This window comes from Pan troglodytes, chromosome 10, assembly GCF_028858775.2.
Source record: "Pan troglodytes isolate AG18354 chromosome 10, NHGRI_mPanTro3-v2.0_pri, whole genome shotgun sequence".
In the NCBI taxonomy this organism is placed as follows: domain Eukaryota; kingdom Metazoa; phylum Chordata; class Mammalia; order Primates; family Hominidae; genus Pan; species Pan troglodytes.
In genome coordinates, this window is record NC_072408.2 from 86,932,908 (window position 1) to 87,170,083 (window position 237,176).

Consider the following 237,176-nt stretch of genomic DNA (forward strand, 5'->3'; position numbering starts at 1 on the left):
TCCATCCCCTCATATCTCTGCATATCAGATTTTTCTGGTGCATCCCCAATAGTTTTCCAAGTCCTGAAACCTTATTCATGTGTCTCTGGAATTTACAGGTAGTCTTCAGCAATATCTTGGGCGTCTTCTAATCTCTGAATGTTCAGTTGACCTTTCTCTAGCTAAAACATGGCTCTCCCATGAAGACATCACTTCTACATCATCTCTGATTCTGTTTTATTTTTTTCTCACATTCCTGTTATCACTTGGACCACAGATGGTGTAGTTACCTCTCATAGTCTTCCTTGCTTCTTTCAACACAGTTTTCCTCCCCTCTGTCCCTGCTTTCATCTCATATCACTAGGTTATACTACTTATTACCCTTTCTTGTAGTCCATTACAAATGTCTGGGTCATTTTTTATTTCTTGAGCCCCTCCCCTCCCCTCCCCTCCCCTCCCCTCCCCTCCCCTTCCCTTGATGGAGTCTTGCTCTATCACCCAGGCTACAGTGCAGTGGCATGATCTCAGCTCATTGTAACCTCTGCTTCCCAGGTTCAAGCAGTTATCCTGCCTCAGCCTCCTGAGTAGCTGGGATTACAGGTGCCTACCACCATGCCTGGCTAATTTTTGTATTTTTAGTAGAAACGGAGTTTCACCACGTTTGTCAGGCTGGTCTCGAACTCCTGCCCTCAGGTGATCTGCCTGCCTTGGCCTCCCAAAGCACTGGGATTATAGGCATGAGCCATCATGCCTGGCCTATCGAATACTTTCATTTCTGAATGACAGTCATACTCTTTAGCACTAATAAGAAGTCTTGGTGATTTTAATATTTTCTATTTCAATATCTGTAATGGTTAATTTTATTTCTCAACTTGACTAGGCCATGTGATATCTAGATAACTGGTCAAACATTGTGAGTGTTTTTGTGAGGGTATTCTTGGATGAGATTGATATTTAAACTGGTAAACTTAAGTAAAGCAGATTGCCTTCCATAAGGTGGGTGGGTCTCATCCAATCAGTTGAAGGTCTGAGTAGAATAGAAAGGCCGACTCTCACCTGAGTGAGAGAGAATTCTCCGGCCTGATGGCCTTTGAACTGGAACATTAGTTCTTCCTGATTCTATAGCAGACTGCTGGTCTTTGGACTCAAACTGGGATATTGGCTGTGCAGATTTTGAGCTCGCCAACCTTCGTAATCATGTGAACCGATTCCTCATAATAAACCTCTTCATGTCTGTCTATAGCTGTCTATCTTTTTCCTATTGGTTTTGTTTCTCTGGAAAACCTTGATGAATACAATATCCTTCTCATTCTCACAGTTTCTGGACTTGCTTTTTTTGTGGAAATGTCTGTACTCACTATCTTCAATTTCTCTCCCTTCTTTCTCTCTTGGTCCCACTAGAATCAGGCTTTCACTCTCACCATTTCCTCAAAACCACTCTTCTCAAGTTCTCTAGTGATCTACCCAGTGCTAAATTCAATGTTTCAATTCTTAGTCCTCATTTTACTGATTGAAACTATATTGAGAGTCCAACCACCTTTGCTCCACTATTCTGGTCACAGCCAGCATCACCTTTCATGTCAATAGTAAAATAGCCTCTTGCCAGGTCTCCCTGCCATCCCCCGGTCCTCATAGAATTTACTGTCCATGTAGTAGTAGGATACCTTTTTTGACTTCATGAAGTATACCTTATGATATATTTTCACCTCTTGTACTACTCTGTTTCTAGTTCTCTCTGTTCTTACCACCCTAGCTTCTTTGCTGGTTTTCAAACCTTCCAGGAAAGTCTCAGGCTTTTGGACTTGTTCTTCCTTCTACCTGGACCATAATTTCTCTAGGCAGCTATGAACAACGGTATAGGTCTTTTTCAAATGTCTCCTACCAGGGAGGGCTTTCCTGACCACCTTGTCTAAAATTGCTATCTTCATCCTATTCCAACCCTTCCAGCTATCTCTTCATTCTCTGTTTTTTCCTCTATTTTTTTTAAATAGTATTTGTCAGCATCTGATATATTATGTACTTTGTTTATTTATATTTATTTCTTATTTTTCAGTGTCTCTTCCCATTCTATTAGAATGTAAACTCCACACGGGTAGAAGTTTTTATCTATTTTGTTTGCTATGGTATTCCCCATAATTAGAATATTACTTAGCACATGATAGTGTTAAATAAGTGTTTGTTGGCTGGATTAATGCTGTCAGTCACAGAAAAAAAAGTGCATTGTTTTCTGATCGGTTTCAGAAACGAGATTTTACTAATGTAGAAGGACTATTTTCCTCTCCAACAACAAGACAGAGCTGTTTAAAATATAATCAACAGGAAATATTTAATCTCTCAAATTTTATTCTATTAAGTCAGTTGTAGCTATCCAAAAGCTCTATGTGGTATTTATACAAAAATGCCAGTGGTTACTATAATTTCATGTTATATAATAGTATCTCGGTAGCAAAGAAAAAAACCATGTCACTGAATTGCTATTTTAGTGAATATTCAGTTGTCATCTAGTTGTCTAAACTTCTGGCACAATCAATTGTGAACACTTATTTTCTGTTTACAATAAAAGACATTGGTATGGTGTTTCAAAAGGATCACTTTAACCTGCCTAGACAGTACTTTGATGAACTTGCTGAGAAATGGAATTGACCAAAACCTCTTGCCAAATTAGATGTTTGACCCAAGACAAATCAGGACACTAATTTGGATGTTTTATCATTTTTCTGCTCAGTGCCCAGACCTTAACATGCTTTCAAAACAATAATTAATGCCTACCAGATTCTAAGAATTTATTTTTAATCCTAATTTTACAGATGAGGAAGCAAATGGGAAGAAGTTAAATGGCTTATTTAAAGCCCCATCACAAATTAACAGCAAGCTGGAACTCTATGTAAGGCACTCTTGCCTCATGTTTCTAGGTTTATTAGTGTCATGTTCTGATGCCAGGGTAATTACTGGAAACCAGTCTTGGGGAACATAATTGATCTTTTAGGATGCAGCTGTGATGACTGGAGACTTCTCTATTAAAAATCAGGGACTCAAATGAGACCTGGTTCACGTTGATAAAAATGGAGCTCTAACCCGTGTTTCTGTTCTTTGGGAAGAAGTATCACTTTGGAGTCTCCCAGCCTTTTAGATAGAGGAGCTAAAAAAATAGACTTTACAGAAAAGTTAAGATTACTGTATGTTCTGATGTTAGTACAAATAAGTATTATGGTTTATAAATAAATCTGGGGTTAGACTTTCCTTCTCAGAGATGGTATAATTAAGTTAGATGTCTTTTTTTAGACAATCACACATGCAATTATACAGATGTGAAGTAGCTTTTGAATCAGAATGAACGAGTTCCCAACAGAGTATAGGGGATTCTTACTAAATCTTTCCTTAGGGCAAAGGCTCCTTTCTTTCTGTTAGAAAGAAAGCCTTAGAAGTATAATTATACTTGGTAAAAAGTTCCAATTGGTTGATACGATAATTTTCTTATTCTTTCATATTCTTAGTTTCCTCATCTATAAAATAGTGATCATAATATCTCTAATAAAGCTGTTGTAAGAATTAAATGGAATAATCTAAGCTGATTTTAGCACAGTTCTTGGCAAATGGTAAGTACAACGTAACTATCAGTGTTATCACTCTTCTTCCTCTGTCTATCATTAGTAAATGATGATGAGAACATGTGTTCTCCAGGTGAATAGGAATGGGGAGAGTGAGGGATTTTTTTCATCCCCTATATTTCAAAGACTAGTTATGAGAGCTTTTACTGCCAGTTGCAAGATAAGAGCATCAATTACTTTAGTGGTCAAATGATTCCAACACTGAAAGCCAATAGCTACATTAGCACTTTGAAGCAAAAAAGGCCAATGTCAAGAAAATATAAAGTCTAATTTTTTAATTAAAAAATGACAAGAGTATAATAACAGACTGTAGCTGAATAGTGAATCAATGTGTTCTCAGAGAATAGAAGTTAAATTCAGAGGGGTAAAATTAATATTGATTACTGATACATCTTTAACACTAAAATGTTTTTTGAGTGAATGAATAAATGAATTGGTGGATGGATGGTTGGTTTCTATCCTAAGCAAAAGTCTCTGAACATGTCCAGTGTGGTAAACATTTAGACTATCTTTCTCACCGTCTCTTCCAACTACCTTTTACTGTGTCCTTTTGTACTGCAGAGATTGGGAAGCTAAAACTCACGTATCCCACACTCCCTTATAGCGAGGGTCCTATATGTGGCCAATCAGATGAATTCATATAGGACTCGAATTATGCAGTTAAGAGAGAAAGAATAAGAAATATCTGTTTTGGTGGTGCAGATTGCTGGTGAGGAGGATGGCATAAAGGCTGACCTTGGAGATGGCAGCTCCTTGATCACGGCGGGTGAAGCAGCTGCTTTGGAAGTGCATTTCTGCGGTAGGATCTTGGGAGTTATTCCTGGACCCTCTGTGCAAAGTTTACTAAGTTAGCTGTCCTAATTACTCTGTAAGCCTTTTTTAAATACCTGGGAACTGTAGCAATCCATTTTCATTTAAATAAGTCAATATGAATTTTATCCTTTATAACTGAGCCTTAACTTACACATTGGTTTCTCCCAGTTAGAATGTTCAGTGTTGAAATTCCATGGCACAACTTCATTTTTTGCATCTTTTCTGTATCTTGTGTTGGCCACATGCCACTTCCCTCCTTAAATATTTCCTGATTTCCCTAGCTAATGTGCACTCTCTTTTCTTTGATCCACTAAGTTTTTGTTGTTTGTTTGTTTGTTTGATGGTTTTTGTCATATTCTGCTTTGATTTCAAATTACTCTTACTTTATTCAAATTCAAGCTCTTTGAGGGATTATAAAATTAAAATATACTTAAAGGCCTTTTTGAATTCCCACTGTGCTTATCATAGTGCCTTAAAGACAGTAGGTGCTTAATGAATATTAGAGGAATTTGAATACAACAAAATCACTTTACGAAGGCTGCCTTTAGAAACATTATGCCTAGGAGTAGTGTGCTGTAGTTTAAACTATAATATACGTGTTGATAACTGCTCAATCCCTTCCCACCATTTCCAAAATATTTCCATCTGAATGTTCTACTAACATCCTACACTGACCATTCCCTAAACTGATTTTCATGACCTATACCCTCAGACTTTCCTTTCCAGTTTCCTATGAATGCATGTTAGAGACATCATCATTCTCTTACCATGCTATTTAAGCCCTGGGCAAGAATTCCAACTACTGTATTCTTCTCTTGTTACATTCAACAAATAATCAAGTCACATTCACTCCAGTTCCACCTGCCTTGCCTCTCCCCTTTACTTTGTTCTCTCTACTGATGACATTTCGAGTCTACCTCATTTCTCATGTGGATTCTAGCACTGATCTCCTTCATACCACAGATGTCTTCTGGGAGCGTCTCTATCACATGGTTTGAGTTGTTTTTCGTTTTACCAACAACCGCCTTTATTTCAACTTTAGGGTCAATGCAACTGCATATGATGTTCAGAGGTAAATTATTGGCTTCTTTGGGTCATTTGGGACTGTGCCTGGAGTTTACTTTTGAAACAGATTGCTTTTGATGTCTGCTTTGTTAACTATTTGTGTTCAGCTTTGTCAGGTGACATAAGATTTCAGACAGTCTTACCATCCTTAAGTAAATAAAGGAACACATCAAATGTTATGAATTTCTTTATTACTTTCTTAAGAAGTAGAGCACAGTGTTAAAAAGTGAGGACTCTGGAATTAGAGTAACTGGGTTAATGTCCCCATGGCTCTGCCATTAACTACCTGATGATCTTGGGCAAGTTACTTCATCTCTCTGTGCTTCAGTCTCCTCATATATAAAATGTGCCTACTAAGTATACCTACCTCTTACTATTGTGGTAAGAATTGAATGTCAGCATATGTAAAGTCCTTAGATTGGCACCTAGCTCATAGAAAATATGTATTGTCAGTTAGTATCATTACTATTTATGTAATGTGAACTTGATCATTTTAAGTATTAAATGTGAATTTCTGACTAAGAGAGAAGAACTGGTATCTTTGTAAATATATATGGACATCAGTAATTTTTAGTAATTAAGTGATTTTTTCCCACATTTATGAAATAAGTGTACATAGAATAACTTCTTTATGTTCAACTAACTTACCAAATTTACCTTCAGAAAAGTAGTGAACAAAGATTAAATTAAATCCTGATATTGTTAAAAATAGTTTGCTCCACAAGACTTATAAAGAAACAATGATATTTCTGTAGCTCTTGCAGGTGTTTATTGAAGCATGGTGATCTTTTTATTCTTGTACCTTTATTTTTAAAGGAAAGGGCTGGTAATTATACTCTGTCACGTTCCCCGAGTTCTTAAGTTATGTAAAGTAGGGTGGTGGTTTCAAGGGAAAAAGGCAAGATTTTTTTTATTAACTCTAGAGATAAAAGTAAGCCGTGGCATTATCTTTCTGTTTTTCTTATCTTTTAGACTCATTTGTGTAACTTTAATATCTGCAGTGTCTTATCTTTATTTTTCTCTCCTAATTGAAAGGTGACTATTAATAAGAATCATTTTTCAACCATCAAGATATATCACCAGAAGGTGACAATTTTTAGGTATGGAATATAGAAAAGCAAGCACTTTTATTTCTTGGTGCCTGGTGTCCAGGAGGAGGATGCTGCCTCCAGAGAACTTGAGTATTCTGAGCACTTATCGTTCAGCACCATACTGCTCAATCCCAGAAGAGCTCAATACACATGCAATGAGTAAATAAAAAGGTGTTCTCTAACAACAGGCAGACTTGTTTCATCAGCCCTTGCTGTACCTTGATTAAAATCTCCCCAAATGGTGTCAGCCTCATTTTGCTTTCCTTCCCAGTCTTGTTCCTGGGATCTCTGAGACTCAAATAAAGAATCAGCCACCATTCAAGACTTTTTGTATTAGTTCAACAGAAAGTCAAAAAGTCAAGAATTTCAAGTTGCTTATATTTTACAGGGAGTCTGCAAAGTTCATGATTGATAAGTATGATTTTCTATATAGGTATGTAGTAGAAAGAGTATTTTTATATTTTAAAATTAGCAGCAGAATTCATTTTTGGGAGAGGAAAGACCATTTAAGAGAGTACCCTCATGGCCACTCTGAGAATGAAATGAGAAAGAAACTGGCCCCTACACTCCATCCTCAACCTTCCTTCCTTGTCCTCCTGGGCTTGGCCAAGATAGGATAGTCTGAGATCAGGAGGGAGCTGAATTGCTTGCTTAGTGTACCAAATGGGAGAACTTTTGAGTTTCTGAAAGAAGACAAAGAGAGAGGAGGAGAGAGACTCCTGCGAAGGAGAAGGTTAGAGAAAAACTTAGATCAGCATTGTCCAATAAAAACACAATGTGAGTCATATATAATTTTAAGTTTTCTAGCTAAAACAAAATATAAACAGGTAAAATTACTTTTAGTAATATATCGTAGATTGACAGCACATCCCAATTTGGATTAGCTAAATTTCAAGCACTCAGTGGCCACGTGTCTAGCGGTTATTGTACTGGGTGGCACAGATGTATAGAAAGGAGCCCAGCATCATGGCCAGAATCTGGAGTCCTTTGAAGAAACATAGTGAAAGTTCTGAGTGGTGGGAAAGGAGGTGAATTCTTCAATTAAAACTTTTCATTTATTTTCTGTGTTGTGCCAAGATATAAACTCCTCCCCATTTTCTCTATATCTTCAGTTAAATTCTGTTGTTTAATGTAAGATATCTTCAGTGGAACTACTTTGCATCTGTATTGGCAGGAACCACTATTCCTTCACCACTATCCCAAGGCCAGGAGATAATGTCTGTCTCTCACTGCTTGCAGCCTAGGAAAGCCAACTCTCATTCGACGGCCCCTTAACACTACCTGTGTCTGTTCCCTTCTGTCTATCCCCACTGCTTTGGTTGCATTAGATAGTCTTAGGAAAAGGGATTGTGTTCTGTGGTTGGGCCAAACGAGGCAGAGAAAATGAAACAGGCACCAGAAGCTAGAGGTGAATGAGGAGGGGAATCCAGCAGAAAGGATGAGTCAGGGAAGATGTAGAGATACAGCAGGGGTGGCAGAAGAGGGGCTTTCCCACGCTACATTGGACGGGAACTGGACTCATTTTGATTTAAATATAAAATTAAATCTGGAGGACTTGGGACCACTCAGGCAACTGGCATTTTTATGGGAAGGCATATGTGCAAGAGGTGGGAAAGATGGGCTGGGATGAAGTAACATAGCAGTATTCCACTCTGGGAAAATAGTTGGGTGGCAAAGGCTGACCTGACCTAATTAGGTACAAACCTATCATGAATTGACATGAGGCTTTTTATAGTCTTCATTGTCATATGTAATGGAAATATACATTTTGCAGCAGAAGTATTAATGTATTTGATAATAGGGTGCTACCCCATACCCCACTATAGAGTGTTACATAATAACATAAAGTATATGCACCCTGTTAACTTTCTGAAGTCCCTAAAGTTTAGAATTCCAAATTGACTTCTTGGGTTTCCAATAAGGGACTATGGATCTGAATTTGGTTAGGGGATGGGGAAGAATAGGAAAAGCTTTTTTTGAACCCCTCAAATCACAGCCTAAATGTCACTGCTTGACCTGCCTGTGTTCAAAGTGATCCCTGGTGATAGACACACCTTCTTTCCCATTAATTGGAAAGTGTTCTTCCTCTCTTTCCCTTACCAGCCTTAATTTCTCCCATTTTTCATGGTTTGTTTTCTACCTCCTGGAACCCTGTGGAGTCGTGTATAGTTCTCTGCACAAAATTCTTGCATTGCTGAGTGCTGGGGCTGAGAAATTCGAGCCCCAGGCTATGGAGTGCTCAAGTCAGAGGTTCATTTCAGAGGTGTTTGTTTTGGAGCAGAAGAAGTTTGACGCAGGTCTGTCACATTTGATAGAGTGTGTTAGTTGCTCAGACGGCATAAAGGAGGCCATCAGGAGTAACTAACAGAACATGGACAGTAAATAATGTGCTCAATGTTGCGTCAGTCACTATTTTATTTATAGAATAGTGATTTTGATCTTATTGGAATGATAAACTGCTCATGTAGTATGCTATTCAGGTGTACTGTTTTTATATCTAGTTCTTCCATGCTAAAAGAGTTAATGGTATTCTAAGAGGGACTAATTTACACTCAGAAAATAACTTATTTGGCCAGAGAGATATATGTATATTCTTCTGTGTATTCAAAGGCATTGAAAATGCTCTGTCGTTTTGTGCTTTTCTTTTTTTTTTTTATTATTATACTTTAAGTTTTAGGGTACTTGTGCACATTGTGCAGGTTAGTTACATATGTATACATGTGCCACGCTGGTGCGCTGCACCCACTAACTCGTCATCTAGCATTAGGTGTATCTCCCAATGCTATCCCTTCCCACTCCCCCCACCCCACAACAGTCCCTAGAGTGTGATGTTCCCCTTCTGTGTCCATGTGATCTCATTGTTCAATTCCCACCTATGAGTGAGAATATGCGGTGTTTGGTTTTTTGTTCTTGTGATAGTTTACTGAGAATGATGATTTCCAATTTCATCCATGTCCCTACAAAGGACATGAACTCATCATTTTTTATGGCTGCATAGTATTCTGTGGTGTATATGTGCCACATTTTCTTAATCCAGTCTATCATTGTTGGACATTTGGGTTGGTTCCAAGTCTTTGCTATTGTGAATAGTGCCGCAATAAACATACGTGTGCATGTGTCTTTATAGCAGCATGATTTATAGTCCTTTGGGTATATACCCAGTAATGGCATGGCTGGGTCAAATGGTATTTCTAGTTCTAGATCCCTGAGGAATCGCCACACTGACTTCCACAATGGTTGAACTAGTTTACAGTCCCACCAACAGTGTAAAAGTGTTCCTATTTCTCCACGTCCTCTCCAGCACCTGTTGTTTCCTGACTTTTTAATGATTGCCATTCTAACTAGTGTGAGATGGTATCTCATTGTGGTTTTGATTTGCATTTCTCTGATGGCTAGTGATGGTGAGCATTTTTTCATGTGTTTTTTGGCTGCATAAATGTCTTCTTTTGAGAAGTGTCTGTTCATGTCCTTTGCCCACTTTTTGATGGGGTTGTTTGTTTTTTTCTTGTAAATTTGTTTGAGTTCATTGTAGATTCTGGATATTAGCCCTTTGTCAGATGAGTAGGTTGCAAAAATTTTCTCCCATTTTGTAGGTTGCCTGTTCACTCTGATGGTAGTTTCTTTTGCTGTACAGAAGCTCTTTAGTTTAATTAGATCCCATTTGTCAATTTTGTGTTTTGTTGCCATTGCTTTTGGTGTTTTAGACATGAAGTCCTTGCCCATGCCTATGTCCCGAATGGTATTGCCTAGGTTTTCTTCTAGGGTTTTTATGGTTTTAGGTATAACGTTTAAGTCTTTAATCCATCTTGAATTGATTTTTGTGTAAGGTGTAAGGAAGGGATCCAGTTTCAGCTTTCTACATATGGCTAGCCAGTTTTCCCAGCACCATTTATTAAATAGGGAATCCTTTCCCCATTGCTTGTTTTTTCTCAGGTTTGTCAAAGATCAGATAGTTGTAGATATGCGGCATTATTTCTGAGGGCTCTGTTCTGTTCCATTGATCTATATCTCTGTTTTGGTACCAGTACCATGCTGTTTTGGTTACTGTAGCCTTGTAGTATAGTTTGAAGTCAGGTAGTGTGATGCCTCCAGCTTTGTTCTTTTGGCTTAGGATTGACTTGGTGATGCGGGCTCTTTTTTGGTTCTATATGAACTTTAAAGTAGTTTTTTCCAATTCTGTGAAGAAAGGCATTGGTAGCTTGATGGGGATGGCATTGAATCTGTAAATTACCTTGGGCAGTATGGCCATTTTCACGATATTGATTCTTCCTACCCATGAGCATGGAATGTTCTTCCATTTGTTTGTATCCTCTTTTATTTCCTTGAGCAGTGGTTTGTAGTTCTCCTTGAAGAGGTCCTTCACATCCCTTTTAAGTTGGATTCCTAGGTATTTTATTCTCTTTGAAGCAATTGTGAATGGGAGTTCACTCATGATTTGGCTCTCTGTTTGTCTGTTGTTGGTGTATAAGAATGCTTGTGATTTTTGTACATTGATTTTGTATCCTGAGACTTTGCTGAAATTGCTTATCAGCTGAAGGAGATTTTGGGCTGAGACAATGGGGTTTTCTAGATACACAATCATGTCATCTGCAAACAGGGACAATTTGACTTCCTCTTTTCCTATTTGAATACCCTTTATTTCCTTCTCCTGCCTAATTGCCCTGGCCAGAACTTCCAACACTCTGTTGAATAGGAGTGGTGAGAGAGGGCATCCCTGTCTTGTGTCAGTTTTCAAAGGGAATGCTTCCAGTTTTTGCCCATTCAGTATGATATTGGCTGTGGGTTTGTCATAGATAGCTCTTATTATTTTGAAATACGTCCCATCAATACCTAATTTATTGAGAGTTTTTAGCATGAAGGGTTGTTGAATTTTGTCAAAGGCCTTTTCTGCATCTATTGAGATAATCATGTGGTTTTTGTCATTGGTTCTGTTTATATGCTGGATTACATTTATTGATTTGTGTATATTGAACCAGCCTTGCATCCCAGGGATGAAGCCCACTTGATCATGGTGGATAAGCTTTTTATGTGCTGCTGGATTCGTTTTGCCAGTATTTTATTGAGGATTTTTGCATCAATATTTGTCAAGGATATTGGTCTAAAATTCTCTTTTTTTTGTTGTGTCTCTCCCAGCCTTTGGTATCAGAATGATGCTGGCCTCATAAAATGAGTTAGGGAGGATTCCCTCTTTTTCTATTGATTGGAATAGTTTCAGAAGGAATGGTGTCAGTTCCTCCTTGTACCTCTGGTAGAATTCGGCTGTGAATCCATCTGGTCCTGGACTCTTTTTGGTTGGTAAGCTATTGATTATTGCCACAATTTCAGCTCCTGTTATTGGTCTATTCAGAGATTCAACTTCTTCCTGGTTTAGTCTTGGGAGAGTGTATGTGTCGAGGAATTTATCCATTTCTTCTAGATTTTCTAGTTTATTTGCGTAGAGGTGTTTGTAGTATTCTCTGATGGTAGTTTGTATTTCTGTGGGATCGGTGGTGATATCCCCTTTATCATTTTTTATTGCGTCTATGTGATTCTTCTCTCTTTTTTTCTTTATTAGTCTTGCTAGTTGTCTATCTATTTTGTTGATCCTTTCAAAAAACCAGCTCCTGGATTCATTAATTTTTTGAAGGGTTTTTTTGTGTCTCTGTTTCCTTCAGTTCTGCTCTGATTTTAGTTATTTCTTGCCTTCTGCTAGCTTTTGAATGTGTTTGCTCTTGCTTTTCTAGTTCTTTTAATTGTGATGTTAGTATGTCAATTTTGGATCTTTCCTGCTTTCTCCTGTGGGCATTTAGTGCTATAAATTTCCCTCTACACACTGCTTTGAATGCGTCCCAGAGATTCTGGTATGTTGTGTCTTTGTTCTCGTTGGTTTCAAAGAACATCTTTATTTCTGCCTTCATTTCGTTATGTACCCAGTAGTCATTCAGGAGCAGGTTGTTCAGTTTCCATGTAGTTGAGCGGTTTTGAGTGAGATTCTTAATCCTGAGTTGTAGTTTGATTGCACTGTGGTCTGAGAGACAGTTTGTTATAATTTCTGTTCTTTTACATTTGCTGAGGAGAGCTTTACTTCCAACTATGTGGTCAATTTTGGAATAGGTGTGGTGTGGTGCTGAAAAAAATGTATATTCTGGTGATTTGGGGTGGAGAGTTCTGTAGATGTCTGTTAGGTCCGCTTGGTGCAGAGCTGAGTTCAATTCCTGGGTATCCTTGTTGACTTTCTGTCTCGTTGATCTGTCTAATGTTGACAGTGGGGTGTTAAAGTCTCCCATTGTTAATGTGTGGGAGTCTAAGTCTCTTTGTAGGTCACTCAGGACTTGCTTTATGAATCTGGGTGCTCCTGTATTGGGTGCATATATATTTAGGATAGTTAGCTCTTCTTGTTGAATTGATCCCTTTACCATTATGTAATGGCCTTGTTTGTCTCTTTTGATCTTTATTGGTTTAAAGTCTGTTTTATCAGAGACTAGGATTGCAACCCCTGCCTTTTTTTGTTCTCCATTTGCTTGGTAGATCTTCCTCCATCCTTTTATTTTGAGCCTATGTGTGTCTCTGCACGTGAGATGGGTTTCCTGAATACAGCACACTGATGGGTCTTGACTCTTTATCCAATTTGCCAGTCTGTGTCTTTTAATTGGAGCATTTAGTCCATTTACATTTAAAGTTAATATTGTTATGTGTGAATTTGATCCTGTCATGATTATGTTAGCTGGTTATTTTGCTCGTTAGTTGATGCAGTTTCTTCCTAGTCTCAATGGTCTTTACATTTTGGCATGATTTTGCAGCGGCTGATACCGGTTGTTCCTTTCCACGTTTAGCGCTTCCTTCAGTAGCTCTTGTAGGGCAGGCCTGGTGGTGACAACATCTCTCAGCATTTGCTTGTCTGTAAAGTATTTTATTTCTCCTTCACTTATGAATCTTAGTTTGGCTTGATATGAAATTCTGGGTTGCAAATTCTTTTCTTTAAGAATGTTGAATATTGGTCCCCACTCTCTTCTGGCTTGTAGGGTTTCTGCCGAGAGATCCGCTGTTAGTCTGATGGGCTTCCCTTTGAGGGTAACCCGACCTTTCTCTCTGGCTGCCCTTAACATTTTTTCCTTCATTTCAACTTTGGTGAATCTGACAATTATGTGTCTTGGAGTTGCTCTTCTCGAGGAGTATCTTTGTGCTGTTCTCTGTATTTCCTGAATCTGAACGTTGGCCTGCCTTGCTAGATTGGGGAAGTTCTCCTGCATAATATCCTGCAGAGTGTTTTCCAACTTGGTTCCATTCTCCCCGTCAGTTTCAGGTACACCAATCAGACGTAGATTTGGTCTTTTCGCATAGTCTCATATTTCTTGAAGGCTTTGCTCATTTCTTTTTATTCTTTTTTCTCTAAACTTCCCTTCTCGCTTCATTTCATCTTCCATCGCTGATACCCTTTCTTCCAGTTGATGGCATCGGCTCCTGAGGCTTCTGCATTCTTCACGTAGTTCTCGAGCCTTGGTTTTCAGCTCCATCAGCTCCTTTAAGCACTTTTCTGTATTGGTTATTCTAGTTATACATTCTTCTAAATTTTTTTCAAAGTTTTCAACTTGTTTGCCTTTGGTTTGAATGTCCTCCCGTAGCTCAGAGTAATTTGATTGTCTGAAGCCTTCTTCTCTCAACTCGTCAAAGTCGTTCTCCGTCCAGCTTTGTTCCATTGCTGGTGAGGAACTGCGTTCCTTTGGAGGAGGAGAGGCGCTCTGCTTTTTAGAGTTTCCAGTTTTTCTGTTGTGTTTTTTCCCCATCTTTTTGGTTTTATCTACTTTTGGTCTTTGATGATGGTGATGTACAGATGGGTTTTTGGTGTGGATGTGCTTTCTGTTTGTTAGTTTTCCTTCTAACAGACAGGACCCTCAGCTGCAGGTCTGTTGGAGTACCCTGCCGTGTGAGGTGTCAGTGTGCCCCTGCTGGGGGGTGCCTCCCAGTTAGGCTGCTCGGGGGTCAGGGGCCAGGGGTCAGGGGTCAGGGGTCAGAGACCCACTTGAGGAGGCAGTCTGCCCGTTCTCAGATCTCCAGTTGCGTACTGGGAGAACCACTGCTCTCTTCAAAGCTGTCAGACAGGGACATTTAAATCTGCAGAGGTTACTGCTGTCTTTTTGTTTGTCTGTGCCCTGCCCCCAGAGGTGGAGCCTACAGAGGCAGGCAGGCCTCCTTGAGCTGTGGTGGGCTCCACCCAGTTCGAGCTTCCTGGCTGCTTTCTTTACCTAAGCAAGTCTGGGCAATGGCGGGCGCCCCTCCCCCAGCCTCGCTGCCGCCTTGCAGTTTGATTTCAGACTGCTGTGCTAGCAGTCAGCGAGACTCCGTGGGCGTAGGACCCTCCAAGCCAGGTGCGGGATATAATCTCGTGGTGCGCCGTTTTTTAAGCCCGTCGGAAAAGCACAGTATTCGGGTGGGAGTGACCTGATTTTCCAGGTGCCGTCCGTCACCCCTTTCTTTGACTAGGAAAGGGAACTCCCTGACCCCTTGCACTTCCCGAGTGAGGCAGTGCCTCACCCTGCTTCAGCTCGTGCACGGTGCGCGCACCCATTGACCTGCGCCCACTGTCTGGCACTCCCTAGTGAGATGAACCCGGTACCTCAGATGGAAATGCAGAAATCACCCATCTTCTGCGTCGCTCACGCTGGGAGCTGTAGACCGGAGCTGTTCCTATTTGGCCATCTTGGCTTCTCGCTTTTCTTAATATAACGTCTGATGCAAACCAAAAAAATGAATGCCAATAATTATAGAAAGGAGTTTGCTCTCTCTCAAATAGAGTACTGTGTGACCAAAGGTCCTGTTCCCTGGAAATCTCTCTAGAATATTTTTTTTCTCTTTACCTCATTGAGCCAAACTTCTTTCAAGAATTATATTTGTCCTCTATGTGATATTCATTTTGAAAATGGTTTTCTTTCTATGCACCTACAACAGAATAATGTGTTTCTTGCTGAACATAATGTAATTTCTTATTCAATAAAAATGAAAAGATAAAGCTGTTCAAAAGAAACTTCCAAACTGACCTGGAAAGGAAACTCCAGAGAGTTACCCCAGTAGTCTGGGAGATCAAAGGGGAATGTTAAGGACTCATCCATCGCATTTATCTTTTATCTAGGCAGTGAGTGATGGACCAATCATGGGATTTTTGCTGTTTCTAAGACAGTGAACAAATCTACAATTACTGGAGAAGGGAAGACCTGCAGCCTTGTAGTGGAGCAAAGAAAACTCAAAAGTAGGTCTTAAATTCACAGACATTCATTATGATTGTCTCAATAAGGGCCTTATAGTTATTGTTCACCTTTGGTGAGTCATGGATCATGACTGAAGGGCAAGAGCCCTTTCCCCAGGAAGATGTATCCACCCATAACTGTTTTATATAATTGATGGAAGTGTGCAGATTCTCTGAAGCTCATTTCTGTACCCTACTGTAAGTCTAGAAAAAGAAAGGCATAGAAAACAAGTAGAAATAGATGCTTTTTATTTACTTTTAAAAGCAATTTCTGAAAAATTATGCTAGTATTTATAGTTTAAATAAATTACAATGGAAAAAGGACAAAATAATATTTGATTTTGGCAATTTGTTCATGGAAGAAATTATAGATAATAGGAATCACAATAAAATTAATTTTGAAATCCTTGTGAGAAAGGGTAGGTAAAAAACCTTTTTGAGATTTCTCTAAAGTCTAAAATGTCAGCTTATGGATGGATTTCCCCAGTCAAAAATTTTCCTAGGAGGAAATTTGGCCAAATGCCTAGAGCTAGGAATTTAGGATGAGTTTCTAATTGAATAAGCCATCCTACATAGTTAATCCAACATGTACAAAAAGCAACTCTAAATTCAAAGGAATAATAAGATTTAGGATAGGAAGCAGAGACTAAGAGGCAAACTAAGATTTGATAGAAACTAGAAAAGGCAAGACGAGCCTAAAGTATCCCATGGTTAGCCGCAGAGTCACAGCTCAAACAGGTATGCTCTAACCACACAATCTAAAGTACTTTTCACTCCATTACCTGCTTCTTTCTTTCTTAGCACTTAAAACATTCTGAAATTATTTTGCTTATTCACATATTTACAAGCTCATGGTCAACTTCCCCTATTAAAATGTAAGCTCTCTCTAAAAAAAATAAATAAAATAAAATAATCAGTTTATCTGGAGACATTAAAAGCAGAGTTCTATCCAAAAAAAGGATCTGTGGGAATAGGGTCATGTTATTCACACTTGAATTAGTATTGCTGTTTTGGAGCATAGAATTATACCTTTAGATATTAGCTGTCTCCTTTAGATAGACTCCTTGTGGCTTGTAAATACTCTAGAACAGAGGGAATGATGGTGGTGAGAGGCAAAGGAAGAGTCAACTAGTTACTGAAGAGTCACTAGTCACTAATAGACTAGTCAACTAATGTCACTGTGAATGTCAATGGCCCTTTAACTTAGAAGACATTTAAAAATTACAATGAATCAAAAGCAGCATTGACTTCTGTGCCTTATAGAATCTAACAAGAATATCTAATCATTCACTTGTCTGTGCTTTGTAGTTCACTTTACAGGTATTATCAGTTGATGGTATTTATTTTTACCATTATTGTTTTTCGGACAAGGAAATTAAGGTCAGAGAAGTCAAATAACTGTCCCCCAAATTTAAGTTATGATAGATCTGAGGCCTCTTTCTACTCAATTGAGAACAGTACATTCCATCTTAGAGTCATCTGGCACTATCAGCAAGAATTTGAGAAATTAGACTGGTGTCTCCTAGGGCAAGAAGGAATGGGGTCATGTTAGGCTCCGTGTCAGAGAGGAGCACTGAAAGGTGGGGTGATAAAATACTGGCTCTTGGTGGTTGGGAGTTTAATAGTGAAGAACAGAGAAAACAGATTCCTACTTCACAGTTCTGTTGGAGCCCAATCCAGAGTAGCACTGGTCAATGAGTTGAAAGAGGTCTTGAGGCATAAGAAGAGAAAGCAGAGGCCCAATCAGTTTTATGCTTCATTCTTTGCTAAGGAAGATGCTGAGATCTTCCCTCCCAAATTTCAGCTCGAAGCTGAAAGGTCAGAGGTACTAAAACTAATAGTGACAGAAGCATGGTATGTTATAAACCTAATGACAAAATAGATGGAAATAATAACTTGGAGGGCACTCATCCCACAGTGCTGTAGGAACTCAAGAGTAAAACAGTCTATGAATGTAAGGTAATTTATAGTCACCAATGACCTTTGAGTATTCCTAGAATTTGAGGATGGGTAACAAATCCAATCGCCTGTTGCAAAAATCCAACCTTTGTCATCAATTTTTAAATTTTATTTATTTATTTATTTTTTTGAGACAGAGTGCCACTTTGTCACCAAGGCTGGAGTGCCGTGGCACAATCTCAGCTCACTGCAACCTCCACCTCCCGGGTTTAAAAGATTCTCCTGCCTCAGCCTCAGCTGGGACTACCACCCAGCTGGTGGTATGCACCACCACACCTGGCTAATTTTTGTATTTTTAGTAGAGACAGGGTTTCACCATGTTGGCCAGGCTGGTGCCAATTTCGTAACCTCAGGTGGTCCACCTGCCTCGGCCTCCCAAAGTGCTGGGATTACAGGCATGAGCAACCGCACCCTGGCCGTGTCATCAATTTTTTAAATGAAATAAGTACTTTATTTTTTAAATAGCAATTTTAGTTTCATAGCAAAATTGAGAGAAAGATACAGAGATTTCCCATATATTCCCTGTATTAACCCTTTTGGACTGCTGTAGCAAAGTCCTATAGTACGGCCTTATCAACAATGGAAATTTATTTCTTATTCTGGAAGTTGGGAAGTTCAAGAGTAACACACCAGCAGATTTGGTGTCTGATGAGGGCACGTTTTCTGGTTCATAGACAGCCATCTTTTCATTATGTCCTCAGATGGTGGAAGGAGCAAGGGAGTTCTTTGGGGTCTCTTTTATAAGGGCATTAATCCCATCCACAAGGGTTCCAGCCTCATGACCTAATCACCCCCTCAAAGGCTCCACCTCCTGAGACCATCACATTGGGGATTAAGTTTTCAACATAAGAATTTGTGGGAGACACATTTAATCTGTACCTTCTCTGTCTTCACTCATGTATAGCCTCTCTCATTATCAACATCCCCCACCAGAGTGGCACATTTGTTAAAACTGATGAACCTACATTGACACATCATAATCACCCAAAGTCCATAATTTACATTAGAGTTCATTCTTGGTGTTATACACTCTATGGGTTTGTACAAATATATAATGATATATTTTCACCATTGTAGTATCATATAGAGTATTGTCACTGCCCTAAAAATCCTCTGTGCTCCGCCTCTGCATCCCTCCTCTATATCCCTCCAAATCCTGGCAACCACAGATATTTTTTATTGTCTCCATAGTTTTGCCTTTCCCAGAATGTCACATAGTTGGAATCATACATATGTAGACATTTCAGATTGGCTTTTTTCACTTAGTAATATGCATTTAAATTTCCTCCATATCTTTTCATGTCTTGATAGATCATTTCTTCTTAATGCTGTTAAACTAAAATAAAATAGAGACCAGGCCTGAAGAATCTGTAAGTGGACAAAGTCAGTTAGGTCTCATATATGACTTTAACCTTATTTTATTTGCAAACATAATCAAAACTTAACTTGAAGCTGGACACAGTGGCTCATGCCTGTAATCCCAGCACTTTGGGAGGCCGAGGTGGGTGGATCACTTGAGGTCAGGAGTTCAAGACCAGCCTGGCCAACATGGCAAAATTCCGTTTCTACTAAAAATACAAAAATTAGCCAGGCATGGTGGCTCACGCCTGTAGTCCCAGCTACTCGGGAGACTGGGGCAGGAGAATCTTTTGAACCCAGGAGGTGGAGGTTGCAGTGAGCTGAGATCATGCCACTGCACTCCAGCCTGGGCAACAGAGCAAGACTCCGTTAAAAAGGGGGGGGGGGAAGAAGCTTGGACTATTTCTTGTAAATGCCCATATGAAAGAAAAAGAAAACTTAAGCTCAACTAATCAGAAACCACCAACTGTTATAGTTGTGTAACTGGGGACTTTCCAGGAGCCTGCACCAAATAAGGCAGCTGCACAATCAATCAAATATTTTCTTTGCTTTACTTCCATGTTTGTCCTATAAAACCTCCCCTTTGCACTCCCTCTTTGAACTCCCCAAACTACTTGTAGTTTGGAGCTGACCATTTAATGAATCATTGTTTGCTCAAATACATTAAAAAAAATTAAATGTGCTTCAGTTTACCTTTTAACAATGTTGAGTGATATTCCATTGTCTGGATATACTATATTAATTCATTCACCTACTGAAGGAAATCTTAATTGCTTCCAGGTTTTGGCAAAAATAAAGCTGCTATAAATATCTGTGTACAGGTTTTTGTGTGGACAGTTTTCAGCTCCTATAGTTAAGTGCTAAGGAGTGTGATTGCTGGATCATATAGTAAGAATATGTTTTGTTTGTAAGAAACTGCCAAACTGTCTTGCAAATGGCTGTACCATTTTGCATTCCCACCACCAGTGAATGAAAGTTCCTGTTGCTACACATCCTTGCCAGCATTTGATATTGTCAGTGTTCTGGATTTTGACCATTTTAATAGATATGTAGTGGTATCACATTATTGTTTTAATTGGCATTTTCCTGATGGTGTAAGATGTGGAACATTTTTTCATATGCTTATTTTCCATCTGTATATCTTCTTTGGTGAGGTGTTCCTTAAGGTCTTTGGTGCATTTATAATTGAGTTGTTTGTTTTCTTGTTGAGTTTTAAGAGTTCTTTGTATATTTTGGATAACAATTCTTTATCAGATATATCTTTTGCAATGATTTCCTCTCAGTCTGTGGTTTGTCTTCTCATTCTCTTTACCTTGTCTTTCACAGAGTAGAAGTTTTAAATTTTAATGAAGTACAGCTTATCAATTCTTTCTTGCATGGATCATGCCTTTGATGTTGTATCTAAAAAAGTCATCACCCTATTCAAGGCTATCTGGGTTTTCTCCTACGTTATATATGTTATATTCTAGGGGTTTTATGGTTTCCCATTTTACAATCAGGTCTATTATCAACTTTGAGTTAATTTTTTTAATTTTTAATTTTTGTGGATACATGGTGTATATATTACATATTGCAAGAGATAGGGTACATGAGATGTTTTGATGCAGGCATGCAATGCATAATAATCACATCAAGTAATATGGGGTATCCATCCCCTCAAACACTTATCCTTTGTGTTACAAACAATCTAATTGTAATCTTAGTTATTTTTAAATGTACAATTAAATTATTATTGACTATAGTCACCCTGTTGTGCTATCACATACTAGGTGTTATTTATTCTTTCTGACTATTTTTTGTACCCATTAATCATCCCCACCTCCCACCCTCTCCACTCGTTTTCTCAGCCTTTGGTAACCATCCTTCTACTCTCTATCTCCATGAGTTCAATTGTGTTGATTTTTAGATACCACAGATAAGTGAGAACGTGTGATATTTGTCTTTCTGTGCCTGGCTTATTTCACTTAGCATGATGACCTCCAGTTACGTCCACGTTGTGGCAAATGACTGGATCTCATTCATTTTTATGTCTGAATAGTACTCCATTATGTATATGTACCATATTTTCTTTATCCACTTGTGATGGCTAATATTGAGTGTCAACTTGATTGGATTGAAGGATGCAAAATATTTTTCCTGGGTGTGCCTGTGAAGCTGTTGCCAAAGGAGATTAACATTTGAGTCCATGGACTGCGAAAGGCAGACCCTATCCTCAATCTGGATGGGCACAATCTAATCAGCTGCCAGCGTGGCCAGAATGGAAGCAGGCAGAAGAACGTGAAATGACTAGAATGGTTTAGTTTTCTCGTCTACATCTTTCTCCCTTGCTGAATGCTTCCTGCCCTTGAACATCAGACTCCAAGTTCTTCAGCTTTGGAACTCAGACTGGCTTCCTTGCTTCTCAGCTTACAGACAGCCTATTGTGGGACCTCACCTTGTGGTCATGTGAGTCAATACTCCTTGATAAACTCCCATTTATATATACATCTATCCTATTAGTTCTATCCCTCTAGAGAACCCTGACTAATACACCATTCATCTGTTGATGGACACTGATATGGTTTGGCTGCGTCCCCCATACAGGTCTCATCTTGAATTCCCATGTGTTGTGGAAGGGACCCGGTGGGAGATAATTGAGTCATGAGGAGAAGTCTTTCCCATGCTGTTCTAGTGATAGTGAACAAGTCTCATGAGATCTGATCATTTTATAAAGAGGAGTTCCCCAGCACAAATTCCCTCTTTGCCTGCTGCCATTCATGTACAAAGTGACTTGCTCCTGCTTGCCTTCCTCCATGATTGTAAGGCCTCCCCAGGCATGTGGAACTGTTAAGTCCAATAAACCTCTTTTTTTCTGTAAATTGCCCAGTCTTGGGTATGTCTTTATCAGCAGCATGAAAGTGGACTCATAGAGACACTTAGATTGCATCCAAATCTTGTCTATTGTGAAGAGTGCTGCAAAAATTATGGGAGTGCAGGTATCTCTTCCATATACTGATTTCCTTTCTTTTGGGTATATACCCAGCAGTGGAATTGCTGGATCATAGGGTAGCTCAATTTTTAGTTTTTCAAGGAACCTCCAAACTGTTCTCCATAGTGGTTGTACTGATTTACATTCTCACCAACAGTGTGCAAGGGTTCCCTTTTCTCCACATCCTCGCCAGCATTTGTTATTGCTTGTTTTTTGGATATAAGCCATTTAATTGAGGTGAGGTGATATCTCATTGTAGTTTTGATTTGCATTCCTCTGATGATCAAAGATATTGAACACCTTTTCATATGTCTGCTTGCCATTTGTATGTCTTCTTTTGAGAACTGTCTATTCAAATCTTTTGCCCGTTTTTAATGAGATTATTAGATTTTTTTCCCCATAGAGTTTGTTTGAGATCCTTATATATTCTGGTTTTTAATCCCTTGTCAGATGGGTGGTTTGAAAATATTTTCTCCCATTCTATGTGTTGTCTCTTCACTTTGCTGTGCAGAAGCTTTTTAACTCGAGGTGATCCCATTTGTCCACTTTTGCTTTAGTCGCCTGTACTTATAGAGTACTACTCAAGACATTTTTGCCGAGACCAAAGTCCTGGAGAGTTTTCCAAATGTTTTCTCGTAGTAGTTTCATAGTTTGAGGTCTTAGATTTAAGTGTTACATCTATTTTGTTTAATTTTTGTATATGGTGAGAGATAGGGGTTTAGTTTCATTTTTCTTCATATGGATATCCAGTTTTCCCAGCACCATTTATTGAAGAGACCATTTTTACCCCAGTGGTTGTTCTTGGCACCTTTGTGAAAAATCAGTTCGCTGTAGGTGTGTGGATTTGTTTCTGGGTTCTCTATTCTGTTCTATTGGTCTGTGTGTCTGTGTATCATAAGGGTGACAGTGGTTTCTTGCTGCTCTCTGGCTTATCTCACTCTTGTGTGTTGGCTCTCAGTTCTTCCAGTCACTCGTGTGACTAATTCCTTGAATCAATTTCTGTTGTAAATTCCTGAAGTGGTTTCTACTTTCCTGGTGGGTTCTTTATTGATTTATGTAAAAAAAATCTTTAATCTAGTACCTGGTTAGTAATAATTTCTTCTTATATGGTGGGTTTAAATAAATATAAACTAAGTAGAAATTAGTAAATCCTAAGCATTTTAAGTATGAGAAAAATGCCACAAGCTTATAAACCTTTATTCACAACTCTAAAATCTATAAAGCTCAGAAAACTGAGTTTTGTTTTTAAAAAATCAACAGTGTTTTAAAAACAGTTTGTGGCAAACTTGTTTGATTGCAAATTCTGACTTGAACTGACATGAAGCTATTTATAGCATTTATATACCTTATTCTGTGTGACTTTATTTATAAGTTTCATTGCAGAAAATTTAATATATTTGACTCCAGGAGACTTATCAGGCTCCACTGGGGATGTTATGTCATAAATGAAATGTGCATATATAAATTCCAAAAGATTCTGAATTTAGAAATCCATTGCACCCAAGGGTTTAGAGTAAGGGATTGTGTGGTCATACAGATTTCAGAAAAAGGAAAGGTTATCTCTGAAATGGCCTTGCAGAATTGGTAGAATGGCAGAGATAGGAGGTAAAGGCATTCTGAGTATAAATAAAGTCATATTTATATGTACATATTTATATGTACATTATGTATACATATATATGTATAAGCTTTTGTAAAATGGGTAGAGTTCTTGATTTGATTCTCAGCTTGGTCACTGTTAATGTATTGCAGAGCTGCTGATTTGTATACATTAATTTTGTATCCTGAAACTTTTCTGAATTCATTTATCAGTTCTAGGAGCTTTTCAGAGGAATCTTTAGGGTTTTCTAAGTATACGATCATATCATCAGCAAACAGTGAGAATTTGACTTTCTCTTTACTGATTTGGATGCTCTTTATTTCTTTCTCTTGTCTGATTGCTCTGGCTAGGACTTCCAGTACTGTGTTGAATAGACGGCATGAGAGTGGGCATCCTTATCCCGTTTCAGTTCTCAGAGGGAATGCTTTAAACTTTTCCCTGTTCAGTATTATGTTAGCTGTGGGTTTGTCATAGATAGCTTTTATTACATTGAGGTATGTCTCTTTTATGCTGATTTTGCTGAGGGTTTTAATCATAAAGCAATGCTGGATTTTGTCAAATGCTTTTTCTGTGATGATTGAGATGATCATGTATTTTTGTTTTTAATTCTGTTTATGTGCTGTGTCACATTTATTGACTTGTGTATGTTAAACCATCCCTGCAACCCTAGTATGAAACTCACTTGATCATGGTGGATTATCTTTTTGATATGCTGTTGGATTCAGTTAGCCTAGTATTTTGTTAAGGATTTTTACATCTATGTTCATCAGGGATACTGGTCTGTAGTTTTGATTTTTTGTTATGTCCTTTGCTGGTTTAGATATTAGAGTGATACTGGCTTCATAGAATGATTTAGGGAGGATTCCATCTTTCTCTGTCTTGCGAATAGTGTCAATAGGGCGGTATAAATTCTCTTTGAATGTCTGATAGAATTCAGCTGTGAATATGTCCAGTCCTGGACTTTTTATGGTTGGTCATTTTTTTAATTACCATTTCAATCTTACTGCTTGTTATATTGTTCAAGGAGTATACCTAACCAAGGAGGTGAAAGAACTCTACAAGAAAAACTACAAAACACTGCTGAAAGAAATCATAGATGGCACAAACAAATGGACACACATTCCATGCTCCTGGATGGGTAGAACCAATATTGTGAAAATGACCGTACTACCAAAAGCAATCTACAAATTCAATGCAATTTCCATCAAATTGCCAACATCATTCTTCACAGAACTAGAAAAAAAAATCCTAAAATTCATATGGAACCAAACAAAAGCCCACATAGCCAAAGCAAGACTAAGCAAAAAGAACAAATCTGCAGACATCACATTACCTGACTTCAAACTATACTATAAGGCCATAGTCACCAAAACAGCGTGGTACTTGTATAAAAATAGGCACATAAACCAATGGAATAGAATAGAGAACCCAGAAATAAAGTCACATACTCACAGCCAAATGATTTTTGACAAAGCCAGTGGCATAAAGTGGGGAAAGGACACCCTATTCAACAAATGGTGCTGGGATAATTGGCAAGTCACATGTAAGAGAAAGAAACTGGATTCTCATCTCTCATTTTATACAAAAATCAATTTGAGATGGATCTGGGACTTAAATCTAAGACCTGAAAATATAAAAATTCTAGAAGATAACATAGGAAAAACCCTTCTAGACATTGGCTTCGGCAAAGACTTTATGACCAAGAACCCAAAGCAAATGCAACAAAAGTAAATAGGTGGGACTTAATTAAACTAAAAAGCTTCTTCACAGCAAAAGGAACAGTCAGCAGAGTAAATAGACAACCCACAGAGTGGAAGAAAATCTTCACAATTTATACATCCAACAAAGGACTAATATCCAGAATCTGCAAGGAACTCAAACAAATTAGCAAGAAAAAAACAATCCCATCAAAAAGTGGACTAAGGACATGAATAAGCAATTCTCAAGATATACAAATGGCCAACAAACATATGAAAAAATGCTCAACATCACTAATTAACATGGAAATGCAAATCAAAACCACAATGCAATACCACCTTACTCCTGCATGAATAGCCGTAATCAAAAAATAACCAAAATCATAGATGTTGGTGTGGATGTGGTGAAAAGGGAACACTTCTACACTGCTGGTGGGAATGTAAAGTAGTGCAGCCACTATGAAAAACCGTGTGGAGATTCTTTCAAGAACTAAAAGTAGAACTACCATTTGATCCAGCAATCCCACTACTGAATATTTACCCAGAGGAAAAGAAGTCATTATATGAAAAAGATATTTGCATATGCATGTTTACAGCAGCACAGTTCACAATTGCAGAAGTATGGAACCAGGCCAAATGCCCATCAATCAACTAGTGGATAAAGAAATTGTGGTATATATACAATGGAATACTACTCAGCCCCAAAAAGGAACAAATTAATGGCATTCCCAGCAACGTGAATGGAACTGGAGGCTATTATTCTAAGTGAAGTAACTCAGGAATGAAAAACCAAACATTATGTGCTCTTATTCATAAGTGGGAGTTAAGCTATGAAGATTCAAAGGCATAAGAATGACATAATGGACTTTGGGGACTCGGGGGAAAGGCTGGGAAGGGGGTGAGGGATAAAAGACTACAAATTGCGTTCAGGGTATACTGCTTGGGCGCTGGGTATACCAGAATCTCACAAATTACCACTAAAGAACTTAGTCATGTAACCAAATGCCACCTGTTCCCCCAAAACCTGTGGAAATAAAACATTTTTTAAAAGAGAAAGGTATAAATAAAAATGTAGAAAAAGGGAAAAATGAGAGACGTGGAAAAACTGTAAATAGGAGGAGGAGATAAATGAGAATAAGTAGGATATAAATTATAAAAAATTACCTAATGTTGAATAATATTGATAAGAAATTGAGAACCTTTCATAAATTTTGAGTAGAAGAGTAACTTAAATGACATTGTGCTAAAAGAACATTAAACTAAGTAGGCTGGCTTGATAAGACAAATTTTGGAGATGGGATACATTCAACAGGCTGCTTTAATAGAATGGGCAAATAAAATTGAAATGGGTTGGTGGTACGGCAAACAAAGTACAAATATAGAGTCTATAGTATTTGGTAATTAACTGAATATAGGGGAAGGGAAGGGTATCTTAGATAACTAAGTTCTCATGGCACTGAAAGAACGGTGCTACCATTAGTAGAAATATACAAGATAGTGGGAGGAGCAAGGTTTGGGATAAGAGGACATTTTTAAGCTAGGACATACGGGGGAGCTCAAATATTAAAGCCATCTGGAAATGATGGAATGTTATGAAGACAGCATGTGAATATCTGCTTTCTTACAGTCATTTATGGAGTCATAAGGTTGTGAGAAAAGCATTTCCAAGTATGTTCTTCATTTGAAATTAGCATATAGACATCAGACTTCAGAACTGATAGGTTTGCTTTGGTAAAGCTCTTCAAAACAAAAGCTTTGCCAATGTTTGGATTTAAATAAATTCCTATAACTAAGAACAGAAACTGCTATTTTCATATTAACAAATTCACTTCCCCAGCACATATGCCACAGTTCCAGAATTACAAATTGAATGAATACACAGTTATGAAAAGAAATTCCAAAGTGATTTTATGGTTTTGATTCCTTGTGAGTTTGGAATTATCATTCTAAGGTGATCTGAAAATTCTTATTCCTCAAAAGTAGTTTATTAAATAGACATCTATCCTTTTCCTTTGAGAAATGGCAATCACAAAACCACAGTCATATTTTTGTCATTGCTCAAGTACCATCGAAATTGCAGTATCATAGAAACAGATGCACTTCTCTAATTATAGAGATGGTGACTTTGTTTATAGGCAAATGCAGTTTTCAAATGTACAACTAGTTCCTTTTTATTAAGTGGGTCTCCTGTGGCTAGAGTGAAGTTAGCTCTCATAAGTATACACAAGGACACCTGTATTAGTTCACTAGGGCTGCCTTAAGAAAATACCACAAACTGAGTGACTTTAAAAAAAACAAATTTATTGTCTGGGTTTTGGAGGCTAGAAGCTTGAAAGCAAAGTGTCAGTAGGGTGGGTTCCTTTTGAGGGCTGTGGGGGTAGGATTTGTTCCAGGCCTTTCTGCTTGGCTTGTAGATGGCCGTCATCTCACCCTGTCTCTTCACATAGTCATCCCTGGGTACATGTCTGTCTCTGTCCAAATTTTCCCTTTTGTGAGGACACAATCATATTGGATGAGGGCCCACCCTCCTGGTCCCATTTTAATTTAATCAGGTCTGTAAAGACTATACCTTCAAATAATGTTACTTTCTGAGGTACTTGGCGTAGAACTCCAATGTGGGTTTTTTTTGTGGGGGGTGGGGTGGACACAATCATTATGGGTGTGTTCATATGACTCATGCACCCCTTGCCCCCACTGCTGAGAACGTGGGATGGAACTCCTGGATGATAGGCTGACACAGACAGTTCTTTCAAGGAGGAAAATTAATAATCAATGGAAAGAGGATTATTTGTTCACTGGGTCCTCTTTACTATTAGACTAAAGATATTCTTTCCAAAAAAATGGAGCCTGGATACATCATAATTATCTATCTGTCAGTAAAAGCAATAACTTTTTAAAAAAAATTCCAGGAGAGTTTTTATTTTATTTATTTGTCATAATTAACTTTTATTTAACTTAATTATAAGTTGCTGATGATAGGGCATTATCTTATGCCTAACATACAGTTGTTCTTGTGCCCAACATATTGTAAGTTTATTAAATAAGTGAAATAATGAACAAATAGTTTATGAGATTCTGTTGTATACCATTGCATTATCATTTGGAGAGAAGAAAGAGAAAGAGGAAACAAATAATGGAATGACAGAATCCTCTCTGTAAATAAAATAAAAATAAAAATTATAGAATATTAGAATTTGGAGACCATTGTAGGAGAAATTCAGTCTCCCTTTTCACAATGGAGAATTGATGTTCAAGCAGATCAACGTTTCTGAGATCATAGGGGTAGTTAGTATCAGGCTTAGGAATAATATGGCATAGTGGAGGCACTTTGAAATCAGAGTTTTTATTGCTGCCATTTTTTATACAGGCATTATTTAGATCTGCAGGTCAATTAAGGATTGGCTGATCTCAGCTGGGCTCAGCTGGGTGACTGTTAATGTCATCTAGGCTCTCTCGTGTCCTCTCAGTTGATCTAGGCTGGCCTTGGCTGGGGTGATTTGGCTTTGTCCTTCATGTCTTTCATTTTCCTTTTGGGATCAATGGGCCCAGTTGGGTATGTTTTTATGGCAATGACAGAGGAGCAAGAGAGCAAGCCCAACTGTTGCAAGCATTTTCCAAGCTTTTAGTTACGCTATGTTGCTAATATTCCATTGGTAAAGTCAAAGGGCTGAGCCCAAGGTAAAGGAGAAGGATATACTCTCATTCTTCAATGGGAGAAACAATGAAGTCACATGACAAAGGCCACAGATAAAAGGGGAGGCTATGAAGAATTGAGGCCAATAATCTACCACAAATGATGAAAGATGGGGACTGAGAGATAGAAGGTGGGAATTTATAAGATGTGTGCTTTTCCCCTCAAGAATAGGGTGCCCAAAATCTTGGCTCTACTGTGTAACTTTGTGAAAATTGGCTATCTAGCTTCAGTTTCTTCATCTATAAGCAGAGATTAACGATATCTATATTGTTGTATAATTGTGAAGAATATGGAGATGTTATTTATAAAACTTCATCATGTAGTATATTTGGAATTTGTTAGATTCCTTTCCTCTTCTCCTTCAAGGTACTATTTCAGGGTATACATACCTAAAAAACTAGAAGACCATTACAAAGCAAATAATTTTGGGTGTTTGTTTAAATGTTTGTGCTGTTTACCAGTGAAGCCACCTTGTCCTCTAGTCTTCTTTGGTGGGAGGTTCTGATTAGAATTCAGTCTCTTTCCTTGTTATAAGTCTGTTCAAATGTTCTATTTCTTCTTGTGTCAGTTATTGTAGTTTGTGTTTTACTAGGAATTTGTTTCATCTAAGCTTCTGAATTTGTTGACATATAGTTGCTCATAGTATTGTCTTATAATCCTTTTATTTCTCTAAGGTAGGTAATAATGGCCACATGTTCATTTCTGACTGTTTCATGGCTTTTGATGTACCCTGAGTCTTCTAATCCATTGCAGTCATTATCCTTGTTGATGTTGTATTAACGCATCCCTGTTCAGTGAGACTGTCAGGCTGGCTCCTGTATCTGGGTGACACCACTTCATGAGCCCATGGCAGCGTCTTTGATCTGTGAGACACTGAGATGACCCAGTGTACTAGTTCATTCTCACACTGCTATAAAGACATACCTGATGCTCGGTAATTTATAAAGAAAAGAGGTTTAATTGGCTCATGGTTCTGCAAATATATACATAATGATTTATTGTGCATTACTGATTGTGCATTAATGTAGAGGAGGAAAAAAGGGGAAATTTCTTGGTATGAAGAGGATATTCAACAAAGATGAATGGACAGGAATAGAGAGGGTATTCCAAGGATAGAAGGGGACTGGCATAAAATAAAATGAGGAAATGGTGTTGAAATAAATAAAATCAGAAAATAGTCTCATGATAGCGCTTTCTCCCTGTGTGGGATACTAGAGTAGGAGGCATGTGCTAAATGGGTCTTGAAAAAATTTGCAAGATATTTCTTGTCTTATGTCTGTCCAGTACTTTTTCTTCTCCTAGGATTCTTTAGAGATTTGTAGAACTGGAAAGAAGATCTAAAGAGATTGAAATGACATGTGCTTTGCTTCTCTCCTATTTTCTGATCTTTTCCATTTATTCTAATCTTTGCTGTGGACATATATACCATTGTGTTCTTTATTCATTAAGCATTTATCATGGGCCAACTATGTGCAAAGTATTGTATCTGATTTGAGGTGATGAGTTAGTGGTTGTGGGATGTGTGTACAGAGATATATGACAAAGGTTTCTGCTGTCTGGAAACTGGATATTCTCAAGTTGTTCCTTCCACCCACCTGCAGTAATTTACATTCTTCTTTCTTGCACTATCTACTTTGCTTTTTATCTCAGGCTGACCTCTATGAAAAGGATCAACTGAGCTCTGTTTCTTCTGTCTTCCATTTGAGTTTAGTTGATTGGATGCACCAGTAAGGGGGAAGAGAGTTTGATTCCTGCCCTGCGGGCCTGAGGTTTGGCAGTGGCTGGATTTATACAAGTCACAGATCCCATCCAGCACCCAGACCTTTCCTACAGCAACAGCTACAGCTGCCCTGAGTTCTGGTAACTGCTCCTTCTCTTACTCCTTTAGGCCTAAAGGTAGTAATAGTTTCCACTGTTGCCAGTCCTGAGGTGCTTCATCAATAGTTGTTGGTTTCCCTTAATCCCATCCATACATTTGTACATAGTCCCTTCACGAATCCTTCTTCAGTTACTCCTTCTGATTGTGCCATCTGTGTTCTGTCAGGACCCTGGCTGATACACCTTCCTGCTGTAAAGCCAATATGTGAATTGAGAGACAGATGGTGGTAATGTGCTTTCCTTCTGAGTACAAGATTTGCTGGATTAGTGATACCCAATTTTTAAATATATATTTTCATACATTTTCCTTTTTGTTTGCAAGATGCTTTTTATTGTTGCTATTTGTCTTCTCTGAGATATTAAAGATAGCAGGTACAGTGTAGTATAGTAGCTTTTCCTTTCCTCTCTCCCTCCCTTCTTCCTCTCTCTCTCCCTCTCTCCCTCCTTTCCTCCCTCTCTTCCCTTTCTTTCATTCTTTCTTTGTTTCTACATATTTTATTTTAAATATGACAATATACATACACACATGCATACATATTTAAAATTCACCTTCCACATTATTAGACAAGCTCTTCTTCTCAATGCTGATTTTTCACAAATTATTTTCATTTGTGTAATCTAAGTCATAAAATGCAAACTTCTAGTAGCAGTAACCACTTTATATTGTTATCCCTGTGTATATAAAAGGCACTATGCAAAGTATTACACATATAATATTTAATCCTCATAACAAATCAATATTATTTAATTCATTTAACATCTGAGAAAATATAAAGATCAAATTAGTAGCTCAAGGTTAAATAGCAGTAATTTGCATAACCAAGATTTGAACAAAACTTAGTCTTACTCCCATCTCCCATGACATTTTCATTTCAAAACCCCTCTTCTACTTTTCTGACTCTGTTTTTCTCATCTGCCATTTCTATCAGCCATTAAACATTGCTCATGATCTTGCCTTAGCTCCAGGGGTTCCTTCACAGAGGTTCCTTCACAGTCTTCGAACAAGCCTTTGCATCTCTTTACTGAATTACATAAGAACTTATTTTTGTGGAAAAAAATGTTTATGTTTACCAGCATTTGTCATTCTTTCTTCTTAACTGCTATGTGAAGGAAAAACAAGAAGGAAACCTCTGAGATCTAATCAATGTTTGGACAAAACAATAGGACTGGTGTTCTGAGGAAAGATATTAGCATTAAGGCCAGACAATTTGGTGCCCATTTTATATGAAAACAATAAAATGCTGGTATTTTTTATTCATGCATTATACCTCCTCATGCCTTATACTTCTAAATAGTTCACTCTCAATAATCTCCCTGCACCCTTGCAATCTGTTGCCACATCTTATATATCCTAACCTTCCAATATCTCAAGAATTTCTTTTTTTCTATCCCTGCTATAATTTCCTTTAAAAAGTTTGTTCTGTGATGCTTTTGAAATAGGCAATAGTTTGCAAACTTTAATGTGTGATGTCTTAATTTTTCTTTTTTCTCTATTGTCAAACTCAATGTAACTTGTAAACCTCATTTACAATATCGGCAGTAACTCATTCTTATTAACTCAACATTCACTCAGTTTCACCACATGTTCTTGGTTGGAGTTAAGATCCCTTAGATTGAGTATTACCCAAGAGCCTCATCCACGGTCCAGGCTCCGCCTCCTTTTGTTTCCTGTCTAATCCTTTGATGGATGTGTCACTGTTTACATGCAGCCATGCTGAAGCACTTGCAGTTTCCTAAGCAGTGTCTGCAATGCTTTTCTTGCTCTTATTTTCAAAGATGTAGCTCTTTTTGCCAAGTAAACCATATTGTCCTTTCTCTCTTTTCACCTTCTTCACTGGAATTCACATGAATGAATAAATGTCTATTCTATTTGGCCTCTCTTTCAAAAGATTTGATAAATACCTAACTTCTGAAAGCCCCAAAGAAGTAAGTTCATTTCCATTCCAAAGATAAACAGGCTCAGAGATTTACTCTGCTCCATAAAAGTAACAAATATATAAATTGTAGATAAGGAATTGGAATTTCTGTTTCTGATTCTAAATTCCATATATCTCACTATACTTACTGTAACCTATTATTTGTTCATATATAATAGCAGATAGTAGTGGAATTCCTAATGTATATCAATCACTGGGATGCAGAGATGGTTTAAAAATTCTCACAGTTCAGAGGAGTACATGGTGAGATAAATAAAGCACGAATTGGAGACTTATGGCAACAGAGTCAGAGGGCAGAAAAAAATGCTGTGCTCTGGGAAGGTAGGAGAGACTCCTCAGAGAAGAAATATTTATGTCAAGTCTTCATATTTAAGTAAGACTTTCCTAGGCAGAATGAATTTCAGGGAGGAATAACTGATATTGCCTTAATTTTAAATTTTGATATTTTATCTTTTTTTGCATTGATTTTTTAAAATATTGCATAAAATATTTCCCTTGATGACTGAGTTTTTTGGCATCCCTTTAAACTTTGTGCTGAAGCAAATGCCCTGTTCTTCTAGCTCTAGTCTTTTCCCTGGGAACAGTCACGGAGTTGGAAAAGAAACAGATTTACCAGCAAATGGCGAACAATTCAGCCTTAGTAGAGTGAAGGGTGCAAGTCCGTGGGAGTGGTGGGGAGGTGGAGATTCTCCAAAGACAGTTGAGGGCTGAATTGTGAGGCGACTGTGTAATAGGCTAAAAATTTTGGTTTTGATTTTTTAAAAGAGTAATTGGAAGGCTTTTTTAAAAATCAAGAATAATATCATCAGATTTTATTTTTGGAAGAATCCTTTATAGAGGACTGAGTGAATCAGTGCAAGACTTGAAGCAAGGCAATAAACTGAGTTAGTTTCATTAAACAAAGTAAGAACTATTGAGAACCTAAATAAAAGCGAGATAGATATTAATTTGGGTAATATAATCTTATAATTAAAATATTTTATGCTAATTATAGAATTTTAATTTTTTTCTTCTAGGAATGTTCATCTGGCCAAAAATTATTTTGAAAATGTCATCATCTGATTTTCTACCTTTTAATATTTCACTTGTCTCTAGTTAAGCTATAAAATAATGGTGAAGCATAACTTCACATGTCTACTTTATCTGATAAACACTGTTTTTCTCGTTCTCAAGAAAATCAACAGCAGGAAACCTCAGAGTTGATTTTGTTTAGCCTCTTACCACATAGCGGAAAAAAATGGAAAATAAGTGCAAAAAGCCTGAGAAATTGAAAGTACACTCTAGTCACTTGAGAATTATCTCTCATAATCCTTTACAAACTTTTCTTTTCTCTTCTTTTCTTTTTTCTTTTCTCCTCTCCTCGCCTCTCCTCTCCTCTCTTCTCCTCTCTTCTCTTCTCTTCTTTTTTTTGGAGTGCAGTGATCTCGGCTCACTGCAGCCTCAACCTCTCAGACTCAAGAGATGTTCCCATCTCAGCCTTCCAAGTAGCTGAGACTCCAGGCGCACGCCACCACACCTGGCTATTTTTGTATTTTTTGTAGAGATGATGTTTTGCCATGTTGTCCAGGCTGGTCTTGAACTCCTGAGCTCAAGTGGTCTGGCTGCCTCAGCCTCCCAAAGTGCTGGGATTTCAGGCTACAAACTTTTTCAACCCTAATAAGGAGAAAGTTCCTCCACTACAAAATGCTCAACTCATCCTAATGTTTTTTCATTTGTTTACCTAGCAACATTCTTTCACTCTATAAGATATTTTTAAAAAACATAGCCTATAAGAGAACAATTTGTCCACGTATAGTTCAACCAGGGTTATGTCGTATTTCATTATTTAAATCATGCTATTTTTTGGGGGGATCACAGAATAACCATACTGGGGAATTAAGATATGAAAATGATAAAAGTCAACTGCTGATGGATTTCATGTTCCTAATCACTTTGCACCATATCATCAGCAAGAAAGTATGAAATTAAAAAGAATGAAGAAAAGGCTGTAATAAGTTTGTCCTGGAAAAATATGAGTTACTTTGTGAAGTAATAAGTAACTTTATTTTGGCAGTCATTGTTGGCAGACGTGGAAGATATTGTTTAATAGATTTTTCTGACTGTTTTCCTAATAGGGCATCTTCATCATGAACCTCAATGCCAAGTGTCTTATCTTGTAAGTTATGATATCTTCTTTCAGGGGACAGAGAAATAGGAGTTGAGAAACTAGTTTCTAGTTTGGTGAACAGAACCTTCTCTAAGCAATTAGGAAAATGAGTATGTATCTGTAGCAGATGTTAATTAGGGTTCTGTAATCATCTTTCCCTTTCCTTGCTTCTCCCTTATTTCCATTCCTTTTCTTTCTGCTAACTTGGGCATTTATTCATCCCCAAAGTTTCACATATCTTCTCTAGACTGGTGGCTCAATCTCCTCAACTCATTCTGTACTTCAGATATCTAGAGCTATAGTCTTGTTTGCCTTCTAGATTTTTTTTTCTTAGAATAGCTCAGTTTCTAACAGTGTACAGTGTAATATTTCAGATTGCCCTGCCTTTGCAGAAGATACTACTATTGGCTTAGTCAACTCAATTTGAAACCTGTGAATAACCTTTCATTTTTTTCATGTTTTCCTTTTCCTAGAACCTTATCTTCTTGATATTTTCAGCACGTCCTCTTTCATCCCTCCATTTCCATCCTCACAGTATGTCATTCATTATGACATGACTAGACCATTGCAGTAGCTGCTGCCTGGTCTTCCTTCCTTTGTGTTTAGCATTCTTGTCCCCTCTCCTCCAAATTCTAATTTAATCCGGGAATTTGAACTTTGAGATTGATTGTGTCACATCCTGCTCAAAACTCACTGTTTGCTCCTTCTCGTTTACTAATTAAGGTCACACATTCTATAGTCCTAACCTATCTATTTAATTGCATTTAACTATTGTTTTATTTTTAAATTTACATAGTGTGACACAATTTTTTTTGCTATGCAGTTTTATGAGTTGTGAGAATGAATAATGTCATGTCACCATCACCACAATCACAATAAATCGGTTTTGTCACCCCCAAATCTTTCCTTTTGATGTTCCTTTGTAGTCAAGCTCTTCTTCTGTCCCTGAGCCTTGGCCATAATTGATCTTTTTTCTGTCCTTATAGCTTTGCCTTTTCCAGAACATGACCTACATGCAATCATACAGTATGTAATATTTGGATCTAGATTCTATCACTTAGCAGGACACATCTGTCCTTATTGCATATATCGATAGTTCATTCCTTGTAATTGCTGAGTAGTATTCCATTGTATGGACCACCAAAATTTTCTTATCCATTCATTAAAGGACATTTGAGTTATTTGCAATTTGGAAATTATGAATAATGCTACTATCAACATTCACGTGTAGATTTTTATGTGAATATATCCTTTCATTTCTTTTGAGTATATACCTAGGAGTAAATGAGTGGGTCATATGGTAAGTGGATGTTTATCTTTGTAAGGAACTGTCAAACAATTTTCCAGAGTGGTTATACCATTACATTTCCAACAGGAATGTATGGGTATTCCAGTTGCTCTGCATCCTTGCCAGTGCTCACTTTGTCAGGTGTGTGTGTGTGTGTGTGTGTGTGTGTGTGTATGTGTGTTGTTTTTTAGCTATTCCAGTCCATGTATACTGATATCTCCTTGTGACTTTAATTTGCATGGCTCTAATGACTATTGATGTTGAAAATATTTTTATGTGATTATGTGCCATTGGTATATTTTTTTGGTGCAGTGTCTTGATATTTTCTGCTCATAGTTTGTTGGTTTTTTCTTTTCCTTTTTCTTTTTTTTTGAGATGGAGTCTCACTCTGTTGCCCAGGCTGGAGTACAGTGGCGCGATCTTGGCTCACTGCAACCTCTGTCTCCTGAGTTCAAGTGATTCTCCTGCCTCAGCCTCCTGAGTATCTGAGATTACAGGTGCTTGCCACCATGCCCGTATAATTTTTGTATTTTTAGAAGAGATGGGGTTTCACCATGTTGCCCAGGCTGGTCTTGAACTCTTGACCTCAGGTGATCTTCCCGCCTCGGCCTCCCAAAGTGCAGGGATTACAGGCGTGAGCCACTGTGCCCAGCCTTCTTTTCTTATTACTGAGTTTTGAGAGTTTCTTTTTTATTTTGTATACTGTCAGTTATATATATTTTTCTCCCAGTCAAAAGCTTGTCCTTTTAGTCTCTGAACAGTGTTTTTTTATAGAACAAAATATTTTAATTTAGCTGAAGTTTAATTTATCAATTTTTCTTTTATGGATCATGCATTTGGTGGCATACCTCAGATTTCTTTGTCTAATACAAATGCATGGAGATTTTCTCTCTTGTTTTCTTCCACAATTTTTATAGTTTCACATGTTACATTTAGGTCTATAATCCATTTTGAGTTTGTATGTGTATGTGTATAAACTGTGAGTCATAGGTTAGGATTAATTTCGTTTTTTGAGTCAGAATCTCATCCTGTTGCCCAGGCTGCAGTGCAGGGCATGATCAGAGCTCACTGCAGCCTTGACCTCCTGGCTCAAGTGATCCTCACGCCTTAGTCTCTCAAGTAGCTGGGACTTACAAGAATGCACCACCATGCCCATCTAAATTTTTTTGTGTGTTTTTTTGTAGAGATGGAGTCTCACTATGTTGCCCAGGCTGGTCTCAAACTCCTGGCCTCAAGCAATCCTCCCACCTCAGCCTCCCAAAGTTCTGGGATTACAGACATGAGCTACCACTCCTGGATGAGGTTCTTTGTTTGTTTTTTTGTTTTGCACGTGGAAGTCCAATTGTCCTAGCACCATTTGTTGAAAAGAAGTCCTTTCTCAATTGAACAGCATTTGCACCATTGCCAAATATCAATTGACTATGTTTGTGTTGGTATTCTTTTTGATTTTTTATTTTGTTTCATTGATATTTATCTTTTCACTAATACCATACTGTTTTGATCACTGTAGTTTTATAGTAAGTCTGAAAAATCAGGTTCTGTGAACCCTCCAAATTTCATCTTCCTTTGGTTTTGAATTGTTTTGGCTATTCCATATAAATTTTACCATCAGCTTGTTTATATCTACCAAACTTCTCCTGGGTTTTTTATTGGGAGTTGATTAAATCTACAGATCAATTTGGGGAGAATTGATTTGTTAACAATATTCAGTTTCTAGTCCATGAACACTAGATAACTCTCAATTTTATAGATCTTTTCAACTAACTATCTTTTGATTCTATAAATATTCTCTATTATTCTTCTTAGTTTCATTGTTTTCTGTTTTAATCTGTATTATTTTTGTTTTTCTGCTTGCTTTGGATTTAGTTTGCTCTTCTAGTATCTTACGGTGAAAATTAGACCTTTCTTCTTTTCCAAGATAGATATATAATGCTATAAGTTTTTATCTAGGTACTGCTTTGACTGCTTCTCACAAATTTTGATATATTTTATTTTTATTTAGGGAAAAATATTTTCTAATCCAATCTCCCTTTGCAATCTCATCTTTAAAGACTTTCCTTATGTACCCTGTGTTCTAGCCATACTTGTATGATTTCCTGCTTTTGTTCCTTTTCTTTGGCTGTTTTCTTTACTTGAAATGCCTTTCTTCCTAGTTTATCAGTCTGACCCTCCTCAAATGTCATATTCTTTGTGAAGGTTTCCTAGATCACCATAATAGGAAGTGATACCTCCTTCTTTGAGCCCCTAGAGTATGTTATACTTCTCTTATGTCATTTCATTCCTTCTGTTGTTCCAGCTCCAAGTCCTTGATGTCCCTCCTGCCCCAAGTCAGAGCTCTTCTCCTAGCAGTTAACAAGGCCCTTGCCTTATATTTTGTAAATCACATGAGTGAAGTTTGGTAATGTGCGTCATTGGTCTTCTCATAGGTTGGTTCTGGAGAGGTGGGTGTGGTAAGTCCTGCAGGTCAGGAGGGCAATGGGGAAGAGCATCGGGATTGCCTCCTACAATTGGCTTGCTTTCCTTTTTCTACCTGATTTTTTTCTATGTTTTTTTTTTCCTATCTTATGTTTTCTATGTATTTAAAAAGGTGTCATCTGGATAAAGAAGATGTGGTACATATACACCATGGAATACTTTGCAGCCATAAAAAGGAACGAGATCATATCCTTTGCAGGCACGATCTCGGCTCCCCGCAGCCTCTGCCTCTTGGGTTCAAGCGATACTCCTGCCATGAATGGACCTGGAAGCCATTATCCTCAGCAAACTAACACAGGAACAAAAAAACCAAACACTGCATGTTCTCACTTATAAGTGGGAGCTGAATGATGAAAACACAAGGACACATGGTGGAGAACAACACACACTGGGGCTTGTTGTGGGGGTGTGGGAGGAGGGAGCACATCAGGAAGAATAGCTAACAGAGGCTGGGCTTAATACCTGAGTGATGGGATGTTCTGTGCAGCAAACCACCATGGCACATGTTTACATATGTAACAAACCTGCACATTCTGAACATGTACCCCTGAACTTAAAAGTTGGGGAACAAAAAGTCAGTCATGTTATACTGTCCTGATTAAGCTCCTATCAATATTTACTTTATAAGATTCATATGCTTTTTTTTTTTTCATAAAGTGAGAGCAAGTTTATTAAGAAAGTAAGGAGATAAAGGAATGGCTACTCCACAGATGGAGCAGTGGCCTGGGCTGCTCTACTGAATATACTTATAGTTATTTCTTGATTATATGCTAAACAAGGGATGGATTATTCATGAGTTTTCTGGGAAAAGGGTGGGCAATTCCCAGAAATGAGGGTTCCTCCCTTTTTTAGATCATATAGGGTAACTTCCTGATGTTGCCATGGCATTTGTAAACTGCCATGGTGGTGGTGGGAGTGTCTTTTAGCATGCTAATGCTTATATTAATAATTAGCTTATAATGAGCAGTGAGGATGACTGGAGGTCACTTTCATCGCCATCTTGGTTTTGGTAGGTTTTGGCCAGGTTCTTTACCTCATGCTGTTTTATCAGCCGGATCTTTGTGACTTGTAAATTGTGCTGACATCCTATCTCATTCCATGGCTAAGAATGCCTGACCTCCTGGGAATGCAGCCCAATAGGTCTCAGCCTTATTTTTCCCAGTCCCTATTCAAGATGGAGTTGCTCTGGTTCAAATGCCTTTGACATATTTCTGTTTCACAAGGGTACCCTTAATCCTAAGGGTTGTAGAGGGATGAAGATCCATCTTCTGTAATTTCTTCACGCTGAATAGGGGCGGTGATATTCCTGCCTAACTATTAGGGCATCTTGTAGCCAGGGTAAAGAGGAGCTCAGTCAGAAAGCGTCAGTATGCTGAGGGCCATTTATAACTCTGAGTTCTGACAGAAGGTGTTATCTGGAAGATTAGTAATTGTTCAATTTAAGAAAACATTGAGAAAGCTCATCCTGTATTACTATATGAAGAGTACAACAGCAATAGATTCCACAACAGTAAAGCAAAATAAGCAAAATTATCCCAAGTAAACAAATTAGAAGGCTTTCCACGAACTGGGCAATTGTTGAAACCATGCTGATTTGGAGTCTCTAGCTGATTCCAACATATGCCCAGAATTAGAATACTGATCCAGATTTTTACATTACCCATCCCTCTTGTTTCTTCTGAGCTGCAGTCAGAGATTCACTGGTTGATTCACAGGAATAAGCAGGGTTAGTCTAAATTACAGGAAAGAAACCTTAAAAACAACTGATGACTAGAATCTAATAACAGGTGTACCATAGTTTTCGAAACAGAATTTTTCTCTCGCCAGTCTCCCATTTTTACTAAAGACAAATCATAATGGGACTGATTTGTTTGCAAAAACAAGCTTTAGTCTTATACTTGGCCTGATTATTTGTATAAAGGGCAGCAAGAACAATTACTTGGGACATAGGATCTTTTTTAAATTGGCTTTGATGGAACTAGTTTAGAGAGTTAAAGGATTGTTTTAAGTTAGAATAAATCTGAAGGTTTGAGCAAGTTGTGGAAGGTTTGTGAAAATTTAATATTGTAAAAGAAATTCTGTGTGAGAACATATTGGCTAAAGTTCAGAGGGGTATTATTGCTTTATTTTATGTATCTCCCAACAGTATTAGCTTAATCTTGGAAGATATCATATCTAATCATCTTTCCAAAATTGTGCTTTTTATTCTTCTCCCCAGTGAGCAGAAGAAAAGGCACCTCACGACACATGACATTATTTAATGCATGTAGATTAGAATATTCCTTGAAGGTGTGGCTTAATTAATCTTTTTAATACATGTGTTGCCCACTTCTCATTACCATCAAGGTGCTGAACATTTCATTTATCTTCAATAAATGGTGAGGGCTAAAACATGGTAAACAAACAAAAAATACTGAGTAAAATACCTGGGAAGTTTTTAAAATAAAAAAAAATTTAATGAGTGTTTGCCAATCTGAGAGGCAAAGAATGCAGAAGGGTGTCTTATCAAAAACACATATTTGGCTGCAAAAGCATAGAACACACAAAGGCACAACAGTACAGTTTTCCACAGAGACACAGAAATGGTAAGTCTATCATCTCTTCCCTAAATACACTCTTAATGGAAATAAAAACAAGGAAGTGTCTGAGTCATCTATTTAGAATTAAATAATGTAGTGCTTAATTTAGTATCTATTTATAAAAATTAAGGCTTTTAAATGATCCCTATCATCAAAGAGTTCTATACAAATTTCTCATCCTTAGGTGTGAAGCTCTCAGATGAACACACATTGAAAATAATAGTGGCATATTAAGATGACTTGAAATTACATAATATAAAGCAAAAACTTCTTATTCAGAAAAATGTGCTGAACTGTGTTTCTAAGGGTGAATCAGTGTTGGTCCAAGTGAATTTACTGAAGTCACTTGTAGCATTGCCTTGCTCTATGAGAAAACTTTCAGATAAAGACTCTTAGATATTACAGAGCATAAAAGGAATAAGCATGATTCGCATTTTTTATACAGGGGAATGTGTGTTCTTTTATCTAGGAAAGCAAATTCTTCTTTTCATGCATCCTCAGGTTCTATATAAGCTTTTCCCACACTGAGCTCTTTTTTTTCCCAGTAACCTGTGTCAGAGTGAGTGACTTGGCAACTCTATGCACTTCAGGTGTGGTTCTTGTCTGGGGCCTGGTGATGAAACCAGTATCAAGGTTACTGGCATCCTGCCTGATTCACTTAGAAGTAGCTCTTGTCTATACCAATATGAAGGTTGAGGTTTCAATGTGACTGCTTAGATTTAGATATCTATTTGAACAATGGTTGAAGGAAGTTCTTTAAAATGAGACTTTGGAAGAATTGAGGTTGACTTGAAGACAGAAAACAAAGCTATTAGTGATGCACAGATAGGATTTTAAACAGTAAATATAGGCATGTCAGTGACTGATTATAAAATCTAATCACTAACTACTCTTCGTTAAAGGAGATAAAACCATTTCAGCTATGGATGGCTAGCAAAGAAGTAGGAGTCTCGGTTTTCTACTCTGCTATAATTTTTGCCCAAGTTGAACAGCTAGTATTTATCTTCTAATAGGAATATTCAAAGAGTTCTAGTCGCAGAAGTTTTCAGGCTTTACTGCATTTGCTGATGTCCATTTCACGTATACGATACTTTCTGCCAAACTCTGGTCTTATTTTTCAAACAGTTTTATTGAGATATAATTTACATATGTTAAACTGCATGTATTTAAGGTGTAAAATTTTAACATCTGTACAACTTATTAAGCCATCACCACAACAAAATAATGAACATTTCCATCATTTCCATATGTTTCCTTGTGTCTCTTCATAATCTCTCTTTCCCATTCCCTTTAGGAAATCCTTCCTCCTCCCTAGGCAACCACTGATCTACTTTCTCTGTCTATAGATTAGTTTGCATTTTCTAGGGTTTTATAAAAATGGAATATACACAGTGTGTTCTCTTTTTTGTCTTTTTTCACTCAATATATTTTTTTGAGATCTATTCATATCCTTGCATGTACCAATTATTTTTTATTGCTAAGTAGTATTCCATTGTATGGATATACTTCAATTTGTTGATCCAGTCACATATTTGGACATTTGGGTTGTTTTCAGTTTCTGGCTATTACAGTAAATTTCTGTAAGCATCAATGTATATATTTTGTGTAGTTAGATGCTTTCATTTCTCTTGGGTAAAAACTTGGGTATAGAATCATTGGGTCATATAGTAGCTGCATATTTAATTTTTTTAAAAAAAATTGTCAAACTCTTTTCCAAAGGGGTTGTACCATTTTACATTCTTATAAGCACTGTGTGAAAATTCCTGTTTTCTCCATCATTGCCAACAATTCGTATGATTGGTAATTTTGATTTTAACCCAATTTTTCTAATGACTAATGATGTTAAGCATCTGTTCATGTGCTTGTCATTCATTTATCTTCTTTTGTTTTTCCTATTTTAAAAACTGGGTTGTTTATCTTATTGAGTTGTAAAAATTGTTTATATATATTGTTTATATAGATCAAAGGCTTTTTTCAGAAATGTTTTTCAAATGTTTCCTCCCAATGTTAAAGAGTATTAAAATTTGATGAAATAAAATATAATTTTATAGTTCATGTCTTTTTATATTTAAGAAATCTTTGCAAAAACCAAGGGAATGAAGATTTTCTCCTAAGTGTTCTAGAAATTTTAGCTATTAATTTAAGGTCCACGACCCATTTCAAGTTAACATTTGTATAGGTTGTAAGGGGGTGGTTGTCATTTCTTAATCACATGGCTATCCAGTTGCTACAACACCATTTGTTAAAGAGATTATCCTTGCCCCATTGAATTGCCTCAGCATCTTTTTTGAAAATGAATAGACCATATATGTATGATATATCTCTTGATTCTTTATTTCATTTTATTGATCTCATTGTCTGCCTTAACACAAATACCATACTGTGTGAATGATTTTAACTTTATAATAAATCTTGAAATCAAGATTGCAAATCTTTAACTTTATCCTTTTTTTAAATGAAAGTTGTTTTGGTGATCTTATGTCTTTTGCATTTCTACAAAAAAGCCAGTAAGATTGTGTTTGGGATGACATTTAATCTATAGATCAATTTTGGGGGAAATTATATCTAAACAATATTCAGTCTTCTGATCCAAGATTATGGTATATACCTCCATTTCTTTAGGTCTTTAATTTTTTTACAACAATGTTTTGAAGTTTTCAGTGTACAGGTCTTACACATATTATATTTGTCCTTTTGAGGTTGCTTTTAAGCTTGTTAGGATGAATCAGAGCAACCTTTAGTCTAGGGCTAATTTTCTCCACTACTGCAGTAATACTCTTCTGAATATTCCAGCTGATGCCCTATGAATTACAAGATTTTTCATTGTGTCTTACAGAAACATGAGTTATTTCTAGCCTTATATGAATTTTGGAGATTGTTCTCTCAATTCTTTTAGTTTTTTTCTGTTTTTTTTCTATTGTATTCTCTTCTTTCTTTCTTTCTTTTTTTTTTTTGAGACAGAGTCTCTGTCATCCAGGCTGGAGTGCAGTGGCGTGATCTCGGCTCGCTGCAGCCTCTGCCTCCTGGGTTCAAGTGATTCTCCTGCCTCAGCCACCCAAGTAGCTGGGATTACAGACACCTACCACCATGCCCGGCTAATTTTTGTATTTTTAGTAGAGATGGGGTTTCACCATGTTGGCCAGGCTGGTCTCAAACTCCTGACCTCAAGTGATCCGCCTGCCTCGACCTCCCAAAGTGCTGGGATTACAGGCATGAGCCACTGTGCCCAGCCTTTTATATGGTATTTTTGGTTTTGCTTTTGTTTTGGCCAACCTCAGGCATTATGTACTTCCAAACATGCACAAATCAATACTCAACTGAATACTCAAGAGGGACCTTTTGCAGATCTTTCTGTAGTTCTCTATTTTTTAGTACTTTTCCATATAAACTCTAGATGCCTTGGCCTTCCCTGCCTCTCAGTCCTGTCTCCTTAACTTAGAGAGATTATGGGCTATACCTGGGTGCTCTCTCCCTACACAAGCAGTAAGCTGGGACAATCAAAATGCTTACCACACAGTTTGTCCTCTCTCAGTTATCACTGTCCTGTGTTGCCTGATGTACAGTATCTGAGTATGTTTCATATATTTTGTACAGGTTTTTAGTTGTTCCAACTGGGGAGTTAAATCTGGTCTCTGGTACCCTAACTACCAGAGCCAGAAGGAATATTTAACTTTATAAATCGTTCTTTTATCCTTATCTTTTGCCATTTGTACATTTGTATTTTGAAAGCTACTTCTCACTGCCTAGTGTGGAAATTAAGGACTCTTTCATTTTAATTATTGCTTTTGAGGTAGAAGTTTTAGGTAAGACTCCAAGCTCAGTAGAGAATCGGAATATAATATTGAAACTGTTGTGGTTTATTACTGACACATTGAAGCTTTCTAAGAAGAGTAAGGCAGGCTCCCAGGCAGGTCTGAAAATAGTTTGTGAAAGCAGGGGAAAGGAGACTGGCTTGGTTTTTATTGTGATGGGGGCGGTGGGGGCTGGGGTAAAGTGACAACTCACTGGAGCAGGCTTATGTGGTCTGAACTTCCTGCTGGGGCCAAAGGAAGGAATACTCGAGCTTTCTTATTAGTGTGCTCACATGTGGGACAGGAGAAGGGCAAATGGTGACACTTGAAAGTCATCAGCAGACAAACATTAGAAATAGAGTCAGGCTCTTAATTATAACTCACTCCTGATGTTGACTGATGAAAGAAAATGGGCCATGCTTCATTAAACTGGATTTGAGCTTATGTAAATCAGTCATTATGGCTTTCTATAAGGCCTGTAGCCTGAGGGCACTAATGGAGGTTGAAAACTTCTTAAATACGTTTTAAAAAAAATAAGGAACCTAAAATTAAACGCCTTGGTCACTTCAAGTAATGTTTCAAACTCCAAAGGGGATAAAGAGTGTTATAATGAGGACTTATGTCATGGCTTTAGTATGTGCAGAGACATGTAAGACCTATAAGGCAAGAGATTCCCAGGGTTCTTTACCCTAATGGAGGCATCTTTGAATAAGGAATCATTGATGGACTAGTTGGACAGACCATTGGCGTTGGCTTGAGAGCCTGAAAAAACGTGGCCAGGGCATTCAGTGCTTAGATGACTGCATGAAGTTTGGCCAGTTTTGCTCACTCTTGGACAATTTTGCCTGTCCTTGACTTGGGACATCTTGGTTGAAGCAGCAGCTCTACAGTGAGCATCCATCATGTATTGGTGGTGCTGCTATCCATGAAATATACAAACTCCTTTTGCTGTTCACTCAGTTGTTCTCAAGGGGACCCATAGGTAGCCAAACATTCTGTGAGAGGAGGAGTGACCTCCTCCAGAACTATGGAGTTTGACAAAGATCGAAGACAAAAGAAGCCACTGTATCCTGCAGGTGGGATATGCCAGAAGATGTAGTCTAAGCTGTATCAAGGTTTGGTTTTATCCTACAAGTGCTATTACTATTTTAGTAAGGAGGCCTTGGTGGCCACGATGAACCTGCAGATTGCTACTTTCATATTCCAAGGCATAATGGCCATCTGGATATGGAGGGTCATAGGCTCTGGGCCTAGATGAATCTGCAGGTTGCTACTTTCATATTCCAAGGCATAATGGCCATCTGGATGTGGAGGATCATAGGCTCTGGGCCTAGGATGACCTAGTATGTGGCAAGTGACTTCCCCTCCAGTGGTATTTAGCATGTAGCTGAGGAGAGCAATTTTTAATACCAAAAGCTCATGGGCAAGTTTTGGCCATCATGTCATATGTGGTCCATAAACTCTAACAGGTATGAGAGGAGTTTGCAAAGGCCTCTGCAGTGAAGGAGTCTGTGGGGGAACACTAAGGGCAGTGCTATTATACTTAAACAGAGAAAAGAGCCTTTTGTTGTGGAAGCCCCATTTAAGGTGGGTCAGTTTGTGAGAAATCGCGTAAATGGGCTTAAATTTTAAAATGAGGAATATATTACCTTCAAAATCCAAAAGACCTAAAAGGTGTTCAGCTTGTTTTAGTGTTGTAGGTACTGAGAGGGCCAATAATGTTTTTTTTGCCAGTGTCAAGGATGGAGTGGCCCTGACAGTGTCAAGGAGGGGGTGGTTTACCAAATAATTTTCAGGAATTAAACCAAGGTGCCATGATCTTGTATAAGGTTATGTATGGGTCAATGATCCATCCTCTTTTTGTGAGCCTCTTTGTGAGGATCTGTATTTCCTGAATGAGTGTGTCAAATGAATGCCCTTGGAGGAAGAGTTATCAGTATGCTGTAACTATGGGGAATTTAGACAAGGCAGTAGTTCTGGTGGTTAAGGTGAGGCATATGGGTTTGACCTCTAGTCCATGTTCAATAGCTTCCCTTAGGGCAAAGAGGTTATCTTGTTCGAATTTAGCAGTATGCCCAGGTATAACTAGTTTGAGCTCCATTATTATGAGCATGAAGGTTTGTCAATTGGTACATTTCAGCAGATATTACAATTAGTTTAGATCCTTTGTTGTAGAAGCATAAAAACCAATTAGCATACTTTTATTTTTTTATTTATTGTATAAATTATGTTAGTTTGGGGCTTCAGTTTCCAATTGGGTCCAATTGTGGGCCTGTGTTTCAGTTTTTTGTTTCCTCCCCGTTAAATTTACTTCTCTCTCTCTCTGTAATAATTACCTTACAGCAGACTGGCCCACTCCCTTTGGTGGTTATTGAATATACTTTGGTGGGGGTGAAGTGTTCTCTTTTCTATTATGCTGGTATTGTAAGTTTCTTCCCCTAGGGAGTCTCCAATCATTGTCATCAGGATTAGGGTCCTCCTGCATGGCAATGTTTGCTTTATAGAGTTTAGAGACTCGAGGTTTAAGTTGGGTTTGAATTAATCCCTGGTTGTACCGTTGGGAGTATCATAGGTGTTTTCTACATAACCCTGAGGATCAAGATTTTTTTTTTTTTTTTTTTTTGGCTGTAAAGTCATAGGCAACAGCATCAGCAAAGGCATTTCGTAGGGTCCTAGTGAGCCTATCTGCTTTAGGGGTATGACTGCAGCATGCCACATGGTGACTACTCTTCCTTGCATAACTGACCAAATATAAATACAATGTAAGTAGGCTTGTATATATCATAGGTTCTCTTTCTCCTGAGCATTCTATAGAATTAGGGCCAATGCCTGATTGAGACATATACTTTACATAGGCTGGGCATGGTGGCTTACATCTGTAATCCTAGCACTTTGGGAGGCTGAGGCAGGAGCATTGCTTGAGTCCGGGAGGTAAAGACCAGCCTAGGCAACATAGTGAAACATTGCCTCTACAAAAAGATAAAAAACAAGTAGCCAGGTGTGGTGGCATAGACCTGTAGTCCCAGCTACTCAGGAGGTTGCTTGAGCCCAGAGGTTGAGACTACAGTGAGCCATGATCACGCCACTGCACTCCAGTCTGGGCAACAGAGTGAAACCTTGTCTCAAAAGCAATTTTTAAAAAGGGGGTAAAAAAATTAAAGAGACGTATACTTTAAATGAGCTCCAGTCACATATTCTTGCCCCTAAATGTTATCAAAACTTCCTACTCATGTCAGTGAAATCTATAACAGAGGCTTGGTACGACTCAGCAAATGCAGCAGAAAGCATCACAGCTCAAAGTGAAAACTTGCCAGCAGGCTAGACAGCAGGCAATAGAGCCAGTTAAATCCAACTGACCCAATAAGTTTCCTTTAAAATATCTATACCAATTTGCATCACCATAGGAAATGAAAAGTTAAATAGTGCATGATTATACTAAACCAAGGAGCTCCTGGCTTACTATAAGAGATGAATAAAAAAAAGAATTGTAATGCAGTGTGATCAATTGACATAGAGGTTGGTTGAAGGCATAAATGAGAATAGGTGGCTTTTCCAGGGTAGAGAAGGAGGTAGCAGAGAGCCTTCAAAGAAGGAAACAATTGTGCTGGTCTAGAAGGAAGATTATGAATTTTTCAGATAGAATGCAGTAGGGATGGAGTGGATTGGAATCAATAGCTGAGAATTGCACATGTGAAATATGTGCAATGATACATTTGAGTAATGTAAGAAGCTCAGGATGGCTGAAGCATAGGGAGTACACATCAGCAGGTAGGCTGAAGCAGATATGTAGATGTTTGTACTTTATTGAAGGAAAACCACAATAAAGTTTGCACTTGGAAAGATCACCATGGCAGAAATGCATGAATAGCTTAGAGAGAAAGTCTAGAATCAGGGAAACCCAAGGCTGCTGATAGCCCATGTGGAACTTTTGTACAAATTAGAAAAGGGTACCCTCTCTCAAGTTACTTTTTACTTCATTTTTTGGAAAATGTTTATATCAATAATTACCTTACAACAGACATTTTACTGAAAAGTGAGAAAATTTTAATAAAAATATATAATGCTTACAATACAAATGGTGCCTTCATCAACAAAGTCAAGTGTAGGGACTGTGCAGAGCACACACTGCATAAACATGTATCACTGCCCTGTGGAGACCAACTAGGTAATTACTGCAATAGCTTAGATTGGAGATGACAGTCCTACTGAGGTAGTATGTTCTCTCTCTCACTCTCTTTCTCTCTCTCTCAGCAAATAGCAGCAATAATTCAAGGGCTTGTGATTTATGTTTCCTCAGATTTGAAACAATAGATATAAGATTTGAAGTAGTAGGACTCTTAAGATGACTCCAAGTTCTTTCGGCTTTTTGTTTCTTTTGGTCTTGAGAAATCAGGTGGATAATTACGTCCATCACCTACTAAAATGGATAATAGAGATAGAATCAGGATGTTTTTGGGAGGAGTATATTAGGAAATGATGAGTTCAATTTAGTTTCTGACATGCTAAGTTTGTAGTCTTTGTGGACTTACCTATGGGCAATTAAATGTGTTGATCTGGAGCTCAAGAAAGAGAATGGGCCAAAGCCATAGACTTCATAGTCACCAACACATTGGTAGTTGTAAAAGACACAGGAATGTGTAAGATTCCATGAGCTTTAGAGCATCAAGATTGATGCTTGGCACCATCCTACCAAATAGGTTAGGATAGGCCAAGGGATGAATGAGGTTAGGGCTGCAGGTTGGAGGTCTTCAGCTGGCTGTTGGGAGGCATTAGGGCAGATGGAGATGAACAAATAGGACCCTTGCTCCATAGGAGTGTTTCTCAAATTGTAGTCATTGGACAAGCGGCGTCGTAATTCCCTAGGGACATTTCATTAATAGTATATATTCCTGGCTACTAGTGCGGTTGAATTATAATATCTGGATGTGGGACTCTTTTATAGAAACTCTTTATGGGTGATTATTATGTATATTAGAGTGTTCTCTTTTCAAATAGGTCCCTTTTTCCCATAGTTATGGTACTTGAGACTAGATCAATTTGCTTAGTAAGCAAAACTGTAGTTTATGTTTAAACTAGGAATGGAAAATACGTAGCATGTGGCCTTGCATTTCCGTTTCCTATACTAATGGCAAGCCCTTTTCTGTTCAACCCAGTCATGACCTTAAACTATTTCTCAATGCTCTGCTTCAGGCAGATTCTACTAAGCAATGAGTTATCAGGCTAGATGAAACACATTAGCCACACCAGGCTTAACTTCTGGCTATATAAGAAGACAAGACACTTTTAGTATTAATACATCACTTTAATTTTTTCCTTTTCCACTATAGTTAAGTGGCAGAATAATATATATCTTACTATTTTTCATTCTAGCTAATGTAAAGGAGTCGATAGTAAAAGACGTATTTTTTTCTCTCCCATACTGAGAAGGTTTTACGTCTTAGAGATCTGGGTTTCATTAGCCTCATTGACAATTTAATAGACAAAAATTGTTTTCTAAAGTCTGAAGCTAGACTTTCTAGGAAAGGGAAGATTCTTAAGGCTGGGAGGAGGAAGATAATGGCCCTATTTAGGGGAGAGAGTAATGAGCATTCCTAAAATTGAGATAATGTGAGTGGGCCCCTGTTGCCCATAGTGCTGGAGTCATGTAATTGTTGAGTGTCCAGGAAGGCTGGACTCCAATAACTGTGCCACTGAATCGGTGTTGAGGATTTCATTGGTTGAGTTCATGAACAGACAAAAGGAGGAGCCCCTTTGAGGCTGCCTAATACCAGGCAAATTGGATGACAAAAAGGGTCAAAAATAAACGTGGCTCCTTGGCTTCTCCCTCCCATTTATTTTCTGGCATCTTATAAGTCAGTATTCTTGTATGATGTCATGGGAGGAGGAACTGCATCTCCCATATGACAAGTATTGGACTGTTACTCATCTGCCTTGATGTGTAGGGGTTCAGAGATAGATTTAATTTAATTTTAGAAAAATGAAGTAGTATATCTTTTCTTCAACCTACTAATTTATCCTCTATATATGGAGGCAACACAGTTTCCTGATTCAAGACACTGCCCCGGATGCCAATGCTCTGTTAACACATGTAAATGGCATCCTAAAGTGGAGCATGAGACATATAGAGAGGAATCAGGAAAATGGGCTGGTATAATGAGACAGGCAATGTGAACAGAGAGGAAGTAGGCATAGTGGTTAGGTACACTGGCTCTGAGGTCAGGCTGCCTGGGTTATAATGTAAGTTCTGCTATATTATAAATTAATTTTTTTTTTGAGAAGGAGTCTCCCTCTGTTGCCCAGTCTGGAGTGCAGTGGTGCAATCTTGGCTCACTGCAACCTCTGCCTCCTGGGTTCAAGTGATTCCGATTCCCCGGCCTCAGCCTCCCAAGTAGCTGGGATCACAAGTGTGCACTGCCATGCCTGGCTAATTTTTATATTTTTAGTAGAGACAGGGTTTTGCCATGTTGGCCAGGCTGGTCTTGAACTCCTGATCTCAAGTGACCCACTCACCTTGGCCTCCCAAAGTACTGGGATTACAGATGTGAGCCACTGCACCCGGCCAAATTAGTGTTAATGTCATTGTGTTTCAGTGTCCTCATCTGTAAAAAGGGATAATAATGGCATTGCTTCATAATCTTGTTTTGTTAATCATAATATAAAATGAAATGATGTGTATAAAACTTTTAGTTTACTGCCTAGCATATTAGTTTTCAGTAAATATTAGTGATCTGCATTTTACACATGGGTCCTATGTGCTTACTGAAGATGGCTGTATCTTAAAGTCTATATAGAAAAATGTAATTATCAGGATTGATTAATTGCTGCTTATTCTAATTTATTCACAAAAGGATTTGAGGTGGCACTACATAAGATACAAATATAAAAATATTAGAACAAAGGGACAAATAAGGAGAGTTAGATGACATCAAGAAGATATAGAAACACAGGCCACTAAGGCCCAACACTGCACCTGCAAGTGGGCCATATATTCAGCACTGGGCTTTCAGGTAAGCATTTAGGGCTTCTTCTTTCCAAGGTAGTCCTTAAAGTCATACCCTTCCTATATTTTTATCTTTTACCCCTTATATCTTGGCAACTTAGTCACATCTCACGCTCTCTGAAGGGAAAATGTGTTCAAAACCAAATTCATTATGTTTGCTTCAAAACAGTTGTTTTTTTCTTTCTTCCTAATTTTGGTTAAAGGCTCTACCATATGCCCAGATCTCAGATGTGAAACTCTGGGTTTATCTTGGTCCCTTTCTCCTTATATCAAGTCCATTAAAGTCCATCTTTCCTACTTAGCCATGTCTCTCCCATCAGGTGTCATCCTCCTTTTCTCTCTGCCATCCCTCTGGCTTAGATCTTCATTACCTCTCGGATGTCTCTTGTATTATTTTCCTGTCCATGTTTCCCTCTGCTCTTTGGTCTCCCTATTTCAATCTCTCTAATACATCCCTAACACATGTATCTTCCCCAAACAGAGTTCTAATCATATGATTCACTTGTTGAAAAACTTGGAGAGGCTCCCCACTGCATTTCAAATAAAGAATAAATGCCTAATCGTCAAGGGACCCTCACGATCTCATCCATTCTTTATTTTCAGACGTATCGCTCACCACTCCCAAACACATGGCAATGTTTTAACTGCTCTCCCCAACTCTTCTCTCCTTTCCTGTTCCTGCTTGTTTGGGGAGGTCTTATTAATCTGTGTTATCCCATGTAATAGAGTACAGTGCCTTGCTTAAGAGTTCAGTTAAAAACTGTTTGAAGTTTTGCTTCCTGTGAATTCAAAACCCATGGAGTGCTGCCCTCTTTTGGCTAAGATAGCACAGAGTCCAAAGCACCACATAGGAAATGATGCTGAATGACTCATCTTTTCCTTTGGGTTAGAATCCTCATGGAAACAAACAAGGCAGGGTGAAATGATTCCATCCTCTTTTCCCATATTATCTAGCTTCAAAGATTGTTTGTTTATGGAGATAGAAAGAAGATAAAATTCTGTATAGAAAACTTGGAACTCGACTAATTCAGATAATATATTATGTGTAAACTCAGAGCTGGGGCAAAGCCAGTAGTTAACTTTGAACACATCCAGAGCTCCAAGAATCTTCAGGCCTCAACACGGACTTTTATATAAGAGGTAAGGGATGAGAAAACAACAGGGTTCCCTAAAGGCCTCTTCACATTAAGAACAGCTTCCTGATTTAGGGACGACTTAGGCAAGTGGCCAGGTTTTTTTTGTTTTTGTTTTTGTTTTTTAATACCGATACTTAGTATTTGGTGAAGTAAGAAAAATAGGGCCTGGCCTAGGAGGTAAAGTTTACTTCTGCAGACCCTGCTGGGGCCAATTTGTGGCCATGCCTGAGCCAGTCCTGAAGATCCAGCAGAAGTATGGAGGAAGGATGACACGAAGCCCAGGAAGAGTAATACATTTTTAAGAAAGGACGACAGGATGAGAGGTGCACAGAAAAAAGCTTCCGAGTGGATGCCATCTCCTGATTACAATATGAATATTCTGGGGTTGTTAATTTTATAAAGTTATAACCACGTCTTTATTACTAATCACATTGAACCTCACTAAGTATAAAGACAATGAATAGTAAATATGTATGCATTATAAATAACTGGAAAGCTCAATTAAGACAGGCCTTGAGCTTTATCTCAAATGTCAATAAAATCAGACTTCCTTGGATCTGAAAGGGACAGTCATTCCAAAACTGAAACTCAGTGGGTGACAGGATGCCCACACCTCTTGGAGGAGGACAGAAAGGTTTGTGGGCTGGTGTCAGATACAAGCTTGGCACCATCTTTGATTAGGAGCTAATGTTAGCAGAAAGATCAAGTGTCAGTCATGACCAGAGTTGTTTTCTACTATCTTGAGAAGGTCACCGGATTGCTGCCCCTTCGTTTTTGAAACCTGATCTGGGGACCACAAACAGCCACAATGAATTGGATTACTGCCATGTGCTCTAAATTGGGCTGACAAGGCTGACTCAGTGCCAGGAGTTGACACAGGATGCAGCTTGAAATATTCACTTGGGGAGAGGGTTGAGATTTCTTTTTAATTGTCAATGATGTTATTTGAAGAGATAGGATTGAATATGAACACTGAGGAGTGAAATAAATATTTGTCATGCACTTGGATAGAGAAGATCCACAAAGGTCAGAAAATTTTCTGTGTTAAATTTTATGTTCTGGGGATTACTTGGCTATACTGGGAAGCTGCTGTTCCTTTTAAAAAGAGGTGAGTGGTGGTTCATGCCTGTAATCCCAGCACTTTGAGAGGCCGAGGCGGGCAGATCATGAGGTCAGGAGTTCGAGACCAGCCTGACCAACATGGTGAAACCCCATCTCTACTAAAAATACAAAAATTAGCCGGGTGTGGTGGCATGTGCCTGTAATCCCAGCTACTCAGGAGGCTGAGGCAGGATAATCACTTGAACCTGGGAGACAGAGGTTGCAGTGAGCTGAGATCACACCACTGCATTCCAGCCTGGGCGACAGAGTGAGACTCCGTCTCAAAAAAAATAAAAAATAAAAAATAAATAAATAAATAAATATTAAAAGGTGAGCCTTCTCTTTAGCATTATAAGCATAAAGTTTGTTCAAATGTCCATAAAAAACAAAGGAAACTCCCTCTTATGTGCAAGGATATGTACAAACATAAACACAGTTTCTTTTATTTGTATGTGAATTTGCAAGCAGCACCTCACTAGAGCTGAGCTTTTGTTATATAAATAAAGCCATCTGGTATATCCAAAGAATTTCAGTCTCTAGAGAATAGGATCATAAACAATCGATCCTCCACAGACCTTTCAGTATTTTTGTTTAAGTTTCCCACAGCTCTGCTTTAATTATTTTATCTGTTTTTAATCTTCTAAGGATTTTATAATTTATAATTAGCCGTGTCTCTCCCTTCAGGTGTCATCCTCCCGTTCTCTCTGTCATCCCTCTGGTTTAGATCTTCATTACTTCTCAGATGTCTCTTGTATTATTTTCCTGTCCATGTTTCCCTCTAATTTAATGTCTTTGTGTGAGTGCATAGAGAGAAAGTCTATTCTACCATTTTTTGGCAATGTGAAGAACAGTGCATCCTTTAAGGCTTTTTGGTTAATGAATCATAAATAGATACTCAGATTAATAGAGTTTGGAAGAAGGAAGTATAGGATTCCATTTTTCTGATGGGAAAATGAAACATGGAGAGCTAAGTTCAAGGTCCCATGTCCCACAACTATTAACTGCTAAACATAATCCAGATTTTGTGAATCCCAGTTGAATAATCTTTTACTCAACATTGTCTTTAACTTAATGTTTATTTTCTTTTAGGCATGGATATCAAGCATGCCTCTGAGTAAAACAAAGAGAATCCAGTCTTTGACCAATTGACCAAACAAGACCCAAGCAGCTGGGAAGTTTGTCAAGTCTCATAAGAATGAGGTTGGATTTTTTTTTCTTTAACTTCTCCTGCCCCCTTTAGCAAAAATTGTTTAGTACTAATTCATTTCTTGGAAGAAGTGAATTTCTAGGAAGCTTCTGAAATGACAATATAGTTATCTGAAAGACCAAAAGAGATAGATTGCAAAACTCATATTACTGAATGTTGGGGCAGTTTAACACTAATGCCTGAGCCCCATACCTAGAAAGTAGAATTTCATTGGCCTAGATGGAGCTCTCCAAGATAAATCGAAATATGCAGGCTAAGTTTGAGAATGACTATTTGATGCACCTGGAGCATATCATTCACAAGGACAGCAGGTCTACAGATTCTCATCTTTCTCCTAGGGTGGTCTTCTTTGCGCAGGAGTAATTTGAAGTGAAACCAAGAAATCAGTTAGCTATACGGGAGGAAGCTCTGGAGGGACAGAAAACAGCTGGATGTAATAAGAAGACTCACTCCAAACTGGTTTCTACTTGTCAGACTTGACTAGACCTCCATGGTAGCTTGGGTGACTGGAAGTGGGAGACATAGGTTGACAGGATCTCCTGACCCTGACCACAGCATCTCCGGCCCCATTTTTGTAGCCAGCTGAAATATTATAGATATTGCATTTTAATTAGGATACATAGCAATGCAGTAGTTTTTATGATTTATTTTGGCACATGATGGCATTAATAGCAAATTGTATTTGGATGTGACTTTTAGGCTGCTTTATGCATGCCTATCACTGATATTTGCTGAGTCATTTGTTTGGGAACAGGATGTGCTGTGCATCTTAACTGATAGATGAAAGAGCTTCCCCAGTCCGGTAAAATGCAGATTTCGATTAGCACAATTTTAAAATATTTTAATGCTTAGAAGCCATAAAATAAATTCAAAGAAGCACAACAAAATAATTAAAGCTGAGTTCTACCTTTTCTTTTGAACACCAAGATATCACTGGTATCAAATCACTGTTTGCCATTTGGGAAGAACCTATTCACAGCTTTATCTTTTGCCAAAACCGTGGGCAAAGTGAACACTGACATCTCAGTTTGAGAGTGAATCCAAGTTTTGTTTCATGTTAGCATCCTTAGTGGTTTCTTTTTAAAAATAGTTCTTCCTTTACTTTGTAGTTCATGCTTTTCCCAGAGTGGTACAGAGGAATTTAAATAATGTTGCAGCTAACGGGGAAAGGCCAACCTTTCCACCTCAGGCAGGCGAATTCACTGATTAGGCTTTCTGTTATTGCAGAGGAGTGGGCTGGGAACAGACAGGAGTAGTGTAACCCATAGGCCTTAGACCACCTTCTCTTTACCTTCTAGGATAGATCAAACCTGGCCATGTGACATCTTCAAATTTATTTTTCATATTGTGACTTTAAAATTATTGGATACTGGATGGGAGCAGTGGTTCATGCCTGTAATCCCAGCACTTTGGGAGACTGAGGCGGGCAGATCACCTGAAGTCAGGAGTTCAAGACCAGCCTGGCCAATATGGCCAAACCCCGTCTCTACTAAAAACACAAAAATTAGCCAGGCGCGGGGGTGGGCAGCTGTAATCCCAGCTACTCGGGAGGCTGAGACAGGAGAATCGCTTGAACCCAGGAGGCGGAGGTTGCAGTGAGCCAAGATCGTGCCACTGCACTCCAGCCTGGGTGACAGAGCAAGGCCTCAAAATAAATAAATAAATAAAATAAAATTATTGAATACTGTCCAGATAATGTTTTGGAACAAGGCAGAGACGAGCTAAGTGAATTTTTATAAACCATATACTGTATTTCTTAATATATTCACATTTACTCAAAATAACCAAATATGATTACATTTTATAAAGTTTTATTCTGTTATTTGTCCTTTAAAATAAGAATGCAACATTTAAACAGTTGGCCTCTTACTGGGACAGAATATTGAGAATTTATTGACAACAGGTGGTGTTAAACTAGTGTTATACCAATTACATTGTAATAGAAAGAATGATGGCTGGGGATCAGCAAGCGTAAGGCAGTCCTGGGCTCAGCTTTGCTGCTCACTAGCTCTCTGACTTTGGACAAATCATCTCGCTCTCTTGTGAATGGCAAGAGAGGAACTAGAAACTGCTGTACCAGCTTTACATACTGTGGTGCATTAGATGAGATTTATATTTTATTGAAATATCACTTAGAATTCTAAGCGATATTTCATTCAATTTTGCTTTCAAGAAATCCATATTCACTTATAAGTTATTACATTAGCTATCCCTTAGAAGAATCGTATTTTCATCTCAAGAATATGTAGAACATTGTGAAAGAGGTATCAAGACTGATCCTAACCACTGTTGTTGTTTTCCTCCTCTTCTTTCCCTGACTTGTGTAACTTCCATGTTTGGATACATTGTTTTGTCACTCTTGAATACCTACAGGACATATGGCAAACTTTTTGATGAGATCAGTAGGACAAGTCAGACCTCAGAGCAAAACTTTCTGCTCAGCAGTTGTTTCTGTTCTCATACACTTTGCTGTGTGGTTGATTTTCTACCTCTGACAAAACCAGTGCAGTTCTAGGAGGGCCCCCGCCTGCTGGTCTGGTCATGGTCAACTACCCTGCCCTGACTGAGATGGCCATAGCCTAAGATCAGGCAGGGACCCCTCCTCCCCATGGAATTCTCTCCCAGCTTCTTATTCCTAGCCCCCTTTCTTTGCTCTCACCGTGTGATCTGACTTTCTCACAGAAGTTTGTGGGAAAATAGAGGCTATGTTTGCCCTCCATGTGGTTAAAAGTGAATTTCCATGCTGGAAACATTGCTTCACTAAAATAAGGTCCTAGATTTTACATAAAAAAAGGAAGCTTCTCCAAGATGCTGTGAAGCATTACCCAACTGCCACTCTGGTCACTAAAAATAAAAATAGCATGCTCTCTTAACAGGCAAGTCTTTTTGGAGAAAAATGCTGTGTAATTCTAAGTGAAAAAGAACATGAGTATTTTTGTCCAATGTCTTCGTATATTTAGGGGAAATACCTGTCAAATTAAAAAAATTCTGATAATTGATGAAAATGATTAAGACCTAGTAAGTGGTTGTTAGAAATCATTTTTTAAATCATAAAAATCCCAGAAGTAAGTACCGTGAGTATATAGTATGTACCCAAATATTTCACGAAAAAATAAAGGTTACTACTCAGATAATCTTTGGCTGAAACTAAGAGATGAGGGAAATGTCCTCTTCATTCTTACATAGTATGGGCTCATTGAAAATATTTTAAAAAAAACCGAATCAGTTGAATTTGAGAAAATTGTGGAATTTTTAAGCAAGATTTGGAACATTGAACGTCTAGAATAGGCTCCCTAAGTCCCTTCAATTGGACAATATAAAATGTCCTCTAGATGGAGCAGCAGGCTTTTTCTTTAAGACAAAGAATTCTTATTTTTGTGAAAGGAACTTCAGAACTTCATTTTAAACAGAACATAATTTAAAGAACCTTATTCTTAAGAATAAGGTAAGCAGGCCGGGTATGGTGGCTCACACCTGTAATCCCAGCACTTTGGGAGGCTGTGGCGGGCAGATCACGAGGTCAGGAGTTCGAGACCAGTCTGGCCAACATGGTGAAACCCCATCTCTACTAAAAATACAAAAATTAGCTGGGCGTGGTGGTGCATGCCTGTAGTCCCAGTTACTCGGGAGGCTGAGGCAAGAGAATCACTTGAACCTGGGAGGCGGAGGTTGCAGTGAGCCAAGATTGTGCCACTGCACTCCACCCTGGGTATCAGAGCGAGACTTCATCTAAAAGTAATAATAATAATAATAAGGTTAGCATATATTATTGGGAATATCCACTCTTTGATGAAGGAAATGTTATATTTCAGACAATGTAACTTATCCTCATATATGCTGGAGTAAAATGCATTTGATTTAAAAGTTTTCCAAGTGAGATTCACTGAGTTTTGGAGGCTTGTGGTACATGTGCAAGAGCCAGGAAGCTATGGGTGTTCTTTAAAGATGTGAGTATAACTGAGAGGGAGGAATGGTGAGGACTGAGAATGACAAGGGTTAAGGAAAGTCCTTTTGTTTAGACAGAAACATTTTCCAAAGATGGTTTCAGTGTCTGCCTAAATTGGATTTGTGAATGTGAAATATAGAAAGCTTGAAGTCATCTGACACATCCGCCTCATTTTACAAAAGAAGATGCCAAGACCCAGAGAAGTAGCTGTCATTCTGTTGTATCAGTGGAGTTAGTGATGGCACAGAACAAAATTGGATAAGCAGTGTAGTGGACCTTTGTTGTTTTAGCTGCCTCTGACTAACAGCACTGATTTTCTTTTGGGAATTATACTCCTCCAAGTGTATGGAATCTTGGAAAGCTAATAAAGGAAGCCGAGGGGTCCCTAGATACTCCTGTATAGCCAAAGGTTAGGCATGTGACCTAGTCAGGCACTCGAGGGACTTCAGATCTTCAGCAGAGTTTTTATAAGGAAATATGAAACAGTTGGAATTCATTTATTTTAGATGATAGCCTAACATTCATTTTACTAAGTATGATTCTTCAACCTTCCTGCTAGTTCTGTGGGATCTCCAATAACCCAATAATTCCCCTTTTTGCTTAATGCTTGGGCAGAGTTAGTTTCTTCCGATACTTGCAACCAAAGAACCTTGAGAAACTCCCTAGCCCATCAATGAAGCAAGACCTTCTAATTGCAAATTTAAATCACCCGACAGAATCACCATAAGTCACCAAGAGTAATATAAGACTTATTCATATAGGGAAAATAAACACACTCTAATTCCACAACCAAAAACATAATCAGAATATTATGTTCTAATTCTTTTGAGTCATGACAAATTTTCAATTATAGAAAGAAGAATCTGACAATACTGCCTTAATAAACATTTGTTGACTAAATGAGAAAAAGTTTTCCATTATATAACATTATACTAGAGAGCGCTCTAAAATATATTTAATGTAGCATTTACATTTATTTTTTCTGATTATAAAAGTAATACTGATTTATTTTGCCCAGATTTATCTTAAATATTAAAAATTAAAAAAATAAACTTTCGCTTGTTTTCCTATTAGAAATCAGAAAAGGGGCAAATAAATACCAAACTGGAAACATTGTACAAGCCACAAGCCATATGATATTTGAATCAGACTAAAATAACAGTGGAATAATGAGGTCTTTACAATTTTTTTCCCTTTCAAATTCCTTCTCAAAAAGCGTTTGACTTAACCCTATTATTTAGAAAAAGTGTTGCAAAAGCCTCATTAAAAAAAATGTAATTCCTTTTAATGTACCCAGCAAGTGGACCCTCCCTCCCTCTCTCCCTTTTTAATATCTCAGAATGAATACAATTTTTAAAAAGGAGCTTGATGTTTATAAGTTTCTTTAGGCTATTATAACCAATCTTTGGAATGATTCAACATTATGTGATTTATAAACTGAAAAGTCTTGTATATCAACAATGAAATCTACTAGAAACAGGCCATTCTTATCTTAATAGCATTTTAAGACAGAATTTGCAGTTTGGCTCAGCTTAGCAAGGCAGGGAAAAGAATGGTTAACAGCCTGAGAGCATGCACACTGACGTTCAGTAGTGAGCCAGCAGAGGGCTTTTCTGTACTTGCAAAAAGCAACTTGTTAATGGCAGATTCCTAGCACAATTGAAGAATGATTACTTTATGGAATATAAGGTCATGCTAAAGGGAAATCAATTTCCTATACACAAGCTAAATAAAAATAAAATAGGCTGGTTAGTAGAATGAAGGCAGACAAGGAATTAAAATAGGCTGGTTAGTGGAATGAAGCTTATATGATTTAATTCAGCCTAATATTTGACTTATTAATGAGCCATCTTTTTGAAGATCACAATGTGTATTACTCAGATGGAAGTCCAGGTAAAAACTTATCAGTTTGTGGGGTCCACTCAAGTTAGATTTTGATATAGACTATGCCCTATCATGGCTCTTTAAGGGTCAGAGTGGTGTGCTGGAGCCAGCTCCTGGTGGCTCCTGAATGCCCATTATTAAATTTGGAGGAATTTTGTGAGCCAGTTGAAATCACATTAGTAGCTTAAAATTGGCCATAGTGGGAGTATTTATACCATGGACGTCTGCAAACACTACAAAGTAGGGTCCTCCCCTTTCCCCAGTGGAGGTTGTTAAACGGTTACCAGAATATCACTGAACATAACAAAAAAGGGGATTTTCTTGAGAACTGTGTCATCTAAAATCATGAATACATTCTCATGCCTGTTCATGCCTGTCTTGTCCAGCCCAGCTGGTATGCAAAAAATCATCCTTGAAGGTTTGATTTCATCTTTCAAATATTGGGAGTTCAATCTGGCTCTTTCTCTACTAATAAGTGAGTTGGGTCTGGAGGTGGATTCTGGAGCCACTAGTGTTTGCTGTGCAGGTGGATGATATGGGGAGCATCTTGGTGTGTCTGTGAGCCTTGGTGTATCCATGAACATTGAGCTACAGTCCCCCTCCTTTTCTCCATTGCTTAATTTGTACCCTCTGTTTAAAATGCAGTCAATGCAATTTTTCCCAGGGATGGTTACCCTATCTACAGCCTTTCAACTATGTACCTTACATGACATCTATCATTGTTGATGTGATAATACTGTTATTTATAAATGTAGACGGGGTCTCAGATTTATTAACGCTACACTAAGATGTACAATGAACAATTAGGTTTTTATTTTTATTTTTCTGTAGTTGACCTTATGACTGTCATTCACTGCTCTGTTTGGATGACTTAGGTAAATGTCTTTCAGAATTCCAGTCCTTTGCCTGCTGGCCCCTAGGTGTGGGAAGTGGAGGGGGTTTCACTTGTCCTTGTCTGTCTTAGGGAGACTGGTTCTTCCACCTGGACATCATTCCCTGGAGGCATGTTGGTCTCTGCTGCAGGTGTCTGCTCTGGGCTTCTCCTTAGGCTGAGGACCTCTGCTATACAAATGGTCTTCTCCCTAGGGCTCTGCTGATGTCTGCAGCTGCTGATGAAAGCCACTGTAACCCCTGCTTTGTTCCAGTTATTTTCTCTGATGATTTGGGGCTCTATATCAGCTCTTACTGGCTTTGTGAGAAGTCTAACTGGACTTCCTCCTCTAGGCCAGGGCCCTCCAAATTTAACCTGAGACTGGTTAAGGCCATGAGGGGAAGGGGGTGGTTGGACATGCCTCATTATGCCCTCCTCCATTTTATAATTCAGGAAAAGCCAACCAGTATTTAACATCAATACGCACCTTAAGTCTGATAAGAAACATTTACAATCTAATTTCTCTGAAGCCTGCTACCTGGAGGCTTCATTGGCATGATACAACTTTGGTGTCCACAACCTCTTATGTAATCTGGACATTCCTTTCTATTGATAATAACTCTTTCAGCCAATTGCCAATCAGAAAATTTTTAAATCTACCTATAACTTGGTAGCCCCCCATTTCAAGTTGTCCCACCTTTCTGGACTGCACCAATGTATATCTTAAATGTATTTGATTGATGGCTCATGTCTCCCTAAAATGTATAAAACCAAGCTTTGTCTCAACCACCTTGTGTACCTGTTCTCAGGGTCTCCTGAGGGCTGTGTCATGGCCATGGTCACTCATATTTGGCCCAGCCTCCCGAGTAGCTGGGACTACAGGCGCCTGCCACCATGCCCGGCTAATTTTTGCATTTTAGTAGAGACAGGGTTTCACCATGTTGGCCAGGCTGGTCTTGAACTCCTGACCTCAAGTCTCCCAAAGTGCTGAGATTACAGGTATGAGCCACCGTGCCCGGCCAGAATAAATCTTTTAAAATAATTTATAGAGTTCGGCTATTTTTGTCAACACCACTGAAATCTGTCTATGAATCCCTGACCATGCTATTCAGGCTGCAGACTTCTGCTACCGAGGTGATTCTTAATTCAGAGGCCCTCTTACAGCTCTGAAGCAGAGGCAGGAAAGCCAATTCCACAAAAGGCACTCTAATGGCAGAAACAAAGTATGGATAAGCAAAGAGATGAGTCGAGTTCAGCTCTCCAAGGCAGCCCGCAGAGGCGTGTGGTGGCATCTTTCTCCTTCCCACAGTCCCTCTGGATGTGAGCGATGGGGTTGAACTCCTTTCTCCTCTTTCCTCACTGGGGACTCTATCGTATGAAACCCTAAGATCTAGTCCCTCAATCTTTCCTCTTAATATGTACAAGGGGGACATAAGTAGTATAAAAATTTCTTTCTTTGGCTTTCAGACTTTCTATTTTTTTTTTACAGGTAAAATACTTCATTTTGTATGTTTGAAGCTGAATATTATATATTCCTTTCTTCCTCTTTGTTTTCTGGCCAAAATCATCTAAATTCCCAAGGAAGATTTGTGGGAGCAGGCCACAAGAAATTGCAAAAGAGAAGGACATATTGATATACTTAAAATATTCTCCCCGTTACATATGCTTAACTTCCCTCACCCCCTGGAGTAGAAGCTTTTTCAGAGAAGTCTCTTCTGCTGTTCAAGAACGGCTCTCTTTTGAGTATCCTCTTTTATCTGTGTCTTCAATATCTCCCTATTTGTGGTAAGCTTCCTATCAGTTTAAAAATAATTACCTGGCTGGGTGCGGTGGCTCATGCCTGTAATCCCAGCATTTGGGGGGCTGAGGCAGGCGGATCACGAGATCAGGAGATTGAGACTATCCTGGCCAACATGGTGAAACTCCATCTCTAATAAAATACAAAAGTTAGCTGGGCATGGTGGCACGTGCCTGTAATCCCAGCTACCTGGGAGGCTGAGGCAGGAGAATGGCTTGAACTCAGGAATTGGAGGCTGCAGTGAGCCGAGATCATGCCACTGCATTCATTCCAGCTTGGCGACAGAGCAAGACTCCATCTCCAAATAATAATAATAATAATAATAATAATAATAATAACAACAACAACAACCTGTATCCTTCTAAATAAATAAACAAAACAACTCTCCATGGACTTCACATTTATCCAAACCTGAATCTTCTCTGATGTTTCCTATCTCAGTAAATGACATCACCATCAACTTAATTAGTTGTGCCAGAAAACATTATCCTTTACATCTTCTTTCACCTCATGCCCCATGCCTGATTAACTAGCAAATTCTATTACTCTGTTTCTGAAATCTGTTTTGAATTAGTTTCTTTTCTCAATTCCATACCTTCCATCCTAGACCAAATAGCTATCATCTCTTGTGAACTACAGTGGTTTCCTGTGGCTGTTTTCCTCCATTTAGCCTTGTTCTCCTTGAATACTGAGTGATCTTGAAATTAAAATATACATAACCTGTAATATGCGTGTGCTATTTATGTGCAATATATTTGTATATGTGTACATATATGCATGCACACAATCCTGTTTATATTACTCCTTTGCTTCAAACTTGCCTTTAGCTTCTGTTATTGGGATGAAGTTCAAAATCTTACAATGGCCCAAAGCACTTGAATGACCTCACTTTGCTATACCCACATCCCAGCCTTGTGCCATTGTCTCCCTAGCTTACTTTGCTCCAGTCACAGTAGGTCTTCTATTTCCTCAAACCTACCATGCTTTTTCCTTCTTAAAACATTGACATAAGCTATTTTCTCTGCTTAGTAGAATCTTGGTTCTCTGGCTAACTCCAGTTCTCAGTTTAAAACCCTTTCCTAGAAGACCTTCTAGATCCTCCCCTTTCCTGCAAGGCCCTTTCACGGCATCTTGTATTTTTCTTTAATAACACACAATTGCAGTTGAATGATTATTTTTATCATGATTTTAATGTTGTTTTCCTCACTGAATTGTAATCTTTGAAGAGAGAGGCCATCTTATTCATTGAGCTATTTCTTCTGCTTATCAATGGAATAATAGTGCCCATTGAATTAGTTTAATAGATGATTTGTGTAAGTTTTATTTGTATAGAATTCATACCATCTAATGTATGGTTTTACTCATAATAAATATCTCAGAACTTATATTAATAATTATTAATAATTTTCATAATCACTTGTCTTTTTCTCTCTGCCTGCTTCTAGGAGTCTCTGTTCTCTCTTGTCTATATGAAAAGAGATCTTTGTGAGATATTTGTGTGCAGCTGCATGCAATGTAGCTCAAACCAGGAGGAAAGCCAGATGCTGGATGCTGAATTGCAGCACATTACTATCAGATAGCTTTAAACAAAATGACACTGGAAACTTAATGAATCTCAATTGCTTACAGGATCAAGTCCATACAAATTAGTTGAAACATAGGGCTTTGTATCATCTGAACTTTTCCTCCCTTTCTAATCTCATTTCCCATTACACTTCACCCCATGCTCCAATCCTTCCCACTGAGCTCTATAAGCACATCAGGAAAAGGAGATGACCATTGGCATCATCATTATCATCGTTGTCACTAACAATATCTACTAAGCATTAATCTAGGTCAAATACTGCATGTGAGCCTGTGGGGAAATATAAAGATGCATAAATCAAGATCCCAGCTCTTAATCACCTGTAAACCTAGTAGAAGTGACAGGTATACACATGAAAGATAAACAGGAATATAAATTAATTAAATCGTAAGTGCCAAGGAGTAGTTAAGAGTGGGAGCACAATTTCCTGAGATGTGAAATAGTGCTCTGCCTTAGGTTTATGTGTCCACAAGTAAGTGTGACTATGGAGAAACAAGGAAAGGTAAGGAGGGGATATTTAATGTTCCACTTTTCTCTATGAAGCAATTCCTGTGATTTTGTCCATTGCTTTTGTACTCCCCTTCTCCTTCATCTTCAAAGCTATTGTAACTGCAACCTGAATTCATAATACAAATGAATAGATATTTTTCAATGATTGAGAACCCTCATCCAAGACTCCTTGAGCCCTTGGCTTGTGAACTTGGGAGATGTCATTTTACAAGCTCAAATATATTAGCTTGACCTGTGGAGGGCAATGCTTAGATTCATCCACATGGAGGAGTTAGCTTCGTCTATTGGATTGAGGCCATGCACAAAAACACTGAGCAAGAAGAGGCTTTGATAACTCTGCTTTCCCCAGGGTCTTACAGCAGAGGCATACATTAATTTGTTCAGTCAACAAATATTTTTGAAATACTGTGTTCAGTAATGAGGAAAAGAAGATATTATAATGTGTGTCATGCCCTCAAAAATTCATAGCAGGTAAGATAGACTCATACAGAAATAAATATATAATATACTATGATGAGAAAAATGGCAGTGGTATGAATGATCTACATCACAGAGAAGGCTGAACACTTTGGCAATGGAGGACGCCTACACCAAAAGGATAATGTTTAAATTTAATCTAGAAGAGAAGCAAGAAATAGCTTTGCTCTGGTGGAAAAATACAGTAGGTATTGGTGCCCCTTTGCCTGTAGAGATGCCACAACCCTGTGGCACCTCCCATCTGTTTTCCCAGAGGTAGTAGCCCTTAGGCATAACCTATGGAGGCAAGTGGAACTGGATGCTTTCTTCTAGGCCTGGGGAATTATTTTTCTTGCCAAAGAAACCTCTTTGAGGTTGTTTCTGGTTGGAGTCTTTGTTGGTCTGTTTTGCATTTTTATAAAGGAATACCTGAGACTGGGTAATTTACAAAGAAAAGAGGCTTATTTCGCTCTTGGTTTTTCAGGCTGTACAAGAAGTGTGGTGCCAGTATCTGCTTCTGGTGAGGGCCTCAGGAAGCTTCCAATCATGATGGAAGATGTAGGGGGAGCAGGACTGTCACATAGCGAGAGAGGGAGCAAGAGAGCGAGGTGGGGAGATGCGAGACACCTTTTAGCAACCAGATCTCACGGTAACTCGTTACCACAGGGAGGGCACAAAGTGATTCATGAAGGGTCTGTTCCCCATGACCCAAACAATTCTGACTAGGCCCTGCATCCAACATTGGAGGTCACATTTAAACATGATTTTGGAGGGGACAAACATCCAAACCCCATTAGAGTCCTCTCCACATGTTTCCTCATTCTCCTGCACTAGTGGCTACCCAGGACATATACTTCTAACGGATTTCATAAATGAAAGAGAACCATCCAAAACTCTCAATCACATAGCAAGCCTCTGCAGAAGTTATGCCTGCTATCATTACACTGGCCAGAGAAAGTCAGTTGGCCAATTCAAACATCAACAAGCAGGGAAAATATAATTTTTCTACCTCACTAGGAGGTATAATAAAGGTACCTAGAAGAGCAAAGGCATATCTATAATTCTATGTCAGGGAGGCAATGAATGAGGAACTGGGAATAATAACCTAATCAATCCAAAAGCATTCCTGCCTGCTGCTGTCTGCATTCTACCATCTGATTCTTAAATGAATGCTTTTATCCTGAAGCCACTCAGTGCCAAAAAGAGCCTGACAGATCTCCAATCCTGTCAGAACTTCCCTGTGTCATTGAAGTTTCCCTGACTCCCACCAATAGAGCACTTAATAGAAATCTAACTCACAGGTTCTCTTGGTTCTGACTCCTCATAGCAGAAGAGTAAGCTGGACTCAGCAGAAGGCTTGGTGGTATTGAGATCACTTCACAGCACTACATTTCTGTTCCTGTTCGGGTTTTCACTTACAACCTTTATCTGTCCTCTTGTCTAGTATCTTTTCTTTAATTTTTTTTTTTTTGAGATGGAGTCTCACTCTGTTGCCCAGGCTGGAGTGCAATGGTGTGATCTCAGCTCACTGCAACCTCCACCTCCCAGGTTCAAGCAATTCTCGTGCCTCAGCCTCCCGAGTAGCTGGGATTACAGGCAATCGACACCACGCCTGGCTAATTTTTTTGTATTCTTAGTAGAGACTGGGTTTCACCATGTTGGCCAGGCTGGTCTCAAACTCCTGACCACAGGTGATCCGCCTGCCTTGGCCTCCCAAAGTGCTGGGATTACAGGCCTGAGCCACCGCGCCCAGCCTGTCTGGTATCTTTCAAGGAGGTTTTTCTGGGAAAATGTACCTTTATTTTTTTGCATGTATACATTCCAATTCTCCATTTTTTTCTATGTCTAAATGGATGATTTGGGAACCTTGGAGTAGTAGACCCCCATCTAATTCATAGTACCCCTCAGCAGAAGGACATGTTATTAGTCAGGTTTCTCCAGAGAGACAGAACCAAGAGTTACTGGATAGAGGTAGTCATGGAAACCACCGCTTGTCTTTGCTTCCTTCTGAACATCTGCTCCATTCTCCTACTTCTTTCTGCAGAATAGCTCTTTTTTTGGTTATTTAATAGCATGCACATGACTAAAAAATAGTTGCCATCTCCACTTCTGCTGGACCACAAAGCTCCAGGGCCCACAACCTTATGTCAACACATGACCTTTATCCCTGTGATTTACATTTCAATACCTGAGAATGAGAATTAGATAAGTGTTAGGACTACTAATATGTTATTTTGCTTAGCATCAAGTGCCTATTCCTGGTGGCCAGAGTGTGAATGCATTCATTTTCTTTGCTGCTGTAACAAATTATCACAAATTTAATAGCTTAAAACAATGGAAAATTATCTTATAGATCTGGATACCAGGAGGCTGAAATAGGTTTCACTGGGCTAACATCAAGAGGTTGGCAGGACTGTATTTGTCTGGAAGCTGTAGTGGAGAATCTGTTTTTGCCTTTTCTAGCTTCTAGAAGCTGTATGCCTCATTTCTGACTGCTTTTTCCATCTTCAAATTTTTTTTTTCACTTATAAGGACCCTTTATCTGGCCCACACTTATAATCCAGGATAATCTCCCCATCTTGAAATCCTTAATCATATCTGCAAAGGCTGTTTTGTTATGTTAAGTAAAATTCACAGATTCTGGAAATTAAGACACAGACATCTTTGTTGAGGGGGTTGAGGGCAGCACCATTATTCCACCAATCATAGTGAGGGTCATAAAGATGTGTTGCCAATGGAACAGAGGCTGTGAGTGGGAGGAGTTTCTTTGCATAAAGAGCGAGGTAAGAGTACCAAAATTAAATAACACATCTACTTCATTTTCCTGAACGGGAAACTGCTCAGTAGCAGGTAGTGAGATTTTTCCATCCTCTGTTTCTTTCCCCTCCAGTGGAATCTGTCAGCACTCTCACATTTGTAATTTGCCTGGACTTCTTTTTCTTACTAGAATGAACTAGTATTTAATTTTCTCAAGAAGCTAGATTCTCTTTTTATCATAATGCAGATGCCTAAACCCCTTAGACTTGATGAGAAAATATGAGATGCCGTGAAGGATGGTTTGGGAATCTGTGCTTCTAATAGGTTCGCTAGGTAATTCTTACACACACCAAAGTTTAAGAATCACCTCTGCATTCTCAGTAAAGCTGATAAGCTTATCTTGTTAGAAGAGAAGACTGAAGAAAACCTTCCAAGGGAACTAGTATATTTTCACTGCAGCTTTTGGGAGATAATGATAACAATTTTGCATGTAACTCAGTAAGACTCTAATTCAAGCTGGGGATATGGGAAGAGGTCATGTCAAGATAAAGGGGAAACCTTTTTTATGGGCTGATCAAGCTTTTTTTGACTCTCAATTCAAACAAAGGGCATAGTTCCTTCTAAGTTATGTTTTCATACTGATTTGTGCTGTGTTGAATATCACAGTAATGCCATATCTCCAAAGGCAGTTTTCCATATCAATCTTGCCAATATAGGGGAAGCAGAAGATGATAGGCTAACGTTTGACACTCCAGTGGCTCTCGTCATAAATCAGATTGCCAGGTGTCTGATTTGGAACCTTGGTGTTGTATGAAGTCATCCAATCATGACATTTTGGGATTTGACAGGTTTTGTTTTATAGTTTAAATAATTGGATCCAAGTATAGCACGCTTTCTTTACAAATTTACAGTTATTTATTTTGAAGAACGTTTGTTTGTAAGTAAGCTAAGTAAGTTGTAATTAAGTTGAAAAAGTAAGAAAGAAAATATATAAAGTAACCTAGAAAATAAAAGCATGTAATTTTTGATGCTTGGTGGTTTGGTTTTAATAATATGGCAGATTACATGATATAAAAATCTTCCAAGTATAAAGTACTTGGAAGTACGGAATTTAATAAAATAGTCAACCATGTAAATGGTTGAATAAGTTCACTAGAATGTAAGGAATATTACCAGAGACCAGAAACAAAACAGAAACTGGACTTGGTTTTACTTTACTTTATGTTTGGGATTTGAATTTATATTCTGTGGTCTGTGAACCCTTAAGCTGAGAAATTAATGTGAAACTTCCTGGAGGACTTGGCAGAAGTTGGTACAAAATCTTTTCTGGAGGGGAACATCCTCAACTTTGGTGGTAAAGGATTCCCATATAAAATGTCCTGCCAGACATGGACCCCAAATTCAAAATTACAAAATCCATGAAGTCATCTATCCTAAGTGAGAGAAACGAACAACAAACAACAAGATTAGAACCACCCCTACTGCCACTAAAAAATTGAAATAACATTCTTTCTCAACAACTCTAAAGTAAGTACATAAAAATTATTGAAGATATAAAGGAATTCAAAGCATGAGAAACCAACTTTATGGTATTAAATAGTGCCTTACATTAATATTTTCACTATATGGTACAAGTGCAAAGTGTTGTAGTAGTTCAGAGAATGAAGATAGCTGCAGAAACTGAACTCGATGCTAAAATGTTGACAAGAGAAAACTTTAGTTGAAGAAACATTACTTCTTTCAAGGTATCAATTAGATATTACAAATCAACGGCATCACAGCAAGTTGAAAAACAAATGTCGCTATAAAACATAACACATTAACTTCTGGGGATGAGTGTTAAATTGAAATCACGACCAACACAGATACTGCTTATGAAATATAATCATATCCTTACTCAGAAAAGGTAAGATAGATGCCACTTCTAAAATTTTATGAAACATCCCAGAAACTGCCAAGCAACACACATCCAGAAAGCATAAATAGAATACTACAAACTATATTGTGATAAGACAGTTACATTCAGAGTGGCAAACATCATTTTAAAGATACAGGATTCTATTTGCTGGCTCAAATGATAACATAAATTCTGGATAAAATCTATGAACTTGAAATGTGTTAGGTTTAGTAACACAAGTAAAGAGTATTTGCATTTCACTAGCAGAATGTGATATTACGGGAGTCAAATGTTATCTACTTTAAATTTGTTGTCAATTGATGAAAAATGAGTGTTATGTAAATCACCAAAGAAATTAACTTTCCTCAAAAATGATGAGCTTCATTACAAATATCCCATTATTATCATTGACATATATACTCCTCAATAAAAATTTTCCCATTCTTGCCAGTTGTTTTAATGTGTTGGGTTGAGGCCAATAGGCTGTCAGGTGTCACTTTCTAAAGATCATATTCCATGTGGGAAAATGTGCAGTGCTTTTGTAGCAGAAAGGGAACTGTTTATTGCTTGCATTATGTAGTTGTCTCAGACTTCTTATGAACTTAATATCACTTCACAAGCTGGTGGCTGGCTTACTTTTTGCCAAAGTTCTTTTGTCAGGGTGGAATGAAATATAAAAGCTGTCAATTACATTTTGACAGTAATAATTACATGTAGCAACAGTCATAAATTCTGTGTTTTGTGGCTCTGAGTCTAATCTTTCATCTAAACTCTCTTCTATTGCAGCTATTTAAGGAAGTCTGTTTTGCTTATTTTCTTTTTATTTTTATTTTTATTTTTATTTATTTTTTATTATACTTTAAGTTTTAGGGTACATGTGCACATTGTGCAGGTTAGTTACATATGTATACATGTGCCATGCTGGTGTGCTGCACCCACTAACTCGTCATCTAGCATTAGGTATATCTCCCAATGCTATCCCTCCCCCCTCCCCACCACAGTCCCCAGAGTATGATATTCCCCTTCCTGTGTCCATGTGATCTCATTGTTCAATTCCCACCTATGAGTGAGAATATGCGGTGTTTGGTTTTTTGTTCTTGCGATAGTTTACTGAGAATGATGGTTTCCAATTTCATCCATGTCCCTACAAAGGATATGAACTCATCATTTTTTATGGCTGCATAGTATTCCATGGTGTATATGTGCCACATTTTCTTAATCCAGTCTATCATTGTTGGACATTTGGGTTGGTTCCAAGTCTTTGCTATTGTGAATAATGCCGCAATAAACATACGTGTGCATGTGTCTTTATAGCAGCATGATTTATAGTCATTTGGGTATATACCCAGTAATGGGATGGCTGGGTCAAATGGTATTTCTAGTTCTAGATCCCTGAGGAATCGCCACACTGACTTCCACAATGGTTGAACTAGTTTACAGTCCCACCAACAGTGTAAAAGTGTTCCTATTTCTCCACATCCTCTCCAGCACCTGTTGTTTCCTGACTTTTTAATGATTGCCATTCTAACTGGGGTGAGATGATATCTCATAGTGGTTTTGATTTGCATTTCTCTGATGGCCAACAACAGACAAACAGAGAGCCAAATCATGAGTGAACTCCCATTCACAATTGCTTCAAAGAGAATAAAATACCTAGGAATCCAACTTACAAGGGATGTGAAGCACCTCTTCAAGGAGAACTACAAACCACTGCTCAAGGAAATAAAAGAGGATACAAACAAATGGAAGAACATTCCTTGCTCATGGGTAGGAAGAATCAATATCGTGAAAATGGCCATACTGCCCAAGGTAATTTACAGATTCAATGCCATCCCCATCAAGCTACCAATGACTTTCTTCACAGAATTGGAAAAAACTACTTCAAAGTTCATATGGAACCAAAAGAGAGCCCGCATCGCCAAGTCAATCCTAAGCCAAAAGAACAAAGCTGGAGGCATCACACTACCTGACTTCAAACTATACTACAAGGCTACAGTAACCAAAACAGCATGGTACTGGTACCAAAACAGAAATATAGATCAATGGAACAGAACAGAGCCCTCAGAAATAATGCCGCTTACCTACAACTATCTGATCTTTGACAAACCTGAGAAAAACAAGCAATGGGGAAAGGATTCCCTATTTAATAAATGGTGCTGGGAAAACTGGCTAGCCATATGTAGAAAGCTGAAACTGGATCCCTTCCTTACACCTTATACAAAAATCAATTCAAGATGGATTAAAGATTTAAACGTTAGACCTAAAACCATAAAAACCCTGGAAGAAAACCTAGGCATTACCATTCAGGACATAGGCGTGGGCAAGGACTTCATGTCCAAAACACCAAAAGCAATGGCAACAAAAGACAAAATTGACAAATGGGATCTAATTAAACTAAAGAGCTTCTGCACAGCAAAAGAAACTACCATCAGAGTGAATAGGCAACCTACAACATGGGAGAAAATTTTCGCAACCTACTCATCTGACAAAGGGCTAATATCCAGAATCTACAGTGAACTCAAACAAATTTACAAGAAAAAAACAAACAACCCCATCAAAAAGTGGGCGAAGGACATGAACAGGCACTTCTCAAAAGAAGACATTTATGCAGCCAAAAAACACATGAAAAAAAAAATGTTTTGCTTATTTTCATGCAGGCTACCATTTCATATATCGAGTTCATAATGTAGTTAGTTGAAAAAGGACTTGGGATTTTTGTTATTGTTCTCTTTGCCATTGTTCATTCTCCTTTTCTAACATTTTTCCTGCTATAAGCCTGGATGGAAGAGGAGCAGAGAGAAGACATACACCAAAGCTTGCTCTATCTATAAAATAGTAACAACCCTGAGGCTTCCTCTTACAAATTCTACTATTTTTTTCTTTATTTTTCGAGACAGGGTCTTGCTCTGTTGCCAGGCTGGAGTGCAGTGGTGTGACCTCAGTTCATGGCAACCTCGACCTCCTGGGCTCAAACGATCCTTCCACCTCAGCCTCCATAGTAGCTGGGACTACAGGAGCATGCTACTATGGCCAGCTAATTGTTTTGTATTTTTTTTTTTTTTTTTTTTTTTTGGAGAGGCAGAGTTTCATCATGTTGTCCAGGCTAATCTTAAACTTCTGAGCTGAAGTGCTCCCTCCCAAAGTGCTGGGACTACAGGCGTGAGCCACTGTGCCTGGTCAAATTCTACCAGACAAAACCACTTAACAGTTTTTAAATACATATAGTTCAAAACAGAAAAATAGTCATCAAAACATCAAATAATACAGGCTTGAACTTTTCAACTTTATTCAGTGAAAATGACTGTGATGCTTTTGAATAAAAACTTTAAAGATACTATATGAAACTTGAGATGAAAAGTTCAGAGTTACTACATTTTAATTAAATACATACAAATACCAAAGTTTGTATCAGAAACACATAATTTTCACATGACTTTACATTGCTGCTTACTAACTTTTTTTTTACCAAGTTCTAGTAGTGTTAGAAATAACTATTATAAAATGTTTATTTTATTGAACTGTAAAATTTAACTTTGGTTTATGCTTGAGATTTTTCCATATGGCTGTTATTTTTGGAATTTTTTTTTTCTTTGATATGGAGTTTTACTCTTGTTGCCCAGGCTGGAGTGCAATGGTGCGATCTCTGCTCACTGCAAGCTCCGCCTCCCAGGTTCAAGCGATTCTCCTGCCTCAGCCTCCTAAGTAGCTGGGATTACAGGTATGCGCCACCACTCCCAGCTATTTTGTTTTGTATTTTTAGTAGAGACGGGGTTTCTCCATGTTGGTCAGGCTGGTCTCAAACTCCCAACCTCAGGTGATCCCCCTGGCTCGGCCTCCCAAAGTGCTGGGATTACAGGCCTGAGCCACCACACCCAGCCCTGACTTTTGGAAATTTTTAAGTCAAGCAAAAAGTCAAACAGTTACTAGATTAGGAAAAATAATCCTGAAGTATGATTTATAGATTTTTCATATTGTAGGTTAAGTTATATGGGAAACTGTGAAGGCAAGAGAAACTATTATGAAATAAGGAGTGGACTTAGTAATGCATATTGGTTATGTACATTTCAACTCTTTCCAGAAAAAGTCAATAAACATTCTGCATAAACTAATTCCCTTAATTAAAAATATTTTGTTGGGGAAAAGTATTGTCTTCTAAACAGATTTCAACCTTAGTCTTTTAATTTACTTTGTAGTCACATATTCTTAAGAATCTAAAATATTTTATAGTTTTGCCTGTGGTTGAGTAAATATATATTTTTGAACCAATATTTGGAATGTAATTAAACATAAGTTAATTATGTTAGATTTATATGATTGTCTAATTAGTTCAAGAGTAAGAGACTAGTAACCTTTTAATAAATAATATTAAACACATACTGTACTTCAATTAATTAAACCTATTCATTAAAAATTCAAAATGAATGTGAATGTGTGTGTACATGTGTGTGTGCTGGAGGGGGGACAGTCACATAACTACTTTATAATTTTTGTGAAATTTGGATGTATTTTCATGCTTAAGCTTTTTCCTTTATAGACAAACATCTATTGGCTCATGGAATTAGCTATTATTTCAGCAATGGAAAGGAATTACGGTCATCTAGAGCAAGAGTAAATGATTATTGGATTTGGAACACAAACAGGAAACTGTTTATATAATGAATGTTGGACCATGTAACATTAGTTAAGATGTCAAGAATACTTAATAGAAAAGACTCAGAAGTCATTGCAGGAGAGTTGTCTGGGTACAACAGGATATTAACAACTGCTGTGCCTTTTTGTTTCATAAAGTACTTCTGTGTGGTTAGACATTCCTTACTACTGCACACTGGTCTGTTAAATGACTTTGATAACAGTGCAGTTAACTCATGGGATCTGCTGTAGAAATGTGCACCCACTATATAAGCATGGTTTTCACTAAGGTGTGGGGCTCAGATCTATAAATTTCATTATGACATATTAGAGCTCTTTTCTCATGCCAATGTAAGCAGTCAATCCCTGTTAAAGAATAGTGCCCCTATTGCTGAAATAATAAGTCTGTTGTTTAATTGGGTATTTGTCACAGAGGATGGAAAAACAGGGTGTGAAGGGAAAGTTTTCAGGGCTGGGTGAGTTACTTTATTTTCTTTTCAAAGTCAAGTATAGAATATTATCTTTTTTTAAAAATTGCTACTTTTGTTGCAGGATGTTTAACAGAAATATCTGTGGGCCCATGAACATGTCAAGTTAAACTATACTGTAATGGGACTTGAAAATAGATGCACATAGTTTTAGTGTACTTTTTAATTCCTAAAGAAAACTTTTAATTATTCAAGAACATGTAGACATTCTAGGAAAGATTGACAGGGTTTTATTTCACCCTTTTTCAAAGGACAGTAATTATTTTATGAATAAAATTCTAAAATGCAAAGATTAGATCAACCATTAGGAATAATGGTTATCTCTTGTGGCTTCAGGAGATATCAAGAGATATTTCTTTTTATTTTAATGCTGCTGTCTTGAGAAGGTAAAAGGTTGATATAGGCTAAAAAGGCCTATGATGTGCAGGTGTGGGTGTAATTAATACGGGCTCAGGTAAGAAGCTGCCATGCATCACAAATGAGAGACTCAGCCAAAGGGTTGCCTGCAAGTTCTAAAGCTTCAGATGCTGTATGTAGTTGGAAAGCCTGGAATTCCTTTTTGAATTACTTTATTACATAGCTATATTTATTAGAATTTGAGTACCCTACAAATATGCATACTTCTAAGATGCCATCATAATAAAGACCATCAATTTGGTTACATTTCAGGGAGAAAGGCTACACTGAAATGAACATTGTAAGAAAACTCAATTTAATGATACCTTGGAGTATATTCTTGCTTCATGTACTGCTGTTTTCATTACAAGGTAAGAACTCAGATTAAATTTTTATGTTAATTTATTGTATTTTTGTTTCTCTTACGATTTATACAAATAGTTTTCCCTTATAAAGCACTTTGAAGTCATTAGAATGAATTGTACTAAATGATACTCAGATCACCTTTTAAAAAATTCTTAATAATGTAGATAATTTGGACCTTTTGGTTTTCATTTTTTGAGTCTTTGCAAAATGGCTAGTTAAAAATCATGCTTTTATTATGATATGCAATTGTACTAGAACCTTTTAGTTTTCATTTCTTGAATCTTTTTTAAATGACTGGTTAAAAATCATGCTTTTATCATGATATGCAATTGTATTAGAAGAAGCTCTGATTCTAACTTTTTTCTTCTAAAAGATGATTTAAAATAATTGTCTATTTGCAATTTAAACATTTGAAATTTTATAATAAACTAAGAGCAGTTGAGTACTTAAACTTTCTTCATGCCATCAACCCAAAGAATAGTAAAAAAATGTTTAAAAATAACTAACATCTGGGTCTAAAAATTGATTTTAATTATTTTTATGGTAATTTTATTAATAAATTTTCTTGCTATTTGATTTTTTTTATTATGGAAAGCTTATAAACATGCACAAAATTAAAATGACATAACACACCTTCACGTGCCTTCACCCAGTTCCATAACTATCAGCATTTTGTGGAACTAGTTTTACCCTGTTACACATTTTTTCTTGGAGTATTTTAAATTCATGAAATACATATTATATATTTTTAATAGATAAGCACTTTATCACACCTAACAAAATGGGGAAAGAATTGATTTATTTTCAGTTGTTGATTTTTAATCCCTGTAAAGGTCTGTATGCTTTGGAGCTTGTAGGGGAAATTGGAGAAATTGCTTAAGTATAAAAGACCACAGAGGTCAAAGGTGCTATTTTCCAATTCCAGTTGTGACTGAAACCCCAAGGAGAACGATGTCACAGAATCTTGAGAGCTGAGGAGACTTTGTAGATAACTTGTCCAACACCATCATTTTATGGTGTGCTTGGCATTTTGTTTAAGCTTGGCATATAGTAAGTGGTAGGACTAGAACTAAAACTTGGAACTCTGATTCCAAGGCTAGTGTCTGTTCAATTGCATGGTGTCTCTGTGTAAATCCATGTACACTGCCCTTTCTTTTTAGCTTATCAGTCATTCAGTGTCTCACAAGAAATTTGCTGGTCAAATCCCTCTAAAAATGCAAAAATAACAGCAAACTTCAATCAGAATTTTAGAATTTAGGTTAAAATGTTCTTTTAAACAACTGGAACATGTAGCCAATATATTTGGATAATTTTTTTTCATTCTTATATATTTGTCTCTGGCAGAATATGTTTGTGCATCGTCTATATTGATGGGAACATCAAAGTGAGTATTTCTTGTTCTTCATGTCCTCTAAAACATAAAGTTAATGGGAATGAGCAAACCTCAGCAGGAAACTATATCTGCTTTTGAAAAAAATAAGTGAAGTGTTTTACAAAAAAGCATGAAATATACTTTAAAAAACATTTCTGCAGACTAAAAATGATCTAGCATTCATTTCCTTATTTATGAAAATATTTCCTTTTAATTACAAAGTATTTCTTTTCATTTTAATTATAAGAGGAGTCTTTGATGACTGTTGGTACTAAAAAGATATTACTTTCATTTCAAAAGTTTGTAAAAAAAAGTTATATTCCATAATATTATCCTTTACATTATTATTAATATACATTATTGATAACAAATGTATTATGTTCATTTTTAGCAGAGTAACAGTTTTTAATGATAAAAATAAAAAAGTGTTTTAGCAGTAAATAATGAAAATCATTTTTTGGACTAAACTGATCTGCTTAATGAAAAGCAGAATTCTATTCACCATTTGATTTTTTAAAAATAAAATGTTTATTGATAAATATAACACAAAACAGAAAACATTATAAAGCAAATATATGCCTTAGTGAATTATTAGCCATTTGATTTTGATAAATTGCAATTTGATGTTTTTACTTACATTAATGTTAACTTGCCCTTTATGACATAGCACAGGAGAGAATTAAGTACTCTTTGAACAAAGGGAAGGTACAAATACTGACCTCACTAGATTTGCAAAGTCATGTGGAGAAAATATTGCAAGGGTTGGTGCTACAATGTTACACTATTTTGTTTATTTTTCCATCTCAAAGTTCCTTCCTAATATTCAGTTTACATCAAAGACTGGAGAAATTTGGGGACACTCCTGAATTTTGTAAAATGAGACAGCACCACCACCCAAATCTAACCCCTCCAGAAAGGGGAGGGAGGACTTTTTAAATGTTAAACCAAGAAAGACCTCTTTGATAAAGTGATGGAAATCAGGAGGAAAACACCAGCTCTCTCTTGGGAAAGGCTTGTTCAGGTTGCCTAGGGGCCTTTGACTGTACAAGTTCTTTTTGTTTTCTTCCAGAAACGGGTTTAATGAAAATCGACAGAAAAGAGCTCTTTTAGCAGCACAGGTAGGTTATGCTTCAGGTGGAGAGAGAGGCAGAGAAATAATCCATTCTGTTTTGGTCTCTGCTGTCACTTCAACAATGAGACCTTTGTGGAGGGGAATAAAATGCTAAGAACAAGACAGGAAGGAGGAGGAAGAAGCAAAGTAACCTCTATTGCTTTTCTACGACCATCGAATTCATACTTAGGTCACATCGACTTGTTTGGAATAAAATACATTTTTTTTTTGCTATTCAGCTCCGTTACCTACTAACAGGCTTGAGGCGTTTAATTCCATGCCCTTGCCAGAAAATTAGAAGTAGTTTAAAAATTAAGCACAATATCAGTTAGGACAATGACAACAGTATAATGTACATGGAAAAAGGGGCCGAAAAAGGTGTAAATAATGTGAGTTAAATACTGCAAAAAGGCATCAGATATGTCCTAATGTCCTGACAGAAAGTTTTTATAATGTCTGATAAATCTAAATTGTGGGTGTCTCTGAATAGGTAACTTTTTTTTGGAGGGGCAGCGTAGCACTGCTTTTGAGGAGACCTTCTTGCCCGGGTGCCTTTATATGAAGGATAATTGCAATTTCTTCAAACTGGTTGGAATGCTCAAATGGATGGGTTTAAAAATATTTCTCTATAAAAGATGGATGGTAAAATACAGAATCCTAACTTAGTAAAGGCATTTCTTTGAAAAGGAATATGATTTGAGTATTTATGTAGCAGACAGCTTGAATATTCAAGGAAGCCTTTGTTAAATGTTGAATTGCAAATAGTTTTTATTAGCGTTTTGTGATAGATGTCTGAATTTGTGTATTTTATAGTGTTAATTGAAGATAATTAGTAGTTAAATAAAGACAGATCTGATATGCTGTTGTGTCTGGTTAGAAGACAGAACTGATTTATTCTTATCAAGAGTAGAGACCTTTTTTTTGTTCCATTGTTACTGGAAAGGGGTCCTGACCCAGATCCCAAGAGAGGGTTCTTGGTTCTCATGCAAGAAAGAATTTGGGGCAAGTCCACAGAGTAAAGTGAAAGCAAGTTTATTAAGAAGGTAAAGGAATGAAAGAATGGCTACTCCATAGGCAGAGCAGCAGCATAAGCTGCTTGACTGAGTATACTTGTAGTTATTTCTGATCATATGCTAAACAAGAGGTGAATTATTCATGACTTTTCCAGGAAAGGGACAGGAATTTCCCAGAAATAAGAGGTCCTCTTCCTTTTAGACTATATAGGGTAACTTCTGGATGTTGCCAGGGCATTTGTAAACTGTCATGGCGTTGGTGGGAGTGTCTTTTAGCATGTTAATGCATTATAACTAGAGTATAATGAGCAGTGAGGACAACCAGAGGTTACTTTCATTGCCATCTTGGTTTTGGCAGGATTGGGCCGGTTTCTTTGCTGCAGGGTCTTTATGACCTGTATCTTGTGATGCCAGTCCTGCTGACCTCTTATCTCATCCTGTGACGAAGAATGCCTAACCTCTTGGGAATGCAGCCCAGCAGATCTCAGACTCATTTTACCCAGCCCCTATTCAAGGTGGAACCACTCTGGTTGGAGCACCTCTGACGCCAGAATAGGCAAAGGGTTGTCTATGGAATGGAAATACATTTTATTTTTCTTAAAAAGAGTGTTTTGTGTACTGATATACTTAAGTGTCAAATTGGGGTTATACTGTTGTCCATTTAGATGTTTTCAGCATTTGTATACTTTACTCCCTTTTAGTGAGAATGAAGAGCAGGAGACTTGTACTGCTTCCTAAGGCTAGAAAACATGTGTCAAAATCACTTATTTTCTGAACAATTTTTAAAAGAAGAGGGGGCAATGAGGTCATAATCTTGCACTGAGCTGTTTAGAATTGGAATTTCATGTGTTACAAGGCCATTCTTATCCATACATTCACTCTTCTGCTCTAGGAAAACAGAGCACCAATGGGTAGATAAGTGCGCAAATAAGGACTTAGAAATATGTTGGCAATGAGGTGAGCAAGAAAGGGTAAACGCAGACTTCTGTAAATAGTGCAGTGATTTCCCATCTAAAGACTGTATTTCCCTGGGCCTCTCTCCGTCCTGTGGAGATGTAATCAGGAAGGAGGAAGGGTGGGCTGTCCTCTTATCAGTCATATGAATACAAGCACCTACTGCCTGGGACTTTTTTGCATTGGCATTACATTCCAAAAGTTCCTTTCCTGAAAGCAGGCCCTAAGACATAGACTTAGGTGCAGGTCATTTATTTGGAAAGTGTACAAATAAAGGAGAAAGGAAAATGATTTGAAGAAGGGAGAAAATAAAATATGGGGTGCATTAATGAGGGGCTTTCTGCTGTAGGCAGCTGGAGCTCAGTCTTATTGGAGACTTTCTGAAGAACCATGTAGAATGTGTCCTAGAATAATTTCTAGGTTGAGGAAAACCTCTGGAGAGCCTAAAATCTCCAGGAAGGCACTTTCTATAGTCTTTTCTGCTTGGACTCTGCCCTCAGGCAAAGACAGAAAGAAGCTAGTGCTGAAGTTGGAGGCTTTCAGAGTGCACAGAAATCCAGATGAATTCCAAGGTGAATTCAGAGGTGGGCTGAGAGGAGGTGGAGAGAGGCATCAACAAAGTCTGCTGCAGTCGTGGCTCTAGACACCCTTGGGAGACAGATTCCCATTTGAACCATGTCTCTTTTTTCAGTTCAGTTGGTATTTGTTGATGACATACCAAGGACAGTGAGATATAAACAAGAATAGCAGTGCCTGTTATCTAGAAACTCCATCTGTTACGGAGGTAGGCTTATGAAGAAGTCATTTCTGTGCAATTGGTTCATTGAATCCAAGACAACCTCAATCATTTACCATTATTTATATGACATAAAAAATAAATATGCTCCAATTATAAATGTAAGATGCCATTCTGAGTTCAAATATGTCAATAAATAAATAAATAAAATCTGCAAGTCACACTTTAGCCTTGGTGAAATGTATTATGATGTATGGGATGCTGGATAAATAGGATGTTGTTGTAGCCAGAGAGGTGGTGGGCTAGGGAGTCATTCTAATTTCCATAAAGGAGATGTGGATTGAGTTAGGTCAAAGGATATGGAGCAAAAAACAAATTATATATTTTTATCTTGCTCGTGTTATCCAATGTTTTCAGTTTTTGCCTAATAATAAAAACAGGTAGCATGTTTACAAGTCTTTTTTTTTTTTTTTTTTGAGAGAGAGTTTTGCTCTTCTTGCCCAGGCTGGAGTGCAATGGCCTGATCTCCGCTCACTGCAACCTCCGCCTCCTGGGTTCAAGCTATTCTCCTGCCTTAGCCTCCTGAGTACTGGGATTATAGGCACATACCACAAACCCTGGCTAATTTTCTGTATTTTTAGTAGAGATGGGGTTTCACCATGTTGGTCAGGCTGGTCTTGAACTCCTGACCTCAGGAGATCCACCCACCACGGCCTCCCAAAGTGCTGGGATTATAGGTGTGAGCCACCGCGCCCGGCCTGCATGTTTACAACTCTTATTATGTGCCTGGCACTATTCTTGGTGCGTCACTCACATAATTTCACTGAATCCTCACAATTCTGTGAGGCAGGTACTTTTATTTTATAGATTGGGAAACTGAACCTGAGCGGGTTGAATAATTTGTTCAAGGCGATAGGCCCTATGAGGTAGAAGTCATTATAGAGTAGAAGTCATTATACACTTTTAGTGAGTATCAGAGATGATTGGCTTCCATTAAAGGGATAGACATAAATCATTTTGGAGCCAAAGGAAGAAGGTTTTGGTGTCCAGTAATATCCAGGGCTGTGTTAGATTTAGGCAGCCAGAAGCAATGTGGCTGAAGAGAGAATAAGACTTGCCGTCTTGAGGGAATTGAGGTCATAGACTGTTGTTGCATCTAATTTAGTTTGAAGGCAGAGGCAAGAACAAAAAGGGGAGATTGAACAGTGAGGATAAGACCTGGGAGTATTGAGAACAGGAGACAATGAACTTGAAACCATTGTGTGGGGCAAAGAGATTAGAAAGAAATCTTCAAATAGTGAGAGAGTGTGTCTTTTATATAGCATGGGCTGACATGATGGCACATGCCTGCAGTCCCAGCTACTCAGGAGGCCGAGGCAGGAGGATCGCTTTGAGTCCAGGAGTTAAGCCCAGCCCAGGAAACACAGCGAGACCCCATCTCTTAAAAAAAATGATATAGCACGGGTAGATTTTCCTGTTGAAGTAAAAAGTACTGAGATGGAAAATGTCAAAATAAAACTTCACGTAAAGGAGACTAGAATCTGCTGAGAAACAACTCTGTTCCTGAAGTCACATGGCTCATTTTCCCATCCTTCTTATCTTTCCCCCTTCTTCAGTTTTTCTAATATCATCTGCTACTTAATTTGACAATTATTTGGCAAGTTTTGGGTGTGTTTATTCTGGTGAAATATAAGTGCTGTTGGAAAGAATATTGCCCCAGCCCATACACTCAATTGGTATGGAGTTGGAATAATAATCCACAATTGATTAGTTTTAGTAAGCCACAACTATTTGCTACTTAGCCATATAGATCTTTTAAAAACCTTAAAATTTCATCTGGATTGCTTAGATTGATTGACATAAATCTCTTTTTTGCTAATTTTCTGTGTGAGGCATTATGTATGTAAGCTTCACGTACATGGCTTTAATTCATTATCCTAACTATACAACGAGGGAAGTGCCATTATTGTTCCCCTTTTACAGATGAGTAAACAGAGGCACTAAGAGGTTAGGAAACTTGCCTAAGGGTAAGTAATTATGGAGTCAGGATTCTAATCCAGCTTCGTTTGATTCAGAATTCATGCTGTTTACCACTACTCTGAACTACCTTGGGCTCTATAAAAAGATATATTTAAATGCTAAATGACGAGTTAATGGGTGCAGCACACCAACATGGCACATGTATACATATGTAACAAACCTGCACGTTGTGCACATGTACCCTAAAACTTAAAGTATAATAATAATAAAAGAAAAGAAAAAAAAAGAAAGAAAAAAAATGTTCTATGAACTTTAAAGTGTCAGTCAGCTCTTTGGAGCCTGAAGGTAACACACTGGCACCGAAAGAGCAGATGCTTCTGTGGATGTTTTCTTTACCGATTGGTGTGCAGGCAGGCAGGACATCACCGTCTGTTGGTCTGTCAGCCCCATGCATTTTTTTTTCCAAACCTATCTGTACCTGGAAGTGTCAGAGAATTGCTATGTCTGCAGGCAAAGCAGTCAATCATTCCAAAGGTTAGACTCCAACCAGGCTCCTTTCATGAGGTTGCGAGGTGGGTGGAGGGATTGGGGGCTGGGGGAAGACTGGATGATTGGAAAGGGAGGGAGGATGGGAAGTGAGAACAGAACAGAGAGCAGACAAAGTAAATATAGACTTGTCAAAGTCATGTAAGAGGCAAAACCAAGACTTGAATCAGGTCTTCTAACCACAACCTCAGAGGAACCCTTTCTGCCTCATGGAAATGATAAGCCTCAATAACCCCAGAAAATATAAAGTCAGCACTTTATCATTTCTGTATTTGTAGCTATTTTCTAGATTTGCCAATTTGCATGTTTGGCTTGAATTAAATAATTTAACTGTCTTGCATTCTCATTTCTTTCTTTCAAAGTTTGAAGCTACTTCTCCGAGATACTTTTTCCATGATGCTATTAATTGGGGTGAGAGCAAAATAAAAGGTCAGTGTTTATACTTAGGTTTTCATATTTGCTTTCTCAGAAAATCCCTTTGGGGGATATATTGAATCAAGTATTTATTGTTTCCATATACCACATGAAGGAAAGTGAGCCAGGATGGTAGTAATACTTAGTAATAATTTAAGTTCACTTCTTAGAGAAATTTGAATTGTTTCTGAGAATAACCAGGGCCAAACATTTAGACAAACCTGATAACTGCATGACCAGGGAAGATGTCACTGGATGTAAGAAACTATTTTTTTGTGAATCAATTACTTGCTCTTTGATCCCTGTTTTTTGTTACCAATTCCCCATTTCCATTAAGCAGAATGCTGATGGTAGTTTGAAATTTAATTTGAGTGGTAACTATGAAATAGAAACTGTCACTGTTGTGGATAAAATAACAATGATCCTCACTAGTTTTCATTTGATATTTGTTTTCAGGAGAATAAGCAGGACTGTAAATACATTTTTAAAGGCAATACATTTGTTTATCTAAATATTTAACATCTCTTCATCAGAAAAATGCAAGACTGTTGATCTAAGATAAAGTGCAAATACAGATGTGCACCTAGTGGAAAAAACTGCATTTAAGTTTATGAAAAACATCATTTTTTTTCTACCCGTATTTATGGACTAAGTTAAAACAGCATATTTTTTCCTCAATTAAGATATAGTTGGAGATTTGTGCATTTTGAAAAGTAAAGAGACATTTTAGATCAGTGGATCTTAAGGTGGAGAGGAATCATAAAGGTTTTTGAATTCTTGCATTCGGCAGACTGTGGTCAAATGATCAATTATATAATTATCTTCTGGGAATTAAGATGTTCTGTAATTCTCCTCATGTGTTAAATTCTTCCTGCTTGAGTTTTGCCAGTTGCCTCTTGTCCTCTCCTTATTAGAGGAAATTTTTTCACTGATTCATTTGCATTTTTAAAACTCACTCAGGAGATGATGGTAAAATTAGGGTTAGAGCTCACAGTTACTTGCTTTCTCTTTTTAACATAATTTGTTGGAACAATTTTATAACTTTTCTTTCTATGAAAGAAAGAATATTTTTGGTGACAGCAGTGACTTTGGCTTCTGCTTCATCAAAATTTAAGTATAGATTTCTTTTTTTTTCTTTTTTTTCTTTTTTGAGACAGTCTTGCTCTGTCACCCAGGCTGGAGTGCAGTGGCGCGATCTCGGCTCACTGCAACTTCTGCCTCCTGGATTCAAGCGATTCTCCTGCCTCAGCCTCCTGAGTAGCAGGGATTACAGGCATGCACCACCACACCAAGCTAATTTTTGTGTTTTTAGTAGAGATGGAGTTTCACCACGTTGGCCAGGCTGGTCTCGAACTCCTGACCTCAAATGATCTGCCTGCCTTGGCTTCCCAGAGTGCTGGGATTACAGGCATGAGAGACCCTATTCTTTAATAGAGTGTTTGCTCCTGGAAGAGGAGCTGATGGGATGTGCAGCCAGCGCCAAACTCTGTCAACGGAATCATCTGCAGCTTGTGTATTTCTGGTTCTCATCATCTGGGACAGAGATTCCTTACATGGGAACTTGACCTTTGAATTGCTTGAAAGGAGCTAACCTTTGCTCTCAGGGTAGTCTGAGATGTGAAAGCCTGCCTTTCTTGCTTCACAGCACACATAATAAAATGAAGTAGATAGAGACTTGTTGGGTTTAGTTCTTTAGCTTAGCAAGGCAAGAGGCTGAGAGTTCTGTTTAAGTTAATAGTGATTACAATTTGTCCAAGCTGTATCTTGACATATTATGCTTAAAAGAACAAATGGATGCCAGAAGATAACTTTTTTTTTTTTTTTTTTTTTTTTTTGCCCCTCAGGTTCTTGTCCTTATGAATGCCTTAATGGAGCTTTCTGTTCTAAGACTGGAACATGTGACTGTCAAATATTTCAGGCTCTTGGGACAAGATGCCAGATCAGTAAGTTTCAGGGATGCTTATGAGATAATTATGAGATACCAAGGAGAAAATTAAGGTATAATTTGCTATAATAATGTTCATCCATTGGGAGTTGTATATTAACTAGAGAGCCCACAATTCATTCTCAGTAATTTGATGTAATTTAGAAACAAAGTAAAACAAAAGTAGATAGGGCCACTTTCCCTTCTCATTGAGCTCTGTTATTGCTTCAAGTATTTTTTCTACTTTCTATAGTAATAGCCTATTATTATTATTATTATTTTTTGAGACAGAGTCTCACTCTGTCACTCAGGTTGGAGTGCAGTGGCACGATCTTGGCTGACTGCAATCTCTGCCTCCCAACCTCAAGCAATTCTCCCACCTCAGCCTCCCTAGTAGCTGGGACTACAGGTACCCACCATCATGTCCGGCTAATTTTGGTATTTTTGTGGAGATGGGGTTTCACCATGTTGGCCAGTGCATGGTGGGGTGGCACGCGTCTGTAATCCCAGCTACCCAGGAGGCTGAGACACAAGATGCTCTGAGACACAGGATGCTCTTGAACTCCTGAACTCAGGTGATCCTCCTATCTTGACCTCCCAAAGTGCTGGGATTACAGGCATGAGCCACTGTGCCTGGCCAGTAATAGCCTATTAAAACCAGATTCTCATTCATCTCTCTTTTGCTTTATAAAACAGATTTATTATTTGGAGCCAGTCATTCTTTTGGACCTTTAATTAACTGGACACTTTGTATGTAAAAAAATAGTATTGAGACTTCTTCGAGGGCAAGGGCTTTTTTTTTTTTAAATCTTTTATCCACAATGTCTAAGATAGGATTCTATGTCAATAATAATCAATAAATATTCATTTGTTTAATCGATATTTACTGGCATCTAGATCCCAGGCTAGGCATTGGGGATGCAACGGTGAATAATAGAAACATGTTCCTGTCCTCTTGGAGGCTGCAGTCTAGAGAAGGTGATAAATACACAACAGATACACAATAATTAAACTTGTTACAGGTGCTGTAAAGTACAAGATGCTATGAAAAAATGAAGCAGAGGTGGGGGATACTGTCAGGGAAGACTGCCTGAATAATGAATAATTCTATGTTTTTTCCTGAAAAGGCCACAGTTGTCCAAGGCTAATAAATTTAGGTGGGAATCACAAAAATACAAGATGTAAAGAGTCACCCTTACCTTTATGCCCCCCACCCAGAGTGTATCAAAATGTTTTACATGTATTGAGTGCTCAGTGAATGTTACTGGTTTTCATATTATTCTAAAGAGAAGAATTTAGAAAACAAAAATTGAATAGAAGATTATCTACAAGGGTAAGAAAAAAAGGTAGGCATGACAATAGGAGATACAGTTGTATGATTTAAGATAAATATTGCTTGAAATTTGGCCAGTTTGAGGTCATGAATTGTTAAATTCCAGCATACCTTTTTTTTTTTTGGAGACAGAGTCTTACTGTCACCAAGGCTGGAGTACAGTGGCACAATCTTGGCTCACTGCAACCTCCGCCTCCTGGGTTCAAGCGATTCTTGTGTCTCAGCCTCCTGGGTAGCTGGGACTACAGATGCGTGCCACCCCACCATGCTGGCTAATTTTTTGTATTTTAGTAGAGACGGAGTTTCACCATGTTACCCAGGCTGGTCTCGAACTCTTGAGCTCAGGCAACCTGCCCACCTTGGCCTACCAAATTGCTAGGATTACAGGTACAAGCCACCACTCCAGCCAAATTCCAGCATACTTTGAATGACTAATGCTCCCCACATCCAGGTCCCAGACACGTAAATATGACTTTTTTTTGGTCAATAGTTATTTTTCTCTGTGGATACCATAAAAAGACATTTTTGAAAGACTAGAACACTCTGATGCTGTATATGCTAATCTTTAGGACACTCAGTGGTGACATTTCTCTTTTTTCTGAGCCATCTTACTTGCTTTATTACTATCACCTTTTACTGAATTATTTTCCATACTCCTTTTTTTCTTCTAGAATCTTTCTTTGAAAACAAAAGTTAAGAAACTTTCTAACATAAATCTTTTCTTCATAACTACTTGGAGACCCTGTTTTTCTTCAGGGGAGTTTGATAGTTTTGAGAGCAACTGTTAATTTTATGTTAGTTATTTCTTCCTGTGTTATAGACCAAGGAAGGAAATTTGAATGAAAATTAGAATCATTTACCATGACTGACTGAACATTGCTAGAAACGTGTAATTTATTTTGTCTACAAAATATTATCCTGTTTCTTTTCAGTCCCAAACATGGGCAACGGCAGAGATGGGATTTGTAAAACCTGGGGACAGTATCATTTTGAAACATTCGATGGCATCTACTATTACTTCCCAGGAAACTGTTCTTATATTTTTGCAAAGGACTGTGGTGATTTGGAGCCTCGGTACACTGTATGGGTAGGTGATTGTAGGACATGATTAACTTAAAAATATTATCTCTGGAAAAGTATGTATTTTTAAAGTACTGGGCAAATGATGCAAAATATATACTAATAATAGAATGAATACTTATTTTGAAGAGGGTCTGGGTTCAGTTACGAACCATATTACTCACACTTCCTTCCTTCCTGATACTTCCAGTGAGATATGTCCAGCTGGTTTAGTTTTTTGAAATGATACCCTCAGTATGAACCAGAGGCTAACATTTATAAAATGGAGTATATGAGTTACATAAGCACAGGCTATCGGATGTGAAGACTGACAGCTAATTGCTAGGTAGTTTGATACTATATGACTGAACTCAGAGAATTAATTCTTAGTTGCAGAATTCTTGATTCAAATGAATTCTTAGGAGACCTCTCGAAAATATAAGCTTCAGAGTGGCTGTAGTTGAATAAGGATGTCAGGGACCTCTTTCTTTGCCTACTATCTTCTGAATTTCTAGGTATTTCAATCACTACCAGGAAACTGCTATGTTGTTGGATTTAAAAGCTACAACTCTCCATAGCCAAAACATATTTGAATCTCTGTTATGCTTTCCCTTTTTACTTACGTTGGGGCTGCCTACATTCTCCTCCTTTCTAAGGTGATGCAAATATTAAAAGTAGGCCCTGAAACTTCTTTTTTTTCATAGGTTTTTGGGGGAAGAGATGGTGTTTGGTTACATGAATAAGTTCGTTAGTGGCGATTTCTGAGATTTTAGTGCACTATCCCCTGAGCAGTGTACATTGTACCCAATGTGTAGTCTTTTACCCCTCATCACCCCCCAGCCTTTCCCCTTGGTCCCCAAAGTCCATTGTATAATTCTTATCCCTTTGCATTCTCATAGCTTATTTCCCACTTATGAGTGAGAACATATGATGTTTGGTTTTCTATTCCCAAGTTACTTCACTTAGGCTAATGCTTTCCAATTCCACCCAGGTTGCTGCAAATGCCATTATTTTGTTCCTTTTTATGGCTGAGTAGTATTCCATGGTGTGTGTGTGTGTGTATGTATATATATGTATATATATATGGCATATATGTATATATATCATATTTTCTTTATCCACTCATTGATTGATGGGCATTTGGGCTGGTTCCATATTTTTGCAATTGTGAATTGTACTGCTATAAACATGTGTATGCAGGTATCTTTTTTTGTATAATGACTTCTTTTCTTCTGGGGAGATACCCAGGAGTAGGATTGCTGGATCAAATGGTAGATCTACTTTTAGTTCTTTCAGGAATCTCTATACTCTTTTTCATAGTAGTTGTACTAGTTTAAATTACCAACAACAGTGTGAAAGTGTTCCCTTTTCACCACATCCATACCAACATCTATTATTTTTTGATTTTTAAATTATGGTAAATCTTGCAGGAATAAAGTGGTATTGCATTGTGGTTTTGATTTGTTTTTCTCTGATAATTAGTGATGTTGATCATTTTTTCATGTTTGTTGGCCATTTGTATACCTTCTTTTGAGAATTGTCTATTCATGTCCTTAGCTCACTTTTTGATGGAATTGTTTGTTTTTTTCTTGCTAATTTGTTTGAGTTCCTTGTAGATTCTGTATATTAGTCCATTGTTGGATGTATAGATTGCAAAGATTTTCTTCCACTCTGTGACTTGTCTGTTTACTCTGTTGATTATTTCTTTTGCTGCATAAAAGCTTTTTAGTTTAATTAAGTCTTGTCTGTTTATATTTGTTTCTGTTGTATTTGCTTTTGGGTTCTTGGTCATGAATGCTTTGCCTAAGCCAATGTCTAGAAAGCTTTTCCAATGTTATATTCTAGAATTTGTATGGTTTCACGTCTAGATTTAAGTATTTTATCCATCTTGAGTTGATTTTTGTGTAAGGTGAGAGATGAGGATCCAGTTTCATTCTTCTACATGTGGCTAGCCAATTATCCCAGCGCCATTTGTTGAATAGGATGTCCTTTCCCCACTTTATGTTTTTGTTTACTTTGTCAAAAATTAGTTGGCTGTAAGCATCTGGCTTTATTTCTGGGTTCTCTGTTGTTCTATATGACTGTTTTAATACCAGTACCATGCTGTTTTGGTGACTGTGGCCTTATACTATAGTTTGAAGTTGGGTAATGTAATGCCTCAAGCTTTGTTCTTTTTGCTTAGTCTTGCTTTGGCTATGTGGGTTTTTTTGGTTCCATATGAATTTTATGATTGTTTTTTCTAGTTCTGTGAAGAATGATGGTGGTATTTTCATGGGAATTGCATTGATTTTGTAGATTGCTTTTGGCAGTGTGGTCATTTTCACAATATTGATTCTACCCATCAATGAGCATGGGATGTGTTTCTATTTGTTTGTGTTGTCTATGATTTCTTTCAGCAGTGTTTTGTAGTTTTCCTTGTAGAGGTCTTTCACCTCCTTGATTAAATATATTCTTAAGTATTTTAATGGTTTTTGCAGCTATTGTAAAAGGGGTTGAGTTCTTGATTTGATTCACAGCTTGGCCACTGTTGGTGTATAGTAGGGCTACTGATTTGTGTAGATTAATTTTGTATCCTGAAACTTTTAGACCCTGAAACTTTTTAAGGCTACAAATCTTTGTGACCCAGAAAAGAAGCACAACTGGGTGACTATAGTCAATAATATCTTAATTGTACATTTTTCAATAACTTAAAAAGTGTAATTGGATTGTTTGTAACACAAAGGATAAATGTTTGAGGGGATGCATATGTCTTTCTCCATGATGTGATTTTGTAACATTGCATGCCTATATCAAAACATCTCCTGTACCCCATATATATATGTATATACACCTACTATGTAACCACAAAAATAAAAAACTAAACAAAATAACAAATGTATTTAAAGTAAAAAAAAAAGAAATGAGATATATTGAAAGTTCACTTATGGGGCATAAGAATAAAAATTTAGAGGTCTCTTTAGATAGGGAAGTTGGTGAAATGCATCTTCTGTGCTTGCAGGTCTCCTGTTCTCAGTTCTCTCATTGTCCACTACTCCCCCACCCCTCACTTGTTTTCTCACTTGAATACCCTTTGACCTTCTCTTTAAAATGTTCTTGTTCAGTGTCCCACTCTTTTGAGGACTGAGGTGTCAACGAGATAACCTGTCCTTTGTTAGTAACACACAATGCTGAACTATGCCTCTGGAGTTAGTAGATATTGTTTCTACTTGGCCTTGTTTTGAGTAGTAAAATTTGCTTTCAAATAAATACATCAATTTACTTGAAATGTCACTTTCCCCTTGATTATAAAAGCAGTTCATTTCTTTTGTAGAAAATTTGGAAAATTCAGAGAAGTCTGAAAAATGTTAAAATTATCACTTAAGAGTTACCATTGGTTAACAGCTTCACCTATTTCCTTCTGAACATTTTCCTCTGAATTTTATACATACTTACAAAATTTAAATTATAGTTTTCTGTCCTACACTTTCAATTAATATTATGTCTTCAACTTCCTTCAATGTCAAATATTCTTGATACATCCAAATACAGTTAGCTGTATTTTTTCCAACTTCTGTAATACTCAAATAAGTTAATGATGTCCTATATTGGAAATTTAGATTTTTTAAAAATAGAATTTCAAAGGATATGTTGATAAACATTATCATACAGATATCCTTATCTATACCCCCGACTATTTTTTCCGTCTTTAAATTCTATTTTATTTTTATGAAAATAATATATGTGTATGGTGAAAGATTTCATCCCAGAATATATGGCAAAAAACAGCCTCTGCCTTCCTTCATCCTCCACCCTAGCAGAAGCCTGGCTCACAAGAGACAATTACTTCAACTAATTTAGCTGTTTCTTCTGGTTTTTATCTTACACATCAAAATATGCCATTATCTCTTTATTTTTCAAAGTTAGGCCTTATTCCTTCACTTCCTATTACGGAAAATGAGAAATTATCTTAGTTATGCCACGCTTCCTACTCCTAACACACACACACACACACACACACACACACACACACACACATACTTCCCTTCACTCCTCCTAATAGAGTTATGTCACCATTTTTGGTTAAATAATTTATATTTTTTATATTATTGTCACTATGTAAATATTGTTTAGAGCTGATCCCAATAGGTTATGATGATTTTATGTCTCTACTTGTATATTTTTCTAGAGTAAACAGTTATCCCATTTTTTCTTTGCTGCATTCTCTTTACTCCAGTCACTAATATTTTTCCTAACTCTCTACCTCTATAAAACTCTTCAATATGGTCAGATGCATTAAGCAAGTTATCAGCTTCTCTTTTCCCTCATGAGACAATCCTTCCTCAGTTTTCCTTCCCATCTTTCAATCCAGACTAGTTGCTTTTGAAGTCTACTGTACACCTATCACTTGGGATTTCTTTTCATCATCCTACTGGAGAATTTTATTCTTCTCTCTCACCAGTTTTCCTCTTTCTTGGTTCCCACCAATGTCTAGTGGTCCTTTAACTTTGTTCATACTAGAGAGATAGGTTCTGAAAAGCTTATTGGATGCTCTGAATGTGTGGCCAGTGTTTGTAGTGGTGATTAAGCAAGAACCCATTTCCTCTTTGTTTACTCACTTATTTTAATTGACTAAGTTGGTTCCTGGAAAGGGAAGATACTTTCCTGGAAAGTGTGCATGGGAAGAGAATTTTTGAAGCCTTGATTTTAATTTAAAAATCACTTTCAGAATTTTAAATTTCAATTCACTCTGATTTCTGATCATTTTACATATAACCTTACTCAACCTCCAGAAATTTTTAGATCTTTTAATTCCCACAGTTCTGAGATTTTGTAATTATGTGAATTTCCTTTCCCATTTTTTTGTGCTGGGCACTTGATGGGCTTTTATATTGGAGCTAATATATTGGAGCTCTGGGGTGGAGTGATCCCTTAATTTTCTCATTGATTCTTGCCTATTTTCCACCTTTTTCCTTTTTTGTTCTACATTTCGGGATATTTCTGTCCAATTCTGAGATGTTTATCTTCTCACCTTTCTACTTCAGTTATACATTTCTCCTTTTATATTGTCAGTATTCAATTATTTGTTTTTATTCTTTGAATTTCGTTTTCAGCAACATTTTATTCTCAGGTCACGGATGGCATATATAATTTTTCTCTCAGAAGATATCAACTATGTATTTTTAAAGTTTTTGGGTTTTTCTAAATTGTTTTTTATTTCTCTGATTCCCTTTCTTTTGTTTATTTGATGTCTTTCATGTCGCAGACTTTCATCAAATGACTAATGATTCATGAATATTTGTTCACATTAGAGAATAAGGCTCTAAAAGTGAATTGGAAACTCTGGATATATGCATGGGAGCTTGTTGGACTACTGTGAGAGTGAGCAAGGATCTGCTTGTTTCATTAGATAAGCCCCCAAATATTAGGATCTATATGTCTTTTTTTCCATTTTGTTTCCCGAAAGAAGAATCCTCCAACATCTAGTCTGGCATCAGACGCTTGGATTCATGGATCCTGAGAACATTTTAGGCCTACTCTTCCCTCAGACTTTTATACTTGCTATTTCCTTTGCCTAGAATGGTATTCCAGATATCCCATATGGCTTTCTCTCTCTCACGCTCCATCTTTACTAGAATTTCATCTTTTCAGCAAGGCCTTCTTTGACCACTCACTCTGAAATTGCCCCCAGACCTTGACACGTACCCTATCCCCTTTCCCTGCTTAATATTTCTCCTTAATATCATTTAACATAGTATATATTTTAGCTTCACATAGCTATATTTTCTATTAGCTGTTTTCCTCTAATAGAATACAAGTTTCATGAGGGCAGATAGTTTTGTCCGCTCTGTTGACTGCTCTATCCCCAGTACCTAGAACAGTGCCTGGTACATAATAAATGATCAATACAATTTGCTGATTAAGCATAAAACTAATATACATTAAATTACTACAATATTAAAACTATATTATTGAGGCTGGGCGTAGTGACTCACACCTGTAATCCCAGCACTTTGGGAGGCTGAGGTGGTTGGATCACTTGAGGTCAGGAGTTTGAGACCAGCCTGGCTAACATAGTGAAACCCCATCTCTACCAAAAAAATACAAAAATTAGCCAGTTTGGTGGTACACGCCTATAGCCCCAGCTACTTGGGAGGCTGAGGCACGAGAATCACTTGAACCTAGGAGGCAGAGGTTTCAGGGAGCTGCAATCACACCACTGCACTCCAGCGTGGGTGACAGAGAGAGGCTCTATCTCAAAAAACAAACAAACAAACAAAAACAAACAAAAAAAACCCCAAAACAAAACCAAACCAAACAAAAAACCCCTATATTATTGATAATTTTAAAAGTCACTTTTAGGCTTAGAAAGTTCTTTTCCACCTCTATAGTTGTAATCTCTGTTTTCTTTCAGTTATGTCATGGTTTAGACATTTATACTTTACTTTTTGGACCTTTTCAAATTAATTTTGGTATAGGGTAAAATAATCTAAGCTTCCTCTTCTCTTTTCTTCCTTTCTTCTTTTCTTCCTTGCATTCTTTTTTTTAAAACTAATTTTCCTATTAATTTTTTGAAAAATAATCTCTCTCTTCCCTAATGTGTCTGGCAATAAATAAAAATAAAATCAATTTTATTTTTAGTGAGTTCATGGTCACTTTTCAACCTTTAAATATTGCTTTGTGTAGTGCTCCATTCAAAGCTCTGTTTTATGATTCTCTAATAGGTAAAAAATACGGATGACAAATGTGCTCCTTTGTGGCACTCCAGAGTTTTACTATTAGAACTAATTTCTCCCAAAGCATACCATGTACCTTGAGAATATTAACATCCAACATGCGAAGATTCAAATCGTTCAAAAATATGCTGATTAACTTGTATTTTAGGAAGTTAATTTTGTTGCCCAATTTCTGAGGTAAATATTTCTTTTCTCTCAGAAATCCCAAATGTAGTTATAACGTTGTAAAGTGTCATGGGACTAATGAAACTATATGATTGTAAACATACATTGTGGTTTTAATAACTCAGATTTGTTGTTTGTTCCTATGCTTTCTTTTTGTTTTTCTCCCTTTAAGGTTCATAACAGCCCTAAATGCCTTGGTTCGGTGTATTCTTGTTATCGGTCAATCAGCTTGTTCTTTTCAAACCAAGAGGAAATTCGAATTTATGGTCATGAAATAAAAAAGAATGGAATCAGGTAGGATATGGGAAACAGTGAAATGTCAGTAACACCACAAATTAATAGAATTTCCAAATATCACATGCTGGAAGTGAACTGTGGAGAGTAGGAAGAGAGGATTTCTTCAACAATACTCTTAAAGCTGTAACATACAGACATCAAAACTTCAGTAGGTTCTGAGGCCAACCAGGTGGTCAAGAGTACAGTAAGTTTACCCTTCCTAATGCTTGTGTGCAGAATATAAACATAGTATGTTTACATGGGTGGAGATGAGAGTCTCTCTCTCTCTTTTTTTTTTCTGAGAGATTCAAGAGATACCTTAAGAGTATCTTAAGAGTTCAACTCTTGATTCTTTTTGCCCTCTTTCTTAAATATTTTCTTCTTTCTTTGAAGCAGAAACTTAAACATCTATTTTCTTTTATTTGGAAAGGATTCTGGAAGTTCTTTCCAAGTTTGTGTGAATGGGTTTTGGGTGTCACTTGAGATTTTCCACGGAAGTTCTGACAGACTGAGAGCCAACAACTGCCTGGCCTCGAATAGATCAGAGAGAAGTCAACTTCTAGTTTCCTATCTGCCAAAAATATGACATGAGAATTTTGGGGCAGGGGATGTTTTTGTATTTGGTGGAAGGTTTTTTTTTTTTTATGTTTTAACCTAGAAATACTGTGGAATAATCTACCTTCCAATCTAAATAATTATAGAGAGACTCAGTTTTTATTATTTCCTGGCTGGATTATGCCAGAACAAGTAAATTGTGGGCTGGAACAATTCTATTCATTCAGAATTCACTAACAAGTGTTTGAACCATAGGAATTCTTTCCAGTGCAATGGCTTTATCAACCCGTGTTGCTTTTTCTGGGCTTAGATTCCTCAAAAAGCAGCAGGTGGTAGCAGAAAGGGCAGTGGACAGAGCACCAGGGGAGCCTTGAAACAGCCAGACAACCCAGAGCAGCTTCTCCCCTTGTCTGAGGCTTATTTTCTTGGTCAGTTGGGTTCTGTACTTCTCATTTTCCCATAAAAGAAAGTTTAGGCATTTGAGTAAGAAGATAATGCAGTTACACGTGTATTTCCTAGAGCTGAATTTAGATAGTCATTTAGGATTCTCTATATGGAATTTTGGGTAATACAATGGGCATTTAAAAAATTATCATGTTTTGTAAAACAGACTTGCCGTTCAGATTGATTTTCAAGAATATTATTTCTTTATTAAAGCAGAAACATAATATTTAACTTTAACTCAGAGAAAGCATTTCTATGAGGATTTCAGATTGTGTGATACAAAAAGGGTGGTCTTCTTCTTATTCAGCAATATTGCTTACACAAATGCTGTTCCTGGCTTGGGGCCTAACTCATAGCAAATGCTACAGAAATATTTGCCATAATAAAATCAAACATGTGGCTCTGTGCATGAAGCTTTACTTCTCTGGATTTCAGTTCTTTCACCTGTGAAATAAGGGGTTTCAGTACAAATGAATCCCTGAATACTTTTCAGCATTCAGTTCTGCATTCATTTAGGTTTACATTTTAATGTTTCCTGCCTAGGTTGCATGCTTTTCTTTGACCTATTGAATATTGTCTAGTTTAAACTATTATCTCCCATCTCCACTGGCATCCTTCTGTGTTATAAACTTCAGGATAATCACAGTTTTCCACCTTTATTTTCAAAAACGGAGTATTTAATTAAATTTACTGTTAAAGAGACCAAATGACCAAGTGTCAAATGACCAAGCAAAAAATATGCATAATAGTACAACTATACTTCCATAAGATTAGCTTTCCATTACTCTGAAATATATTTATAAACATGATTCACTTCATTTAAGTATAGTTTTTATAAACTTAGAAACTTAAAACAAATGGTATTTCTTTAATGTTATTTCATATTGACTTTTACTATGAATTCCTCATATTTATAATTTTTAATAAGAATGCATTATGGCAGTAGTTAGCTAGAGTCTTTTTTATGTATTCTCCAATTTAAACATTTAGCTATTTTTCTAGTTTTGTAAATAATTTTCTGTAAATAAGTATCTGTAAAAAATTTTTTGTGCAAATGGCTACAGATATTTTGAATTGTTTCTTTGGGGATTATCCCTTTGTTAATTAGTATGCTCAGTTTTGTAGTTTTTGGTCCGTTAAGCCATGCTCTTCCTGGAAAGGAACTCACTAATTTGCAATTTTTGAGAGAAATGTATGAATATACCTATTAACTACCCATATTATTCACATTATGGTATATAATTTTTATTTGACATGGCTACCTTTTTAAAAAATATTTTTATTTTTATTATTTTGAAACAGAGTCTCACTCTGTTGCCCAGTCTGGAGTGCAGCGATGTGATTTCAGCTCACCACAACCTCTGCCTCCCAGGTTCAAGCGATTCTCCTGCCTCAGCCTCCCAAGTAGCTGGGACTACAGGCACGCGCACCATGCCCAACTAATTTTTTTTTTTTTTTTTTAAGTAGAGACGGGGTTTCACTGTGTTGGCCAGTCTGGTCTCGAACTCCTGACCTTGTGATCCACCCACCTTGGCCTCCCAAAGCACTGGAATTACAGGCGTGAGCCACCGAGCCCAGCTGACATGACTATCTTAATAGAAATGAGTTTTTTCCAATTTCTGTTATTATTAGTACTTACTCTTTTTGGCAGTACTGATGGATGAAAGGATAATTGTGTGCTTTCAAAAGTATTCTAGGTGCTTTTAAAATATTCAATTGTTTAGTTCTCTTCAGTTACCTTATGTCACCCACTTCCTTTATATGTGCATATGCTTGTGAAAAATGGAAAAATTAGACTTTGTATCAGGAGCTTAAATATTTTATGTGACCCTTGTTTAAATAGCCCAAAAGGTATCCAATTAAAAAATTTTGAGTATCACCTCTATGCAATACTGTATGACAAAGTACATTATATCCCTAATATTGTACTTTATGGCATTAAATATGTAAGTTATAATACGTCATCCTTTGATTTTTTTAGAAAACAATGACTTATGTCAAGGTGTCATTTTAAAGATAGAAACTCGTATTTCCTTATAGCTATGTTTAAAATAAAATTAAACAAAATCAGAAAACTCAAGCATCATGTTTATATATTTTGATGATTGTTTGTCTTTGCTTCAAAATTGTTGAGCAGCATTTTTAGATCACTTTAACTCTCTAGATAAAAAATAATAAACATGTTCAAGCTCTAAGTATACTAAATAGGCAAGGTTATTTTCCAGGTTTAACAAATCACCAGTATTTAGCAGCTGTGTGTTTTTGGTTGGTTCAAAGAAGCATCTAATTGTAAGTACAAAATCTAAATCAATATAAGAAAGCAGCATCATTTTTGTTGTATCTTTATTTCAATACTGCAGTTTTCAAAAATGTTGAGATTTTCCAGAGGATGGTTGCTTTGGAGCTCTTGCTGCACAGCTTATTCAATAATTTCAAGTAATCATTTTCTTTTAATTGTATCTCAGTCACTTAAAAATATGTCATCTGTAATTGAGACTTTATCATCATTCTTAGATAGCTTTTGTTCTGTTTTTCAAGTTTAACATTGCCTCAGACAATTGGACAGATTTTCATTGAGAAACTAGCTGACTACATTCTTGTGAAAACAACCTTTGGCTTTTCATTGGCTTGGGACGGGATATCTGGGATCTACCTCAAGCTGTCTGAGGACCATAAGGGGAAATCATGTGGCCTATGTGGAAACTACAATGACATTCAATCTGATGATTTCATAATTCTGCAAGGTAAGTGAAGCAGAATAAATGTGTGGGTACCTTCTAAAGCCTTCTTCTTCCCCTGACCAAGTTGTTTGTACCCAGAAGACTTGTCATAACTTGGGGAAAATTTGTGGCTGTCACTTGCCTGCTTTAGTGATTTTAAGTAAAGGTTGAATAGGAAAATATTTTGGTGTAATTCTTGAAAACCATGAACTAGTTTACCTTTGCTAAATTAGCATGAAGCACTTACTCACATAACACATTTTAATAGAGCATTTGCTTTGGGTCAGAAGGTCGGGATACCTCTGTATCCACTGCTTTAGGAACCTGGAATACATCAGTGAACAAAGCCTTTCACATCTTCAAGTTTATATTCTAGTGGTTCAAACCCATTTGGGTCAGATATGTCTATGTTAGGTCAAAAACTATTTTTGTATCCCTTCTTGATAGGAATAAGTTGAATAATTGACAAATAATTGTTTTGCAAAAATAATCAACTGTGAGCAGGAAAGTTGAATAGTAACTTGGAAAGGTTTTATATACCTACCAGATCATCTATTAAATCTAAGTTATGAAACTAAAAGTGAGTTATAAGAAATAGGTTCTGTATCAATTCAGATACTAGTGTGCAATGGCGATAGAATAAGAGAATCACAAACCATAAGCATGACTTAGGTCCATACAAGGAAGTGTAATAAGAAGAGAATACTGTTCTTAGTACCAGTGAACTTGGGTTTGAATCTCCTTTCAACTTTTATAAGTTCTGTAATTTGAGGAAACTCATTTAATCACTTTTATGCTTAGTTTCTTCAGCTGTAAAATGGGGCTATACTAATTTGGAACTCACAGAGTAGTCAGTAATAATAATAATATACTTTGATAATATTTATAACAATAGTTAGTTTGAGCACATAGCTATGTTATTCCCAGTCCTCACAACATCCTGTAAGGTGAGTAGTCTTTTCTTTCCTCTCCTTTCCTCTCCTTTCTTTTCTTTTCTTCTGTTCAAGATGAGGTCTTGCTATTTCTTTTCATTAAGATGGGGTCTTGCTATGTTGCCCAGGCTGGTCTTGAACTCCTGGGCTCAAGTCATCCTCTGGTCTCAGCCTCTCAAGTAGCTGGGACTACAGGTGCACCCTTGCACTCAGCCAGTATTATTTTCTGAATTTTATGATGAGAGCACAAGGTGATGTGTCCAATGTAACACAGCTTGTAACTGATACTGTCAGGGTTGGATTACAGACCTGACAAGCTCCCAATCCTGTGCTTAGATAAGTGTTTGAGTAATTGCCATTGAAGCTGTAAAGTGCTATATAATACTTCTGTTTTATATTATAAAATTAATAGAGATGATTTGCCCCTATGTTATGTTTTAAAGGATGGTGAAAGGACTACTTAGAGCGTGGGCTCTGGAGTCAGACTGTGTGATTCAAATTCAGCTTTATCATTTATTAAACTTTATAAGTTTAAAGATATAATAAGAGCATATACTTCATAAGGGTTGCAAGGATTAAATGAGATAATTCGTGTAAAACAGTACAGTACCTGGCACATAGTAATACTCAATACATTTAATTTAATTTATAGTCATCTCCAAGTATTTCTCCATAAGCCTATAATGGGGCTGAAATAAAAACATGTGAAAATGTCTCTACATTGCTTTGAGAAGCCTTTATTAAAATGCAAATGTTTTGCTCAAGATAGATAATGCATCGTCAGGATTAGTTTACTAGTAGCTACAGTAGAGAGCAGGGCTCCAAAAAGTCAATTTCCTCATATGTAAAATAGAGATAATGATAATGACTCTGGGAGCTTCCCAGCCAGTGAATATTGAATGAGAAAATGTAAATGAAAGTGTTTAAAAGTTTCTGAGCACAATACAAATGTATAGTACTGGGATCATCTCGAAATGGTGTTTTGCACCCAGCTGGCATTTGCAATGAGAGGGGTCACAAATTTGGCATCTTGAGACTGTATTATTAGGAAGTAGGGTTTTGGATGCAGGCAGAATGAGTCAGATGGTAATCGCTGATTTATTTTTCTTCTGTATCAAAGCTTCACGAAAAAAAAATAATCCTTAGTCCAGTTCTCTGTGGTAGAGTTAGAAAAGACTGCTTTGGGGCAGGCCAGGTGTGGTGGCTCACTTCTGTAATCCCAGCACTTTGGAAGGCCGAGGCAGGTGGATCACCTGAGGTCAGGAGTTCAAGACCAGCCCAGCCAACATGGTGAAACCCTGTCTCTACTAACAATACAAATATTAGCCAGGCGTGGTGGCAGACACCTATAATCCCAGCTACTTAGGCTGCTGAGGCAGGAGAATTGCTTGAACATGGGAGGTGGAGACTGCAGTGAACAGAGACTATCATGCCACTGCACTCCGGCCTAGACAACAGAGCAAGACTCTGTCTCAAAAAAAAAAAAAAAAAAAAAAAGAAAGACTGCTTTGGGCAACTTCTCCTGGGATGCCCAGGGAACATGGTATGGAGGTCAGGATAGAAAATAACATCTGCTCTTGTTAGAGGCAGGAAGACTTAGATTTGAGTTAAGGGCCAGACAGACTTATATGTTCCAGATAACCTGGAACATAAAATGGTTGTTCATAGTGAGCCAACTGGGGCAGCATGCACAAGGGTGTCAGTCTGCCAGAGGAAGACTGGCAGAAGGCAATTGAACGGAATTATGGCTGAACTGGCAGAAGGCAAGAAGGATTCCGGAAAGTATATGGGAAAGACCTAAGGAAATATTTCAGCTTCTTCACAATGTTATTTGCTTCACAGTATAAGGCAGAGTAATTTTTTTAAAAAACCTAACTTAAAACAACTTTGACAAGAAACTGCCTTTCTATTTCCTCCCATAGTATAATAATGCAAGAAAATATCTGTAGATGAGCAGTATTACCTTTAGCTTTAAGAAGCCTGATATTTTCTTGAAACTCAACCTGTATTTTGCTGATTAGAAAAATCTTTAGAGAGAGTGAGTTTGATTGAATGCCAGTGAATGCATAGTTTCTTAATGGTGATTAAAATTGCATTTCTCTCTGCATTCCAACTCATCCTTCAGGGATGACTTCACAAAGAAATTAGACTTGTCAGAATTTCTGTACACATAGGAAGAAATATAATTTGTTGTCTAGTTGAGAATTCTGTTTCCATAATTCATGTCTACATCTAGCTATGTGACAACATAGAAGTCCTGGTCTACTTTCATTTTTTCCCCAGCATAATAATTAATAATGCCTGCCTTTCTCTCTCAAAAATGTCCCAATATGGACAATAAATTACTCTACTTAGAGCATATTTTATACAAAGCATTTTAATTTTAGTTTAGCAGGCTCCCACACCAGCATTAGATATGGACTGAAAAATCTCCTGATAAACAACTTTTAGGACTCTTGATACAATATAAAATAGCTAAATACTTGGTTCAAAAGCTGCAATTAAAGTGAACTCTAAGGGAGTGGCCAGGTTGTTTAGTCACATTAAAATTCGTGTGTAAGTATTGAAATAAGTGGGTTTTTAGAAAATGTTTTTGTTTCTTTAGACCTCTAAAAAATGTTTTGAAAGGAAATGTAACTATAAGTGTACTTAAAAAGGACATCAGTTTTTCCATTTTAAAAAAGTATATTACAGCAGGCCCATACTTTCCTCAGCGTGCAACATTTCAGTGATATCAGAGACAAAGCAGCAGGCCAGACAAATTAGAAAGCCCTAGGATTCTTTTTGTTTTTGTTTTTGTTTTTCTTTTTTTGTTTTTCTTTCTTTCTTTCTGTCTTTTTTGAGACAGGGTCTTTCTCTGTCGCCCAGGCTGGAGTGCAGTGGCGCGATCTTGGCTCACTGTAACCTCCTCCTCCCGGGTTCAAACAGTCTCGTGCCTCAGCCTCCTGAGTAGCTGGGATTACAGGCGTGCACCACCATGCCTGGCTAATTTTTGTATTCTTATTAGAGATGGGGTTTCACCATGTTGGCCAGGCCAGTCTCGTACTCCTGGCCTCCTGTGATCCACCCACCTCAGCCTCCCAGAGTGCTGGGATTACAGGCGTGAGTCACCGCACCCAGCCTGAAAACCCTGGGATTCTAATAATCTCTTTAATAAATTTCACAAATTCCCCTATATGTATTCATTCACTTATTTAGCAAATATATTTTGAGTACCTACTATATGCCAGATACTACACTAGGGATACAGCAATAGAACAGCTGAAACAAGCTCTCTGCCTTCATATAGTATGTATTGTAATGGAAAATAAAATAAACAGAGCAAAATATAATTTTTGTGAGCAATAGCAGCCATGAAAGAATAAAGGTAGAGAAAGAAGGTAAAGAGTGATGGAGCAAGTGTGTGATTGGTGCTAGTCTAGATCACATGTCAGAGAAGGGCTCTCTGAGGCATACATTAAACAGGCCTACATGAAGTAAGGGAGGCAACAGTGAGAAGATTTTAGGAAAGAGTGGTTTTGAAGGAGGAAGAACAAGAGCAAGTGTTCTGAGGTGGGAATGAGTTTGAGTGTTTGAAGAACAGCACAAAGTTAATATGACTGGAGTAGGTTGAGCAAGAAAAGGTGCAGAAGATATATGAGGGGCAGAGCGGGTTGGGAGTAAGGGGAGAACAGGGCCCAGCTCATGCAAAGTCTGCTAGGCTATGGTAAAGTTTAGGATTTTACTCCAAGAGAGCAAAGCATTCTTACAGATAATAAAGTCTCTCATCTTCCCGGTGTTTGATAGTGGAATGCACACATTATTTTTCTACTTTGAAGATATTCAGAGAGAGTGACAAACATTTGGCTGGAGATTTCTGACTCTAGTGGTGCAATAGATTGTCATCAGTTGTTGACTTCTGACCATGCAAATCTGGGTGGTGGAGAACTCCAACCTCAAATCTGAAGTCTGTCTTACATGGAACTTTGAGATGTCATCTTGTTTGATTTTGCCAAGTCTTTGAGCTTTGAGATTCAGCCTTTGTCTGAATGGAGGAGGGGAAGGATTAATTTTTGCATCATTCCCTGAACTTGTTCTCAGATCAGGTAGAGAGACAACTTAAAAACTTGATTTAGAACGGAGAGCACTCTGTTGAGTCAGAGCACTCACTACCAAATATCTGTTTGTTGTTGCCCACACATTAACTCCTGAATCTTGCCTGAGATTAATGCTGGATTAGCTTTAGGGTTCTCAATAGGGATGTCTTTCCTGAGCATGTTTCAAAACACTGTTCATCATATTTAGATGAAATAGACACACTTCTTAGTCTTCTCTTCTATTGATGTGTTTTCCAGTCTTTCATTGCCTATGTGGCTGTCCTCTGAAATGTCCCAAAGAATTTGACAAGTTTTTTTTTGTGTGGACCCTGTCCACCAAATATAACTGCAATTTTAATAAGGTTCTTACTAATATTAAATATGAGAGAGCTGCCTGATAATTTTTACACTAAACGTTTATATTTTTTCGTTTTACGCATATTTTTTCTCCTTTCAGCAGCACTGATTGAACATTGGCGATAAATGCTTCACTGGTGTGTACGTTGTACTCACTCACCTTCAATCCTTCCCCATGTTGTTTGAATGCAGTTTGCTTTTTCTTTCCAATGGAACTAACTTTTATTTGGTACCCACATTTTGTTCAATTTGTTTTTATTATGATAAAGTAATGTTATTATCTAATATCACATTGGTAATTATAATGTTACTGAGTTTAATGTTTTGACCAGGAAGTTTGTGTTGAAGAACCATGTCTGTTTGTGGAAAATGATACGATTACACCTATTTGTGTGTGTGTGTGTGTGTGCCTGTGTGAAATAGAGGACTATACAGAAGACATCGCTATGTTTGCAAATAGTTGGTCGGTGCAAACTCCAGATGACACCAAATGTGTACTCACACCCTCAGATTTTCCAAATCCGTGCTCCAGTGGAATGCCAGCATTTGAGGTAAATTTGATGTGAGAAATGTGGGCATGTCAGACAGAATACACATATATCTTATTTGTATAATTAACTAAGCATTTTTTAGTGTAAATACAACATAATTTAAAAATATTATATCCAGGAAATGTAGTTGCAATAGGAAATCACTTTAATTTTAGAAATAGTGAATATAGTGAATTTCATAAATGCAGTACTCATGAAAATAATGTAGTCAGAAAAATGTTAGTTAAAATGTATAAGTTACCATCTTTTTCCTTGTGAGAACTGAAAATCTTGCAAATAGATCTGTAAAAATAATAGAAGACTATACACATACCGTGAAACATAGTCTAGTGACTGCCATCTTTTTTTGCACAGGCAATCTTCTTCAAGTGTCAGATACTGTTGCAGTTTCCTTTTCTGAGCTGCCATGAGTATATTGATCCATACTTATATATTGCCAGCTGTGTTAATGATCTTTGCAAGTAAGTGAAATGACTTGTAGTTGTAATAAAATTTTCTTTATGCAAAAAGAAGACCCACAACTACTTCTGTTACGTAAGCATTTCAGCTGTTCACAAAATATTATGGGAAATGTAAAATGTAAACTGCAAACAGCTATTAAAAGTTTGCTATATAACAGTCACCGTCTAATTTTTTTTATTGATACATAGTAGATGTACATATTTTCAGGGTATATGTGATAATTTAATACATTCGTGTAATCAAATAAAGGGAATTGGGTACCCGTCACCTTAAACAGTTATCTTTTCTTTATGCTAGGAACATTCAAATTATTATCTTCTTGCTATTCTGAAATATACAATTGATTAATGTTAGCTATAGTCCCCCCTACTTTTCTATCCAACACCAGGTCTTATTTCTTCTACATGTACATTGTACCCATAAGTAATCTTTCTTCACCCCCACCTCTCTCCTACCCTTCCTGGACTCTGGTAACCACCAATCTACACTCTATCTTCATGAGATTCACTGTTTTAGTTCCCACATATGAGTGAGAATGTGTGATATTTGTCTTTCTGTTTGGCTTATTTCACTTAACATAGTGACCTCCAGTTTCATCCATGTTGTTGCAAATTACAGGATTTCATTCTTTTTTATGGCTGAATAATATTCCATTGTGTATATATACCACAATTTTTTTTATCCATTCATCCACTGATGGACACAGGTTGATTCCATATTTTGTCTATTGTGAATACTTCTGCAATAAACACAGGAGTGCAAATATCTCTTCCATATGTTGATTTTGTTTTTTGGGGGATATATACTCCTTAGTGGATTGCTAGATTATATATGAATGGTAGTTCTAAATGTTTTACCTAACTAGCATGAACAAAATACTGTGGCTCTTAAGCATTTTTATGCCGTGAATCCCTTTTGGGAGTCTAGAGAAATTTATAGACCCTTTTCAAAAACAATGTTTGAAATGCACAAAATAAAACACATAAGATACCAAACAAAACTAATTCTAATAAAGTAGTTATCAAAATAATTAAAAAATGAATTTCTGATATATATGCTTTTAACACGCATTTCAAATCTAATAACTACTGCAGTTTGACATAGTGATTAGTGTAAACAGTGCTTTGTGAGTCTGCAACAATGGAAAATGAAAATATAAAAATATGAAAAAAGGACATATGAGACATGTGGTGACAAAGTCACAGATATCACTAAGAATATTGTTATGTGTTGCCTATAGGCACAATTGAAGGAAATGCTAGGTTTCCATTGGAAATTCATGAAAATAAACATGTAATTTTCTTCTACCTAAGGTCACAGATTCCTGCATTCTATCTCAGGTTGTGAACATCTAGGATAGGTGGTTGCATAAGCAACAAATTTAATGAGACTCATCATACTATGTTCATGAATGGTAGTTCATTGTAGAACCTACCATAAATTACTCATAATTAAAGTTTTTTAAAATTATTTTTCTTTCAAAACATCACCAAGTATATGTGATTACTCATCTTGAACCTTCAAGAGTAGCTAAAGAAATTTTAATATGTCTGTATATTTTATGAATCCCAAGAAGTATAAGTGATACATAGAAACTTTTAAAATAAAAAACCAGACTAGTTTTTAGTTTAGTAAAACCACTTAAATGACGTCTTGAGTAGCTCATTAAGAGGTTTATCAAAGGTGAGAACAAAGAGGAAAGGTTGAGGTAGTATGAAATTGTGTTGTTTATAACTACTCCTCTCTAATTAAATTGAAATTATTACAAAAATAACAAATGTAATATTTTCCAGATACTAAAATAAGCTTATTTGTGACATCTCTTACTTTTGAATAGAGTGCAGTTATACCTAGATTTATATGTATAGTCTCTAAATTGCAAGGATTCCTGAACTAATGCAGGAGCCTTGAAAGAACCCCCACTCTGCCTAAAATATTGGCTAGTGACCTTACTATATATTTTTTAAAATTCTATTCCCTATTTGGTTTCATTTTTAATTTAAGAGCTACTTGCTATAGCTCTTTGTTGTTGTTTTTTTTCTCTTTTTTAAGGATGGCTGTAGGTAGGCCATAGTCCTTATTTAGTCACATATATGGAATTAAAATTGTTCTTATTCCACAGTGTCTCAGTCTTGGACTATTCTCCAGTCATCTTTTCAATTGCCTTATCTTTAATATCTTTAGCACCCATTTGTCAAGTAGTCTGAGATAAAATATTGTTTTGTAGGTCCAGGAAAATCATTCTTCATTTTTTAGTTCAGGATATTGTTTAGCCGCTTCAACAGCTAAAATGACTGTGACTTAAATTAAATGGAATGTTTATATTTCTCTTACATAAAAATCCATGCCGGTTAGTGGTCTTGGATTGGCATCGTGGCTCTGCTCCATGAGTTTTCCAGTGACTGAGTGATCTCGTTGCTACATTTTTCCTTTTGTTGAGGGTATTATTTTCAATTTCATGGCCCAAACTGCATCACCACTGTCATGTCCACATTTTAGCCCTTAAAAAGGGAGAAAAAAAACCAAAAGGACTGGCATCTTTTGATCTGGAAGTTTCATGCATGCTTCCACTTTTAACCTTTTGGCCACAACTTGGATACATGGCCACACCTAGGTGCAAGAGAAGCTGAAACATGTTGTCTTTGGCTGGCAGCCATCTACCTGGCAAAAACTTGGATGTTCTGATACTAAAAAGGAGAAGGGGGAACTGGAGACAAAAATCAGTCTCTGCTACACCCACTTCATCTGAAATTTCATCATTGAGAAATTAACATTTTTGTCTTTTGAAATGTTGATAGTTTTTAGACTTTGACTTTTGAAACTTTGATGCTTTCTCCAGGGAAAACAAAAATAGCAGGATAGAGAAGCAACTTGTGCTGGCTGAAATCAGCTGACACCTTAAGAGATACCTTTGTGGTAGAGAGGCTGGGTTTAGGGACAAAGCAGGCATGTAATAACAAAGGAAGGACATTATAATTAAGTGGACATTGATAAAATGGAAGTGAGAAGCTGCCAGAGCCAGCCTTTCACTCCCCTCAATATTTCATTCAGGGCTAGACCTATTTACATTCTTTCTTCCATTCTGTAGGAAATGAGTGATTCTCTTCATTTCCTGTATTAGGGGACTGCATCACAAGGGTCCCATACTATGAGAATGAAAATGTGAATTGGTTGAACACAGATTAATTTCCTGCTTGGGTTATGATAGTGTATTGAATTCAATTCAACACACATCTTTTGAGTATCTATTCTGAGCTGAGTATTTTGTCACTCCTTGGAGAAAGAGAAAAAATTTAGACATGATCTCTGTCCTAGGAACTCATATTCTAATAGGGCAGAGAAACAGGTCTCTAACAATGACACAACGCCCTAAATTCAAAGTGCTTTAAATGTGGAGGACAGAACTATTAACTTTATCAGAGAGTGCCTACACAGACTCCATGGAAGAGATAACATTTGACTTGGAACTTGTGTGATACTCCACCAATCCTTGAATTATGCCATCCTGTTTCTGCTTCTAAGAATGCCAAACCCAGCAGCAAGGAAATGATTTTAATTTTGCGATGCCAAAGCCTATTGATGTGAAAACCAAGATTCTTTAATACCCATTTTTCCTATTAAAGTTATCATTCAAAATGGAAAAAATAAACTTATTTTCCCCTTAGTAAATTATAATTTTTTTCTTGATAATAATTTCTTTCTTGCCCAATTATTGTGAGTTTTCATGAGGTGTCACATATTAATGTGCCTGTCATGGTTCCTAGAATAACATAAACAACAAATGGTGAGTATTATAGTAATAGTTGCATTGGGCTGGAAAACCAATATTCAGTTGCTTTGCTAACTTTTAAAACCACCGTTAATGTAGGAAAGAATGCACATATTAGAAGGTAAATCATAAATGTAATGTCTTTCCAGGAATTTAGCAATTTTAGCCTAAACTGTTTTGAAAAGACTTTTCTTATTTGTAGGTTTAGAATATTTTCTGAGCCTCTAGAGTTTATATGCTCAGTCCTTTTTTCCTTCTAAAGTTCAGTTGATTGGACTAGATAAGCTGCAGGACTCCCATTACAGTAGCACAGGATAAGGGCAATTTGAGATGGTGGCTTTTACAATAGTGACACTGAAAATGTTAAGCCTCACAAAATGCAGCATTCTTAAGACCATTATCTCCTAAGATATTTAACTATTCAATTTTGAGTTTGGATTAGGTTGAAAAACAAGCCCTCTACCTTGGTGTAAATCTGCTTACTTGATAAGTGCCTTGTTAATCTGCTTTGGGAATTTTCAGAGCTCTAATAGGAAATTATTTTGGGGGGAAGCTCCTGAAGTGATTATAAGAAAATAATTAAAGATTATTTAGTCTTGGCAATGTTATAAAAATAATTAGCTTTAGTAATTTAAACTTGAAAGAATTCAAAATCCTCTTTTAAATCTTAAGTTAAATGCCATTTATTCAATCTTTCAAACAACCCAATTGCCCATCAGTGATAGACTGGATAAAGAAAATGTGGCACATATACATCATGGAATAACTACGTTTTGGATTCTTATTGCAAGAACTGCTGAGGAACCATTAAAATACTTTTGATTACTATAGATTATTGGTATTGGTTTTATTCCAGTATGTGGATAATCAAGAGTATGATCTTTTGGAAACAGCTTTCATATTTATTGTTTTTGTGGTGGTAGAATTTTATCTGTTTTAACAGGACTTATTAAATTCTAAAAGGCCTGGAATGTTTTGTGTGTGAGTGAAAAAATACACGGATTATGGGGAAAATGTTATAATTAAAATATAAATCTTTTTCATTATAGTATTCCTTTGACTCAAAAGAAAAGTGATAAAATTATTAAAATGCTTTGATGAAGATTATTTATCTAGGCCTAATTAGCTGGGGACCCATGCTCATGTGTTTTCTGCATTGTTGTACTTAATAAGATATATTATGAGCGACACATATGCTGACATCAATTAACATCGGAGTATTCATCATGCACTCAGCATTTCTAGGGATCAGGACCTCAATGGTATGGTTTCTGTCAATATTTCCTATGTGATTCTGGCTCTGTCTTTTCACTTTCTAGAACTGATGATGATGAAACCTATTGCCGAGCAGCCACTGAGTATGCTAGAGCCTGCTCTCATGCTGGCTACCCTATTCAAGACTGGAGAGATGACTTTCCAGCATGCAGTATGTTTTTTTATTTTCCAAGCCCTGTGTACTTTTGCCAATTTTGGGTTAACCCTAGAACTCAAAACTTACTGTACTACTCAATACTAATGAATTGCAAGGATTTGTTATTGAGATATCCATGAACTTGCATACTTTTTGAAACAAGTATGCAATTTTTTTGCAATTAAAAGTTATTTTTTGCAAATTATTTTTTGTAAAAAATAAAATTATAATTTTTAAAAAGAAATAGAGGCTAATAAAGTTGACTTAAGCTCCCCTGTTTGTCTGTTTTAGCTGATAAATGTGATGATAGCTTTGTCCATCGGGACTGTATCAGTTGTTGTCCACCAACCTGCACATTTGAGAAGCAATGTCTTGGGAGCAATCTCCATTGTCTTGATGGATGTTACTGCCCAGATGGTAAGTGCTTCATGAAGAAACCATGTCTGCACTCATGGAAACTAGTACCCAGTGATCTAAGGATCACATCTTCGTTTTGCTGTCCTTTCCCAGTACATTGGACCTATTGCAATTTTCTGTTCTTGTAGAAGTTGGTCCTTGAAGTGACAAGGAGGAATGGCTACTTTTCATTGATAAAAGGCTCATTACTTTGTAAAGTTTCCAGGAAATTTGGAATCTATAGTCCTGAAGTTACCCATGAGAAATCTTTTGTTCGATCAATATTTAATGGTATTTAACAATTTATATATCTTCACTTTTTAAAAAAGGAAAGGAAGTTTGAGAGAAAGGCTTCACATTTTTCTGGCACAATCTAGTACTGATGTAGTTTTAATATTTGAAATTAAAAGTAACTTAGCAAGTGAGAGAGGTAGGATTTAAAATTAGGAATGAATCTGCTATACTGATAGCTGTTTCTAAAGAACACTGAGGATTTACTCAAACCCTTTTTATTTTTACAGATTAAAAAAATAGAATCACAGAGATAAGTGATTTTCCCAATATCCTCATTAACTGAGTGAGGATTACTTGGAACCAGATCTGTTTGGCCTCTGCTCATTGTTCTGTTAGTGCTACTCAAAGTATGGCGGACCAGTGCTAGTCTGAGCTGTTTGTGACCTGTCAATGACAAGATAAGGCATTTGCACCAGAATGTAAGCCCAAGCACCAAAATAAAGTCAGTGCTTTCTCCTACAGTCTTACCATGAAAAAGGTCAGCTGAATGAAACAGTGTGCTTAGTAACTTGGCTGATTTAAATTCTGGCTCAACCTCCTTTACCTGTCAGAGAGAAGTAACAAACGCAGTCACATGGTCTTGGACATTTGAGTAGCAGTACCTAGCTCTTTATGATTCTGTGTGACAGTGTAAATCTTTCTCATCTTGGAATGAACAGAAACTAAACTAAAAATGTACTTTCTCCCTCCTTCCCTCCCTTCCTCCCTCAAATGCAAGGAAACACTGTTTTGTTTCCTTTATTCTGTATGGTGAACCTTGAGTTTTTGATGGCAAGTCATGGGATAAGAAAATTGAAAACTACTGAAATAGATCCTTTAAGGTAGCTACTGCCTGAGAGTCAGGTTGTCAGTAATCCCACTGAAAGTAAAGAAATTTGTATTTCCAGCATCATGCGTAGGTGTTCAACAGAAGTTGGTTGAATTATTATATTCCAGAAATACAATCTTTATTATTTCTTTTGAAATTTTGATGTGTATTTCTTCTCAATTAGGCCTCGTAATGGACAATGGGACTTGCATCTCCTTGGAAAATTGCCCATGCGGTTTTCATGGATTAGCTTATTCAGTTGGTTCAAAAATTGAACAAGAATGTACTGAATGGTATGTGATCAGTGTGCAGCCAATTATTTCTGGGTACTTGGCTAGTTGACAACTTTACCATGACAGATGTTTAAAGGAATATACTCATTACTAATTTGCTTCCCCAAATTCCAACACAAAACTTGCATTTTATTTAAACTCCTTGGGGGAAGGGACATCTGTATTTCCTTTTATGATGTAATTCTTATCACTTACCTTGGTAATTCTATAACATCTTATATCCACATAATGAGTCTGTTGCATTTTCTTATCGTTTGTAATCACTAATTTGCACATACTGTTAGAACTTGATGGTGCTTCTGGGCTTCTCTGTTACATACTATAAAACATGCCTCTCCAGATCACCAATTTTTGGTCCATGATTAGAAACATTTAGAATTCCATATTAAATTTGCCAACTAACACTGTTGTCAAATATGAAATCCCTGCAGGACAGTCCTAAAAAGAAACAGAGGTCTAAATGTTGTCAGATACTTTTCCCTTTGGTGTCTGTGTATATAACTGAAATGTAATAGGATAACTAACCACATTCTCAGATGCTGATTCTGTTTCCGTTTTACAGGTACTCTGCTTTTGTCCTCTAAAACTCACACCTTTGTCAGGGTGGAAGGTAGAATTTATCTGACATAAGAGGAGATCTCTTCTCTCTTTTTAATACCTGTTGATCTTCATCATAGTCAGTGATTTTTACATATGACACACAAGAGATAATAATTTACGTGCCAGCCAGCTCAAAATTACCAGTCAATTGAACTTATGCAGAGATGATTTTTTTATTATTATTTATTGATTTTATTTATTTTATTTTATTTTTTGCAGAGATTTTTTAAAGTCAGATTATTCTGAACCTATAAACATGATATATTTTGGTCCATTAATCAATACATTGATGCAAACATTAATACAGTTTCTCTATGCCAATAGATTAATATTTTTATAATTTCTTTTAGTGTGTGTGTTGGTGGAGTTTGGAACTGCACTGAGCAAGACTGTCCAGGTAATTTTTTAAAATGTTTTTATAGAGAATGTTTCAAATTTCTTTAGATTGGGGAGAAAGATAACACTGATCTTTATGAAGACATCTCATATATACCAAGGGCTACAATAATCTGTAAATGCAATTACTCAGAGGATACATGGAAAATTGAACAAGTAGATAGCATTGAGTGGGCAACTTTGGTAAAACTTTATTAAAATAGTGTAAATGTTATAAAACATAAAAAATGTGGAATAAATATCATTTTATAAACATTTAATTAAATGGGATAATATAATTTAGTCTAGTAAGTTTGTCAAACCAGTAAATTTTAAATACAACACAGTAGATTTTCAAAGTTTTGATGCATGATTATTTACCCTAAGTTGATCTGCTTTTAAAGGATTAACCTAATCGTATCATCCTCCTCTCTCTCCTCCTCTATCTCCACCTCCTTTTCTTTTTCTTTGTTTTCTTTTCTTTTTTTTTTTTGGCAGTTCAATGCTCAGTTGTAGGTGATTCTCACTTTACAACTTTTGATGGTCGACATTATTCTTTTATTGGCATGTGCCAATACATCCTCGTGAAAGGAACTGGAAAAGATAAATTCACGATTACTTTACAGAAAGCTCCCTGTGAGCAGGTAAGAATATTTCAAAATGACCAGAGGAATATGGATTCACTGATTTTTGCTTAAACTTCATTTCAGACTAAGAATGATAACATGAGTGGATATAGCTATTTTCCTTAAAACTAAGATGACATTGATTATTAAGATACATCATTATTCTACATATTAGAAAGAAGTGTTGATAATTATTCTATGACATACCATTGGTTACATGACGCATCTTGATCTCAGAGATATTAAGCTGTGAAAACAAGTATGTCTTAGATTAAATACTATATATTTAATTGCATTTTCTTTTTAAAAAAGTAGTACGTATAGTTTTTTGTACATATAGTTTTGTATGTATAGTTTTTTGAACATTTTATGCATGATTGTACAATGGATCTAAGTTTTTTGTTTGCTTCAACCTAGCTATTTTAAAGAGACTATTTTTGACAGTTTTGAACTGGTTTCATAGCATTCTAAACAGATATGATGAATTTCTTAACATATTGGAATATTTATTTAGATCTTTTCTTGAAATAGTAAACTCATCAATAATTTCTAAATACAGAAATCTAGGTCTTTCATTCATCTCTCTAAAGCAGGTAGTCAAAATTTTGCCAAAATATTTAATTTTTTAGTTCTATTCTAATAGAAAATAATTATTTCCAACAAAAATTCTGAACTGCTTTATTTGCTTTTTTTCCAGTTTTATTTTTTCTATGTAATATATTAGAGTCTGAATTAACTTTCTGTGTAGAAGTCTAATTCTCTTGGTTCTTTGCTTTATTGACTTTTTATGTCTAATACGCCAGTTAAATGAATTTAGAGAGGTACTTTATATGCCATGGAAAACATAACTATTGGTACTTTACTGAAAGACTTTAATGTTCTAAGTAAAATGTATGTATACACATGATATATTAATGTACTATATAAAGTTATATTTTATTAGGAATGGGGCTACATAAAACGGGTTATATATCAGCTACTTTATTACATTACTTATACTCAAGGCTTTTATATATTAGAAATTCTAATTTATATGCACTCTCTTTCTTTTTTGTTCTCTCCTCTCTCTTTCTCCCCTTCTCCCTTTCTCCCATCTCCACCTTCCTGTCTCTTTCTATGGCTCTCTCTCTTTCCCATTCCTTGCACTGATAATTTGATTTTTACGCAGAATCTTGGCTTGGTCTGCCTTCAGTCTATAACTCTGATTCTGGAGGATGATTTTAACAAACAAGTGACCCTTGGTAGGGGAGGACAAATTCTCACTAGTCCTAACCAAGGCTTCAACCTGAATGGTAAGAAACAATGCTAATGGTGTACTTTCTTTACATCAAACAAACAAACAAACAAACAACACACGCAAACAAAATGGGATCTTTTCCTAATGTTAGGCTGACTACCTAGCATTTATAGAGTTTGTATGTGTCATCAGGCCATCAGCTACAGATAGTGATGATGATTATGTTTATGGGACCTAGTGATTACTTCAAGTGATCTAGACTTCAGAAGGGAAGAGAGACAAGCAAGCAGCCACTTACAATAAAATGTGATAGACTCAAAGACATACATAAAGACTTTGGGGAGTCTAAATGAGGTGCAGCTCACTCAGCTCTGGAGAGGGGTGTACTGAAATGGTCAGGAGTGTTTTCTGAAAGAGGTGGGTAATTGTACAATGATTGTCTCATTGAGCATTTAAGGATGAGGAATTGCTGGGTTGAAGGGGATGGGGAAAGTGTTTCATGCAGATCGAGGAGGTGTCGAATTTTGCAGCATATTTAGGGGGAACCAGAACTAAATTGGTTTTGCTACAGCAGAGAGAGGGTAAAGGAGAATGTCTGGATGTAGGTAAGGATGAGAAGGGCTTATGTAGGAGGCATTTTACATTGTGGATTTCTGGGGCGGGTCCTGTTCATGCCTGCATTCCAGCATAGCTGTTAATAACACTCTCACTCTCAAAAATGTCTTGATTTATCTTACAAATCACATGCTCACGCTACACAGGTGTCAGGCTAGGGAAGTTGAACTTGATATGAATCAAATATGAAATTATCATTTTTGACCATTTTTATGTACAAAGAGGGCAATCTCATGGTTCAACCAAATAAATGGTGAGTTTTTAAGGAGGTTTTAAGGTGAAGTTTTTTTTTTTTTTTTGGTACATGACTATGACAACAGTGTAGAAGTGACTTTGAGAGTTGCTAGACAGGAAATATGGACAAGAGTTAGGATGTTATAAAAGTAGGGCATGTGAGGAATGAGGAGGAGGTCATCTAAGGCAGTGATGATAGAGATGGAGAGAAGAAGACAGATTGAAAAAACATTTAGGACAAAAGTCTGAACTTGGTAATGGATTTCAAATGTCTAAGGACTTCCTCCTTCCTTGTGAGATGCTTGCAAACTGAAAGTATGTATTGACTTGAACAACTACTAAAAATGGCTGCTGAAGACCAGGAAGGAGGGAGGAAAGGAGAGGAATAGGAGGGAAAAAAGGCAGCCATAGGTGGCAAAAATTTGGCCCTGAAGCACAGGCAGGAACCACTAGCCTGCCTCTCCTCCTTCCCTGGTATCTGGGGAAGAGAGTCCTGGTGGTGTACCCTAGCATTTCAGAACACCGTCTATGAAGGTCAAAGCTGATTTACGTATGTTCTTTTCCTGCAGGTATTGTTGAAATTCAAACTCTGTCATCCTTATTTATACTTCTAAAAACCACATTTGGTTTAAAGATTCTGTTTGCTATAGATGGGGAAAGAATTTATATTCAGCTTACTAGCGCATGGAAAAGAAGAACATTAGGTCTGTGTGGCACTTTTAATGGCAACATAAGGGATGATTTTCTGTAAGTATGATTTCTGCATAGTTAACATACTTAATGACTGGTCATTTAAAGGATATAAATTCATTAAAAATGTTTACTTAACTAATAATAGCTTAGCTGTCATTATTCCAAGAGATTTACATGGATCATCGTATTTAAAATGTATAGCAATCTCTGATAAATATGTTTATTTTGTAGATAAGGAAACTAATCAAGTCCTCAAAGTAGCAAATAAATCATTCAAGGTCACTTAGCTCACATGTAGTGGAGCTAGGCTTTGGATTTAGACAGTGTGGCTCAGCTATGCTCACTGTTCCAGCTATTCTCTTCTCTGCCATCTACCAACCTTAACAGTATTTTATTTTTGAAACATAGCTGCCTAAAAAAAACAAATAAACAAACAAAAAACCCTCAATATCAGTATGCATTAGTGGTAGTAAATACTCTATAAATATTGATATCATTTGGTATTATTAATACCTAAAAAGCAACATTTTATTATCTTGCTAGATACTGTGATTGTTGGTGTTTCATTGGAAAAGAAGCAATAACACATATTTGTACCCCTTGTATTGACCAGGTACTTTTCACCTACGTGTGAAAAGAAGCAGTTTATAATTTAGTGTAAATGCTTTGTGCACTTGTTATCATGCTGAAAGCACAATGGGAGCAATTTAAGCAGTAGACCATGGTTCTCATCCTCATGGAGCTTTGTGTTGCAGATCAGGAGAGGATAACAACCTTTAAGAAATATATCTGGAATCTAAAATAGTTGAAATCACAGAAGCAAAGTATTATAGAATGGTGTTTGCCAGGGGATAAGGGTCGGGGTGGGAGTGTGGGAAGATGTTGGTCAAAGGGTACAAAGTTTCAGCTAGACAGGATGCATAAGCTTGGGAGATGTTTTGAGATCAATTAATTATATAATGACTATAATTAATGTGTACTTGAAAATTGCTAAGAGAGTAGATATTAAAAGTTCTCACAACAAAAAATAAGAATGTGAGGTGATGCACATGTTCATTAGCTTGATTTAACCATTTCACAATGTATACCTCAGAACATCATGTTGTACTCTGTAAATGTATATAATTTTTTTTAGCTATACCTTAATTTTAAAAATAAAAAATGAATATTTAGTGTTAGGCAAGGATCAATCAACTATATATATATAAATAAATAAACTATTATATATAAAAATCAACTATATATATATAAATGCTGAGGTGATTCTAAAAATTAAGTGTTGGGCTTTGTGATTATGGCTAGAAGAACAATAGGGGGTTCATTGTGGGCTGGGCAGCCAGGGGACATTTCATGGAGAAGCTACTCTCCAAATACTGTTTCATTTCTTTTTTAAAACATTTTAATTTATTATTATTATTTTTTATTTTATGTTAAGTTCTGGGATACATATGCTGAATGTGCAGGTTTGTTACATAGACATACATGTGCCGTGGTGGTTTGCTGCACCTATCAACCCGTCATCTAGGTTTTAAGCCCCGCATGCATTAGGTATTTGTCTTAATGCTCTTCCTCCCCTAGCCCCACACCCCCAGACAGGCCCCAGTGTGTGATACTCCCCTCTCTGTGTCCATGTGTACTCATTGCTCAACTCCCACTTATGAGTGAGAACATGCGGTGATTGGTTTTCCGTTCCTGTTATAGTTTGCTGAGGATGATGGTTTCCAGCTTCATCTACGTCCCTGCAAAAGACAGGAACTCATTCTTTTTCATGGCTGCATAGTACCACATTTTCTTTATCCAGTCTATCATTGATGGGCATTAGCGTTGGTTCCAAGTCTTTGCTATTGTAAATAGTGCTGCAATAAAATATATGTGCTTTTTAAAAAACATTCTTGCCCGTACCCTCCTTCCTGCTTGGGTTCTCTCCTGCTCCTCATCTTTCTTGTGACCTCCCATTTATTGTTCACCCCAATTCAGACATTATTTGCCTGAGCATTCAAAAGTTAAATCTGACAATGCATTATCTATGAAAATTTATTGTTTATCTGTCTGGTTTCTTGTCTTGTTTATCTGTTAGGGCTTTGAGACTAAGAGTTATGTCCTTGGTCTTTGTATTCTTAGGAACTAGCATAGAACCTCACATATAGTGGACAGTTAATTGAACTGAGATAGAATGTTTAGTGGGGCATCAGGAAGATAGTTTGGATGGGCAAGGGGAACTGGCATTTAAAATTTAAAAAATTTTAATTTCTTCTATCTTGTCTCCTTGTCTTCCTGTACCTTGTTTTTAGGTAATTCAGTTTTTTGTTTTATTTATTTGTAGGTCAAAATATTGATATCTTCACCACACTTGAGAAGCAGAAACTACATTAAGTGGCTTGGCTATGATGTTCAGAAAAGACATTAATCCTGTTTTCTCTTCTTTGTTTGTCACAATGGGTCAGCAGTCAATGTTTAAGAGTCGGCAGATCTGTCTGCCTCTTTCTAAGGCACCAGTCCCCGCCACGTATAAACATTTAGGTGTGATAAGAGTGCAAGATGATACTTCGGAGTCAGAGATAACTTGTGAACAGTGTTTAGCTTTCCAACTTAAGTAGTTAAAACTCTTTCTTCACAAAGGTTAATGTGAATATGCAGACATTGCGGAATAGAAAATATTAATTACTTGAAAACATATTTTGTATGCCTTATTATAATAAGTCGACTATGGTGAGCTGAAAGGTTATTTTATAAAATGAAAGACAATAAATAAGTCCACATTTTAGCTCTATTTTTAAAATTTATTGTTTTAAGGTAAACTAAATGAAATAAGAGAGCCAAGCTCTAAGTCAGTTCCACCTGGAAACCTTGACCTGTCACCCTGACCTATTTTATTGTCCTTCAGAGGAGTGAAGAGAGCAGGAAGGGGGAAAGAATGAGAAGAAATGAACTAGCACAAACCATGCAATTACTTTGAGTCTCAGTGTTCTTAAATAAGCAAAATGAGATTTTGTACTAGGGTGTTTGTTGCAGTTCTTTACAGTTATGGGCTAGTTTGATTTTGAGGAATAGGAAAAGGAGAGAAGGACGAAAGGGTGGGGACAAGGAAATGGCTTGCATTGCTCCCTTTTTTTGTCCTCTCTCGGTCACTCTGCTGAGCAGCTCCAGTGAAAATAGTTAATCTATAAGGACACTAGAGAAAGCTGAGATAATGCCTACTCTTCTACTTAGCCATATTGGAGGAGTTAACACAGTCAGGATTGTGGTGTGGTCAAAAACTTCCTGCAGGAGATCTAGTTCAACCTGATTCCTAAGAAGTTTTGATAGTGTCTGGCACATTGTCCAATAGGGGTTGTCACTTAATAAATGTTGGTTGATGAATGAATACATCTGAATGGCTGCTGGGGGTGGAATTGTGTGTTTGTTTCCTAAACACTGTTGTAGTTTTAAGATAGATGTTTTTCATTTGGTTTGCCCACTTCATAATGGAATCTTGATATTTCGGATCTCATAATGGAAATTGAAATATTGAACTGGATGTATAGACTATTTATATTTTGAGATATTTGTCTTTACTTTGAAAAAAATCATGTGAAATGCCCATACTAACTTCCCCACATGCACCCTCAACCACACACATGCTAAAGTTTTGGTTGTGTGAGTGTATGTGGTTAAGTCAGGGAGAACTGTGAATTGTGACTTTGATACTTAGCAGCTTAGTGTAATTTAATATTTCTCGGAGATTCTGCTTTGCTTTCTCTGTAAAATGGGGATAAAAGATGTTTTTCTTATAAGTTTGAGATGAAGATTAAATAAAATCATGTATGTCTACAATTTGGCACATTGCAAAATGTCAATAATATGGAGCTTAATATCGTTGTACTTTTTTTTAAACTGGTAGAAAATTTCAAGCTGTAAGATTTCCTTGTACATTATGAAAAATAGTATTCTCTTATTTAAATATCTGAAAGTTATGAACAAATGAATGAGAGATACATGAAGATGAGCATTGTCTTTGCTTTCTAGTTCTCCATCAGGCATGATAGAAGGTACACCACAACTTCACGCAAATGCGTGGAGAGTTTCTTCTACCTGTTTTGCACCTGTTCATGTCCCAATGGTGGACCCCTGTAACATCAATCAACAAAACAGTAAGTTTTGCATGTAAACTTCCTTTCTGCTGTAAACTTAGGGAAAAGTTCTATGTATTACTATAATTTTATAAAATTAGATAGTGAGTTTAAATTCTAATTTTCTCCATTATGGTAAAATCAATGCCATTCCTTGTGTATTTTTTTTGCTTAATATTATGCCTTTACATATGTCTTTTCATGTAATCTAGGTTGTTTTTTAAAAACCTGACAGTGGCTTTTATTTCCTATTTTTATTTCATAAATTTTCTTATTTTAGATGTTTAGAAATCCCTTGTTTGCAGATGTGGACTAGCATTTGGGAGTTTTCAGAGTCTTTAAATACTAAAGAAAAGCCTCTAGGAATCCTCTGAGAATGCTGTGATTGTCCAGGGATGTTTGATGTCAGTTATTACCATCTCATTACTCATTGCTCATGAGCCCTACTCATAGCATATATTATGGCTTTATAAGCAGGAAGCCAGTGATCCAAAGAGGCTTTGTGCCATTGAGTGGGCAACAATTTGAGATGGTCATGCTCCAGAGTTCCAATTTGCAATGACAGGACAACTCACATGCTAAGAATTTTTGGCTGCATTTTTTAAAACTAAAGCCCCAGCAAACCATGTTAAAGTCTAGTTCACTTTGCAATAAAAAAGATATACATGTATATATTCAGATAGAAGATACACATGTATATATTCAGATAGAAGATATATACAAGACATACACATGTATATATATAATTGTGAAAAAATTAATGTACATGCTTAAATATTCTTATAAGTTTATTTTTTCCTTTAATCATCTTGGCTAGTTCACTATTTGGATGTAGTTTTTAAAAATACATTACTCATATTGGTTGAGCATTCATAAGAAGCCAGCACAGTTTACGGATCATGTGGTGGTTGTTGGGAGGATTCTGTTGATTGCCATATTGTTTTTATTATTAATATAGGATTCTGGTATGCTGGAAAGAGCACAAGATACTTTTGCTCTTTGTGCTTTCTGTCTTTTTTAAATCTAAGCCAGCTTTTAAACTTGAAAACGTTTCTTAACCTCTTTGATCATTTTTCTTATCTATAATAACACGGCTAGACTAGAGTTTTTTAGTTTCATGAATGACTACTTTTAATCTCACTCCCATTTAACAATACCTTCCTCCATTCTGTCCCCAACTTTCAACTAATCTACTCCTCCTCCTTCAACTACTCTTGTTTGGTTTGTTTCTTTCTTGGTTTCCTCCTGGATATTGTAGCAACTTTACTTTTTATTTTTTAATAACATGTTAAAGTTGAAGTAGAGTTCAATTGATAAATTCAGTTTCCCTGTGGTCATTTCTTTAGTTACCTCCTTTATTATATGCTATTTTGCTCTATTTTCTATCACTTTTCTTCCCATATCCCATGTCTTTTAAATATACACATATACGAAATTGAAATATTAAACTGGATATATAGACTATTTATATTTTGAGATATTTGCCTTGTCTTTGAAAATAAGCCTGTGAACTACCCACATTAACTTCCCCACATGCACCCTAAACCACACACATGCTATGTACGTGCATACATATATTTGATATTAACTTTTTTTTAGCTTTGCCATGAACTGTGATTTTTTTTTAAAAAAATTCAAATAGGTAAATTCAGGAAGATCCCCAAAGAAAGGAAAATAAGTAGACAAAAGTCAATAACTCTGATCTAGATTCTAAAGGATTTTTTTTCATGAGGATCTTCTTTAGTTATCCTTAACTTAATGTCAGTGGGAATATACTTTGATCTACAAATTGTTAGCCTCTTTGGTGTATTACTTTGCTCTTTCAGGATCCTTGGCATTAAGAATATATATGTAAACAGTATACTGCTATAGTTTAAGTCATTTGTTTTTATATACATATACATTCTGAATGCAAAAATATCATACTTGAGCAATTATCATGTTTTCTTACCAATAATAAATATATGTAATATACTCAACAAAATAAGTTCAGTATAATTCCTTAGTAGTGAAAAAACTGATCTCCAACAGCTTATCTGGTCTGTAAAAGACAATGACAATGAAAATATTGATTAATTTTATCTGTTAGGAAACCAAGGAAAACTAGGTCCACGATATCAAGAAACCACAAACCTACCCTCTTTCAGAAAGATGGAATCTGAAATGTTTTGTCAAACTTGGTTGCTTCTATAAAGAATTATATCTGATCAGTCATTCTCAAGGGAAAAATCAACAGATTTCAGGAAATGATTACACAGATGTCCTCCCCTCCCCAGGTGATTTTATAGTTACATCTCATGGCCTTCAGCATATACCCTAATCCCCAATTTCTACTCATTATTCACTTATTCATGCATTTATAGATTTATTTATCAAACATTATTGCGCTCCTAATATCTGCCAGACATTGTACACTGTGCATTGTGCAGACATTAAGTTCAACAACTATGTGGCATCTGACACATTACTATTCATTTCAGAGAGTCCATTGAAATGAGATCATTCCCAATTCTTCCTAGACAATTGTGTATTACACAGAGTTGCCATAATATCCACAATCTGGAACCACTTTGTTATATGTGGATGTCTGGAAATAAGCCTCCCAATACTCTCCAATTCTTTATAGTAGGTTTCCTAAGATGATCCTCATGCAATGGGATGGTTGAGGCCACTGCTTCTCTCAACCCTTCTATTACTCATGTTATTCAGGTACAATACACTATTTTTTTTCCTAAAAGTCTGTTGAATGTGGATTAAGTGCTGTTACCAATATTATATAAAAAAAAAACTGTATAAGCTGAAATTGTTCACTCTTGTATTAAAAGTAATATGCACTACAGTGTATTTCTAAGAACGTGAAATGCTTGGATAATTCTGGGGTAAGATCTGAACTGTTAAATAAGATGCTAATTGGGATCTTTGTTAGTTGGGTATGCAGCACACTGTGATGTCATCCACCAGGAGCTCTTTGCTCCTTGCCACATCTATATTAGCCCTGGGCTGTACTATCAGCTATGCCGCCACGATGCATGCAAGTGTGGAAGCTCCTGCCTGTGCAATGCTCTTGCCCACTATGCCTACCTCTGCGGCCAGCATGGTGTTCCCATTGATTTCAGAACTCAGATTTCTTTCTGTGGTGAGTACAATGGCACAGATAAAGACTATCAGATAATACCTTAGAGACCTCTATGTTTGTAATGACTGCTTTTATTTTTTAAATGAAATGTCAATATTGCATGTAAGTTATTTGAAATATTCTCATAATGTACAAACATGAAAAGCAAATGAAATAATATCTTAAGATTGGAGATATGTTGGATAAGACCAATAACTTTTGACTAGTTTTGTAATAAACGAAATTATTGTAACTATGTTTTGAAATACGCAACAGAAATAATTTAAAACATTTGAAAAATTCTTATCGTGGAAATATCATATCTAAATATTGGAAAGTATGGAACAGATTATGTAATACAGTGATGCAGTTGATTTGTATTTAAATAGACGTTATGCAACAGGCAATTATTATCAAGTTATTGGGGCTCTAATTTTCACACTTATGTTGTCTGCCATTTTCATTCATGGTAGATTGTTTCCTTGTGTGTTTTATAATTTTTTTAAATCAGCTTATTTTTACCAGCACCCCACCAGACCCATTAGAATCTTTTGTGACTTAGGTTTTGGGGGTACCACTCTCTCCACCTCTTCATTCCTTCATTGGATTTTTCCAGTTATTCCAGGGGTATCATTGGCTGGTGTTGACGTTAATTGCTCAATTTTGGCTTTCTAAGACAAAAATAGTGTAAATATAAAAGTAATGTAAATTCATATACCAAATTTGTTTAAGATATCAGCTTAGGATTTTAATTTCTTAGATGTAACTTTTTAATCACAGACCCAGCAGTTAGAGAAGCTTTTCTATCACCTTTCTATACTATGAGCCAGTTTCTTCTAGTCTGGGGGTTGACAAGTTACAACCACTGGGTCTCCTGCATTTTTGTGAATAAAATTTATTGAAATATAGTCATGCCCATTTGTCTGTGTGTTGTCTATGGCTGCTTCTGTACTACAAGGGCAGAATTGAGTAGTTGTGACTCAATTCAACATATATAGTTCTGCAAAGCTGAAAATATTTACCATTTGCGAAGCTGAAAATACTTACCATTTGGCCCTTTGCAGAAAAAGGTTTCCAACCCTTGCTTTAGTCCTTCATTTCCACTGAGGATGTTGCTCTTTGAGCATCCAAGTTAAGGGTCTCCCAATTCCTTGCCTTGTAACAGGCCAGCTTTCATTTTCTATCATAGACCTCTAAGGAGGCATAAAATGTTTCTATTTGCCATGGCAATCTTTCTCAAGTGATACTTCTTTGTCTTTAGCTGTGGTGTGCCAGAAGGGCATGCTGTACCATCACTGTTCCTCGTTCTGCCTCCATTCCTGCATTTCTCTCTCTTCCCCGGAGCAGTGCAGTGATGACTGTGCTGAAGGCTGTAATTGTCCGGAAGGCAAATTCTATGAAGACACTCTTAACTTTTGTGTACCCATGTAAGTTGTAGAAACAGGTTGGCAGCATCCTGTTTTAATCTCTTTTTCTCCTTACGGGCTAAATGAGCTTTCATGGAAGTTTTTGAAAAAATATTTCTTATCGTCTTTACTTTTTTTTAAAAAAACCCTGCAAATGTTCATCAACAGTTACAGAAATAGCTAAGGAATCTCTGATGGTTGATCTTGAAGTGTATTCCTGCTTGCTTTTACCATAGTCAAATCAATAACAAGGTTTGTGCTTCACTGTCACATGGCAAACTTTAGTAGCAGGACTTTAATATCTCAGCACTCACAAATTTCTCAATTTACACACGAAGTAAAGCCCTTTGTCTTATACATAGTGTTAAATGATATATCAGTTATGTTTCTCTGAATTGCATTCAGTGATTTTTCTTGTGACTGAAACAACACAGTTTGTGAGTTGTATTTTAGAAAACAAAATTTGGAGCTATGCAAAACTTCATGTCTAAGCAGCTTTTGCCATTTGTGTAATAGGATTGCATGCAGTCTTGTAGAATAATGCAGACCTTAGAGTGTACCTTACAATGACCAATGGAGAGCACAAGGTCGGCTTGAATTTTAGTGGTTTTTGAAAAAAATTATATCCTATTTACTTTACTTTTTTTTTGTATAGATTCCACTGCCGTTGTCATTATAGGGGCAGTGTTTATCAACCTGGAGAGCTCATCCCCACACCCTCGGGCTTATGGTAGGTTTCAATGATGGGGACTGTGTTTGACAAATGATGTATGTTCTAATATAATTCTTTCTTTTATATATATATATTTTATTATACTTTAAGTTCTAGGGTATATGTGTACAACGTGCAGGTTTGTTATGTATGTATACATATGTGCCATGTTGGTGTGCTGCACCCATTAACTCGTCATTTACATTACATTAGGTATATCTCCTAACGCTATCCCTCCCCCCTCCCCCCACCCCACAACGGGCCCCGGTGTATGATGTTCCCCTTCCTGTGTCCAAGTGTTCTCATTGTTCAGTTCCCACTTATGAGTGAGAACATGCAGTGTTTGGTTTTTTTAACCCAAACTGTAAGTTGAAATATGACTTCTGTAATTAAAAAATAAAGATAACAATGTAATCTTTAAATATGTTATAATCATGTGATTTTATATATATGTACAAACACATATATACATAATACATGCATATATGACATTTCAAAGTGAAATAACCAAGTTTTGTACTCATAACTGCAGAAAGGAATTATGAATTTAAGTACCTCACAGTGAAATGAAAGTCCTTTGATCATTTTTTGTTATTAGATAGAAGTTAGGGGTGAAGTACGTGTTTAAATACCACAGTATTACTGAATAGGCTCAAAAAAAAAGCAATTTCAAAATAGATTTGAAAAATGTCCTGCACAGTAGTAAGTGTGCCTCCTCCCCAGGCCCATCAATACTAGAAAGATAACACTTAATCATAGGATAACACTCATTCTGGTTATAAATTTTCTGTTGAAAATCTAGGCACGTCCATGCAGCAGTCCATACTTACATATAATTCCTAACCTCCCCTTTTTAGTTGCCCCATAGGTGCCAACAGATAATAATAGACAGTAGATAATAACAATAATAATCATTTCTAACCATTACTGTGTACCTTGTTTTGTGCTGGCACCATTCTAAGTGTTTAATATCTATTATTAAAATACGTACTCATCACCATAACCCTAAGAGATAGGCAATGTTGTTTTATCCTGATTTACAGGTGAGGAAAATGGGATACAGGTGGCTAAGGAACCTGATACTAAAGCTGGGAGTTAGTCCCAGGCAACCTGGCTCGGCAGTGCTTGTCTCCTGCCTACTTTGCTCTGCAGCTGATTTTTGTATTCACAGCAGAATATTGATTATGCTCAATTTACCTTTATCTTTATCTCCACCTTTTTTCCTATCCACATCAAGACACAGTGGCAACTAGCTCTTGGATCTTTCTGTGGTAGGCAGTACTATTATTCACACAGTTTCCCAAGCCAGAGCTCCAGGAATCATTTTCGATTCTTTCCTCTTGCTCAAAACACCTAATCAGTAAATACCCAGCAACTTTGGATTTTACTTGATTTTACTTTCTACGCATAGTCAAAAGCCATTTCTTCCTTTCCATCATCACTGCTTTAGCAATCAGTGTGTCTCATTTTCTCTTCCCTGGACCTTCCTCTCTGGTGTTCTTGCCTCTAGTTTTTCCCCTCTTTCATTCTGCCGAGGTGTCATGTCTTTTTGGATTTAACATAATTAATGTATGTAAACTTAGCAAAAAAAAAAAAAAAGTAACCATCCCTCCTCAATGAAAAAAAATCAAAATTCACTTAATATAGTGACTTTGTTAGCCATTCCTTTTTAAAAGCCTTTGTCCCAGAATAAGTATGATATGGAAGACCTGGATATGTGATCTGAGACTTGTCTGTCTCAGTTCCTCTGTGCTATTCAAAGTGTGAGCAAATTCAATCAGAAGTGACTCACTCAGTGGTGAATCACACCTCTGAGTGTTATTCTAGTGTTCAACTATGCATTGCATATTTTTTATGTGATGTGAACTGTATATGTGATTCAGCTTCTTCATCTGGGCTTAAATATAGAACATATGATCTGGTCCAAAGCTGAAAGAAAAACTGTATTGGAGTTATTGAGAACTAATGTGTTGTTTTCCATCATGTTATCTTCTTCAGGGATTTTCAAGGTTAATTTTTCCTGTATGTGGCTCTTGCCTTATACTCTGACTTTAGAATGTAAGTTGCAAGGAAGCTGTGACTCCACCCTATCTTCAATGCTGCTGCCAAAATGATTCAAAGCAACCATATCACTTTTCTGCTTAGGTCTTCAATGGCTCACCTCAGGGGTAAAATCTTAGCATCTTCTAGGAGCTAGCCTCTGCCTCTTTTGGCATTCTCACAGCCTGTCCCTTCCTGCATTGCACTTTGCTATGTAGAATGCTGCTTTACTTCTTCATGGTTTATGTGTTTCCACTGAGTGTTATAGCCTTCCTACCTTAGGTGTGCCATAACCTCCATCCACTCTTCAAAACTGTTCAGACTTTACTTCCTTTGATTCCCTGATGTTGGTTGCCAACAGATTTTAAAAACATTTTTTCTTTGTTTTACTTCTATCTCTTAACATATTTCTATGTTGCATGTGTCACACTGCATACATTATTTATTTGTGTGTCTTCCCCTTCTGTGAGACAAATTATGGTAAGAACTATGAATTTTGATGTTCATGTCTCCCATGCCTATCCCAATGCTCCACACTTATAGGTGTTTGATAAAGTGTTGTGTTGAAATAACGTTCCTGAAATTGGACCTAACCCAACAGCTTGTAAAAACTTCTGTGGGAAAAATAACATTTGTATAATGTACTCAATCAATTCTTGTACATTAGATTGTTGTCGAAATTCAGGAAAAAAAAAAAAAAACAACAACAGATTTGGTTCCATAAATTAACTATTTATTTACTTCTAGCCAGTGTTCAAATGGGACTGTGAAATGTGATGAATTAGCAACGCCCTCTGCTGGTAAGATCTTAAAAGATGTTTTCCTGAATGAGGGTACAGCTCTGATACCACCTCCACTCCTGGCAGAAGTCATCAATCACCTCTTCTTCCCAATGTGCATGGCTATAGCCTTGGGAATATTCTTCAACATGGTGTTCCAGTGCTTCTTAACTTTTTCCACATTGAAAATTATAATATTTTTAGGACAGTCTGGGTTGAACATATAAGTCAGCTCAGGGGCGGAGCAGGTCAACCCAGGGATGCTGCCTAGATGCTGCCTACCAGAGGACCACCTCAGGCATCCCAAGGACTTTAGGGATAGGTATCTAGGCAAGTGTTGTAACCCATTTGTGGGACGGAAATTGGGAAAATCTATTTTAGACCTTCACTTCTCAGATTTTAGTGTGCACATGTGGGGATCTTGTTAAAATGCAGATTCTGATTCATTAGGTCAGGGGTGATACCTGAAATTCTACATTTCTATCAGTGACCAAGATAACATTAATACTTCTGGTTCCTGGGCTGCATTATGAGTAGCATGGCTCTGGGACTAGTAGCAATAAATTTAACAATGCATGTAAAATGACATCCACTGTCATCCCTTCAGAATGTCATTTTAAATACCTTTCCTAAGATCTTATGTATTAGGACCATATATATTATTTATTTTCATCATATAAAGAGCCTCAAATTCTCAGTTACTATGGGCAAATTCTAGGCACATAATAAACAATACTTGCTTTCATAGATTTTAATGGGCAGGAAGAGTGTAGGCTAATAAAAGTAATTGTGAGCTATTATTGCTTTGTTATGTATTTGAATGGCCTGGTATATATTATTATTAAAGAGCTTTGAATTACATGCCCTGAATTTACTTTACAAGGATTCAGACAAGCCTAGGGCTTCTTTACAAGACATGTTTATGGACCACACACATTCAGTAGCTACAGGGCCATCCTGACTCTGCCCCATTTCTTTCAGGGTGACTCGCCCCCATTTGATTCAATGAAGGGAAGCCCAGGTGGCTAGCCTTCTCACAGAGGAACCAACGGGATTTTATCCCTTTGGCCCCACTTGAGGAAATTTATTTGATCTCTAAGAGCCCAAAAGCTTTCTGGAAGAATATGGAGCCCCTGTCCTGACTATAGTTATGTCTACTTCTGCACTTCTGTGGTATAGTGAGAACTGATATAAACAATGACTCGAGGTGAAGCAAGATTTAGAATAATCGTGTGTTCATTGTAGCTTTGTAAAAGCCACAATGCTTTTACATTATGCTTAAAAATTGATAACATATGCTGAAAAATTGATAATATATGTATGAATTAATGAAAATATCTTGTTTTTTGACTTCAGAAAATTATATTCTAGTTAGTTACTGTCTTATGGAAGGCAGCTAACATTCTCAAACTCAAAATAGGTTTAGAATAAACCTATTTTACGAATTTTGGTGTTCATATCTCCCATGCCATGACAAAAAGTTAAGGACATTTTGTCTGTGCTTATATCTGAAGTTCACATCTGCCCAGAGGGAAAAGAGTATTTCGACTGCAGGTTTCCTGACCCTGAATTACCAGCTGGTGGTGTTAATTGTGAGACTACATGTGCAAACCTAGCCATGAACTTCACCTGCACCCCATCCTCACCCTGTATAAGTGGCTGTGTTTGTGCTCCAGGGTAAGCCTCTTCTTCATAATACAGGACATTCAGGATTTGCCTGAAAGCACAATATCTCCTGAAAACATTCTTTATAGAAATAGCCAGAATTGTTGTTCTGACTAGTGGTTAACTGGGTTGGTAGCTAGAAGACTATTGTGATTGTTTTGCTTGGCTCATGTGACATTGTGAAATATTATTAATGTAATACACTGAATTGAGGAGAAAACTCATTTCTGGATGAAGCTGGAATTTCTCCCCTGATGAAACTGCAATTTTGAGAAAGTGACACAATTAATCACTCTTCATTCAAAACACTCTTCAAGTGCATTTTTAAATATTCTGTTGTGCAGTTACTGGTATTGATGTGAAGTTGTAATAGTGATGCCAACTGTTTTATCTTAAAGAAAATAGTGTATTGAGGCTACAAAGGGCAGTGGGTAAGACTGGGAGCTCTGGCATCAGACACACCACTGCTCAAATCCCAGCCCTGACACTGTTAGTGGAGTGATTTTTCTGCAAGTTTTTTTTAAGCCTCAATTAGGCATTGTGATGTGTGTGTGTGTGTGTGTGTGTGTGTGTATTTAAAAATATGAGCCACTATTTTGTGGCAGCATATATTCTACTCCTATCTTCATAAATATTCTTCCATTGCAGAAATGCCTAGTGCACGTGAAAGACAAACACAGAATCTTGTGGCTATTGGCTTCCTCACAGGCACACATATAATCTGGCCTCCCTGGCCCTCCCTCTTCTGGTAATGAAATAGAGGCTGTGCAGAGGGAGTGCCATCTAAGGCAAACAGGTCACCCATTCTTCCTCAATGAACATGTTCACACAAAGGGATTCCTGGGATCAGCTCATATAAACCAGGGGCAAAGAAGAGCGAGGTCTTGTGGTTTGTTTCCCAGGAGAATCGCATTTGTCTAAATGGCCCCCATCTGGAATAGGTTGAAGAGCCAAGTAACTTGGAACTGGCATTAATCTCTTTAGAAAGAAAGGACATAGGAGGCAGAGACAAGAAGGTCACAAAAGAACAAGTGCCTGTGGCTGGGAAAATAAAGACAGGTAGAAATAAGGCCATAGAGCAGATAAGCAAGAAAGACATTTTAGTAAAAAGGAGAAGGGAAATAAAACCTTTATTATGGTAGAATAATTAAAACCCACAACTTTGCTTGATTTATTTGATTTGATTGTGACTCTTAGGAATGCATGGCTAATTAAAGCCATATCCTAATTTTGTTTTATATGCTGTGCTTGAGCTATTATCTTTTAAAATATATTTACTGTCACCTTTGACATTTAGTTGGACAGTGATTTATTTACTGGCTAAATCTCATTACAAAACGTTAGGGAGATTTCCTCCTACCTTCTCTGACTGTATTGAAATAAATGTGTGTGGAATTGACTTAGAGGCCTCTGACAGATTTGGAAATATTTTATTAAGATAGCCTTCTCCTACAATATTGTTTATGGTAATGTGATTTGCCCTGTCTTCTATGTGACCTTGTCTGGCTCATTTTGGCAAAATAGTCCAGTGTGACTTGTTTCATGTGGCTCCTAACAGTGCCAGCAGTTTATTGACTGTAAAAGGACCACATAACCCTAATTGAGAAATCACTGTGGATTGAAGAAATGGAAAATAGTATAGAGGAAAAGTCAGATGGAAATGGCTTCTATGCTGGCCCTCCTTATAAGCCGAAGTACCTCATGGCAAGTTACTTAACCACTTGAAATCTCAAGTTTCTCTTTTAATAATGGATATAACACTATATTTACTTCTTGGATGATTGAGTATATGCTGCACACCAGTTATATAGTAAGAGCTCAGGAAATGTTTATTTCTTATCCCACTGCCCAAACTTGCTTAAAGCAGATACAAGCATACTTTGTTTCATTGTGTGTTTTGCTTTATTGCACTTCACAGGTGTTGCATTTTTTACAAATTGAAGGTGTGTGGCAACCCTGCATCAAGCAAGTCTGTTGGTGCCATTTTCCAACAGCATGTGCTTACTTGGTGTCTCTGTGTTGCATTTTGGTAATTTTTGCAATATTTCAGAACTTTTTCATTATCATTATATTTGTTATGGTAATCTGTAAACAGTGAACTTTGATTATTATGTAATTATTTCAGGGTTCCACAAATGGTGCCCATATAAGATGGAAAAATTAATTGATGAATGTTGTGTGTGTTCCGATTTCTCCATGTATAGGCCATTCCACCATCTCTCTTGCTCTTCTCAGGTCTCTCTATTCCCTGAGACACATACTGAAATTAGGCCAATTAATAACTCTATAATAGTCACCAAAAGTTCAAGGGAAAGGAAGAGTCACACATCTGTCACCTTAAATCAAAAGCTAGAAATGATTAGATTTAGTGAGGAAGGCGTATTGAAAGCTGAGATGGGCTACAAGCTAGTCCTTTTGCAACAGTTAGCCAAATTGTGAATGCAAAGGAAAAGTTCATGAAAGAAATGAAAAGTGCTACTACTCCAGTGAACCCACAAGTGGTAAGAAAGCAAAGCAGCTAGCTGTTATGGAGAAAGTTTTAGTAGTCTGGATAGATCAAATCAGCTGCAACATTCACTTCTGCAAAGGCTTAATCCATAGCAAGGCTTTAACTCTTTTCAATTCTATAATGGCTGAGAGAGGTGACAAAGCTGCAGAAGAAAAGTTTGAAGCCAGCAGAGGTTGGCTCATGGAGTTTAAGAAAAGAAACTATCTCCATAACATAAAAGTGCAAGTGCTGATGGAGAAGCTGCAGCAGGTTATCCAGAAAATGCAACTAAGATAATTGATGAAGGTGGCTACGCTAAACAATAGATTTTCAATGTAGATGAAACAGATTTATATAGGAATAAAGTGCCATCTAGGACTTTCTTAGCTAGAGAGAAGGCAATGCTTGGCTTCAAAGTTTCCACGGACAGGCTGACTGTCTTGTTAGGGGCTAAGGCAGCTTGTGACTTTAAGTTGAAGCCAATGCTCATTTACCATTCAAAAAGTCCTAGGGGCCTTAAGAATTATGCTAAGTCTACTCTACCTGTGCTCTGTAAATGGAACAACAAAGCCTGGGTGGCAGCACGTCTGTTTACAGCATGGTTTACTGAATATTTTCAGCCCACTGTTGAGACCTGATGCCTAGAAAAAAAATTCCTTTTAAAATATTACTACTTATTGGCAGTGCACCTGGCACCTAGGAGTTCCAGTGGAGATGCAGAAGGATATATTAATGTTGTTTTCATGCTTGCTAACACATTTATTTTGCAGCCATTGATCAAGTAGTAATTTCAACTTTAAAGTCTTATTATTTAGGAAATACATTTCACAGGGCTATACCTGCCATAGATAGTGATTTCTCTGATGGATCTGGGAAAAGAAAATTGAAAATATTTTGGAGAGTATTCACTATTCTAAATACCATTAAGAACATTAGTGATTCATGGGTAGAGGTCAAAATATCAACACGAACAGGAGTTTGAAAAAAGTTTATTCTAACCCTCACGGATAACTTTGAGGGTTTTAAGATATCAGTGGAGGAAGTAACTGCAGATGCAAAGGAAATAGCAAGAGAACTAGAATTAGAAGTGAAGCCTGAAGATATGACTGATTTGCTTCAATCTCATGATAAAACTTGAATGGACGAGGAGTTGCTTCTTATAGATGAGCAAAAAAAGTGGTTTCTTGAGATGTGATCTATACTTGGTGAAGATGCTGTGAACATTGTCAGAATGATAATAAAAGATTTAGAATATTGCATAAACTTAGTTGATAAAGCAGTGGTAGGGTTTAAGATGACTGACTGCAATTTTGAAAGAAAATTTTAGGTAAAACACTATCAAATGCATTGAACACTACAGAGAAATCTTTTGTGAAAGGGGGAGTCAATCAATGTGGCAAACTTCACTGTGTCTTATTTCAAGAAATTGCCACAGATATCCCAGCCTTCAGCAACCACCACCCTGATTAGTCAGCAGCCATCAACATTGAAGCAAAACCCTCCTTCAGCAAAAAGATTATGGCTCCTTGAAGGCTCAGATGATCATTAACTTTTTTTTTTTTGCAATAAAGTATATTTAAATTAAGGTATGTATATTTTTTAGATATAATGCTATTATGCATTTAATAGACTATAACTTTTATGTGTACTAGGAACCAAAAAATCTGTGTGACTTGCTTTATTGTGATATTAACTTTATTGCTGTGGTCTAGAACCAAATTAACAATATCTCTGAAATACACCTATAATTTACAGTGATTTAAAGTTTTCCTTTTCCTTCTTCCAGTTTTGAGTAGTTATGAAAAACTCATCAGTCATTAATTAGCAATGCCATTCAATGACTTTGGCTGGGGATATAAGAATTGTGGTTCATTTTGGTGAGGTTTCCCTCACTTAAACAACTGAACAATTAAAGTTTATGAAGAGTCTAATGTTTGAGGCATTGTGTTAAGCTATAGGAATGGGGGGTACTAAAATACATTTATTAGATAATAATAGAATCTACCTTAGGGGATTGTCACTAGGATAAGATCAGTTAGGGGCATAGTTAAAATGGTTAGAATAGTGCCTTGCCATAGTAAGCAGTCAAGAATATTAGTTTTGTTATTGTTCTTATAGTTCTTATTGTTCTTATAGTTATTGTCACTATAAGCTATTTAATGAAGTACTTAACAGTTCATTGTGATAAATCCTCCAATAAAAGTTTATAAAGTTGCTAAGTATAGGGAGTATGTGAAGGAGCTGGGGACATAAAAGATTGCATCGAATTGAGTTGTAAGTGATAAGTTTGCCAGAGAGAACATAGGAGAAAAATTTTCTAGGAAGAAGAAAAATTCAAAGCTCAGGATGCATAGCTAGAAGTTTGGGAGGGCCAAGGTGACAGACTGTAGAATCGAGGTCATTGTTGGTCTGAAAGAAAGAAATCTAAGTGAGATAATGCATCATTTATATAAATACGTTTCTTCAGTTGTCTTCTATGTGCTACATATTGTGTGACATGAACATAAACAAGATATTTATGGTCCTCTCGAGTGAAGCTGAAAGTCTAGTGGACAGCATATACACTGAATAAGGAATTACAGTACTGTGTACGAACAGCCATGAGAGAGAAAGCAGAGAGCTAAAACAACATGAGAAATTATTTCTGTTTTAGAGAAGAGGCAAGAATTCAGGGTTCCTGAATTCCATGTTAATTTTTATAATCTTGAATTTTTATATTTTAAAGCAAAATGTAAAAAAAGTTTTATACCTTATCTATTTTAGGAGCTTTTAATTTTTATTTATTTATTATTTATTATTTGTTATTTAAATAAATTAAATTATAGATTAATTCATAATAAAAATTATTTAAATAATGACAACTAATTTTCAAATTTAATGTTTTTATCTTTATTTTATATATTTATTATATTTATAATTAATTACAAAATTATTGTTCTATTATCATTATTTTGTTAACACTTCTAGAAAAAAATATGTATTAAAACTTTTAGAAAAAATTGTAAGAATATTGAAATATATGTTTATATTAAATGATTTGATGTTATATGTAATATATATTTAATCTTCATATCAAATATTTAGATAACACACCAAAATTAATTCTTCCCTGAGATTAGTTCAATTTTTATATTAAAATTTTATACTTAATTATATATTTATATTTAAATTATATATTAATATATAACATTTGTATGTGTTTAACTTTTATAGCCATAGACATTTTTAGACACTTTCAGCGTATAATCTTTCAAGAAGAAAATAACACTTGAAGGAAAACCAACATTCAAAAGTTATCACATTAAATAAATAAGAAACAATATGAAACACTTAATATGTTTTTTAGTTCCACACACACCTAAGTTAAACTCTCCTGCTTTCAACTTTAAACTCTCAGAAAGAAGCTTTTGATTACTCTCTATATCTTGTAACAAAAATGTTAACCATTTAATAATTTACTGTTTCATCAGAAAATTGTAGGCCCTATAGACTCTTTTAAGTAGCAGATATTAAAGAACGGGACTCTCATTTCCTCTATAAATTTTTTTTCGGGATGACTCACTTTATTAGAAATTTAGGCTTCTGTCTTCCTTTCATGTACTTAGTGAATAGCAAAAAGGTCAACATATCACATCTAGTCATTTGCCTGGCATTTAGTACTGCGATATGTAAGGTACTATGTGGAAAAAGCGAGGAGAAAGACTGGATTCAACTCCTCAGTAGGTTAGATAGAGTGCCTTAGACAGCTCTAATAAATATAGATGACAGTGTTAATATGCTAAGATTACTGATATTTTAAAACTGAAATCTGTAGTTCATACTAAATAGCATTTTATTCTTCATTTGGAAGAATGGCAGAGCACAGAGGAAAGTGTTATGTTCCTGAAAGCTGCCCATGTATTTGGAAAGATTGGGAGTATCTCTCAGGAGAAGTGATTGCTACACCGTGTTACACCTGGTAAGGAGATCCATTTATTTCACAAATATTTTCCTAAGTAATTGTGTAAATTTCAATCATCTTTTATTTATTTAATGAGACTGACATCAGCAAAAAGTAAATCAAGCCTCAGCAAATAATTTAAAGGCCTGCAGGAGTTGGTGGACAGTTACTATCTGCAGGGGACTATATCATTATTTTTATGCATATTTGTTCAGCCCAGAAGAAAACTGTGAAACACAACAATCTAAAATTTTAATAGGAAAAAAAATCTCATGTTTATAAGAAAGTGCTAAATGTTACAAAGAAAAGACCGTATTTAATGGAAGGTTTTCTGTTTCAAGGTAAGTCAAAAGAATACCATAAAATAAAATTTGAAATATAATTTCCCTAAAATATGGACAAAGATTCTAAACTCATGAGCAATGTCATGTCTAATGCATTTAAATTTACTCAAATATGGGAGATGGCATTGTGCCTTTTCAGCTACCAGCAGACCTGTGTTCAGTTTTTCATTCTATCATCTACTTTCTGTGTGACCTATGCACAATTCCTAGGCTCGGTTTTGGTGTCTGATAATTTATTTAAAGGAAGTGAAAAACGTATGCCTAATTTGTCAATGTAATAGGTGGTATCAGAATGAACTGGCAATATTCGTAAGGGATATTGACTCATGAATTCTCTTGAATACAGACATTCCAATGTTGCTGTCACTTGAAATCACTAGTTAGAGTCGTTTCTTTAGAAAGGTAACTTTTGTTATTTTTTAATAGCGTTTGTCGACGAGGAATGTTCAATTGCACATATTATCCATGCCCAGCAGTGTGCACAATATACGGGGACCGACATTATTATTCTTTTGATGGCCTAGAATATGACTATATCAGTGATTGCCAGGTGTTTTTGATAAAGGTAGGTCACAGTTACACATTTTTATTTGCATTCGTGTAAAGATTTAATGTAAAAAACAAGTATGCTGGTCCCTGATATATCAAATTCATGTGTTATTTATAAAACCTATAAAACAATTATATATATTTTCAACTTTTATTTCAGGTTCGGGGGTACTTGGGAAGGTTTGTTAATGTGGGTATATTACATGTTGCTGGGGTTTGGTGTACAAAGAATTTCATCATGCAGGTAGTAGCATAGTACCCAATAGATAGTTTTTTGACCCTTACCCTCCTCCCATCCTTCACCCTTAACTAGTAGGCCCCAATGTCTATTATTCCCCTCTTTGTTTCCATATATACCCAATGTTTAGCTCCCACTTATAAGTGAGAACATGCGGTATTTGGTTTTCTGTTCCTGTGTTAATTCACTTATGATAATGGTCTCCAGCTGCATCCATGTTGCTGCAAAAGACATTTCTTTCTTATGGCCGCGTAATATTCCATGGTGTATATGTACCACATTTTCTTTATCCATTCCACTGTTGATGGGCATTTAGGTTGATTCCATGTCTTTGCTATTGTGAGTAGTGCTGCAATGAATGTATGCATACATGTGTCTTTACGGTAGAATGATTTATATTCCTTTGGGTATATACACAATAATGGGATTGCTGGGTTGACTGGTAATTCTGTTTTAAGTTTTTAAAGAAATTGCCACACTGCTTTCTACAGTGGCTAAACTAATTTACATTCTCACCAGCAGCATATAGTAGTGTATAAGCATTCCCTTTTCTTTGCAACCTTGCCAACATCTGTTGTTTTTTTGACTTTTTAATAATAGCCATTTTGACTGCTGTGAGATGATATCTTATTATGGTTTTGATTTGCATTTCTCTAATAATTAATGATGTTGAGCATTTTTTCATATGCTTGTTGGCTGCATGTATGTATTCTTTTGAGATGTGTCTGTTCATGTCCTTTGCCCATTTCTAATGGGGTTGTTTTGTACTTATTGACTTGTTTAAGTTCCTTGTAGATTCTGGTTATTAGGCCTTTGTAGGGTGCATAATTTGCAAATATTTTCTCCCATTCTGTAGGTTTTCTGTTTATTTTGTGGACATTTCTTTGGGTGTGCTGAAGCTCTTTAGTTTAATTAGGCCCCACTTGTCAATTTTTGTTTTTGTTGCAATTGCTTTAGGTGTCTTTGTTATGAAATCTTTGACAAGGCCTACATCCAGAATAGCATTCCCTAGGTTTTCTTCTAGGTTTTTTATGATCTTAGGTCTTACTTTTAAGTCTTTAATCCATCTTTGGTTGATTTTTGTATTTAATGCAAGGAGATGTTCCAGTTTCAACCTTCTGCATATGGCTAGCCGGTTATCCCAGCAGCATTTATTGAATGGAGAATCCTTTCCTCATTGCTTATTATTGTCAGCTTTGTCAAAGATCAGATGGTTGTAGGTATGTGGCTATGTTTTTGGGTTCTCTAACCTGTTCCATTGTGTCTGTTTTTGTGCCAGTACCATGCTGTTTTGGTTGTTGTAGTCTTGTAGTATAGTTTGGAGTTGGGTAGTTTGATGCTTCCAGCTTTGTTCTTTCTGCTTAGGAATGGCATTGAATTTGTAGATAGCTTTGGGAAGTATGGCCATTTTAACAATATCGATTCTTCCTACCCATGAGCATAAAATGTATTTCCATTTGTTTGTGTCGTCTTGATTTCTTTCAGCAGTGTTTTGTAATTCTTGTTGTAGAGATCTTTCATTTTCCTGGTTAGCTGTATACCTAGGTATTTTTTTGTGTGTGTATGGCTATTGTGAATGGAATTACATTCTGGATTTTGCTCTCAGCTTGAACGCTATTGGTGTATAGAAATGCTGCTGATTTTTCTACATTGGTTTTGTATCCTGAAACTTTACTGAAGTTGTTTATCAGTTCTAGGAGCCTTTGGGCAGAGGCTATGAGATTTTCCAGGTGTAGAATCATATTGTCTGTGAAGAGAGATACTTTGACTTCCTCTTCCTATTTGGATGCCTTTTATTTATTTCTTTTGCCTGATTGCTTTGGCTAGGACTTCCAGTACTATGTTGAATGAGAGTGATGAGAGTGGGCATCCTTGTCTTGTTCCACTTCTCAGTGGAATTGGGTCCAGCTTTTGCCCATTTGGAATGATGTTGGTTGTGGGTTTGTCATAGAAGGCTGTTAATATTTTGAGGTATGTTCCTCTAATGCCTAGTTTTTAGAGGATTTTTAATATGAAGGATGTTGAATTTTATCCAAAGCTTTTTCCTGCATCTGTTAAGATGATCACGTGGTTTTTGTTTTTGGTTCTGTTTGTGTGATGAATCACATTTATTGATTTGTGTATGTTGCACCAACCTGTCATTCCAGGAATAAAGTCTACTTGATTGTGGTGGATTAGCTTTTTGATGTGCTGCTAGATTCAGTTTGCTAGTATTTTGTTGAGGATTTCTGTGTCTATGTTAATCAGGGATATTGGCCTGAAGTTTTCTTTTTTCATTGTATCTCTGCCAGGTTTTGGTATTTCTTTAACTCATTCTTAACTTTTATTATTTATAGGTAATGGGCTAGTTCTTAAACATTCTGTGCCTCTGTTTCCTCATCTATAAAATGAGAAAAATAATTGTGAAAGAAGTTCTGAGGATTGAATAGATAAATATATATAAAAGGCTTAGATAGTATTTGATATAAAGTGAGTGTTCAATAAATGTTAGCCATTTTTATTGTTATTAACTTGGTTTGGTGAATATAAATATAACACATTAAACCATAATTGGGTTATACATTTTTTATGGTTATGACAATAAAAAGATATGCTCAATTCTAGAAATGCCATTTTGATGATATGCTTTGGTAAACTCCAGGCTTTATATATCTGATAAAATCCTTAAAATTTCTTACATTGAATGCATTTGAATTACCTGTATACTCAAATTTTAGGCATTACTGATCACAGATTTACATTTCTAAATGAAAAATGTGAGCTTTAGAAAGAAGTCACACAAGAATAAACAAAATAACATCTTTTCCTCCAGCAAACTAACCTATGATTAATGCATTTTTTTCTGGATATGACTTTTATATTATTAGAGGTTTGTGTGTAATTCTGTTATTTAAGCCTAAGTCAAGAAAACAGACTATCTTCTATTTTATATTAGTTCTGTTACATAAAAAATGAATAGTAAAATCTATAGCCTTTTAAACTTAAGGAAGGTTCTTGCTTATGTTTTACGTCATTGGATTTTCCTGTTGGTACTTGTCTTGTCTTCCTTTATGAATGGTTTTAAGTTTCTTAAAGAATAAATACCTAGGAATGGATTTGGCAGTCATATAATTATAACGGATGGTAAGTTGCCTATAGGGTATTTTTTTTTTGTCTTGTGTTGTTTGGATTATTTTCGGAGCCTACGGAAGGCACACTAAAGAATACATTCTCTAAGTATCTTCTTTGAACAAGCCTGTTTTAGCAAACAATTTTATATTAGAATCCTTTCATCCCCTGAGGTTTAGAGTATAAATTTAGAGGCTTAGAAAAGTAGATAACAGTTTAGAAATTTGAACACATAAACAAATATACTTTTCAGGTTGATTTTATATCAAATCCTCACTTTCCTTGATATTTAGGTGCCTCTGACACTCCTTTAAGTTACCTCCACCCTTGACTTTCTGGATATTATGATTCTTTCTCTCTGGTTTCTTCTTTGTCTTGTGTTGCCTTTTCCTCTTACATAAGCCCCCACTCAGAGATGACTGATTTGGTTCCTTCAGAGCAAGGACCAAGTCTTGCTCATCATTGTTTCACAAGCACCATGCTGGGAACATAGTTTCTCACTGAATGTTTATTGAAGTGGACATCTGTTTGTGGTTCTTTACCCCTTTTTCCTAGTGCTTGGTGTGTTCATCCACTTCTAAAATCTTAGCTACAGCTACACACTGATGAGTTCCAAATTGATGTGTAGAGCTCTGACACTGAATTTCTTGACTATATTTCTGACTCAAGTTCATCCTTACAATAATATACTATTTCTTTCTATTTATCTTTCTGAGACTCATATTGTTATCATGTAATTGCTTCTTAAGAACTACAGTGACTTCCAATGGCCTCCAGTGGCTTCCAATAGCGTCATAAAGTCAAACCTCCTACACCAGTCTTTCCAAGGGTTCTGTCAGCTCCATCCCTCATCTATGTCTTTTCTCAGTGTACTTTCTGTATCTGATTTCCTCTGCTCCCTCAAAGTCATATGTTCAGCTCACAGTTATCTGTCCTGTTCTTATATCCTATTGTGTTTATAGTCATAACATCAAAATTAAGCAGCTCATTATATTCTGATTATTTTTATATACTCATCTAGATTGTGTATCATTTTATGTCAGAACTATTTGGTACACTTCTTCTGGGTTCCTCATGGGAGCTAGCACAATTATGGCTGAATTATGAAGCTAAAAAATTACTTGTTTGACTTTTTTCAACAGTCTCCACTTGAGAATAGAGACCACAAGCTTAAACATGAATTTTTAGTTCTAGCAATCTAACACTTGTGATAAATGCATACACGAGCTTTCAATGTGAAGTTTTTAGAGCAGCACTTCTTAAACCTTAGTGTGCATGCAGATCACCTAGGGATATTGTTAAAATATGAATTCTGTTTTCATAGGACTGTAGTAGGGTTTTGGGCTCTGCCTTTTCTTTTTTTAAATTATACTTTAAGTTCTGGGGTACATGTGCAGAACGTGCAGGTTTGTTACATAGGTATACGTGTGCCATGGTGGTTTGCTACACCCATCAACCTGTCATCTAGGTTTTAATCCCCCCACACATTAGGTATTTGTCCTAATGCTCTCCCTCCCTTCGCTTCCCCACCCCCTGACAGACCCCAGTGTATGATGTTCCCCTCCCTGTGTCCATGTGTTCTCATTGTTCAACTCCCACTTATGAGCGAGAACATGCGGTGTTTGGTTTTCTGTTCCTGCATTAGTTTGCTGAGAATGATGGTATACAGCTTCATCCATGTCCCTGCAAAGCACATGAACTCATTCTTTTTTATGGCTACATAGTATCCGATGGTGTATATGTGCCACATTTTCTTTGTCCAGTCTGTCATTGATGGGCATTTGGGTTGGCTCCAAGTCTTTTCTATTGTGAATAGTGCTGCAATAAACATACGTGTGCATGTGTGTTTATAGTAGAATAATTTATAAATCTTTGGGTATATACTCAGTAATGAGATTGCTGGGTCAAGTGGTATTTCTGGTTCTAGATCCTTGAGGAATTGCTACACTGTCTTCCACAATGGTTGAACTAATTTACACTCCCACCAACAGTGTAAAAGTGTTCCTATTTTTCCACATCCTCTCCAGCATCTGTTGTTTTCTGACTTTTTAATGATCACCATTCTAACTGGTGTGAGATGATATCTCATTGTGGTTTTGATTTGCATTTCTCTAATGACCAGCGATGATGAGCTTTTTTTCATATGTTTGTTGGCTGTATAAATGTCTTCTTTTGAGAAGTGTCTGTTCATATCCTTTGGCCACTTTTTGATGGGGTTGTTTGTCTTTTCCTAGTAAATTTGTTTAAGTTCCTTGTAGATTCTGGATATTAGACCTTTGTCAGATGGATAGATTGCAAAAATTTTTCCCATTTGGTAGGTTGCCTGTTCACTCTGATGCTAGTTTATTTTACTGTGCAGAACTCTTTAGTTTAATTAGATCCCATTTGTCAATTTTGGCTTTTGTTGCAATTGCTTTTGGTGTTTTAGTCATGAAGGCTTTGCTCATGCCCATGTCCTGAATGGTATTACCTAGGTTTTCTTCTAGGGTTTTTATGGTTTTAGGTCTTATGCTTAAGTCTTTAATCCATCTTGAATTAATTTTTGTATAAGGTGTAAGGAAGGGGTCCAGTTTCAGTTTTCCACATATGGTTAACTTGTTTTCCCAATACCATTTATTTAATAGTGAATCCTTTCCCTATTGCTTGTTTTTGTCAGATTTGTCAAAGATCAGGTGGTTGTAGATATGTGGCATTATTTCCGAGGCCTCTGTTAGGTTCCATTGGTCTATATACCTGTTTTGGTACCAGTAGCTTGCTGTTTTGGTTACTATAGCCTTGTAGTATAGTTAGCAGTCAGGTAGCATGATGTCTCCAGCTTTGTTCCTTTTGCTTAGTATTATCTTGGCTATATGGGCTCTTTTTTGATTCCATATGAAATTTAAAGTAGTTTTTTCTAATTCTGCAAAGAAAGTTAATGGTAGCTTGATGGGAATAGCATTGAATCTATAAATTACTTTGGGCAGTATGGCCATTTTCACGATATTGATTCATTGTATCTGTGAGCATAGAATCTTTTTTCCATTTGTTTGTGTCCTCTCTTATTTCTTTGAGCAATGGTTTGTAGTTCTTGAAGAGATCCTTCACATACATTGTAAGTTGTATTCCTAGGTATTTTATTTTCTTTATAGCACTTATGAATGGGAGTCCACTCATAGTTTGGTTCTCTGTTTATTTTTGGTGTATAAGAATGCTTGTGATTTTTGCACATTGATTTTGCATCCTGAGACTTTGCTGAAGTTGCTTATCAGCTTAAGGAGTTTTTGGGCTGAGATGATGGGATTTTCTAAATATACAATTATGTCATCTGCAAACCGAGACAATTTGATGTTCTCTCTTCCTATTTGAATACCTTTATTTCTTTCTCTTGCCTAATTGCCCTGGCCAGAACTTCCAACACTATGTTGAATAAGAGTGGTAAGAGGGGGCATCCTTGTCTTGTGCCGGTTTTCAAAGGGAATGCTTCCAGTTTTTGCCCATTCAGTATGATATTGGCTATGGGTTTGTCATAAATAGCATTTATTATTTTGAGATATGTTCCATCAATACCTGATTTATTGAGTGTTTTTAGCATAAAGGGATGTTTAATTTTATTGAAGGCCTTTTCTGCATCTATTGAAATAATCATGTGGTTTTTGTCATTGGTTCTGTTTTCTGTGATGGATTACATTTATTGATTTGTGTATGTTGAACCAGCTTTGCATCTCAGGGATGAAGCCACCTTGATCGTGGTGGATAAGTTTTTTGATATGCTGCTGGGTTCAGTTTGCCAGTATTTTACTGAGGATTTTCGCATTGATGTACATCGGGGATGTTGGCTTGAAATTTTCTTATTTTGTTGTGTCTCTGCCGGGTTTTGGTATCAGGATGATGCTGTCCACATAAAATGAGTTAGGGAGTAGTCCCTCTTCTTCTGTTGTTTGGAATAGTTTCAGAAGGAATGGTACCAGCTCCTTTTTGTAACTCTGGTAGAATTTGGCTGTGAATCCATCTGGTCCTGGGCTTTTTTTGGTTGGTAGGCTATTAATTACTGCCTCAATTTCAGAACTTGTTATTGGTCTATTCAGGGATTTGACTTCTTCCTGCCTTAGTCTTGGGAGGGTGTATGTGTCCAGGAATTTATCCATTTATTCTAGATTTTCTAGTTTATTTGGTAGAAGTGTTTAAAGTATTCTCTGAAGGTAGTTTGTATTTCTGTGTGATCAGTGGTGATCTCCCCTTTGTCATTTTTTTAATTGTGTCTCTATGCAAATAAACTAGAAAATCTTCTCTCTTTTCTTCTTTATTAGTCTGGCTAGTGGTCTATCTGTTTTGTTAATCTTTTCAAAAAACCAGCTCCTGGATTCATTGATTTTTTGAAGGATTTTTCGTGTCTCTATCTCACTGAGTTCTGCTCTGTTCTTAGTTATTTCTTGTCTTCTGCTAGCTTTTGAATTTGTTTGCGCTTGCTTCTCTAGTTCTCTCAATTGTGATGTTAGGGTATCAATTGTAGATCATTCCCGCCTTCTGATGTGGGCATTTAGATTTATAGGGACATTTATAAATTTGCCTCTAAACACTGCTTTAGCTGTGTCCCAGAGATTCTGGTACGTTGTGTCTTTGTTCTCATTGGTTTCAAAGAACTTATTTATTTCTGTCTTAATTTAGTTATTTACCTAGTAGTCATTCAGGAGCAGGTTGTTCAGTTTCCATGTAGTTGTGCAGTTTTGAGTGGGTTTCTTAATCCTGAGTTCTAATTTGATTGCAGTGTGGTCTGAGAGACTGTTTGTTATGAATTCCATTCTTTTGCATTTGCTGAGGAGTGTTTTACTTCCAATTATGTGGTCAATTTTAGAATAAGTGTGATGTGGTGCTAAGAAGAATGTATATTCTGTTGATTTGGGGTGGAGAGTTCTGTAAGTGTCTATTAGGTCTGCCTGGTCCAGAGCTGAGTTCCAGTCCTGAATATCCTTGTTAATTTTCTGTCTTGTTGATCTGTCTCATATTGACAGTGGGGTGTTAAAGTCTCCCACTATTATTGTGTGGGAGTCTAAGTCTCTTTGTTCGTCTCTAAGAACTTGCTTTATGAATCTGAGTGCTCCAGTATTGGGTGCGTATGTATTTAGGATCATTAGCTCTTCTTGTTGCATTGATCCCTTTACCATTAAGTATATCTTTCTTTGTCTTTTTTGATCTTTGTTTGTTTAGAGTCTGTTTTATCAGAGATTAGGATTGCAACCTCTGCTTTTTTTTTGCTTTCCATTTGCTTGATAAATATTCTTCCATTCCTTTATTTTGAGCCTATGTGTGTCTTTACACATGAGATGGGTCTCCTGAATATAGCACAACAATGGGTCTTGACTCTTTATCCAATTTGCCAGTCTGTGTATCTTAATTGGGGCATTTAGTGCATTTCCATTTAAGGTTAATATTTTTAGGTGTGAATTTGATCCTATCATCATGATGCTAGCTGGTTATTCTGCACATTAGTTGATGCAGTTTCTTCATTGTGTCATTGGTCTTTATATTTTGATATGTTTTTGCAGTGGCTGGTACTTGTTTTTCCTTTCCATATTTAGTGCTTCCTTCAGGAGCTCATGTATGACAGGCCTGGTGGTGACAAAATCCCTCAGAATTTGCTTGTCTGTAAAGGATTTTAATTCTCCTTTGCTTATGAAGCCTAGTTTGGCTGGATATGAAATTCTGGATTGAAAATTCTTTTCTTTAAGAATGTTGAATATTGGCCCCCACTGTCTTCTGGCTTATAGGGTTTCTGTAGGAAGATCTGCTGTTATTCTGATGAGTTTCCATTTGTAGGTAACCTGACCTTTCTCTCTGGCTGCCCTTAACATTTTTTCTTTCATTTCAACCTTGGAGAATCTGAGGATTATGTGTCTTGGGGTTACTCTTCTCGAAGAGTATCTTAGTGGTGTTCTCGTATTTCCTGAATTTGAATGTTGACCTGTCCTGCTAGGTTGGGGAAGTTCTCCTGGATAATATCCTGAGGTGTGTTTTCCAGCGTGGTTCCATTCTCCCTGTCACTTTCAGCTACACCAATCAATCATAGGCTTGGTCTTTTCACATAGTCCCATATTTCTTGTAGGCTTTGTTCCTTTTCATTCTGTTTTCTCTGATCTTGTCTTCACACTTTGTTTCATTAAGTTGATAATCAGTCTCTGATATCCTTTCTTCTGCTTGATTCATTTGGCTATTGATCCTTTTGTATGCTTCACGAAGTTCTCATGTTGTGTCTTTCAGCTCCACCAGGTCATTTATGTTCTTCTCTAAACTGGTTATTTTAGTTAGCAGTTCCTGTAACCTTTTATCAAGGTTCTTAGCTTCTTTGCATTGGGTTAGAACATACTCTTTTAGCTCTGAAGAGTTTGTTACTACCCACTTCCTGAAGCCTACTTCTGTCAATTCATCAAACTCATTCTCTGTCCAGTTTTGTGCGCTTGCCTGAAAGGAGCTGTGATCATTTGGAGGAGAAGAGGCATTCTGGTTTTTGGAATTTTCAGCATTTTTGTGCTGTTTTTGCTCTTCTTCGTGGATTTATCTACCTTTGATCTTTGATGCTGATGGCCTTTGGATGGGGATTTTGTATGGAAGTCTTTTTTGTTGATGTTATCACTTTCTTTTTGTTAGTTTTCCTTCTAATAGTCAGGGCTCTCTTCTGCAGGTCTGCTGGCATTTGCTGGAGGTTTACTCCAAACCCTGCTTGCCTGGGTATTACCTGCGGAGGCTGCAGAACAGCAAAGATTGCTGCCTGCTCCTTCCTCTGGAAGCTTCATCCCAGAGGGGCACCCATCTGATGCCAGCCAGAGCTCTCCTGTATGAAGTGTCTGTCGACCCCTACTAGGAAGTGTCTCCCAGTCAGGAGACACAGGGGTCAGGGACCCACTTGAGGAGGCAGTCTGTCCCTTAGTGGAGCTTGAGTATTCTGCTGTGAGATCCGCTGCTCTCGTCAGAGCTGGCAGGCACAAACATTTAAGTCTGCTGAAGCTGTGCCCACAGCTGCCCCTTCCCGCAGGTGCTCTGTCCAGGGAGATGGGAGTTTTGTCTATAAGCCCCTGACTGTGGCTGCTGCCTTTCTTTCAGAGATGTCCTGCCCAGTGAGGACGAATCCAGAGAGGTAGTCTGGCCACAGCCACTTTGCCACGCTGTGATGTGTTCCGCCCAGTCCAAACTTCCCAGTGGCTTCTTTAACACTGTGAGGGGAAAACCATCTACTCAAGCCTCAGTAATGGCGGACGCCCCTCCCCCAACCAAGGTCAATCGTCCCAGGTTAACTTCAGACTGCTGTGCTGGCAGCGAGAATTTCAAGCCAGTGGTTCTTAGCTTGCTGGGCTCCATGGGGGTGGGACCCGCTGAGTGAGACCACTTGGCTTCCTGGCTTCAGCCCCCTTTCCAGAGAAGTGAACGGTTTTGTCTTGCTGGGGTTCCAGGTGCCTCTGGGGTATGAAAAAAAAACTTCTGCAGCTAGCTTGGAGTCTGCCCAAACAGCTGCCCAGTTTTGTGCTTGAAACCCGGGGCCCTGGTGTCGTAGGCACACAAGGGAATCTCCTGGTTTGTGGGTTGCAAAAACTGTAAGAAAATCGTAGTATCTGGGCTGGATAGCACAGCCCTTCATGGCTTCCCTTGGCTAGGGGAGGGGGTTCCCTGGTTCCCTGGCCCCTTGCACTTCATGGGTGAGGTGACACCCCGCCCTGCTTCTGCTCGCCCTCCTTGGGCTGCACCCACTCTCTAACGAGTCCTAGAGAGATGAACTGGGTAACTCAGTTGGAAATGCAGAAATCACCCACCTTCTGCATTGGTCTCGGTGGGAGCTGCAGACCAGAACTGTTCCTATTCGGCCATCTTGCCAAATCCCCCAGGTTCTGCCTCTTCAATAAGCTACTAGATAGTGCTGATGCTCCATGTCTATGGACCATATTTTGAGTAGTAAGGACGTAGAACATTTTACTTTCTTTAACAACCTGATTTTAATTATTTTTGAAATTATTTCTCTTCTTCTGCATAGTCAAATTTAAGTTACATTCAGAAAAAAGAAAGTTTTGCTGACAATATAATGTCAAACATGACATGTTCCCATTGGATATATCATTACTGTTAAAGATGTTTGTTTATGGTATCATTTTAAGTAGTAACACAAACATTCTGTGAAGCTTTATTTTTCATTTTGTATATGGAAAAAATATTTGCACATTTCTACCAAAAGCATTAAAAATCTTGTTCATGTTTCAGCATCTCTACAAATATTTTCCAATGTATGGTGGTGATCTTTGTTCACATTATTATTTCATTCATTTAATAAAACAATTTTAGGGGCCTATTAAATATAAAGCATGCCAGTAAAGACATATCTACTATTTATACTCCATATTAAGACAGATTTCTCTAAGAAAATTCTAAGGTTTTGATGGTGGGGACAATGCCTTATATTTCTTGTTATTCTTTCTAAGTCATTTTGCAGAATGCTGGGCATTTGGTGAACTCAATAACTACTTGTTAGTATTTTCTCCTGTTACTCTCATTTTCTTTTTTTAGTAGAGAAAATGTAGCATTTATCATTGTCATTTCAAATAGTGATTGTGCAGAAAATATTTCAAGTAGAGTATTTGTCTTAACTCTGAGTCCTGGCAAGAGGAAACTATAATCTTGTGTTTATGTTTAATTGTAGAGAAATAATATCAACTAATAAATAATGGACAAGGCCAGAAACTAATAAAAGACGTACCATAGTTTCTTTTCAAATGATATTTTTCTCTCTCTCAGTTCCTCATTTCTATGAAAGACAAATCATAACAGGACCAATGTACTTGCAAAATAAGTTTTAATCGTAGTATATTTGGCTTGATTATTTGCATAAAATGCAGCAAGAATAATTATTGTTCATATAGGCTCTTTTACGTTGGCTTTGTTGTAACTTTTTCATAATCTCAGATTAGACCTTTTAAAAGCCTCTTGAGGTTAGCCAGCTAAGGATTTATATGTGCCTGCAAATACCTATATGAATTGGGTTAATTTCTCTCTTCTTGAGGTTCCAAAATAACTTGGGGTTCCTAAGCCTGTCAGAAAGTGATGTGCTTTACTTACTACAGGTCACAAACATTGTAAAGGAATTGCATAAACAAGGTGTCAGGCCAGTCTGTACGAGAGGCTTTGGTCAGCTCTATAATGTCAACTTAAATTCCCCAAAGCAGTCCAGTCATATCTGTAAATATTCCATCCTAGTCAAAGCTGTGGTAAAATAACCAGCGTCTCCAACTGTTTCCTGTTACAACAGAAAATAGATTCTTATTGAACTTATGCAAATAGCTATATTGCCATAATTTAAGAATACTCACAAATGATTTTTAAATTCTGGAGAAATCAGATAGGAAGAAATATGCCTCAAATTTTGCTCACAAGAGCATACTTTACTCAATTTGTTGTAAGCTATAAATAGCTCAAAAGAAAGAAATATTTTCTTTTCTTTTTTTTCTTTTTCTTTTTTTTTTTTTTGAGATGGAGTTTCACTCTTATTGCCCAGGCTGGAGTGCAGTGGTGCAATCTCGGCTCACCACAACCTCCACCTTCTAGGTTCAAGCAATTATCCTGCTTCAACCTCCCAAGTAGCTGGGATTACAGGCATGCGCCACCACACCTGGCTAATTTTGTATTTTTAGTAGAGACGGGGTTTCTCCATGTTGGTCGGGCTGGTCTTGAATTCCTGACCTCAGGAGATCAGCCTGCCTTGGCCTCCCAAATTGCTGAGATTACAGGCATGAGCCACTACGCCCAGCAGAAATGTTTTCTTGACTTTAGAAAACAAAACGTAAAGAAGCCCAATATTTCAAACAAACAAGTCATAAGAAAACATTTCAGCCTTCTGTTAGTTCAGTCCCATGCAGTTAACTCTTGTTCTGCCCAGTATTGGGCCAGCAATCCTCATGAACACATCTGCCCTCCAGTGAGAATCCCAGAAGTTTTCTCTCTAGTCTGATGGCACAATCTCCAAAGTAATCAGAAACCTGCCTTCAAGAGCACCTGTCAGAGTCCTTTCCACAAACTTCCTTAAGGAAGCAAGTTGTGGACTGCAGCTAATTATAAAGTGCTTTTTGAGAAGAATAAAAGTAAAACAATAATTGTCTGTGCATGACAAAAGTCTTAGACTAGCCACGGTTAAAGACACAATAGACAAGGAAATTTGATTATTTCTGTGGCATACAATAATTTAATGTAATAGTCATAATTATTCCTGATAACATAGATTAAGACATACCAGAACTATATGAATCTTATATAATTTTGGAACATATATTAATGACACATTCATATAAAAATAACTCAAAGAAAGTTAAACACCATTTCATATTTGACAATGATTCTGGTGTAATTTTAACATACCAACGAAGATGAATATGTCTGTCTCGGACTTCAGGAGCCCTAATACCCAAAAAGTTAGTTTGAGGCCAAAAGACTGAATTTAGAATTTGGAAAGGTTATCAAATATCAAAGGCTTAAAACACTTGATATTGCAAAATAAGAGTCACAGGTAACTGCAAAATTAGTCATTTAATCAAAGTGATAATTCAAATATTTTAAAAAGCTAAAACCTTTACTCTTTGGTAGACAGGAGACTCAGTTTCCCAAATAATCTTAAAACTTAATAAAGACAGCTAAAAAGGTAAATTTAATCTGTCTCTCTCTTCCCTTTTTTTCTTGCCGTATACTCAAAAGGTAAATAAAAATCTTTTACTATCTCTTAATATTACACAAAAAGCTTGTTCAAAAGAGAAAACCAAATTTTACCTTTGCATTGTGCATTATTAACACTAAAGTTAATTTTAAGAAATACATCCAATTTTAATTAGTTTGATCACAAGATAAGATCTTCATAAACTTTTTGTAACCTTTTACAATATTTACCATTCTTTTTCCCAACTTTTTATGTCTTCTTACAAGAACCTTATGAAGGTGTCAACTGAAGGGTGGTTTTGGCCCCAGGCAGCAGAGAGTCATGGATGACCTGATGTCATTCTTGTAACTTGGACAATCTCTGTGTGACTGCTCTATTTTCTGCTACTCAGGCTAGCATGTCTAACTTTCTTTTCTCCGTCTTTTCTCTACTTTTTCTTCTGTTCAGTCATCATTTCTACTTCCTCATATGTTCGGCTTTTTTTTTTTTAACCTGGTCAGCTCCTACTCTTCCTTATATCCTTTACATGTTTATTCACCCTCAGATCTTCCTGCAAAACATTAAAAAAAATCAGTATTTTCTGGTTCAAATTTGAGAGAGAATTGACTAGAATATAGTTCATTTCTTCTGCAACATTGAAGTCCCTTTGCCCATAAATGAATGCACTGCTTTGGGGCAGAAACCATGGCTGCCTGAGGCTATGGTATCAGCAGAGATTTTGTTTGGGATAATTACCCTTAAAAGGGGCTGGGGCTATGACAGGTGCTGAGACTGACATGTAAAGTATAATTATATACTTCCTTGAAAGGTGCTGACAGTTTCTGTTTCAGAGTCATTTTGGGGCATATTCTGTATTAAAGCTTTTAGTACCTGAGAATAAAGGGTTTTGAGGAGCCCAGGTGGCACATTGATGTTGACCTTTTTCCTCCAGCTTTGTTGTCATTATTACTATGTTGCTTAGCAACTCTGTGGCATTATTTTTAAACCTAATATTAACTTGAAATACATTAGAAATGGAAAGTATAGAAATGTGACTTTTAGGTATATTGCTATTGTTACAAATTACTGTGAGCATAGCATGAAATTGTAAGACAAAGCATACAAGATAGAATATTTCTTGACATTTCAGATTTAATATAAAGGATGAAACTAACATTGAGGCATTTTAATTAATAGCAATAAAATATAATGGCAATAAAAAGCCTTTCAATCAGCTTTTCACATCCCTTAGTCTAAATAACTTTTCCCAAGATGAAGAGCAAAACAAAACCCTAAATTATGTATTTTTCCCTCTTTGAAAATTATGCCGAAAGGCAGAAAAGTATGACATTATTTTTTTGAGTAGTACAATGCCATAATCATCTTAATGACCCTTATTATTTCTCAAAAGGATTGTTTAAAAAGCAGCAAAAGCTCCCAGCATTTATGAAGGAAAAATGGGTTACAGAGGGATATATTAATTACTCCATCTATACCATTCATTAAAAACCTATCCTCTAGACACTATAATACTTATTAACAAGGCAGAAAGAATTTAGCCAAAGTAAGAGATGAACTGAGTTAGTTTTCATATTGCCAGTGTTGTGAAAAACTAAGTGTGAAGAATTTACATCAAGACCTCTATGATCATTAGGCAAGGTGGCTTACACCTCTAATCCCAGCACTTTGGGAGGCTAAAATGAATGGCTCGCTTGAGCCCAGTAGTTTGAGACCAGCCTGGGTAAACATAGTGACACCCTGCCTCTACAAAAAAATTTTAAAAATTGGTCAGGTGTGGTGGCACACAGCTGTAGTCTCCCAGCTACTCAGGAGGCCAAGGTGGAAGAACTGTTTGAGCCTGGAAAGTTGAGGCTGCAGTGACTCATGATCATGCCACTGCGCTCCAGCAGCCTGGGTGACAGGGCAAGACCCCATCTGAAAAACAACAACAACAACACCACCAAAAAAACAAAAAACAAACTGTATGATTGCCGAACTTTTTTTTTTTTTTTTTAAGACAGTCTCAATCTGTCACCCAGACTGGAGTGCTGGAGTGCAGTGGCGTGGTCTCAGCTTACTGCAACTTCAGCCTCCCAGGTTCAAGCGATTCTCTTGCCTCAGCCTCCCGAGTAGCTGGGACTACAGGTGCGTGCCACCATGCCTGGCTAATTTTTGCATTTTTAGTAGAGACTGGGTTTTGCCATGTTGGCCAGGCTGGTCTTGAACTCCTGATCTCAAGTGATCTGCCTGCCTCGGCCTCCCAAAGTGCTGGGATTACAGGCGTGAGCCACCGCATTTGGCCTATGATTGCCAAACATTTAATGACTTTTTCTTACTATGAAAATAAATGCTGACCCATGTGTCTCAAAATGGAAAAGATTCAGGAAGTGTGTGTGGGCCTTTGAAAATTGAACATTGAATCCAAAGAGAAATGTCACAGTTCTTCCTTTCCTTTTAATGAAATCTCTACTGTCCACAATCAGTGAATGGGCTGTTAGAGCAGTAGCTTTTAACTTTGGGGGAGATTAGGACCACTTTGAAAATTTGACAAGAAGCCATGTACTTTCTTCCTAGAAAAATGGTAAGTATATGAGTTGATGAGTATGTTCGTTTTATTTAATTATTTCACATTATATACATATAACATCCCATTGTATCTCATAAATATATGCAATTATAACTTGCCAATTAAAACTTTTAAGGAACCAGATGTAAACAATATTTTATAATGAAATTTCCAGAGTCAGTACAACTGAAGAAACCTATCCATTAAACTGGGGGAGAAAGTTAGAAACTTTGATTCTAAAGAGTGACTTAGTGGATGCAGTGGGGAGTTGCCAAGGAAAGGGGTCTACCTGGAGGTGGAAGTGTGTCATTTAGAGTAGAGAGACTAAATAGTGTTCCTTGAATTTAGGGATTCCCTATCGTCTAAAGTTGTCTTTTCTCCTCAACCATTTCTAGACCCTTCCTAATTTCTTTACAAGTGGCATCAAGACAAACAAAACAGATTAGGAATTTGAACTCTGATCCTCCTCTTAATTAGCAAAGCGACCTTAGATAATCAGTTAATTCCTCTTAATCTCAGTTTCCTCATCTGTAAAATGGAAATAATACCCAATTCAAAAAGTTTTCATGAGAACTAAATTGGATAATACATGTAAAATTCAAAGCAAGCTCTCAAATAATACACATTGTTTTATTTACTAACAAATACCAAAGTTTTGTATCTATTTGAATTCTAACTTATAGACAAATAATTATTCAGCCAGAAATATCCTTTAAATAAAACAAAAGACATGTCTCAAATGAATATTTTTTAAAGATTTCCCTAAGTGACATATTGTTTTGTTGATTATTTATTGATAAATAAAATGATAATGGTTGGTACATTTGAGCTATAGAAATAAAATGGTAAACTTGGCTGGAACAAAATTTTAACAGATATTATAGGTGTTTAAAGATTGAGCTATCCTACTATATTTCTATAGACTTCTTCACATTATTAGTTAAAAATGACTTTTTATTTTAGAGGTAAGTTGTTTTTCAGTTCTAATGCAATCCATTGTCAATATTTAAGATTTCTTAATAAAAATAACTAAAAATAATATAGGTTGTATATATTTGTATTAATAAAATCTTTGTGACATTTCAGAGTGCAGATGATTCAGATATATCTGTCATTGCCCAGAACAAGAAATGCTTTGACAACGATATTGTTTGTTCTAAAAGTGTTTTGATTTCAGTTGGGGACACTGAAATTTACCTGAATGATACTCCTTACAAACAGGTTAGTGAATTATTTCTTTCAGGATCATTTGAACTTGTCCTGAGGATACTTAAATAGAATAGAAATGATTTGGTCTACTCCTCTCTGTAAATGGTCATGAGATCTATGTTGTGTTTTGTTTTCATTTTGTGCGGCTTCAGTAAATTGTGCTTGACTTCTCTCTTCTTACTTCTTACTTCCCTTCTCCATATTCCAATTCGCTCCTCTTGCTTTCATTCCCATAGTTGCCATTTGGGCCCTTGCAACCCCCACCTATTGCCTTAATTACTTCAGTGGCTCCCAGGCTAGACTCTTGGCTTCTAGTTTTAGTCTTTCCCCTCTTATTCATCCTCACATACTGCAGCATAGGTAGTTTTATTTGTATATGTCTCTTTTTTTTTTTTTTTTTTTTTTTGAGACAGAGTCTCACTCTGTTGCCCAGGCTGGAGTGCAGTGGCATGATCTCGGCTCACCGCAACCTCCGCCTCCTGGGTTCCAGCGATTCTCTTGCCTCAGCCTCCTGAGTAACTGGGATTAACATATGCACGCCACCACGCCTGGCTAATTTTTGTATTTTCAGTAGAGATGGGATTTCACCATCTTGGTTAGGCTGGTCTCAAACTCCTGACCTCAGGTGATCCACCTGTCTTGGCCTCCCAAAGTGCTGGGATTACAGGCATGAGCCACCGTGTCCAGCCTTGTATATGTACATTTTTGATGGAAATCTAATATGTCACTCTGGTTCTTCAAGACTTTGAGATGCCTTCCCACTGCTCCCCCAAGGCCTTGCCAGTCTGGCTGTTACCCACCTCTCCTGCCTGCTCTTTCATTACTTTCTGCTTCAAGCCCACATTCCAGAAGGTGGAGCATCTTATTAGTCCTTCATTACTATTATCGCTTCTTCCTGGATCTGTCTTTCAATTTAACTTATTCTTATGCAATATGTCTTATCATACTTCCTCCAGGGAGCTCCTCCTCATACCCTTAAGCACCCTGTTAGAATGTGTATCATAGTTTAATGAAACTACTTGTGAGCTTGTCTTCCCCAATTGTCTCCAAGTTCTTGTTTATTGTATCCTTGGAGCCTGCCCAATTTAAAAGAATGAATACATTTCATTCATTCATTCATCTCATACTTTTAAAATAATGTTCACTGAATATCAAAATGTGCTAATTATTGGGGCTACAACAGTGAAATAACACTGTGCTTGCCTTTAAGAAGTTTCTGCTCAGGTGAGGGATACATTCAGGTAAATAAGGATGTACATGGTAAATAAGGAAGCATGGTGTCCTATGGTAGGAATTTATGTAGGATAATATGGGAACTCCTGGGAAGAGCACCTAAAGAAACCTGGGGTGCTTAGGGTGATTGTTAAGAGCATAGACTTTAGAGTCACTCAGTACTAACTCGGAACCTCTGTTCCATTACCTGCTTGCTCTGTAACTTTGGGCAGGTTTACTTAACCTCTCCAAGCTGCAGCTTTTCCATCTGTAAATTTGGGAAGATTTTAGAACCTACTTCTTTAGTTTGTGTGAGGATTGAAATGAAAATATAAATTAATGAATTTGAAGAAATGATTCTTCTTACCCTCCCTATTTCTGAAGGCTCAGAAGACATGCTCTGGAGGAAATGATTTGCACTGAGTCTTAAAGGATGAGTAGGCATTAGCCAGGTGAAGAGAGGGAGTAGGGTGGCAATCAGTACAGACGAATAAACCCACTCAGTAGAGCAGAGCTGAGAGATGAAATGGCATGTTTGTATAACTGCAGGTGGTTTAGATTGGTGGAAGCACAATATATGGGACAGTGGATGGAGGGAGTGGCAAAGTGACTCAGGGAGGAGTGTCCTGATCAGCTGCCATTCAGGGAGCATGGGGTAAAGGCAATAGATGAGGGGGCTGAGTCCAGACTATGGAGGCTCTTGAATGGTACAAGATATTTGAACCTCATTTTACAGGCAAGAAATTTTAGAGTTAGAAATTACTAATTTGACAAATGGGCTTTAAAAACTGACCTATATTCTGAGATTTTTTAGAACAGTGTTTCTCTCAGTTTGGTCTCCAAACATTCATTAAAATCATGTGGAATTTTTCTTGTAAGTGCTGGTTTCTGGGCCCTACTTCAGTAATTGGAACGGCTGATGCTGAAAACAAAATTGACATTTTCAATGGTACTTGAAATTCTTGTGCACACTGAAGTTTGAGAACAGTTACCTTAAAACATAACTATGTTTCAGTCAGAAACATTGAAACTAACTGGGCAGCAATCAACCTTTGGGCAAAACAGAGTTTCTACAATCATGTTGACATGTTTTTAAAGTAATTACAGCAGTTTGTCATAAGCACCAACCAGATATTCATTTATAGGTGAAGGTTATTTCTAAGAACAAGGATGTTAAAAAAGAAACAAGAGAAAATAGTAAATGGTCTTATAAAGACAGTATGACACATCTTTGAAGTGGTGATTGCAACTCCACATAACTTTCGACTTCCAATTTTCACTTGTATGTAGGTGTTAATGAATCTCCTTTATATAAACTGTATGACATAAGATTAAGAAAAGTCATAAAAATAGTTTGACCCTAAAGAAATCCCCTGCAATATTTTTTCTCAAACATTGAAAGTGAAAAATAAGCACTATTTATTTTATGGTAGATGGACCATCCATCCAGGGGAAGAAAAAAAAAACCACCTCTGTTATTTTTATATGTAAATGCACAATTCTAATTTTATCAAATGTATAAGATATAAATATCTTATTAATTTATTTAAGCTGTACTTTAAATATTTTAATTCTCCATAGTTCTAACATATCTTGCTAACATCACTAGAGTTTGTTTAAAGTGCTCTAATTCTCATCTGAAGTGGAGATCTCTATTTTGGACAATTTGTAATACCTCACTGTTCTAATGAGAAGCATTATTTAAGAATCTGAAAAATAAGGCGTATGGCAACTCCCTTTGACCATAGAGGATTTTCTTGTAGTAAACTGCCCTATCTAATGAAAATGAAGGATTTTATGTCTAAAGACAAGTAGAAAAGATGTGCTTTTGTATCAGGATAACTGATGCAAAACCAAACTGAGCAAAAGAGAAACAAGTCAAAGACAAACAAGGTGATAGAAAGATGCTAAAAGGTGCAGTGAAAACAATAGAATTAGTTTCTGTGGCAGAGACTGACTTGGGGGCAGGGCAAGCTACGTAATTTGGTCAAAACAGGGAAAAAGTTTCATTTTCTTGTTTCATGTTCTGTCTCGATGTGTCGTGGTTTTTTTTTTTTTTTTAAATCATCATTTAATGCTATGCTGACTCAAGCATAGGGATAGTCCTGGGGTGAGAGCACACCCTGTCAGTGCTGAGGGCCTTCCTTGCCTCATAACTCCAACTTGGCACTTGGGTATGCTTGCCTAAGTCCAACTCATCCTGCCTGTGTGCTGCAAGTGGAGCGTAGCAGTGGTCTCTGGGTGGCTGCAGAGAAGCAGGCATCTGAGAATCAATCCAGCGAGATTGGGTGGACAGCAGGAGATGTGAGCCAAGGCTTCAAGGCCCAGACACATGATTCTTTGTCTCATTGAACTTCACTGACAAAACACGAATTCACAGGTAAAATTAGAATTTCAAGATGGCAATTACAGAGCATGAAACCCCAAGTGGGGGCCCACTTCTGAGCAAGGAACCGTCCTTGCTCAGAAGAGCATTGTGCTGTCTTAAATGCCTACCAATCTGGCCCATCTTGAGGATGAAAGTTCTACTGGGGCAATCAGGGAAGGCCTCACAGAGGAGGGAGCATATGGGTCACAATTGATGGAAATGAGGCCATTACGCCAATATCTGGAGAACAGAGTTCCTAGCAGGAGGAACACCAAGCGCACAGGACTTGAGATGGGTAAAAGCTTAGTTAAATTTGAAGAACAGAAAGAGAGCCAGCATAGCTGAAGCTTAGTCAGTGAGGGTGGGGATTGGGAAGTGGAAGGATATGAGATCAGAGAGAGCCAGTTAACAACACATATGGTTATATACAATATATACTGTTCTATACAATATATTGTGCACCTGTTTTAAGTATGACTTTGGTCTAGGAGACTGAAAACTCCTTATGGATATGACTAAATTTATTTCATTTTCCCTTTGAAATATTGATTAAAAAGTCTACTGTAGTGTAGTATTTTCAAACTACGCTTTTGTTATTACTTGAAGGAGAAAAGTAACCAAAGAATTTCATATCTCCTTCATAATTTTTATTTTGCCTCTGGCTAAATTTGTCTTACTTACTTTGATGTTAACTGTGCATTTTTGAAGTTATTATATGAGTTAATTTCAAGGTCAGATTCAATATAGCCATGTGTTGCCCTTGCTTATAAAGAATATTGTATATTCCTACTTTACAATAAAATTTCTCGAACATTTCCCGATATGTTCCATCTCTCATTTCTCTCTGCTTTATCCTTTCTCCTGCCTAAATTATCTTCTTTTACTATACAACCATGGTCTAATACTTCCCTGTTTGAAAGCTTTTATTGACTACATTTTGCACATGTGATAATTACTCTGGATAACTTGGTTGCAAACGTCTCAGGCTATGATCCATCATGTAATTCATGCTCTAGCCTTTTGGTACTCTCCTTAGTTCTGAATAAATCTTTGACTTTCTTGTCCCTAAGTCTTGATTCAAGCCATTTCTTTTGTTTGGAAGGATTTCTTCTCCATTCTCATTCCCAAACCCTATACCTTGCTGTGCATAACCTCTTGCAGATCAGTTCACACCCACCCCTTGCAAGAAGCCTTATGGAGTACCTTTGATGATAATTCACTGCTTCCTGCCCCCCTACACACATACAGTAGTTCCCCCTTATCCATGAGGGTTAGGTCCCAAGACCTCCAGTGGAAGCCTGAAACCATAGATAGTAGCAGACCCAATTGCCATCAATCAGAACATATTTCTGTTCATGCCTTTTACTCACAAATTTAATGCCTTTTCCGTCTTAACTAAGCACTTACCATGTGCTGTGGCTGTCAGTTTTGCAGTTTAATGTGCAGCAGCAAAACTAGCTGAATTTCTTTTCCCTTCTTCACAATTTCACAGATAGAAGATTCCTTCTTACCATAGATCTTAGCAACCGCAGCATACAATTTTTTTTTTCTTTCTTGTTAAGTTGAGAACTTTCCCCTTTTCACTTAAAGGAAGTACTTCACAGCTTCTTTTTGCCTGAATTGGAAAGGCAATATCTCCTACCAAACTTAATGATTCTGATTTTCAAGACATATTTAATGAAGTCAGTAGACTATTTCCATGCTATCATAAACTACTCAGAAACATGCGCAGGAACAAATTTCTCTCTTTTGTGGGCAAGGCCATACCTTTTTTAGTTCTGTCATATTTATTCATCACAGATGTAAAATTTCTGATTTGGCAGGGATATCACTTAATGTCTTCTGTGTCCATTCCCTTGTTTTGCTCTTCCCCACATGTAACTGAAATATCTTTTCCCTTTGCCCATTTATCCATGTGGGGTCCATCTGCTAGTTCGTGTCTGGTAATCAATATTTATGTATTTCCTATTTTGTGCAATTGTTTTGTCTTTTCTTACAGAATTCAGAAAAGGCATGACCATGCAACAATATTAGTACATAAATAGTTGTTGGTAAATGTTAACTAAACTAATTTGATATATTTTGGTTAGAGAACTTACGACTCACTTTGTTTCTTTTTTGTTTTTAAGAAACAATCAGGTTTTTTTCTGGAAAACAAATCTACCTACCAGCTTTGGAAGGCTGGTTACTATATAGTAGTATACTTTCCAGAGAAAGATATCACTATTCTTTGGGATAGGAAGACAACTATTCATATCAAAGTTGGGCCACAGTGGAAGGTAGGTCAACCTAAGCTCCAAATGAGATGTAATGAATAAAATCACATTTAGTTTTTGATGTTTGATGAAAATAAAATGATTAATGTTTTCCTTTAAGAACTAGGTTATATTTCCAGAATTACTAACTCATACCCTTGTGAAAAAGAATTTCACCAACTAAGTACAGTGTTTGTGTACAGTTCTTTTTGACTTTAACCTTGTAGTATCCAGTTTTCCAAGATTACTTAAGCCAGCTTTCTTCTTCTCTTTTTCTTCAGCTTAATTATGTGATCTGTTCATAATGCAATTAGATTCAGTTCTTACAAACTGCGTTCCATGTTTTCCTCCACATTCTGGATATATATATTTTTAAGTTTACATGCAGTAAAATTATTATTATTATTATTTTTGAGACGGAGTCTGGCTCTGTCGCCCAGGCTGGAGTGCAGTGGCGCAATCTCAGCTCACTGCAAGCTCCGCCTCCCGGGTTCACGCCATTCTCCTGCCTCAGCCTCCCGAGTAGCTGGGACTACAGGCGCCAGCCACTACGCAGGGCTAATTTTTTGTATTTTTAGTAGAGAACAGGTTTCACCGTGTTAGCCAGGGTGGTCTTGATCTCCTGACCTCATGATCCACCCGCCTCGGCCTCCCAAAGTGCTGGGATTACAGGCGTGAGCCATCGTGCCCAGCCTAAAATTATTTTTTAAACGTAAAAAATGTTACTCTTATTGTGTCCATGTCTATAGATTTTGACAAATGCATTGTATTAGTCCATTTTCACACTGCTATAAAGAACTACCTGACACTGGGTAATTTATAAAGAAAAGAGGTTTAATTGACTCACAGTTCTGCATGGCTGGGAAGGCCTCAGGGAATGTACAATCATTGTGGAAGGCAAAGGGGAAGCAATCACCTTCTTCAGAAGGTGGCCGGAAAGACAGAAAGAATGAGGGGGAAATGCCACACTTTTTAACCATCAGGTGTCATGAGAACTCCCTCACTATCACAAGAACAGCTTGGGAGAAACCACCCCCATGATCCAATCACCTCTCACCGGGTCCTTCCCTCAACATATGGGGATTGTAATTCGAGGTGAGATTTGGGTGGGGACACAGAGCCAAACCATGTTATGCATGGAGCCTTGTATCCATCACAACAGTTCTACATAGAACATACCTGTCAACCTCCAAATATACTTCATGTTGCTTCTTTATTGTCAACCTCTACCTTTACCTCCTAACCTCAGACAACCACTGATTATATTTTCCACTGCTATAGTTTTGTCTTTCTCAGATATCATATAAATGGAATTGTACAACCTGTAGTCTTTTGGGTCTGGCTTCTTTGACTTGGCAAAGTATATTTGAGATTCATACAAATTGTTGTGTGAATTCTATACTGTTGAGTAGTATTCTGTTGTGTGGATGTACCACACAATTTATTTATCCATTCATGGTTGAATATCCAGTCTGAGTTGTTTATAATTTTTGGCAATTTATAAATTATTTTATATACTATTCCCTGCTAAATATTTTTATTAAATGTTGTTAGTTTACTATTTAAAATATTTAAAATTTGATTATTTTGAATATTTATTTGAACATTTTAAATTCATGTTTTAAAGTTGTTTGCAAAAACATTGATGTATTTTTTTAAAATTTAGTTTACCTGAAAATGAGACTGAGACTCATGGATATAATTTTTGTCAAAGAAAAATTGGAATAGCAACAATATCTTCTCAAAAATACAGAAAAGATACATTTTAAAAAAGATTTTAATATGTTGTAAATGTGAAATATGATTGTATATTGAAGTTATAGTCTTTCAGTCTTAAGGAGGATAAAGCCCAAAGATCTATTCTTAGGTTTGTTGGCATCTTGAATTTCTCTGATGAATCCAAAATAACCTTCAGTCATTGCTGTCTTTCTTCAACGAATATTCTCTGCCATTCTTCATCCGATATCCTTGTTTCCAGCAAGAATAGCAATATATTTTACTACTAGATGAAGGGGGAGAACTTGCAGTGATGATTTTCTAGAAGCAGTAGAACTACTCCTTAAAACCTTGAATTTAGACATGCTGAATGCTCTCTTCAATATTGAAGAATAGAATCTATCCCTTAATGGAGAAGTAGGCTGCCTATATCTCTGGCAAAGCAGACAATAACCTTAGAATTACATCTGCCATAGCCACTTATTACCATGGGACCTCTGTTTTCAGAAATCACATCTGTTCAGACAGAGGCCACTACTAACAGTAGTTATCCTAAAGCTGAGGCATCAGGAAGGGGGATGTGGAAAAACAAATGGTTAACTTGTTTCTAACAGGCAGGCAATATGATATATTCCAACAAGTAGGGAATATATCTGCCATTCTTCATCCATATCCTTGTTTCCAACAAGGATGGGAATATATATAATTATGAATTACATATGTATATATATATACACATGAATTCTGTGTATACACACATATACATTTGCATACACATACACTCTCATATGTACTGTCTTGTTTGAATTATACTTTTCCAAGTTATTTATGTTATTAGTTGTATTAATGCTAAGACACTGGTAAGTGTGGATAAATAGGACTTGAAATCAGGTAAAATATTTTTGCAAATTTAAAATAATCACAAAATATAATTAAATTGGTATGAGAAAATCCACTTTCTTCAAGTTAATTTTTAAAAATGATTGCTGTGAAAATGCTTAAATATATATTTGAAATGTCTCAAAAGTTTTAATGAATATGAGTCTTTAAATGTTAAAGTGAAAACAGAATATTTCCTGGTGATTTTCTCTTACTTTAGAACAAGCTATCAGGATTGTGTGGAAACTTTGACAAATGCACTTCAAATGATATGACCACATCTAATAACTTGGAAGTGAGAAATGCTCAGGTATTTGGAGATAGTTGGGCATTAGGACAGGTAAGTTACATAAATGTATTTTAGAAGTCAACAAAAATTTTTAAGAATATTTTTTCACTAGAACATTTTATTCTTATTTAGGTAATATTATTTTACATACTATTTTCATAGTAATTTATAGCTGATAAACATTCATATTTATCTTCTCATGTAATTTTTCTGATTACCTTATCATATAAAGGATGTTTTCTCCTTATTATAGATGAAGAAATTGAGGCTCAGGGAGGTTAAATGAGTTGTCTAATATTATATGGCTAGAAAGTAGCAGAGGTGACATTCAAATTCATCTCTTCACCCTCATGTTTTCCTCACCATAGCAAAATGCCAATCAATGTATCTGCATTTTGAAGGATGATGGAGCTTTTGCCAGTTCAAAGCAATAAATAAATGAAGACAAAATTTCTTAACAGCCATGTTACTGTATTACATGAAATAAAGGGAGACACGTGTATATGTGTGTGGGTGGGTGGATTGTGGTCAACTACCTTTGGCAGCAGTTGGCTAAATTAATTTTTGCATATTTCTCTTTCAAAGGTTTCTTGAGGCATTATAAGCCTATAAAGAAGGGACATGTTTGAAGGATTTTCCAAACTTACTGACATAATATATATTTTTATTTATTAATTCTCAAGGAAGTAGTGTTATATGAAACACATTTTGAAAAATGCTGAACTCAGAAAACAGAGTCAAATTGGAAATTGGTTCTATTCTTTCTTCTAGTTTCTTTTTAGCCTGTTTTTCTTTTCAATTGATAAGAGTGTTTGAAACCACAGTTTCCTGATTGGTTACCATTTGGTTAGTTACTTCTCTACTTTGCCTAGTTTACTAATATGTCTAAATCTCTTTAAAGAATAAAGAAGGGATGGGGTAAAACATTTATTCCAGTCAATAATATTTGAGTGTGGTCTAAGCTTAAGAGTATGAAAGTGTACCTTTTAATATCTAAAATATCCACTATATTGAGGAGACAAAATCCTTTTAACTGTGGCTATCTTACATCTTGTTATCTTTAGAAGTTTTGAAAAAAATCGTTTTACATTTTTCTCTCTGCAAATGAATTAAGAAGTAACTATTTCTAATGGTACTTAAATATCTGGAGTAGTCAAATAATTTTAAACCACCTCAAAATAAATTTTTTATTCATACCTGATAGACAAGGCTAAAACTCAGGTCATTTAAAAAATTCACTAATTTTTATTTAGCACTTAATGTTTTCCATTACATACAGACACATAATATGGATAAATCACAGTCTTTGCCTTTAAGGAATTTAGAGTCTAGAGGTGGAAAATTTCGAGGTGGAAAAATTAACAGTCAGAACATAGTAAGATAGTTGCTTTGATAGAAGTGCACACAAAGTGGGGATTGTGATGGTCCAAGAAAGGTTCCTGGAGAAGGTACCCTGCAGGTGAATCTTATAAGATTTATAGGAGCTAAGAAAGTGAAATTTATGGGAAAGAATTTAACAGGGAAAGGAGGGAGCAGCCACCTAGAAGGTGTCAAGAGGCTGGAGAGAGTGTGGTGCACAAAGTGAATTTCAAAAAGTTAATTTTGGTTGTGGTGTAAGGTCTGAAATACAGAATAGCTGAAGTGCAAAGTATAGATCTGCAAGATACAAGGGCCAAGAGGCTCTTATAATCCAGCTAGAAATATTAAGTCAGTAGAGATTTAAGACTGTATTAGGAAGGATGAATTTGGAGGTTCCAAGAAGGTCTCCTACTTGCCTGGCTTCCTGGGTGGATACTGGTGTTCCTTCCTGAGGCAGGGCAAAGAGGAGGAAATGAATGTGGATAGTCGGAGAAGGACAATGGTGTAGAGGTAGGGATGATTAGGATCTGCTGAGAGAGAAATGACAGATATATTTAGGTGGAAATGTTAGTTCTGAAATTCAGGAAGGAGATGTGGGATGGACATAGGGATATGGCAGTGACTAGTATATTCAGGGCGTTGAAGCCAGGACGCGTGTACCGAATGAGAAAAATAGAGGTTTGAGGATTAAGCTTTGCAAAGAGAGGAGGGAGAACGAGATTAGGGAACAGCAGCCAATGTAGCAAGAGGAAACCCAGCAGAAAATTGTGTCACCAAAACCAAATGAGGAGAGACATTTAAGAAGGGTAAAGTATTAAATAGAATCAGAGGCAGCAAAAGTCAAGCAAAATGGAAGACTGAAAAATTGCCTTTATATTTAACAATGAAGAGGTCATGGATGACATTTTTCAGGGCAGTTTCAGGGAAGGGTATTAGGGGAGGAAGAGGCCAAATTGCTGCATGTGTGGGAATTGAGTCTGCAGAGACTTGGGTACATATAACCTCTCAGATGATTTGTGACAGAAATGAAGAAGATGAAGATGAAAGAAACAGTTTATGCTCATGTAATTTTTTAAGTCATGCAAATGCTGTGTTTAAGACAATTTAAAAATCATTCATCACCACTCTATCTCTAATATTGCTATGATTTTAATATTCTGTTTAGTTGCTTTCAAAAATAATATATGCAATTAACATTGAATAGGATGTGAGCAGGTGCTTTACGCAAATCCTATCTAAAAGGATGAGAATATATTAGGCGCAATTGTAATGAGTGAAGTTGGGTAGGTTACTCTGCTTGAGAAATTGTCCCTTTGAAAACTTCTTTTCTCTCTTAAATTTTTTCAACAGTGTGAAAGTCCAGATGAAACAATTAAACCCTGTGAGGCACATCAAAACAAATTTCCTTATGCCAAGAAAGAATGCTCCATTTTGTACAGTGATATTTTTGCTTCTTGTCGCAATGTGGTAAATGAATACTTTAATGAACTCTCGAGTTTCAATATGTTCTACTGTGTCTATAATACTGAGGTGAACACGACACGTAACTGGGTGATCCACTGGCTTTTTAGATATACCACCTAACTATTGTTAGGGGGGCATATGTGTTAGTTTGTTTTTCTGTAGAAGTGGCACATTTAGTTGATTTACTTTCTCCCTTACTACATCTAATTTAACAGTGTACCTTTGTACGTATTTGTAATAATTTGTTCTAGTTTATGGAACATTATTTACATACATCATTTTATGATTAAGAGCATAAATGTTTACTTTTCTTTAGAGAACATTGTCAAATGGGCATTCTTCTCAACTCAAAGTGCAGTTTAAAAGTATTGCTTGTAGCACATTTGAAATGGTTTTAGAAGCACATCCCAAGATGGAATGTACTTATTTAGAAATTTCGTTTTCAAAACTCCTTCCTAGCATGATTATTTTAGGTCCCAATAGAAGTTTAAGCAATATTTCAATGTATTGGTAAGAATTAAGTAATATTTCTGCTGTATACAAAGCTATGCCAGTGGTCTTGAGGGAAGTCACTTGTACGATTGTTTGACTTGTAAGCTAAGATGTTGTTTTTCTCTTGGAATACCATTCTGTTTCAAAGAACAAATGATATATGGTTATTCAGACATTCAGACAGGGATATTTGGCAGATATTTTCTTTCTTTCTTTTTATGAGATGGAGTCTTGCTCTGTCATCCAGGCTGGAGTGCAGTGGCATGATGTTGGCTCACTACAACCTCTGCCTCCTGGGTTCAAGCAATTCTCCTGCCTCAGCCTCCCGAGTAGCTGGGATTGTAGGCGTGTGCCACCAAGCTCGGCGAATTTTTCTATTTTTAGTAGAGACCGGGTCTCGCCATGTTGGCCAGGCTGGTCCGGAACTCCTGACCTCAGATGATCTGCCCACCTCTGCCTCCCAAAAGGCTGGGATTACAGGCGTGAACCACTGCGCCCGGCAGATATTTTATTAAAATGTGTGAAATGAGTCTGTGTCTTTAAGGAAACACCTGATGGTGTCTGTTGTCTTTGATAAAATTTACTTTCAAGGGAAAATTAGAGTTTTGTAAAAGTTAGATCCACCCCTGCAAGCTTATAAAGTTTTTGATACTTAATGAGTTTTTTGTTGATCTAGGTGGTGATATTAACAAATGTGACTTGTAGCTATTGTATATAATCAAGTGTGTCAACATTTCGAAGATCTGCACGGGTCCGTAAATTTTCCACATGACCAATGCATGATGTTACAAAATCATGCAGAAGTAAAAGATTCATTCAAAGGGTGAAATAAAAAACAATTTTAATATAGCAAAGCATAAAGTTAATTGATGTGATTTTAGATTTCACATTGCAAAGAACTTTTTAAAAAATGATATTTTTTGAGTTTTGATATAGTGTCAAAGAATATCACAATTACCTGAAAAAGATATTAAAGTACTCCTTCCTTTCCAACTAAATATATGCATGGAACCGAATTTTCTTCATCTATGTCAATCCAAACCCAAACAAGACAAAAACATTACGATAGACCGGATGAAGAAGCAGATATGAGAATCCCCCAGTGTGCTATTAAGCCACACATTAAAGAGATTTGCAAAAATGTGAAACAGTGCACTCTTTTCACTATTTCTTAGCATATATAAATATTTTTCACTAAAATCATGTTATTCATGTAAACATGTAAAGTTTATTGTTATTTTTAAATGTCTCATTTTTAATGTCTAATAGAGTAAATATTGGTAGATATAATCCCATAAACAAAACCTCTTTGGGGATCTCAGTGATTTTTTAAGATTGTAAAGGGATTCTGAGACAGAAAAGTTTGAGGACTGCCATATTAGAGCCACATAGGTAGACTAAAGTCTTGTTTATAAAAAGGGTTGCTTTTGAGACTTTTCAGAGTTTCCAAGGACCCCACCTGCTTGACAAGAAATATTGTGTCAAGTCTGGAGTCCTGAACCACAGAGCCTGCTGGTTCTTTTCCACTTGAAAAGAAAAATTAACCCATGAACTGACCTAAAAAATAAAATACAGCTCAGTGACAGCAAATCCTGCTTCTTTTCTTCTTCTTCTTTTTTTTTTTTTTTTATTTGAGACAGAGTCTCTGTCGCTCAGGCTGGAGTGCAGTGGTGCGATCTCAGCTCACTGCAACCTCCGCCTCCCGGGTTCAAGTGATTCTCCTGCCTCAGCCTCTTGAGTCCCTTGCTCCTTTTTTAATGCACTGTCAATATATTAAATTTTATCAGCTACTTAAATGTAATGCTAATAAATAAATTAAGTAAATAGAATAAGTTGTTTTTAAAGATTGCTATTACCATTAATAGCCATTAGGTTGTTGCATGAGCAGGGGCAAAAAAGAAAGGAAAGAAGGAAGAAAGATACGAAATTATATAAAATTACAATTGGAAGCAGAAGATGCCCTTATTTTAATGCCATGTGATTACATCAATAATGACAGAAGCTTCCAAAAATTAATCTGTTATATTGCAGATGTTGAAGTCATATATATTTATTAATCTTATTATTTCTTTTGCTAGTTCTTTGATGTGACATTTTCCTAATACATTTCTTTCTCCTTTGGGCAATAAAGAGGCTTTAAATAAAGAGAACTCTCTAGGTGGCAGTGTTAAGCTGATAATATCAAACTTTGAAAACACATAGTTTTTTAGACGGTTGACTTTAAATCATAATCAGTATCTATTGAAATTAAGTAATCTTTCACCTCATTTTTCAGATTGACGTTACTTCTTTTGCCAAAAATTGCCATGAAGATACATGTAACTGCAATCTTGGTGGCGACTGTGAGTGTTTGTGCACTAGTATAGCTGCATATGCATACAAGTGTTGTCAGGAAGGAATATCAATTCATTGGAGATCATCTACTGTTTGTTGTAAGTACCCTACTTAGAACATCATTATATAGAGAACTGATAAAGAGATACATATTAATTGTGATTTAGCTTAGAAATAATGCCAGGAGACTCATGGAAATAGAATTAAATTAAAATGACTAAATTTTATATTCCTTTGACAATCATAAATTATAGAATACCGAAAGGACTTATAAAAATAAATTGTGAGATAATATTTTGTTCTGTGTTTGATTGCTGTCATTGTACCATTTGAAATATAAATTATTTAAATACCATCCTTAGAGAAATTGTTTATCTCTTTATTTCTTTTATGCCTATGAAATTTCATCGTTCTGATGATAAACATATTTTTAAAAAATCACCTTGAATTTGCTTTCAGATTTGACTCTTTAAGCTTTTAATTTACTTGTGTAGGTGGTAAGATATCTGAACAAACTTACAATTTGAACACTTTCAGCTGAGGTTTCTAAATTGGCGATATATTTTCCTACTTTAAAACAATTATATGAAATTTAATTAATTACAGCACATCGCTTAAAGAATCTTCTTTGCTCAGAAAAAGTTCCTAAATAATACCATTCTATATTCTTTCACATAGTTATTGATAAATATGTGGCCATATCTTGCCCACATTCAGGTAAGTGATTGACTTCTTACATAGTTTAATATTTATTCTTTTTTTCTTTTAGCACTTGATTGTGAATACTACAATGAAGGTATGTGACATTCAAATTAAAAATATCACTATAGTATTCTATTAGGTGTATTTTCATATTAAAATTTTTTGAACAACTTATGCTGTGAACAAACTATAAATAGTTCATAACTATATAACTCCATAAAAGCTTTTAATTTTTAAAATTTTCAAAAATTTCTCAGTATTTGTGTTAAGATTTATTTCCTGAAAACTAAAATAGTGTGTAACTTAAGTTCTCCGAATTTAAGAGGCCCTCAGTACAGTTTTGGAATGACATGAATGAATGGGTGGGTGAAGTTAGTTAATTTTTTAGATAAAAAGGATGAAAGATCTATAACAAATGCATACCTTTACCATTATTTGTAAATGTAAACATTGTTCAAATGTTTTTTAAAATTTTATCTTATTTTTAAATTGACAAATATAATTGTATATATTTATGGGGTACAATGTAGTGTTTTGATACATGTACACATTGTGGAATGATCAAATCAGGCCAATTAGCATATCCATCACCTCAAATATTTACCATTGCTTTGTGGTAAGAACATTTGAAATTCTTTCTTTTAGCTATTCATTCTTTAAAAACCAAGAAATTCTATCATTTGCAACAACATGGATGAACCTAGAGAACATTATGCTAAGTGAAGTAAGTCAGGCACAGTGAGACAAATACCATATGATTTCACTTATTTGCAAAATCCAAAAAAGTTGAATTTTTAGAAGTAGAGAATAGAATGGTGGTTACTGGAGGCTGGTGGTTGGGAAGTGGGCAGGGAAAGGGCAGATGTTGGTCAAAGGGCACAAAGTTTCAGCTAGGTAGGAGGAATAAGTTCTGGTATCTATTACACAGCGTGGTGACTATAGTCACAATTTTCTTATGTTGTGGAAATCAAAGAAACAAAGTATAAATGCAGTGACATAAGAAATAATGTAAGGAATTTATTTTGCCATCATTGTAGGCAAAAGTCATTCTTACATATTACCAGGATAAGAACTTATTGATACAATAATAATGAAAATCTCCTAATCTCAGCAAACATCCAGATTTGCAATAAGAATCTGAGAGGTGCTGCTGTCTAAAACTAAGGTATAGATGTAAGAAGAGACAGAGAATTACATTTTTAGTGAAATTACTTGAAGATAGCAGAATTGGAGTCTTTTTGCAAATCTATTTAATGAGGAAGTCGCAGGCCTCAAAACCTAATTCAGACAAGTAAGGTGATCTAGGGAAGTATCCATTTTGTCAGTAACTGGGTGAACTCTGGATCCATGATGGATGTGTCAGTTAGAATAATAGTTACAGGAAATCTTGGCCAAGCAACCAATCTGAGGCACTTCAGGTGGCTTGTTGGAGAAATTTGTCAGCTAGATAATTTTAGAGAAAAAGAGATAATGAATTAAAAAGAAAATGGGCATTTTTGATTTTAGTTGTATTTGTTACATTTATAGAAGTTTGATAGAGGAGGCAAATTCAACATTAAAAAATATCTGTGGTAGTTAAAGAAAATCGAACTAAAATTATGTCCTGTTCAAGATTTTAAAGAGACTGCCACACACGTGCATGCATACACACACACACAAACACACACTTCACATCAATCTTTGGATTCCATAATTAAAATGTGATTTATTGTCTAATAATAACAACAGTAGCTTTTGTTGTGTTAACTGCTTTCTCTAGATCATATAATTTAAACTTCAAAATATGTCATTATTTTATTTTATTATCTGCATTTTGCTATTATCAACACTTTCAGAGGAAATTGAAGCAGAGAGAGATTAAATAGCTTTGCCAAATTCACTTAGCCAAAATGTGGCAAACTGGGATTTGTGAACAATTTGGCTTCAGGGCCAGTGAGCATGACCTCCATGCTACGTGGCCTACTGTATGGTTAATACATGCTAGTGTAGGGATGATCACCGCACATTGTCATCACAGGTTCTACATAATGTGCACAGACAACAATCTGAGAAAATGCTCCAATAACTTCCTCACTCAAAAATTCCTGTCACACCCAGTTCTGTTATGACAATCTCCATCTGTGCCTTTGTATTTTCTGGCATTTCTCCTGCAGACTTGTGGACCCAGAAGCAGAATTTTCTATGCATATTGAATCTCTCTACCTCTTGCTACTTGCTACATTTTGCTCTCTGTTAACAAGTCTGCTGAGCTTCTAGTGATGGTTCATTCTTCTAATGTGTTACAGAATCCTTCAAACCTGTTCTTCTAGTTTCATTTGTAATACCGTATTGATAATATCAGAGCATGAACATGGGGCATTTGGCCTTTGTGAGACACTGTTTGGCTCCATGGAGTGGCAGGCAAATAAATTTACTATGATCAAAGTAATAGAGAAACGCATCAATGTGCCAAGGGGAGTCAGAATTTGTAAAAGCAATGCAACAGTGATAGACGTTGAAGGGGAATATAAAACTGTGATGATTGTGGAAAGTGATAATAAATAGGAAATAATTCTAAATGGTTATTCTTAATTTGTTTCATCCCAAATAAATTTCACAGCTATCATAAATTTACCTAGTCCTTTTTGGGCAGTTATAGCTGGCATATTTCTACCTGTCTTTATTTGTTACATGCCAGACACTATGTTATTAAGATACTTATAATATTTAAAGCACATACATAAATAAGTAATTGTGATTCTGTAGGAAGAATTTTAAAAAGTAGAAGAATTCAAAGGTTATTGCTGAGATTATTTCAATAATCTTTAGCACAATGATTCTATATAATATGTTTGTGTTCATTTATATGACTTTTACTAAAAATGTAAAGCTTGCATTTGAAATGCTATTTCTGTAGGTGAGGGAGAACTTCAGTTTCCTACTAAAAATTGTTATGTGAGTTTTAAGTTCAGGGTAATTTTATTAGATAGGATATGCTTATTTCTGTTTTTAAAGAATCACTGCAGGAAATGATTGCTTTCAGTAGATGGTGAAATTATACTTCTCCATGCAGAAAATTAATGATAAGATCAATGACTTTTGTCTCCCAGTTGCTGGTGAAAATAGTCCAGAATCAAGCTACCAATTAACTGAGAGTCAATTCAAAAGCTTTAGGTTTTTATACAAACAGATTTCTTGTTGGCAATTGTCTCTTCAGGTTGCTGTATTAAGGGGTGTGTGCAGCAGGGGAGAGATTTTGTTTCTCTGTCTCCTTTCTCATTCTTATGTTGAATATTCATGAGGGTGCTTCAAGTCCTCAAGTTGTAGTTGCATACACATCTTCTCCATTCTGAATTGTATCTCATTATAATTCACTTATTATTTGTATATTATTCACGTATTTGTACAAATCTACATATTTATACTTTGAAGTATATTTGCATCTTGGAGGTTTTTGTCACTTTCCTCTTGTCCATGCTAGAAAATTAGCCATTACCAGGTAGAGACTATTGCTATAATTTTCTTTGGTCCTCCTGTATTTTGGCTCATGGAGAAACACTGCATTTGTAACATTTGTAACCATGGTGGTGAGTCTCCTGCAGCCAGGCTAAGAAAAATTGTCCACTGTTTCTGCTCAGCTCCAACTTGATGTGGGGGCAAAGCTGTTTCAGGTTTCTATCTCTCTACAGGGTACCAAAGTCCCTAGTGAAGCTCTTTTTCTCATCGTTTATAAGGGTCCCCAGCTGCTCAATGGTGATGTGTCCCAGATGATGGGTCAGTGAGGAGATTACACTTGAAAATAATGTATCCTCTCAGTCTTTTTGTTCTTCTCCTTGTCCTTGTGATGGAAATTTTGGTTCTCCTTCCCCTTTCCTAATTGGAAGACTTCTTATCCCTCCAATCCAATTATCCTTTCCCCTTTATTTAGGCCCGCTCTTAAGTCCTTAAGGGGAAAAAAGTCTTGCCCTTATATTCTTTGAATCTTTTTTCTCCTTCTTCAGCATGTGTTGAGTTAAATTGGCTTTGAGGTAAAACTGAGAGAAGAGGGAAAGTAAAATACACTGAGTGCAGTAAGATTAAACCTTTATGAAACAACCGATCACGTGTATATCAACATTTTGCATAACCTACAACACGAACATCTACATATACATCATTATATATATAAATCATTATTTTTGAAGAATTCAGTTATTTTATTAGTGATAAATTTTTAATCGCTCAATTTTTGAAGTATTTTGTTATTAAAACATTTCTTTGAAATGACAGATTGAAATTTTAAAAATCTATGCCAATTTATAATTCTCATATTTGTATTTAACTAGGACTTGGAGAAGGACCATATATGCTGGCAAGCTATGGGCAGAGTGGCCTTGTTCTGGGGGCCAATATGACCAGCAGAAGCGTTTTCTGTTTGCCAAGAAGCAGTGTTCATACCAGTTTATTTTTTTATTTTATGATCACTCCAGGCCTTTTCAAAGAGAAGGTATCATGTAAGTATAATTGAAAATAAGAGTTTAGCTTTCCAATTACATTTTAAAATTTAGCCACTCAGTAAATATTAATTGAGAATCTAATATGTTTATGGTATTTTTTAAAAGTGCTCTAAAGCATATGAAATAAAATATAACATTGGCATATCAGCCAGCTTTCTCTTTTGTATACAAAATCATTTCTTTGTTTATTTATTGGCATATATATATTAGAATTGCAAATGTTTGAGTTTTTAGTTTTAAATAAAATATAGCTAAAATTTTCATAGTATTAATCACAGAACTTAATTTGATGTTTTTGAAAAACCATCCACTGATTCTTAATATTTGAAAGGTTTTATGCCCCCAAAAGTAAAAGCAAATTGTCAATTGATACCAAAGAAGTTCTACATGAAGAGCATAAATCAGAGTGTAGACAGTCATTGTGACAGTCTGTTATTCTGTTATCCTTACCTGCCTTGTCTGTCCTAGTTCCTGGACATGTCCTCAGTGCCCTGAACCTAGCTCTACATTTACTGGTTTGCACCTGCAGGTCCGTACTGGTTGTATCCACCTGGCACCTGTTCTGATTGGTGGTAGTTTCCCTTCTGATCCAGTGATGTTCAGGCTACCTCGTGTCTACATAAGTCTACCTGGAACCATGCATGACATGTTGTATAAGCTTAGGAATTTGTTTGTTGGATGAATCAATCAGACTTAACTTTCGCTTATTCTGAGAATGCTCACAATTCTCCAGTTAGAATAAATTATATATTTCCTGTAAAAAGAACTCTCTTAGTTCTGAAAACACCTATCACCATCAAGTTCTAAATTACGCTGGTTACATTTTTTTCTCATGTAAAAATTTATTATTCTTGGCATCTTTTGGTGCTCAGCAGAAGAACTTAAATTTTACAACATGATAAATGCCTTTGAAATAATATTGAATTTGGGAGAGCTCTTGATTTTACGATTAGTAATAACTAATGATTTTACTAGAAAAAATCCAAATAATGTTTATTTAAGAAAATCAACCTAAAATAATCTCAATTTAAAAACTTTCATTTCATGAGTTTTACAAATATAAGGTAAATGTTAAAAGCTCTAGCTGAAAAAGGGTGATAATTTTTCAATGCTTTGCAAAGCTCATTAGCCATTTGGTCATCTTTTGGGAAATGGACAATAATGTTGGATAAATAGTCTCTTCCTGGTACAGTAAAATCTCTTTCAAGAACATTTGCTCATTAAAAGAGCCCTGTGATACTGAAATGCAGTTACATCCCTAAATTGATCTATTTCTGTATTCTCTTTTCTATCATCAAGTTTAGCCATTAGTAGGTTTTGTACATTTGTAAATGTTAAAGCTTGCAAACGCAAATATATGTCCAATTAATCATTCAATTTCTTGTATGAAATTGTACATTCTGGAGTCCTCATTGACATTTCCTTTTTTCCCCCAAGGACAAAATAAATTATTAAAAAAATAGAAGTTACCAAAGACTGATTTTTTTTTTTTTTTTAGTGATATCACTGTTATTCACTGAATTTAAAGTACTACTTTTTTTTTTTCTTCTTTCAAGCATCTCCTAGTTTATTTGTGAAATCTTAGTGATTGGCACTAATTATGTTTGGCAATTGTGCAGTACTATTTTGTTTACTTTATAAGTACATTTTGCGATGCCAATGTTGATGATCTTCCTTCTCCTGAGAATCCACACTGCTCTATGTTTTACAGCATTAGCACTTGTTTCCTTGGAATCTGCTGAAAGGCCAAACTACTTTCTCTATGTCCATGACAATGATACTCTTAGCTTGGAGCTGTGGGAGGCGAATTCAGCCTTTCATCGGAGAGCAACATTTTTCCACCATCAGGGCCTCTGGATTCCTGGTTACAGTGCATTTGAGTTACACAGCAAGAAAGGCTTTTTCATCATATTCACAGATTCTAGTGTCAAAGCATCAAAATATGATGATTCTGAAGAATTTAAACATTCAAGTAGCTTCAGCATAGAAGGTATGTTTCCTGAGATCTCCAAAAAGAGAACAAATAGGTAATTTATATTAGGCAGAATATTTATGTCTTTAATTTAAAAACCATTCTTACTGCATATAAGCAGATAGACTTTTATGACCTTAAGTAAGTGTCTTAACCTCTATACCCCTCTATATCTCCAATATACGTATTGGAGAAATAATAATACGTACTTTATCGGGTTATGGTGAGTATTGAATAAGCTGATGTAAATTACTTAGAACAATCCTAAATAACCTGATTTTTTATTATTATTACCCCAATTATTACTACCAGTGCTGTCTGGACATTGGAATCAGGGCTCACTCATGTGGCTTAGTTGTCTAATGTTTATATCTCCTTTTTCTTTCCTAGAAGGCAACTCTAATTTATCTGATTCTTAGTGATAAGGACAATATGTTTACTTCTGTCATTTGAATACAAGGTGTCTGTTTCCATTGACCTCTAGAAGATTTCTCTAGTTCAGCAGAAACCTAATCTTACTTCTAGAGAGCCTTTGAGGTCTATAGCTATTGAATTTTCTGCAGCAAGCTTCACTCCTTTATGCAGTGTTTAAAAGTCATGCTTTCTTTTCAAAATCCAGAAGCTTGATATCTATCTTGAGTCTCCCCAAGAAATCGTTTCATCCTTGTGAACCCTCCTAAAGCAGTTCAAGACAGCAACTAATTTGCCTTTTCTGTTGAGAATATATTTCTGCAAGCCCTTCTAATAATGGATTTTAAACAGTACAAATTGAGCTTCAAAATACCTAATGTTAAATGACAAGTTAATGGGTGCAGCACACCAACATCGCACATGTATACATATGTAACAAATATGCACGTTGTGCACATGTACCCTAAAACTGAAAGTACAATAAAAAATAAAAAAATAAAAAATAAAAAAAAATTTTACCTATTGAATACAGTTCTTCTATGCAAAGATTCCTAAGTCTGGCAGGAGGTTTTGTGCAAACCCAGATGCCAGAATTCTGCAAGGGTTCTTACTCTGGCAACGAGCTCAGAACAAAGAAAAAGAAGCTCTAATATCTCTACCATTTGCATTCTTAGGTGTGGTGACATACATTCTTTAGTGTGGTGACATACTCACAAAACAAGTCAGGCAAAGGAATTTTATTACTTAACAGACAGGCAGCAAGAATCAACAGAAGCCTCGGATTCATGGTGAGCCAGTCCTCTAGGCTCAGAAAAGCCCAGGGTGAACTGAATCTTGTCTGCACATGCTCCAGGTTGCACTGCAGCTGAGGGACCCTGAAAGCACTCTGCTCTGGATTTGATACTTCAGGTGCAACTGGAATCACCGAGCACACACTTTGCAGGACATCCTGTTGGGAATGGCAACAGAGCCTGGATTGTTTCAGAAGATTCCTCCTTACCTCAGGATAACCCTCAGAACATTTTGCAGTTGTTTTGAGATCTGCAAGTGGGAGAGAGAAAGCAAGGAGAACCAAGGGGAGAGCTGTCCTCCTACACTGTGCTCTTGAGAAAAGGAACCACTGACATATCTATATAGCATTCCATACAGTGGATGTGATTTGCTTACTTCAGTTTACCTACCGTTGACCTTTACAGGCCTCTATTTCCCCTCTGCTCTAGAAATCTGTGCTCTTAGAACCAGACCTAGTAGCCCCATTTGAGGCTTAGAGAACTGCAGCACATGGCATCATCAGAATATCAGAAGCTGATCTTTGTGGGCTTCTGAAACCTAGGAAACTCCAGGAGCCTATTGTAGTCTTGGAACCAGTCCTCTTTCAGGATGCATGAGACCAGTAACTCAAGTTCAGCAATTACTTAAGTCTTTAGATGTATAGATGCTTTCCAAAAAGACTTATTTTCCTTGCTGTAATTTGGAATTGAATTCTGTGTCCAGAGTCCAAGAAACATACCTGCTTCCTGAATTTTCTTTCTTAAGAGGTTCTCTTGTTCAGAGATAGCTTTGAACTGCTACAAAAGGACTTCTCTATGCTGTGGGAAGGTGACAGTATTAGCAGACCTTGCAGGAGAAAAACTTCAATCAAGGGAGGTTTTAGAACTGTATGCATGTATTTTTCAAATCCGCCCATATATTTTGTTGTATTCAAACAATACTTATCTGGTACAAGGCAACGTGCTAAGTTTTGTGAGAACAGCAACAGAATATTCTTCCTAGATTTGAGTTCATGAAATGTATTTGGTCTTGCCATTTTTCTAATTGTTTGAACTTGGCAAGTTTCTTGGCTGCTGTGAGTCTCAATTTCCTCATTTATAAATTAGAAATAATATCTACTTAATAGGGTTGTTGCAGGATAAAATAGAATAATGGATGGACAATTACTTTGCAGAAAGTAAAATTCTAAACAAGTGTTTGGTATTATGATGTGAAGACAGATGAAAACCCACTACACACACACACACACACACACACACACACACACACACACACACATATATAAAATATTTTGAATTTTCCTCAGCCTCCTCCAACCACTTGCTTTTTTAAATCTTTGGAAGATAGGTGTACATGTAGATATTTAATCTGAGCATGAAATGCTTTGGTCACCAAGCAATTACAGTGTTTTTTCTTCAGTTCTGTCTTTCCTGTAGCATTGTAGTCAAAGAAGGGTCAAACCCTAGGAGGGTTCATATAAGAAACTGTTAGTTTTTGGCCAGGTGCAATGGCTCACACCTGTAATCCCAGCACTTTGGGAGACTAAAGCGGGTGGATCACCTGAGGTTAGGAATTCGAGACCATTCTGGTCAACAAGGCAAAACCCCGTCTCTATTAAAAATATAAAAATTAACTGGGTGTGGTGGCATGTGCTTGTAGTATCAGCTACTTGGGAGGCTGAGGCACGACAGTCACTTGAACCCAGGAGGCAGAGGTTGTGGTGAATCGAGATAGTGCCACTGCGCTCGAGCCTGAGTGACAGAGCGAGACTGTCTCGAGAAAGAAAAGGAAATTGTTAGTTTTCAAGCTATGTATTAAATATGCACACAATCTAAACTTTATTTTTTCCCAGAAATCCAGGCAGCAGTGCCTTACAGGAAGATGTGTGAATGGAGATATGAACCTTGTGCTACACCCTGTTTTAAAACGTGTAGTGACCCTGAAGCACTAGCATGTAAATTTCTTCCACCGTAAGTAACGTTTACCAATAAGTGATCAAAGTCCAGCCTTAGCAAATTCTGTTTTCAGTTGAATTTTTTCAAGATTTTAAAAACAGCCATTCTCAAGTTGTATATGCTATATATTCTTTCGTGACATTAATTTCGCTTAAATCAAGAAGTAGTTATTGAGAGCCTACTATGTGGCAGGCAATCTTCTTGCTGCTGGGGAGACAGTACTGAACAAAATAGACAAGTACTTGCCCTCATGAAGCTTACATATTGTTGGATTGAGCAGAAAATAACCAAACAAAAATGTAAATATATCATGCAACATATTGTTATGGCGGATATGTGTTACAGAGAAAAATAAAGGAAGGTAAGGGAGACAGAGAGCATAAGGCATGTGTGTGTGTTTGCCAATTAATATTGGTGGTCAGTGAAGAGCACCCTGACAAGGTGACATCTGGTCAGAGATCTAAATGTAGTGAAGGCACTGGCCAGGTGGATATCTGAGGAAGAATCTTTAATTTGAGAACAGTGCAAAGGTCTTGGAGTGGGAATGTGTTTGGTGTGTTCGAGGATCAGCAAGGAGGTCATAAGTTAGAACAAAGTGAGCAAAATGGAGAGAAGTGGGAGATGAAACCAGAGAATCATATTAGTGGGCAAGTCATATAAGGCTTTGTAGCCTGTTGTAAGGACTTTGTCTTTTACTGTAAGATAGGAGACCTGGCTGCATTTTAGGCAGCTGAGTGGCATGATCTGATTTATGTTTTAAAAAGTGTACTTTGCCTGTTGTATTGAGAATGGGCTGTTGGAGGAGAGGAGGACAGGGCAGACTTGATCAGTGATACAGACAAGAAATGAAGGGGATTTGACCAGGTTGGTGGCCCGAGAGGTTATGAGGAACAAACAGATTTAATATCATTTATGAGAGAAGGAAGAGTTAAAGAATCAAGTTTTGGCCTCAGCAGTTATTAGGTGAAATACTATGAAGTTTTGCCATTTTTGGTAGCCAAATTGGTCAAATAGCAGTAATTTCAAATGATTTGATCTAATAGAACTGCATTTAATGAGTTAAGGAAGATGTTAGAAGAAACAGTTCGGAGGAAAGGTCAGGAATTTGGTTTTCAGGATCTGGAGTTTGATATGGAAAATTGTTCATTGGATTTAGCAAGTCAGAAAATAGGAAGAGACAAAACAGAGACAGAGAGTATAAACAGCTTTTTAAAAATAATATAAGAATTTTCCATAAAGGAGATATGGATCAATAGTAGGAGAGAATATTTTTATGAGAATCATTTTACAATTGATTGAACAATTATGAGGTGCTATTCTATGGCAAATGTTGCCAATAGGTAAGATCCAGCCCCTCTGTAAGATCCAGCCCCTCTGTAAGATCTGTGAGATCTATGGCAAATGTTGCCAATAGGTAAGATCCAGCCCCTCTGTAAGATCCAGCCCCTCTCTTGAGGAGTGCACAGTCTTTGGAAGGAAACAGAAACAAAAGAAAACAATCTTAATACATTGGGAAATGGCCTAGGGAGGCCTTGAGGGGTAAAAACAACAGCTAACACATTTAAGTATTTACAATAAACATGAACTGTGCCAAGTGCTGTAAAATGGGTAATCTCAGTATTCCTATTCCCAGAGGAGAAAACCAACAGAGGTACAGAGAAGCTACACAGTTTGCCCTGGTCACACAGTTTGTAAGCATTAGTGCCAGGGTTTGGACTGCTACACCCTGTTGTTTGTCAAGTGCTGTGAGATCAGAGGGAAGAAAATGATATTACTGTTTAGTGTCTTAAAAATAAAAACAATCACTCATTTTCTTCTGAAAAGAAGTCTTCATTCATTTGAGCTTCTCCCACTCACAAATCTATTTCCTGCCTCTTCTGGTAGCCATCAGGATGACAGCATGTAACAGTGGCCCTGGAGTGAGGCTAAGCAATGCGAAGGGCATGTGGGGAAGGAAGGAAGACAGCAGCAGGCACAGCTGGCAGGGCACCGGGGAGGACATTGAGCCATATTTTGAAATGGCATTTGGCTAGTTTATGACTTCTTGTGGGATGACATGGGATGACCAGTCTCTGGGGTGGTGGAACACAGATCCTTAACGCTTCCAGTGTATTGGGCTGTAGCTGTCCATAAGTTTCTCTTTCTGTATGTTTGGGATGCAGAGAAGAGACTCACGATGAAACTTCGCCCCTGCCAAACTGATTCTCATCTCTACCTCCTTTTCTTTCTCCTTTTTGCTTTCGTTGTGCCAAGGTGGCTAATTATTGCTCCTTATACCTGCAGTACTTGAGGAAGGACTCAAATACTGAGCTGGGGTTTCAGTATGCCCCTGTGCCCCCTCCTCCAAGTCCGCGACATAACCAGCACTCTTGTTCTAGGTGATTGCAGTTTCCGGCACATAGCAAGTGTTTAGATAAAAATGTTTTATGAAAATTAGAGCTTTTATGAGAAAAGTTGCCAAGTGACATACCATAGAGCACATATGTAAATACTGTTATTCCTATTATCTAATATACCTATTATGAGAACCATTCTGCATCTGAGGCATTAAACTTATCAGTTAGAAGTTGAGTAGAATACCAATTGTATGATAAAAGAAAGCAAACCTGCTATGTTGATGATAAAGACATTTTAAGGAACAGGTTAATAGTTTTTTAAAAAGTATTGTACAAGGATGGCTGTGGTTTTGACTTGCATAAAACAACTGCAGAATAATTGTTTGCATAAAAATTGATTTTGACCCAATTAAATAATAACTAGCCCTTGTCTGTCAGTGATCCAGTAACTTTCCTTTTTCTTTTTTCTTCCAGTTCACAAAGTTTAGAAGAGAATAAGAATGTCATATGCTAGTTAAAGTTTTATTACTCAACTTCATTTTATGAAATAAATAATTAGTTATATAAGCTAAGTTGTTTATGTTTTAAAAAATCAATTGTGAAGGAGGTATCCAAGAGATGGCTAAATGTGTTTCATTAAACCTCATTAAGACAGAAGTTAACTTTTCTTGTCTTTAAAAAGTGTTGCCTGGATTTGCCTCCAAGAACAAGGGTCTTCTGAGCAGCATTTACCTTTAGTGCCGAGTTAGTTTGTTTCCATCTGGAATGAAACGAGGCCTTCAACACTTTAATTCAAATTCTTTACAGATGAGGCAATGGAAATGTTTTTAAAATTTGTAAATATATTATTTAAAACTGCTAGTATATTCTAGAGGCAGATGAGCAAGCCTTTTTATAACAATATCTGCATGAATTCTCTGTAGTATGTAGTAATATAATAATTAGAGTTGGTTGCACCTGAAGGATTATATTTTTTTCCTTTGATTTAGAATAAATTGAACTCTGAGCCTTAATTGGATATAGAAAAATGTACTCTCAGTCATTATTTTGTCTCCATTCCTTTAGAAGAAGGGCATTCTCATGTTCCCTCCTGTCTTTGGCCCACAACATGGCCTCTTGAAATTTGAGACTTTCCCTTGGCTTCTGTGCTCCAAACAAGGACCAGGGATTCTTACCAAGTCCAGACATCCTAGGGCTTGAAATAGAATCTTTTCAGGCTCTTATACAACCATGTCCTTCCAGGGTACTGCCCCAGATTTGGGCACAAGTCCTAATTTTCTTGAAAACAATAGCTTCTGCTCCTTCCTCTCCCTGTTCTCAAAAGAACTGCATCCATGTTCATCCCTTCCACCTAGAGATCACTAATATCTTTTCAGTGAGTTTAGGATTAATAACAGGCAGGGAGAGCCACTGAAGATTCTGTATTTGTTCTACAAACACCCTCAAGGCAATAATAATGTCAAAGATCATGCCAATCTGCTTGGATGTGAGGGGAGTATAAGAGTGGAAAGCGGGCCGGGCACGGTGGTTCACGCCTGTAATCCCAGCACTTTGGGAAGCTGAGACGGGTGGATCATGAGGTCAGGAGATCGAGACCATCCTGGCTAACATGGTGAAACCCCATCTCTACTAAAAATACAAAATATTAGCCGGGTGTGGTGGCGGCTGCCTGTAGTCCCAGCTACTTGGGAGGCTGAGGCAGGAGAATGGCATGAATCTGGGAGGTGGAGATTGCAGTGAGCCGAGATCGCGCCACTGCACTCCAGCCTGGGTGACAGAGCGAGACTCTGTCTCAAAAAAAAAAAAAAAAAAAAAAAGAGTGGAAAGCAACAGTACAATCAATGCAGATTAATATCTCAATAAATTGGCCAGGTGCCAGGGCTAATGCCTGTAATCCCAGCGCTTGGGAGGCTGAGGTGGGCTGATTGCTTGAGCCCAGGAATTCAAGATCAGCCTGGGCAACATGACGAAACCTCATCTCTACAAAAAAATAGAAAAAATTAGCCAGGCATGATGACACATGCCTGTAGTCCAAGCTACTCAGGAGGCTGAGGTGGGAAGACCACCTGGGTCCAGGAGGATGAGGCTGCAGTGAACCAAGGTTGCATCACTACACTGCAGCCTGGGTGACAGAGTGAGACCCTGTCACAAACAACAACAACAACAACACCTTAATAAATTATTCTTCCACATTTCCACTGACTTACGGAACATGGACTTAGTGTGCCCCAAATATAAGTGTATGGTTCTAATATTCTGTGTCCAAGTTCTGCCTTAATTTTAATCCTATTCTCTTATCATCCTCTAGCTTGTGATTTTATAAAACGAAGTAGCAGATGGAGCAGTTCTTAGTGCTTGACAAGGGTATATAGAAGCATCTTAGGAAGAATATATCTTAGTTGCATATGTTAAATGTAGTCCTTTTTTTTTTTGTATTTCAAACTTTTCTTCACTTTGATTTACTCTTTTTTCCATGTAAAGGGTTGAAGGATGCTTGCCCTACTGCCCTAAAAATATGATCCTTGATGAGGTCACTCTCAAGTGTGTTTATCCAGGAGACTGTAAGTGTGAACGTTGCTTAATTTACTCTGAAAAATGATACGCTTGCATATGTTTTTTTCCGAGGCAAGTGGTTGTAAACAGAAGTTTTAAACAGACAATCAACTCTCATAAGATTATTCTTCAATGTCTCTTACATAGCTTTTTTTCCCTAATTACTTTTTAAATCATGTAGAACTTCCACTAACATCTCTCCTGCATTCTTTTTCCCAAAACATTTTCCTTGAAGCTAACGAGTCCTCTGTGAAATATGTGGGTCTAATTTTATGCAAATACAATTTTAAAAAGAGCACCTTTGTTTCTTTGTAGGTATACCTGTGATTCCCGCAGAACCAACATTAATGCCACCAGCTAAGCCAACTGTGCCCATGTTTACAGGTATTGTTATAATTTTAGACAACAAAAGTAGCACTATGTAATTTAAGTGTTGGCTTAATTTATGTAATTTAGGTGTTACTATAGCTGCTATCATTAATACTACCTATGGGCTAGGAAACCCAGCAGTCACTTTTGCTTCGTTAAGCTTGTCCATTGGCTCAACATGCCATGTTTTCTAGAACTTCTGGCCTCAAAGGATTCTTCAGCCTGAGACCCCCAAGTGCTGGGATTACAGGCATGAGCCACACTGCACTGGGCTACGTGCCTCATTTTCTGAGTGGCTTCTGCATTTGGTCCACCTCGTTCTTCATTTCAGTTCGTGTAGATTCCTTGGACTTCCCTCACATCTAAAAACCTAAATTCTACTTTTAGGTTTGATTAAATCCCACTTAGATTTTCACAGTGATTAAATTGGCTCTAATGAAACAGACATAAATCAGGGTTTTCTTTACTGCTTCCATTTCCATGTTTGCATTCTGTCTCTGGCTCTGGAGGAGGCATTCTGGGCTCCTAGCCTTGCTTTCCTCCCGCACTGTGAAGCTTGCCTCAGGGAAGGATTTAATAAATCCACTCACAGTGAGGCTCAACAAACTTAAGGCATTATTCCTCAAGGTAGTATAATGTAGGTCAAGTTCAGATATTTATTCTTTCCATTTATTTGACAAGTTTTAATTGAGCACCAACTCTACCTGGTACTGTCCTTGCCCTCAGTGAGGAGATATGATAAACAAGTCACAGCCCCTACCCTAAAACTGCTGATAGACCAGAGGCTGTTGCAATCTTACAACAGGGGTAAATACAAGCAGCCCACAGGAGGACCATCATATTTATTTTGGAGGTGTGGTGTCAGAGGTTAATCGAAGACAGAAGTTGGGTAGGCTAAGAGAAGAGGGAAATATGTTCCTATTAGAAGGACAGCATGTGCAAAGTCTGGAAGTGAGAGAGAATATGTCACATGAAGGAATCTTAAGCAGGTCAGTGTATCTTGAATGTGCAGTTTGAGGGGAATTGTGCCGAAAGATGGCGTGGAAGAGATTATCGGGGGCAGGTCACAAAGGACTCATGGTAAGAAACAGGATTTCTAAAAAGGCATTAATAGCTTCACTAAAACCATCACTAGTAAGACTGCTTCTCTGGTTAGCTACCATTTGAGTACTAATTATATGCCAGGTATTGGATTAAGCATTTGTCATACATTTAATCTTAATAAGAGCCCTACAAGAGAGGTTTACCCTTCTAGAGATGAGGAATTACTATACTGTTGTGAAATTTTAGGCATCAGTGAATTTAGTATAGTTTAAAGCATGCTTTGGGAGAAGGTGGAGGTACTTCGCCTACATCATTCAATTTATAAGGGGAATAAGTCTATGAAATAAGATTGCATGTTTTAACATCTGGGGCATAGACTGTTAATTATTCTAAGTATTGCTCTCTACTTTGAGTTCTCTTATATCCCCCAAATTAATATTCAACATATATCTCAAATGTGTAAAATGATTTAAACAACCATAATCTCTGTGCAGAGAATACAAACTATATTTCATTACTCTCAAAGATAAAAAAAAGCTATTTCTATTTCTATTTGCAGATGTCATGATCTTAGGTTATTCTAAGGGATCTACTGAAACCTATTAGCAATATCATATGAGTTCAGCAAGGTTGCAGAATGCAAGAGCAATACACAAAAATCGATTGTATTTCTGTATACTAGCCATGAACAATCTGAAAATGAAATAAAGAAAACAATTGCATTTATAGTAGTATCAAAAAAGAATAAAATGCTTAGAATATATGTAGCAAAAGAAGTGTAAAATTTGTACCATAAAAGCTATGAAACATTGTTGATAGAATTAAGAAGCTGAAGAAATTCCATATTCATGGATTGGTAGAGTTGTTAAGATAGCAATACTCCCAAATTGTATTTATAGACACAATACAATCCCTATCAAAATCCCAGCTACTGCTTTGCAGAAATTGATAAGTTAACCCTAAATTCATATGGAAGTACAAGGAACCTAGAATAGCCAAAACAGTCTTGAAAAATAACTAATTTGGAGTACTCATACTTCTCAGTTTCAAGAAATATCACAAAGCTGTAGTTATCAAGACAGCTTGGCCATTGTAAATCCACACCCAGATAGTGTTTATAAGCCTTTGATGATTTTAGATAACAGTGAACTGTTAAGACCACTGAACTTCCCAGTCATTAGAATTTTTTTTTTTTTTTTTTTTTTTTTTTTGAGGTGGAGTCTTGCTCTGTCACTCAGGCTGGAGTGCAGTGGCATGATCTTGGCTCACTGCAACCTCCAACTCCCAAGTTCAAGCAACTCTCCTGCCTCATCCTCCCAAGTAGCTGGAACTACAGGCATGCACCACATGCCCAGCTAATTTTTGTATTTTTAGTAGAGGCGGGGTTTCGCCATGTTGGCCAGGCTGGTCTCGAACTCCTGGCCTCAAATGATCTTCTCTCCTCGGCCTCCCAAAGTGCTGGGATTACAGGTGACAGCCACCGTGCCCGGCCAGAAATATTAAAAGTTTTTAAAATGTCGTTGTGGTATGCTGAATAATGGTCCTCCAAAGATGTCACTGTCTTAAGTCCCCAGAATTTATGAATATATGACCTTATATGGCCATTCATGTGGCTAAATTAAGATGATGACTGGCTTATGCCTGGATCATGAGATGGGGAAATTATCCTGGAATATTCATGTGGCACCAATGTAATCACAAATGTCCTTATAAGAGAGAGGCAAGAGAGCTGGAGTCAGGGAAGGTGATGTGACAATAGAATCAGAGGAAAGAAGGGAAAAGGAAGGGAAGGAAGAAGGGGAAGAGAGAGAGATTGATTTGAAGATTTCGTGCTGTGGTTCCGAGGTTAAAGGAAGGGACCATGAGCCAAGTCCAGATAGTTCATAGAAGCTGGAAGAGACCAGGAAACAGAGTCTCCCTTAGAGCCTCCAGAAGGAATGCAGTCCTACTAATAGCTTGATTTTAGGGCTTCTTTTGTTTAAAAATTAATTAATTAATTTTGAAAATTGACAAAGAAAAATTGTATATATTTATTGTATTCATGTTGTTTTGAAATATGTGTACATTGTGAAATGGCTACATCGAGCTCCAAAACAGCTAATACACTGGTGTTGTTTTAAGCCACTAAATTTGTGGTAATTAATTACAGCAGCAATAGGAAACTAATGAGGTTATTTTTAAACACTGTCAACTACGGGCACTGCGATTATGGCTGAGAATAATTTCAGCCATTTATTGTGGCTCTTCTGTAATCTTTCAGACTGAATATTTTAGAGATACCTCCAATATTGACACCTTTAGAAGGTGCCTCACAGATGTGTTTTCCAATCACATCTCCCTTTTCTATGGGTCACTCCTAAACCACACCCATCAAATAGGGCTTCCACATGGTCCACATCAACATTTATTCTGCTCACAAGGAACACATTCTCAAGGTTCACCAAAATCAAGGGGTCAGCCTTATTACTTATTTTCAAAATGTAAGAAGATTTTTAACTTCTGAGGAATGGTTAGTGATACTATTAATATTTTTTTACCTGTTCGCACAATTGTGTTGACACTATTAAGAAAGTGAAGGTGTTTATAGAATGGTGATTAAAAGCCAAATTTCTGGAATCAGAATTCATTTCCAAGTTCAAATTCTGCCTCTGCCACTTAACAGCCTTACTTCTCTACAGCTTAGTTTCCTCATCTTCTGTAAAATGTCGATACTATTATTACCAACATCACAGGATTCTAGGAAGGAATATGTGAACTAATCTATATAAAATTTCTTAGCACAGTTTCTGTCACATATCAATTCCATGCAAGATAAATGCATTCCACTAATGAGGATTACTTTTTCATTTCTGACAGTTTGGGAAATGATTACTCCATCAGACATCACTGTGTTTGATATGCTAACACCAACTACAGGCTTGGAATGTGAGGTATGACTGAGCAGTATCTTCCAGCTCTTTGTCATTTCCATATATCATCCACTCAAATTTCTGTGTCAATATCGAAATGCTACTAAACTTTTTTTGATATGTTCTCTAGTCTATCCTTGCTAAAAGATATTAAGAAATATGCATTTCATTGGAACAATTGTAACTGATATTTCTTATTAATTAGCTTCTAGTCACACTAAGAAAAACAAAATTGAAATAAGATCTTAAGTGTGATTCCTTAATAAAGAGTTATCTAGTATGGATTTATCTGTGAATCAGGCATTCATAAAATATTATTAAGCATCTACTTGATGTCAGTCACTGTGTAAGATGTTAAACATACACTGGAAGCAAAAAAGATAAAAGTCATTGTCTCCTAGAACTAGTAGTTTTCTCTCCTAAGAGGTGGGCAGAGATCTTCTTATATCAAATATACCATTTGCTCTGATAAACTATTTATTCAACCAATATTTATTTAGCACCATTTCTGGCCAGGCACTATTCAGATCCTATGGAAAAAATATAAAAGTAGGCAAATATTTCTGCCTTTCCAGAGTTTACGTTCTATTGGGGTTTCTGAGATAGCCAATAAGCAAAATAAATGAAGTTATATAAAATGTCAGAGGTGCTGGTCAGGAGAAAAATAATACTGTTTTTAATAAGATGGTTTGAAAATCTTCACTGATAAGGCAACCTCTAAGCAAATGATCTGCAAATGTTAAGAGAGTGAACCAATGTAGAGGACTGGGTCAACAAAGTTCCAGGCAGAGGGACCAGCAAGTGCAAAGGCCTTGAGGCAAGAATGTACCTAATGTATTAAAAGAATGACAAGGAGACCTGTAAGTAATAAAGGAATAAAATAGTAGACAATAAAGTAGATTATGTTAGACCTTGTATTGTAAAGACTGTGGCTTCTGTTCTAAATGACTTGGGAAGGTGCTGTATATTTTTGAGTCAAGGAATTACACCATCTGAGTAGCTTCAAGATCATTTTGGCTGGTATATTGTGGGTAAGGTGTAAGGAGAGAATAGAACTGTTTAGGAGGCTATTGTAGGAATTTAGGCCAGAGATGATGATGGCCTGGTTCAGGTGATAGCAGTGAAGATGGTGAAAAGTACCTGGATCCTGGATATATTTTGAAGGCAGAAAGATTACATGTGAAGTGTGAGTAAAAGGGAAGCAACAAAGATTCTAAAACTTTTGCCTTCAGCAACTAAAGGGCTGGTGTCAACCAGGATGGAGAAATCTTGGGGAGTGAATGTCTGGGATGGGTATAATCATGAGTTCAGTTTTGCCATGTGAAGCTTGAGATTCCTCACAGACAGCAAAAAGCTGTGGACATATAGATTTGGCAGACATACAAGGAGTATATATAGGTCATGCTAAGAAAAAATTTGGGAATTCTCAGCGGATAAATGGTATGAGACTGGGTGAGATAGTAAAGGGAGTGAGTACAGATAGAGGAGTGAAAAGGGCCACTACAACTTTCATAGGTTGAGAGAAGATGACAGACATGCAAATAATGTTAACCAGAGAAATAGGAGAAAATGTAGGAGGCTGCAGGTGATCTGAAATCTAAGGAAAAGAATGTTATAAGGAATGTGGAGTAATAAGCTATACTGAATATATTAATAGGTCTGAGATGAGGTCTGAGAATTGATCATTGGATTTAGCAATGTGAGTTGCTGGTGACCTTGTTAAAAAGAGTTTCAGTAGAGTGGTAGGTCTAAAATCCTCTGGGTGGTTCAGATGTCTGTGAGGTCTATAGTTCTCTTGTAATTGCTTTCATTTTTCTGGCTAAATGAAAAGCAAGGTCAATACCTGAGAAGTGGTACAACTTTTACACAGAAAATTTTGGAAAATTGGACTCTTAAATTTTGAAGTGCTCACTTAAGAGTCTTACTATTTAGAAAATTAGTAATTTCTCTAAACCTTATTTTAAAAATCATATATTATATTGGAATGATAGAAACTGATCCAAAAGATTTAGGGAGAAACAAATGAAAAAAGATACTTTATTAGTGTATGGTATGTAATAGGTGCTAAATAGTTGTTAATTTTTATTCTGAAATCCCTAGACATGCAGTAGAGAGTAGTGGTCAAGAGCATAGATTCCCGAGTAACAATGCCTGGACTTAGATGTTGACTCTGCTATCTTCTATCTGTGGGACCTTGGGCAAATTACTTTAACCCCCACACTGTTTACTTATCTATAAAATAAATATGAAATAATAGTATCTACCTTAGAGGGTTAAGAGAATGAAATGGGTTAATTAGAAAATGTCTAGTTTAGCATTGCTATAATTATTACCATAATTTAAATGGAATGTGATTTATAAACTTTGAAAAATCTACCACTTATTTATTTATTATTTGTTTACCTAGACATTGTGAGTTACATATAAAATTAATTTATGATTATACACTCTAGGTGCTGTCAAACTGATGTTATATATAAAATTTTAATAAAGTATTTAAATAGCATTAAGTTGTGATTTTTAAGTTGACATTATGACACATGAAGTTATATTGATATACTAGCTTTGCACAATGTAATGTGAAGGGTCAGCTGTCATTTTATAAATTTGCTTGCAAAAAAACTAGGGAATTCAGGAGAACATTGTTTTCTTCAGATGTTTGAATATATGGGCAATCTAATGTCCAATCAATATTAAGTTAAAGCTTAAATTAAATATACATTGAATATTATAGAAAGGGTACATCAATAAAAAGTTGTAGCATAATTTTAATTCTTTATCTTTCAAAAGTTTTTGTATTCAATAAATGTACACCATGGGCAATATGAATGTGAAATTTAAAAATCAATTAAAAACATTAGCTGAGAATGAAAAAACCCACTAATGTTTTTTTATTAATAGCCTCAGAAATTTGATCCTGTTTATGATTGTAGCCAATACATATGCCTTAATATGGAATGGCAGTTATACAACTGGTCCCTTAATTGCCCAAAGGATGTGGAAATGCCTGACTGTGGTTTCCGAGGAAGGCCAGTTCAAGTGAACAGTGATATCTGCTGCCCTGAGTGGGAATGTCCTTGTAAGTTTGCATTTCTTAAGCGGTGATCTTTTTTTTTTTTTTTAAATCTGGAGAGATTGTTACTTTTTTGAACCTTTCACCTCATCAAGCCAAAGTTATTGTTTTTGAGTTTTCATGATTTGATTTATGATTTTGGCTCACAGTATATAACTTTTAGAGTTGCTTCTTGTCAGACATAATAAGGCTAATTTAACAGATTTTTTAAAAAGAGCAATTATTACTGAAAATGCAGATAGTTAATAGACTAAATCCACTTTCCACCATTTTTATAGGTCGGTGTTCCATGTTGTCAGAACTGAGCATTATTACATTTGATGGAAACAACGCAGCATTATATAGCATGGCTTCTTATATCTTAGTAAGAATTCCTGGTGAAATTATAGTTGCTCATATCGAAAAATGTTCCATGAATCAGGTGGGTCATAATTTATTTTTGCAGTCATTTCATCATAAATCTATAGCTAATGTCTATTGCAACATCAGGGATTCTCATAGGAGGAGGGAGCTCAAGAACTCACTGAGATCGGTCTTCTGATAATGTTTCAGAAACATTTCTGAAAACCTTTCTTATCAATCTATTTAGAGGCATATAAATCCAAATAATGTTTTAAAAAGTCAAATAATGCATTTAAAAGTATTTCTTTTTTTTTTCCAGAATGGAAACTCCTTAAAAAAGCTAGTGAGTATTTGCAAAGTGTTTAGTACATTCATTCTGTTTATCACTACAATTGTGTTTAACTCTGTAAAGTTTTAATTTTTTTCAAATTAAGGCTCCCTCTGGAAGAATCTCTGGACTTTGTTTTAAGAAGTTAAATGTGACAACACCCATACATAAAATAATTGTCAATCGGTTAGCAAGAAAGGTAAGAATACAAAGTTAAAATTTTTTCTCACATTAAATGAAAATAAATTATACAAACAGTTATTTCCAATAAGAGGGAAAATTAAGCATATCAATGGAATTTAATTGTTATATATAGTAATCATTTCATGGACAATATAAAATGTGTTTCTTAATATTATATTTGTCTCTCAATAATGTGCCAATTATTGCAAATATTTTCCCCTGTGAGGTTAACTGCAGGGACCATGTTAAATACACTAGCGACCTCTGAGATAGTGTGATTGGCCAGTCTTCTTTGTGTCAGAGTTAATACCACGTTCCAAATCAGACAGAGTGGAAATGCTATGAAGGAGAGGGATGATGATGTGGAAAAGTATAGTAGCCAAGAACACCGGAATAAAGACCGTTAAGAGAAGAACAGATAGAAGGAGTGGGTTTGAAGTGTTGACATAATTAAGTTTTTGGTGAATAAATGATAGCTAACATAAGAAAAATATGAAAAAATATTTAACTTTTTTGAAATAAATTGAAGAAGCGCAATGTATTATAAAAAAGCAATGCATTATAAAAAATGAAAGGAGCCTTTTGGTTTTACAGGAAAAACTCTTATCCCAAGGAATATGTGTTTGCCAAACAGGAGTGCCTTATGAACTCAGTGCTTCACTCAGTTCTAAGTTATTCTCTGTAAAATATGAAAAAAAAATGTGTAAAGATTTTTTCTTAAAATGGCTGAAGTACTATGTACTTTCTGGAAATAACTCCATTTGTTAGCATAGGTCCATAGATTCTAGACTGAAAATAATATTAAAATGAGCCTAAAAATGTAAGAAGATATTTAAAAGGTTTAATTAAGTAAAACAAAATATATAAATGAGGTACTTTTTTTGAGTGATAGCATTTGCATATACCTTTGAGTTCGATGAGGTTGATATACTTACAGGAAGTGGGTGAGAAGTAAACACAAAGCTGGTCGGTGTCATTATTTGGAGCATTTGGGTGGAAGGACTTATTTTTGGCCCCAGATGAACTCATCACTGATGATTCACTGGTCAGGAACTGTACTCAGCTAATAACAAGTTATTTTGTAAAATGACTTAGTGAGAGTTTAACATGATAAAACAACATAGGTCCTGATCTCAAGTAACTTATACTTGTGCATGATTTGCATAATGTAATTACCTGCTGATTAGAAAGCAATAGGAGGAACAGTGATAGAATTATGACCAAGATATCATAGAAATAAAGAGAAGAGTAACTTAATGTCTTATAGTTTGTAGTCGGATCAAACAGGTCTTTTCTGGGGGAGGTCACACTTAAGATAAATCTTAAAGAATAAGTAGAAAGAAGGAAGAGAAAGAGAAAGTATGTTTCAGCTCAAGGACAGCATTTATGAACAAGATATAAAAATGAGACATTGAATGGTTGGTGAGGCATAACTTCGAGAAATTTGCTGCTAGTTACAGCTCATGGCTTCATGTCATTGCCATTATTTAAAGCACCGTTTTTCAAAGTACAATCCTTGGATTGCCTACATTAGTATTACCAAATACCTGTATAGACTGTATATATTTATTTAGTACATGCTAAAAATACAGTCTATAATCCAATGCAAACCTGCAAGTAGAATCACTGGGAATCTTGATCTTTAACAAGCCTGACAGATGATTGTTATGAACATTGCAGTTAAGCAAACAATGATTTAGAAGATCAAGGAAAGAATCCAGATTAAGGAAAACATCCAGAAAATAACGTTATTATCTTAAATTCATATTAGAAGGATCGTGTTATCAATATAAACATAGATTGAAGGAAACAGACATAGAAGTGTACATAACATAGAAGAAAGTTAAATTTTGAGGAAAATGAAAGGCAATGATGTTAGAACACATATTGACTAGAGCAAGGCACAGCAAAGGAACAATAAAATAGCTTAAAGGTTCTGAGAAGCTGTGGCAGCAGTAAGAAATACATTTTTTTTAAAAATTAAAAAATAGTTTACATTAAATCAGAATAAAGGAATAATCTGTATTCTCCTAATTTGTATATTTAAGTAAATATTTCTTAACAGGTGTATTTATGTTATTCTAGGTAGAAGTGGATTCCATTGTTGTGCCTTTGCCCTTTTCAAGTCAGGAACTGTCCATAGAGGATTCTGGTTCAATGTATGTAATTACTACTCCAGCTGGACTAATCATAAAGTGGTCTCATCTTACAGGAATCATAGACATTCATTTTGGCTTCCGATTTAACTTGTCATCCTACACAGAAGGACTCTGTGGTGAGCGCTGCCCTTCAAATCTTGATTTCGTCTGTTTTTTTTTTTTTTTTTTTTTCTATTCATGCTATGCCATTTTGGACCCTGTTGCCCCATTTTTCAGATTTGAGATGTGATATTAACTTTCAGTTCCCATGTAAATACGGAAGGAAGCAATGATTTTTCCATAAATGTGCTAAGAAGCAGGAAATAACACTTCAATTTGGGTATTTTATGAAAATACATGCTTACTGCTGTTACTACGATGCTGTTTGTATTTCCACTAGCTCATCTTTATTAGGCATTAATGAAGCGTCAGGCATTATTTTACACATTTTAACTCACTTAATTTTAAGATCTAGTAAGTAGATAATAGTGTTATCTCAATTTATAAGTGATACAAATGAGGCATAGAAAGTTTAAAGGCTTACATATCTTTGTTTCCTCTTAATTTTTTTAAAAGCTTGAAATCAGGGAAAACTTGTTTAAGTCATCTTGAAAGAACATACCATTCAGGATATTTGTCCTAGTTTTATTATGAAATGTAAAGCTTAGATATCCCATTACATCTAGGTTTAATATTGCAATGTATTACACAGATATATGAAGAGTTTTAAGTCAAAGAAAACAAATTAGAAATATCTGTAGGTACATAATGAAATAAAAAGAATACTGGCTCTGGTGTCTGCTAGAAATTTGAACACAGGTTATTCTCTTTACAGCTGTGTGCTCTGAAGAGAATGTCAGTTTCCTCATCTTTAAAAGTGGACAGTAATATCCATTTTCAAGATTGTTTGGATTACATGTGAAAGTTAATGTAAACACAACACATAAATACACACGGTCAATAAATGTTGGTTTAGTACAAATATATCTATTTTGAATCTCAGTAAATATTAATTAAATAAAAGTTTATGGATCACCTATTGTGTGTCTGACATTATGGTTGAGGCTGACAACTCAAAAATGAGTGGCTAAGTCCTTGCCCTCAATAAATTACACAAAATATCCAAATTTCCTGTTTAAAAATTTGAACATTTTTGGAAATTTTTGCTAAAATGGTTTTCATGGTTCCTCACTTGTTTAGAGTATGCTAAACATAGCATAAATTTCTATGGTGACTTAAGGTTATGATTTGGAAATAGGCATTATTGAGTATATGTACTAAATCAATAGTTATTATTGAGTAATAACTGAGACTGGAAATGCATATTTTCTCCTATAACTTATCACTTTTGAAGGGTTTTATTTCAGTTTGATTTTTATGTTTTTTATCCTTCTCTACTATTAGCTCTTGCTTTCATGTAGACAGCCACTCTGCTAGCTGGATTCTTAACTAAGCGCTGCAGAGAGAGGGCTAGGATCACCTTTATGCTAACCAGGGCTCATGCCCTAAATTCCTTGACCTCCACAATGAGAGAAGTATACTTCATTAAAGGGAAATCTGGGTACTGTCAGGATCACTAGACTAGGTGCTGGCTGAAAAGCTTCTAGTGAGTAAGACTGTTATCCAAACAGAGTCTGAACACTGGAATGAGAGGCTTATATTGACATCTTATTCTACACAGCACTATGAAGTCTGGAGTGGTGACTGAAGTTGCAGTGCAAACATATTTTTACTAGAAATTACCTTTCTCTAGAAAAGTTTAGACTTAAAAAATAGTAGCTCCTTTACAATGTAGTCCACTTAGGTTTTTTTTTTTAATGTTTAATTGCACGTAGTACCCTGTGTATTTACAAAGGTGAGGCATTGCAACCTTTATTCATCCTGATATATCTCCTTGGGAATTAAGATTTGATGTTTGAAGAAAATTTTTATTCATATATTTTATAGCCCAGAGTCTTGGGAATTAAGAAAAAATATGTCTTAAAGTCGGGTGGGATTTGGGTAAGGTATGATTATAGACCTGGTCTCATTACTTTCCTTGGCTCTGCACTGCATTTGGTGAAGAGTAAGCTCATCCTCAGTTTGGCTTTTCTCAAGGTAAATAGAGGCTGCAGCAGGTCAAGCCATCCCAAGGAAGGGAAATTGCCTGTGTCCTAGAATTCCCAGTTCAAGTCTTGAGCTTGACAATAGTTGTCCCTATGTTGAATAAATTCATGTGCCTAGGTGACTGCTACATGCTTGCTGGTTTATGCCTGGATTACCTGGAACAGTTGCTAATGCAAGGGAATGAAGATTACCTTTATGCCAATCAGAGCCCTCACCTGGAATGATGTCCTGCACTAGGTGATGGAGTAGTGATAGTTCCTGAAAGAAAAGTATTTACTATTTTCAGGCAGAGTTTTCACAGGGAAGTGGAAGCCTGGGAGCCAGTCACCAAATGTCCATTACTGTGGAAAGTACCTTGCCAGGCCACTAGTTACTAAGTTAGAAGATGGTGGTAGTAATGGAAGAGTATAGGAACAGAATTAATGTCTTCTTTCTTAATCTTCTCTGATCTCTTCATGTATCTTGACTTCTAGGCTTTTGATTTCTTTCTTATTGGGTTAAGGCAGTTAGTTCTACACTATTTTATCAAAAAATTAGAACATAATTTAAATAGTTATTTCAGTGTAAAAGTTCAAGGATACATAAACTTGGTACCTTATATGGTAAATCATTTGTTCATTTAAAATCAATTATTTAACTGATTTAGTTGTGCTGTCTACATTAGTTTACGTTTTTTCCTTCTAACTGTCATATATTCTTTCAAGGAATTTGCAATGAAGATCCGGATGATGATCTAAGGATGCAAAATGGCACAATTATTACAAATATGGAAGACATAGGATTATTTATTGAGAGCTGGGAAATTGAGAAATCATTTGAAGTAACAATGAGAAGACCTGTTAGGAATTGTACTGAGCATGATTGCAGCCAGTGCATTGATTTATTAAATAGAAGAATTTTCATTCCATGTCATGATAAAGTAAGTTGGAAGCAACCATAAATAATACTTTCATGTTAGATATGTTGAGAGTAAAAGCCAATACGTTACTGTTCTTGCTATAATGTTCTTCTACTGAGAACAAAACCCCCAACCTTCTGTCAGTATGCTTTGGAATTCAGAATCACTTATTGTTTACAGGGTTACAAACACAAGAAGGATAATTTTATTTCTTTTCTTTATGCTTCGTTAGAATTATATCTACAGCTTTCAGAAAAAAAATGAAAGTTTGTCCTATGAATAAATGTCTCCAGGAGACAGAGATCAATGACATTTGATAACCCAGTATTAAGACCAAGACAGTGAGGCTTTAATCAATTCCTTATGATCCTGGCTTCTTAGGCACATACTTGTAATAGAATCTGTCACTTACTCAATTTACTTGGTCTTTGTTAGTCTCTAACTTTCTGAGTTTAAGTGATTAGTAGGCATTTTAAATAATCTGTATTGTTTAAAAAATCCATTCTTAAAGACAAAGGACAAATACAGTATTTCATGATCACTTAACTATACTTTAGTGAGCATCTAGTACATAGAAATCACTGTGTTAGATTCCTGTGATAGAAAATGAATAGGGCGCTCTCCTTGCCCTCAAGGAGCCTAGTAGGAAGGGAAGTCTGCGACCAGATACATTAAAATATACATTATAGAGGTACACAGGATCCCAGGTTTGGAGAAGACTTTATGGAGTTTTAGATTTTTCTTTTCTTTTCTTTTCTTTGAGACAGTCTCACTCGGTCGCCTAGGCTGGAGTGTAGTGGCACAATCTCGGCTCACTGCAACCTCTGCCTCCCAGGTTCAAGTGATTCTCCTGCCTCAGCCTCCGGAGTAGCTGGGACTGCAGGTGCCAGCGACCACGCCCAGATGATATTTTTAGTACAGGCGGGATTTCACCGTGTTAGCCAGGATGGTCTCGATCTCCTGATCTCGTGATCACCCACCTCAGCCTCCCAAAGTGCTGGGATTACAGGAGTGAGCCACCGTGCCCGGCCCAGAGTTTTAGATCTTTGAATTGTTTAAAAGTATGAGTTTGCTAGGAGAGAAGAGGGAGGGATGGAGTTCCAGGCAGAGATAACAATGCAATGGTCCCTCAGTGGGAGGTTGGTTCCAGGACCCTCACAGATATCAAAATCCTTGGATGCCCAAGTCCCTTTATAAAATATAGTATAGTATTTGCATATAACCTACACAATTCTCCCGTATATGTTAAATCATCTCTAGATTACTTATAATACCTAATGCAAGGTAAATGCTATATGAATAGTTTTTACACTGTATTATTTTTTACATTTTTATTATTTTTTACATTTTTATTATTTTTTATTCTTGTATTTTTTTTTTTTTTTTACTTTCTTTTCCTGAATATTTTTGAGAGCTTCTTTGGAGGTTCTAGCAGGGGAGTGCTGCTACTCGTATACCCTTGACCAAAGGCTGGTCCTCTGTCGTGGATAGTCGTCCTTTCAACCAAATGTACACCTTCAGGAGGGACGTAAATGGAGCAATGAGGGAGGAAGGGACACTTGCTTAGCGAGCCAGATCAGCCGAATCAACCCTGGCAGTCAGTAGGATGACAGATGTCACAGCGAGATCTCTCTCACATCGGTTTTTCTGAATATTTTTCATCCGTGGTTGGTTGAATCTATAGATGTGGAAACCGGAAACCCTGGGTAAGGGGGGCTGACTGTATATGCAAGAGAAAGTTTGGTTTAAAGGCCATGTGAGGAAAACATTAAAAGAGTTTGGTGCAACATCTACGAAGGGAAGAGTCAGGGAAGGAAAGCAAGGGAATTGTCAAGTCAGGAAGGAGCTCACTGTGAATGACTTTTGATGCTGCCCTACGCGTTCCCTGAGGGAAAAGACGAAAGTATGAAGTCATGGGATAAAAATGGCATATCTTTGTGGAACTTCAGTTTTACATGGAGATTTGGATGAAAATAAGTTTTAAATGTTCACATTTTTAAAATGCATGCACATAAACATGAAGAAATAGCAAACACTTTAAAACTCATTCAGTGCCACTTTAGTCTGTCTTTTTAAAGCATCATGATTTTTTAAAATTGAGTTTTTAACTGGGAACTTGAAAGGTTGGTTATATCAGGAAACTTTCAGCTTGACTATTCAAGGCATAATGAAGCAATACAGGATACCATTTAGTCTGTGATAGCTTCCACTTTTCCCTTATAATCTTCCAGTATACAAAAATCAGCTGGGTGTGGTGGCACACATCTGTAATCCCAGTTATTCAGGAGGCTGAGGCAGGAGAATTGCTTGAACCTGGGAGGTGGAGGCTGCAGTGAGCCGAGATCGCGCCATTGCACTCCAGCCTTAATGCTTACTTAAAGTGTGTGGGTTTTGTTTATTGTAGAAACGTAAATGGGCACCAAAGTATGTTGTGTCTTATGCTGGAAAATCTAAATCAACAACCACATAAAACTATTCCTATGGTAACATCTAAAAACCAATCATGCAGAATTTAAGGATAATTACTAGAATATTTTGCTTTATTGTTTATTTTTATAAATAACAAGTAATCTTGGCTCAAAAGGTTTCTTCAGAACTAGTTTTAGAATCATTTGGAAAGTCAGGCTTGTCCATCAAGATCCTCATTAAACCCATCACTCTCTTCACAAGGAACATCTTGCTTTTATATTTTCTTTGGCTGTTCAATGATGGGATAAATTTTTATAATTTTTTAAGTGTTATAGTTTGAATATCTTTCAACAAAAGAAAGTTAATTTGCCATTTTATCTGCTACATAGATATAAATCAATTTAAAGAAGGCATTGGCTATATATTATATAAAATATATATTAATATATACTATATAATATATTATAATATATAATAATATATTATATTTTATATATAATAATATATAATATATTATTATATATTATATTTTATATATTATTATATATAATATATTATTATATATTATATTTTATATATTATTATATATTACATTTTATATATTATTATATATAATATTATATATTATATTTTATATATTATAATATATTATATGTTATATTACATATTATAATATATAATATATTTTATATTTATAATATATGTTATATATTATGTATAAAAATATATATATTATATATATATATTTTTTTTTTGAAGAGTCTTGCTCTGTCATCCAGGCACTGATGTCATCCAGTACAGTGGCGTGATCTCGGTTCACTGCAGCCTCCACCTATCAGATTCAAGTGATTCTCCTGCCTCAGCCTCCTGAGTAGCTGGGATTACAGGCATGTGCCACCAGGTCTGGCTAATTTTTTGTATTTTTAATAGAGATGGAGTTTCACCACGTTGGCCAGGCTGGTCTCACACTCCTGACCTCAAGTGATCCACCTGCCTTGGCCTCCCAAAGTGTTGGGATTACAGGTGTGAGCCATCACACCTGACCATGGCTATAATATTTTTACAGTCAGAGTTGAAAATATAATTTTTCATCATGGAAAGAAAAGATAAAAAGTAAAACCTAAATAATGTAAATGGATTATTTTAACAGTAATGGTCAAGAAGAACTCGCAAAATTGGCTTATTTTGCAGATTTTTTTCAAGAGTGACGAACTAAAAATACTATAAAAAAGTTTGAGAATAAGATAGAAATAATTGACTGTAGGACCTACTAGTACTTTCAGACTCTCAAGTACTCAAAGCCTCTAGATGTGTTTCCTTGAGAAACTAAAAGAGACCCTTACAAAACTTATGAGGATTCTATACACAGTAGCCTGTGTCTTCAGACAACATCTTTAGCTGCATTCTGGTCATGATGATTCAGTGATAACTCTGGCACAGTCCATACAATAGTGGAAAATGCATTTTCTTTTTACCCACATAGTTCTTGGATATTGCAAAACGTAGGTAGAGAAGACCCAGTATTACCATCATGCTGAACTCGATATTTGGCATCAAACCTCCTCAATTCACTGCAGATTTCTTACGTGGATATTAAGGGATTGAATGCAATATCAAAGTGCCCATTAATCCATGAGATAGGCAGGGTGTATTTCTTTTTCTCTCAAAGCCTCAAGTCTTAAGACATTATTTTTATTTAAAAGACACAGACTATTAAGCACCAGAATGTAAAACTTGCATGACCTCAAAAAAATACTTCAAAGAAATTTTGAGTTTATAGTGACTTCTTTGGGCTGAACTCTAATCAACCTTGAGATAAAGTTGCCCTTTCTCTACCTTCTGCTTCTAAAAGTTACTTTGATTAAAGTCCTGTTGCAAGAAAAAAAAGAAAGTTAAGAATTAAAAAAAAAGGGAGGGTCATGACAATTTGCTCAATAGATCTGTATGAAGGTCTGAAGAAGATAGGCTAGGCAGGTATAGTAAGGTAGCTAATTAAAAGGTCTCTGAGTAGTTTTTATTTATTTTCTTGTTTTAACCTTTTATTGTGGTAATGTTTACATATTCTCAAAAGTGGTGGGAACAGTATAAGAACCTTTCAGTGTCCGTCATCCAGATTAAAAAACCATTTAAAAATTGCCTCTTTTTTTCTGCCTATCTTCTTCACTCCTTCTGCCCACACCCCGCCCCTGTTGAATTATTTTAAAGCAAATCTACTTTGGGAAAATGATGATGGACTCTGCTGGTCAGTGGGAAGTAAGTGAGGACAGCAGCACGTTCAGAAAAGAAAGATGGCATTTGGGAGACATTTGGGATGTGGAATGGGCAGGATTTAAGGACCAATTAGATGTTAGTGCTAAGGGAGGGTGAGCATTTGTAGATGACTTCAACTTTCTAACTTAAACAGGGTAACATATCGAGATAAAGAAATTCTTGATGGCTTGTTGATACTCAATCTGTTCCATCCAAGCTATCACTAAGTCATGTTGAGTCCACTTCCAAAATATATTCAATATCCATGCATTTCTTCCCACCACCATTTGAATCCAGACAACCATCATCTCTTGCCTGGTCCAATGACAAAGCTTTATAATTTGAATTTTTTTAACAGAACATCAGACAGTTTAATAGATGCTTCCCTTGACTTATATCTTTTTTTTAAATTATAATTTATATTCAGGGATACATGTGCAGAACGTGCAGGTTTGTTATATAGGTATACAAGTGCCACGGTGGTTTGCTGCACCCAACAACCCATCAACCCGTCATCTACATTGGGTATTTCTCCTAATGCTCTCCCTCCCCTAGTCCCCCACCCCCCGACGGGGTGTATGATGTTCCCCTCCCTGTGTCCATGTGTTCTTATTGTTTAACTTCCACTTATGAGTGAGAACATGTGGTGTTTGGTTTTCCGTTCCTGTGTTAGTTTGCTGAGAATGATTGTTTCCAGCTTCATCCATGTCCCTGCAAAGACATGAACTCATTCTTTTTATGGCTGCATAGTATTCCATGGTGTATATGTGCCACATTTTCTTTATCTACTCTATTATTGATGGGCATTTGGGTTGGTTCCAAGTCTTTGCTATTATGAACAGTGCTGCAATAAACATATGTAGAATGATTTATAATCCTTTGGGTAGATACCCAGTAATGGGATTGCTGGGTCAAATGGTATTTCTGGTTCTAGATCCTTGAGGAATTGCCACACTGTCTTCCATAATTATTGAACTAATTTACACTCCCACCAACAGTGTAAACATGTTCCTCTTTCTCCACATCCTCTCCAGCATCTGTTGTTTCCTGACTTTTTAATGATTGCCATTCTAACTGGTGTGAGATGGTATCTCACTGCGATTTTGTTTTGCATTTCTCTAATGACCAGTGGTGCTGAACTTTTTTCTCATATGTTTGTTGGCCGCATAAATGTCTTCTTTTGAGAAGTGTCTGTTCCTATCCTTCACCCACTTTTTGATGGGGTTGTTTGTTTTTTTTTGTAAATTTGTTGAAGTTCTTTGTAGAGTCTGGATATTAGCCCTTTGTCAGATGGATAGATTGCAAAAATTTTCTCCCATTCTATAGGTTGCCTGTTCACTCTGACGATGGTTTCTTTTGCTGTGCAGAAGCTGTTTAGTTTAATTAGATCCCATTTGTCAACTTTGGCTTTTGTTGCCATTGCTTTTGGTGTTTTGGTCATGAAGTCTTTGCCCATGACTGTCCTGAATGATATTGCCTAGGTTTTCCTCTAGGGTTTTTATGGTTTTAGGTCTTACATTTAAGTCTTTAATCTATCTTGAGTTAATTTTTATATAAGGTGTAAGGAGGGGATCCAGTTTCAGTTTTCTACATATGGCTAGCTAGTTTTCCCAACACCATTTATTAAATAGGGAATCATTTCCCCATTGCTTGTTTTTGTCAGGTTTGTGAAAGATCAGATGGTTGTAGATGTGTGGCGTTATTCCTGAGTCCTCTGTTCTGTTCCATTGGTCTATATGTCTGTTTTGGTACCAGTACCATGCTGTTTTGGTTACTGTAGTCTTCTACCACTGAGCTTCATCCTCGTTTGCAAATCTCTACAAAGCAGGCAGAATAATATCTTAAAATTATAAACAGAATGTGTGATTTCTCTACCTAAAATCCTTCACTGTATTTCACTTAGAGTACATTCCAAAGTTCTTACCAGGGCTGTCAATGTCCTCTATAATCTGGCCCACCTATTTCTCCAGCCACGTCTTGTGCTACACTCTTCTTGTTTGCTAAGCTCCAACCATTGTTGCCTCCCTTAATATTACAAGCTCTCTTAATATTCCAAGAGTTTTTTCTGCCAAAATGCTCTTCTTCTTGCTGTTTCCCCAGCTGGAATACTTTTTTCTTTCAATCCTTTTTAGCATGGTGGCTTCTCTTCATCTTACTCAAAGGCTTTGTTTTTGTAGTTGTTGAGATCCACAAGCAGAGAACAGGTCTGTTTTATTTATCTTTATTCTTATGCATAGTACAGTGCCTGATATGTAGTTAGGTTCCCAATAAATGATAAAAGTGTTCATCAGTTAATAAGTAAGTAGAGGATACAGAAGAATCAGCTTTTGTGGGCTAAGTAGAGAAGGGATACATTTTTTTTCTTTTTTTTGGACAGATTAAGTCATGTGCATCATCAGAGTAAAAACATCGAGCAGAAACTCTGGAGTGTAATTCGGGAGCTCAGAGGAGATAAGTTGAGGCCAGAGATGAGGTTGGAAGAGTTATTAGTATATGGATTTTTAAAATAATGATAATTTATGATGTGCCAGGTTTTTTCTGTACATTTTCCATATATTAGCTCATTTAATTTTCACAGCAGTCTTAAGTAGTAGTAGTTGTTACTATTAACGCTATTTCACATATGAAGAAACCAAGACAAAGAAGGTTTAAATGCCCCAGATGGTGATAGAAACCATGGGAATGGATGAGCTTGGGGAGAGCATTTTCAGTGAGAGAACATGACCATTGAGGATGGGATCTAGTAAAACAGAATGAGAGGTAGGTAGAAGAAACAATGACCAAGTAGATAGAAAGGCAATGGAGCGCGGTACCTTTGAAGTTCAAGGAGAGAACATTTTAAGCAAGTGGACGTGCTAATGGCAATATAGGCTTCTGAGAGATCACGGAGGGTTTAGAATATCAATTTAATTGCATTTGATTAAAAGAAGGCTATTAATGACTAAAGCAAGTATTCTGTGCAAAGTAAGGTGGTTGGAAACTGGGAGGATTTCCCAAAGACTTTGAAAAGAAAGTCAAATCTTAGGGTTTTTTTCTGCATCTTCAAAAATATTTAATTTTATTTTTATATTGACAGATAAAATTGTATGTGTTTACTGTGTACAACGTGGTGTTTTGAAGTGTATATACATTGTGGAATGATGAAATCTAGCTAATCAACAAATGCATTACCTCATGTGATTATCACTTGTGTGATGATAACACTTTACATCCACTCTCAGCATTTTTCAATAATATAATATTATAGTCAACATGCTGTACAATAGATCTCTTGGACTTCTGCCCATCTAACTGAAATTCTGTACCCTTTAACAACATCTTCCCATCACTTCAGTCCCTGGTAACCATAATTCCTTGCTCGATTCTATAAGATCAACTTTTTTAGTTTTCACATGTGAGTGAGATCATGTAGTGTTTGTTTTCCTGTGCCTGGCTTATTTCACTTAACATCATGTTCTCTGGGTTCATTCATGTTGTCACAAATTACACGATTTCATTCTTTTTAATGGATAAATAATATTCCATTGTGTATATTTACCAAATTTTCTTTCTTCGTTCATTCATTGGCAGACCTGTAGGTTGATTCTATATTTTGGCTATTGTGAATAATGCTGCAGTAAACATGGATGTGCAGACATCTCTGTGACACTGATTTCATTTCCTTTGGATATGTACGTAGTAGTAGGGTAGCTCAGTTATATAATATTACTATCTTTAATTTTTTTGAGAAACCTCCATATTGTTTTCCACAATGGCTGTACTAATTTACATTCCACCAACAGTGTGCAAGGGTTATCTTTTCCCTACATCCTAGCCAATGATCGTTATTTTTTGTCTTTTTGATAATACCCATTCTAACGAGTGTGAGGAAATATCACATTGTGGTTTTAATTTGTACTTTTCTGATGATTAATGATAATAAACATTTCTCATGTACTTGTTGGACATTTGCACATCTTTTTTTGAGAAGTATCTATTCAGTTCCTTTGACCATTTTTAAATTGGGTTATTTGTTTTCTTGTTATTGAGTTGTTTGAATTCCTTATGTATTTTGGATATTAACCCATTATTAGATGTATAGTTTGCAAATATTTTCTCCCATTCTATAGGTCGTCTCTTTACTACATTGATTGTTTCCTTTGCTGTGCAGAAACTTTTATTTTGATGCAATCCCATGTGTCGATTTTTTCTTTTGTTTTCTGTGCTTTGGGGTTCATATGCAGAAAATTACTGCTCAGACCAGTGTCCTAGAGCTTTTCCTCTGTTTTTGTCTAGTGGTTTTGTAGTTTCAGGTTCTACAGTTAAGTCTTATAGTCTCTTTTGAGTTGATTTTTTGTATATGATGTGAATTAAGGATCTAATGTTATTCAACTGCTAGTGGATATTCAGTTTTCCCAGCACTATTTATTGGAGATACTTTTCTTTCCCCATTGTGTACTCTTGGCACCTTTGTCAAAAATCAGTTGGCTGGCTGTAAATGTGTGGATTTATTTCTGGGTCTCTGTTCTGTGTCCCATAGGCCTATATGTCTGTTTTCTTGCTGTTGTGTTTTGTTGTTATTGTTGTTGTTTTGTTTGTTTGTGTTTGAGATACAGTCTCACTCTGTTGCCAGGCTGGAGCACAGTGGTGCGATCTCGGCTCACTGCAACCTCTGCCTCCCGGGTTCAAGTGATTCTCCTGCCTCAGCCTCTGGAGTAGCTGGGATTACAGGCACACGCCACCACACCTGGCTAATTTTTGTATTTTTAGTAGAGACGGAGTTTCACCATGTTGGCCAGGATGGTGTGAATCTCTTGACCTCGTGATCCACCCGCCTCAGCCTCCCAAGCCATTGGTTTTTATAGATACAGACCCTGAAGAAAAATAGATGGACTATGAAAAAATACTATTTTTATCGGATACTTTGGCCTGTGTCAGAATTTGGCATCTGAATTTAGATACTTAGTATGTGCCTGTTGAATAATGAGTTGAGAGAAAAATGGAATAAATATTGTCACATGCTGCATTATTTATATTTCAGGTGTCTCTAGATCAAAATGGAACATATTCTATAGGAAAAAATGAGTAAATTGAGGTGTGCCAATTTTTATAAATTATGTAACTAATATTGAATGTTAATAAAAGTTTTGAGAAGCATTTGTAACTTTATTTAATAAGCAATGCTGTATACCATTAGAGAATGCTTTGTGAGCTTCCAATTTAATCTATAATTTTTCAAACTCTTATTCAGTATATGGAAAAGGCAATTGTAGCCCACAGTGGATATTAGAAATAAATTTTTTCTTGGCTCCACATACTCTGTTTTCTTTTCCATCTTTATAAGAAAGATTTGTGTAGATTAGTGCAGATGGTATTTGTCTTATTTAAATGTGTTTAGAGTGATGTTTAATATTAAGAATTTTTGAAAATGTGAAGTCTATGATGAAGTATAATGAATATTAACTTGCTACCCTTTGATTCTCCAAATAATCTTAGTCTAGCTTAGGGCTTTCAGAGAAATAAAACAATATAACTTATTTCAAGGCAAAAATGTTTCTCTAGGTTTCACCGGAAGACTTTTGTGAAAAGATGTGGATCAATTATACCTATTTTTGGAACTATGAATGTGATGCACTTTCTGCATATGTGGCTCTGTGCAACAAGTTTGATATCTGTATTCAGTGGAGAACACCTGATTACTGCTGTGAGTAACTGTTAACTGAATGATATTTTTCCATCATAAATAAATTTCACTTTTGCAATCACTTCTTTCCTTCTTTTTCTTTTTTATCATGAACTAATTTAGTAAGCATAAAATGCACAGAAGAAGCTATGACAAACACAAGTTACACCACTTGATTTCAGAAATAAAACAGTCACACATGAAGCTCCCTTTGTGCCTTCTCCAGCCCTTCCCTTTCTCTTTTCCCTGAGAGGTAATCACTATTCAAGAGGGGCATTGCTGATTCATCGGGAATGTGTGTCATCTCCAATTTCACTAGACACTGTCAAATTGTTCTCCACTAAGATTATACCATTTATAACCCCACCATCTGAGCATTTAATTTTTAATAGTATGACTTTTTACAATCATTGACAATCCACAAGGATTTTCTAAAACATCATTTATAAACTGCTCACCAATAGTAATTTATTTTGACAGTGAAGGATCAAACCTAAATATACAACATTTTTCTTTTTTATGATTTGGTTGAGTTATATACTGAAAGTGTATTTCGGTTATAATTCTGAGTAGACTGTTATCTCTTACTGCACAGAGCAATAATTTCATAATAGTTGATTGTATATTTATGCCAACCAGACTTGGGCTGCCTGTTGGTGATATTTATTTGTTATACATCTGATAAGCGTTTCCTACCATAACAGCTAATCCTAGCAGACCCTTAGAAAATGTTTAAAAATTACAAAAAATGCAAAAAACAAACACATTGATGCCTTTGTTTCTGATTTCTGGTTACAGAGTAAATGAAAAATGGACTTTGAAGAGACTAAAATTTGCAAAATATATTTTCTAAAAGAAATCTGACATTTCTTTCTTTTACTAGAATTTAAATAGGTTACTTTTATCTTTAGCAAATTTTGTCTCCTATTCTTCAAAGCCCTGAGTTGCCCAGAGGGGAAGGAATATCAACCCTGTGTGCGACCTTGTGAAGCAAGAACATGCCTGAACCAATGGTTCTATGGACACACTTCTTGTTTGAACCTAAGAGAAGACTGTGTGTGCAAAGATGGAACTATTCTTCACAGGCCACATTCAACCCAGTGCATTCCAGAGAAAGAGTGTGGTAAGACACAAAGTACAAAATGACTTCTCAGGAATCCGGCAAACAAAAACATTTTTTAGATATTGCAGAGATGTGCTAACAAAGGTTTATCAAAGACAGCCTGTGTTGGAAAGGAAATGAGTTTGTTTGTAGTTTGATTTTAATATGATTTCAAGAGAAGTTAATTGTTACAAAAGCTTCAGTGGTAATGTGTTTTAATCTTTATATCTGCCCATAGTAACTGAGAAAAAGCATGGGAAATCAAGAATTAAGAGTGTGGGTTATGGACTGAACTCAAAGTCAACTTAATTCATGTATTAGTTGTTCACTTTTACTCCTATGAGTCTCAGGTTATGCATCTGGAAAGTGAGGAAAATAATAGTACTTATAAGGTTAGTGTGGGGCTACATAATTTAGTAGAAAGCATTTTGCATTTGACATGGTGCCTTGAGAAAGTAAGCATGTAAGAAATGGCAGATGGTACTATTATCTGGGTACTATGATTTGGATGTGGTTTGTTCCCACCAAAACTCATGTTGAGGTTCGATCCTCCGTGTGGCAGTGCTGGGAGGTGTGGCCTAGTGGGAGGTGTCTGGATCATGGGGCCACTGCCCTCATCAATAGATAATGCCTTCTCAAGGTTGTGAGCGAGTTATTGCTCTTGTGAGACTAGATTAGTTCTAGCAGAAATGGAATCTTTCCCTAAAATACAGATTGTTATAAAGGGAGTTTCCTCCTCATATTTTATTCCTCTTCACATCTGTCCACTTCTCCTTTGACCTTCTGCCATAGTACAAGGCAGGAGAAAAACCCTCACTGGAAGCTCAGTAGATGCTGGCGCCATGCCCCTTGAACTTCCCAGCCAGCAGAAGTGTGATTAAATGAACCTCTTTTCTTTATAAACTATCCATTTTCAGGTATTCTCTTAGAGCAACACAAAATGGACGAAGATACTGGAGGAACACATCTAGTATTTGTAATTATATTTTCGAACAATGTTATTTTGTTGCATTGTCTCCATGGTGGTGGCAGATGAAAAAGTGCAAAATTGAGATGATTGCAGCACAGGAATTGTCAGTCATAGGCCTCTTCATTACGATCAAAAGAAAATGAATTGACTAATAATTAAAGAAAAAGGCAAGGAGAAGTGAAATGCATATATAGTTTCAGAAACAAGCTAGTGTTTGCCAGTATAGAAAGTATCTGTGGAAGACTTTGAGAATATACACATGTGCTTATATTTGTTCTTTAGAGATCTATGAGATTTGGTTTGATAGCAAATAGGATAAGAGTTCATTGGAGGCTGGGGATATGGTTGATAAATACATTTATCATTATTATTCCTTAAAAGAACTACTAGATGGTTGTATTTATCATAAAATAAAACTTTTACTTAAAAGTAATAGTCACTACATAATATTTTGCCGGATTGCCTACTTTTTACTTTTAGATTTTAAAGCAGAAATATTTTGAATTTTCATATGATATAAATGTTATATGAGGTAGGGACTACCTTGTTTTCTCATCCCACTCATTTTTAACAGTTACTATTTTCAAACTAATTTAAATTTATATTATTGAATTTGATTAGGCTAAATAAATTATATTAACAGGACTTAAAATGTGTCAAAAATAATAGATAATTTCATTTATAGAAGAAGACATACAGATTTACAGATGGTTGTAAAAGGAAAGAAACTTTTTCTTTTACTTTTTTCTTTTCTTTCTTTCTTTCTTTTTTTTTTTTTTTTGAGACAGGATCTACTCTGTTGCACAGGCTTGAGTACAGTGGTCATAGCTCACTGAGACCTCAAACTCTGGGCCTCCAGTGATCCTCCCACCTTAGCTTCCTGAGTAGCTGGGACTACAGGCATGCCACTACACTTCGCTAATTATTTTTCTTTTTGGTAGAGACAAGGTCTTACTCTGTTGCCCAGGCTGGTCTCAAACTCCTGGCCTGAAGCAGTCCTCCCTCCTCAGCCTCCCAAAGTGCTGGGATTATAGGCACGAGCCACTGCATCTGACCAGGAAAAAAATATTTTCTGTGGACTAAGTATAAACTTTCATTAAAGAAAAATGTAAGTTAGTGGTGATGAAAGAGAAATCTGAGAAAAACAATAGACTTGTGACACATCATCATGTCACTGGGCCATGTCACAGTCTGAAACCAAAACATGGTGGCATGATTTATTTTAGTGCCCAGGTTTTGAATGTTATAATACTGTTCATCTTTTTAAGCATGCACTGATAGTGAAGACCAACCCCGCACTGCTGGGGAGATTTGGAATGGGGGCATTGATGAATGCGCTCTATACAAATGTTTGGAGAATGGAAGCATTATCCCTATAGAACCTGACTGTGATGAAGAGCCCATGCCAGTTTGTGAACGAGAAGCTGAAGTTGTCATGGGCATCATTGATAAATGGACCTGCTGTTCAAAGGAAGTTTGTGGTATGTATGCAGAAGCCTTATAGTCAATTGATTCCACAAAATATGTTGATATTCTTTGTGAAAAAGCAGAGCATATATAATGCTTTGTATTTTTAAAAAAGGGCCATAAATGTCATTTTCTCAAAGCAAGTTTTGTTTCATTACAATTCTGTTGAATACACATGAAAAACTCTGGCTATTCACAGTTAATAACACTCAACAAAACATGAGAAGAGGAAAGATCTGGAAATCTTTGATGTATGAATCAAGGGTGAAAGACAATAATAGAAAAATGTCAAAGCTGCTGCATTTTCATATATGGCCCACTTTGTTAGCTGAATGGGTTAACTGCAGTGTAAAAACATGCATAATGAGAGTCATTTCCCCTCTTTGAGTTTCCTGCCTTGAGTTGGCAGTCATTTCCCTGCTTTGAGTTGGCAGATTTTAGTTGTGTTCACTAATATTTTAACAGTTTTTCTTATTTATAGGATGTGACACGACTTTGTGTGAAACTACCATTCCAACATGTACAAATAGTCAAAAATTGATTGTTGGCCACAGTCCTCTTTCTTGCTGTCCACAGTACAAATGTGGTAAGTAATCAATATAGAAAATTAAGAGTGAGGTTCATTGTTCATTCGGAACAGTGAATTAGATTCTCATTCATTGTGTCTCCAAGAGAATTATTTATTATAAAAATTGCGGACTTGTCTTGCTAATTTTTTAAACCTGGTATATATCTTTCATATATATGTATATATATATGATTAAGAACTTTAAAATAAGTTATTTATTACTAAATTCAAAGAGAGGTAAACACTATGTCATTTTTTTATTATGCTATCCAAATTTTCTAATTTAATTGTGTTTCTGCAGATTGTGACCCATTGAAATGCCCCAGTATTTCAACACCAGAATGCAGAGAAGATCAATTCATGATTCAAGTTCAACAGGAAGAACCTTGTTGTTTTTCCCCTTTTTGTGGTGAGTATTGTAGAGATAATTTCTTGGAAGAAGAGAAAGGATCTAGGAAAAAAATCTCTTATTTGATGTGAATTTTATGAGACTGATGGTAAGCAATATTCTGATGTTATACGAATTCAACTGAATGAGAACTGTTGTAAAGAAAGTATGACATTTTAAATGACTAGACAATCATAATAAATACCTTCCCCCATCAACAAAAACTACATACATCAGTCCAAATATGACCAAGATATTTAAATCAAGCTTTTTAAATAAGGCCAATACCTAATTTTTTCGAAGAAAAATTTAGCACTGGCTTTCCTTGAAGAACCAACTTGAATAATGGGCTCTGCTAAGACTTTATAGGACGTCTTTAAAACTTCATGTCCTGTATATCATGTTTGAGGTATGATGATCTCAAAAAAGAATGGCAGAAAGAAAGAGTGACTGGAAAATGACTGGAGCTAAATATTCTGCCTGGTGAACTGAATATTGAAATATAAAGAATTCTCTAATTTTTTTTTCAAATGAATCATTGTATCCAAGATTGCTTGGTGATTAATGTAGGTTTCAGAAGTAATCAAAACAATTTCTTTGCATCAGTTAAGATTCATTGACTGCAAGTGGCAAAACTGATTGATTCTGGCTAGCTTTAGCACAACCTGTTATTGGAAGAATCTGGGGAAGTAGGACCAAAATGAAGCAGAACAGTCAAGCCCTAGGAAGGAGAGAAACCAGCTGTTCTAGGTAGAAGTTACTAATGATTGAGCCAACTTTATTTTTTTCTTCAGTTGATGTGTCTCTATATATGACTCAAATTCCATCCAAAGGGATTCCGATTACTCCTATGTGGGTTGTTTCTACAGAGTGGCCTGGTTGACGCACCTTTAAAGATAGTCACTCAAAAAGGTGTGGGTGGTGCATTTCCTCAAGGTCATTCAGAGACTAGTTATCAAAGGTGGGAGGGCATGCTGAAGCAGCCCAAAAGAACAAATGCCTACGACATTTTCATCCCTAAATGAGAGTAATCAATGATAGTGAATTAAGAAAACATAAATATAATAAATAAACAAGTTACCTTTTGATTCTAATGAGAACAAATTACCTAGGAAATCTGAATGTTCTACCTTTCTGGTAAGATGGTGTTCTATATGTCACTGTGCTTGGAAATCATAAGGCAATATACTCAGCGAGTATTATTATTTTTATGGCCAAATAAGGAAATATACCTCATGTTTCTTTTACTATTTTCTTAAACAAAATTGATTTGATTTATGTATGGTAATTTAAACTCATATTATAATTCATGGTTTTTAGCTCAGCTGTGATTTTTGGCTTCTTGTTTTACCTTAGTTTGTGAATCTTGCACCAAACCTGTTCCACTATGTCATGATGGGGAATTTCTCACAGTAGATCTTAATAGCACACACTTCTGCTGTCCTCAGTATTACTGTGGTAAGTGTATATTAACTATTCTAAAATATTTAGATGTGTTCAATGTTTAAGAAGCCCAGTGCATCTTAGTTGGCTGTTACATCAGACCCTTTTTCAAAGTTTTTCATTTGATGAGCTATCCTAGCACCAGTACTCTTTTTGTACCTGTTTATATGTCAATTGTTTTATCTTCACCAACACATGGCAATCTGATGGTGGGAGAGGTAGCACTTGGGAAATATGAATCCATGCATTAATGTAATGGCAGTGAACTAAATGGTAGGTAATGAGAAATGGCAACTCTATAAAATTCATCTTTACCCATGTAATTTTTCTTTTTAGTATGTGAGCCAAACCTTTGTCCTATGCCATTACTCAACTGTGCAGAAGATATGAATCTTGTGAAAGAAAATGTATCTGGTCAATGTTGCCCAACATGGCACTGTGGTAACTAATTTTCATATTTTAAGGTTTCATTATAATAAGTTAATTATTTTGATCAATGTAAATATGTTGATTTTTGCCTTTTAGAATGTAACTGTGAAAACCTTGTTATGCCAACTTGTGAAGTGGTAAGAACACATATTTTGATTGACTTGTCATATTTATTTAAATCTGTTTATTCTTCCTTTATCTCTCTCATTTCTAAATTCTTCTTAGAGTTAATAAAATTACCCACATTAAATTGTACTAAAGTAGATTAAAATAATGTGCTCTGATATTAGGAAATAGTCAATAAGTTATATTTTAGTTGAGATAGGAAAGTACAATACATTATTTTTTAACTGCTGATAGAATCTGCTAATCTTATATCTACTTCAGTTCCCTGTATTAAAATGAAGCAAAATACTGAAAAAAATTATCTTAATATTGAGTGGTGTTGCTAATGATTCTTTAAGAAAGTGAGCTAATAATGCCTCTGTTGTAGAGGAGAAGGGGGTATAAACATGGAACAGCCTGTTTCTTCTTAAGTGTTATCTGCGAACATGTAAACCTTATAGAAATTTCAAATATTTAATTTTTAGAAATAACTAGGATAACTCTGGTGTCACTTATTTAATCCTTAAATGTATCCCGTGGTACTTTACAAGTCTTTGTTTTCTTTAACTATCTTCATGATATGCTGATAAGGCTTGAGAAAGACAATATATTCCTGGTGCTATTTATTAGAGAAGACAACGTTTTATTTCACAAAGACATTTTACTTTTCTTTTCCTTCTCAAACAATGTGTACACTTAGAGAATTCTTTCAGAATCTCCAGTTCAAAGCTATATTATGAAGAATGAATGAGGTACTTTTTAAAGTAAAAGAACCCTTCCTAGGATGACACTGTTTTATTTAAAAAGCATTAATCCAACATTTGCTTTAATGATGCTTTCATCTATGGTTTACAGAGAATGTTTAAACTTTACAAAAGACTTTCATAATAATTCTCTCATTTGATTATTTTGTGTGTACACTTTATATACATCTACACAAGAGCAGAATTATGATGCCATGTATTTCTCTAGTCCTTCACAGTTACATAACATATTCAGTATACTATTTTATTGAATCTTTACCAAGTCAGCACTTTAGCTCATTTTATAAATGAGAAAGATGAGGTCTAAGGGAATAAATTATTGACTAAGCTTTTCAGGATTCTAACAAAGGATTGCTTTTTGTGTGTATATGTTTGCATATTCCTTATTCTTTCTACTTTGCCTTAACTCTTTATTTCCCTTAGAAAATGTAGCCAAGGCACAACTTGAAACAAGAATGAAAGAGAGTGTGAGACTGCCTTGTTTCTACCTTTCTCTAGCTGTGGCTCACTTAGGCAGTAAAGAAATTAATATAATTTAAATGCGTAGTATCTGACATATAGGAAGGGCTCATTCAGTATTAGTTATAAGTATTAGTTTTTTTTGACACATTAAAACGTAAATTTCTTAATTTTTTTCCCTTTACAAGTCTGACCTAGCCCTTTTCTACTTTCTATCTTTTTTCTGGGACACATAGGTTGGTTTGTTTCTCTCACTCCCTCTCTCTCCCCCTCTCTCCCACTCTCTCTCCCCCTCTCTCCCCCTCTCTCCCCCTCTCTTTCCCCCTCTCTCCCCGTCTCTCCCCGTCTCTCCCTGTCTCTCCCCCCTCCCCTTTTCTCCCCCTCTCTCCCCCACCCCCTTGCTCTTTCCCTCTCTCTCCTCTCTCTCCCTCTCTCCCTCTCACTCTCCTTTCTTTCTTGTCTTGCTCTGTCACCAGGCTGGAGTGCAGTGGTGTGATCTCTGCTCACCGCAACCTCTGCCTCCCGGCTTCAAGTGATTCCCCTGCCTCAGCCTCCTGAGTAGCTGGGACTACAGGCGTGTGCCACCACGCCCAGCTAATTTTTTGTGTTTTAGTAGAGACAGGGTTTCACCATGTTGGCCAGGATGGTTTCAATCTCCTTACCTCGTGATCTGCTCGCCTTAGACTCCCAAAATGCTGGGATTACAGGTGTGAGCCACCGCGCCTGGCTGGGACACACAGGTTTTCTAAAGGCAAACTAGAACCAGTATACAATGTTTGTGTTTAATTTTATTTTTTATTTATTTATTTTTAAAATGGACAAATATTGTATATATTTATTATGTACATGTTAATTCAAAATATGTATACATTATGGAATAGCTAAATTGAGTTAATTAACACATGCATTACCTCACAACATCATTTTTTTGTGATGAGAACACAGAATCTATTATCTTAACAATTTTTAAAAATACAATACCTTGTTACTAATGATTGTCATTATGTTTTATAATAGATCTCTTGAACTTATTTCTCCTATCTAACTGAAATTTTGCATCCTTTGGCCAACATGTCCTCAAACCCTGCTCCCCCACCCTCAGCCCTGGTAACCACCATTATACTCCCTACCTTCTGTGAGTTCAACTTTTTTAGATTCTGCATATAAATGAGATTATGTGGTATTTATCTTTTTGGGCTTGGCTTATTCCATTTAACATAATGTCCTCCAGGTTCATCCATGTTGTCTCAAATGACAGGACTTTCTTCTTTTTCAAGGCTGTATGGTATTGCATTGTGTATATATACCACATTTTCTTTATCCATTCATCCTTTGGTGGACACTTGGGTTGATTCCATATCTTGGCTATTGTGAATAGTGCTGCAGTAAACATGGGAGTGCAGATATCTCTACAATATAGTGATTTTATTTCTTTTGGATATATACCCAGTAGTTGCTGGAATATATCCAGGAATTGCTGGATCATATAGTAATTCTATTTTTAATTTTTTGAGGAACATATATACTGTTTTTCATAATGACTATGCTAATTTACATTCCCACCAACAGCATGCAGGGTTTCTTTTTCTGCATCTTCACAAACATTTGCTATCTTTTGTCTTCTTGATAATGACCATTCTAACAGGTATGAGGTGATATTTCATTATGGATTTAATTTGCATTTCCCTGATTACTAATATTAAGCATTTTAAAATATACTTCTTGGCCATTTATATGTTTTCTTTTGTAAAATGCCTATTCAGGTCCTTTGCCCATTTTAAAAATCAGCTTATTTGTTTTTCCTGATATTGAGTTGTTTGAGTTCTTATATATTTTGGATATTAACCCATTATTTGATGTATAGTTTTCAAATATATTCTCTCACTCTGTAGATTGTCTCTTCACTCTGTTGATTGTTTCCTTTGCTGTGCAGAAGCTTATTAGCTTGCTATACTCCCATTTGTCCATTTTTCTTTTGTTGTTTCTACATTTGGGTTCACAGCCAAAAAAATCATTGCTGAGACCAATATCCTGGAGCTTTTCCTCTATATTTTCTTCTAGTGGTTTTATAGTTTCAAGAATTACAGTTAAGTCTTTAATCCCCTTGGAGTTAATTTTTGTATGTTGTGTGAGATAATGGTCTAATATAATTTGTCCGAATGCGGACATGCAATTGTTCCAACATCATTTATTGAATAGACTATCCTTTTCCTATTGTTTGTTCTTGGTAACTTTGTCGAAAATTAATTGGCCATAATTCATGGATTGATTTCTGGATTCTCTATTCTGTTTTATTGGTCTATGTGTCTGTTTTTATGCTGGTACCATGCTGTTTTGATTACTGCAGCTTTGTAGTACATTTTGAAGTCAGGTAACATGATGCTGCCAGCTGTGTTCTTTTTGTTCAAGATTGCTTTGGCTATTTGGTGTCTTTTGTGGTGTTAAGCAAATTTGAGGATTGTTTTATCTATCTCTGTAAAAAATGTCACTGGAATTTTGACAAGGTTGCATTGAATCTGTAGAGCAATTTGAGTAGTATAGATATCTTAACAATAAAATTTGGGGAGCACATTAAAACATAATTTCTGAAATTATTTTGTTATATTTGATTACAAATTAAACATGATGCTCAGAATGTTAATCACATTATAGAGATCATTATGAAGAAGTTTCCAGAGATGGCAACCATCAAGAAAAGCTTGGAAGAATGTGATAGGTTAACAATAATGGATGAAAGCAGTTGAACTATTTCAGACAGGGGCTAATAGAAACAGAAGTAAATTCACAAAGCTATGAGATAATAGATGTATGCTGAAAAATAATAATCATAAAACCCTCTCTCTCACCTAGAGAAATAGCTAACTGAAGGAAGAATGAGATATAAAAATCTATACAAATTGGTATATTTGGGGAGGGTTTTATTTTTTATTTTTATTTTCTAGAGACAGAGTCTGGCTCTGTTGCTTAGACTGAAATGCAGTGGCACAATCATAGCATCATTGAACTCCTAGGCTCAAGTGATTCTCCCGCCTTGGCCTCCCAAAATGCTAGCATTACAGGTGTGAGCCACTGCACCTGGCCAAGAGGGCTTTAAAGGCAAGGCTGAGGAATTCAGATTTTATTTATTCAATTATTATTTTCATTTATTTCTTCAACCAACATTTGTTGAAGATAAGTTATGGGCAGTCATCATGCCAGACACTTGAAAAAACACAATCCTACCCTGAGGAGCTCTGTGCAAATTTTATTATGATAGGAGATGGAAAGAGTCCTGTATAGGATGAAAATCATGATGAAAATGGTGTTTGAGGGAGATGTTTCTATTTGTGCATAGCAGGATATGAGCACTAAAACATTAGAGGGCAGGAGATCAGCAAAGAGACTGGTATAGCCATTTACGAATGAACATCTTCACTATTGTGAGGTTGGTGTGAATTTAGGAGGGCAAAATGAAAGACTGGCCTTTTGTAACAAGTTGAACAAATGTGTTGGGGGTGGGGGAGAGGGAAGAGAGAGAAAGAGAGAGAGAGAAATTGATTTAAAAACTTGAAGGTTTCAAGTCTTGCACACCAAGAATCCAAGATTACTAGGTCCTTGGACAAACATTACAATGGCCAGTGGAGCAGCTGAGAGTAGAGGTCCTGGTATTTGACTTGTAACCAGCCTCAGAGTTCCTTTTGTTTTTTTGGCCTGGAAAAAGCAAAATAGCATCTTGAGTCATTTCAACAACTTCCAATGTAACAAGAAAAACCTAGCCTTTCCTCCTATGGGATTTTATACTTCCTGTGTTCTAGACGCTTTGAAGCTTTTTGGAGTAGCAGTCTCTATGTTCATTCATTAACCTTGGTCTGGTTGTGACCTTAGCTCTGTTTTTTGTTTTTTTTTTTTCTCCTAGTGGATTTCTACCAGTCTGTACTTTCTCTTTTCTTGTGTTTTCCCTCCCCAGCATTTGTGCTAGATGCTGGCCCATCTAGCTTATTTCCAACTCAACCCTCAATGTCTGAATATTAATTATGAATCATATTTTGACATTCAGTATTCCAAGAATTTTTAAATGACTTTTATATTATTAGCATTGTGCTAGACACACAGAACGTAACTAGTAGCTTTAATATCCTTGAACATCTTACCCAAATATACATAACTCTTCATCCATGATGATCTAGTTTTAACATTCGTGGCTTTACACAAGCATTTATCTGACTCATTGTTCCTGAGTACTCACTCTGAATAGTGGCTAATGTTTGTTTCAGTGACTAAGGTGATTTTAAAAAATATCACATTAGTTTGTTCACATAGACAAATGTGTTTCAACCTGAAAAATGTAGGTTAGGCCTTTGCAATTTTTTAAAATGATAACTTTATTGAATTAAATTCACGTAACATACAATACATGCATTTAAAGTGTACAGTTCAATGGCTTTTAGTATATTCACTGAGTTGCATAACCATCAACACAATCGATTTTAGAAGAATTTCATCAATCCAAAAAGAAACCCTGTACCTATTGCAGTCATTCCTCATTTCTCTCCAAACTCTCCAGCCCTCAGAAATCTCTACTCTACTTTCTGTCTCTCCGTGTATTTCTGTTCTTGGTATTTCCTATAAAGAGAATTGTATAATATGTGGTCTTTTGTGTCTGGCTCTTTTTACTTAGCATAATATTTTGAAGGTTAATCCGTGTTGCTGCATGTGTCACTACTTCAGTCCTTTGTTGTTAATAATATTCTATTGTATGGATATACCTTGACATTTATCCAAATGTCAACATTTGGATATTTATCTTGGACATTTATCCAAGATGACCAACAGCACATGAGAAGATGCTTAACATCGTTAAGTATCATTTAAATACAAATCAGAACTATAGTGAGATACCACTTCACATCTTGCCCGAATATAAATAACCCTCCATGTATATTAACCCATTATATTAACTCACTAAAAAGACAAAAAATAACACATTTACAAGGCTGTGGAGAAATGGAAACCCTTATACACTACTGGTGGCAGTGTAAAATTGTGCAGCTGCTTTGGAAAACACCTTGGCTATTACTCAGAAAGGTAAACATGGAGTTATTATATAACACAACAATTTCACTCCTAAATATGTACCGATGAGAAATGAAAACATATGTCCACATAAAAACTTATACTCGAATGTTCATAGCAGCACTCTTCATAAAAGCCCAAAGTGGAAGCAGCCTAAAGTGATTTTGCTGCAGACTTTACAGGAAAGGGATGTTCATTTGGGAGTAAAAATTACCACATTTTTTCAGGTAAATATTTAGGATTGGTAGAGCAATTAAAGAGGTATTTCCTTTTGGTCAAATTGGCAACTTAGAATAAAAGCATAATTGAATACGTGGATAAGATCTGAAAGGAAATGAGCATAGAAGAGAAGGATAGAAGATTTAAGCCTAAGCTCGAGGAAACAGAGTTAACATTATGGCTTTAACTATTAAAAAAACAGGTACATATGTTACCTAAAAGAGTTAGTGTAAGCCTAATACCATCTTTTTAAAGTCTTTGGAGTAGTCATGCACTGGAAGAATTCGATTTATTATTATTTTTAACTCCATTATTCTAACATTTATTTCCAGTCCCATTGGAATTGTCTAATGACTAAAGTCCTAAAATATCAAATGAATTAGTGTCCATAAGACTACTTTACAACTTACAAGGCACTATAAAAAGCAAGACATTATTAGCTTATGAGGAAAAATGCCTTTTATGTGAATGTATTGGAATCATTTATTTATGTCAAGAATAAAATTCATTTTATTACTGACGTCATATGAAAATTAAATGCATCCAGGAAAAGTCAATGCTTTAGATACAATTCTTGAAACTTTAAGCCTGGTCCTGTATTTGGTGGGAAGAATCTCTGTCAGTCCTGATAGGGCAAAGTTTGAGCATCTGTCATAGTAACAATGTACTAACAGCAAAATGCTCTATAGGACTTTCTGTGTGTCAGTCCTATTCTGAACTCTTTACATATATTGATCCATTTTTTTCTCTCAACAATCCTAAGAGGCAGGCTGTATTATTATCCCCATATTGCAGATAAGGGAAGTGAGGAGCAGATTGATTAAGTAATGTGCCCTAAATCAAAAAGTTAGTAAGTTATGGAGCCAGGATTGGTGCAAAGGCAGTTCCATTCCTAAGACTGTGCTATTAACCACTATACTATACTCATTGTGTTGCTGATGTGTATACTATAGCAGCCTTGTGCAGATGCAGACATCAGAACCCTAGGCTGCCTTGGTAGAGCAGATCAAGAACATTTCCATGAAGCAAAGTTCCCAAGGTTGGCAAATGTTGTCTTTGATTGCCCTACAGAAGCTCAGAATCAAACAATATGATTTTAAAGTGTCTGGCTGTGTGATAAGGGACTTATTAGATGTTATCACGGAGTATGTATGTGTGTGTGTATATATATATCAATTGTTTTATATATATAGGTTATATATATATATAATAAGCTAAATGATAAGTAATAGTAGTATATTTTCAATAGGGAGAATTTACTGCAATAGACCATAACTTCCAGAGTGATTGTGGATGCATACAGTATCTCTGTGGTAACTATGTCTTATGTAACTTTTAAATTATAAATGAATGTCATTAGTATCTGTTTTTCACTATTAATAAGTTAAAAATCTCATTTTTGAGACACATACATTTTAAGCCATTTGCCAGTATTTGAGTATAAAAATGTGTTATTATGTTTCAATTTCTTCTTTTGTAATATCTCTAAATGTTCTGAGAACTGAATAACAGAACAGAAATATAAATATTTTTTCAGAGGCCTCAGAGAATTTTAAAGTGGGCATTAGGCTCTTTTTAATATGTCTACATTTAATTTAAAAATATAGACATCTAAAAAGTATGACGTTATGCCCATTATATTAGTATTATTATTATTAATGTATTTTTATTAAGACAGAGTTGCTCTGTTACCCAGGCTGGAATATAGTGGCCCCATCCTAGCCCACTGCAGCCTCAAACTTCTGGGCTCGGGCAATCCTTCCGCCTTAACTGCCTGAGTAGCTTGTACTACAGACATGCACCACCACACCCAGCTTTTTTTTTTTTTTTTTTTGGGAAATGGGGTCTTGCTATGTTTCCCAGGCTGGTCTCAAACTTCTGGTCTCTAGCAATCCTCTCACCTTGGCCTCACAAAGTACTGGGATTATAGGCGTGAGCCACTGTGCCTGGCCAAGAGCTCATATTCTAAACTTGCTATAAAATATAGCTTTTGGAGGAAGTTCAATCATTAAACAGCAGTTGATTTTATAGATGAATTTTTATTTTATGTTAAGGAATAGTGTACTACATTTTTAAGTAAATATTGGGCCATTAAAAATACGTAGATATGAAGATCTTCATTAGTTTTGAAAAATTGGCACATCACAATGAAAACATAGACTCAAATATAAGTTCCAATGATGGATTAGTACAAAACTCAACAGTATATTTTCTTATTGACTATGTTTTCTGTTCTTAGAAAAGGATGATGTGTGTGTATTTCAAGAAGTATCAGTATTGAATCCTGGACAATCCATGATAAAGTATTTGGAAGAAGACTTTTGTTATACTATAGAGTGTCTGGAAGAAAAAGATAACCATACAGGCTTTCACACTGTGAATTTTACACTGGTGAATTGTTCAAAAAAATGTGATGTTGTAAGTATTCCTTGTAATTTATTCTGGTGAGAGTTAATGCATTCAAAAATGGCAGAGTTATAGAATTTGAAATGGTGAATACCCCATTAGTTTAAAATATATATTATATAGTTCTTCAATAGTCTACTATTTTGTAATATATCTATAAAACATAGACTTTCACTTTCCTGTGCATAACCTTGAACTTCAGGAGTCTTATTATCTACAGCTTGCCAGGTTGCCTTACCTGAGCTTGTCACACCTGCTTGATGAATTTGGCTGTTAGAAGTAAAGGTTAACATCTATCTCACTTCTAATATAACCATATAAAGTCAATTATTATTGGAAGCTTCTCATATTCAACCTTAGAAATCCTTACAGTTGTCTGGAAAGAGCTTGTAATTATGTTTGGAAGAAATAACTCTCCAGAAGTAATTCATTAAAAATATTGATATGGTGTCACTAATCTAATATCATTATATGCAGCACCAGGTATATACTCCATCCCCAAGTGATTATGATTGTTGTGGTACCTGCAAAAATGTGTCCTGCAAATTTCATATGGAAAATGGAACATCAGTTGTATACGCGGTATGTTTCATGGAGAGTAATGCTCTGTGCTATTTTCTGAAGGAGGAGTTCTTGAGTCAAAGTTTGGAAAATGTCCCCCCCACACACACTGCACTGCATACAATAAACACAGTGCACCTACAGCACACAAGACACAGTTACATTTGTTACATTTTAAAGTATCTGATAATTTATGTTGTAAAGAAAAATGCTTAACTTCTGACTCAAACTTATTTTATCATAGATCTTCACTCCTTTTTTCTAGATGTAAGAAATAGGCTTTGGGAAATGCTGATCGTGAAAGAAAGGAACAATTAATATTTTTATGTGACAGCTGATTTTTGATTTCAGATAAATTAGATATTACTGTTTCTTGAATTTGAATATTTACAGATCTTTTCTAATTGAGGTTCATAGAAGACCTTAAGCCACACATAAAATTAGAATCTAGAGACAAGAAAATAGTCAGGTTCATCAGAATTCTTTACTGATCTGTAAGGAATCTTCAAGCCAAAGTTTGACAACTACTATTATTATTTTTTGCAACTTACAAAAATATAATTCTGTCTCTTAAAGCAAATTAACAGAGGTATCAACAGATTAGCATAAATATAATCTATTACAGAGATAGAATTCTTTGGAATAGACAATTGACATTTTTCTAACCTATATATAAAGTACAAAAATACACTTGATATGGGGAGAAATTAGTGTCAAGGAGGAAAAAAAAATATATATGTATAATACACACATATATTTTTATTATGTACAAATCAGTATTTGTTCTTTCACCCTTTCTTTTCAAAAATAAATACTTCATTTGGTTGCAAATGACATTTATAAATTTAACTCATGAATTTCTCAGCTTTGACATAATTAAATATGCAAACAAATTAGAAATACATATTTTTTAAATGCAAAGACAAAAATACCTGAATCCAATGAGCTTATTATGTTTAAAAATATCTAAGAGCGTGTAATGTAAGGTTTCATGTCTTTAAAGTGCCTTCTCCTTTCCCAAACTGTCTTCATTACTGCTGAAAATCCTTTAAGATTTTATCTATAGATTGGCCTGATACTTGATTAAACAGAAAAGCCTGTGTTTTCCCAGGTTAAATGGTTGACTATTTAGGACATGCTTCCACTTTCCTTAAGTGCTTTTAAGAGTGTAGCAGTTACTGTTCATCTGAAAATAACCATAAAGTGTCAACATCCTGATTCAGAACAGGGGTAGATGTTTGAATCATGAGTAGTAGTAAGGATAGAGTGGCAATAAAAAGCCTTATGATACAAAGTGTTTGCTTGCACAGAATTAAGTCAATTTGTCCAGCAGCACGAAAAGTAACTTGAGATTCAAAAATGTAGCCTTCTGCACCATAGCTTGCGGCCTGGGCTGATGTACAAATTTATTAAGAGAATGGCCTTAATTAATTTAAAGTAAAATCTATGAGACATTGAGAAGGCCTAGAACAACACGCCTCCCACCATGGCCAACCGTCTTAAAATAAAGTAGAATAAAATGAAAAAGAGACGAATTTTCCATCTCTTATTATATTTAAATATTTCTTGAAAGAATAGGGATAAATTTTAAAATAATGTAGGGTATACATAATTAGAATCACAAGCCAATAAACACTGTTATTTAAATATTTCTTTAAACTTTTTGGCAATAAGGGAGTAGAAGGAAGAATAAACACGTCTCAAGGAAGGAGGTATATAAGTAATATGATTTGTTGTTTTATAATTAGTGAGGAAATATTAGAGCAAGACCTTTGACACTTGGTTAAATTAGATAATTTTGTAGTAGAAACAGATACCTATTTGCTTCTTCACTCTCTATTATTTTATTTCACATTTACCTCTCACTTCTAGTATGAAACCTAGCATATACAAACACACCATACATGTGTATGTATTTTTATCATTTTAGATAAGTATACACTATACACGTATATGTATTTTTAATCATTTTAGATAAACGTAGGGTCATTTTCAGATGGAACATTTTGTGTCACAAGAAGCCTTTGCATCTTGATTTGACTTTTTATTCAATAGAATAATATTGTACTTAATAAATACAGCAGATTTTAATATGCTAAATAGTAACTTTCTTTTTGATTTTTAGGTAGGGAGTACCTGGCACTACAATTGCACCACATATGAATGTGTTAAAACTGATGAAGGAGCAATAATTCTGAACTACACTATGGTCTGTCCCCCTTTTAATGAGACTGAATGCAAAATGGTTTGTACTTTGCTGTATCTAAGAAAATTTAGTATTATATAATTTAGAAAATATACATTAGTGTTTTCTAAGGTCATACTTTCATTGTGGCTTATACATAATGGTGGATGTGTTATTTTCATGAATGAATAAAAGCTCTGTTCTATTTTTCCCATTTGAAACTTTGAGTTATATACGGCGTTCCAGATAATTCTGTCTTTGAATAGATACTTTGCAATCGTTGGGTTTTTATCTATAGATCCAAAGATTATAGAAAAATCATTTGGTTAGCAGACTTGGCCTTCCCTTTAATATGGATTAATAAGCTAAGGAATCAGAGCTTGGCAAATTTTCTTTCTTAAACAAACAGTGAGATTTTTGATGTCATTCAACTTTAATGCATGCTGGCCTGTATGACGTTTGCCCTAGCTTTTCTGGTCACAGGTCACTTAAAAATTTAGTACAAGTCACAGGATTGCCTATTCTTATGTTTTGCTCTATCAATTTCCCTATTCTCTCAGAGAAGAGTTTACTGGAAAAGTAGATTTGTGAACATAATATAATTTTTATTTCGCAAGAGTTTTGTAGCTTTATTTATTTAGACAATAATAATTTCTAATGAAAACTAGGCTTTGTTCCGTTGTATAGAGAAATAGTACAGTCTAGTCTCATTGATTTTTTTTCAGGATGTACCTTTTCAATGATGACGGCTGGCTGGCTAGCTAGATATAACACGTACTAAAGTCACAGAATTTCAGCTCTGGAAAAAACTTTGGCATCATCTTGTTTCACAGACTAATATTTATAGCGTAAATCATTCTCTTATTTCAATTGCAGTTAGTAGGTTGCTAAAGCAATTAGTAATTCTTGTAAAAATTTAGTCTTAGACAAGAGTCCTTCCAAGGAAGGAAATATTTTTTCATAAAAACTATCAAAGAAAAAGATGTACAATTTTAACATTCAGTTATATTCAGAAACTCAAGTCAAATGGAAGTAGTTTAGGTTATTTCAAGGAGTTGAAAATATATAATGGTCATTATTTAGAATAGCTGTTATTATTTTGTTTTAGTAAGAATATTTTGTGGCATTTAAAGTGTCCTTTTAAGTAGAATAATCCTTTTACACTCTTTTCCATAGTACCAATGTATAAATAATGTAATTTTAAACAAAATATCTACTCCAGATTTTAAAAACAAGTTCTTTTTAGTAATAGTTAAATTCCAACTATTTTTCTATAAAGGCTTTGTGGTATTTGATAAAAGTTTTAGAAAAGTTAGTTTTCTTTTTCTAGTATAAGAGAACATGGAAGAACACCATATTCTTTGACTTTATTGCTTTTTTCTCTTTCTAGAATGAAGGGATTGTGAAGCTTTATAATGAAGGCTGTTGCAAGATCTGTAAGTGAGAGCATATTCCATGCATTTACTTGATAGATTAGTTTTAATTGCTCATAGTGATTATGGTTTTTCTCACAAAATTCAATTCCTATGATGCAAAGAGAGAAACAAATTTTATAAAATATTTTTGTATCATATGTTTTTTGTATCATATGGTTAATAATTTTGTAATTTAGTCTTTAACTTAAAGGTTTTTGTATCATATGGTTAATAATTTTATAAATTAGTCTTTAACTTCTGGAGTGTAAAGAAAGTGTTTTCATTTAGATTAATTTTAATTTAAATATTAATTTTTTTATTGTGGCATATTACAAAAGGTATTTCATAAGATTTCAGTATATTTAAAATTTAAAAATGTTTTGTGATCATATTTGTTTGAACCATGCTGAACTTAAACAAGTAGATTACAGTTAGAATGGCATTGTGACTCCAAAAACAACATACAGGTGCAGTATTTTTCAAACCTGTTTGAGTAAGTATATAGTTTTGTACAATAAATTTGGATAATATTTTAGTAAATAATATTTATATCCTTTTCATAAAAGTTCTCATAATTATTTTCATAATTAAAGCTATCTGAAGGCAATATATTTTTTATTAGCTTGGATTATAAGGTTTATTTCATAGTAATTTTTTTTTTTTTTTAGTGAGATGGAGTTTTGCTCTATTGCCCAGGCCGGGGCATAGTGGCATGATCTTAGCTCACTGCAACCTCTGCCTGCCGGGTCCAAGCAATTCTCAGGCCTCAGCCTCCTGAGTAGCTGGGATTACATGCATGCACCATCACGTCCGGCTAATTTTTATATTTTTAGTAGAGATGGGGTTTCAGTGTTGGCCAGGTTGGCCTCAAACTCCTGGCCTCAAGTGATCTGCCCACTTCGGCCTCCCAAAGTGCTGGGATTACTATTTCATACTAATTTTGAATAATTTTAAGGACTGAAATAGAATAGAGGGTTTTCCATGAAACCACATTTATTTTTTCTTTTTAAAGTGTTTGTGAATTTATCTCAATATAAAAATAGAAATTTTGAGAAAATTAGCATAGACAGTAATTTTAAAATTTAAAGAAGCTTTTAGGAAAGGGGCACAACAAAGTTCAGTTTAATAATACCATGCTGTAATCACAGCACTTTGGGAGGCCAAGTTGGGTGGATCACAAGGTCAGAAGATCGAGACCATCCTGGCCAACATGGTGAAACCCCATCTCTACTAAAAATACAAAAATTAGCTGGACATAGCAGCATGTGCCTGTGATCCCAGCTACTTGGGAGGCTGAGGCAGGAGAATCACTTGAACCCGAGAGGCGGAGGTTACAGTGAGCCAAGATCACGCCACTGCACTCCAGCCTGGTGACAGAGCTAGACTCTGTCTCCAAAACAAACAAACAAACAAACAAACAAACAAACAAACTGTGGTATAGGGCCAGATTCTTAGATATGAACTGACATGCATCTTGAGGAAGATTTCTGAATTTCTTTCATGAAAGACTAAATCCCATAAATATGTAAGAGTAGTCTTATATTTTTAGATATGTAGAGTCATACTGAACAGAATATTAGAATGTATTAAAATATTAATACAAATACTATGTAATATATACTATCTATATACAATATATAATATGTAATATATTATAATTTATTATCACCAAAATCCAATGAAATAGGTTCTGACATTAGCTTGATTTTCCACTTAGTGGGGTTAAATAATTTGTCCAAGTCATACCTCTTGTAAGTGATAATGCTAGGAATCTACTGCGGGTCTGATTTCCCGTCCTGCTTCTTAACTCTTCATGGTATTCTGGAACATTGCCAGGACAAGTTTTAGGAGAGGGCAGAGGCTGAATGATAAGCTCTGCTGAAGTGGCAGGGCTAGAATGACTGAATTTTTATTTACATAATGTCTAAAAAGCCAAACTCAATGCACACATACACACCGACAACAAGCAAAAAAGTCCAACATAGGATGGCCTGACATCTAATTTGTTATGATATTAGTTTGCAGGGCTGCTGTAACAAACCAAAAAGTGGTTGGAAATAGAAATTTATGGAGATTAGGACTCCAAAACCAAGATGTCAGCAGGGCTCATTCCTTGGAGGTATTATGAGAGAGAGATCTGCTCCAAACCTCTTTCCTTGGCATGTAGATGGCCATCTTCATGCTCACATGTTGTTTTTCCTGTATGTGTGTCTAACTCCAGATTTCCACTTTTTACGTGAACACCAGTAATATTGAATTAGCACCTCCTAATGATCTCATTTTTGCTCAATTATCCCTGCAAAGATCTTGTGTCCAAATAAGATCACATTCTAAGATACACAGGCATTTTAAGACACAATTCAACCCATGATAATTATATTGCAAAGACTTTTAGGGATAGTATAATATAACCTATATATTTTTAATTACTAAGGCTTTAATTAGATACACACTGATTAAAAACATTCTGTTCATTAGAAATAAGCACGTTTTCATTCAGAATTCTCTAAATCAAATATAAACTAATATGAATCAAATAGTCATTGTATCAGGGACTCAAGGAATGAAATTTAGCTTTAGAATATGAGGAAATTTAAGATTTCACTTTTTTTTTTCCATCTTCTTCTTCAGAGTCTAGACTCTTCCTTAGGTATGAGATGCAGGAATAGAGTCACATGGCAATGTTAAGGCCCTGGCTTCTGTATCCCCATGTTAATTATTAGGGAAGTGAGTACAGTTATGTTATCTCAGGGCAGACAGGGGAATATCTCTGTGACTAATCATATGAATGACCACTATGGCCTGCCACACACTGACACTCTATTAAGCACATTGCTGACAGGACCACACCTAATCCTCACAACAGTTCTGGAAGGCAGGTATGTTTTCCCTACAGATGAGAAATAGAAGGTTCAGAGAGAAGCTGATCATAGTAGTAAATAATAAATTTAGGCCTGTCCAGTATCTGGGCCCAGGATCTTTCAACTCTGCTAAGTTCTTTGAAGTTGCAGAATAATAACAAGCCACTTCAGTTTCTCTCATCTGACGTGAAAGGACTCGTAATGTAGTTTCTGCTGGCACATTAGAAAACCCTTTCCTGCCGCCTTTGCTTTCTGAAGACTAGGCTGTGTTGAAGAGACTGTGGAGGTTGGATACTATTGCAGGCTCTGTGTTGAATAAAATCTGTTACAATAAAGTTTTTGAGGAATGAATTAGAAATGACTTTTGGTACAAACAAACTCAGCTAACGATAAATTATTGCTGCCCTGGTTTCATTTACTGAATGAATTAACTCGTTGGGTTTTTACTGGGTGCCTACATGACAAACATCTTTTTAGCCACTGGGACCATAATAGTGAATGAAGCAATATCTGCATGGAGTGTGCTCATTATCAAGAAGGGGAAGAAACACTGAACCCATAAATATATTCTAATATGTCATTTAGTGATGAGTGGTATAAAGAAAAATAATGTAGAATAAAAGGAATGGAGAATGAGAGGAGCTGGGTTGCTAACTTAAGCGGGGGCTTAGAAAATGCCTTGGTGATGAGGCGTCATTTGAGTAGAGACTGAGTGTCCTTGGGAAGCCACCCACATGGTGAAGAGTGTTCAAAGTGGAGGAAATAGCAAAATGTGGCTATTGCACGGAAAGTGAGAGGAGGAAGGTGATAGAAAGAAGAGGGTGAGGCATCTTATAGGTCATGGTAAAGATGATTTTTTTCATTGACTATTCTTTATTCTTGAACTTATGTAAGAATGGAAGGGCTAAGGAAATAATCATTGAGTGAAAGCACCATAAGGGGCAGAACAGCCTGCACTCAACCAACAGCACTGAGCCTCGAGTCACACCATGAGCAAGAGGTTAGTGACAAGAGATAGAACCAGCATAGGAGACTGAGGAGGAGCCATGAGTGAGACAGGATGAAAACCAAACCAGGTGAGCTCAGGAAGCCAAGTATGGAGGGTGCATTAAAGAGTGTGTTGTGCACATGTACCCTAAAACTTAAAGTATAATAATAATAAAATTTAAAAAAAAGAGGACAGAGTGATGGACTGGGTCAAATACTGCTGAGAAGTCAGATAGGGTGAGAACTGAGAGATGATCTTGAAATTTAGCAATTTGGAGGTCATGAGTGACCTTGAGGACAGTAACCCTTCAGTCAATCTTAGCTACCCATCTCTCCTTCAAGCAGAGTAGCTTAATCTTTATCTATTTAACATGTTGAGATTGTTTTAAATTAGGATTTCATGGCTAAATGTATTTGAAAATTGGGATATAAGTTCACTCTTTTGTAAGTAAGGAAACTCAGCAGGATAATTCAGTGATTTTCCTAAAGTAACAAAGCAAGTTGGAATAGAGAGAACCTTGGTTTTTGCATCTTGATTCAGGGATTACATCCACTATTATACATCATTAAATATAGATGCTTGCATGTAATAGCACGTGATAATCCATTACACACACAGACACATATTAAGATATCATGAATGCATACAAAGTGTTTTCATTTGAAATTATAAAAGACCATTTCAGAGCCATAAAATCAAGTATGACTCATCCATACACTTCAATATGGTTGATAAGTGATTCTATTAAAATTTTGCATTATTTTATATTAATGTCCATTAAGATAATGTGGTTTTAAATCTCTCAATTTTTATTTTAAAATTGATGTATATATGTAGTTATGCATTAATTACGTATGCATATATCTACTTATATACTTTATGGTTTATTCCAAAAATTATTTTAAACACATATATGCCACACACAGGTTGATGTTAGCATTATTACATGTGTGGAATATTTCTGATTTCTGATGTGATAATTATTCTAAGACAATAAGATATAAAGTGGAAATCAATAAGTGTAAAGCCAGAAAATATAAGAAAATCTATTTAGAAGGTGAAAATAAATATTGCACATAAAAATGTAAGAGAGAAGTTTTAAATATCTTTCATTACTGGAATATATTTTATATAAATACACCAATTTTCAACTGTAAATATATTCATATATTTAATTTAAGAAACAATTTAACGTAGGCCTTTGATGAATAAATACATTTTATATTTTATCAGGCAAACGAGAAGAAAGAATATGCCAGAAAGTGATCATTAAATCGGTCATAAGGAAACAGGACTGTATGAGCCAAAGCCCTGTAAGTGGAAAAATGTCATTTGCTACATAAATGCACACATCTTTTTAGAAAGTATGTGTGTTACAGAAAGAAGAAGTTTGTAAGCCAACAAAATGCCAACGCTTAACAATATTTAACTGAGATTATTCCTACATTCTAATGTTGCAATATTCTGTTTGTGAAGAAGTATGAATTATTCTTAGCATAATCAGCAGTTCTGAATGATGGTTGCAATCCAGAGGGATAGAAATTGAATCTAAATGTATTTGACTACATGTTGTCTTCACTATGCAATTTTACTCAGCAAAAAGAGTTCTGCTTCTAACTTTGTCCCTTTTAATATGACCTGCAGCGTGCTTGAGCCATGATATGACACAGGTTACAATAGATTAACTATATTGTGATTAACATGTTCCATATAGATTTATGTTGAGTTATGTGTGCACATTTAATGCTTTGAATGCTATGTTGAGCATTGCCATGAAACGTCCCTTTGACTTATGTGACTGATGTTTCATTTATTGTTTTTTACGATCTTGCAACATGCAGAAGCTTGAGGGTTGGAGTGATGAGGAAGAAAGATTTTCATCAGATTTTCTTAGTGGAATCAAATAATAACCAGTACTTTTAAAAGTTTAAGACTTTTTTTCTCATTGTCACTTCTTACAGATAAATGTTGCATCTTGTGACGGCAAATGCCCATCAGCTACCATATATAACATCAATATTGAAAGTCACCTAAGATTCTGCAAGTGTTGTCGTGAAAATGGAGTACGAAACTTGTCTGTGCCTCTGTATTGCTCAGGAAATGGCACTGAAATTATGTACACTCTCCAGGAACCCATAGACTGTACATGCCAGTGGAATTAAACCCTTGGGTTCCAAGAGCTCTATACAACATCATAACATCAGATAGAATTAACTTTTATTACTATTACTTAGGCATGTGGCAGATTTATGCTGTTTAACAATACTGTATTTTTCAGACTTGGAATGTGGAAATTTAGCAATTTGTACAAAATATATACAGTTTCAATAGCAAAATTAAATTTATTGCTTTACTCTATTTTAGAAAATCAAATGACTGTAAGTTGTTCAGCTGAAATGCTGTTATGTATTTAATTACAACTTGGTGCAGATACAGTATATTCTCATCAACTGGAAGGTTATTTTGCAAAATTCCTTCAATTTCACTCAGTAGCTCTTTTTTTCTTAATTTGCAAAGTCTGCTATAGCTATCCAAATTAAGGTACCCTTTAATATGTACTCCTTAATCTGGTAAATGTGATCAGTTAAAATTGTCATCTAGATAGCAATAAAGAGTGATATGCTTAGAGATAGATAATGGATTATTTAAAACCTGAATGGTTTATAGAGGAGTCATTATAAATTCCCCTCATTTTGCAGGTGTAACAGGTAACCAGAGAAGCTGTGTGACACGTACAAATTTATTCAGTGTAATAATATAGTAAATTCATGTTAACAGTTGGATTAAATTCTAGCTCTCTCTTATTCCAGTACTATATCACTTTTAAAATCCTGAGCAGTATGTAGTAAGAGTATATCACAGAATCTTTCATTCTTAAAGAGTTTGCATTGGATAGAATTAAGTATTTTAAGTTTAACATATTTGAAAAATGCCCCCCATACATTGTTATTCCAATAGTAAGGAGCAGGGAAATATAGCATCATTTGCTAAATAGAGGAGATAGATCTTGAACTGTTGTTTTTTATATAATTAAAACTGCTATTAAATGTGTTGTCAGTATTTAACATTTAGTTACTGTCTCATGAATATTTAATTTTGAGGATGTACTTGCATACTGTTGAAGCTGAGTGCTGTTTTGCTGTTAATGCTGCTGCTTTGCCAATGAAGAATGAAATAAATTTATCTGAATGTATCAATAACTTTAAAATGGAATGCTGCACTTTTAAAATATGGTAGATTATTGACATTTGCAAGAAGAATGTATTGAGGTCTTTGGAAATGCCCAAATTCTTTGCCACCTATAATTAAAAATTGTCTGAATTTTCTCCTCAGTATAAAGGAGTGAATGCCCTACTTAGTGTAATTGTATCAAGTGAAGTCAAACATCAACAAAAGAACAGTAAAGTCTCATTGCAAA

General features: G+C 36.3%; 1 protein-coding gene across 3 annotated transcripts; it reads left to right on the forward strand.

The window, feature by feature from the left end:
• Positions 1–47,908: 47,908 nt before the first annotated feature.
• Positions 47,909–236,966, forward strand: OTOGL (otogelin like). Of its 3 annotated transcripts, XM_016923914.4 has the most exons (59): positions 47,909–55,584; positions 77,082–77,179; positions 78,519–78,558; positions 79,616–79,664; positions 85,249–85,315; positions 87,145–87,243; positions 89,490–89,644; positions 96,667–96,788; positions 100,308–100,513; positions 106,278–106,405; positions 106,760–106,866; positions 111,956–112,062; positions 112,339–112,464; positions 113,730–113,838; positions 114,789–114,835; positions 115,312–115,457; positions 116,608–116,731; positions 118,095–118,272; positions 122,224–122,348; positions 125,254–125,463; positions 126,704–126,869; positions 127,504–127,578; positions 130,348–130,400; positions 131,894–132,056; positions 138,383–138,490; positions 139,243–139,381; positions 157,000–157,134; positions 162,832–162,981; positions 165,773–165,892; positions 168,551–168,667; positions 171,432–171,588; positions 172,260–172,286; positions 176,497–176,664; positions 178,379–178,657; positions 181,674–181,791; positions 186,594–186,673; positions 186,981–187,049; positions 190,935–191,008; positions 193,889–194,066; positions 194,339–194,481; positions 194,722–194,745; positions 194,837–194,929; positions 196,999–197,188; positions 199,862–200,076; positions 210,256–210,397; positions 211,314–211,499; positions 213,717–213,929; positions 214,397–214,501; positions 214,785–214,892; positions 216,228–216,329; positions 216,651–216,755; positions 216,840–216,880; positions 224,592–224,655; positions 225,582–225,760; positions 226,226–226,330; positions 228,435–228,554; positions 229,885–229,930; positions 234,992–235,071; positions 235,720–236,966. In XM_016923914.4, exons 1-59 carry the CDS (start codon positions 55,580–55,582, stop codon positions 235,918–235,920), a joined length of 7,086 nt encoding a protein of 2,361 aa, XP_016779403.3. In that variant the 5' UTR covers positions 47,909–55,579; the 3' UTR covers positions 235,921–236,966. The 3 variants fall into 3 exon arrangements, 2 of the variants coding, with proteins under 2 accessions (XP_016779403.3, XP_063643003.1); XR_010148372.1 differs by lacking the exon at positions 216,840–216,880; XM_063786933.1 differs by lacking the exons at positions 216,840–216,880; positions 224,592–224,655.
• Positions 236,967–237,176: the final 210 nt, after the last annotated feature.

What these genes read in the sequence shown, in the direction of transcription:
- OTOGL (XM_016923914.4), top strand. An exon ending in TGATTTCATAATTCTGCAAG is followed by an intron (nt 100,514 to 106,277) that starts GTAAGTGAAGCA and finishes TGTGTGAAATAG; the next exon opens with AGGACTATACAGAAGACATC. An exon ending in GTTCAAAAAAATGTGATGTT is followed by an intron (nt 225,761 to 226,225) that starts GTAAGTATTCCT and finishes CATTATATGCAG; the next exon opens with CACCAGGTATATACTCCATC.